Source organism: Chiloscyllium plagiosum, unplaced genomic scaffold (genome assembly GCF_037043375.1).
Source record: "Chiloscyllium plagiosum isolate Xiang-an unplaced genomic scaffold, Cpla_swu_hap1 HiC_scaffold_1, whole genome shotgun sequence".
In the NCBI taxonomy this organism is placed as follows: Eukaryota; Metazoa; Chordata; class Chondrichthyes; order Orectolobiformes; family Hemiscylliidae; genus Chiloscyllium; species Chiloscyllium plagiosum.
In genome coordinates, this window is record NW_028270139.1 from 93,037,111 (window position 1) to 93,325,468 (window position 288,358).

At 40.9% G+C, this 288,358-nt stretch overlaps 1 protein-coding gene and 1 long non-coding RNA gene across 3 annotated transcripts; one reads left to right on the plus strand and one right to left on the minus strand.

Moving 5' to 3' along the window:
* Positions 1-7,958: 7,958 nt before the first annotated feature.
* map3k1 (mitogen-activated protein kinase kinase kinase 1, E3 ubiquitin protein ligase) lies at positions 7,959-138,301 on the minus strand. Of its 2 annotated transcripts, none has more exons than XM_043689029.2 (20): positions 137,618-138,301; positions 92,182-92,332; positions 81,738-81,956; positions 79,173-79,373; positions 77,861-77,977; positions 74,383-74,531; positions 68,925-69,046; positions 64,539-64,620; positions 60,155-60,305; positions 59,550-59,840; positions 46,107-46,228; positions 37,878-37,969; positions 35,510-35,705; positions 24,601-25,936; positions 18,750-18,902; positions 15,010-15,172; positions 14,053-14,184; positions 13,563-13,705; positions 12,327-12,458; positions 7,959-11,633 (listed from the first exon to the last, which is right to left on the minus strand). In XM_043689029.2, exons 1-20 carry the CDS (start codon positions 137,938-137,940, stop codon positions 11,487-11,489), a joined length of 4,422 nt encoding a protein of 1,473 aa, XP_043544964.1. In that variant the 5' UTR covers positions 137,941-138,301; the 3' UTR covers positions 7,959-11,486. The 2 variants fall into 2 exon arrangements, with proteins under 2 accessions (XP_043544964.1, XP_087845086.1); XM_087988960.1 differs by lacking the exon at positions 137,618-138,301 and adding an exon at positions 137,071-137,301.
* Positions 134,319-147,310, plus strand: LOC122549361 (uncharacterized). Its single transcript, XR_006311507.2, has 3 exons — positions 134,319-134,784; positions 146,545-146,600; positions 147,101-147,310. It is a non-coding gene; the product is annotated as an uncharacterized LOC122549361 (long non-coding RNA).
* The last annotated feature ends 141,048 nt before the right edge of the window (positions 147,311-288,358 follow it).

Genomic DNA, 288,358 nt, shown 5'->3' on the forward strand with positions numbered 1-288,358 from the left:
ATATATTCTTTTGCCTCGTTTGTCATGCCCAGGTGCATCACCTTGTACCTATCTGAATTGAATTCCATTTGCCACCGATCAGCCCATCTATATCCTCCTTTTATCTCACATTATCCTCCTCAGTACTTCCCATACCACCAATTTTTATGTCATCTGTGAACTTACAGATCATTCATACATGCCTGTTAAGACAATGGGTAAACTCTCCTGCTTAATTTAGAACCAGCAACACAGAAAAGATTTATCCCATGCAGCAATGTGAAACATTGATAGGCCAAGAACTACTTAAAAATTAACAACTTTATTTCTTAAAGTATAACAGAGAATAATTAACTAACATCTATTTACAATTCCTTCCTCTAACTTATCTTTTACCTTCCCATCTATAATACTGGTCCAATAAAATTCCTAATTAAGATTTACAAAACAACGCTTCCCCTGCAACCGCAAGAAATGCAAAACTTGCACCCACACCTTCCCCCTTACTTCCCTCCAAGGCCCCAAGGGACACTTCCATATCCGCCACAAATTCACCTGCACCTCCACACACATCATCTATTGCATCCGCTGCACCCGATGTGGCCTCCTCTATATTGGGGAGACAGGCCGCCTACTTGCGGAACGTTTCAGAGAACACCTCTGGGACACCCGGACCAACCAACCCAACCACCCCGTGGCCCAACACTTTAACTCCCCCTCCCACTCCACCAAGGACATGCAGGTCCTTGGACTCCTCCATCGCCAGACCATGGCAACACGACGGTTGGAGGAAGAGCGCCTCATCTTCTGCCTGGGAACCCTCCAACCACAAGGGATGAACTCAGATTTCTCCAGTTTCCTCATTTCCCCTCCCCCCACCTTGTCTCAGTCAAATCCCTCGAACTCAGCACCGCCTTCCTAACCTGCAATCATCATCCTGACCTCTCCGCCCCCACCCCACTCCAGCCTATCACCCTCACCTTGACCTCCCTCCACCGATCGCATTTCTAAAGCCCCTCCCCCAAGTCCCTCCTCCCTACCTTTTATCTTAGCCTGCTGGACACACTTTCCTCATTCCTGAAGAAGGGCTTATGCCCGAAACGTCGATTCTCCTGTTCCTTGGATGTTGCCTGACTTGCTGCGCTTTTCCAGCAACAAATTTTCAGCTCGGATCTCCAGCATCTGTAGCCCTTTCTCCTTCTCTCAAAATCAGGCAACTTTCAGTTTTCACTGAATTCCTGTCTTCTTTCCCTCTTTTTGGGAGTCGGCTTCACAGGTTACTGATCAATAAAGGTAGCGTTTAAGAGAGCTATTTTTCAGGCAGACTTTTTACATGCTGGTAGCTGGGCAGTTCTCCTCCCAACTGTTCAATTTTCCCTGATCTCATACTCCCAGCATTGGATTGTGCCATGGACTTTGAAGATTACCAATATACCCAATTCAAAATTAATTGGAAATTTGGTATTTTTCAGGGTATAATTTAAACTGATTGGCCTTATTTGAATCTGTTTTGTCATTTCCAGGCAAATAGCTAATTTAGCTTTTGACCAAGTGTTACATTGTTACCTTATTGAGAACACTTGGTGCTGTCAGATAACTCTACCAGCTTTTAACTCTTAAAGGTACAGTATACCCACATCTTCATAACATACCACACACAGACGTCCAGTTCCAAAACATCTCTCAACTATTCAACTTGGATGTAATTTGCCAAATTTCCTTCGATTCCACACTCTTATCTTTAATATCAGTTTTCCACCTGTGACCATATCAAAAGCCTTGCTGAAGTCTAATTAGACTACATTGAAAGCACTGTCTTTATCTACCTGCTTAAACTTTTCAAAGATGTGATCAATTAAATCAGTCAGTTGTGACCTTCCCTTTACAACCATGCTGACTGTTCTTGATTAATCCTTGCGTCTCCAGGTGCACATTAATTCTGTCCCTCAGAATTGATTAGATTAGGTTAGATTCCCTACACTGTGGAAACAGGCCCCTTCAGCCCAACAAGTCCACACTGACCCTCCAAAGAGCAACCCACCCAGACCCATTCTCCTACATTTACCCCTGACTAATGCACATAACACTCCAGGCAATTTAGCATGGCCAATTCACCTAACCTGCACATCTTTGAACTGTGGGAGGAAACCGGAGCACTCGGAGGAAACCCACGCAGACACGGGGAGAATATGCAAACTCCACACAGACAGTTACCTGAGGCAGGAATTGAACCTCGGTCCCCTGGCGCTGTGAGGCAGCAGTGCTAACCACTGAGCCACCATGCTTGCAATAGTTTCCCCACCACTGAGGTCTGTCACTGGCCTATAGTTTGCTGGTTGATCTCTTCCAGAATATTGGGACCACATTAGCTGTCCTCTAGTCCTCAGGCACCTCTTGTGGCCAGAGAAAAATTGCACATTAATGCCATGGTCCTGCTATTTCCTCCCTTGACTCACTCAACAGCCAACGATGCACTTCACCTAGCCTTGGAGATTTATCTAATTTTATGTCTGCCAGACCACTCAGAACCTTCGCTAATTCGATTATGTCCCACCCAATCGTCTCACTAGTGAAAACTAACTCAAAGTATTCACTTCAAACCCTATTTACGTCCTCTGACTCCACACACTAATTACCACAGTGGTCCTTAATGGACCCTATGTTCTCCATAATTATCCTTTATCCTCAATGAATTTGTAAAATAACTTCGAATTTTCCTTTGTTTTACCTGTCTTCATTCTTTTATACCCCCATTGTTGATCTCCAAATTTCCTCTTGCACATTCTGTACTCCTCTAGGGCTTCTACCATTTTGAAACCCCAATATCTTCCATAAGCCTATCTCTTCCTCTTAATCTAATCCTGTAGATCCCTTGATATCCAGAGTTTGTTGCATTTGGTGGTCCCTCTCATCTTTGTTAGTACACATTGGCACAATTTCCTTCTTGAATGTGTTCTACTACTGTCACAGGTTTACATGAAAATATCTGTTCCCACTTCACGCTGGCCAAATCATACCTGATCTTATTAAATTAGCCTTCACCACCCCCTCCCAACCTTTTGAACTTTGATCTCAAGATCAATCCATGTCCTTTTCCATTACAATCTTAAATCTAACTGAGTTATGATCACTGTTTGCAAAATGCTCCCCCCACTGATAATTTTAGAAATGAACATGGGCAAATTGTTGAAGTCCAGCTGTGCCTCAAACCTGGATGGCCTTCTAGATAGAGGTGTAGAGATGTACAGCACAGAAAGAGATCCTTCTGTCTAACTCGTCCATTCTGACTAGATATCCCAAATTAATCTAGTCCCATGTGCTAGCACTTGGCCCATCTCCCTCCAAACTGCCCCTATTCATGTACCCATGCTTTCATACAGTTCATTCTATGCACACACCATACTCTGCATGAAAATGTTGCCCCTTAGGTTCCTTCTAAATCTCTCCCCTCTCAACCTAAACCTATGCCCTCTAGTTCTGGACTCCGTAAATCAAGGGAAAAGACGTGGTGTGCTAGCCCTATCCATGCCCCTCATGATTTTACAAACCTCTATAAGGTCACCCCTCAGCCTCTGACACTCCAGGGAAAATAGCCTCAGCATATTCAACCTCTCCCTATAGCTCAAGCCCTCCAACGCTGGCAACATCTTTTAAGTCTTTTCCAAACTCTTTCAAGTTTCATAACATCCTTCCGAGAGGAGGGAGACCAGAATTGCACACAATATCCAAAAAGTGGGCTGACCAATGTCCTGCAGCATGACCTCCTAACTCCTGTACTCAATACTCTGACCAATAAATGAGGAGAAAATGAGGACTGCAGATGCTAGAGATCCGAGTCAAAAAGCTGGAAAAGCACGGTCAGTCGAGCTGCATCAGAAGAGCAGGAGAGTCAATGCTTCAAGAATAAGCTCTTAATCAGGAATGGGAGGACAGGAACAGGCTGAGACGATGGCTCGAATGGGGCAGTCAGGGTTGTGGATTTTGGTAAGAGGTAGAACAGGGTAGTGCAGGGTTCCCAGGCTATGAAGTTGGAGGCTGTTTGTTGGAGATCCCCCAAGGTGATGTTGTTGTGGATGGTCTAAGAAATGGTAGTTTGGTGATGGGAGGGGAGGACGTGGTCAAGGGGGCAGTAGGAGGAGGTATCCATGAGTTGGCACCTGGCTTCAGCGATTTAGAGGTTGATGCGCCAAACTACCACTGCGCACCAACCCTCCCCAGCACCCTGTCTGCTGGTTTGATGGTGAGGTTGGGTTGGAGTGAAGGTTATGGAGAACTGTGCATTGTGACAGTGAGACATTGGACTGGGTGAGAGGGGTGGACAGGTTGAGGCAGCCAATGTCACCGTGAAGGGATTGAGGGCAGGTAACAGTCCATCACGGTGTCCAAGTGGATGGAGTATGTTGGAGGCAGGAGAAAGGGTCCTTGGAGGATGGGTGGGAGTCCTGATGGAAAAAGCAAGCACTGAGGTGGCGGAAGAAAAGTGCAATGTTGCAATGCATGTTGAATTCATTAATCCGGAAGCGAAGTGGGATGAAGGTGAGGCCTTTACTGAGGACTGATTGTTCATCCTCAGCGAGGGGGGAGGTCTGGGGGTAGGGGATGGTAAAAATACAGCAGGGCGGGGAGCTTGTGGGGCTGGAGTTGGGAGTGGGGGCAGAGACAGAGACAGTCTCTGGAGTGAGTGTGATTATGGTATTGTGGGTGATGTCACCAATGGAAGTGACGCCCACAGTGGGGGTCGGGGCAGAGGCGGTGCATTCAGTGACATCTGAAGGAGTGGAAGTGACATTCCATGTGATGTTCATGATGTCTTTGGCGATGGCTGCGTGTTAGTCAGAGAGAGTGGAAATGATGTGCTGGGTAGCGCATGCGGTGGTTTCAGCAGTGGTTGTGGAGGCGGTTGTCTTGACAGCGATCGTGGAGGCGGTATTGTCAGTGGTAGCTGTGGTCTGGCAGGGGCAGAAGTGACAGCATTGTTTGCTGTAGTGGTGGTGGCTGGAACAGCCACGTGGCTAACGGCATTCGAGCGCTAGCAGAAGCCGGGAGAAGGTTCCGAAATGATAGAGGAATCCTGGGCTTGGAGGTAAGTACATGTAAGTTTGGTGTACTTATCTTCCTTGATGTCCAAAATGCTGGAGAAAAAGCATTTGATGAGTGTATGCATCCTTCTCAGGATCAAGGATAGCAGAGGTCCTTTGCAGGTGTGGGACAGTGTGATCCTGAGCTGTGGCAGGGCTGACTGCAGGGACAGTAGGTGGCAGCGTATGGCTGTGAGCGTGAAGTGGAGGATCCAGAGGGAGAACTGTTTCTAGACACTCTGGATTTTCTGTACATAGTGGTTGTCCTGGCCAGGTCAAAATTGTAATGATCTGAATGTAGTTTGGAGTCAGTTCGATAGGCAGGTGCTGAGGAAGGAGATGTAGCTGTGGTAGCAGGTCTGCTTCAGATGTGGCTGAAGAGCTCGAGAGCAGAGGAGTCAACCTGAGATGTGCAGTGCAAGACTCACTGAGATCCTTGTAGAAGGAGGAGGAGAACTTCAAGGTGGTTATAATAAGCAATTAGGAAAAAGTGAGGACTGCAAATGCTGGAGATCAGAGTCAAACGTGGATGGAGAGTAGCATGGATCTTACATCTGCTCGAGATTGTAGGCTTACTTCCAGATTTCTTAGTTATTACATCCCTGCAGTGTAAGATTTTTACTTTGATTAATTTTTGATTCTTTTATAGTCAAAAATAAAAAACAGCGTGCAGTTTTTTGTAAGGATAATCCAAAGAGATTTTACAAATACATTAAGAGCAAGCGTGCAACTATACAGGAAGTAGGGCCCCTTAAAGATCGAAGAGGTCACCATGTGTTGAACCTCATGATATAGGGGAGATATACAATAAATATTTTGTACCAGTTTTTACTGTTCAGAAAGAAATGGAATCTAGATAATGTAGGAAAATAAATATTGATGTTTTGAAAACAGTTCACATTACAGAAGAGGAAATACTGGATGTCTTAGAAAATATAAAAGATAGATAAATCCCCAGGGCTGCATCTAGCATATCCCAGGAAGTAGAGAGAAGTTAGGGAAGAAATTGTGGGGCCCCTTGCAGAAATATTCATATCATCTATAACGACAGGCAAGGTGCTGAATGATTGAGTGCAGCCATGTGTCTTTGTTTAAAAAGGAACGTAAGAAGCAGCCTGGGAATTATAGACTTGAGAGTCTGACTTTGGTGATGAGCAAGCTGTTGGAAGCGATATTTGAAAAATAGGATTTACATGCATTTGGAGAGACAATGAGATGATTAGGGATAGTCAGCATGGTTTTGTGCATGGGAAAAGGTGTCTCAAACTTGATTAATTTTTCTTGAGAAAATAAAGGTTATTGATGAGAACAGAGTGGTAGTCTTCATTTACTTGTACTTTAGTAAAGTCTTTGACAAGGTTCCGAATAGTAGACTAATTAGTAAAGTTAGATCACAAGATTGACTTAACAGCAGTGATGGTCAAAGGTTGTTTTTCAGAATGGAGGCCTTTTACTGCAGGGATTGGTGTTGGGTCCACTTTTGTCTGTCAATTATATAAATTATTTAGATGAGAACATAGAAGGCATGGTTAGTAACTTCATGGCTGACACCAAAATTGGCGGTATAGTTGACAGCGAAGGTTATTGAAGATTACAAAGATCTTGATCAATGGCCTCCAGATTGAGTTTAATTTGGATAAATATGAGGTATTGTGTTTGGTGAAACAATGATAGGACTTATACAATTAAAATAGGGTCTTGGTAGTGTTGTTGAACAGAGACACCTAGGGGTTTAGGTTAATAATTCACATATAGACAGGATAGTTAAGGCGGCATGTAAGCATGCTTGACTTCATTGCTCAGACCTTTGAGTATAGACATCATGTTGAGGTTGTACAGGACTTTGAGGCCTCTTCTGGAATACTGTTTTCAGTTCTGGTCACCGTTTTAGGAATGATATTAAGATGGAAAGTGTTCAGAAGAGATTTACCAGGAGGTTAGAGAAGTTGAGTTATAAGCAGAGGCTGGATAGTCCAGGATTTCTTTCACTGGAGTGAATTAATTTGAGCAGTGACCTTACAGAAGTTTATAAAATCATAAGGGGTATAGATGATTGGTAGGTGTCTTTTCCCTAGGGTAGGGAATTTCAACACTAGAGGGCATTGTTTTAAAGGTGAGAGAGGAAAGATTTTTAAAAAGAAGAGGGACTTTTAAAAAAAATATATACACAGAATGGACCATGTGTGGAATAAACCTCCAGTGGAAGCGGTGGATGCAAGTACAGTTACAACATTTAAAAGACATTTGGATTAGTACATGAATAGGAAACATTTGGAGGGAGGTGGGCCAAACATGGGCAAGTGGGGCTAGTTTAGTTAGGGATGACTGTCAGTATGGACTCGTTGGTTCAAAGGGTCTGTTTTCATGATGTATGACTGAAAAACAATTATATGTACAACATTATTAATGGATGACAACCTATAGTAACATCCAAGAAAGAGAGGCATACTGTATAAAACAATAGCTAGTACAATTAGCGATATCAAGATGATTTAGGATTAGATTTATTGATGTGCTTATTTTCAGAAAAAACACTTTTTGCTCAGATTTCAACTCTGATTCACTTCAGTGTATCTGCCAAGAGTCAGTGTGATTAGTTTTTAAAGAAAAGACATTGAGCGAAGTATCACTTCTGAGAAGTAATTACCTTCATTTGATCTGTTTTAATGCATTTTTGGAACTAATACATCTTAAGAATGTCCCCATATCTTCAGTTAATGACATCAAACTTTCAAGCATCAAAACATCAAAAATCAATTTAATTTATATATCAACTATTAGGGCTAACATAACAATGTATAAGTTTCATTGTTTATGCCATTTATTCTGGATGTTAGTTTTCATATACTGAACATACTGAACATACAAGATCACTGTGTGAAAGGAAAAACGACAATCATAAATTGTTCCAAAAAACCTTTTATTTACTAGAAAGACAAAAACACCGAAATAGGTCCAAATTATCCTATAAAATGTTTCAAAATGGGGTAAAAATTTCAATAATTAAAATATTTGATATATTTAAAATTACAAAGGATACAATTAACCAATCTTTTAACCCCAGAGATTTTCTTTTTCTTAAAAAAACATTGCTTGCACAGTAAGGTGCTAATAGAAGTTAGCCCTTAAGCCCTGGAAGTTTTAGAAATTACAGTCACATAGCAAATATAGTTTCATTGTGAAAAGTGTACTTTGGTAGAAGAAAACTATAGGACACCTGAGGTAGTAGAAACTGGAATAAAACAGCAGTAGACGTTATTTACAATTTAAGAAGTACCAAATAACATAATAAGAACAGCACAAATAATTACATTACATTTTCAGTCCAGCTCTGATCCAAAGAATATTACATCACATATGCATAAAATAAAAAATTACACAAAATACATCACAATTATCAGCAAGCTGAGGGCAATGCAAACAACCCCAATTAAAATGCAACTTGATAATAAAAAGCATCAGCTTATTAAACAAGCAGATGCTGAGATCTACAAAGTAATACTGATTAGCCAAGGTTCATCAGTTTAATGCTTTTGTCAGAAAGTGAAATTTGACAAAAACATTTCCAGTATAAATGGCAAGAGTGCATCATTTAAAGCTCAAGGAAAAACACTTGTTCAAAAAAAAACTTATTGACATGAAAAGGACCACAAAATGTGATTCCACGTTGTCAATAAATTAAGGAGTCACTGCTATGAAGTACGCTACAAACATCTCTGTACATCTTTAACTCTTCAAGCAATAACAGCACCTTTTAACCAATGAGGAATGTGATACAATATTAAAACATTCTTTAAAAAAATTAACACCTAATTTGAGGGTTCACATTATAACAGTTTTCCAAAAAAACTGAACATGGGGACAGAAACCCCATTTTCATGTATATTAATTTGACATTTTAATTTACTAGACTTGCCACAGTTAGAGTGGAAATAACAAATATTAAAAACCTGTAAAGACAAGCAGATTTATTGCTGGAAGAGTTAAAATTCCCAAACTAAAATGTCTAAAAGGATGTAAGCTTTTACAGTTAACCAATTCACAAAACACAAAGTACTAAGATTTAACCAAATAAAGTCAAAGCAAATATTGTTTTCCTTCAGTATTAACAAGTATGAATCTGAAATCTAGACTTGGCATATGAATAGGTCAGTCAATTTGTCTTGTCACTTAAAAAATATATATTAGTTGGTGCAAATTTTTTTTGCTCATTTGCTTCAATCCAATGTTGTATATCACATATAGCAACATGCATGTCCTTTCAAAAAAAACTGGTCTCAACATGAAAATATTACATTCTAATACCATAAATCAGGAAGAGAGTTTAACCTAAAGTTCACATTTCAGGAATAGTCATTAAAGTAATGTCTAATTTAAACTTAAATTCCCCTCTCAATTTAAAGAGGCAGAGGTGATGTGAACACTAATAAATCTATCAGTCTTGCATGTAATTTTGAAACATGCTTGTATTTCAAGTAAATGTTTCTCAGAATATTTATTAAGTCACATCTATCCAAATTGGTGACTGTAGGTTACTGCTCAAAAAATGAAACAATGTGTTCTAGGAAATATGGTAAGTGAGTTAAACCTTTTGCTGAAGGAAAACTGCAAACGAAGCTTTGAATATAACATTTTTGCTGTTCTATTTGTTTTGTTAAAAGGTAAAGACAATAAGACTTTCTCACAAAGATTCCAGAATTTTACAGCAGCAAACAAAAGTAAAATTCAACTGAATAAAAATATTTGTGTATTAAAATTGAATAGAAGGCTTCAAAAGACAGTAGCACAAATGAAACCACAGCCGGTGCTTTCTGGCATGGTTGCTGCTCAACGTTAGTAAACCAGAACTGAGGGACAGATTTAAACAGCAGGCACTACCCTACAAGTCTTGTAACAGGCACAGTAATGGTGTCATACTGGAAATGTAAAGGTAATCTGTTCAGCATTTTAAAAGAAATAGTACATATTTCAAACTTTAAAAAAGTATTCATTAACTTTGTAACTCAGAACAACTGAATTATAGCAAAAGTTTTACAAATACATTTTGAAAATAGGTTTCGCAATTTACCCTTCCCTGAACATTAAAACAATTTAAGCCATTAAGTGGATACACAAAATTCCTTTCAATTACAATAGCTACTAAAATGACCCGTTCTTTGAAAGTGGACAAAAATACAGCAGGCATCTTTGTAGTAAGTTGTCCAATCAACTTGGATGATGTTCTAACTTCACTGTTTTCCACAGTAAAAATCTTATAATCAAGTACTTAAAGTGGACCATTGAACATGTTAAAAGAGTACAGCTTCCGCGTCATTGGTTTTCCCAGTGCAATTAGTCAAGAAAAAAAAAGTCAACTAAACCAGCACAAAAGATCAAGGAATCTTAAATGAAAATAGAGTTTCCATAACCTTTTGAGGTAATTTATAAAACAATGCTGGAAGTCAGCCTGGTCTGCAAAATTAACCATCCATGTTGGCTCAATTAATTACTGCAGCAAGTTTCTGCATTTTATGCTCACTTTTGCCCTTAAAATGAAGCTCTCTTTTGGTGCAAGGGCACTCATGGGTATCTTCATAAAGTTTTAAACCTTAGAAATATTTAATTTACTAAAAAGCTCACCTAAGTATACCAAATGTAAACTGGTTTTGTATAGTTGTTAAAAGTCATTTTCAGTGATTGAAAATCAATTTACTCAAAGATTGTGAATTTTTTTGATAAACCCATTTTCAGCTGTATTAATAAAACTCCAGAATATCACAAGGATTTTTTTTGAAATGCATTTTTTTCTGAAGAACTTGGCCCAATTGTGCTGCTTATACAAATAAACAGAGTGGAAACTTTGGAAAACTAGCGCAATTTTCACACATTTTGCCAACTGTATCCAAAGTGGAACATGAACCCCCAAAACATCTCCGTATTAAATCCAGAGAACACTTTTTCAGAATCATTTCTTAAATATGAATTATGAGAAGACGGGGGGGGGGGAGAGAGAGAGAGAATCTGGTGCTTTCAATATATCCTTACACTTTACGTTAGACTGGAACCAGTGGCAGTTTAAAAACTGCAAAAACTCAAAGGAGCCCCTCTGCCACTAGTATTTGCTGAAAAAGTGCACTGACAGAAGAACGTCCTTTCAAACTGCCCCATACCTTGTAACTGGAAGACCCAAGAGTATTTCAGGGCACTAGTGACAAATCAAGAAGGCACAACCTTTACATGCAAGAACAAGACATTTTCGTACTATTTTGCCTACATGTTGACAATCGTTTACTGAGACACAGGCTCCTTTTGGCCTTTGCTGTTTTTATTTTAAACCCTAGGCCAGTTCTCCCATTTATACGGCTCTACAGTGCACTGCATGACAACACCTGGGCATTTTCTTTGTTTCAGTAGTTTTGCCTTGCACAGCTTTTATTGTAATTGTATCCATTACCACGTTCGGAAGACTGGATGTTTCAGAAGCTCTCTTGATGGGGGTCTGTCCTGGGGCTGAAGCTCCAGGCAGCGGAGAGCCACGTCACGCAATGCAGGGGTTAAATGGTTTGGAATTGTCGGGGCACTTGTTGCACTGGCAATCTATTGAATTTTGAGGACATATACAATATTTAGAAATTGTTGCCAGTAGCATTACTCAAAATAATTTGAAATTGACGGATCGTCAGTTTCCTTAACATCTTTTGCAAATGTATTAATATTAATGTACCAAAATCAGTACTGAACTATAATTGCCAGCAAGATTTAAGAATCTTGAAAAGCATAATTCTCAATTTCAGCATTTTTTAAAGCTTGTCAACAATGTTTTACACAGTGTAAATTGTCAGAGAGAAGCACATATTGTGGGTATGTAACAACAGCTTGATGTATTAACAATTTTCATACTTAAAACATACTATTGCAACATGCGTACAGTCTCTAATGCATAAAATCTTTCATTATTTCATAAAATCCCTACAGTGCAGACAGAGGATGTTTGGCCCAACAAGTCTGCACCAACCCTTTGAAGAGCATCCCACCCTAAAGCCGTAACGCCACATTTACAATGGTTAACCCATCTAGTCATCACATCCCTGGACACTATGGGCTAATTTTGCCTGGCCAATCAACCTAACCTACACATCTTTGGACTGTGGGAGGAAACCAGAGAACATGGAACTCCACACAGTCCCCAGAAGCTGGAATCAAACCTAGGTCCCTGGTGCTGTAGGCAGCAATGATAACCACTGTACCACCATGCCAAATGCCTAGAAAACTTTCCATAAATTTACCAACCTTAAATATTAGGGCAAGATGATTAGAATGCTTCTCTGCATTCCAAGGAGGTTTGGCACAGGCCATCTCTATAATAACGCAACCAACACTCCACACATCACAGCTTCTGCCATATTGTTGGCCTCGTAGCACCTGGAAAAAAATAATTAGAATCAATGTGCAATTTGATTAGCTGTACCAGGGCGGACTTCTATAAGCATCTAAAGAAAAGGATTAGGAAAGCTGAACATGAAAAACTTTTATCACAAAGAATTCATAACACTGCATTCTTGATGAAGGAAGAATGAGTTGCTAATCTTCAACTCAAATTATATGCTTGAAACAAATTCTAATCACTTACAATGTATGGTATGGGATACTGCAGAACATGTTTACACCTGGAATTCCCATTCCAATTCAATTATTTTTGTATTTGGTGGTTTTGCAAACTATTAGAAATTATTTGCAGGCATTTTCTTTCAGAAATTACAATCTGCCCAGGGAACAAGTGGTATAAGGCAGAAGCACATTCAGGATAGATCAAGGGTGAAAAGAAAGATATATGAAATATGGAGGGTATGTCCATCTGCTAAATCAAAAACAATTTGACCTTCAAATAAAGACACATTCCACAATTTTCCAAAACTTAAAATATGCAAAGGGTCCCGCAATGTCATCTTGGAATCTGTAAAAATGGATGATTTTGGGAGAAAGCATTTACCACTTGTGCAAGAAAGGTTGCTGGATGCAAGCCTTGTGCTTTGTCCAAATCGATACAGGTTACTGTTATATTTAAACAGTTCCTGTATGCAAGGTCAAATTCTAATATCCAGTTTCGATAGATTACTAATGTGAATTAGATTAGATTAGATTACTTAGATTACTTACAGTGTGGAAACAGGCCCTTCGGCCCAACAAGTCCACACCGACCCGCCGAAGTGCAACCCATCCATACCCCTACATTTACCCCTTACCTAACACTACGGGCAATTTAGCATGGCCAATTCACCTGACCTGCACATCTTTGGACTGTGGGAGGAAACCGGAGCACCCGGAGGAAACCCACGCAGACACGGGGAGAACGTGCAAACTCCACAGACAGTCGCCTGAGGCGGGAATTGAACCTGGGTCTCTGGCGCTGTGAGGCAGCAGTGCTAACCACTGTGCCACTGTGCTGCCCTATGACTGGCGATAAACAGCAAAAAGTACTACAATGAATATAACGTACAATTAAAAGTTTACAACACGTAAACTTACTTCAGGTGCCATGAATGCAATAGTGCCCAACAGCTGCCCTTGAAATTCACCTGCCCCTGTCCCTTTAGATGCCAACCTGGCTGCAGCTCCAAAATCTGCTATTCTCAGTCGTTGTCCTGTACTGTCTATTAGCAAATTGGCACCTACAAAACCAAATACTGAAAGTTAGTATAGTAACCAGGAAAGGGAGCAAATATGTTTCCCTAGTTACAACGCCAAACATTTTCTTTGAATGCAACATACACATTCCAAACAGACCCAATTCCTTGGCAACTGCAGGGAGACATGTATTCTTAAAGTGCAAGCATATTGTTGGATATTGGTTTGTACTCTTTTAAAGGCTTCTATTTCAAAAGGTTAATAAAAAGATCATGGCCCTACTCTACTGTGACAGTACCACAAAGCATGGTTGCTCACAGCAGGACCTTCACTCAAGTCATCTATTTGTCTTTTAGCCTATTGTATTTAGCTATGTCCAAGGCATTATTACCTTTGATATCCCGGTGGATAATTTGGTTCTCATGGAGATAAGCTAGGCCACGCAGCAGCTGCTCATTGTAATTAATAATAACTTGTTCTTTGAAAGCGCCATACTTGTTCAACAAATGGGAAACAGATCCACCTAAAAATAAAATGTTACATAAGATTCTGAAACATATCTCCGTTTGTTTAATCGCAAAATTGAAGTATTACATTAAGTCTAGCTAGGTGAAAATATCCAGAAAATTCCACCAGGAGTTACAGAATTTCCTGCCGTTAAAAGACCTAGACATTCCTTCCAAGTTATATAAAAATATTTGTAACTTATTCATGAAGCATAGTAAAATAATGGACTCAAGATTATAGAAACAGAATGATGGGAGGCCATTCAGTCCACCTCTTTGAAAGTCATCCAATCAGTCCACCTCAGGGCACCTACAGTGCCCTTAGCACAATATTACATTTTCCTTTTCCGAATATTAACCTATTTTGTAAATTGAATGAGTTTCCAACAGCTTTTCAGACACTACATTCCAATCACAGAAGCTCACTACATACAAAAATTCTGCATGTCATTGTTGGTTGTTTGTCAAGTACATTACTCCAGCAGGAGTCATCAGATGAGCAACAAAATGACAACCCCAGGTCAGATTTTATTTTAAAGCCTTATGCCTTTAAACTTATTTTTGTTGCCTTTGAAAACTTAAACAGGAATCAGATAACACAGATCAACACACCATGATCCGTTTTACAATGCATTCTGGATTTATGGAACAAAAATACAAATTCAACATTACAAACAATTGCAAACAATTCAGACATAGAAAACTGGACTTTTTGCTTTGATTCTTTCCAAATGGAAGCACAATAGCAATGTTCCAAAGGTAGCAGTTAGAATCTTGCCAGCTAGGAAAATAAAACTACAGATAATATGATGACTTAAAAAAAAAAAACCGGTTGTTCTTACCCGCCATCCATTCAACAAATAGATTGTAGTTACTCTTCTCACAGGTAGCACCTAACATCCGAATTATATTTGGATGGTTAAGGCGGCTCATCATCCGGATTTCCTCGCGCAAGGTTTGTACCACTTCTTCTTGCTCAGTAGATGTGTTCCTGACGTAGGTCACCTGTTTGCAAAGTTAGAAAAATAAATTTCCAATCCTGAAGTGACAAAATTAAATTGTTTAGTCGTACATTACAACAATGACGACAACTTAAAATGCTTCAATGGCTGGCATAAAAAGCAGTATATGAATGTAAGCACACACTTGATCAACCAGACACATCTGAGTTACTGGGAGAAAGTGAGGACTGCAGATGCAGGAGATCAGAGTCGAGGGGATGTGGTGCTGTAAAAGCACAGCAGCTCAGGTAGCATCTGAGGAGCAGAAGAATTGACATTTCAGGCAAGAGCCCTTTCCTGATGAAGCAGGCTTTTGCTAGAAATGTGGATTCTCCTGCTCCTCGCATGCTGCCTGACCTGCTTTGCTCTTCTAGCACCACACTCTCAACATCTGAGTTACTGTATTGGCACCCAATGAAACAAGCAAAATCTAAAGGAAGTCTTAAAAATCTCATCAGATATTTTCTCTACATTGTATTAAGGAAGACCTATTGTGAAATGCATTCTTTATTTGGAGAGGTTGGTCGTACAACCACAATTATCAGCGCCAATGAGCACTCAACTAATAGCACTGAAGAAAGTTGCTTCAATGAATGCAATGTCAAAGAGAAACAGAGGTTTGGAGAGAAGGGAACTTAAGTGTAGATACTGAAATTCCTTCAAGAGCAAAAGGAAAAGTTTTGGCTAATGAGCAAACTGTCACTATTCACTCACAAAACCTCTACATACAGAAACCAAAAAAAAACTACACAAATTGGTGGTAGATAAAGAGTATCAAGATATTTCAGTCTGTTCAAAACAAATAAAGTCATGGTCATGTACTCATCAGAAAGATCCAGCAAAACAATTCTACATAATAGATATGAATATTGTTCCAAAAGGAATACAAGTGACATTGAGGCAATCTTCAAAATAGTAGCTTGGTAAGTCACAAGTAGAACAAACTGAATAAGAAAGCAAAATACTGGAAATGCCAAGATTAATCAAACTGTTAGAAACACTAAGCAGGTCAGGCAGCATCTAAAAAGGGATAAACAGTTAAAATATTAAGTAGATGCTCTTTGATCAGAATTGAAATAAGTTTGTGTAACACGTTTGATAGGTGTACACAGGTAGGAAACAAAGTGAAACTTTTGTGATAAAGAAAGGAAGGAGACATTAAAAAAAAAGGGACAAAAGGAACATTATTACAAGGCAAATAAAAAAATTTTGGTAGTGGGAGAACAAAGACTTCTCATGGAGCTGCAAAAAGGGAAAAGGAGAAGCATGACTAGCTGCTGCTCTCTGAACAAATGAGGACAGTGATTATGTGAAATTTCACATGCAGAAGATTTCAAAGTACCAAGGGGAATAAAAAAAAACAGATGCTGCTACTTGAGCTGGCAGCAAGCTTTCCTGAAACAACATAGGGGGCAGAGAACAGAAAATAAAATGTGGAGTAAAGTGGAAAATTAAGAAGATAGGCAACTGCACAAAGTCATGCTTGCGGACTGATTGTGGGACTGTTTTGCGGAACAATATTCTGCCTCCCCAAGTACAGATGCAAATATTGCATCATAAGTTTCATACGAATTGACAGTACAGTAAATTGTAGATTTACCTGGAAGTAACGTTTGGAGACATGGGAAAGTATGAGATTAACAGAACAGGTCTTGCAGTTTCTGCACTCTCACTGTAAGGTATCATAGGAAGACCAGAACAAGTAAGGACAGTACGGAGTACAGTATTTCCAGAACATTTCCTGAAGATGTGAGGAGTCTGGAGGGAGAGTGTGAAAGATGTGTTTGCTGGTGGCATCATGCTGGAGGTGGTGGAAATGAAGGAAGATGAAGGAAATGGAAAGCCCTGTCAAACATGGCAGAAGCAAATCCCAGATTAAATCGAAGGAGAACATTTCAGAAGCACTGGTGCAGAAGATGGCGTAGTCAGATATGACAGAAACAGAAACTGGGAATTGCAACTGCACATCAGTTAGCTGTGGGAATCTCTGATGTTATCATGGATGCTGAATGACAGCTTAGCTACAGAAATGGGAAACTACTGAGATAGAGAAGTGGAGGAGGAGAAGGGAACAGTCAGAGAGGTGGGGAAGAAATTGGAATCAGAACAACTACACTTTCTAGTGTGGGGTGAGGAGGTAGTAACAACACTTATATAGTCATCAGTGTACCAGAAACAGAACCAAGCAAAAGGACCAGAATAGGATGGGAACAAGAAAAAATGTTCTACCTATGCCACAAAAAGGCAGAAATCAACAGCAGCCCTAATGGTAGCATTGATTTGGAGAAAGTGATGGGATCAAAGAGATCCTTAGTTTGAGAACATGTTTGCAGAATCACAGAACAGTCAGAATCTCTGAATTGTTATGGTTTGGGAGGCTAATTTTCCTAACTGGATGTCTGTTTCCAAGATAATGTATTAAATGGCAAGGTTACAGTGAAAAAGCAAAAGTTTGGCAATGCTTTAACTGAACCTGCTTCCATCACATTTCCATACAGTGCAATCCATACCCTAACTACTCACTGAGAAACAAAAATGTTTTTTTTCCCCCCCACAAGTTCTCAATCAATTTGAATGGAAACAGTTTCGACTTAACTACTGACCATGATATTGAAAACGTCTATCAAATTTCAGTTCAGCCTGCCTTGAGGAAGTAGCTAGTGGATAGTGACTGATTGGACCTCTGTTCAAGGTAAAAGTAGAGGACCATCATGTTTGCCTAGTGTTGGATGGGCAAGCTGGCTATCCATATACGAAAGACAATGATTAGGGCCAGTAAATGTTTGAAAGCTGTGGACTTAGAGACTCTGAAATGCAGGCAGGAAGAGGGAAAAAAAAAGTCAATGTTGGACAAAATCAGCTTCATTAGGCTGAAATGCTAGATCTGTTAGACAAACTATGTTACTGGATCTTGAACAGGAAGCAGTAGATAGCTATTTGGATTGAGGAATTACAAGATTGGAGGTAATGAAGCAGAATCTCCGAGAGGTGTCAGCGACTTTTGGAAAGTGACAGCTTCGTGTTCACCAATGGAATAACTTGAAACTTGTTTCTAAACTCCGGAGAGGTGATGAGTGTGTTAAAAAAAAGAGCCCCGTCATATATACTTTTATTATAAAATACCATGTTTTCCTAATAACAAGTCAATGCTACAGCAAATCTATCATTTCACAAAAAGATTAGCATTAGAATATCTTGAGATATATATGGAGAATAGCAAATTGTGATTTAAGTTGATTAAATGGAAATTAAAATGCTATTAAAAATATGAAAATTACTGAAGTTCCTAACATTGCATATGGTAAGAATAAAATGTTTCATTTAAAATAGTTAAAAATTAGCTCATTTTGAAGATAGCTTAGATCTGAGTGGTGCTGGAAAAGCACAGCAGGTCAGGCAGTATCTGAGGAGCAGGAAAATCGATGTTTCAGGCAAAAGCCCTTCAGCAGTCCTGATTTAATCTCTGGTTTCCTGCATCTGCAGTCCTCACTTTTGCCGACCTCATTTTGAATATAGCTTGTTTTAAGGTAAAGTTCTCCTTCCAGAAAAATGTAGGCACAGCCAGAACATCTGGAAGTTACCTGTTTCACGGCCATTAATGTTCCTGTTCCCACATCTTGTGCCTGATAACATGAAGAAAACGCCCCAAGGCCTATTTGTTGACCTTTGAACCATTCTACACTCTCTCTGTAAGCAAGTTTTGCTTTGGTATGTCCAGGTAGAGTTTCCGGTGTCTGCAAGTGAAACCATTATAAACATATGCCACTTTAGTATATAGTTTATGCCATTTCCAAATCAAATTTTACACATTTCAGAAACTTTTGTAATGTCTACAATCATTTTGATCATCATGGAAGGAAGCATTATTCAACATTTTCCATTAGAAAATAAGTTTTGAACAATTGTTAGTCACATTTTTTATAACAGAACAATTCAATGGTAAAGTCAAGTAACATGACAGTTTAAGATTTGCCAGAAATCTACATACAGATTTAATTTATATATTTTCAATCAATTGTTCAAACATGTTGTTCGAACACATCACTGGAGCAGGTGCGACTCGAACTTGGATCTTCTGACCCAAAAGGTAACTACTACTGCACCATAGAGTCCTCCAAAAAGAGATCTATTTCACAGAGTATGCAGGTCAGATAAAAAGTATGTATAATACTACTTCTTACTACCGTAGATAAGTATTTTCAATGTTGAATATATAACACATAAGATAGAGTTTACAGTTTAGAGGCAAGTATATATTTCATTTTGTTTGCACAATTTAGCCACTGGTTTCTTTAAAAAAGGCAAGGAAGCATTAAGTTATGAAAAAGCCAGTTTTGCCTTACTACAAGAGTGATACTTTAAATGCCCAAAAGTAATAGTTCAGTTTAAATGAATAAACATACAACAAATTCAAATAATGAATCATCTTTTGCATATATTAATACACTCTTTCAGTTGTTTACATGCAAGTCTCAACATTTTCCAAACATTTGGGCTTGGGCATGATATTTCTACTCGCAGCTGGACTCTATGAGCATCAAACATGTTGCATCCAGTTTCCCACCATGAATCAAGTAGGGCTGTATTATTACCTTCATTTTTTTACTACATTCCATCTAGTTTTTCTTCAAATTATTTTGAAGAACAAAAATAAATTTCAAAAGCTTTACTGAGGCAAAATAAATATGGAGAGTGGTACATGGTTGTATGAACACAAGGAAAAAGTGCAAGTGCTCCAATACTAACCTGTAACAGATTTTACTTTGCATTCTAGAAACTTCAAAAACATTTAACTGAATGTTTTTGAAGGAGATAGAAGTATTTAGACAGATAATTATGGATCATGAGCCTACAACAGCTACTCCTGTAGCCATGAATGATGGGACTAAAGGACAGTTGGAAAACCCAAGAGGAGAAGTCATAGAGTCATAGAAATGTACAGCATGGAAACAGACCCTTCGGTCCAACCCATCCATGCCGACCAGATATCCCAACCCAATCTAGTTCCCCCTGCCAGCACCCGGCCCATATCCCTCCAAACCCTTCCTATTCATATACCCATCCAAATGCCTCTTAAATGTTGCAATTGTACCAGCCTCCACCACATCCTCTGGCAGCTCATTCCATACACGTACCACCCTCTGCGTGAAAACGTTGCCCCTTAGGTCTCTTTTATATCTTTCCCCTCTCACCCTAAACCTATGCCCTCTAGTTCTGGACTCCCCGACCCCAGGGAAAATACTTTGCCGATTTATCCTATCCATGCCCCTCATAATTTTGTAAGCCTCTATAAGGTCACCCCCTCAGCCTCCGACGCTCCAGGGAAAACAGCCCCAGCCTGTTCAGCCTCTCCCTGTAGCTCAGATCCTCCAACCCTGGCAACATCCTTGTAAATCTTTTCTGAACCCTTTCAAGTTTCACAACATCTTTCCGATAAGGAGACCAGAATTGCACACTATATTCCAACAGTGGCCTAACCAATGTCCTGTACAGCCGCAACATGACCTCCCAACTCCTGTACTCAATACTCTGACCAATAAAGGAAAGCATACCAAACGCCTTCTTCACTATCCTATCTACCTGCGACTGCACTTTCAAGGAGCTATGAACATGCACTCCAAGGTCACTTTGTTCAGCAACACTCCAAAGGACCTTACCATTAAGTGTATAAGTCATGCTAAGATTTGCTTTCCCAAAATGCAGCATCTCGCATTTATCTGAATTAAACTCCATCTGCCACTTCTTAGCCCATTGGCTCATCTGGTCAAGATCCTGTTGTAATCTGAGGTAACCCTCTTCGCTGTCCACTACACATCCAATTTTGGCGTCATCTGCAAACTTACTAACTGTGCGTCTTATGCCCGCAGCCAAATCATTTATATAAATGACAAAAAGTAGAGGACCCAGCACCGATACTTGTGGCACTCCACTGGTCACAGGCCTCCAGTCTGAAAAACAACCCTCCCACCACCACCCTCTGTCTTCTACCTTTGAGCCAGTTCTGTATCCAAATGGCTAGTTCTCCCTGTATTCCATGAGATCTAACCTTGCTAATCAGTCTCCCATGGGGAACCTTGTCGAAGTCCATATAGATCACATCTACTGCTCTGCTCTCAATCTTCTTTGTTACTTCTTCAAAACACTCAAATCAAGTTTGTGAGACATGTTGCCCACGCACAAAGCCATGTTGACTATCCCAAATCACTCCTTGCCTTTCCAGGTACATGTACATCCTGTCCCTCACGATTCCCTCCAACAACTTGCCCACTACTGAGGTCAGGCTCACTGGTCTATAGTTCCCTGGCTTGTCCTTACCACCCTTCTTAAACAGTGGCACCAAGTTTGCCAACTTCCAGTCTTCCCACACCTCACCTGTGACTATCGATGATACAAATATCTCAGCAAGAGGCCCAGCAATCACTTCTCTAGCTTCCCACGGAGTTCTCAGGTACTCCTGATCAGGTCCTGGGGATTTATCCACTTTTAACCATTTCAAGACATCCAGCACTTCCTCCTCTGTAATCTGGACAGTTTGCAAGACGTCACCATCTATTTCACTACAGTCTATATCTTCCATATCCTTTTCCACAGTAAATATTGACATGACCAGTATATGCAAAATATTCAGTTAGTATCTCCATTTACTGTGGCTCCACACAAAGGCCACCTTGCTGATCTTTGAGGGGCCCTATTCTCTCCCTACTCACCCTTTTGTCCTTAATATATTTGTAAAATCCCTTTGGATTCTCCTTAATTCTATTTGCCAAAGCTATCTCATGTCCCCGTTTTGCCCTCCTGATTTCCCTCTTAAGTATACTCCTACTTTCTTTATACTCTAAGGATTCATTCGATCTATCTGGTCTGTACCTGACATATGCTTCCTTCTTTTTTTTAACCAAACCCTCAATTTCTTTAGTCATCCAGCATTCCCTATAGTTACCAGCCTTCCCTTTCACCCTGACAGGAATATACTTTCTTTGGATTCTTGTTATCTCATTTCTGAAGGCTTCCCATTTTCCAGCCGTCCCTTTACCTGCGAACATCTGCCTCCAATCAGCTTTTGAAAGTTCTTGCCTAATAACGTCAAAATTGGCCTTTCTCCAATTTAGAACTTCAACTTTTAGATCTGGTCTATCCTTTTCCATCACTATTTTAAAACGAATAGAATTATGGTCACTGGCCCCAAAGTGCTCCCCAAGTGACACCTCAGTCACCTGCCCTCAAAACAACAAAATTGCAAGAGGAAAGGTTATTGTACGGTGGGTTTTAATAGTGGGGTGAGATTTTTCATGTCTTCTGACTGCACGTGATCTGAATTCCTTTTTTCCCTTAGTAATTGACTGGTCATGTCTGTCTAAATGCATTTTAAATATTGCTATTGTATCTGCTTCTACCCACTTCCCTGGCAATGCATTCCAAACACCAAATACCATGTGTAAAAAAACTTTCCTCCTCTCACCTTAAACCTATGCCCCCTGGTATTTGAGATTCCCACCCTGTCCTGGTCTCTCAATTTTATATACTTCTATGCTTTCAAGGAGAATAAATGCTTGGAAGAAATTAGATTTGTGCATACAATCAAAGAGTATAGCCCACTCACATCACATCTGAGTGACATGCATCGAGTGGGTGTGGAATTGGGTTAATGAGAAAAATAAACTTCACGGGTAAACCTTCGGATTTCGGATAAAGGGTTGTCTACCTGTACTAACACTGAAGGTAGTCCAGGGAAGATTCACTAGGTTGCACCTGTACTTATTGGAGCTCAGAAGAATGAGAGGTGACTTTATTGAAGCAAAATTCTTCAGGGACTTGACAGGGGAGACACAGAAAACTTGCTCTCCCTTGGAGAGTCTAGGTCCAGAGGGCATAATGTCAAGAGCAAGCTTCAGGACAGAGATAAGGAGGAATTCCTATTCTCGGAGTGAATCTGTGGAATTATTTACCACACAGGGTTGTGGAGATTGGAATAAGTATATTCAAGGCTAAGAGGCATATTCTTAATCGTTAAAGGAATCAAGCATTCTGGGGATAAAAGGCAAGAATGTGGAGTTGAGGATTATCAGACCAGCCATGATCTGATAAAATGGTGGAGCACACTGCATGGCCTACTTCTGCTCCCATGTTTTTTGGTCTAACTTTAATACAAAACAGAGTGTGCAACAGACTGATCATTTTCATTCAGTATATTCAGGAGACCTATATTTAACAATGCATTATAATCACTTGTATACTTAAATGTTTAATTTATTTTCATGAATTTCCAACTTTCCCCTTCATTCCCCAAAGGCATATAACGCTGCACCTCCTTCATCCTCATTGTCTGAGATCCAAATCCATCAAGGTGAAGCAGCTATTTACTTGTGGTTCTTTGAATCTAGTCTACTACATGCACATCTCTCCTACATTGGGAAGACTAAATACTGATTGGACAATCATTCTGTGGAACATCTCCATAATGTGTACAAGAATAATCCTAACTTTCCAGTTGCCTGCTGCATCGGGCTCGCTTGCTAACATTTCTGTCCTAGGTGTGCCGTAGTGCACTAGCAGTGCCCAGTGCAAGCTGGGGGAGCAGCATCTCATTTTCTGTTTTACAACCTTCAAGACTCAACAATGCTTTCAATAACTTCAAAGCACAAACTCGGTCTTCCACTGATGATCTGCTGAGGCTTTCCAGTGCTATTTTTATTTTGCATGCTCTTATTTACCTCGTTTGTAAAACATCATTTGTCCCTTAGCATTAACATTTTTTTAAGCATTGTGGAAGAAAACAAACAGGCCATATTCTCCAATTAGCTAAGAATAGCATCCCACTTCAGAGGAGTTTTATTTTTGCATCTCAAAATATGCAGTCTATGTGGGCTCATTGTTTAGTTTCTTTGTGGAAATTTGGCAAAATATTGATTTTTTTTCTCAAATGTTCTTTAGAATGGTATATACAGGATTATAGAAATTGTAAGTATACCACGCAAGTAAACTTAAACAAAGTTTCCAGATTTTGTGAATTAAATGTAATTTCCATCTGTTGTCATGGTGGAATTTGAACTTATCATTTCAGTACACTGCCCTGAAACTCTCGATAACTTATCACTACACCATCTCCCCTGTTGCAAGTTGCTCTTGCTGAGAGCTGACATGGACAAAATGTGCAAAATGGTCACTTTCTGTGCTGTAAGCAATAATTCTGTACAAGTAGGTTTCTCTCAAATACTCTTGGGGGTGAGGGTAGAAGCGATTTTAAAAAAGTCATGTAACTGGCCTCTCATTACATTAAAGAATAGAAACTTTCCAAACGGATTTTAACAGCATGTGCCATCCATCTTTCCACTTTGCAAAGACTGCCATGCATGAGTATACTGAAATACATGTAATTCTTCAGACAAGGATGGAAATTAGAAAGATATTTTTGAAGGAATGAAAAACACTTACATCCAACTGAATGAGAATGACATCCTCTCCATTCTGAACCTGCAGCTGAGGAATAGCAGGTAGTGCATCCTGGGATGCTGACATAGCTAAGACAACAGCTAATGCTTCCTCCTCCTCTGCTTCCATTTTCTCTTTGCACTTCTGATTCTGATTAACATCATCATTGTAGGTACAGTCAGTCTCTGTCCTCTCCGGAGAGAGCACAGCAACTTCAGATTTAAATGTAACAGTACTATCACATGTAGACATTGACGCTTCAAGCAGATCTTCTATACTAGAATTCAGTTCTGCTGAAGTATCGAGGCGACAAGTATCCTCCACAGGAGTGAATACAGTTTCATCACTTGGAATAACTGGATTGCTACAACAATGGTCACTAAGCTCAAGATCTTTTAGTTCAAGCATCATACAGCTTTTGCTCAAGTCACCTGTAAACTTTCCAATTTCATTCAGGCATGGCCGCGATGGTTTTGGTCTGTGGATCTGACTGGATGCAGGAGGCCGTGCCTGAGTGAAAACTGGAGACAGCTTTTCAGTCTCTTTACCTCCAGTGATTTCTTTAGAACAGTTGTTTTGAATCTGAAGAGAAAACTTTCGTTGTGCTTTTGGGGAAGCCATTGCAAATTTGCTAGGAACAAAACCCTGAGGTCGTAGTTTGGAACCATCATTAGCAGTTTGTCCAGCTAAAGGATTTGATGATGAGGATGGCGGCGAGGATGAAGGTGATGACAGGGAAGGCAAAAATGGGAAGGAAAGCTGGGAATGATTTAATGATGTCATTGATGAACATGAACTGACACACTGACTCAGTGGCCTGGGACGTGCTTGAATGGCTGTCTTTGGTTGTTCACAGGGTACTGCAGTCGCAAGTCTTGTGAAGGAAATATCTTGCATTGTCTCTCCCTTCTCATCTGCTCCAACACAAGATTTAGTATCATGATCAGGACTTAACGTACTTTTTCGTGCTCTTCCAGATAACTTCACAGTGTTCACTGGGGAATTGTTTTCTGTAGTATATGGTGAATTCTGCGGAGCTGAAAGCTCTATGAAATTATCATGTCTTTCACCCACAGTTTGTTCATCCTCAATCGCTGATTGAATGGCATCAAGAATGTCCATTTCCTCTGCTATAGCAATCAAACGCCGACGCATACGCATGTAATGGGTTGAGCTGGTTACACTCAGCATGTGTATAAGTTTCACAAAAACATGAGGAACTCTTGCAACCATGCGGGCAGCGCTGAGGAAGACTCTACGGGACATTTTCCCAACCATTGAATGGGAGTTGTCAATAGACTGCAGTGCAAAATTCAAAAGTGACAGTAGCTTCTTGTATCTAGAAAAAAAAACCAGAATATCATAAGAAAAAGTAGTTTTTACAATCCACATGAGAGCTAAACGTGGAGAGAAGCTTCTAAGTCATATTTTGAATATGTAATGTTCAAACTTTGAAAATGGGTAAGAAAACCTCCTCTGCATTAGAAATCGAGTGCTGTTCTAAAAACTTTCAGAGGAAAATCCACTTGGAAGGCATTTCTTTTAGGATGACAGCAGTGCAAAACCTGCGCCCACACCACTCCCCTCACCTCTGTCCAAGGTCCAAAGAGATCCGTCCACAACAGTCAGAAATTCACCTGTTCCTCTACTAATGTCATCCACGCCATCCGTTGCACTCGATGTGGCGGGTCGTTTCAGAGAACATCTCTGGGACACCCACACCCGCCAACCCCATTGCCCCATGGCTGAACACTTCAAATCCCCCTCCCACTCAGTCAAGGACATGCAGGTCCTGCGCCTCTTCCACCACCAAACCATTATCACCCGACGCCTGGAGGAGGAACACGTCATTCCACCTTGGGGCCTGCAACCACATGGGATAAATGTGGATTTCAACAGCGTCCTAATTTCCCCTCCCCCAATACTACCCCAGTCTCAAGCCTCCAATCAGCACTGCTCTTTGGACCCGTCCATCACTGCCTCCTCTGACCTATCACCTTCTCCCTCTTCATCCACCTATCACTTTCCCAGCTACCTCCCCCAACCCCGCCTCCCCCATTTATCTCTCAGCACCGACACACAAGCCTCATTCCGATGAAGGGCTTATGTCCAAAACATTGATTCACCTGCTCCTCAGATGCTGCCTGACCCGCTGTGAATTTCCAGCACTGCACACTCAACTCGGATTTCCAGCATTTGCAGTCCTCACTTTCTCCTGAGACTTCCTTAATCCTGGCACCAGGGAGACAACACAACATTCTGATTTTCTGCTGCTGGCCACAGAAATATCCGTCTGTGCCCCTGACTAGAGTCCCCTAACACAATCGATCACATGGAACCAGATGTACCCCTCATTACATGAGAGCCAGTCTTGATACTAGAAACTTGGCTGTTCATGCTACATTCCCCTAAAAGTCCATCACCTCCCACATTTAACACACCCCTTGTTTTTGTAAATTCCTCACTGCCTCTAACTGTCGCTCCAACCAATCCATTCGATCTGACAGGATTTGCAACCAACGACATTTATTGCAGATATAATCCTCAGTAACTCTTAATTTCTTCTGAAACTCCCATCTCTGACAAAAGGAGCATATCACTGTACTAAAGGCTATTTTGCTCCTTCCAATCTACAGACCCAGAAAACAGCATCATCTTATTGCTCTACAAAACACTGATCCAGGCTAATACTTATGGCTTACAGTTTTAAGTTTTAATCAAGAGGCAGATCCCAAAAAAAACCATATAATCAAGAAAGAACCCACTCTACTCACTATTGTAGATTTACAGCAAGGCTATACTTAAAACTATTCACTTCTCTGTTTCTGTGCTGTGACCTCTCCCAAACAGGTTCCTCCAAGATCAGTTGTGAATGTCGCTGTTTGTTAAGTTTCCCTAGTCACACTCCAATGTCCAGTGGTACATGATTTCAAACAGCAAAGGCAGTAACTGGGCAGATTCACTGTTGTGTCAGTTAGCAGTGTGGGTTTCTTTCTCTCTCCCTTATAGACCATGTGTTGCTGCCTTTGCCTGTCTTTCTCATTTTTATAAGTGCTGTTGTTTTGATTTTTTTCTTCAAAAGTTCCAAAACTATTCCAACAGCATATAAAACAGTAATTGCTGCTCCTGGAATTCTAGGAAATCACCTCCAATACCTAAGATACCTGAAAAAAGCAGCTATTGGGAGGAAAATAAATTCAAGTAATTTTTAATCGCACACTCCAACTCCCACTGTCCAATTTTTGGCTCTTCATTCTCAACAGATTTGCAGTTATTGGCTGGCCCAATCACTCCCTGAAGTATACTTTTTATATTCATGTCCAGGTCAAAAATCAATCCCCTGGCCCAATCTTTATTAGTCCCAGTATAGACTAAACCTTTGATCTCCATTAGAAAGGGGCAAAGACTTGAGTTCATCTACACGCAACTGATTTAGTTAACCATTGCCAGATATTGCTGGACCACATTAATTTAATAGGTTTCACTCTCCTTTGATGTCCAAGAGAATCAGGGAGAATTGAATGACTTTAGTAAACAAGACCCTGGTACCTTTTCTCGCCACTATTTCACAGCTCCTTAACACAGTGTCAGTGTGCTCTACTTTTCTTTAAGAGTTAGAAAACCTCAAATCTCTGTTCCCATGATAGGACTACCTATTCAACTACAGTATAACCTTGATTATCCGAACAACACCGATGGGGAGTATTTTGTTCAGATAATCGAATGTTCAGATAACACGGTTGACCCAAGCATCGGGACCTTCAGATCTTGTTTGGATAATCGATGTTCCGATAATTGAGGTTGTACTGTACTTTGCTCATTAATGCTGCCTCTCCCCAAATGCCATCCAAACTGTACTCCACCATTCCAGCTAGCTCAATGTCATTTAAATCTCTCCATTCACTTCCCTGTTCCCAGCTTTACTCAGCAGGTCCATCTCGTTTCATTTAAATGCACATACATAGATGCCAGAAGTGGCTGCCAGTCTTACCGAGCAATGGCTGACAGTTCCTACAGTCTATTACAGCAAACTTGAGGCCCCCATCCCTTTATCCACCACGGATCCCTACTCTTCTATCTTGCAACTGTTAGAATCCCAACAAAACAAGTGTCCATTATTAAGTGCTAATGTGGTCATAATTAAAGTAACGAATAACATTCACTAAATTTGACTGTGGTGTTAGGATATCTCCCATGCCGACCCTGAAGTACATCATCCAATGGAAATCATCTTCTATTTGCATACTAATAACACTACCTCCACTTGGCTCTGCTGCAAGACTGCTTGTTAAACACGTAGTCTTGGATGAGTCAGTTTCATCTAGTTAAACAATGGAAACACCAAAGTCACCAACCTCACACTCAGTATGCTCATGCTGTCATAGAGTCAGTGATGTACAGTATGGAAACAGACCCTTCGGTCCAACCCATCCATGCTGACCAGATATCCCAACCCAATCTAGTCCCACCTGCAGGCACTCAGCCCATATCCCTCCAAACCCTTCCTATTCATATATCCATCCAAATGCCTCTTAAATGGTGCAATTGTACCAGCCTCCACCACATCCTCTGGTAGCTCATTCCATACACGTACCACCCTCTGCGTTAAACAATTGCCCTTTAGGTCTCTTTTATATCCTTCCCCCCTCACCCTAAACCTATGCCTTCTAGTTCTGGACTCCCCAACCCCAGGGAAAATACTTTGTCTACTTATTCTATCCATGCCCCTCAATTTTGTAAACCTCCATAAGGTCACCCCTCAGCCTCTGACGCTCCAGGGAAAACAGCCCCAGGCTGTTCAGCCTCTCCCTGTAGCTCAGATCCTCCAACCCTGGCAACATCCTTGTAAATCTTTTCTGAACCCTTTCAAGTTTCACAACATCTTTCTGATAGGAAGGAGACCAGAATTGCACGCAGTATTCCAACAGTGGCTTAACCAATGTCCTGTACAGCCGCAACATGACCTCCCAACTCCTGTACTCAATACTCTGACCAATAAATGAAAGCATTCCAAACACCTTCTTCACTACCCTACCTACCTGCGACTCCACTTTCAAAGAGCTATGAACATGCACTCCACTCCCTAAGACCTTACCATTAAGTGTACAAGTCCTGCTAAGATTTGCTTTTCCAAAATGCAGCACCTCACATTTATCTGAATTAAACTCCATCTGCCACTTCTTAGCCCATTGGCTCATCTGGTCAAGATCCTGTTGTAATCTGAGGTAACCCTCTTCGCTGTCCACTACATCTACAATTTTGGTGTCATCTGCAAACTTACTAACTTTACCTCTTATGCTCGCATCCAAATCATTTATGTAAATGTCAAAAAAGTAGAGGACCCAGCACCGATCCTTGTGGCACTCTACTGGTCACAGGCCTCCAGTCTGAAAAACAACCCTCCCACCACCACCCTCTGTCTTCTACCTTTGAGCCAGTTCTGTATCCAAATGGCTAGTTCTCCCTGTATTCCATGAGATCTAACCTTGCTAATCAGTCTCCCATGGGGAACCTTGTCGAACGCCTTACTGAAGTCCATATAGATCACATCTACTGCTCTGCTCTCATCAATCTTCTTTGTTACTTCTTCAAAACACTCAATCAAGTTTGTGAGACATGATTTCCCACGCACAAAGCCATGTTGACTATCCCAAATCACTCCTTGCCTTTCCAAATACATGTACATCCTGTCCCTCAGGATTCCCTCCAACAACTTGCCCACCACCAAGGTCAGGCTCACCGGTCTATAGCTTCTTAGCTTGTCTTTACCGCCCTTCTTAAACAGTGGCGCCACGTTTGCCAATCTCCAGTCTTCCCGCACCTCACCTGTGACTATCGATGATACAAATATCTCAGCAAGAGGCCCAGCAATCACTTCTCTAGCTTCCCATAGAGTTCTCAGGTACACCCTGATCTGGTCCTGGGGACTTATCCACCTTTAACCGTGTCAAGACATCCAGCACTTCCTCCTCTGTAATCTGGACAGTTTGCAAGACGTCACCATCTATTTCACTACAGTCTATATCTTCCATATCCTTTTCCACAGTAAATATTGACATGACCAGTATATGCAAAATATTCAGTTAGTATCTCCCCAATTTACTGTGGCTCCACACAAAGGCCACCTTGCTGATCTTTGAGGGGCCCTATTCTCTCCCTACTCACCCTTTTGTCCTTAATATATTTGTAAAATCCCTTTGGATTCTCCTTAATTCTATTTGCCAAAGCTATCTCATGCCCCCATTTTGCCCTCCTGATTTCCATCTTAAATATACTCCTACTGTCTTTATATTCTTCTAAGGATTCACTCGATCTATCCTGTCTATATTTGACATATGCTTCCTTCTTTTTCTTAACCAAACCCTCAATTTCTTTAGTCATCCGGCATTCCCTTTCACCCCAACAGGAATATACTTTCTCTGGATTCTGGTTATCTCATTTCTGAAGGCTTCCCATTTTCCAGCCGTCCCTTTACCTGCGAACATCTGCCTCCAATCAGCTTTCGAAAGTTCTTGCCTAATACTGTCAAAATTGGCCTTTCTCCAATTTAGAACTTCAACTTTTAGATCTGGTCTATCCTTTTCCATCACTATTTTAAAACGAATAGAATTATGGTCACTGGCCCCAAAGTGCTCCCCCACTGACACCTGAGTCACCTGTCCTGCCTTATTTCCCAAGAGTAGGTCACATTTTGCACCTTCTCTAGTAAGTACATCCACATACTGAATCAGAAAAGTGTCCTGTACACACTTAAGAAATTCCTCTCCATCTAATCCTTTAACATTATGGCAGTCCCAGTTGATGTTTGGAAAGTTAAAATCCCCTACCATAACTACCCTATTATTCTTACTGATAGCTGAGGTCTCCTTACAAGTTTGTTTCTCAATTTCCCTCTGACTATTAGGGGGGGGTCTATAATACAATCCCAATAATGTGATCATCCCTTTCTTATTTCTCAGTTCCACCCAAATAACTTCCCTGGAGGTATTTTCGGGAATATCCTCCCTCAGCACAGCTGTAATGCCATCCCTTATCAATAATGCCACTCCCCCTCCTCTCTTGCCTCCCTTTCTATCCTTCCTGTAGCATTTGTATCCTGGAACATTAAGCTGCCAGTCCTGCCTATCCCTAAGTCATGTTTCTGTAATTGCTATGATATCCCAGTCCCATGTTCCTAACCGTGCCCTGAGTTCACCTACGTTCCCTGTTAGGCCCCTTGCATTGAAATAAATGCAGTTTAATTTATTAGTCCTACCTTGTCTCTGCCTGCCCTCAGCTGTACCACTCTCAGATTGATCTCTTTCCTCACTAATCTCCCTTGGTCCCACCCCCCCATTTTACTAGCTTAAATCCTCCCAAGCAGTTCTAGCAAATTTCCCTGCCAGTATATTAGCCCCCTTCCAATTTAGGTGCAATCCATCCTTCTTGTATAGGTCACTTCTACCCCAAAAGAGATTCCAATGATCCAAAAACGTGAATACTTCTCCCATACACCAGCTCCTCAGCCATGCATTCATCTGCTCTATCCTCCTATTCCTGCCCTCACTAGCTCGTAGCACTGGGAGTAATCCAGATATTACTACCCTTTAAATTTCTGCCTAACTCTCTGTAATCTCCCTTCAAAATCTCAATCTTTTCCCTTCCAATGTCATTGGTTCCAATATGGACAATGGCCTCCTGCTGGCCCCTCTCCCCCATGAGAATATTCTGCACCCTCTCTGAGACATCCTTGATCCTGCCACCAGGGAAACAATACACCATTCTGCTTTTTCTCTGCTGGTCACAAACGTCTGTCTGTACCTTTGACTATAGAATCCCCTAACACAATTGGATCTCTTGGAAGCCGACGTACTCTCGTTGACCCCTAATTTGGGTCAATTTCAGATGAGAGCATTCCAGTGCTCTACCTACTGCCCTCCTATATCTCAAATATAAAATCATCAAAAACACTGCTCCTGGAATCTTATCCTGCACAGATTCATTCACCAATCCTGATCCTCACTAACTTACATTGTTAACCGGGCTTGTAACTTACTAACTTACAAGCCCAGTGCACCTGTGCTTCAAATTTAAAGTTTTTATTCTGTATGTTTAAATCACTCCACACCCTCACCCATCTAGTCTTCTCTAGTACTGCTACCCAATGAAGTTTTGAGTTTCTCAGATTCTGGTTTCATGCATTTCCAACTACTCACTCCCAAATCCAACTGGCACCTACCTCAGCCCCAAACTTCAGATTTTTCTTGACATACCCATGGGGGATACGTTCCAAGACCTACCGCAAAAGCCCAAAACCGCAGATAGGTGTGAACCCATTCATTTAAAATGGGAAAGTTAGCTTCCTGGCAGTCCCCTGATTCCAGAAGGTTCACTATACAGGGGAACCTCGATTATCCGAATGTGATGGGCGAACACTATTTCGTTCGGATAATCAATTATTCGATTAATCGATTAAATGCCTTTCCTCTGGGGCTCAGAGTTTTTAAAGGTCTGCTCCCTGCTCAGGAGACTGCAGCAGCACACAGCACTCGACGCCCCACCCCACCCCCAACTTCCAAAACCTTCCTCTGCATTCCCCCAGCCCTATCCCCAAAACCTTCCTCTGCATTCCCCCAGCCCTATCCCCAAAACCTTCCTCTGCATTCCCCCAGCCCTATCCCCAAAACCTTCCTCTGCATTCCCCCAGCCCTATCCCCAAAACCTTCCTCTGCATTCCCCCAGCCCTATCCCCAAAACCTTCCTCTGCATTCCCCCAGCCCGATCCCCAAAACCTTCCTCTGCATTCCCCCAGCCCTATCCCCAAAACCTTCCTCTGCATTCCCCCAGCCCTATCCCCAAAACCTTCCTCTGCATTCCCCCAGCCCTATCCCCAAAACCTTCCTCTGCATTCCCCCAGCCCTATCCCCAAAACCTTCCTCCACACCCCCCTCCCAGCCCCACCCCCAAAATATCCTCCTGCCCCGCGACACTGCCCCCCGCAAACCCCGGCCCCACCCCCAAAACATCCCCCATCCCCATTCAGCACCGCCCCCGCCCCTCTCCAGGGCTGCCAGATTGGACACCAACAAGACTGCTGCTGCTGCCTTTGTGGGATAAGTCTCTAAATAGCACACACACACACACACACACACTTAACTACAACTTTTTGACAGGTTCCACCTCTGCTCTGTACAGGACAATGTTGGTCAGATTATCTGGGGAAGGGGGAGGGCGGGGTGTGGCTTTAGGTTACACTCCTCTGCAGAACACCAGGGAAAGTGTGGGGAGAGAGAGGACGGGAGGTCAGTCATTTGAAGACTGTGCCTGTTTAACCCCTGTAAACAAAAGACACAATCTCAGTTAGAAACACATTTTGTTTCTAATGTAATGTTTCTATCGGGACCTCGAGATCTCCTTTGGATAATCGGTATTCGGATAATTGAGGTTCCACTGTAATATGCTCAGGCCACAGTAGACCACAGGAAACTGAAACCGCCAAAAAAAGATTCTGTGGATACAGCGGTCGACCTGTCAAACTCCTAACCTCTCCTTCAACCTCACTTTTTTTCTACTATACCTCAATCACACTGGAGTAATTTTCCAAAGTAAAAGATTCCAACAAGAATCCAAGTTGTTGTACAGTGAAGTTGGATTTTTAAATAGCAGCCAGTACTCCTTACAGGAACCTCTGCAACTATTACAGTTCAAGGATCTGCCATGTTTGCATCCTTTGACCTGGATTATCCACTTTAAAGTCAAAGTTCCAGGATGTGGGCATTTCAACCACAAACATTATGCAACTTGTGGTGGCAATTTTTTTTAAAATTGCACTTACTTTTCCACGTTACACTATAGCATTTCAATGTTGCTAGGTCTAGTTAGCTTCAAATTTCTTTCAGCATGCATTTGAGAGAAAAACTTTGTTAATGCTTTGGTGCTATGCCAATTCGTCCACTTCTATGGAAACCACTTGCATTTTGTGAGAACTAATACTTTTTTTTTAAAAGCTGTATCTTTAATGGCAGCTACTGTGCATTTGAAATACTAATTTATCACATTAGAGAGTAGTTCTCAGCTGTCAAAAACTTGTTAAAAAGGACTAGATCACAGTTTCTTGCTCAAGCCCCCAATTAAATACGAAGTGTCAATACACCTAATATGACTCTTCCCTTTCAACCAAAAACTATTATTGTGGACTAATATTTGGCTCACAGGATGCCTAATGTTTTCTTACATGGTAGCTAGTTATAATTCCTCAGAATTAACAATGTTGGCAGTTACACTAAAAATTAGCAAAATTCATGTGCAACACTACTGAAAATTATCTCCCGAGGTGATGAACTCAAAACTTATACACATTTATAAAACAAACAAAATAAAAATACATTGCTTAGTTGAGTAGAATCCAGGGGCAGCTGTGGAAAACGTAAGATCCAAGACGGCAGCCAAATAGGGCTCCTGAGCCAGATCTCGTCTGCTCCATCCATTTCACTTATTTATTTTCATGATTTTTTGTTCTTCCTTCTTAATTCCCATCCTCGGGCAGTAATAGCAATGCCTGAGGTGAGAAGGCCCAGCCCGATGGTAAAGTTGGTGGAGGGGCCCGATACCAAGTGGCGGTCAGGCCTGGCTCAGAGTGGTGGCCAGCGCAGACTCATCTGTTCAGACTTCTCTGCTTAGGGGGACTACCATTTTGAACTTTATACTTTCTTATTCTTCCAATTTATCCCTAAGATTTTGTACCTAGATACCTTTTGTACCTAGGATGGTATCATAAGCAGTGACTTTGTAAACTTTTCACTGTACTTGTGAGTATGTGACAAATATTCTTCTAATTTTAAAACTTAAATATCCTAAAATTATCAAAATGATACATATATAAATGATACATTGCCTACACAACTTGGTAGCAATGAGGAGGAAATACCTTTACCTTTCTAGCACAAGTTCTGTTTGAACTGGATCCTCGCTATTAGAAACAATGTGAGGGTAGAATTCGGCTGGAAATTCCAGTAAAAGTCTATCGATGAGACACAGACGACCAAGCAAAGCCTGCCAATTAGTAGATTCTGTTGAGGTGCCCAGTATACAGCTTAAGACATAGTCAACACCTCCAACTCCAATGGATGCTGCAGGGAGGAAGAAACAAGTGTATATTTAGCATTGAATTTTATACCAAGACCTCTACAGAATATTATGCTTGCTCGATGTAGAAGTTAGGTTAAGGATATTACAAATCAGTACAATTAATAATTATGAATGGAGAAAAAAAACACCACACAGCAGCATTGACTACAATAGCATGAAAAATGTCAGTTCTCACTCACGTCTCTCCATTACATTTGCTAATTAGCAATAGTAGATAACTTGACCATCTGAACTTGATAAAAACAATGACTGCAGATGCTGGAAACCAGACTCTGAATTAGCGGTGCTGGAAAAGCACAGCAGTTCAGGCAGCATCCGAGGAGCAGTAGAATCGACGTTTCGGGCAAAAGCCCTTCATCAGGAAATGAAGGGTTTTTGCCCAAAACATCGATTTTACTGCTCCTCCGATTCTGCCTGAACTGCTGTGCTTTTCCAGTACCACTAATTCAGACCATCTGAATTTGTTCCAACATTCAAGTTCAATCATAGATGATCTATACTTCACTCCCATTGACTTGTCTTTAATCCATTTCACTTGATACTATATCTAATAATAATCTAATGATCGTAATCTCAAAACTTTCAACTGAACCCTATCATCTTCTGTGGGCAAAGAGAGCTCCAGATTTCTACTACCCATAATGCGAGTAAGTGCTCAACTTAATTCCTAAATGGTTCAACTCTAATTTTAAGATTTTGTCCCTTGCTCTAGATTTTCCATACCAGAAAACAAACCATCTAATCCTTTCAAATGCCTGAGTTTAAATACCTCAATTAAGTCAATACTCACTCACTCCAAATTAAAAACAAGGTTACTATCCTCATAACTCTTGAAGCCACGGTCTATTGCAATTAATATTTTACTTTACTCCTCCAAGGCTTATACTTTTTTTAAAAAAGCGTGGAAGCAGCCCCTTCGGCCCAACTAGTCCATACCGACCCTCCAAAGAGTAACCCACCCAGACCCATTCCCCTGACTAATGTACCTAGCTCTTTGGGTTATTTAGTATTACCAATTCACCTAGCCTTCACATCTTTGGACTGTGGGAGGAAGCCGGAGCACCCGGAGGAAACCCACGCAGACACAGGGAGAATGTGCAAACTCCACACAGACAGTCGCCTGAGGCTGGAATAAAACCAGAGTTCCTGGCACTGTGAGGCAGCAGTGCTAACCACTGAGCCATCGTGCCACCAGTATGTCAGAAGCATTACTTAGCATTCTAAAAACAAAAGCAAAATGCAATTTGCCATTTGGATTGCTTTTTTCATCTGTGCATACATGGTTTTCAAAATCGCATTTTAATACCATACTTGTTATTTGTTATTAGGAAAAAAAATCCAATTAATCTCATTGGATCCAAGTGGATGCCCGCACAGTTGCCAATCCTGAACTCCACTTGCTAGTCTTGCCGAATCATTCAACTTACGTCCTTTTATAAATTCTCAATACTGCCGACACAAATCATTATGACTCCTAACCTATCATCACTTTCAATATAAGCAGACTTCTGGTGAAAACTAATCATTACCATCATGTCAATCAGGGTACATTACCATTATTCCTCCTGTCTTCTACCTTCCAACAAATTATTAAGCCAGGACGTAACGACACATTCAAAACTACAGCCTTTTAGTTTTCATAAAAATTTCTGATGTGAATCTTGTCAGAGTGGAGGTTCATTTGGACAATATCCTAACACTTCCCTGACCACCAGGTTGGTTTAATTTTCCCAGGGTTTCACCAGATTCAGAGATGACCCTTTTCCTGACAATTCCAATGCTCATTCAGTTCCTGATGACAGTTTACCATTAGTGATCGAGAGGCTACTGGAATTGGAGGTCTGCAGTTTCCAAGCAACTCCTCTCATAACAGTGAGATTTCCACACCTAGTCTATTTGAATTACATGTGTGTTGGTTATAATTTTCTCAAATATTTTCTTATGTGGGAATGTCACTATAATAGGAGAAATGAGTTACCTGGAAAATACAGACCTCAGATGGCAGTTTTCTTTCCCAAAGGACATCAATGAATGAGATGCATCGAACAGGCAAAACAGGCAGCTTGAGAGAAATGAATTTTCTTAACAAGACGCTTACATAAAAGGTGCAGCATAAAATACACAAGTAAATATTAATACCAACTGTATCTTGCCTGATTTAAGAATTTCTCTGCTCACAGCAAGCTCTCCTGACTGGCCTTTGCACAATTCCAACAGTGTCGAAACAGAAAGTTGGCTTGTACGACTGAAAAATCAAATGCATAAAAAGGATAAATGAAGTTGTACGTATAATATTGTTTTTCCTTCTAACATTATCACATTACTATTTAATACTTGCGTAGTTTACATTAAAAGCATCTTGGAATAGTTCAGTGCTTTAGAAAACAAAAAGAAAAAAAAAAGTGAGCTCTTGCCAAGCAACGGACTGCCCCATGATGGAAAAGAGAGAGGAGAAAAAAAAACTTATTGTAGAAAGAGAAACATCCATAAGTTTAGGAAGTGCATAGATTTCTTTGGAGAGGGGAAAGAAAAGCAGGTTATTTACAGGAAAAAGGTCTGTAGGTACAGCAGTGTATTTGAGTTGTCTCCAAATTAGTCAGGGCAGATTAAAAGTCACTTTGAATGGCATAGATGAAAAAAGCTCCAAAACAAGGAGGCTTTGAAGTTGTTCGAGAGGAAGACATTCTACAAGGCTGTTTGAATGCACACATTTAAAGAATACATTTTAAAGTGACCAATCAGTTGTTAGTTTTGCACACACAGACATTAACTAAAAAGATGCAGAAGCTTGCTTGAAAGAAAGCAAGTACAACCATGCCAACCAAATAGGAACTTTAAAACAGAAGATAAGCCTTCAGAGAGGTTTGATCATCTGTAATGTTTCAGAGGGTATATAAAGGATATAAATTCAGCCCCCAAGCTGGGGTGGTGTCTCACACGCTGTGTGCTGCAGCAGTCTCCTGAACAGGGAGCAGACTTTAATAACCCTGACACCCAGAGGAAAGGCACTTAATCGATTAACCAAATGATCGATTATCCGAACGAAATAATGCACATCCATCTCGTTCGGATAATCAAGGTTCCCCTGTACTCCAACTGTGGTCTGACCAGAGCCTTATATACCCTCAGCAGTATTTCTCTGCTGTTGTATTTTAGTCCTCTTGAAATTAATGCTAACATTGCCTATGCCTTTCGAACTGCCAACTGAACTTGCATATTAACCTTAAGATAGTCCTGTACTTCAGATTTCCAAAGACCTTCCTAATTTAGAAGATAGTTTGCGCCTATATCAAAGTGCATAACCTCACTCTTTTTCACACTGCATTCCATATTCTACTTTTTGCCCACTCTCCTAGCTTGTCCCAATCCTTCTACAGTCTCCCCATTTCCGCAACACCAACTGTTCCTTTGTCCAGATTGTTAAAACGTATGTGAATAGTCGTGATCCCAACACTGACACCTGCAGAGCACCCTGAAAAACACTCCTTTATTCCCACTATCTGCCTTCTGCCAGTCAGCTAATCCTCTGAACATGCCATTTCTTTGCCCCTAACATCACAGACTCCAAACTTATTTCACAACTTGCCTATCAAAGGCTTTCTGGAAATCCAAATAGATTACTGTCCACTTGCTCCCCTTTGTCTAACTTACACCTTCCCTCCTTAAATATTTCAAACAGATTTGTCAGGCATGACCTCCCTTTCACAAAGCCATACTGACTCAGCCCTATATTACCATGCGCTTCTGAGTACTCTGCAATCTCATCCATAATAATGGACTTGAAAATCTTACCAGGGACAGAGGCCAGGATAATCGGCCTATAGTTTCCTGCATTTTTCCTCGGTCTTCTTAAACAAGGATGTTACATTAGCCATTTTCCTGTCCTTTGAGATGCACCCTTTTTCCAAAGGTTCTTGAAAAATCACTAATGCTTCTACAATCAGCTCAGTGATCTCCTTCAGAATGGGCGTGTTAGGTGCATTAGACAGGGGTAAATATAGGGAATGGGTCAGGGTGGGATACTCTATGGAGGTCAGTGTGACCTTGTTGGGCCAAAAGGCCTGTTTCCACACTGTAGGGAATCTAACCTAATCTCCACTTTGGGTGTAGTCCATTTGGTCTAGGTGATTTATCCACCTTCAGAATTTTCAGCTCCCCCAGCACCTTTTCCTTCATCATCACGGCCACTGCTGTCATCTCTGCCCCAATTCTTTTGAAGTTCCGGTATTGTGTTCATGCCTTCCACTGTGAAAACTGATGCAATGTATCTACTCAGATCCTCTTCTATTTCTTTGTTCCCCATTACTTCTTCTCCAGCCCATTTTCTAGTGCTCCAATGTCAACTCTGGCCTCTCCCTTACCTTTTAGATACTGAAAAACCTCTTGCGATCATCTTTTATATTACTTACTAGCTTACCCTCATTTCATCTTCTACCCCCTTATTGCCTTTTTAGTTAACCTCTGCAGGTTTTTAAAGATTTCCTAATCTTCACCATATTGTATGCTTTTTCTTTTGCTTTTGCTTTTATGCTGTCCCTGACATCCCTTGTTAGCCATGGTTGCCTCACCCTCAGCCTAGGAGGTTTCATCCTCCCTGCTAGACTCCCCTTCCAACCAACTTTGACCAGCTCCTCCATAAGACCATAAGACATAGGAGCGGAAGTAAGGCCATTCGGCCCATCGAGTCCACTCCTCCATTCAATCATGGCTGATGGGCATTTCAACTCCACTTACCCGCATTCTCCCCGTAGCCCTCAATTCCTTGTGACATCAAAAATTTATCAATCTCTGCCTTGAAGACATTTAGCGTCCCAGCCTCCACTGCACTCTGCGGCAATGAATTCCACAGGCCCACCACTCTCTGGCTGAAGAAATGTCTCTGCATTTCTGTTCTGAATTTACCCCCTCTAATTCTAAGGCTGTGTCCACGGGTCCTAGTCTCCTCGCCTAATGGAAACAATTTCCTAGCGTCCACCCTCTCCAAGCCATGTATTATCTTGTAAGTTTCTATTAGATCTCCCCTTAATCTTCTAAACTCCAATGAATACAATCCCAGGATCCTCAGCCGTTCCTCATATGTTAGACCTACCATTCCAGGGATCATCCGTGTGAATCTCTGCTGGACACACTCCAGTGCCATAATGTCCTTCCTGAGGTGTGGGGACCAAAACTGGACATAGTACTCCAAATGGAGCCTAACCAGAGCTTTATAAAGTCTCAGTAGCACAACGGTGTTTTTATATTCCAACCCTCTTGAGATAAATGACAACATTGCATTCGCTTTCTTAATCACGGACTCAACCTGCATGTTTACCTTTAGAGAATCCTCAACTAGCATTCCCAGATCCCTTTGTACTTTGGCTTCACGAATTTTCTCACCGTTTAGAAAGTAGTCCATGCTTGTATTCTTTTTTCCAAAGTGCAAGACCTCGCATTTGCTCACATTGAATTCCATCAGCCATTTCCTGGACCACTCTTCCAAACTGTCTAGATCCTTCTGCAGCCTCCCTACTTCCTCAGTACTACCTGCCTGTCCACCTAACTTTGTACCATCAGCAAACTTCGCTAGAATGTCCCCAGTCCCTTCATCCAGATCATTAATATATAACGTGAACAGCTGCGGCCCCAACACGGAACCCTGTGGGACACCGCTTGTCACCGGCTGCCATTCCGAAAAAGAACCTTTTATCCCGACTCTCTGCCTTCTGTTAGACAGCCAATCCTCAATCCATACCAGTAGCTCACCTCGAACACCATGGGCCCTCATCTTGCTCAGCAGCCTCCCGTGTTGCACCTTATCAAAGGCCTTTTGGAAGTCTAGGTAGACCACATCCACTGGATTTCCCTGGTCTAACCTACTTGTCACCTCTTCAAAGAATTCCAACAGGTTTGTCAGGCACGACCTCCCCTTACTAAATCCATGTTGACTTGTTCTAATCCGACCCTGCTCTTCCAAGAATTTAGAACCTCATCCTTAATGATGGATTCTAGAATTTTACTAACAACAGAGATTAGGCTAATTGGCCTATAATTTTCCATCTTTTGTCTTGATCCTTTCTTGAACAAAGGGATTACAACAGCGATCTTCCAATCATCCGGGACTTTCCCTGACTCCAGTGACGTTTGAAAGATCTCAACTAACGCCTCCGCTATTTCCTCAGCCACTTCCCTCAGAACTATAGGATGTAGCCCTTCGGGGCAGGAGATTTATCAATTTTAAGACCTTTTAGCTTTTCTAGCACTTTCTCTTTTGTAATGGCAACCATACTCAACTCAGCCCCCTGACTCCCTTTAATTGTTGGGATATTACTCATGTCTGATGCAAAGTACTTATTAAGTTCTCCTGCTATTTCCTTATCTTTTTAGTTACCTTTACTCAATTGCAATAGTTAAATCTGATTCCAGCTTCACCATAAGCTCTGTAACCGTCTGCCTCATTACACCTCACCAAATCTAGACTTTCCTATTCCTAGTGGGCTCTACCACAAGCTGCTCCAAAAAGAAAAAAGTCTTGGCATTCTACAAATTCTTGAGATCCACTACCAAATCGATTAGCAGAGTCCATATCGATTCCCCCATGATTACTGTAATAGTGCCTTGCTTACATACTTGTTTTAATCTCCTAATTAATTTTCTTCTCCACATTCTAACTACTGCTAGGAGACATGTACATACCTTCCATCAGAGTCTTTTTCTTTTGCACTTCTTCAACTCTACTCACACAGATTCTACACCTTTCAACTCTAACACTTTGTGCTACAGATTTAGTTTCATTTCTAATTAACAACCCTCTGCCCATTTGCCTGTCCTTTCAATAGAATATGCATCCTTGGATATTTCGTTCTCACACCTGATCCCCTTGCAGCGACATCTCTGTGGTACCCATATCATACCCATTATTCTGTGCTACAAGTTCATTTACCATGTTCTACATGCCATTGTTTTGATTAGCACCTCCTCCTCACCCCCCACCCCATAGTTGTCCCCTTATCTACGAGGTGCGAAGTTGGATTCATGACCCTTTCCATACTCTGTCCGATCACTTGTTCTGGAAACTTTAACTTCTGCTGAGTTCTGTTCACCACACCCCCTCCTGCATTAACTTTTTTCATAATTTTCTGTGAACTGAACCTATTTATACTATGTCATTTAAATCCCTAGCCACAACCCTAGTCATGAGATTTGCCAGCTCTCTGGTCCCAGAGTGATTCAGGTGGAACCCATCCAATTGAACAGCTCCCTCTTTCCCAGTACTAATGCCAGTGTCCCATGAATTTGAATCTTTTTCTCCCACACTGATCTTCTAGCCACGTTTACCTCTTTAATTTAGTTGACCCCATTCCTATATACTTGTGGCTCAGATAGTTATCTAAATGATTACTCACTGAAAGTCTGAAGCGGGATATAGACAGGTTGGAGTGAACAGCTGAATAGACTGGAGCTGTTTTCCCTGGAGTGTCGGAGGCTGAGGGGCGACCTTATAGAGATTTATAAGGTCATGAGGGGCATGGATAGGGTAAATAGATAAAGTATTTTCCCTGGGATGGGTGAGACCAGAACTAGAGGACTTAAGGGAATAAAATTTTAAAGGGCCCTAAAGGGCAACCTTTTCACACAGAGGGTGGTGTATGTATGGAATGAGCTTCCAGAGGACGTGGTGGAGGCTGGTACAATTACAACATCTAAAAGACATGGGTATATACCAAGAGGGCTATAGACCAAGTGTTAGCAAATGAGACTAGATTAGTCTAGAATATCTGGTCAGCATGGACGACCTGGATCAAAAGGTCTGTTTCCATGCTGTACATCTCTGACTCTAAGTGTGTGGGCATGGGTCTGGCAGATGGGAGTACAATGTTGGTAAACGCAAGATCATCCATTTTGGTAGGAATAACAGCAAAATGGATTACATAAAATGGTAAAAGTTGCAGCATTCTGCTGTGCAGAGACACCTGGGTGCCCTTGTGCATGAATCACAAAGTTGGTTTGCAGGTAATTAAGGCAGGAAATGGAATATAGTCTTTCCTTGCCAAATGGACAGAGTTTAAAAAACAGGGAGGTTAGGCTATAGCTGTATAGGGTGCTGGAGAGGCCACACCTGGTAGTACTGTGTACAGTTTTGGTCTCCTTACTTGAGAAAGGATGGACTGGCACGGAGTGGATGCAGAGTAGGTTCATTAGCTTGACTCTGGAGTTGAGATGGTTGGTTTATGAGAAGAGATTGAGTAAACTGGGATCATACTCACTGAATTTAGAAGAAAATGTGGGGATCTTACAGAAATATATAAAATTATGAAGAGAATAGATAAGAAAGAAGCAAGGGGGTCATTTCCACTTAAAGTGAAACCAGAACTAGGGGACATAGCCTCAAAATAAGGGGGAGCAGATTTAGGACTGAGTGAGCAACTTCTCCCAAAGGGTTGTCAATCTGTGCAATCCCCTGCCCAGCAAAACAAATGAAGTTATCTCACTGAATGGTTTTAAGGCAAAGATAGACTGAGCTTTGAACAGTAAAGGAATCAAGGGTTATGGTGAGCAGATGGGCAAGTGGAGCTGAGTCCATGAAAAACATTCAGCCATGATTGAATGGTGGAGCAGGCTCGAGGGGTCAGATGGCCTACTCCTGCTCCTATTTCTTAGGTTATGATGTGCTTGTTCTCCTTTTCAATTTAATCCCTAGTTACTTATATTCTGTCATCAGAACTTCTTTCCTCTTTCTACCTGTATTGTGAACCATGAAAACTGGATCTTTTCCCTGCCACTCCCAAGTTCCTCTGCAGCCAAACAGGAGATATCCTGAACCCTGACACCAGGCAGGCAATACATCCTTTGGGACTCCCGACCCTGGCCACAGAGAAAAGTGTGTTTATTGCCCTGCCTGTACTATCCCTGATTACAACTACATTTCTCCTTGAATAACTCCCTGTACCACAATACTAAGATCAGTTTGCACATTCTCCCTAAAGCTCCCACTCTCATCAACATAGGAGACAAGAATCTAAACACTATTGACAAACTCTTGGCCTGAGGCTCCTTCAGCACTACCTTCCAACCCCTTCCCTTGGTAGTCACACCCTCCTGTCCCTACCAGAGACCAAATTTTAGATAAATTAATTTAAGGGATGTAACTGTCTCCTGAAACATACCATCCTGACTACCATAGTAGACAAATTTCAAAACTAAAAATAAAGGTCTACCAATATAAGCAAAACCTGTGGATGCTAAAGATCTGAAATAAAGAGACAGGGTGTGGAGAAACTCAACAGATCTGGTTGCATCCTTGGACACGGAACCAAAAAGTTAAGATAGAGTTTGATATGACTTTGTTGGAGCATTTTGAAAAGGAATCACACCAGACTCGAAACAATAATTAGGAAAGGTACAGGTGCCTTCAACACTGTTGCACTTAAGGTAAATTTTGATTACTTAAAACACAGAACAGAATTTAGAAATAAAATCGGAGGGAAAAATTCGGAAAATTTTCATTTTAGAAAATTACCAATACTGTCTGAAAGGTTAAAGCTAAAGATAACACCTAGGAAATCAATGTTTTCCTTATGTGTTGTTACTATATATTTAAGATGATAGAATCTCCAGAGTGTAGAAACAGACCATTCAGCCCATTGAGTCCACACCAACTCTCCAAAGAGCATCTCACACAGACCCAATCCTATCCCTGTAACCCTGCATTTTCCATGGCTAATCCAACTAACTTGCACATCTTAGGACTGTGGGGGGGCACCGGAGCACCCAGAGGAAACCCAAGACAACATGGGGAAAATGTCCACACAGTTGCCAGAGGCTGGAATTGAACCTGGGTCCCTGGCGCTGAGAGGCAGCAGTGCTAACCACTGAGCCACTGTTTAATGGAGACAAAATTGAGAATGCTGAAGAATGATATTCTATTCGAGAGTTTCAACACAAATACAGATGGCATTATGTAACTACATCACCTAAAGTAATTAGATATAATGAGAAAAGGACTTGCTCAAAAATTAAAATGAGTCCTGAGAAAAATTTATTCAAATCCAATAAAACCATGCTCAATTTGCCCCCTTTAACAGGATCTCTCGTCTAGCATAAATGCAATGAACCAGTTCATTATAAATCACTCCAAAGATAATGTATTCTTATTGTCAAATGCAGCCAAATTCTCCAAACGAATGTATTTACTTCACTTGACCTTATAAGTAGCCACTAGTAATTAAAACATTGTAATCAGCTTTTAGTTCATGGGCTTCTATTAACAAGTGCAACTGCTTAATGATCTCTTATTAAGAGGATATTTAATCTGCAATTCAGAATTAAATATAAATATCAAATATTGTATTTCAAATACGTCTGAATTTTAAAACTGCCATTTTTGTTCAAAATTCAGTTACCTGTTAGCATCTGCACATTTGACCAATATAGTTTCAACTACTGGCCTGAGAAGTCGTTGAAGTCGTGACCTTTCTGCTACTGCATGACAAGGTGTGTACACCAACATGGCTCGTAAGGTTTTCTAATAAGAAATGGGAAATAAATGTATTAACATGAAAAATGTATCCAAGTATAAATAAACAGCAACAACCTGTTCAGTAGGGATATTTTTCAAAAATAGTTGGTTAAGGTTTGTTATTATGTTACTGAATAATCTTAAAGAAATATCCAAAAGAAAAGTGATAAATACTGGCCTAACTCATTTGTTTCGAAAAATATTTTACTGTTCAATTCTGTTTCCTAAAAATGCTGTATATACATTTGCAAAATGGTAAGTGAATATCTATCAATGTAAATTAAATTAAAATCTATGCTGATGCAAAAAACTGATCAATCAATTATTTTTGGCATGAGATTCATGTTTACCACATTAATATAATTTTTTAAAAATCCAAAACTACAATATTTCAAATTTATGTCACCATTACACCCTTTTTTCCCCTCAGTTTAAGACAGCTGTATTAGAAACAGACCTTTGAACATTGAAGTACTACTTTTGTCTATCAAGGAATCAGCATTGATACAATAAGCTTATCTGACAAAGATGTAAAACACGGAATAACCAGGTTTACCTATCAGCAAAACACGGCAGTTAGAACTTTAGCACTGATGCCCCAATTTCCTTGCATTTACCAACAGCAACAGATGGCACAAGTGCTTAAAATCAAATGGACAGTTATGTAGTCCAACACCAACCATATCAATTACATGCAACACACCATTTAATGAAGTAGAATGGGTAATGTTACAGTAAAGGAAATAGATATTCCATCTTCGGTTCTACGGTGATAGACCAAAAGAAGGCCAAACCATTTAAAATTGAGAATCAGAAGTCAGGCTGATGCAAAACTAAAAAACAATCATTTCAGATACATCCATTGAGTGTCTGAATTAGGCAGCGAAACTAGTATTTAGTTTCGGTATTGCTTAAATGTCTACAGAATGGAATGTAAATAGGCAAATAATTTCTCCAAATTGATTGGCACATTATCAATTGAAAAGTACTGTCACAATATTGGCACAGATTCAAATTTTAATCAGAGCTGCAAATTTTTATACAGAACTGCAAATACCCATCCTGCTTTCCTACTGTTCATTTCATGAAATAAAAGTTGTTTGCAGATTGGCTCAAATTTATAGTAATTCTGATCAGACGAGCACAAATGGTAAAACTACAGATATTATTGTAAAATTAAACCGATCTCAATGGGATGGTAATTTGGTACTACAACTAGACTCGGACTAGATTTTCATCTCAATAGACAGCATTTCTATGGTAAAAAAAAGCCATGAAGTCTGTAATCCACCAATACTAGCATTTCCTGATATATGCGTGGAAACAGGGATGTGCAAGAGTCCACACCTGTACAGTTCTCAGAAACATGTGTTTATTTAAAATGACCAGTGATCTCCCCTGAAATCAGGTTCTGGAGTCCAGAAGGAGATTAGACCAGGCAACAGCAGATCTGTTCACAGTGCACTTTTTACTGAACAGTCAGGGTACCATCTTTGAAGTGCAGAGGCAACCCTTGAGGGTTATGATTACAGGACACTTTCAAGGTTGTGTAAAAACAGGAAACGCTGGAGAAACTAAAGCAGGTCTGGCAGCAACTGTGGAGATATATATGTACCTGGAAAAGCAAGGACCCCAATACCACTTCAAACTTTTTTCCAGCCTTAAAAATACCTATTGATTCTGATTTTTATCCCTCAGCCAATTTTCTATCCAAGTTATTACTGCCCTTTTTATTCCACGACTTATAAAACTTACCTCAAATCATATTGAGCAACTTTTTGAAGTCCATGCATAACACATCAGCCTTCCCTATATCAATCCTCTTTCCTCTTCAAAAAGCAGTCTAACTTAGTGTGACGATGTTGTCACTTAAAAAAGTTATTTTGTCCTTGGTTCTTTGGTAGAGAGGTCATAATGGCAGAGGTGCTGAGGCATCTACTTTAACAATGCAAGGGATGTGGCCAGTTCTCCCAGTTCAGATTTTTTCTAGTTTGTTTCTTTTTGCAGTAGCAGTGACAAGCTTCAGTAAAGAGCTCATCTGACTTTCTTCTGAAATTTCTCTCTGGATGCTGTTCCTTCCTGTCTAAGAATCTGTGTTTCCATTTACCTTTTTGCTAAGGGTTATGTTTATGAGTTATATTGGAACAGTTAATCAGTTAAAGTTGCTTTATCAGGCTGGTTAGGTTTTCCAATAGTTCAGTTATTTTAAATTCTGATTTTGTTCGTGTTTTAACTGCAGTGTTTAAATAAATTCTGGTTTTGCTTAAAGCAGAGTGGTTTGACCAGTTGCATCATACCTGGAACACTCACTTCACATCTGCCTTTAAAATAAGATGTAAGGGTCTAGCCTACCTTCTTAAAATATTGAGGGGGGGCTCTGGCCTGGTCCATAACATTAGAGACAGTTTTTCCTTAAATTCACATCCATAATGTTAATCCATATTTTCCCATATAATTTTTAACTCCGTCTCAAATAAACATTTTCAGACGTCTGACCATTGCTGAAGTTAAATTGACCAATTGCTAGACTGAACTTTACACTCTTCCGAAAAAGAGGTCGTGATGTTTGCAATTCTCCAAGACACTGTCACCACCACCAGATGAAAAGGAAGGTTGAAAGACTATTGCCAGTGCCTCTGCAATTCCTAGTCTCATATCCTTTAATATACTTAGACACACCTAATCAGCTCAGGATACCTATTCAAAATTTAAATAGTAGCAGATTATTGACTACTTCATTCACATCAACTAAACCCGTTCCCTCCTCAGTCATCACGGCCTGGGCAACATCTGCCTCAGAAAAGAAGACAGTTGCAGACCTCAGGTCAGGTCTCTTGCAAGAGTAAATCCCCTATTTGGCTCCTAATCAGCTCTTTCTTTAAAAAAAAAACATTAGGAGGTTGTTACAGACTAAGCCAGTCACTCAAAACATTCTTAAGCAGACAGCCCAGATCATAGCTTTGCAATTTGTGTAAGTGTACAGTGAAAATTACCCAGATTAAGTTAATGAGGTTGACTACCAGGTATAAAAACCAGAAAAAAAATTATTTACAAAATTACACAATTAAGCAAGAAGAATAGAATAAAGAACCCCTACAGAACTCAGTCTATCCAAACTAGACTTAAGTATGCTGTTCCGAATATACACAACAGCCCCAATAAGCAAACCCCTTTAAAACATAGCACAAAAAAGGCTCAGATGCTTACAGGGTGAAGTTAGAAGGGTAGAAGAGAGAGAGTTTCTACACAGCTCACTGTTGAACTCTCAGTTCTGGACTGAACTAAACTGCTCAGCTTAGCTACAGAGCTAACCATTCCTCTTTCCATGTACAGGTCACCTCTAAACAATGACCACTTTTGTTTACATAGAAACAAAAAGGCTTCTTGATACCCTTTAATCTCTGTACCAAACCAGACTAATCAGAGCCCAGCCTGGTTTATTACCCCTCTGGGAAAAAAATCAAGAGCAGAGTATTCTCGAGCCAAGGAAGAGTTTTTAGGGAAAAAAGGGACTAGCTTTGTGACAAAGCCAAATCGATTCTGTCCTTTACCATGAAGCATCCTCTTTCCCCAGCACTGCAATGCCCTCCTTAACCAAAACACTTTACCGTTATATCTTTGCTATCTTTTCTCAACACTTTTTAATCAGGAGTAATCAACACCCAGATCTGTTAACCTTTAAGCCAGGGCTGTTATTGCCACAAAATAAGCTCATGAGGCAACATGTGCATTTCCCAATCTTATTCCTATATTCAGTACATTCATATACATGCAGGTTAATCTCAATTTAGACATAATTACTTTCTCCCTTTCTCTGACCCGACCTATTAACTTATTAGATATGCCAATACTTTCTGCCTCTCCCAACATTTCACAATGATAGTACTGCTTAATATTCTGTTTCCACACTCCTGCTGAATTAGTTTAAACCATCAGCACCAGCAAAAACCGTCTTCAAGGAATTCAATCCCAGTTCTGTTCCACATGCAATCTGTCTGACTTGAACTGGTACCATCTTCACCCAGGCTAATCGTGCTTACCAATCTTTCATCTAACCCCCTAAACTCTGCAGAATTGGTAATAATAATTCCAACTGTGACCCCTGGCTTTTCACCCATTTGTAAAAAGAGGCCTCAAAACTATTCTGCGACATCCCTGACCCTTGCACCAGGAAGGCAACATACCATCTTGGAGACACAACAAGAACCAAAAGAAACACTTGTCTGCTCCCCTAAAGAATTCCCTATTAGTACTGACCTTTTACTCTTCTTCCTACCCTCCTGTAATACTGTGGTGGTATTGGCTTGACTCTTGCTCTAATTCAAGGATTTATCACCTTCACAAATACCCAGAATCTCTGGGTACTCCTACACTACCTGTTTCTCTTGGGCTGCCTGGTGGTCACCCATTTGCTGTGATGTGACCACCTCTTGGACTACATCTCTGCCTCATATTCAAAAGTTTTCAGTAAAGAATTGTATAAAATATATGTGGTAAATAGTCAGAAATTTACTTAATTACATTTGGACAACAGGCCATTAAAATGGGATTTTTACAAATCTGGTTGAAGAGATGTTACAGCTAACTGCAATCCACCTCATGGCACATAGATTACAATTTGCTGAAGACATAGCTCAAATAGTGATCGATCTTTGGCCTCACATGCCATTTCCCAGGATATCACCCAAGTGTCTTCAGAACTGACCATCTTGCTAGAGAAAATATCCTCAGACCAACATGAGTAGACAATACTTGTTAAGTTGATAATGGGCAGAAATGATCAGGTATTGAAGAAAAACTAACTAGTGTTGTTGCCATTCCAAAACGAACAGGTGTGAACAGCACTCAAAGTCAAGGAAGCAAGAGGAATAACAAAGCACATTATATCCAACAAATCACATTGTTAAGGTGCAGAAGACAGTCATTTAGCCCAAGTTTTTCACCATGTGTTGTAAATTAAATATTTTAGAGAGACTCTAATAACCGTTCTTTTCTTCCAGAGGGAACGCAGGGCTACTGGAGTCAGGTGGCAGTTTCATCATGGTTCAAGAAGACACTTGTGACACGGCACAGGAATGTGATGGTCCCAAGCAGTGATCCAGAGAAGAATGCCATAAATCAACCTGTAGGAAGTACTAAAATGAAAGGAATTGCAAAAGATGAAGGGCAAAAGCAATTTGGCTCAACCAATGAAGGTCCTTGGAGCTGTGACAAAGGTTTCATCAGAAAAATGGCACAGGAGCTGAAAGACTACAGAGAAGTTAACATGTAAACACTCTGCTACAACACTCCAAGATACCCTCACATCCTATTGCAAATCTGATGAACAGATATCCCAAAAATGTTACAGAGCAATATCATTGCTGTGAAGTCGGGTCTTTAAAGAGGTAAGAAGAGTTTAACTTTTTCCATCTATTGGAGGTCATATAACTATCAACATTAGCCATAGCCCAAGGAAGAAAAGGTCTTATGCCTCACGAGCAGAAGAGCAACTGCTGAGTCAGACAATTATGCTGTCTTCTTTGTTCTGATGGCATTGGATTCTCAACTGCTGTTGGGACTGCATTTATCCACATCAGCTAGGAATACTTTTGGATTTGTGCCACATAGTGGTCGAAGGGTTTTGGATAATCAAGGGGTGAAACTGCTTACTCCATTGTATCCAATTTCAAATAAATTGAGTTTCTTAAGCAATGTCTGGGCAGAGAAACAAAATTAACATTGAATCTGATTACTTTTCTTCAAAATAGACTTAAAATTCAACCTCTGCCCTACTTTTGCAGGCATATTATCTGAAGCTGGTCCAATTATCCATCTCATGATAATAACCACCTATCATATGGAACCATAGTTAATGCCTTGGAAATCCAAACAATACTTCCACTGTTCCGACGATCTATCCTTATACCAAAAATAGGTTTGCCAGTTCTTCAGATTCTCAACACAAAAAGTTTTTATCATGTGATCCAAGTGCACCATCCTTTAAACGCAAAGAATGCTTGCCTGTTGCACATTGAACTGTGGAAACAAATGTGCCAAGCCGCTTAGGGGCAGCAAGTGAAATGAAGACTTGTTGAAATTACAAATGAACTAGTATCAACGTAAAAAGCAAACTGCTCATGTCTAATAGTAGATTCTTAAATTGAGTGTTACAACATTGTTCTGCAGTTCATGTGAAACTGCAAGTCCGGCACCAAAGAAACCTTGCACCAGACAACCGTATCAATAGTTAAAATGTTTTTTTTAAAAGTTTCCAATGTGCCAACACAGACACTGTCCACGTGAAGGTTTCTAACTTCCAAATCCACGACACAGAGGGCACTGTGACCTGCAGTGTCATATACGTTAACTAGAATAAACCACAGGTTAATTTTGTACACTGATCAAAGTATTATCAGATTTCCATTCCCCAGAATGCTCTGGAATTGAAAATCTAAATTTCCCTGAAAAATAACAATTCCACACTAACTCATTTTGAGAATCAACAAATGACAAAAACTTTTTTAAAAAATACATGACAATTGCTTTCTGGTGTCATCATCCACTGAAGGATAGCATTATAACAGCAAATACAACTGTCAAGTAGTTAATTAATAGTGGACTTTACAAAATGATGAGAGTCAGTGTCTCGTGTTCATGAATTTGCCTGTGATACATAATGACAGGCAAAATGTTCAGTAATATGAATGCAAATCCAAAAAAACACATGGACTGTTACAGCTTCTAAAGGCACATAAAAAGAAAAAAAAAATAGCTTTTGACCAAAATTAACAGGAGCTCATTACAATCAGGAGAACTTACAAATGAGGAAGAGGCAGAGAAGCCAAATGATTACTGATGAAGATACAAGAAATCACTCAGGATTAGGGGCCCAAATGACTAGGGAGAATGAGGCATTCAAGGAAGTAGTAAGGCTCATAAGAAGTTGGACTGGAGAAATTAATGGACAGAAAGTTGATAAGTTCCTTAGACTAGATATTCAACATTCCAAGAGGTCGTAGATGGCAGCAATGCAGACATGGATGCATTGGTAATGACCTTCCCAAATTCTACCAATTCTGAAATGATTCCTGCAAATTGAAGCTACAAAATGTCACCCATTAAGGGGTGAGACAGAAAAACGTGAATTATAGAACTTATAGCCTTACATCAACGTTAGGGAAAATGTTAGATTTTATGAAGGATGTGATAAATGGATATTTGAAGAATAATAATCTGATTAGACATAACCAGCGTAGATTTACAAAAGGGAAACTGTTTGACAAGCTTGTTGGAAATTGAGAGGATTCTCTGACCAAAATTGATAGTAATGGATGTTGCCACAATCCAGTGGTATTTTGAATACTTTAAGAATAAAAAGGATAAAAGATATAACAAAGTGCCACCACCCCATCACCATTGCAGTTGCCACTCTGTAGGCAACATCGCTTCGCTGCTGGGCCCACCTCATCAACACCACCACTAATGCCACGTCCCGTGCTAGACCTACATTTACACTATGGCCAGGAGTCTCCAGCTCCACTGCTGCCACCATCTGTGATGCTCACAGTCCCAGCTCTGTTCCACACTGTCACCACCTCACAAATGCCAGGGGTTCCCACTCTGGCTCTATTGTAACCAAAAGTCCCTGGCTCTGACACCAGACCAGAGTTGCCATCTTGCCAAGAGTCCTGGTGCAGCCACCCTCCTCTGAAGTGTTACCTTGACAGCACCGCTGTCTTGAAAAATCCCCACCACTGCCTCTGATCACTGAAGGAGTTTTGCTGCCGCTGCGATCCCCAAATGCCAGGAGGGAGGGTGTCCCTGTTGCCGCTGTCTTCAGTCACCACAAGGTGGTGCTGTGTTTGCTGCTGCCTCAGAGTTCCCACATGCAGCCCTAATGCTCCAGTGCCATCCTGAATCAATTTAAAGACTAGGACATCAGAAGCTTCCTGTTAAAGCTAACTTTGATCAACTTTTCAAGCAAGAAGAGTTACTAGAGTGTGACTCTTCTATAATGATCAGAAGACCATAACGTTCAGGAGCAAAATTAGGCCATTCAGACCACCGAGTCTGGTTTGACATTTGATCATGGCTGATATGTTTCTCAACCCCATTCTCTCCATAACACTTGACCCACTTACTAATAAAAAACCTCTATCTTAGATTCACTCAATGACTTGACCTCCTTCTCTGGCAATATGTTCCACAGATTTACCACCCATTGGATCAAGAAATTCCTCATCTCAGTTCTTAAGGATTATCATTTTACTCTGAGGCTTGGCCTCTAATCTTTCCTACTAGAGGAAACATCTTTTTCATGTCCACACTATCCAGGTTCCTAAGTTTCAATGCGATCCCCCTGCTCGTCCTTCTAAACTCCACTGAGCAGAAACCCAGATTCCCCAACTTTACCTCATATCAAGCCCTTTATCCCTGGAATGATCTACTAAACCTCCTCTGGGCCCCCTCAAGGCCAGCCAATCCTTAAGTATGGGGCTGAGACAGTGCACGTTGTTGATATCCTAATGATTGTTACTACAGTCAAGAGAATGTCAGTTTTGCTCACGTGGATCTATGAAGTAGGTAGATAGGGTCTGGATTTAATCTATTACAGCATCTGAAAGATAATGCTACAGCTACTAAGTTCTGTCAATGCTTCCCCTTGTCGGATGCATAAGATCCTCAGATTAAACCACTACCAGTTGTCTCTCTGTAATGACAGTGCAGACCCAAGGCAACTTTACATTTTACTCGACTGACATGAAAGAGGATCTACTGTTAGCAAAAGATTCCTTCCAGATATTATCAGAGTATACCCCTCCCACTCTGCTGAGGACATGCAGGACCTGGGCCTCTTCTGTCGCAACTCCCTTACCACCCGACTCCCCTGGCTGAAGAATGCCTCATCTTCCGCCTCAGGACCCTCCAACCCCATGGCATCAATATGGATTGCACCAGTTTCCTCATTTTCCTCCCCCCCCCCCCCCCCCCCCCCCCCCAACCTTACCCCAGTTCCAACCTTCCAGCTCAGCACCATCCTCGTGACTTGTCCCATCTGTCCATCTTACTTTCCACCTATGTGCACTACCCTTCCTTCCGACCTATCACCTTTACCCCCACCTCCGTCCACCTATTGCACTCAGCTACCTTCGCCCCCAGCCTCAAACCCCTTCCCATTTATCTCGCCACTCCTGAAGCTCCCAGTCTCATTCCTGATGTAGGGCCTTTGCCCAAAACATCAACTTTCCTGCTCCTCAGATGCTACCTGACCTGCTGTGCTTTTCCAGCAGCACACTCTCGACTCTGAAGTCCAGCATTTGCAGTACTCTCGCTCGCCTATCTTCTTGACATGGTTTGAAGGTGGATGGGGGCACTGGTCCATAATGTTATGTTATAGATTTAGATGAGGGGAATAAATGCATCACCTCAAAATTTGCAAGAGACAAAATTGGGTGGAAGAGTGAGCTGTGAGGACAATGCAGACATGTAGCGATGTGATTTAGACAGGCAGAGGGAGAGTAGGCAAATGCAAGGCAGATTTAATATAAATGTAGTGATGTGTGAGGTTATCCACTTTTTCAAAAACAGAAAGGCAGATTGTTATTTGAATGGATGTAAACTGAGGGAGAGGAATATTCAAGACATGGGTATTCTTGTTCAAAGGTTGCTGAAAGCAAATACACAGGTGCAGCAGGCAGTAAAGGCGGCAAACTATGCGTTGGTCATGTTGACAGGATTTGAGTACAGGAACAGAAATACCTTAGTGCACTTACACATGACATTTATAAGTCTATGCCTAGAATATGGTGTGCATTTTGGTCTCCATATCAAAGAAGGACGTTCTTACTAGAGAAGGAGTGCCTCCAAGGTTTACCAAATTTATTCCTGGGATGGCAGGAATGACCTATGAGGAGCAATCCAGTTGGTTAGGATTGCATTCTTAACTGGGGTTAAGAATGGGGGGAATCTGACAGAAACCTTTAAAATTCCAACAAGGCTCGACAGATTACATGCAGGATGGATATTCCTGATTCTGGCGAGTCCAGAACCAGGGGTCATAGTTCAAGGATGACGGTTACACCTTTTCGAACCTATAAGAGGAGAATGTTTTTCATCCAGTGAGTGGTGACCCTGTGGAATTCACTCCCTCAGGAAGTAGCTGACACCAAAACAGTATAGTATGTATTTTCAAGGAGGTAAATATAGCTTGAACCTAAAGGAATTAAGGGATGTGGGAGATGGCAGGATGAGGGTATGAGCTTGATGATTAGCTATGATCATTTTGAACAGGTTCCAGGAATCAAGTGGTCGACTCCTGTGGCTATCTTCCACATTCCTATGCAACAGTCCAGAGAAGGTTCACATGGTTGATATTGAGAATGGAGGGACGGTCTTACGAGGAGAGGTAGAGTAGGTTAGGCATGCATTCCTTGAAGTTTAGAAGACTAAGGGGTGATCTTAGTGAAACATCCAAGATTCTTCAGGGTCTTTGCAGTTTGAATGCAGAAAAATTGCTTCCCCTTGTTGGGCAGTCTAGGACCAGAGGACATTATTTCAGAAATAAAGGTGTCACCCATTTAAGACAGAGATAAGAAATTTCTTCTATTGGAGGAGAGTGAACTTCTAGAATTCTTTATCACAGACTGCCATCAGGGCTGAGTCATTAAGTATATTCAAGGTTGAGCTAGAGAAGTTTTTAAATCAGTAAGGGAATCGAGAGACATGGGAAAGAGACATGGGAAAAAGACAGGAAAATGGAGTTGAGGATTTCTGATCAGTCATGATAGCACAATGGCAGAGCACATTGGAAGGGTTGAATTACCTACTTGTGCTCCTGTCTTGTAGGCTTACTACATAACTAAATTTTCTCTACTTTTAGCAAATCTGAATACTTGATAAATGGAAATGCACCACAATTAAAAAAAGTGAACAATTGCGAAAGGTTAAATTCAATATAGTAAGGGCATAAGTGAAAACAAAGTAATGAAATGAACCATAAAACATAAAATTTTGATTTACACAATGGTTTTGTAACAGGAAAATAAAAATCAAATAAAGAAATGGAGCATGTTAAAAAAGACTGACAAAAGGGGAACAATCCAGAAACTAAAATACACTCTGCATTTGAAAAACGTTATTCTAAAACAGACATTAACCTAATTAACATTAAAGCAAAAATGCCTTGAGTAAACTAAGAGACTAAAAACAAATGTCACAGGAATAAGTTAAATTTCTGCCTGTTATGTTAAACAATTCTCATCATTGTTTATTTAGCAAAGCAATAGTTAAACTACAAAAAAATTAAGTTCAAAGTACCAAAAATGGGTGACATAATGCCCCCCTTCCTACCAGTCAGAAAATTAATGAAATTACAATAAGCATATAACTTCAAATTGGTCACCAAACATCAAGGGGGGAGTAATTTTAATTGCAGTACACTTCATCTGCATCCATTTAGATTTTTAAGTTAATTTGAATAATCTAGCCCAATTGAGCAAACTGTGCAGTCAAACTGCAGATTTGTTTGATTTGAAATAGGGATAACTGGGAATTACAGACCAGTCAGTCTTATGTCGTTAGTGGAGAGATTATTGGAGAGGATCCTGAAAGACTGGGTTTATGATTACTTGGAAAAACATGGCTTGATTAGAGATAGTCAGCGTGGCTTTGAGACGATCAGGTCATGCCTCAAGCTTCATTGAATTCTTTGAGATGACGACAAAGCACATTGAGGAAGGTAGAGCAATGGATATGTATATGGATTTTGGCAAGGCATTTGATAAGGCTCCCCATGATAGGCACATTCAGAAAATAAGGAGGCATGGGATACAGGGAGATTTGGCTGTCTGGATACAGAAATTGGCTGTACCATAGAAAACACAGGGTGGCAGCAAATACAGGCAGGGTGGCTCAGCAGTTAGCACTGCTGCCTCACAATGCCAGGGATCTGGGTTCGATTCCAGCCTTGGGCGACTGCCGTTGTGGAGTTTGCACATTCTCCCAGCATCCGTGTGGGTTTCCTTCAGGTGCTCTGGTTTCGTCCCACAATCCAAACATGTGCAGGTTTGGTGAATTGGCTGTGCTAAATTTCCCACATTGTTTAGGGATATGTAGGCAAGGTGCATTCATTAGGGGTAAATGTAGAATAATAGAGCAGGGAAATGGGTCTGGGTGGGTTACTCTGGAGGGTCGAGGCGGACTCGTTGGGCTAAATGACCTGTATCCAAACTATAGGGGTTCTATGAAAGTATTCAGCCTGGAGCTCAGTGACCAGTGGTGCTCCTCAGGGATCTGTTTTGGGACCCCTCTTTGTGATTTTTATAAATGACTTGGCCAAGGAAATGGAAGGGTGGGTTAGTAAGTTTGCCGATGACACAAAGATTGGAGTTATGATAGTGTAGAGGGCTATTGTTGGTTGCAATGGGACATGGACAGGATACAGAGCTGGGTTGAGAAGTGGCAAGAGGAGTTCAACTTGGAAAAAAGTGTGAAGTGATTCATTTTGGAGGGTCAAATTTGAATGCAGATTACAGGGCTAAAGGCAGGATTCTTGACAGTGTGGAGAAATAGAGGGATCTTGGGGTCCACATCCACAGATCCCTCAAAGTTGCCACCCAAGTTGAAAGGGTTGTTAAGGCTGTATATGGTGTGTTGCCTTTCATTAGTGGGGAGAATTGAGTTTCAGAGCCACAACGTTATACAGCAGATCTATAAAGCCCTGGTTAGACCATACTTGGAATACTGTGTTCAGTTCTGTTGCCTCATTAGAGGGAAGGATGTGGAAGCGTTAGAGAGAGTGTGCAGAGGAGGTTTACCAGGATGCTGCCTGGACTGGAGGGCATTTCTTATGAAGAGAGGTTGAGGGAGCCTCACTGGAGCAAAGGAGGATGAGAGGGTACTTGATAGCGATGTATAAGATAAATGAGAGGCATAGATAGAGTGGATAGCCAGAGACATGTTCGCAGGGTGGAAATGACTATCATGAGGAGGCATAACTTTAAAGGTGATTGGAGGAAGGTTTGGGGAGAAGTAAGAGGTAGGTTCTTTACGCAGAGTGGTGGGTGTGTGGTTTGCACTGCCAGCAGTTGTAGTAGAGTCAGATACATTAGCAACATTTAAGCAATTTCTGAATAGGCACTTGGGTGATAGTAAAATGAAGGGTATGTAGTTTAGTTTGATCTTACAATAGGATAAAAGGTTGGTACAACACTGAGAACTGAAGGGCCTGTACTATGCTGCTCTATGTTCCATTAAATTGTTGCCCAGGTTCAACAACTTAAAGATTAAACATTTTGTATAAACAACATTGTATTGCATTTTAGATACGAAATTATTTGTATCTTACCAAAGCAGCAACGTATACTTTGTAGACTGGATCAGCACAGACCATAGAGAGTACACTGCAACATGACTCCACCACCACGTCTCCTGGGAGATCAGTTGGAGATGATCCATTAGCTCCTGGAAGACTACTAGATCCAGTGTCACTTCCATTACTGGAGGAACTTCCAGTACGAATCTCACCATTTGCCAACAACAGGGCTCCACTAACATCATGTGAAAGTCGCCTTAATGCCATCTCTCGTACATTCCAGTTCCGAGAAAAGAGACAACTGACCAGTTCCATTCCAAATACCTAAATAAAAAAAAACAGAATTACAGCAATAGATCAAGCATGCAGTTTGAAATTGCTTCCATTTTTAAACAAGACACATTTGAATAAAGAAAATAATTCATCTGTTGAAAAGTAATGTCAACCAAAAACTGTACATGGTAAACCTATTATTGATAAACAGTTCACCACTTTGAAGAAGAATTTCAAAGATAAGGTACCAAAAGAGAAAGTTTTAAAAATTCACAGTAGCACATAAGGATTAATTTTCATTTGAGGTTCCCAACATAAGCAATAACTGCCCTTGTGCAAAACAATTAAGTTTCAAAAGCCCTTACCTGAATCCAGGGTTCTGCCAACTCTTTATAACCTTGTGGAATTTGCTGAACTCCATAATGACGCAGATTGAAGTTGCTGTCCTGCTGCCGTCTTTGTGGATCTATTTCCAGTGACTGAGTCTGATTATGCACTGAACTTTGAGATTCATGGCTTTTAAAAGGAAAACGTATAAAATGGCATTATGAAATACAATGAAGAAAGCATGGAATGAATTAAGATTTTATTAAAATCCTTAGTTGAGGAAATGGTTTCTAAGCACACAAGCTCCAATTTTGCAGTTCATGAAATCAAAGGAAATCAAATCTTCAAAAGCCCTGTTACAGTACTAACATTTAGTTAAAATCCCAAGATTGCAAAAACAATTTAATTCAAAATGTGGGAAAGCTACAGGTAAACCACTGGGAGGAAGAAATGTTTTTGTAGTGCTGTGCGTTTAATTAGTTGATTAAGAATTATGAAACTCATTTGTAATAACTGGTCATACTTGATGGATTAGTTAAACACCATGATTTCAGATTTTAGACAATTAATATGCATCTTCAAGATACCAACAGCCATGTAAAATCTCTGACAAACATAGATATATCACCTTTAGCCTTAAATAAAATAGTAAAGTGGTGACTGGCATCAAGTTAATAAGAATCCTTTTCTGTACCCTGACAAGGCTAATGTTCTAAATTTTTGGCAACAGTTGATAGATGCAGCAAATGTTTTTAGCAGTAAATATCTAGAACAGAACAGGAAGGACTTTCATGCAATGTTGTATGGGAATCTGGAGCATTCTTAGACCTCAACAATACCATGAACAGATTTTCACTGGATATAACCTATTAGAGTCATAGAGATGCACAGCATGGAAATAGACCCTCCCGGTCCAACTCATCCATGCTGACCAGATATCCCGACCCAATCTAGTCCCACGTGCCAGCACCCAGCCCATACCCCTTCCTATTCATTTACCTATCAGATGCCTTTTAAATGTTGCAACTGCACTAGCCCACACCACTTCCTCTGGCAGCTCATTCCACACATGTACCACCCTCTGCGTGAAAAAAAGTTTGCCCCTTAGGTCCCTTTTATAATCTTTCCCCTCTCACCCTAAACCTACGCCCTCTAGTTTTGGACTCCCCCCACTCCAGAGAAAAGAATGGGTCTATTTATCCTATCCATGATTTTGTAAACCTCTATTAGGTCACCCCTCAGCCTCCAACTGTTCCAGAGAAAACAGCCCCAAGCTTGTTCAGCCTCTCCCGATAGCTCAAATCCTCCAATGGCAACATCCTTGTAAATTTTTTCTGAACCCTTTCAAGTTTCACAACATCTTTCCGATAGGAAGGAGACCAGAATTGCAATATTCCAACAGTGGCCTAACCAATGTTCTGTACAGCTGCAACATGACCTCCCAACTCCAGTACTTAATATTCTGACCAATAAAGGAAAGCATACCAAATGCCTTCTGCACTATCCTATTTACCTGCAACTCCACTTTCAAGCAGCTATGAACCTGCACTCCAAGGTCTCTTTGTTCAGCAGCACTCCCTAAGACCTTACCATTAAGAGTACAAATCCCACTAAGATTTGCTTTACCAAAATGCAGCACGCTGATCTAAATTAAACTCCATCTGCCACTTCAGTCCATTGGCCCATCTGATCAAGATCCCGTTGTAATCTAAGGTAACCTTCTTTGCTGTCCACTACACCTCCAATTTTGGTGTCATCTGCAAACCTACTAACTATACCTCTTATGCTCACATCCAAATCATTTACATAAGTGACAAAAAGAAGTGGACCCAGCATCGATCCTTGTGGCACTCCATGGTCACAGGCCTCCATGCTGAAAAACAACCCTCCACCCACCACCCTTTGTCTTCTGTCTTTGAGCCAGTTCTGTACTGAAGTGGCTAGTTCTCCCTGTATTCCGTGAGATCTTGGGTGGCACGGTGGCTCAGTGGTTAGCACTGCTGCCTCACAGCACCAGGGTCCCAGCTTCAATTCCAGCCTTGGGCGACTGTGCAAACTCCACACAGACATTCTCTCTGTCTGTATGGGTTTCCTCCGGTTTCCTCCCACAGTCCAAAGATGTGCAGGTCAGGTGAATTGGCCATGCTAAATTGCCCAGTGTTAGGTGCATTAGTCAGAGGGAAATGGGTCTGGGTGGGTTACTCTTCAGAGGGTCGGTGTGGACTGGTTGGGCCTAAGGGCCTGTTTCCACACTGTAGGGAATCTAATCTAATCTTACCTTGCTAACCAGTCTCCCAAGGGGAACCTTGTCAAACGCTTTACTGAAGTCCATATAGGTCACGTCTACCACTCTGCCCTCATCAATCCTCTTTGTTATTTCTTCAAGAAACTCAATCATGATTTCCCACGCACAAAGCCAGGTTGACTAACCCTAATCAGTCCTTGCCTTTCCAAATACATGTACATCCTGTTCCTCAGGATTACCTCCAACAACTTACCCACCACCGATGTCAGGCTCACTGGTCTATAGTTCTCTGGCTTAAACAGGGGCACATTAGCCAACCTCCAATCTTCCGGCACCTCACCTCTGTCTATTGATGATACAAATATCTCAGCAAGAGGCCCAGCAATCACTTCTCACAGAGTTAGAGGGTACACCTGATCAGGTCTTGGGGATTTACCCACTTTTATGCGTTTCAAGACATCCAGCACTTCCTCCTCTGTAATATGGACATTTTTCAAGATGCCACCAACTATTTCCATACATTCTATATCTTCCATGTCCTTTTCCACAGCAAATACCGATGCAAAATACTCGTTTAGTATCTCCCCCCTTTTCTGCGGCTCCACACAAAGGCTGCCTTGCTGATCTTTGAGGGGCCCTATTCTCTCCCTATGTACCCTTTTGTCCATTAATGTATTTGTAAAAACCCTTTGGATTCTCCTTAACTCTATTTGCCAAAGCCACCTCATGTCCCCTTTTTGCCCTCCTGATTTCTCTGAAGTATACTCCTACTACCTTTGTACTCTAAGGATTCACTTGATCTATCCTATCTATACCTGACATATGCTTCATTCTTTTCTGTAGTCATCCAGCATTCCCTATACCTACCAGCCATTCTTTTCACCTTACGAGGACCATACTTCCTCTGGACTTTCATTATCTCATTTCTGAAGGCTTCCCGTTTTCCAGCCGTCCTTTACTTGCAAACATTTGCCCCCAATCAGCTTTTGAAAGTTCTTGCCTAATACCTTCAAAATCAGCCTTCCTCCAATTTAGAATTTCAACTTTTAGATCTGGTCTATCCTTTTCCATCACTATTTTAAAACTAATAGAATTATGGTCGCTGGCCCCAAAGTGCTCCCCCATGGACTCAGTCACCTGCCCTACCTTATTTCCAAAGAGAAGGTCAAGTTTTGCCCCTTCTCTGGTAGGAACATCCACATACTGAATCAGAAAATTCTCTTATATACACTTGAATTCCTCTCCATGTAAATCCTTAACACTATAGCAGCCCCAGTCTATGTTTGGAAAGTTAAAATCCCCTACCATAACCCCCTTATTATTCTTACAGATAACAGAGATCTCCTTACAAGTGTGTTTCTCAATTTCCTTCTGACTATTAGGGGTCTATAATACAATCCCAATAAGGTGATCATCCCCTTCTTTTTTCTCAGTTCCACCAAATAACCTCCCTGGATGTATTTCCAGAAATATCCTCTCTCAGCACAGCTGTAATGCTATCCCTTATCAAAAACAATCACTCCCCCTCCTTTCTTGCCTCCCTTTCTATCCTTCCTGTAGCATTTGTATTTTGGAACATTAAGCTGCCAGTCCTGTCCATCCCTGAGCCATGTTTCTGTAATTGCCATGATATCCCAATCTCACGTTCCTAACCATGTCCTGAGTTCATCTGCCTTCCTGGTTAGGTCCCTTGCATAGAAATGAATGCAGTTTAATTAATTAGTCCTACCTTGTTCTCTGTTTTGTCCCTGACTGTTTGACTTGCTTCTCTTCTCAAGTGTACTAGTCTCAGATTGATCTCTTTCCTCACCATCTACCTGGATCCCACCCCCCACTTTACTAGTTTCAATCCTCCTGAGCAGCTCCAGCAAATCTCCCTGCCAGTATATTAGCCCCCTTCCAATTTAGGTGCAATCTGTCCTTCTTGTACAGGTCACTTCTACCCCAAAAGAGATTCCAATGATCCAAAAATGTGAATCCTTCTCCCATACACCAGCTCCTCAGCCATGCGTTCATGTGTTCTATCCTCCTATTCCTACCTTCACTAGCTCGTAGCACCAGGAGTAATCCAGATATCAATTGTAAATTTACAATATCCATTCGAAGATTTAAAGTTAAAAATGCAACATCTCATAACCAGAGTAGTTTAAACCTTTATTACAAAGCAGTTTTCTTACCTGTGCAGTTCTCGGGACTTCCATTTGGCTCTACAAAGAGGACAGATCAGGGTCTCACGGTTCCTTCTACATTCTTCAGCCCCTAGAATAAAATCCAATATAACTAAATACACTGCTGAACATAAAACAAAAACAAAACTCAGAATCTGGAATTCTGAAATGAAATCGAAGTACTCTGACAGCATCTGTGGAGAAATAAAAGCTTAAAAAAGAAAAAAGTAATAAGCAGGCGAGATGACAGAAATATAAATAAAAGATGATTGCAAGAGCTATTTTAGAAAAAGCTAAGAGTGGATATTGGACTACTGGAAAATGAGGCTGAGGAAGTAATAGTGGGAACAAAAAAAAAAGCAGAGGAACTGAATGGATTATTTGCATCGGTCTTCACATTGGAAGACACGAGCAGCCTTCCAGAGCTTCAAAAATCAGGGGCAGAGGTGAGTGTAGTGGCCACAGCTAAGGAAAAGGTGCTGGGGGAGAAGTCTGAAAGTGGATAATCATCTGGTCCAGGTGGACTACAACAGTTTTGAAGGAGATAGCTAAGGAAGCTGTAGAAACATTTTGATCTTTCAGAAATTGCTGGACTTCGGGAGAGCTCCAGCTGATAAAGGGGTGTTAAATTAGCTATTCTGTTAAGAGGGGAGGAAGGTAGAAGACAGGAAACTGTACATCAATTAGCCTGACCTCAGTTGTCTTATGCCCGAAACGTCAATTCTCCTGTTCCTTGGATGCTGCCTGACCTGCTGCGCTTTTCCAGCAACACATTTTCAGCTCTGATCTCCAGCATCTGCAGTCCTCACTTTCTCCTCCGGTAAGATTTGAGAGACCATTATTAAGGATGAGATTGTGGAGTACTTTGAAGTGTATAGCAAAAAAATAGGTCTAAGTCAGCATGGCTTCGTCAAGGGGAGGTCATACTTGACAAATCTATTAGAATTGTTTGAGGAGATATCAGCAAGTTAGACAAAGGAGAGCCAGTGCACATGATCAATTTGGATTTCCAAGGGACTTTGACAAAATGTTGCAGAGGAGGCTATAGAGCCCATGGTGTTAAGGATAAGTCCGACAGAGAATTGGCTGATTGGCAGAAGGCAGCCTGTGGGTATAACAAGGTCTTTTTCAGGCCAGTAGCTGATGATAGTGGATTTTTGCAGGGGTGTAACCACAACTATTCATGTTATATATTAACAATCTGGATGCAGGAACTGAAGGCATTGTTGCTAAGTTTACAGAGGACACAAATATAGGTGCAGGGACAGGTAGTTTCGAGGAAGTGGTGCAGCTGCAGAATGACTTGGACAATGAGGAGAGAGTGAGTAAAGAAGTGACAGATGGAATACAATGTGGGAAAATGTGAGGTTCTGCATTTTGGTAGGAAGAATCGTCTACACGTTTATTTTCTAAATGGGGAAAGGTTTCAGAAATCTGAATTATGAGGAACTTGGAAGTCCTGGTTCAGCACTATGTTACAATTAACATGCAAGGTCAGTTGGCAGTTAGAAAAGCAATGTTAGCATTCATTTCAAGAGAGCTAGAATACAAGACCAGAGATGGACTGCTGAGGCTGCATAAGACTCTGGTCAGACCAGATTGGGAATACTGAGACTGTTCTGGGTCCCATACCTCAGAAGAATGAGCTGAGGGGGTCCAGAGGTGGTCTACAAGAATGATTCTAGGAACGAAGGGCTTCTAACATGGAGGAGCAGTTGAAGTCTCTGGGTCTGTACTTGATAGCATTCAGAAGGATGAGGGGTGATCTGATTGAAACTAACAGAACACAGAGGTCTGAGAAAAGAGTGGATGTGGAGATCATGTCTCCATCAGTAGGAAAAACTAGGACCCAAGGGCGCAGACTGAGGATGAAGGGATGAACCTTTACAACTGAGATGAGGAAACATTTTTTCAGCCAGAAGTAGAAGCCAAGTCAGAGCGTATGAGTGTATTTTAGACAGAATCTATGTTCTTGATTAGTAAGGGGATCAAAGGTTACGGGATGATGAGAGATTGGGCTCTAGAAACATATTAGCCTGGTGGTTCATATATAGTCCGAAATGCCAGAGGAAGTGGTAGAGGCTCGTGCAATTACAATATTTAAATGGCAGTTGGACAGATACATGGGTAGAAAGGGTTGAGTTATATAGGCCAAATGCAGTCAAATGGAACTCAGCTTGGTCGGCATGGACAAGCTGGGCTGAAGGGCCTATTTCCGTGCTGTAGGACTCTATGGTTGAATGGTGGATCAGGCTCAAATGGGATGAACACCTAATTCTGCTCTTACATCTTAGTCTTTTGACCTCTTTAGAACATTGCTGAAGATAACTGAAACATCAAGCTTTCTTTAAAAAATGTTCCAATAGGTAACAATCTCATTTTGTTGTTTTCGGATTCTGGACAACTACGTCTTTAAGTTTTAAAGACATTGTAGTCGTTGTGGGTATGTTTGCCAATTTGGGAAGTTAGTTTGCAGATGTTTTGTTCCCTTCCTAGGTGACATACTCCGTGCTGTACTGTGTTGATTGAAATGTATTTGGTCTCATTCCTGCTGCTTCCAGTTGCCAGTCCCGATTGTTCATTGCAGTAGTCGGTACCTGTGGTTGAGGTCAATGATTCTGTGCGAGTGCGCCATGCTTCTACAAATTCCCTGGCTGTCCTGCGTTTGGTTTGTCCTTTTATTGTTGCGTTGTCTCAAATTTGTGGTACTTGTCGCCTGTGTGCCTAGCTACTAGGGACAGCTGGTCGTGGCGTTTAGTGGCTAGTTGGGTGTTCATTAATGCAGATCGGTAGTTGTCTGCCTGTTTGTCCTATAGACAGTGCTTCATGTAGCCCCTACATGGAATCTTGTACACCATGTTTGGCCTGCATATGATGGGTATAAGGTATTTTGTTCTGGCAAGTTGTCAGAACTTGGCTGTCAGTTTATGTGCTGTTATGAATCAGAGTAGTCAGACAAGCCTGACACTCAGTTCAAAGGCATTTTTTTTAAATATAAAAGGTAAAGTGGTTAGTGTGTTGGATCATAGCATGTCCTCATCGCATTGTTTGTCTGCCAGGCATCTGTGGATGAAGTTATCTGTTCTTGGCAAACACTTTGTAAAGGTGTTCTTCTTCCTCACTTTGCAGATTGGGAGTGCTGCTGTGTATTGTAGCCCTTTTGAGAAGGGTCCTAATGCAACTTCTCGTGTGCTTGGGTGGCTGCTATTATAATTCAGGATCTGATCCGTGCGTAGCTTTTCTGTACTTTTGTTGTGCATTTCCCATTCTGTGTTTTTCTACAATCACATCTAGGAATGGGAGTTGGTTGTTAATTTCCTTGTCTCTTGTAGATTTGGTCCCTGTGAGCATGATGTTGATAATCTGGTCTGTGCTCTCAAGCTCTGTTCTGTTAATTACAGAAGTGTCGCCCATGTACCCGATCTAAAGTTTGGGTCGGATTTTTGGGAGGGCTGTTTGCTCTAGTCTTTGCATCACTGCTTCTTCTAGGAGTCCGGAGACGGGTGAGCCCATAGGTGTCCGATTGATTTGTTCAGATTTTTGGCTGCTGAGGGTGAAGTGTGTCATCAAGCACACATCCAGTAGTTTGAGTACACACTCAAAACCCACTTTGTTCACTAATATCCTTTAGGAAAAGGAATCTATCATCCTTACCTGATGTGGCTTAAACATACTCCAGATCCACAGTAATGCGACTGACTCAACTTCTCTCTGGCTTGCGTAGTAAGCCAACAACTCAAAGGCAATTAAGGCTGGGCAACAAATGTTGGCTTTTTCAATGACACCCATATCCCATAAAGAATGAAGAATGTCATTATGAAAACAATTCAGGCCCTTAAATCTCTGCTAGGTTTTCTTCTAGGTACATAAATTGATAAACCTGGTCTCTAGGAAGTGATCAATGCTGTTGATAAGCATAGACTCCGCACAAAATTAAATAGGCGAAGAAGATTTTTGCACCATTCTCACTTCAAATAAAATGTGCAAGGGTCTTCCAGATCAGTTCACGATGTCAGGCATGTATCAAAAGTCAAAGGGCCAAAAGATGTTGACTAAAAACAAGCAACCAAAAACAAAAGCAAATTGATTAAGGGTAATGAAAGGAAACGAAGTTTAAGTGACAATATATTAACAGAAATATTCAAATTATGGACTTTTATAAATAGAAATAATGATTGGACACAAAGGAGTGAAATAAAAAGTTTCAACTAATCCACCTGGTTTCCCAGAATAAATAGCCCCAGCTTCAAAAATAACCTGTTTATAGTAACAAGTCCATGATTTACTAGTGCAGCAAAATAGTTCAGTCATGGACAATGAGAGCCTGGAAGCTTTAATGACTAAAAAAAAAAATCAGCAGAACATAAAAAGAAGTGAAAATCCCTGAAAACTTACAGATTGACATGCAGTGGTGATGAAGTTTATTCCTACAGCCTTCTTCACACACAGTCAAGCTTTCCTCATCAAGCATATCCAGTAGACAAATAGGACACATTTGTTCTTCTTCATCTTTTAAGCTAAAAGAGCAAAACAATCTTGTGTTAAGCTTCATGTGGTTCAGAAATTTCTAAATCTTTTTCAAAGTAAGTCATTTAAGTACACAACACAATCTCAAGGAGCAGTTACAAAATCAATATTTTTATTAATATGGATAGTTCACAATCTGCAGACATTAATACATTAATGCAATAAAATTAAGAAAACCCACTTCTACATGCCCAAGTCCATAAAAACATGTAAATGAGCACAGAAAGGAGTTGGTCTTCAAACACTGCCATTTGCAGCTCATGAGTTTGAATATCCATTCATAACAACTTGGATTTGGCAGAGGCTAATAACTAGTGATCCTCCAAATACGGAGGAACGAAATTAACAAAGCTCTGGTTTACAGATTAAACAAACATCTGTTTGAAGAGAGATAGTTCATCCAAAAGTCACACTTATGATCAGATTACCTAAAATTTAGAGTTCAGAACAAGCCATGGACAGTCCAACAAGTCTCTGCCAATACTTACTTTACGAGTACACTGTCCTTCATCCTTTCTCCCTCATGTGCCTATCTGACATTTATCCTTTAAATACATCTTTGCTATTTGCTTCATTATATCATGCAGTAGCACACTCCACACTCTAACCATCAGAGTTAAAAAAAAACTTCATTATTTAATGTTTGTTTTCATCCATCTTATGGAAGGAAAAATATTTCATAAACGTAAAACAAATGCTGGATTCCTCAAGCATCTCTAATCTAAAGTGAGGAGAAAGAAATTCAAAAGGTGGCGAGGTTATAACCATCCAGGAATTATATTTCGTAAGTTAATCTTCATTGTTTCCTCCCTTATTCTGAGTTATGCCCTCTGGCTCCAAACTCTCCCACAAAGGGAAACAATATCTTCACATCTACCCTATTAAGTTCATGAAGAAACTTTCACGTTTGAATCAGATCACCTCTCATTCTTCTAAACTTAATGAGTACAGGCCCAACCTTTTCAACTTCTGCAAAAATCCCTCCATAAACAAGATCAATCTAGTGAATCTTTACATTTGTTTATCAACCTGATCAGACATGTTATGGCACACCATTGGAGCAGGGATTGTGGACCTTCTGACCCAGAGACAGAAACACTACCACTGTGCCACAAAAGCTTTTTCCTTAAATAAGGGGACCAAAAGTGATCAGAGTAAGAGACTATCAAGGGGAAAGACAACATTGGTGTAAGTAGTCCATTGGCCCCATAACAACAGTTGCTCTGGAGGATACAAGAATAAAACAAGACATAATGAAGCATGTAAAAATACAGCACATAAATCAAGGGCAATTTTAATCTTCATGTTGATTTGGAAAATCAAATTAGCAGAAGAAGCCAAAAAGAATTCAGGGCCATTTCCTAGAACAATATGTTATAGATTCAACCAGGGATCAGGTCAGTTTGAATCTGGTAGTATGTAATGAAGCTGGTTTAACAGATGGTCTTAGTAAAATTTCCCTAAGAGAACAGTGACTATAACATGGTAGAATTTAGCACTCAGTTTGACAGTAGAAAACTGGGGTCAAAACAACTCTGCTAAACTTAAATGATGGTAATTACAAAGGAATGAAGGCAAAGTTAGTAGAGCAGACTGGGAAAAGAACTTCAGTGTAAAAGATAGTTGAGGAACAATGGCAAATATTTAAGAAAATAACTGATAATTCAAGATATACATTGAGGAAGGGGAAAGCTAGGAATGAAATAAAAGAATCATTATTAACCAAGTAAGTGAAGGATTGCATCAAATTGAAAGAAAAGAAACTTAGAAAGTTTTAAAAGCCAATAAAAAAATGCTTTAATATTGTACAGTGGTCACACTATTTTGTACTGGTTTTGTAATTTTGTAAAAGACCTAAGATCTTTTTTCAATAAAAATATTTATTAAAAGCAGCCAACAAAAGATAACCATGAAATAGAGGGAGAAAATAAACTGAAAAATGTGTTGCTGGAAAAGCGCAGCAGGTCAGGCAGCATCCAAGGAGCAGGAGAATCGACGTTTCAGGCATAAGCCCTTCTTCAGGAAGAAGGGCTTATGCCCGAAACGTCGATTCTCCTGCTCCTTGGATGCTGCCTGACCTGCTGCGCTTTTCCAGCAACACGTTTTTCAGCTCTGATCTCCAGCTTCTGCAGTCCTCACTTTCTCCTAGAAGAAAATAAACTGACAGTAAACTAGCAAGCAATTTTAAAAAAAAGAGCAGGACCTTCTTAAATGTATACAAAGGAAGAGGGATGTCTAAAGGAAATTACAGTTATAAGGGAATGAGGTTGGGAAATGCTAATGAGGACCTATAAAGGGCAAAGCAGTTGAATAAATACTTTGCAATAGTCTTTACAGTCAAAGACAGTAACAGCATTCCAAAAACACTAAGTCAAGCAGCTAATGGGTCAGGCAAATAAACAGATCTAATCACTGGAGAAAGCAATGGGGTTAAAGGCTGATACATCCCCTGGATCTGTTGGGATGTAACCGACAATATGAAAGGAGGAAGCTATGGAGATACTGAACACACTGATCTTCCAAGAATTCTTAGATTATGCAAAGTCCTAGAGGATTAGAAAACTGTCAATGTAACACCCTTACCCATACTCAAAAAGGGAGGGAGTCAAATAAAAGTTAGCCAGTTGGCTTAACATTTTCTCAATGACAGATGTTAACAGGCTATTATAAGGGATGCAATAATAGAGCATTTAGAAATGCATAATAAAAAAAAGATCAAGCTGAATCAAGTCTTCATCCATAGGAAATTATGCCCGGCAAATTTATTCGAACATGCTGAGGTGCTAATAGCAGGAAACCAGTAAACAAAACATAGAACAATTTAGCACAGAACAGGCCCATCGGCCCTCGATGTTGCACCGACCTGTGAACTATTCTCAGCTCGTCCCCCTACACTATCCCATCATCATCCATGTTCTGGACCACACTGTAAAGTGTGGTCTCATTTCTTATAGCAGTGGCACTCCATTCCTTTTATCCTATCTGTTTTTAATTTAACCAATTCTCTCTTCAATATCCTACTCTCAACGCCATGGTCTCAATTCGCTTTGTGTAGTAAACGAATACTGTCTGGATATCTAAACATACTGCATTATCCAAATGCAGTATGTTTAGATATCCAGACAGTATTCGTTTACTACACAAAGCGAATTGAGACCATGGCGTTGAGAGTAGGATATTGAAGAGAGAATTGGTTAAATTAAAAACAGATAGGATAAAAGGAATGGAGTGCCACTGCTATAAGAAATGAGACCACACTTACATTATATAGTAAACAAATGGGCAAATGAATGCCCTGCTACCAGTTTTGTGGATGACAGATGGGCTGGGTGAGTCTACAGAGGGGCACTGACGTGTTAATGAGTGGGAAAAACTTGACAGATAGAATGTAATAGGGGAAAATGTGAATACATGTACTTTGGCTGGAATAGTTGAAGAACTTAACATAGTTTAAATAGAGAATGCAGAAAGCTTCAGCACAGTAGAATTTGGGAGTCCTCATGCACAAATGTTTTAAAAAACTAGCATCTAAGTTCAACAGGTACTGCAGAAGGGCCTTCATTTCAAAGGGAATGAATATCTAAATAAAGAGATTTTAGTAAAACTGTACAGTAGGTTTGATGGCAAGAAACGATCTTGGATCAAATGATGCAGAATCCTTTGGGAGGAGATAAGTAGTAAGGGTGCAATACATTGGTGGGAGTAGTCCACAGGCTCCCCTAGGCACTAGTTAGGTCACACCTAGAATACTTTGAACAGTTTTGCTCTCTGATATCAAATGGAGATATGATGGTATTGAAGACAGAGCACAGAAGGTTCACTAGCTTGTTAGCATGAGAGGTCAAGTAAGTTGGGTTTATACTCACTGGAGTGAAAAACAGGAGACATCATTGACACATACAAGATTCTTAGAGGGCTTGATAGAATATAGAATAGGTACAGAGAAGTTAATTTTCTTTGTGGTGGAGTCTAGGATCAGAAACCAGAATCTTGAGTAAGAAGTCATCCATTCAGGTCAAATGAGGAGACATTTCTTGAAGGTAGTGCATACGTGGAATTATTTTACTGCACAGAACTGTAGAGAGTGGGTTGGGAAGTATTTTTATGGCAAAGATAGATTTTTAAAATTAGGAAGGGAATCAAGATTTATGGGGAGAAAAAGTAGGAAGGTGGAGTTGGTGTTGAGGATCACATCAGACATGAGCTCATTGAAATTACATTATGTTAGCAGAGCCTATAGATTACTCCCACCAGTGTTTTGCACCCTTACTTCTTACGTCCACCCACAGGGATTTTGCTTCATTTGATACAAGATCATCTCTTGTTCTAATACTTATTTCATCTCCTACTGAAAGCAATCTCACCAATCTTTCCTTCCTACCTTGCTTTGAATTCACACAACACTAAATATTTAGTTCCAAACTTTGATCTTGTCACTGTAATGGCTGGAAGATCACACCCATTAACATCTGTTTGTGCCAATGTTGGTTTATTTTCTTCCAAATATTATGTGCATTTAAAAGCAGTTAATTTTGCCTCTTGATTTTTTTCCTCTCTCCTTGACTCTTTTTGCTGGTTATTTGTACACTTGGTCCCTGCTCTACTGAGTATTATCCAGTTAGAAAAAGCAATCCAGGCACCCATCAAAACCTACCACTATCTCAGGAAGAGATCAACAAATGCAACACCAGCACCTCCAAATCAATGTTCATTATGACTAACCGCATCCAAGAAATCGGCTAATTAACACTAGCTTTAGGTTGAAACTTTACACCCCAAAGACAACTAAAGGACTCCTTTTGCATTGGATAGGATTGTCCTTTAATTTTTGAACTTGTGTATTGGTCTAATTGACTAGTTGAAGGCTGTACAAGTGAACCACTTGCCAGTTATCAGTGGTTATCGATTGTGTGTTTGGATTTAAAAGTCACCAAAGGTGCTACCTTTGAGTTGGAACACTAAGCCGAGTATGTCTGTTCTTTAAATTCGCAAAGGATCCTTGGCAATATTTTACTTAAGAAAAGGGGGATCTCTCCTTGTGCCCTATTAAACATTTATCCCTCTATTATCGTTGTAGAACAAAGATATGATTCGGTCATTATCATAATGTACTATAATCGGGTGCAAAATGGTTGCCATATTTCCTATGCCACAAAAGCAGTTATGCATTAAAAAGTTAGTTGTTCAGTAATTAAAACAGTTTGCTATATCCTGAAATTCTCAAAGCAGCTTTAGATACAAATTCTCTCTTTCCAAATTGCTCCTAGCTCACTGGATCTGTTTGCCATTTTGCCAATTCAGAAGTTTAATCATCCTGAAAACATACCTATGTTCTGCACTGGATGTAGAAGTACTGGATGAAGCAGAAGTGTGAGAGTTAGACATACGAGAAACAAATTTTTGGATGGTGTTGCGTGAAGGAGCTTTGATACGTGAACTGCGTCTGCTGTGGTATTTCTGAAAAAGGCTCTCCACCTTTTGAAAAAAAAATAATACGTTAATTCCTAAATTCAAAATTTTATACAAAAATCTATCACTGTTGTATTTTTAAAAAGTATTTTTCATGGGATGTTTAGCATTGTTGGCTAGGCCAGCACTGATAAATATCTAAACTGCCATAGAGGTGGTGGCAAGCTGCCTTAGATAGATAGAATCCCTAGAGTGTGGAAACAGGCCATTCGACCCAACAGGTCCACACCGACTGTCCAAAGACCATCCACCCATGCAGGCACAGTGATAATGTGCAAACTCCACATAGATTGTCACCTGAAGCTGGAATTGAACCTGGGCCCTGGTTTGTGAGGCAGCAGTGCTGACCACTGAGCCACTGTGCCTTATTGAACTGCAGCAGTCCGTGGGGAGGAAGTTCAGTCACTGCTGTTAGGAAGGGAATTCCAGGAATTTGACCCAACTGTGAAGGGTAGTAATATAGTTCAGAGCCAGGCAAGTTTCAAGGGGAACTTGCAGATAGTGCTATTCCCCATGTCTGCTGCTCTTGTTCTTCTAGGCAATAGAGGTCATAGGCTTGGAAGGTGTTGTCAAAGGAGCCTTAGTGAATCATTGCACTGCATTTTGTAGATGATATACGCTGCTGCCACTGAGTGTCAATGACAAAAGGAGTGAATATTGAAGGTGACAGATGGGGTGCCAATCTCAAGCTGGTTGCCTTGTCCTTAATGTCCAGCTTTGACTATTGTTGGAGCTGGACTCATACAGGCAAATGGTGAATTTTCCATCAGACTCCTGACTTGTGCCTTGTAGATGGTGGACACACTTAGGGAGACAAGTGGCGAGTTACTTAACACAACTTGCAAGCATTTGACATCCTTACTCTGATAATTCGGTTTTATAAATACAAAGCTTCTGAAAAAGCGACCACTGTCATGAGCAAAGGCTGTTAATCAAAAATGACCCTCAAATCTATTTCTCAATGCTCACTCCTCCTCCATGTACAGATTCTGTTACCATCTTCCATCATAGAAGCCTCTATTCAAATTGCACATCCAACATATATATCTTTTGATGGTAGATTCATGATGTATTTGTCTAAGACTCATACAGCATACCTATCTCACACACAACTCAAATCCATTTTTCTTCAAGTCCAAAACTGTACAATTTAAATTACTTAATTGCTGTCTGTGGTGCAACTATCTCTTAGCAGGCACCAGCTTAGTGGACAGTAGCATTTGAGCTGCAGAGTTTCAGACCATTACAAACACTGGCAACACCCAATAATATGGAAAATTGTTGAGGTATATCCTACAAGGGAAAAAAGATTACCAAAGTACCGATAAGAGTCGTCGTCCAGGATTTTGACCCAGCGGTGAAGGAACCGTGATGTATTACAAGTCAGGATGGCCTATGTAGGTTATGGCTTATCTGTGGAGGTGCTGCCTTCACTTTCTAGTTTATGGAAGTGGAGAATTTGGAAGTTACTGCTGATGAAGCCTTAGAGTTAATGCAGTGCTCATCTTGTAAATGGTATGCAGGGTATACCATTGTGTGAATGGTGGAAGAGGTCAATGCTGAAGATGGTGTTTGGGATGCTAATCAAGCAGGCTTTGCCCTGAGTGGTATCAGGCTTGAGTGTTGCTGGAGCTGCACCCTTTCAAGCAAGTGAGAAGTATTTCACCACACTTCTGACTTGTGCACTTTAGGTGGTGGATGGGAACTGGGAAGACAGGAAGGGGGCACCAGAATTCCTCGCTTCCAGCATCTGCAGTTTTTTTTTGTCTTTAATCTGCTGTTGTCGCCACAACGTGTGTGTGACTGGTCCAGTTCAGCTTTTGACCAACGATAACTCCCCAGGATGCTGATAGTGGGTGAATTCAGTGACAGTTATGCCAATATCGTCAAGGGGTGATAGTTGGACTAACTAATTGGCAATGATAACTTAAATGACATGAATGTTACTTGCCACTTGCTAGCCCAAAGCCCAAATGTCTCTGGGCCTCTGTTTATAGACACAAACTGCTTCAGTATCTGAGGAATCACAAATGGCGCTGAACATTATGCAGTAATCTGCAAACGTCCCCACGTGACCGTATGATTAGGTGTGTGGGGTATAGGAGGAAGAGAACGAGAGCAAGAGAATTGAATTTTGCAAAATCTAGGTCACTTCGCCCCTACTCTTCTCATCACTAATCTCCCTTAGCATTCTAGAATATAAAGTATCAGTATCTGGAAAGTAATTTAGTTCAATTCTCATCAATACCGAATAATTTACTTTTATTAATAGTTATCAATATTCTGTTGTTCCACATTTTTCTCTGGTATTTATTTAGCATTTCACATTGTGGGCGGCACGGTGGCACAGTGGTTAGCACTGCTGCCTCACAGCGCCTGAGACCCGGGTTCAATTCCCGCCTCGGGCGACTGACTGTGTGGAGTTTGCACGTTCTCCCCGTGTCTGCGTGGGTTTCCTCCGGATGCTCCGGTTTCCTCCCACAGTCCAAAAAGATGTGCAGGGTCAGGTGAATTGGCCATGCTAAATTGCCCCTAGTGTTAGGTAAGGGGTAAATGTAGGGGTATGGGTGGGTTTCGCTTCGGCGGGTCGGTGTGGACTTGTTGGGCCGAAGGGCCTGTTTCTACACTGTAATCTAATCTAATCTAATCTAATTCCTTTCAGAAGCAAAAACAAAACTCAAACATTTTGACATTTTCTCACTTCCTTCCACGTCTTCACACTAAACAAACTAGGTTGGAGATGCTTAACTCTTTGGAAATAATATTTTCTTAAATATATCAGATACTTCTACTTTTCTCCTGACTCTTTGGAATTCTCTGCACCAGAGAGTTTTTAGTGCTTCACAATTAAGCGTATTTAAAGCCAGGATGGACAGAGCTGAGGCAGAAAATTAGTCACAATCATACTGAACAGCAGAGCAGGCAGAAGAGGCTGAAAAGATTATTCCCATTTCTATATCTTGTCATCTTTGTGAATAGCAAATACATAGCCATCTGTCAGTTGATATGTTTAACCAAAGCCTCATCTATCAGGGGAATGTAAATAATCCCAGGGAACTACTTACTTTCTTGCACCATAACATTTATTCAACTGTCATTACCAAATTAAAAACAAATTATCCAATCATTTATTGTTATTTAAGCACCTTGTGAAGTTAGCAAATGTGTTTTTTACATTTCAAGTCCTTGCAAAGTACTTTGCTGAATGAAGTGCTTTGGAAGGTGCTATATAATTGCATTTTCCTTTGCCGCTCCCCCCCCTTTAAGCACATCAAGATTTCAAATTCACAAATCCTCAAAAAAGGTGAGGAATAAGTTTTTTTTGTTCTGCTCACCTCAAAGTTTTTTAATGTCTTTCGCCACAGCAATGAATCAGAAGGCTCTAATTGGAAGACTCGCAGCATAACAAACAGAACATGAATGCAGAATGTTCCGCGCCCACAACTGCAGGTCTATAAAAGATACAATCATAATCTTAATAGACAGTAGACCAAAGACACCTACGAGTAAAACACATTTTACTCAGTAAACATAATTTCAATGTGTTTGAAAGTAGTGGAATCCACCACAGATGTCAATCACAACTTATTCAAATTGACAACAACCTTGGTAACTGTGTGAATTTTCAGAGCATCTCTTCAATTTAGCTAAAATGGACAAGGGAACCTGATTTGAAAAGCAAATTTCAGTAGCTTGGTTGTTAGAAGATAAGGTGGCAGGTGCCAGGGAAAGATTCACACCAGTAAATGGCCACCAGGAAAGCTGTGACAGTAGGTAGACCATTGGTTCTCAAATCATAGAGAGGTGCCAGGAACTTGCATTCACACCTTATGTAACTCCTTCCCTTCCCACCACGTAACGTTAGTTCCTTTCATCCCCCAAATGTTTACCAATGCAAAAAGCAGGAAGATGACAACATCCATGAATACAAAATGACAAATTGACTGTTACTGATGCCAAGTCAATTTTGAGTATACAGGGAACAACATCCTTCCTATGGACTAGTACCTGATATGTACCTGTACACCAAAGTACACTGCAAGTGTTACATTATCTACTTAATGAACGACTAAGATTGCCACAACTTAAAAGGAGCCAAACTTGATGGCTAAACAAACTTGGCTCGAGTACAAGTGCTCCTATTCAACCAACCTCAAACAGGAGACTACATTTTGCTGAAAGTAGTTGAAAACTGTCAAAGGGAAAGAAGTGAGGAAAAGAAAATGCTATTTATTCCATAACCTATTCTCTTAAAACTTTAAGTGGTATACAAAACAAATTATGTAACTACTATAAAATGATTCAAGGAGTTGCCCAAATTATGGGCACAAAAATAGAAAGAAATGTCAAACTCAGAATCCTTGCAACATTTTTCCCTTTGATTAACAGATTATGAATGGTAATTGACTAGAAAATGTATTGCATTTCCGAACAAGTTTATATATTCTTAATGTCATCATTGTAGCTTGATTATTATCCATTCATTTGTCAGAGTCTTATTAGAAAACATCTTTGTCAAGGCTTCTAAACTACAATATGTATTTATTATAGAAGCTAAGAGAGAATCCAGTATATTGCCTTGCAGATTTCTTTCTTCAAAGAAAAATGGTTTTAACACAGAACATGACACATAGCTATCTAACTGACCTGAGGGCCAATGAACACTCTGTACTTGTTATCAGGAACATCTCCCCCAATGAGGAAGGAGTTTGGACCTATTTGCTGCAGCAAGTACAGTCGTGCTCGCATTACTTTGTTGACTCTTCGGTTAGTTTCCTCAGGACTGTAAGGAGAGAACCCATCTGGTGAGGGAGCTCTCCTTGGAGGAGTCACACGTCCACTCTGAAACTACAAAGTTAGGGTATTTCATCAATCATCTTAAACAAATAAATCAACCTAGCTACATTATTTATGATATTAGAAAGCAAGGAGAAATGCAAACTCTTCACTATTTATAAACCCAGATAGCAATTACTTGCAACCTAAACACATGTGACAAATTAGTTATACACGAAGCAGGGTTTAGCAATCAAACAGAATAAGGCTTGCGTCACATTTAACAAATGAATTTAAGATATACAAGAGCTCCTTGACTGTTCCAAAATCAGATGACCTCCAATTCTTACTACTCCAATTCTATCTTTTTTCATGTGCTGCTCTGAGAATGTGAAATACATTTTAAGTGCGTGTGGTAACTAATTAACAATATGAAACCTACTCAAATTTAGTTCAAAACGAAGGTTCAAATCCAACCCTCCCTTGAGCTGGTGTGAAAAACAACAGCAGTAAGGTTGAAGTTTATACAACTGGTGGAAATGATTCTAAGCACATCGCTTTTCAATAAAATAAATTCACTTATTTAAATAGCACTTCTAGATCCTACAGACACTTCAAAGTACTTCATATCCAATTAATTGCTTCTGAAGGGAAATTATTAAAATTGGCAAATTTGCTGCCAATTTGTAAAGAGCAAGATTCAAAAGATATTTAAGAAAGTGACTACTTTTTTCTTTTTAAGAAGTGGTGCTGGATGATGGTTAAATGTTGGTCAGAATGCCAGACCTTGCCTGAGTCCTCAAATTTTGTCCATGGACTAGGTGTTAAAAACAAAAAAGTTTCATACTTGATAGAACAGTTTAAATTTAAATTTCCCACCCTCACTCTAATTATAATTACACCGAGGTGGAGTGTGGTTCTCAGACTATTCAGGACTGAAATTCTAGCTGAAATCAATAGCTTTACAAGAAAATGAGAAATCATCGAAAGAGAAACAGAACAACACATTTAGGCTGAAACTTTGTACATGTAAAGGACAAACAAACTTAAAACACTGGATTTACCAGAATCATATCAGTACTTTGTTAGTGTTAAATTGAGGGCTACTTAGATAAACATACCACATAATTGCATACTGTATCAGATCTAAAAGGTTACAATAACCAGAAAAGATTGTTAAGACACAATTACAACTTGTTCAAAGAGAAAGGTGAGGGCGAATGAAGAGGAGCCCAAAACCTCAGGGTCATAAATACAAGATAGTTGTGGATAAAATACAATTCAAAAGAAAATTATTGGATGGAATTTGCTGCTTCCTCAAATGATTTCACATGAAAGCAACTAGTCCTTCTTAAATGCACAAAGCTAACAGGTACAATGCAGAAAGGAACAGAAGTATACATTAGTGAGCTTTGCGAAGATTTGTAGCTCAGGTTGAGGTTCTGGATATGGGTTTGCTTGCTGAGCTGGACGGTTCTTTTCATTTCAGCTCAGCGAGCAAACCTACATCCAGAAGTATCGATAAGAATTAAATGAATTAGGACAGAAGACTTTTGTACAGCCTAAATACCAGTGAACCAGTAGGACTGAATGGTCTGTTTCAACACTACATATGCTATATACTGCCTTTGGAGCTGCAATTTCAGTTTCAAAAGGTGTTAAATGTTGGTACTACAATTACATCATTATATGCATTGAACAGTTTTGAAAATTTCCATTAATATGGTAGGGCTGCTATTTTCCAACATGGCTGATTAATTGAAAGATGGAATCCTGTTAGTTTCAATTAAGTTTAATTTCTATAGATTTGTTCTTCATTTCATTGACCTGGATTTGTTCTTCATTTCATTGATGCAAGAACACAGTAGGTTATGGACCAATTTCAAGCAAGTGAGATTAGTGTAGTCTGGTGTCTGTTGGTCAGTACAGACATGGTGGGCTAAGGGACAGTTTCTATGCTGTATGACTACCACTCTCTATGACACATCTTTCCTGGAACATGGCATGCTAACATATTTATACCAAGTTAAAAATCACACAACACCAGGTTATAGTCCAACAGGTTTAATTGGAAGCACACTGCCTTTCGGAGCGACGCTTCTTCATCAGGTGATAGAGAAGGTGAAGGAGCATCGCTCCGAAAGCTAGTGTGCTTCCAATTAAACCAGTTGGACTATAACCTGGTGTTGTGTGATTTTTAACTTTGTACTCCCCAGTCCAAGACCGGCATCTCCAAATCATATTTATACCAAACATGCTAACTAATATTAAACGTTCTTGGGTTAACTTCAAAATATATTGATATATGATTAATTAATTGACCAACATTTAAAAGTTCAGCTCATTGCAATGTTAGACCCTGTACACTTAATTTATGAACTCAGATTTTTCCCACAGTAATTGGAGAAGATAGAAAATCTTACTTCTTGCACTTACAGGTACTGGTGATGTCCTTTTCCTTCTTACACCAGGTGATTCAGACTTTGCAGTTGTTTTTGAGGAAGATGACGATGACGTGGCAGAAGACGAACTACCAGGGGAAGGACTGCGCCTTCCTCGCTGTATTTGTGATGAGACTATCACATCTGCCTGACAATCAGATGCTTGAGTGCCTAACTCAGGTCCATCTGCTTTCACTGGAATTGGTTTCACAATCTACAAAGTAGATAGAAAAGGATCATCATTAATGCATTTCAAATTTACTGCAATCAAGAGGTCTTTAAAAATTAAACCTTTCAAATACTAGTTGAAACTTCTGCCAGTTTGGAGTAGGCAAACTCATGAGCTTTTGTTGAAAAATTCTTTCATGGGAAGTGGGTGCCACTGGCTGGTCAGCATTTTATTGCATGTCCCTCGTTGCCCTTGAGAAGGTATTGGTGAGCCACTGCACGCCACGTGCAGTAGGTAGCCCCCAGTGTTACGAGGGAGGGAATTCCAGGATTTTGAGACAACAATAATGATGGGACTGCATCATGTCACAATAGTGTGTAGACTGGAAGGGACTTTACTTCGGCCCTCCAAGTTTGTGCTGATCCAGATCCTCTATCTAAACCTGTCATCTATCTTCTAAGGATCTGTATCCCTCTGCTCTCTGCCCATTCATATATCTGTCTGGATACATCTTAAATGTGCCCATCTCTACCATCTCTGCTGGCACGCATTCCAGGCACCCACCACCCTCTGCATAAAGAATGTTCCACGTATATCTCCCTTAAACTTGTAGCCCCTAGTAATGGAGTCCCCCACTCTGGGGAAAAAGCTTCTCGTTATCCACCCTATCTATACCTCTCATGATTCTGTAGGCCTCAAATCAGGTCACCCCCAAAGTCCATCTCTCTAATGAAAACAATCCTAATCTACTCAACTTCTCTTCATAGCTAGCACCTTCCATACCAGACACTATTCTGGTGACCCACCTCTGCACCCTTTCCAAAGTATCCACATCCTTTTGTTCATGTGGTGACCAGAACTGTACACAGTATTCATAGAACATAGAAGAATACAGCGCAGTACAGGCCCTTTGGCCCTCGATGTTGCGCCGATCCAAGCCCACCTGACCTATACTAACCCACTATCCTCCATATACCTATTCAATGCCCGCTTAAATGCCCATAAAGAGGGAGAGTCCACCACTGCTGCTGGCAGGGCATTCCATGAACTTACGACTCGCTGAGTGAAGAACCTACCCCTAGCTTCAGTCCTATATCTACCCCCCCTTAATTTAAAGCTATGCCCCCTTGTAATACCCGACTCCATACGCGGGAAAAGGTTCACACTGTCAACCCTATCTAAACCCCTAATCATCTTGTACACCTCAATCAAGTCACCCCCTAAACCTTCTTTTCTCTAATGAAAACAGCCCCAAGTGTCTCAGTCTTTCCTCATACGATCTTCCTTCCATACCAGGCAACATCCTGGTAAACCTCCTCTGCACCCGTTCCAGTGCCTCCACATCCTTCCTATAGTATGGCGACCAAAACTGCACACAATATTCCAGATGCGGCCGCACCAGAGTTTTATACAACTGCATCATGACCTCAGGACTCCGGAACTCAATTCCTGTACCAATAAAAGCCAGTACGCCATATGCCTTCCTCACCGCACTATTTACCTGGGTGGCAACTTTCAGAGATCTGTGTACATGGACACCAAGATCCCTCTGCTCATCCACACTACCAAGTATCCGACCATTAGCCCAGTACCCCATCTTTTTGTTATTCTTCCCAAAGTGAATCACCTCACATTTAGCTACATTGAATTCCATTTGCCACCTTTCTGCCCAGCTCTGCAGCTTCTCTATATCCTGCTGTAACCTGCCACATCATTCCTCACTGTCAACAACTCCTCCGACTTTCGTATCATCCGCAAACTTGCTCACCCAACCTTCTAACCCCTCTTCCAGGTCATTTATAAAAATGACAAACAGCAATGGTCCCAAAACAGATCCTTGCAGAACACCGCTAGTGACGGCACTCCATGAAGAAACTTTGCCATCAACTACTACCCTCTGTCTTCTTCCATCCAGCCAATTCCTAATCCAAACCTCCAACTCACCCTCAATGCCATATCTCCGTATTTTCTGCAGTAGCCTACCATGGGGAACCTTATCAAACGCCTTACTAAAATCCATATATACCACATCTACCGCTTTCCCCTCATCAACCTCCTTCGTCACCTTTTCAAAGAATTCAATAAGGTTTGTGAGGCACGACCTGCCCTTCACAAAACCATGCTGACTATCCTTGATCACATTATTCCTATCCAGATGTGCATAAATCCTATCCCTTACAATTCTCTCTAAGACTTTGCCCACAACAGAAGTGAGACTCACTGGCCTATAGTTACTAGGGTTATCCCTACTCCCCTTTTTGAACAAGGGAACCACATTTGCTATCCTCCAGTCTTCTGGCACTACTCCTGTAGACAAAGAGGACATAAAAATCAAGGCCAATGGCTCTGCAATCTCCTCCCTTGCTTCCCAGAGAATCCTAGGATAAATGCCATCAGGCCCAGGGGACTTATCTATTTTCACCTTTTCCAGGATTTCCAACACCTCTTCTCTACATACCTCAAAGCCATCCATTCTACTTATTTGTGACTCAGTATTCACATCGACGACAATACCCTGTTCCTGAGTAAATACTGAAGAAAAGTATTCATTCAGTGTCTCCCCAATCTCTTCTGCCTCCACACGCAACTTCCCACTACTATCCTTGACTGGACCTATTCCTACCCTAGTCATTCTTTTATTCCTAACATACCTATAGAAAGCCTTAGGGTTTTCCCTAATCCTACCGACTAAGGACCTTTCATGTCCCCTCCTTGCTGCTTTTAGCTCTCTCTTCAGGTCCTTCCTGGCTACCCTATAACTCTCAATCGCCCCAATTGAACCTTCACGTCTCATCTTGAGATAGGCCGCCCTCTTCCATTTAACAAGGGATTCCAATTCCTTATTAAACCACGGCTCCCTCGCACGACCCTTTCCTCCCTGCCTGACAGGTACATAATTATCAAGGACACTCAATAGTTGCTCCTTGAACAAGCTCCACATATCATTTACACTCTTGCCTTGGAGTCTACTTTTCCAAGCCACACATCCTAAGTCATGCCTCACCGCATCATAATTTCCCTGACCCCAGCTATAACTCTTGCCCTGTAGTACACACTTATCCCTCTCCATCACGAGAGTAAAAATCACCGAATTATGGTCACTATCCCCAAAGTGCTCACCTACCTCTAATTCTAACACCTGGCCTGGTTCGTTACCCAGAACCAAATCCAGTATGACCTCACCTCTTGTTGGCCTGTCTACATATTGTGTCAGGAAACTCTCCTGCACACATTGAACAAACACTGACCCATCTAACGAACTTGAGCTATAGCTTTCCCAATCAATATCAGGAAAGTTAAAGTCCCCCATAACCACCACCCTATTACTGTCACTCATCTCCTGAATCACCTTCCCTATCCTTTCTTCTACGTTTCTAGGACTAATGGGAGGCCTGTAAAAGACTCCTAACAGGGTGACCTCACCTTTCCTATTCCGAACCTCAGCCCAAACTACCTCAGATGGCAAGTCCTCATCCATCGTCCTTTCCACCACTGTAATACTATCTTTGACAAGCAATGCCACACCTCCCCCTCTTTTACCCCCACCTCTGACCCTACTAAAACATTTAAATCCTGGAACCTGCAACAGCCAATCCTGTCCCTGTTCTAGCCATGTCTCCGTAATAGCCACAACATCGAAGTCCCAGGTACCAACCCACGCTGCAAGTTCACCTACCTTATTTCGTATACTTCTTGCATTGAAGTATACACACTTCAAGCCACTTTCCTGTTTACAGACACCCTCCTTGGAAATTGATGCCATGTTCCTAACCTCCCTCCACTCCAGGCCCTGCACCCTGAAGCTACAATCTGGGTTCCCGTGCCCCTGCAGAGTTAGTTTAAACCCCCCCCAAGAGCACTAGCAAACCTCCCCCCAAGGATACTGGTGCCCCTCAGGTTCAGGTGTAGACCATCCTGTTTATAGAGGTCCCATCGTCCCCAGAAAGAACCCCAGTTATCCAAAAACCGGAATCCCTCCCTCCTGCACCATCCCTGTAGCCACGCATTTAAGTGTTCTCTTTCCCTATTCCTCGAATCTCTATCACGTGGCACGGGTAACAAACCAGAGACAACAACTCTGTTCGTTCGAACTCTGAGCTTCCAACCTAGCTCCCTGTTTGGCCACATTCAGAATGTGGCCAAACCAAAAGTCTGATACAACTGTAACATGACCTGCCAACTCTTGTACTCAATACCTCTTCTCCTGAAGGAAAATATGTCATATGCCTTCTTGACCACTCTATTGACCTGCATTGCCACCTTCAGGGTACAATGGACCTGAACACCCACATCTCTCCTCCCACAGTCCAAAAATGTGCAATCTAGGTGAATTGGCCACACTAAATTGCCCATAGTGTTAGGTGAAGGGGTAAATGTAGGGGAATGGGTCTGGGTGGATTGCGCTTCGGCGGGTGGGTGTGGACTTGTTGGGCCAAAGGGCCTGTTTCCACACTAAGTAATCTAATCTAATCTAGATCAATTTTCCCCAGCACTTTTCCATTTAGCATATAGTTTGCTCTTGAAATGGATCTTTCAAAATACATCACCTCCCATTTGCCCTGATTGAATTCCATCTGCTATTTCTCTGCCTAACTTTCCAAACTATCTATATCTGCTGCATCCGCTAACAGTCCCCTTCACTATCTGCTACTCCACCAATCTTAGTGTCATCTGCAAACTTGCTAATCAGACCCACCTAGATCTTCCTCCAGATCATTTACGTATGTAAATCATTTATGTAGACAGGCCAACAAGAGGTGAGGCCATACTGGATTTGGTTCTGGGTAACTAACCAGGCCAGGTGTTAGAATTGGAGGTAGGTGAGCACTTTGGGGACAGTGACCACAATTCGGTGACTTTTACTCTAGTGATGGAGAGGGATAAGTGTGCACTGCAGGGCAAGAGTTATAGCTGGGGGCAGGGAAATTATGATGCGGTGAGGCATGACTAAGGATGCGTGGCTTGGAAAAGTAGGCTTCAAGGCATGGGCACAATTGATATGTGGAGCTTGTTAAAGGAGCCAACTATTGAGTGTCCTTGATAAGTATGTACCTGTCAGGCAGGGAGGAAAGGGTTGTGTGAGGAGCCGTGGTTTAATAAGGAATTGGAATCCCTTGTTAAATGGAAGAGGGCGGCCTATGTAAAGATGAGGCGTGAAGGTTCAATTGGGGCGATTGAGAGTTATAAGGTAGCCAGGAAGGATCTGAAGAGAGAACTAAGAGCAACAAGGAGGGGACATGAAATTCCTTAGTTGGTAGGATTAAAGAAAACCCTAAGGCTTTCTATAGGTATGTCAGGAATAAAAGAATGACTAGGGTAGGAATAGGTCCAGTCAAGGATAGTAGTGGGAAGTTGCGTGTGGAGGCTGAAGAGATTGGGGAGACATTGAATGAATACTTTTCGTCAGTATTCACTGAGGAACAGGACATTGTGAATATTGAGTCACAATTAATTAGAATGGATGGCTTTGAGGTATGTAGGAAAGAGGTGTTGGAAACTCTGGAAAGGGTGAAAATAGATAAGTCTCCTGGGCCTGATGGCATTTATCCTAGGATTCTCTGGGAAGCAAGGGAGGAGATTGCAGAGCCGTTGGCCTTGATTTTTATGTCCTCGTTGTCTACAGGAATAGTGCCAGAAGACTGGAGGATAGCAAATGTGGTTCCCTTGTTCAAGAAGGGGAGTAGGGATAACCCTAGTAACTATAGGCCGGTGAGTCTCACTTCTGTTGTGGGCAAAGTCTTAGAGAGAATTGTAAGGGATAGGATTTATGAACATCTGGATAGGAATAATGTGATCAAGGATAGTCAGCATGGTTTTGTGAAGGGCAGGTCGTGCCTCACAAACCTTATTGAATTCTTTGAGAAGGTGACTAAGGAGGTAGACGAGGGTAAGCGGTAGATGTGGTGTATATGGATTTTAGTAAGGCGTTTGATAAGGTTCCCCATGGTAGGCTACTGCAAAAAATACGGAGGTATGGCATTGAGGGCGAGTTGGAGGTTTGGATTAGGAATTGGCTGGCTGGAAGAAGACAGAGGGTAGTAGTTGATGGTAAAGGTTCATCTTGGAGTGCAGTTACTAGTGGTGTTCCACAAGGATCTGTTTAGGGACCATTGCTGTTTGTCATTTTTATAAATGACCTGGAGGAGGGGCTAGAAGGTTGGGTGAGCAAGTTGGCGGATGATACGAAAGTCGGTGTTGACAGTGAGGAAGGATGTGTCAGATTACAGCGGGATATAGATAAGTTGCAGAACTGGGCAGAAAGGTGGCAAATGGAGTTCAATGTAGGTAAGTATGAGGTGATTCACTTTGGTAAGAGTAATAAAAAGATGGGGTACTGGGCTAATGGTCGGATACTTGGTAGTGTGGATGAGCAGAGGGATCTTGGTGTCCATGTACATAGATCTCTGAAAGTTGCCACCCAGGCAAATAGTGCGGTGAAGAAGGCATATGGCGTACTGGCTTTTATTGGTAGAGGAATTGAGTTCCGGAGTCCTGAGGTCATGTTGCAGTTGTATAAGACTCTGGTACGGCCACATCTGGAGTATTGTGTGCAGTTTTGGTCGCCATACTATAGGAAGGATGTGGAGGCACTGGAATGGGTGCAGAGGAGGTTTACCAGGATGTTGCCTGGTATGGTAGGAAGATCATGTGAGGAAAGGCTGAGGCACTTGGGGCTGTTTTCATTGGAGAAAAGAAGGTTTAGGGGTGACTTGATAGAGGTGTACAAGATGATTAGGGGTTTAGATAGGGTCGACCGCGAGAACCTTTTTCCACGTATGGAGTCAGCTATTACGAGGGGGCATAGCTTTAAATTAAGGGGTGGTAGGTATAGGACAGATGTTAGGGGTAGATTCTTTACTCAGCGAGTCGTGAGTTCATGGAATGCCCTGCCAGTAGCAGTGGTGGACTCTCCCTCTTTATGGGCATTTAAACGGGCATTGGATAGGCATATGGAGGATAGTGGGCTAGTGTAGGTTAGGTGGGCTTGGATCGGCGCAACACCGAGGTCCAAAGGGCCTGTACTGCGCTGTATTTTTCTATGTTCTATGTATATCACAAACGGTGGTCCCACCACGGATCCCTGAAGAATAGCACTAGTCACGGTTCTCCATTTTGAGAAATCCTTTCCACTACTAGTGTCACCTGCTGCCCAGCCAGTTCTCTATCCATATAGCTCGTACACCTTGGACCCCATGCGACTTCAAGTTCTCCATCAGCCTACCACGGGGAACTTTATCAAGTGATGGTGTTCCTATCGTCTGCTGACCTTGTCCTTCAAGATGGAAATAGTGTGGGTTTGGAAGGTGTTGTCTAATGATCTTTGAATTGCTGCAGTGCATCTTGTTAGTACAGAACAGCGGCCGTGGAAGGAGAGAATGGGGTGCCAATCAAGTGGACTCTTCGTCTTGGATGGTGTCAAGCTTCTTCAGTATTGTCGAAGCTACAGTCAGAGGCAAGTGGGGAGTATTATCACAGTAATCCTAGCCTCTGACCTGCTCTCGTAGCCACTGCATTTATGTGGTGAGTGCAATTGAAATTCTGGTCATTGGTAACCCCCAGGATGTTGATAGTGGGTGATTCAGTGATGGCAACGCATTGAATGTCAAGGGCCAGTGGTTAAATAGTCTCTTATTGGAAATGGTCATTGTCTAGCAATTGTGTACTGTGAATGTTACTTTACACTTCTCAGCCCAACTCTGGATACTGTCCATTTAAACATGTACTGCTTCAGTATCTGAGCAGACGCAAATGGTGATCATTGGTGAACATCTCCACATCTGATCTTATGATGAAGGGAAGATCATTGATGAAGTAGGTGAAGACATCTACAAAAAAACAAAATGTTAGTAGTCACATGGCATGCACCATTCACCTACGTGCCTCCTAACTCCTTGTTTAAATTATTCTCTGCTTCCTATATATTCAAGGGTCTTGTCTGGTTTCAGTTTCCTAAACCTTACATATGCTTCCTTTCCCTTTTTGAAAAATCTTTCAGCAATCGGTCACCATCCAAGGTTTCTGAATCCCTATCTTTCATCCTCACAGGAACATGCGGTTTGTGACCTTTGATCAACTGGCCTTTAAAAGATTCCCACATGTTGATTTACCATCAAATAGCTGTCCCCAATCTATTTTCTCCAGTTCCTGCCTAATTCGGTTATAATTAGACTTTCCCCAATTTCATACTTTCACACAACAACCATCTTATCCTTACCCATAACTATCTTAAAACTAAAGGAACTAAGATCACTCTTCCCAAAATGCACCCTCACTGAAACCTCAATCACTCGGCCAGGCTCATTCCTGATATGGCCCCTTCTCTAATCAGACTAACTGCAAACTATTTTTAATAAAGTCCTGAATGCACCTAACAAATTCTGTCCCATCTAAGCCCCTAGAACTAAGGGGCCCCAGCTACACTACAACAACCCTATTGTTTTTACATCATGAACTACTTCGATATTTGTTTCTCTATTTGCCATTGGTTACTGGGACATGAGATACTGAAAACCTCAAGTAGCTTGTGGTAATTTACACAGAGAGGTCTAAAGTACAACCTCATCATAGCGACTATACCTTTCCTATTCCCAAGTTCTACCCATATGGCCTTGCTGGATGAGCCCTCCAAGATATGCGCTTAGTGCAGTTGTGGCATGCTCCTTCATCAGTAAAACAATTCCCACACCAGGAGGCCTGATTCACGGCCCATCTGCTCCAGGTGGTGTGTAATAACATTTCTGAAGAAGTTGATTAGAACAAAAAGAGGCAAAAAAACCAACTCCCTTATTTTTTATACATTAAACATTTATACCCTGGGACATTGAGCTGCCAGTCCTGCCCTTCTCTCAATCATAGGACATAGAAAAGTACAGCACAGTACAAGCCCCCCCCTATTAAAATGCAAATCAATACCTTTGAATCGTTAAAGACTTTGTTCCTGTTAAAATAAAACAAGTATTCACTAGACACTAACTTTCATCATTGAGCATACCTGCTAATCCAGGCCCTAAAGTATTTACATACACAAGGGGCATTAGATAATCAATATCTTCTGTATCTTAAATTCAGTGTCCCTACTTCAATGAAACTCAGAACTTGTTATGTCTGTAGATGGCACTGTGATTATGATTTTTCAAGTGGAGTATCACAGCAATGCAGTAAGTTGTTATAGAAGCATAGTGACTGATAACTTTCCATAATTTGGAGGTCCAGTGTTGGACTGGGATGTACAAAGTTAAAAATCACAACACTAGGTTATAGTCCAACAGGTTTATTTGGAAGTACTAGCTTTCGGAGCAATTCTCCTTCAACCACCTGATGAAGCAGCACACTCTGAAAGCTAGTGCTTCCAAATAACCTGTTGGACTATAACCTGGTATTGCGTGATTTTTAACTTTGACCATTTTCCACAATTCGCTCAACATTTTCTGAAAACATTGTTCCCTATTACTTTAGCTTTCATTAAATGAAATTTATGTCCAAAATAAAGGTTTAAACAATGTGAAATCAAAACAAGTAATGATACAAATAATGCATGAGCTAATTTCGCCTTTCCCCAAATCCAAGCTTTATTTTGATTATTTTGACTAGAATGGTCAGATTTAAATTTAGACTGTGCGATCTAAGTATGTGCAAGTACTAACTTCCTCAGGATGCACTAATACTATTAAGTTAGCCTTCCCATAGTTGGCTGCTCGTGGTTTGAAAAAAACTTATGAACTGCACCTGAAGTATAAATCTCAATTTTTGTGTGACAGAAAGAGCAAAAGAAAAATGACATAGTTATGCATTCAAGAACCACTCAGAAAACACTACTTTTAATGTTTGCAATTCTTCTAAAATCTCAAACCAGTGCTGCTAGACACAGGGTTTTCTCCTAAATAACATGAGCCAGACTTCATTCTTGACCCGGAGTTCTGCCAAATTCCAGTTGCCGCCTCCTGCTATCCCAGATCAAAAGGCATTTAATATCTCTACTGTAACACTGGCAAACTTCAGCATCTTCAACTATTTCTGCTGAATAAGTCTATCCCTCAGAAGTAAATACCAGACACTCCCACATTACAGTTGAGTGTAAGCAAGTCTGTCAGAATTAATTCTCGCCTCAAGCCAAGTCTCAAGGTACTCTCAGCTTTATCACTTGCACTTTTGCACTTATAAGTATGCAAAAACTTTTATAAAAGTGGACATGCATTTATATACGTCATAAGCTCAAGGTACAGACTTCAGCCCAGAACATATTTTTAAGAGGATTCCTAGTTGTACTTACTACAGGTCCTCGCCTGTTCCTTCTTTCTAGCCATTCATGTTTCCAAGCTGGCATGCACGTCACCTTCAGCTTTTCCCTGATCATACGCTCCTCTGGACGGTCATCCATTTTTGGTAAGCCCCTGAGTGTCTCCTTATTTTCAAGGTCACGACTGGAAAAAAGATATGAAAAGGAAATATCAAACAAAGATTATTCACGGTTTTTAAAAATAATACTACTATCATGGCATATGTGTTAGTTCATTTTCTTCACCTAGACATGGTTTATCTCCCATCCCATGAGCCAACTTTCACAGTTTCAATAAGCAGCAAATCCAAAAGGTGCGGTGGGTTTATAAAAGTATCACACATGCTTCTATGACATTAATGCATTTCAAATGAATGGTTCTGGAGTCTCAAATTGCCATAAGACAGGATTATCAGAATGTCTGAAAAAACAAATGTCTGAAAGCAATGCTTCAGCTGCAATCAAAGTCAGTCAATAACTTTTAAATTCAAAATAAACCAGTTAAATACAAATTTGAAGAGGTAACATGAAAGCAACTGATACATAAATAATAAAAAGGATTTGATCAAACTCTTCGCAGTACTACTGTAAAATTATAAATGCCTACATGGGCTCTTTGTCCTGTTACGGATGGGGGGATGCAAGATTAATACCTAACTGAATGAGTGCACTGACCAAAAAGATCAGTTATTGAAAGTTCAGTTATTTTACAATCCAAGAGCATCATGCAAGGGCAAATATAGGATAACCAAAACTGGGGACAGAAGCTGTTCTTTATTCAGAATGAACACAATTGCTTCGGTGGAACATTATGCTTTCAGTAGACCAGAAGTACACTTTATTATCCAATTACATAGCCTCAATTTCTTTTTACCTTATGCTAAGAGGCACAAAAAGTTTTTTTTAGTAGTTTTTTTTTAGATTAGATTAGATTAGATTACAGTGTGGAAACAGGCCCTTCGGCCCAACAAGTCCACACCGACCCGCCGAAGCGAAACCCACCCATACCCCTACATTTACCCCTTACCTAACACTACGGGCAATTTAGTATGGCCAATTCACCTAACCTGCACATCTTTGGACTGTGGGAGGAAACCGGAGCACCCGGAGGAAACCCACGCAGACACGGGGAGAACGTGCAAACTCCACACAGTCAGTCGCCTGAGTCGGGAATTGAACCCGGGTCTCTGGCGCTGCGAGGCAGCAGTGCTAACCACTGTGCCACCGTGCCGCCCACAAAGTTCAACATTGCTATAATGAAAAAGGTTAGCTGTTAACTTTTAACCAAATATTTACAAAATGCATCAATAACAAGATTTTCCCACCTTTGTTTCTTGCCAAACAATGAAATTCTAGAGTGCTATTTCATAAATCCTTAACTGGATCAAGTATATTACTATGTATTAATAATATAAGCACAGACTCCTTGCCACGTCAATAATAAATCATTTGCACTTTGGTAATTATTCACCAAGCTGTAACAATGATATGCCTACAAACAGAGAAGGTGAGAAGAATAATCTTGTATATGGAATATATTTCCTATTCTGGGTGGACTATTATGGTATTTCATTATTCGCTTCTGTTGCCAAAATTGATAGATGTGCCTGTTTAAAGATTAACAAGAGTGGAGTTCAATGGCAACAGATGCATTCTTAGGATGGGTGTTGCACTGTTACTCCCACAGAATATCAGTAAGGCAGGAGAAATGCAACAGTACAGAATGCTTCAAAAGAATTGCTGAGTTCTGATGAGTGCACAATTATGGCTCAATTGGCTAACAGCTGAAGTACAGTGTAGACTAATTTCAATAGCATAGGTTCCATATCTAAATCTCCCAAGGAGTTCTTGGGCTCAATCTCCACCTTGTGTTACAGTAACAAAGATTCTGCATGAAGAGCATGAAACATTATTGGCCTCAGCCAGGACAAGAGTTAAATTACTTCAATTGGCTAGTGTTCCAGGCTCAATAGGGGAAAAGACACTTCGGCTCTTGCTCACTATGCAGTGAATCACAAAGGACAGATTAAAGCTTACAGATAGCAGTAAGTGCTGGGCTGGATTTCCATGGAACCATACCTGGACAGTGTTCCCCCATTCAGAAGGAAAGTGACATAAGGATGTTTAAACATGAACATTTGAACTGCACATAAATCACATAAACAAGGAAAATCTCTGGATACCATGTCCATATTGATTACATATTATTGATAGTGATACTCTGACTATACTATACAAAAGTGAATACTGGACCATATAAAAATGCTATTACCTTTACAGCAAATTCAGGTGACTTAAATCGTTCAAAGATACCTTTTAATCTGTTTTATGTAGGGCAAGAACAACAGAATTTGTATAGTAAATCATTAGTTATTTTGGCACACATTGTTAGCCACAACCTCTGAAGCATTATGCAAATCCAATCTCAATTCTCAATCTTTCATCCCTCTACCAGCATCACCACTAACTTCACGATCTATAACCATGTGCCTTATTCCAATACTTATTAGCATTCAACAATTAGTAATCTTCTACCATTTTGCATCAAAAAAGGAGAAGTGGTACAATTAAGATTTTATAGTGTCAGGTGTATTCCAATACATGGATACAGAAGTACAGTGAAAAGCATACAATGTCACCATAATGAAGCAACAGGTCTATCTGGAAGCAGTAGCTTTCAGAGCACTGCCCCTTCATCAGGTGATTGTGGAGTTTAAGATCCTAAGACAATTTATAAACAAACGTTTTAGTGTGAAGCAACATTATATGTTGAAATAAACCTGGATTGTATGTTAAGTCTCTCACCTTTTAGAATGAGAATGTTGGTTTCAGTTCTTTCATATATAAAATCGCAAAACTTTTTTTAAAGTTACATTCTCAAGTGAGCTTTAACAATTGGTGTTGCACTGAATGCACTGAAGGTGAGAGGTGCCCTGTGTGAGAACGTTCAGACTGATTCTAATTTTAAAAAATGGATTTACAGAATCTTACATGGATTCGTGCAGTTTTTGAGCAAAGTAAAATGTAATTCTGCAAGTACAAATTGACCCCACAAACCTGTGTGCGTGCATGCACATGCGCACGCATGCATGTGGTGGAGGGGTATGAGTGTCTGCAAGTTTTCATCTGCGTAAAGCACAGTGGGGTCACCTGTAGGCACTCACTCATACGGTCACACACACACACTTCACAGACACTCATAACCACACCCCCTCCCCCACACACATTTGTGGGGTGAATTTGTACTTGCAGAATTACATTTTACTTTGCTCAAAAAGTGCATGAATCCAAGAAAGATTCTGTAAATCTTTTTTAGATTAGAATCAGTCCGAACATCGTGGCACAGACAGTCTCACACAGGACACCTCACACCTTCAATGCATTATCCGGGCTGATATGACACCAATTGTTAAAGTTAGCTTGAGAATGTAACTTTTAAAAAAGTTCTGTGATTTATATATGAAAGAACTAAAACCAACAGGTTCATTCTAAAAAGGTCTTTTTCAATATATAATTTCAGTTACATCACACTTTAAATTTTTACAATAAATTCTGTGTCCACATCTTATACTCCACAACCACCTGAAGGAGCAGCGCTCTGAAAGCTAGGGCTTCCAAATAAACCTACCGGACAATAATCTGGTGTTGTGAGATTTTTAACTTTAACAGTCCAACACCGGCATCTCCAAATCATGACTGCCATTATGAGCACCATCTTAGCTACAAGGTAGAAAAATAAAAAATAAAAATGTTCAACATTACACTCCTTAAGAACTTAGCCATCCTGGGCTTGCACTCCCCAGAAGGGTCTGATTTACTCCAAACTGAGCTTGCTGCCACCACAGATGCTGGGAGACCTTGGGCTGCCTGCTCTCGCCATCACCATAAAAGCTGGGGGGCCTCTATCAATGCCACGTTGGGCTCATTCTCCCCCATATTAGGCTCGTTGCCTCCATGCACTCACCGTCACCCCAGACTGACCAGTCTCCTCTGCGCTGGGCTTGCTCTCTCACTTTTTCCTCCATGCTGCATCAGTCATCTCCCTGCATTGCCACCGCCAGGAAGAAACCTTACCTCAGACACCCTGAAGTTGATCACCTCACAAAAGTGAAGTGAGAAAAGTCAATTAAAAATGTAATTTTACTCACCTCTAACAGTTCCTCTGGCAGATTGTTCTATATATGCACCACCCTCAATCTCTACTAATCGAGAGCCTATTTGTCCAAAATACACTCAATGACTTGGCTTCCATAGCCCACGGCAGCAAATAAGTTCCACAGAATAAGGACCCTCTGGCTGAAGAAATTCCACATCTCAACAGTTGTCTAAACAATTGTCCCTTCACTCTAAGACGGTGTCTTCAGATTCTAGTCGTTCCTACTAGTTGAAAGATTTTCTCCACATCCACTCTATCCAGACCTTTCTATATTTGTCAAAATCAATCAATCAATCAATCAATCAGATATCCTCTTATCCTTCTAAGCCATACCTAGTATAGACCCACAATCCTGAACCACTCCTTATACAAGCTCTTCATCCCCAGGATCATTGTTGTAAACCTCCCCAGACCCTCTCCAACACCAACATGTATACATCCTTAGATACAGGGCTCAAACTGACCACCATATTCCAAATGCAATCTGACCACAGCCTCAGCAGTACACTGCTCTCATAGCATTAATTTCAAGAGGGCTAAAGTTAACATTGCATTTGCCTTCTTAAATGCCAATTTAACTTGCATTTTAACCTTTAGAGAATCTTAAACTCGTACTTCCAAACCCCTTTGAGCTTCAGGTTTCTGAAGCCCCTTACCATTTAGGAAGAATAGAGACACAGTATTTTCTACCAAAGTGCATAAACTCAGACTTGCCCAGTGTATTCATCTGCCACTTCTTTTCCCAATCTCATAGCCTGTCCCAAGTCCTTCTGCAACCTCCCCATTTTTCCATACTGTCCCTCCACCTATCTTTGTGTCTTCTGCAAACACAGTGACAATTCCCTCAGTTCCTCATCCAGATCATTAAATGAATAATACTCTCAAAACGGAGTGTGGCGGAACTCCAGAAGTCACCATGTGCCTTTCTGAGTAAGGCCCCTTTATTTCCACGTTCTGCCTTCTGCCAGTCAGCCAATCCTCTATCCATGCCATTATCTTGCCCATAAACAACATGGGCTCTTAAGAGCCTCCTGTATCCCTGTACTTGTGTATACTTGACAATGAAATCTAATTCTAATTTTCTCAGTTTTGGTAACCTACATATCAGTTTTGTCAAAATTGTAGAAGATTTCATTGATATTCTTAACATAACTAGTCATCTTCATTTAACTGGAGCATTGCACTTCACATGAATACGCAAGGAATGGAGGGATTTGGACCAAAGGCACATCATGGACTGAAGGGCCCATTCTTGTGCTGTGCTAAGTTCTAAAGGTCTCTAACGTCACTGGAACAAACTTACCTATTAATTCTGAATTTTAAAATTAGCTTCCAAAACAATGACAAAGTTCTCTCAGCAGTATGCCAATATCTCAAGAATGAGGATTGGTTTATAAATCTATTAAATAGTCACACTGTTGTTTGATATTTGATAGATTGATATCTTTCACTATACTCTTAGAAGTATCTTCTATAACGATTTCTAAAAAAAACCGGGTGTGTATTCCTTAGAAATTTGCAGATGCTATATGGATTTATGACAATCTGTCCTTGACAAAGCTAAAAGACTGAACAGTTTGCAATATACACCTACAAATACCAATATCAACTGGTTGCAGAATTCCTCAAATATGTGACACGCTCTCTACAGCTCCCTACCTAATTCGTCTAAAATTATAGGGAGCACGCATTTGACTTCCAAAATTGCATTTCTTGTATAGGATACTACCTACTTCGCATGATTCCACACCACTATTTTCTAAAAAGTATTTGGTCACAGGATGGTTTTGATAAGACAGACATTTCTTTTCCATCCCCAATTACCAGCGAAGGTAGCAGTGAACTTGCCTTTTGTTGGAGATTCTAGGATTTTAACCCAGTGACAATGAATAAAAGTAAATACAGTTAAATTAAGAAACTTAAGAGGGTTGATTAATCTGAACACTTCTTGTAAATGCAAATGCAAATGCATCGGAATGTTCTTAGTAAAAGTGACATAAGCTCCATTTATCATAACAGTTGCAGCACTGAAAAAGGTAAACAAATGTACTGATGCCATCTTCAGAACAAAGGTATTTAAGAAAGCATTTCTAAGACAACAGCCAAGTTTTACTGCCACGGGAAATTTCTGCTAGGTGCAATTAGCCCGATTCTTCCCCTCAAGTGCAAACCTTTTTGCATTACAATTTGCTGGAAGTGCATGCATGCTGATAACAGCACCTCGGAGATGGAAAAGAAGGAGTTGGAGCCAATTCAATTAGGGAAAATATTGAGAAATCTGAAGATTCATTGAGCCAATAATTATCAACTCAAGAGGTTGAACTGCAATGCTCGAACACATTTTCAGAATGATGTAAGCCAAATTCCAACCCTAACTTTATTTGGAAGCAATCATACACTTTTGACACAAATGAAATGAGTGCAAACTGGTGAGAAGTTGCAAATTATATATGAACAACTGCTTCTAACCAAAGCAAAAGGTTATAAAATATAATGGTATTTACACAAAAAAATTAGAGAATTGGACATTAGTTAAGTTAGATGGCTTCATACAAAAAGACCATTCAGGGTATCAACTGAAATCATTTTGGGTAGCAATATTCCAAGGAGCTTTGAAAGCCAGATTTTAAAATAAATCATGCAACCTGGTAAGCCAACTAGCTCGGTCTGATCTTTTAGAAGAATTTTCTTGTGGGACGTGGAGGTCACTGGTTGACCAGCATTTTTATTGCCAGACCCTTGTTGCTCTCAAGAAAGTGGTGGTGAGCTGCCTTCTTGAACCAATGTGCTGCAATATCATTAGGGAGAACATTCCAGAGGATTTGTATCCAGTGACAGCAAAAGAATGGCAATATATTCCCAAGTCAGGATAGTGAGAGTGACTTGGAGGGAAACTTGCAGGTGGTGGTGTTCACATGCATCTGCTGCCCTCATCCTTCTAGATGGGCCATGACTTTGGAAGATGCAAACAACCTTTGACAAATTTCTGCAGTCCGTCTTGTAGATAGTAGACACTGCTACTGAGCTTGGGTGGTGGAAAGAGTTGATACAGTGTCAGATTCAATCAAGTGGGCTTTGCCCTAGTTAGTGCCAAGCTTCTGAGTAGCGTTGGAGCTGCTCTCATGCAGGCTGGTGCTCAAACTACATAACGAGTACAGATTGGCCTGTGATATATTTGCCTAAAGAGAGGCATGGTGACCAGAAAAATCTTTAAACCTGAAAATTACATGCAGGTTGATTATTTTTTAAAAATCATAGTTGGGACAGGTTTCAGTCACAAGTAATAATATCTAGAACACTTACATTTTTGCTTAGAACTGTCGGACACACCTATTTTTATAATATGGGTACAGGTTCAGCTTTTTTTCCCCCCTGTATACTAGCAAACTCCTACTTTCAACTCCACAGTCCTATTTCTTAAAACAAAATTACACAAAGACAAATTGTCAAAAGATTATATGCACCAAGTTCAACAAAACATTGCGAAACATGTTGTCATTTGCTCCACTTAAAAATATTTTAACTATATTTTTGTGGTGCAAGGGTTAGCATAGAAAGTTTGAACAAATTCAAGAAAAAAAAACTTTGAATTACCCGTCAGGAACAATTTGTATGAAGAAAACAAAGTTGCAATCTAGTTTCACAAAATTATGTATTAATAAATCAACCACAGTATTGACCTAGTAGGGAATTTAAACATTTCTATCCCGGATTCTTTTACTTAGAAAAGATGAAACCAATTAAAACAATAAAAAGTTTCATTCACAGATGAAAGTCTTTGACTCAGATTTCTTTCATTCTTTTAGGTCAAGACAGACTAGAAATGTTTGCCATTTTTACAATTTTCTAGGATCTCCAGCCCCATTACTCTAATGATTACGTTTCTTTTGAAGATAAAATCAATTCATTTTGTTACTGTAATGCAACAAATGTTCACCGAATTCAAAGTGTTATGTTTAATATAAAAATGTCTAATTCAATTATCAGAGTTTAAGCACTTCTCTGTCTCCTGACCCCGCTGTCACCAGAAAAGCATTTTTGATCCAACAGATGTATTAGCTCAAAGTCTTAACTGGCTTCTTGATAAACAGGAAGTGTCTTGGGCTGATGCAAGAGATTAATTTGGTGTACTGATACTGCAAGTTACTTTTGACTTATTTTGAAAATTTTCTGCAATTTTCACATGTTCCACTTTTATTAATGATTTCCTAAAGTCTACAAAGTAGTGGTTCCAATAGCTTTGCAACTAAACGTGTTAATGTGCTTCCCACATGAGGCGGGTCAGGATTGGAGTAAGAACATTTATTGATTTGTAATTTAGCTGGCAAAGACTGCTGGTGCTTACAACCAGAAAGCACCAATTAAACTAGCAACCTTCAAAAGAAATCTGAAATGTTTTTTCAGATTTCCAGTTGATCTTCGCTGACAAAGTAACCAAATGCAGAAATAGGGGTGATTTTGGGGTAGGATGTGGGGGTTGGTAGGATTGGTGTTAAAAGAGAGAGAAAATGAAAATTAACATTTAAAATGACTAAGGCACAGGGACATGTTGCACCGAGAGCCCCCAGACTTTCTCTCCAAGCGGAATTAAAATCAAAAGGCAACCATGTGACAACCATTAAGTAGCCCTAGACACATTGGGGGCATTTAAACAATCCTTGGATAAACAGATGGATGATGATGAGATAGTGTAGGGGGGCGGGCTTAGATTAGTTCACAGTCGGCGCAACATCGAGCACCAAAGGGCCTGTTCTGCACTGTACTGTTCTATGGTCTATATTAAAATGACACTGCAGTCAGTAAGACAGCACCAACCCTACAACTGTTGAAATATTAACAGTTTAATAAATGAGGCTTGTCAATGTAAGTCACGTCACATGAACTTTCCAAATGCCCCACACTAATCATAGCCATATCAGTCTACAGATCACACTGCAAAATTGAAAAGGTATTAATCACTGCTTTCTGAAATGCAGCAACCTAAGTTCCTCATGGAGGTGGAATCAAACTTCAGAAATAGGCTCAACCTACATTAGTAAACTCCTATTCCATCTTTTAAGAAATCCAATGGGCTTCTTTTAAGTGCATTCACTAATACACAAGCAAAGTCAGCCAAATGCTTTCAATAAATGTCGATTCAGACATGGTGCCACTTCCAAGAAGACATTTGCTCCATTTCAGCACAAACAAGACATTACATAAGTTAATGCGAGGTCCTACTTGGCCGTAGAATATAATGAATACTCAAGCTAATAATCCAGTGTTTTCATCCTTTTTTTAAAGGAAGGGAAAGTGATAACCCAGGCAGTACCAATGTAGTAATTTGTGCTGTATGGCCAAGGAATATTGCATAGAAGAAATTAAGTTTATGCTGTTAGGCTGGCATTGGCCTGGACAAAACTGTTGCTACTACATTGCACTTCTAGTTCATATGAAAGGAGGTTCAAAAGCAATGTTCGATAAAACTAGTGACAGCTGATTCAGTCACAACACAACTCGACAAAGTAGTCGAAACTGTTGAATCTTTGACACTTCAACACCACTGTTGGGAAAACTATTGAAGGGAGATCTAAATTGTGTACTTCGCGGAAACAAAATGCATATTGTCGGTCTGTTTGCAAAGAATATCTAGACTCGGGGGGGGGGGGGGGGGGGGGGGAGGGGGAGACAAACTTAACTACTACAATTACAAACATTTGTTCAATCTAACCTATTAAACAAAAGAAAAAGAACTTTTATCTGTGGACGAGTAGCAAAGGTCCACAGACTTTGTGGTAACACAGGCGATATCACAGACAGGTTAATCTGAACCCAGCAAACTAGCTACACATATCATGTGCTAGATGCAGAACAGAGAAAATACTTTCTTTTACAAGTTATCAGTTTACTTCATGCATCATCTTTGGCAGTTGAACAATTAAATAGTATCCTAATATAGCATATTTACTCAGCTAAGTGAAAAACAAGAAGTATGAGAAATACAACCAATGAACTACATTGATTGTCGATCGCAATATCAGAATTTGCACCGTAGAAAAGCCAAAGTAATCTTAAAGCCTTCAGCACAAGAATTTTCTTTCATCCTGGTCACTTCCTGCAAGTCTGTAAAGCTGTGCAACTGTGGGTGCGGTATACTATACTATAAATTGCCCAAATATGGATCACAACTTTAAATGCTCAATTTGTTTTCCTTTTGGGAGAGGATGGTGAAAGGAAATAGGCAGGAGCTCAGTCTCAAAGTTTGTACGGCTTTGTCATTTTCAACTAATAGTTGTTCCCTAAGCCTAATTTTATAGTAATATGCAATTTTTAAAAGTGTAAAATTAATGATAAAAGAAACCCATGAAGAATATTCTTAAATCATCAAGGCATAGTTTTAAATAAAAGAAAAGATTTTTCTCATGCCCTTGCAAGTTTACAGGTAATTTTCATGAACATGGTCTAATCTGTGTCCTGATCAGGGAAGTCCTGATCTAGTCTCTAAAGCTTGTTGCACATAATCAGAACGCAATTCCTTACTTACAAAGAAATGGACAGCACACTAACAGCAACTAGGCTCCTGTAAAACATCAGCAAGTAGCTACCAGAGCTGTTTGCCAATATCGTTGGCACAAGAACTAAATCAAGAGGTACTTTGTAAGAGCCATTATCCAGCTAGAAAGCCACTGGGTGACCCAGCATTACCCCATTGCCCTATTTGCACTAACTGAAGATCCTGCTAAAATGGCCACATCCCAAAAGTTTTTGCAAAGGCTACAACTACTCCAAGCAGGTCCTACCTGTGATCTCAAATATTGAGGCCAATTTCCAGAAAGACCATTTGAAGGCTTATCCCGCACCTACAACTGAGTGTAGCATGCTGCTGAAAGACTAAGACACTTCAATGTTCCACCTGAAACAACTTGCTGACCAGGCAGATAAGTTCGGACCCCAACCCTGACAAAAATATATTAGAACCAATCGTTCTTAATCTAACATTGACTTACCAGGAAAACCTCTAGAAAAATAAAACCAAAAAGACAAGAGGAGTGTGTATCTCATACAAGAACTAGCAGGCAAGGTAAAGTTGCAATAGTCTTACCAGATCATAGGGCTGCTCTCTTTAGAAACACAACTAACCGGTGGTAGTTTAATGACAAGGTCACGATGCCTCAGGCAACGGGCTAAGTTGAGAAGGAGAATCCTTCATGTTTGCCTCAGCCAGCATGGGAATTGAACCCAGACCCATTACTCTGTATCACAAACCAGCAATCCAGTTAACTGACCTAACCATATGTTGGGGCAACAGAGCCAACAGATGCAACACACATGCTATTTTATCCTAAAAATGGACAAGTATTGGAAAATAATGATTATCTTTTGATCAAGTCTGAAGTAAAAATAAAAAAAGTTTACAATGGAGAAATTTGACACTTCAACAAAATTAGCTTTACAGTGCCAGAGTGTGCTTAGCAGTAATTAAATTAGTATAGCAATAAAAAATTCAACCATTGAATAATTTGACAAGTTTTTTAATAGTGAAATTAATTGTTGTTATTCTTATCATTTCAAAGATTTTCTGTTTAAAGCAGTCTGGAAAATCTAAATAATACATCCTGTGAAAAGTTTAAGGTCACTAGCAACTAGTGGATTTCCACATACAAACTTTCAGAAAACTATAAACAGTTTTAAAAACCCAGCAAACTCAAGCATCCAGCTATTCTATATTGATTGATTTGAGTGAAACTTTTGTCCTTATTAACAAACAATTCACTGCAAACCACCTCCTCTAAGCTAGTGGGCACCAGTGAATTGTTGATTTAAATTCACACTTTGGCAAGATGCCAAGAAGCCAATTTTATGATATTCAAATGGAGGTTTGCACTTGGAGATATGATTTGCAGAAAGTCAGCTAGAATGGAAGAAAATAATCTAACTTTTGATACGTTACTTGCAATCCCTGGTCACCAATAATCAATGGACAGGATTGCAGAACTGAAATTTCAACTTGCAAAAGAACCAGCAAAAAAAAATCTGCAAACACAATCTGAAGAAAAACATTGTAGTTTACATAGACAAGCATGTTGGAACAGTGCAGTTAAGAGAATTCATGCTGGAATGCATTCACACATCTGAAAGTGGTTTACACTCCCATCACTGATTGGTTACTGCAAGTGGTCCTGCTTTATAAACTATCCCAATAGCAAGAAGAGACCTCATTATCATATGTGGATTGAATGATTGCATAACTTTATATTAAAACAACATTCATGAAATGTTCAGAAATTGAAGACTTAAGTTACAACTCCAATAAAATGTTAAGGACCTGGATCAAAAGAGGAGAGATGCATATTTCCTCAAAGGAATGCTGTAAGAATAGTCAAGAATCAATTCATCTCTATACTTAATCCTTTTTTAACAAGTTTCACAAGTCAATCACGTTACTTGATCAGTTCAACCAAGATCTCAGTTCTCAAACAGCATTTAAATCCTTGATATCGTTTCAAAAGGTCACCTAACTTCTTTTAATGCAAACACTTTTGCCAATTTTATGTTCATTCCCATTTGCCTCCTTTGAAACATTTAAAATTCCTAGAATTAGACTCAAATGCAATTTTTGGCATATAGTCTTTAAAATACAGTTAGAATTTAGGAGTGGAGACATAACTATGAGCCATCACAGCATATCATGAGTTTGAATTGTCAAATTAGGAGGTAACTAATATTTAGTATTTATTTGAAAATAAGGGGAGGATAGCAAAACTCCTCCCTTCAGTAATACAGCATGCAAGTGAAATTTAAAATTTCAAAATTGTTGTTCCTCCATGACAAACTTGGAGGATAATAGTCAATTTTACGATTAATGAATTAAAATGTCTTAGCCGAGGAGCCATTACAAAGCCTTGATAGTAAACAGCATACTGATTAAATGATTAAAATGCCCAAAACTAAAAACACTCCAAGGTGGTACCACTGTCCAATGGAATATTTATTTTACTTCAAAAGTTATACAGGAAAAAAATTACACTAAGCAATGTTATATCTTTAAAAAGTTGTCAGTTTGATTTACAGAATTCAGCTCAAGCCAAACACAAGAGGTGTCAAACTGACAATAAAAAGGAATCAAATACCAGTGAAGCATTTTTAATAGCAAAATCCAAATTTCGTCAAGAGATTAGCTGATCAAACAGCCTATTTTGGACTTTTTGGGGATCTTGCTCATAAGAGATTTATTCGTTATAAAGTTCACTCATTACCTCCCTTAAAAGTAGTAAGCGAGCAAATTGTGGAGCTGTTGACAAATTTTCCAGGCCCCTCTGAATACAGGGTTAGACCTGGAGGATTGTAAATGTGACAGTTTAAGAATAGGACAAAAGGATAACCAAGCAAGCTACAGATCTGTCAACTTCATGGCAACAGTGGGAAAACTGATGGAGGCCATCATACAGGATAAGATAACTAAATAGTCAATGTAGCTTTATCAAGGGCAGATCACGTCTGACAAATTTGATTGAGCTCTTTGACAAGGTGACACAAGCATTGGATGAGGGAATGCGGTGGGTGTTGTATATTTGGACTTTCAGAAAAAATTCAATAGAGTGACACATGGCAAGTTGGTTAGCAAATTAGGAATGGATAGATGCTTGGCAGCATGGATCGGAGGTTGGCTAAAAAAGATTAGAAATAGAGGATGTGCAGAAAGTGGCACTCGGCAGTGGAATCCTGCTTTTTCTGATTCATAAATGGGTATTGAGAACAATATCTCAACTTGGTAAGGAGAAAAGTGAATTGTGAGAATGGCGCTAAATGACTTCAGGGGACATTGACAAGTTGGCTAAATTGGCAGACAGTGCAAATGAATTTCAACGCAGAGAAACATGAGAAAATTAGTTTTGGCAGCAGAAACAACACCATATAGGGTCAATGGTACAACTTTGGGATGAGTCCAGGAGCAGACAGTCCTCTGGACTCATGTGCATAATTTTCTGAAGGTGGCCAGGCAAGTTGAAACAGTTAAAAAGGTGACTTATAGGAACTTTGGTTTATAAATATAGACCTACAGTATATAAAAAAAAGAGGTGATGTGGCACCTCTAAATATAGAGGTGCAGACCAAATTCAGAGTACTGTGTTCAGTTCTGGGCACCTTATTTAAAGATGGATGTTAAAGACCTGGACAGAGTGCAATGGAGATTTACTAGAATGATACCAGGGCAAAGGGAATTTAAATAAAGGAATGTTTAGAGAAATTGGGGCTATTTTCTTTGGAACAGAAGATTAAGACGAGAGCTTACTGAAGCGTTCAAAATTATGAACAATTTATAGGGTCAAGAAGAATATCCTGTTTCTACTAGTTGGTATGTCCTAACTAGGGGGTCACAATTTCAATACCGGCAGCAAAAGAGCCAGGAGAGAGAGAGGAGGAGAAACTTCTTTACTGAGTTGACAGGATTTGGAATGCGCCACCTGGGAAAGTGGCAGAGGCTGATTTCATACAAGGTTCCAGAAGAGAGCAGGATATATATTGAAAGTGATGAATTAGAGGGCTACAGAGTTGGAGCTGGAGATCGGGGCTAAATGGGTAGCTCTTTCAGGAGCTGGTACTGACACATAGGGTCAAATGGCCTCCTTGTGTACTGTAAAATTCAATGATTTTATGATAGAGATTTGTCAGTACCATTCACACCAACTTTGTTACAACTGTTTGGGCTTTCCCCATTATATAAAAAAAAGGCCAGAAAAGATATAAAAAAGACATAAGGCTGTGCAACAAGTTTAAAACAGTAAACACACAAGAAATAAACTAGTTGTTTCAATTGAAATTGTCTAGTCAGTAGCCTGCTCTCGGTAGAAATATTTTAACTTGCAGCTAATGTATATAAAATACTAGCAAACGGCTCTTTAGCAACCAGACTTAGCTGTTTTATCAATTAACTTGATGATCCCCACGACAGCATATACCTTGATATGGGTTACAGGCAAAAAATCTAAAGCACACAAAACATTGTAGAAATGTTCCTTTGCCTGAATACACGAAAATTCCAGTTGTGAATACAGAATACTAGAACATAAAAGAAGATTTCAGGAGTTGTTAACTTGATATGCATCTGGTCCAAAAGTAAACTCATGTCAAATTTTGTCACTTTTTAAATTGCTTCTTCACCCTAATTCCAAAATTGTTTAAGGTCAACCAATCATAAATACACAGCTTGTACATTTTTGTTGCAAATGAGGGCAAGTACAAAAGAAATCCTGAAAAGGTGTACTCAGTTGCACTAAACTGATTATTTGACCTCTTCAGGTTATTGTTCTGAAAGTATACTTTCTGCTCTTTAAAGTCGCTGAAATCTCATATCAGCATACTACAGAACTCAAATAAGATCGTTAATTCTTTGTCCACAGCTTGCCCAAAAGACCTTCAACTAAATATATTGGGCACTGAAACAGTGTTAAATAAAGTAAATTAAGCCAATCAGCAGTTGCACAGAATTTAGAAAAACTGAACTGAAACAGTTCCTGGCAAGTGAGAGCTTCACCATTGCAGAGTACATTCTCTAACAATTATGTTTTAGGCATTTTAGTATAGGAAATTAAATCTCCTCTTTACAATTGGTACCAATAGTACCAGGTGCAAACTCAAAGTCTACTTGACTAGCCTATTCATGTGCAGTTTTGTATGTGGTTTCACATTTGGTTGAAAGTATCCAAATTTAGTTTATTTGGCTTAAAATGTATTTAGTTAAATATCCACATTTCTCCCAACTATTTTATGCTTGATTCAGAACCAGCCAGAGATGAACGTAGTACTCTATTGCATCAGTTTTTGTTAGACTGAAACACCATATATTTTAAAAAGATGAATCAAAACTTGCAAGAAAATTCTAAACGTTTAATTTACTGTTTCCTTTCTTACCCTAAACTTACTTTTAAACTTGTCGTCTCGGTAGATTAATCTGTTAAAGGTTAAACGATGCTTGTGTGCACAAGCTGTGAAATGCTAACTACACAAGGGTTTGGATTTATTACCTTCCCTCGAATCCGACTTTTTATATCATCAACAAGTAGTGCTCAAAAAATCAATTAATCTGCAAATTAGTCAAATTGCCATATTCAGTTCAAAAACTAGAGTACTTGCATGCTAAAGCATTTTCATAGAGACCATTCAAAAACAAATATTAGATAATGGTTAGAACAGAAAATCTGATGCTTTTATTCTACAAGTGGCTCTATTTCCTATTTAACCATTGAAGTATTCTGTAGCTTTGTATTTCCTTTAGTCTTTTGTGGGTTATGGTAATCACTGGTAAGGCAAATATTTGTTATCCACCCCCAGCTACCTTTGAATTAAGCGGCTTGCAAAGCCATTTCAGAGCAGGTAAGAGTCAACCACAAAGTTTTGCATCTCAAGTCACATACGCAGACCAGGTGACAGGACAATACAATACAAGAACAGACCCTTCAGCCCACCAAGCCTGCATCAATTCTGATTCCTCATTTAGACCTGCCACTTATTGCCCATGCGTGTCTTCTGCCCCTCTGTTTGCCTCCCATTCGTGTGCAAATACAACTTAAAATGTTGCTGAGATGCCTCCTTCCACCATCTGCGCTGGCAGGATGATCCAGGCAACTACCATCCTGTGAAAGGTTTTCCCTGCACTTCTTCCCGAAATTTTTCCCCTCTTACTTTGAACTTGTGACTCCTGTAGTTGACCGTGCCACCCTAGAAAACAGCCTCTGACTATCCACCCTATCTATGCCTCAATTTTGTAGACCTTTATCAGATTACCCCTCAGCCTCCGTCTTTCCAGTGAAAACAATCCAGGTTTATCCAACTTTTCATAACGGACACCCTTCAGGCCAAGCAACACCCTGGTAAACCTTTTCTCCACCCTCTCCGAAGTATCCACATCCTTCTGGTAGTATTGCAAACAGAACCACATGAAATATTCCAAATGTGGCCTGAAGTTTTATACTGGAACAGTAACATAACTTGCCAACTTTTGTATTCGATGGCACACTTTTCATATCTAAAGAGCCACTGATGGGTTTTAAAACAATTGATGATAGTTGCCATAGTCACCAGATGTATGGATTACAAATATGATACAAACACCAGCTCCTTGGCGAAGAAAGTCCAGTAGCATCTCTACTTTCTGTGGAAACGGAGGAAAGCCCCACCTTCCATCCCCCATCCTCACCACATTCTACAGGGGGTTCATTGAGGGTATCCTGAGCTGTTACTTCGCTGCTTGGGGTTTTTCTCCTCTCCATTACACATATTTACACCACACACTGCATCAGAAAGGCCGAGGGTATTGAGGAAGACCCCAGACACCCCTCACTCAAACTCTTCCCCCTCCTGCCATCTGACAGAAGATGCCTGAGCATTCGGTCTCTGGCGAGTTTTGAGAAGATTTGTAGCTCAGGTTGAGGTTCTGGATATAGGTTTGTTCAGCCTGTGCAGCAGTTTTCACCCCCAAGCCATCAGGTTCCTTAACATTATGATCAGATTCTTTCCCATCTGAAATTCTTTGCACGACTTCGAATTGCTGCTAGAACAAATGTCTATTAAAAGACACGTTCTTTAATTACACTAATTTGAGTGTTTTGCACTTCTATGCACTTTCTGCTGCCCTTTGTATGATCGTGTAGCTTGTGCTATACATGTCGCACCTTGGTCCTGGAAGAACACAGTCTCTTTTTTACTGTAATCAGTTGGATATGGTAGAAGTGACAAATAAAAGCTACTCTATGAATGAAGTGCAGAAGCTGGGAACTTGGCATGTTAAGCCTGCTCCATCATACAATAAGGTCATGGCAGATCAGTTTGCTCCATGTTCCTGTCTACCCCAATTATCTTTTACTCCCTTATCATAAATCTATTTCTGCCTTAAAAACAAAGACCCTCTTCCACAGCTTGAGGGAAAAGGCTCCAAAGACTCATGACCCTCAAAGATTTTAATCTCTTAAACAGGCACATCCTTGGTTTTAAACAGTCACTAGTTCGAGATTCTCCAAAAGTAAAAAAGTCTTTCCACATTCACACTATAGAGATCCTTCAAGATCTTATATAGTTCAAACAACTACAAATTCCAACAACTGTTCTAGGTTTGAACCCATGTTCAAGTATTAGTATGGCTTTTTGTTAATTGTTCTGTGGAAATCACAATCTCTCCTTATTATAGGGGCACCAAAAACAAAGAGGGCGACCACTGCATCTATGGAGTCAGTTTCTGCACTTTCAGCTACCCGCAGTTTACCGCAGCCTGAACACATTACAGGCAACATTCCAGAACCAGGAACTAGGGAGCTGCCGGGGAGGTAAATTTAAATGGATGGGTTCATTACTATCCACTGTTTCAGGCTTCTGCGGCAGGTACATGGGAACTACTGTATAAAATAAGATACCTCTACTCCAAGCTAGAAAATGTAACAGAAATTTTAAACATGATATTTTATAGAGTATATTTCAAGAGAAAGTTTTGAAAATTATGTAGCCATAATTTTCATAATTTTTTTCCAACAACTGAACCACTTAGATCTAAGCAAATATTTGTTCAATTAGTTAAAGACAGTAAAATGTTATAGTTATTGGGGGAAGGAATAAAATAAGTAAACTTAATGTTTGTGAAGTTGCAGGTAGAAAAATAACTGCGATCTGAGCTTCCATAATGGAACAATCCATGACTTCGGACTCTCAAGTTAAGTGGAAGCACCAAAGCAAAATTGTACTGCAGCTACCAAAGAACCATACCAAACCTACAAGAAAACTAAATTGGAGTTCAGGGTTTTCCAAATTTGTTCCCATGCTTCATGCAATGCATTAGTAGGTCTAATTTGAACAGAAATGTCCTGCAAACCGTTCAGATAAATAGTACATAACTAATGAGCTTGCAGCTCTCCACTCCATTACCTAAACAAACAGAAAAGTACTTCAAGGGTAGCCTTTTAGCAGACAATAACTTTCATTCTTACAGACTACTGGATCCATAATTTCATCTCAAACATTGCAATGTGATCAATCTTAAGTATAGTATTCAAAGTTCACAAGCCTATGCATTACCAATCCTTATTTAGGTGTAAAGTAGTTTTTGTTATTCAGTAGGACTGAAAGGAACAAATGGCCTTTCTTTAAATAAAAACATGCAGTTCAAAGGCAGAAAATCTTGGAACAAACATTACGGGATACTACCAATACAAGGCAAAAAAGGTGTGCCAAGTTAATTTCTAGAAGAACACAAAATACTAATGAAATCATATTGTACCATTGGTTAGATCAGATGAGTATGATATGCAATTCTCACCTCCACATTTTAAAAGAGGGCATTGAAGCACTGAAAAAAAAAAACCATGCAAAATCCTACCAAATATTAGCAGAAATAAAAGGATATGACTATCACAAAAAAGGCAGTGTTACCTTCTTCAGAAGAATGCATGATGATTTAAAAGCAATCTTTAAAATTATACAAGGGGGTCGATAGCTTTTCTACGTCAACTCTGCTTCCAAGCAAGTCAAGATTGTTACCAACAGATCAAACCAAGTAAAGAAGAAGAAATTCTTTTATACAGACAGGTAAGACTCCAGGTTAGGTTGTCCTGATCTGTGCACATCAGGACACATGTGGGCAATTTTCTGCATTGTCAGACTAGGAGTGCATCAGATTTTGGACCACAAGTTTTCAGTATTATTGACAGAATGACATCAGGCCCTATAGCCATTGCAGTATTCAGTGCCTCCAACTGTTTGTTGATATCACATGAAGTAAATCAAATTGGCAGAATGCCCACCATCTGTTATGCTGGGGAGCTTGAAATGGATCATTCACTCAGCACTTCTGGATGAAGATTATTGCAAATGCTTCAGCCTTATCTTTTGCACTAATGCGCTGGGTTCTCCCAATATGGAGGATGGGATATTTGTGGACCCGCCTCCGGCAGCAAGTTGTTTGATTGCCCCCCATTCATGAACGGACGAGGCAGGACTGCAAAACTTTGATCTGATCTGTTGGCTGTGGAATCGCTTAACTCTATCATTTACTGTTTATGTTTTTTGATATAGTAGTCCTGTTTTGTAGTTTTACTAGTTGACATCTTATTTTTAGGTATGCTAGGTGCTGCTCCTGGCATACCCACCTATATTCTCCATTGAGCGAAGATTAATCCCCTGGCTTGATGTTAATGGCAGAGTGGAGAGTATGCCACGAGATTGTATATTGTGAAAGAATAAGAGTCTGCTGCTTTTCAAACTCAACTGATGAATTTCAAGAAGAAAACTGACCACACTTGTGGAACTTCAGCATGCAGATTACAACATCACCGCTACTCTCTCAACAGAATCTTCAAGCCTTGCTTAAAGGAGTTTGCAGTAGTTACCAAATTCCCTGATCAAGCTCCAGTCCATCCCTCCATTAAAGAGCAAAATCCGCCCAACCATGGAACATGCCCTTTATCTAGGAAGCTACCTCTCATTTAAAGGCTGACATTGGATGAGATGTTGAATCGCTGCATCAATATATAAGCACTTTTAGATACCTAGGGATGAGAGCCTTTGACAACCATGATTGTGTTGAAAGCTATGGCAGTCATTCTTTCAAATACTTGGACTATTTACACACACAGACATAGACACATCTCAAGACCGTTAAATACCATAAACCCTGTTTAAGATTGTCCTTCTAGCAGAGAATCAGTCATAACAACAGATTCCTTGAAGCAGCTAACAGCAACAGCATTGAGACCATGATCTCGGAAACCAACTCCTTTGGCTGATCACATGCTCAGGGTGACAGTTCTGACGACCAAAACAAATCTTCGACACCCAGCTCAAGGAAGGCATTCAAATGAGAGAAGAACAAACGATGCATATCAAAAACTTCCTGGAAACTTCCCTCAAGAAATGCAACGTAAATATCAACACATTGGAAATCATCAGAAGATTCCAACTTTGGAGGAAACTCCTGCATGAAGGGACCCCAATTCTTCGAGAATGCCTTTTCTTTACTTGCTGTTGCAACAGGTATGGAGAAGAAATGACAACAAATCTCAAAACCAAGGGCACCAAGAAACACTAGTCAAATTACCAATGTAAAAATGAAACTTTGTCTCCACAAGGACAGTGTGGTAGCCATTCTTACTGATACAGTAATGGACAGATGCATCTGTGGCAGGCAAATTGGTAAGGATGAGGCGAATTATGTTTTTCCTCTTTTTGGTTCCTTCACCACCTGTTGCAGACAGTTTAGCAGCAATGTCCTTTAGGACCTGACCAACCTAATCTGTAGTGCTGCTGCTAAGCCACTCTTTCTGGTCGACATTAAAATTCACCCACCCAGAGTACATTCTGCACCCTTACTGCCCTCGGTGCTTCCTAAGTGTAGTTCAACATGGAGGAGCACAGTCATCAGCTGAAGGAGGACAGTGGTAATCAGATTTCCTTGTCCAATGTTTAACCCAATGTCATGAGACTTCATGGGGTCTGGATTCAATATTGAGGACTCCCAGGGCAACTCCTCCTGACTGTGTACCATTGTACCGCCACCCTCTTGGTGGGACAGAACACATCCAGGAATAGTGGTGATGCTCTCTGCGAAATTGTTTGAGAGGTATGAAATCAAACTCTCCGATTATGTCAGGTGAATTCAGACTAGCAGAGCAAAGATTGCCCTCTCAAATTTTGGCACTAGCCTCCAAGATATTCTAAAGGAGGATTCTTCAGGGTCAGAGTTGATTTTGCTGTTGTCGATTCTAGTGCCCAAGTCTGGTCTGGTTTCATTTCTTTTCGGAGGCTTGTAATGATTGATACAAGAGTGGCCTTCAGAGGCAACTACATTGCTGAGGGTCCAGATTCACACTTTAGGCAAGGCAGGTAAGCAGATTTCCTTCCCTGAAGGACATTAATGATTTGGATAGGTTTTTCCTGACAACTGACATGGTTTCCATTCATCCCTTAATTACAGATATTTACTGAATTTAAATGCCACCATTTGTTGTGGTGGATTTGAACTGGGTCTCTAGAACATTACCCAAGTTTACTGATAAATACTTTAGTACTAGGCTAATGCCAAAATTTCAGCTCGCAACCCCAACTGGATGGCAACCACCATTTTGCAAAGCCCCGACTTCGATATTGACAAGAGATTAAATTCTTTATGATCAGCAAATGCCAGTTTTTCATTCCCATTTAAATATAAAATAAGCATTACACTAGTTATCACCTTGAGCTTTGATGACCTGACTTTCACGGTTAATTTAGGCCAACAGTAAAGTCAATGTTAACAAATAACAAAATTGTTGATGTTACTTTTAAATAATTCACAATAACCTAAATATCTCATGTCCCAAGCTGTTGGATGCACAAAAGTTAGCATTGGTCCTTGGGAGTGCTAGTCCGATTAGCTCAAATGTGGCAACGCTGGCGAACTAATTAAGTTCTGTTTGGTGAGATAGATGTTTAGAGAGAGAACAAAAAAAATCAGACTTTGATTGGAGTTGAATCTTCTCTCGCCCACACCCCATTCTCCACAAATTTGACAGAAACTAAAAGCCCGAGACGCGAAAACCACGGAACTGATTATTTCTTCATACTACAATCACTGAAATCGAGATCCGAATCATCTGCGCATGCCTGATTTAACGCGTCTGTGCGTTTGTTGGCAGAAATAGCAAAAGAGCGAAGCCCGAATGATCGTTTTTCGTGCTTTACAGCCTAAATAACTCCTGATCGGTGCTCTAAAATATTTTAGATCACAAGAGGAACCAGCTAATCTCTCCGGGAGGGGGCAGCCAACATCGTGATCAGATCAGCGCGACTAATCGAAAAAACGACTTCAGTACATGATCAACCAATAAACCAGCTGCTTGAACAGGGAAAGTCCTGATGGAATGTAATGTAGCATTCGAGCAGGTCTTCGCTTGTGCAATTCAACATTCGCAATCATTCGAAGGAAATTTAGATTAGCCAGAATTTCAGACACGACAGAGTTCGAAACATTGAACTCAGTTTTCCGGTCTGTCCCTTCTATCAATCATAATCCACCACAGTTGAATAATGAGTACTTTTAACCATGGATAGCAAGCGATTTCTGTAGGACAATGCTCTCTAGTTCCAGTAACCCGGGAAGGGAGAAAATAGTAATGCAAGTTGTTCAGAATCGTACGCCTTTTATGCTTGCCGACGTCAGATATTATTGGCAATTTGTTTGATACATGATTTGGAGTTAGTCAGGCTATAAAAAAAAACAAAAGAAGAATAGGTGGAAAGACAGGCTGCTGGAGAGATAAAGTTCATAGAGATATTAGGTTGGGGAAAATGGGCAAAAATGTGGCAAACGGTATATATAACATTGAAAACGTGATGCTGTTATTTTGAAAGGCAGAACCAAAGATCAGAATAATATTTAAATGGAATAAAATTGCAGAAAGCTACAACTTGTACACGAAACACAAAGCTATCAAACTGGTGCAGCATTCCTGTTGAAGGGCTTTTGCCCGAAACGTCGATTTTACTGCTCCTCGGATGCTGCCTGAACTGCTGTGTTTTTCCAGCACCTCTAATCCAGCAGCAAGCAATCAGGAAGGCCAATGGAATGCTGGCCCTTATTGAGGGGGTTGAAGTAGAAGAGTAGGGAAATCTTACTTCAATTTACAAGGTGCTGGTGAGACCACACCAGGAACACATCAGGGAATTTCCTGATGAAGTGCTGTTGCCAGAACGTCGATGGTCTTGCTTCTTGGATGCTGTCTGACCAGCTATGCTTCTCCAGCACCACTTTCTCAACTCTGATCTCCAGTATGTGCAGTCCTCACTTTCTCCTATTTTGATTGGAGGCAATTCAGAGAAGGTTCACTAGAATGATGCCCGATATGGAGGGGCTGTCTTATGAGCAACGGTTAAACATGTTGGGACTCTATTCATTAAATGTTTCAAAGAATTACAGGTGGTGATTTCATGGAAACATGAGATTTTTAAAGGGGCTTGACAGGGTAAATGCTAAGAGGATATTTCCCCTCATGGATGAGTCTTAGAATAAAAGGGTGCCGATATAAGACCAAGATGAGGAGGAATTTCCTCTGAGGCTTGAATATCTCAAACTCAGTTTGCGTCTATTTAAGGCTAAAATAGATGATCCCTACTTATCAAGAATCCAAGTGTTGTGTGGAAAATGTAGGTGTGAAGAATGTCAAATTAGGTGTAATTCTGTAGAATAGTAGAGAAGGCTTGCAGGGCCTAATGACCTGCTCCTGTTATCTCTTAGAATGGGAATTGCTTATTTTTCAAAATAAACTTCCATGTTTTCGCAGAATCAGAATTGGTATGGCACAGTAGGTGGTCATTTGCCTCATTGTGGTTGTACTGACCTTTCAAGCGAGCAAATATCTAGTGCCCATCTCCTCTCCTCCATACCTAAATAATCATAGTGCCCTGTTGGTACATAAATGTGAAATCAAATCTGTTTCATGTTTTAGTAATTTATCAAAATCATGAAAACGGAAAATGTGTTGCTGGAAAAGTGCAGGTCAGGCAGCATCCAAGGAGCAGGAGAATCGGCGTTTCGGGCATGAGCCCTTCTTCAGGAAGGGCTCATGTCCGAAACGTCGCTTCTCCTGCTCCTTGGATGCTGCCTGACCTGCTGCACTTTTCCAGCAACACATTTTCAGCTCTGAAAATTTCCAGTATCTGCAGTCCTCACTTTCTCCAAAATCAGGAAAGACAAGATATTTCACAATAAAAAAAGTGTGCTTCTCACTCTCAAAATCATCCTAACACAAAACTTTAAAAAAATGTAGTTAAATAGCAATCACCCAATGAAGCAGTACACCTGGTATTTGCTGAATTGTAATGTTTCATTAAGTTCTATAAAACAATTCTTTAAAAGTCAATGAATTCTGTAATGCTTCAGAAGCGTTAGTCAGTGAGCAGTGGCTCAGTTGTAAAAAAATAAGCTACTGTATTTTTAAAAAGAACAAGTCTATCCATTTGTGCTTCCTCTACAGCTGTGGGGCAAAGAAACGCATCAATTCAACTAGATATGCAATGTGCTTGTGTGTTTCAAAAAAAAAATCCTACAATAATGCTACATGGACTGTTTCCTATCAAACACATTCATTTACAGTTCAACTCTTATACCCAGACAGAACTACCTGAAATCTAAGGTTTAACCAAATACCACACAGGAAATTAATAATAAAGAGAGCACTGAACTTTTTTTTCCCCCAATTTTAGAGGTACTGTCTTGGCTTTAAAAGGACTAAAATGTATTCTGAGCAAAGAACATGGTCACTAATTTGATATTTTAGGATAAAAATGTTGCTTGGTCACCTGTTTAAACTAAGATATCAAGTTCAAAACATGCAAGGAATTCTTTAACAATCACAATTGCAGAGCAACTGATTATAATAATGATGGAACCTTAGTTTGGCTACATTGCCACAATCAATGATCAATTTAACTAGGAAACATAAGCTGTGTTTAAAATGGATACACTTAATCCATCATATGGGCACACACCACTACAGTCAAAAATAAATATTATGACAACTACCCAGTGCAGTTACAGTGTATGTGGAGTTTAAAAGTATGAAAGCAACAAGATTTCTTAATTTTATTTCTAGCCAAACTACAAACTAAAAGGTAATAAGACAGAAGTCCAACTTGGCAAGTGCAATAATATTGTATTTTGTAAAGTACAATGTTATTCTGTTAATATATGTAATCATGTAACATGTGACCAAAAAAACCCTGCATTTAGAACATAGAACAATACAGCACAGAACAGGCCCTTCGGCCCACAGTAAAGGAACTTAAGCTTTAAACCTTTCTTCTTTTGACTTAAAGTCTAGAAAGAGAGAGAGAGAGAGATGACCAAAATATTGGTTAAAGAGGTGGTTTTTAAGAGACTTAAACATTTTAAAATGTTATACTTTTTTTAAACAAAGGAGAGAGAGGGAGTAAGATCACAGATGAAGTTCCAAAGGGCATACACAGCTGCTGGAATTAGGCTGTGAAGTAGAGGGTATAGTCAGAAGACTATTTATCTGTGGCTAAAGTTCACTAGGTGATAAAGGCATGCTTAGGGCAAAGGTGACCATTGATATGCAGAAATCTGGAGGGTAGTGCCATAGGATATGAAGCAAGAGAAATATAGATGCAAAGTGAAATTGTCCAATATAAGTTGCAAAAGATATGGGGAGACACTTCAACAAATAACAGTTTTGTGTATTCCTGGATTATTGTGGGTTATGAGAAGAGGAGATAATAACAACAAAAGGTTTTTTGACAATGGTAGTTGTTTAATAAAGGATTTCAAAGGAATAAAGGCAAACACAATTTGGGTATGAACTCAAGGAAAGATTAATCTAAATCATGTAGCTTTTCTAAAAAAAGAAAGGCAAATTACTGGTCTTAGCTCTGGTTTTGATTAATTCTGAAGGCAAAGGTTATTGATCCTTGATGGGGGATAGGAAAGAGTCTAAATCCTGCATTTTCAAAGTGAGGAGGAGCTTGTTGGCTCTCTAGCAAATCCTAATGCTTACTAGGTCACACTTTGCTGAATTTCCGTGCATGACAACTGAAGTGAGAGTGTAACGTACCAAGAACGCAAGATGCAGTAGCTAGATTTTTAGAAGTAACAGTAGTATGCATGCACTAATTACAAAATTTATAGACAAGAATATTTACACATTCCCAGAAATTAATAGTTGGATTTCAATTACAGTGCTATGTTGACACATACTGTACATAGAGTTTCCTAGATAAGCGACAATTACACGATACAAAAAAGAGTTAACAGGAGTCATTGTTCAAATTTGGAAAATGAACGAAAGCCAACTTGTGCATAGCAAGATTTGACAAACAGCAATTAAATGCTCACACAAATCTACCGTATGAATTAATGGATGAACTCCAGACTTACCACCAAACCAAGGCAGCAAACAGAAACAAGACTAAACATTTCACTTAAGCAACAGCAACATTTCCAAAGTAACACATTATGGCTTAAACATCTCTTATTAAAATTAGAAGTGGCTGTTTATAGCATCATATACAGTAATTTTGTATGATCTGCATTAAATCAAAACTAACATCTCAAACAAACAGAATGCCACGCATCTATTCTAAAAGAAAGCAAAACACTTAAAATAGACTTTTCTAAAAATGATAAATTTGAGGATTAAAACATTTGCCATCACAGCATTTGCCGAAACACAATTTGGACCACAGCACTGTCAACTTGGAAAAAATAAATAAATAATAATAATAAAAAATCAAAATAGAAATTACAAAACGCTACAAAAATTGCAAGCACTTTATAAGAGTAGACTCAAAAAATCATATACACTTTGCTCACATTTCAGAATACCATCTTATCAGCATTCAAAAGTGACCCACACCCTACCCCACTAATTTTCCACAAGAATTCCTGGATTCAAAAGTTATAATTTATAGTATAATTGTAACAAAAGAAGGATTATGAAAAATGTGTGGGATACGAATCTGCACCGATGCAGTTTTTATGCCTGCATACCACTCCCATTCCCTATGCAGTTTTAAGTTAAACAGGTTACTATTACTGAAAGATAAGCCCAGCTTTGTGATAATTAGAGATACATCACTTCTGGAGCACACTGACTAATGCAAGATGACCCACAGAGAGATCTGGTCTGATCAGGCTTGGTAAATTCACAGGATTGGGTTTATGCTATACACATGTTCATACACAATCGCTTTGCAGCAACACAACAGTATAATTTTTAAAAATGTCACAAGCCATGTTACTCATTTGTTTGATACCAGAATAACAATTTACGGGTAGCACGGTGGTGGTTAGCACTGCTGCCTCACAGCGCCAGAGACCTGGGTTCAATTCCCATCTCAGCGAATGATTGTGCAAACTTCACACATTCTCCCAGTGTCTGCGTGGGTTTCCTCAAGGTGCTCCGGTTTCCTCCCACAGTCCAAAAATGTGCAGGTTAGGTGAAATGGCCATGCTAAATTGCCCATGGTGTTAGCTAAAGGGGTTAATGTAGGGGAATGGGTCTGGGTGGGTTGCGCTTCGGCAGGTCGGTGCAGACTTGTTGGGCTGAAGGGCCTGTTTCCACACTAAGTAATCTAATCTAATTCTTTCAGATTCAGGAGATGCTCTGTATAAGCAAGGGTTACATAGTAGCAGCTCAAAAGTTTTTACGTAAACAAACACATTTCAATTAATTCAAAAATCTCAAATACATTTTAATTCTTTATTCAACACAGTTCAAAAAATTACTTTCATCTAATGAATAAGATGCACACAGAAACTTAGTTTTGGTGTGGTTTGGTTTCAGTTTCCCCAGTGTTGGGGACAAGTTAGGAGTGAAAAGTCCATTCCAATTCCAAAGCAAAGCAAAGCAAAATCCATTCTGTTTAGGGAGACAACCATCTCAGAAAAAAAAAGTGTTTGTATTTAGAAGTTTGTTGCAATTACACAGCACAGTATCAGGAAGAGACTCAAATTTCCTTGGGGGCGGAGGGTAAACTGACCCATATACCTTTTTATCCTGCTGTATCACCCTAACTCCACCCAGGATTCACGTCACAGGCAAATAACGTCTGCAATTATAGTGCAGACAACAAGACATTGTTCCACCGACTGAAACCATCTGTGAAATTGCAGACAGTTTCTATTGGCTGAATTTAAATAGTGAAACAGCATTCTTTGTTTTGTTAAAAATGTTAAATTTGACCTTTTCATAGAAGACCAAGAATGACACCATTGTGCAGGATTTAAGGAAACAGCCGAGCACACTTCAGAATGGCAAACCACGTCAAACATTTGTATCAGCCTAATCAGATGGTCAGATAATAGTTGCATCTTCTTTGTGTAAACAAAATGATTAATGTTTAATGTTTAGATATACTAATTGCAGCTCAAATAATCACAAATCAATTTCAAATCAAATTACTGAAATAATTCTGAGGTAGCCCATTTGGCCCATCTTAACTAATTTATCTAGAATGAGCCTAGAGCTCTCACATGTATATAATCCAGTCCACAGAGATCATTCCTTACATTATGCTCCCAGAATCAATTAAATTCATTTTAAATAATTTGAACTTCCAGAATATTACTACAATAATTTGGCTCCCTAAACATATCATTACCCCAAACCCTATCTCCTCATCATAACTATTTTCAATTCTCCCATCTAGGTACTTTGCCACTTTGAATTCCATAATTACTAAATCTTCCTCATAGCAATCTCAGGCTTGAAGTCCTTAAAGCAGTAGAAGTCCACTTGGTCCTCTAAATCTGCTCTGCTTTTCAGTAAGATCATTGCTGATCTGGTTCTGATCAATTCCACTTTTCAGTCTGATCCCATAATCCTCGACTCCCTTAAAAATCTAACTCTACCTTAAATAAATTCAAGACCCAGCTTCTCCACTGTTTACTGACGAACAAAGTTCCACATACAAATTTCCCTTTCAAAACATTTTTTCCTCAGTCTTAAAAAAGAGACCACATTCTTAAACTGTGTCTCCTCATTCTACTCTCCATCATACAAGTAACACCCCCCATAGCACCCATCCTCTTCAGTCCCCTCAGGATCTTGTACGTTTCAAGAAGTTTACCTACATTCTTCTAAACTAACAGATACGAAGATTAGACTTTTCAAATCTTCACAAGATATGCCTCACCCTAGGAGGAAAGTCAAAATCAACCTTCCTATAGCTTCTAGTGCAGTTATTTCTTTCAATTAAGGAGATGTAAACTCCGCTCAGTGCTCTAGATATGGTCTTAACAAGCCCCTGTACCACTGAAAAAAAAAGTTTCCTACTTTACATTCCGTTTCCCATTCAAAACAAAACCCAGTCTATTCAAGGGTGGCACAGTAGCTCAGTGGTTAGCACTGCAGCATCAATGTCAGGGACCTGGGTTCAATTTCACCTGGAGTCTACTTTGCAAACTCCAGACATTCTCCCAGTGTCTGCACAGGTTTCCTCCAGGTATTGCAGTTTCCTCTCAGTTTTTATTTTGTATGAAAGTCTTTGATTTGGCATCTTATCAAATGCCTTTGAAAATTCAAGTACATCACATCAGATTCTTTTTTGTCCAACTTGGGTGCTTAAGATTGGCCAGGTTTTAGTTTTAATAGTTTTCCTAGCAATTTTGTCAGTGATGACAACTGTTTTGGGTTCCTCTCTCCCATTCACCCCTTGAATTTTCCACAAAATCCCTACACAGTGTGGAAACAGACCATTTGGCCCAATGAGTCCACATCCACCCTCCGAACAGCCTTCTACCCATTACTATAACCTTGCATTTCCCATGGCTAACATACCTAACCTGCTCATGCCTGAACACTGAGTAATTTAGCATGACCAATCCACCTAACTTGGACATCTTTGGGAAGTTTTCTCTAGTGAAGCCAGACAGAGTAACTACTCAACACCTTATTTTCCATTATCAATTTCCAGTGTTAGGACCCTCATGGATTCTTCATTATTCTTTTATTAATTTTGGTTTGGAGCTGTGAACTGGGAATTGTGAACTGAAGATGGACTTGTGGACTTTGATCGATGTTTCCAGAAGAGCAAGCACTGCTCTCCGAAAGCCAGTGCTTCCAAATAAACTTGTTGGACTTTAACCTGGTGTTGTGTGATTTTTAACTTTGTACACCCCAGTCCAACACTGGCATCTCCAAATCCAGAAAAGCAAGAAAGGAGTCCATATCTATGCCAGTGAAACAAGGATGTTAAAACAATTTAAGCAATTTGGCTATTTATCCCTTAACTGAGTTTGTCTGTATATCTTTTGTGTGAACATATCAGGTTTAAAGCATAGAAATTAGAATTACCTAATTTCATACAGTCAAAGATATACAGCAAGGAACAGATGCTTCATCCATGCTGACCAGATATCCTACATAAATTTAGTCCGATTTGCCAGCATTTGGCCCATATCCCTCGATTCCCTTCCTATTCATACACCTATCCAGGTGCCTTTAAATGTTGTAATTGTGCCATCCTCCATCACTTTCCATACACGCAACACCCTCTGCATGGAAAAAGTTGCCTTTTAAGTCCCTTTTATATCTCTTTCTTCTCATGTTAAACTCATGCCCTCCATTTTTGGACTCCCCCACCCCGAGGAAAAATTCTGCCTATTTACCCTATCCATGCCCCTCATGATTTTATAAGCCTCTATAAAGTCACCCCTCAGCCTCTGACACTCAAGGGAAAATAGCCCCAACCTAGTCATCTTCTCCCTATAGCTTAAACCCTCAAATTCTGGCAACATCCTTGTAAATGTTTTCGGAACCCTTTCAAATTTCACAACATCCTTCCAAAACGGAGACCAGAATTGCATGTAATACTCCAAAAGTGGCCAAACTAATGTCCTGTACAGCTGCAACATCACCTCTTAACTCCTATGCTCGAAGCACTGACCAATAAAGGCAAGCATACCAAATGCCTTCTTCACTATCCTATCTATCTGCAACTCCACTTTCAAGGAACTATGAACCTGCACTCCAAGGTCTCTTTGTTCAAAAGCACTCCCCAGAACCTTACTTTTAAGTCCTGCTCTGATTTGCCTTTCTAAACTGCAACACCTCACATTTATCTAAATTTAACTATCTGCCACTCCTTGATTTATTGACTCATCTGATCAGGATCCCATTATATTTCTTTTTCTGCTAATGTTTTGTAAAGATTTTGAATAAGATATAAAATTACTAGTGTTTGGAATTGCTTATTCAAAGTTTGGTTAGGAACTATTGAAGCAATTGTTTTGGGGGGGGGGGGGGGGAAGCTTTAAAAAGGGTGTAGATCTTACTGTGTTATGAATACAGAAGTTGAAAGGCTGATTTGGTTAGGCTGCCTGGCTCCTGAATGTAACACTAGACTTACTCATTCACTCTCTCCAGAAGATAGACACAGACTTTAATTACTTTCTTCGAGTGTCCAGATGGATAAATTCTTGTTAAGGTATCTGGGCCAAAGGCAGGTATATGGAATTAGACTACAGATAAGCCATGATCTTGAATGGTGAAGTATGCAAGGGGCTGAAAGGCCTACTCCTGTTCCTATGCTCCTCAACATCTGTTACTGTGAATCTATTATAAAAAAGGACATAACAGCAAAGCATTTAGAAATACATAAGATAATCAAGCAGAGTCAGCATTGCTTCATGAAGACAAAATCATATTGACAAATTTAGTTTGCATTCTGAGGAGGTAACAAGCAGCATAAATAAAGGGGAAGCAGTGGATTGTAATATATTTGGATTTTAAAGAAGATGCCACACATTAGACAACTTAAGATAAGAGCCCATGGCTTTGGAGGTAGTGTATTAGCATGGATTGAGGATTGGCCAACAAATAAAGACAGAATTGGGATGTGGGGGCATTTCAGGATGGCAACCTGAAACTAATGGTGTGCCAGGAATCAGTGCTGGGCCCACAACTATTGACAATACATATTAGCAGCCTGGATGAGGAAAACAAAAATAAATTGAAAGGCAAATGGAGAGTATGATAATGTCTGCAGAACGATACAGATAGGTTAAATGAGTGGGGAAAACTTGGCACACAGAATATTATGTAAAATGCAAAGTTACATGCTATAGTAGGAAGAATAGAGGAGCTGAATTTTATTTAAATGGAAAGATATTACAAAAAACTTTGGGAGAGACTTGGGAGCTCTCATCCAAACTCAGTGGGTATTTGAGCAAACAACTGGAATGGCAGTCTTCATTTCAAAAGGGAATAGGGGTTTTGCTGAAACAAGACAAGGCATTAGTCAGACCACAGCTGAAATATGGGTGGACAGTTTTGGAATCCTTATCGAAGGAAAGTCATCGGTATAGAACATTACAGCGGAGTACATGGCCTTTGGCCCTTGATGTTACGCTGACCTGTGAAACTAATTTGAAGCCTCTCTAATGAAAACACAGTCTCAAGTACCTCAGCTTTTCCTCCATACCAGGCAGCATCCTGGTAAATCTCCTCTGTACCCTTTCCAATGCTTTCACATCCTTATAACGCGGTGACCAGAATTAGAGTGTTGCGTACAAGTGCAGCTACACCAGAGTTTTGTACAGCTACAACATGACCTCCATGGCTCTGAAACTCAATCCTCCACCGATAAAAGTTAACACACCATACACCTTCTTGACAATCCTACCAACTTGGGTGTCAACTTTCAGGGATCTACGCACATGGACACCAGAATTTCTCTGCTCATCCACACTACCACATATTTTAACATTAGCCTAGTACTCTGTATTCCTGTTACTCCTACCAAAGTGAATCACCTCACACTTTTCCACATTAAACTCCATTTGCCATCTCTCAGCTTATCTATGTCCCTCTAAACTGCAACATCCTTGCACACTATCCACAACTCCACCAACCTTAGGTGTCATCCGCAAATTTACTAACCCATCCTTCTACACCCCCATCCAAGTCATCTATAAATGTGAAATGGCCCTAAAACAGATCCCTGTGGTACACCACTAGTAACTGAACTCCAGGATAAACATTTCCCATCGACCATCACCTTTTTCTTAGTTAGCCAATTTCTGATCCAAACCACTAAATCTCCCTCAATCCCATGCCTTTGTATTTTCTGCAATAGGCGAAAGTGAGGACTGCAAATTCTGGAGATCAGAGTTTAGATTAGAGTGGTGCTAGATATGCGCAGGTCAGGTAGCATCCGAGGAGGAAAATAGACATTTTCCACAATAGCCTACCATGGGTAACCTAAATCAAGCAATGGCGCATTGCAACAGTTTAAAGGTTCACTGGGTTGATACCTGGTGTGGACAGACATTTTTTAAAAAAATATTCAGAAGTGCCCCTACACAACATTTTTTTTCCTCATCACTAAACCACCCGTGGTTTTGTTTCCCATCCATTAACCATCAGTAAATCACCCATGATTCCAATTATGTGCAAAGCTCATTAATACAAACCATCAAAAAAGATGAGGGAGAGGCGAGCAGGGGCTAAATGGAGAGACTCATGAGAGATTGAGTGAATTGGGGCTGTACTTATTGGAATGGAGAAGAATGAGATGCAACCTTACTGAAACCCATACAAAGATTCTTAGGAGACTTGACAGGGTAATACAGAAAAGGTCGTTTCCCTCATGAGTGCATTTCAGAGCAGAGAGTACACAATCTCACAATAAAAAGGAGTCTCACATTTAAGACTGAAACGTGGAGGAAATTCCGAGGCCATTAAGTATATTCAAGGCTACGAATAGACAGATTTTTAAATCAGTCTGGGTATCAAAACCTATGGGGACAGGGCAGGAAAGCAAACTTGAGGGTTATCAGATTGCCCATGATCTCTGTATGGCACAGCAGACTAGACCGGCTGAATAATCTACATTTGCTCAAAAGTTTGTGAGAAGATTTGTAGCTCGGGTGCTCGTTGCTGTGGTTCTGTTCGCCGAGCTGGAAGTTTTTGTCTAGGTGACATCCTCAGTGCTTGGGAGCCTCCTGTGAAGCGCTTCTGTGGTGTTTCCTCCGGCATTTATAGTGGCCTGTCCCTGCCGCTTCCGGTTGTCAGTTTCAGCTGTCCGCTGTAGTGGCCGGTATATTGGGTCCAGGTCTATGTGTTTGTTGATGGAGTTTGTGGATGAGTGCCAAGCTTCTAGGAATTCCCTGGCTGTTCTTTGTTTTGCTTGCCCTATAATGGTAGTGTTGTCCCAGTCAAATTCATGTTGCTTGTCGTCTGCGTGTGTGGCTACTAGGGATAGCTGGTTGTGTCGTTTCGTATATTCTTAGGAAATGCCGGAGGAAACACCACAGAAGCGCTTCACAGGAGGCTCCCAAGCCCTAAGGATGTCACCTAGACAGGGGACGAAACGTTTGCAACAAAAACTTCCAGCTCGGCGAACAGAACCACAGCAATCTACATTTTAATGGTCTTGCAGTTTTCCAGTTCACAAGCTTTTCAGGCTCTCTTTTCAGTCTTAGAATTCCTCTTTAGTTTGAAGTGAATCTATCATGTTATGGTCAGTCATCCAGAGACTTCTTTACCACAAGGTTGATGATTAATCCTGTCTCATTGCTCATTTACCAGTTCTAGACTTGCCTGCTCCCTGGATGACTCTACAACATAGCCCAACAAAGTATCAGAATACCTTGTAACCAGTCTCTTGTTTCATTAGAACAGTACAGGCCCTTCAGTCCTTGATGGAATGGCCAGCAAAAGAGACATAAGTATTAGAATAACCCATTACTGAAATTCTGGTGCAGGATTTGGAGCAACAGTTCTTTTTCTTTATATAAAAGAATCCCTACAGTGTGGAAACAGGCCCTTTGGCCCAACGCGTCCACACTGACCCTCCGAAGAATATCCCTCCCAAACTTATTTCCCTACCCTATTCTCTACATTTACCCCTGATTAATGCACCTGACTTACACACCTCTGAACACTAAGGGCAATTTGGCATGGCCAATTCACCTAACCTGCACATCTTTGGATTGTGGGAGGAAACCATAGCACCTGGGGGGAAACCCCTACAGACACACCAGAGGCTGGAATCGAACCCATTTTTATTTTAGTTTCATTTTTATTCTGGATAGGCATGGACTTATTGCTCATCTGTAATTGCCCAGAGGATGGTTAAGCCAACCACTCTGCTATGGGGTCATGCAAGGATGGCAGATTTCCTTCTCTAAAAAGGATGTTAGTGAACCAGATGAAAATCTATTGAATTGCTTCAAGTACTTTTGAGGTGAGCTTCAGTATTACGAGGTTCTGTCAACACTTACATTTTGTACATCATTCAGACATCAAAATTAGAAAATGTTTTCTGTCGAAACTCTAATTTTCTGACAGACTTGGTTTTAAAATAAGGGCTAGCTAAACTGCACCACAAGCCAGATGCAAGGCAGAAAACAGAACTGGAGACATATCTAGAAGTATGAGTGTCATTCTCAAGAGTAGTTATCATTTACCAGAGATGGCTCAAGAGCAATCCAATGTAGCTATCCCCAGATCAATTCTTGAAATGTACAAGATCCTTTGAAGGCTAGTTACAGCTGGAATATTTGACTGTTTATAGCTTTTTAGTACAGATGATAGATGTGTATGTAGGTGTTGAAGTTTTCATTGCTACTGCATTGTTGAAAACTTTGATCATGATTGCTTGCTTTGCTTAAGCATCATGCTTAGAGTATATTAGAAATGTGCGGCAAAAATCAAACCAGGTTGCTCAGTCTAATAAATCTTTTTTTTCAGACAGGGCCAAAGGACAACAGACTACAGAAGCATCTAAATGATAATCCTACAGTTAAAACAGACATTCAAATCTCTTTGTGGTGCCACTGGGTCTGATTCTCCCATTCCTTTGGGGCCTTGAGTTTCCAGAAGCAAGGTCTGGTTGCCTGTATTTACTGGGATGCTATTTAGAATAGCAGCAATCACAGTTAATTTCCTAGCAAAGATCAGGCTACTTTTTACAAATAACGGCACATACGGTTGAATGCCAGCATGGCATAACATGCAAGATGCCCTTTTCATTAAAGGGGAAAAAAAAGTCACCAGTTTGAAACACGGCATTTCTATTATTGTCGCTACTTATACAGACAGAGAGACAGACAGAGAGACAGACAGAGAGACAGACAGACAGAGAGACAGACAGAGAGACAGACAGAGAGACAGACAGAGAGACAGACAGAGAGACAGACAGAGAGACAGACAGACAGACAGACAGACAGACAGACAGACAGACAGACAGACAGACAGACAGACAGACAGACAGAGAGACAGACAGAGAGACAGACAGAGAGAGTCAGAGCAAAAGGGGCAGCTAAACTACATGAAACAAATCTTGTGGTCTGACTAGAGCTAGGAACACTTAGCAAAATGCACGCATGCTGTTAATTTTTTTTAAAAAAAAGGATTTAAGTCAAAAGGTAGGATCAGTTAAGAGCATGCACTCATTTGTCTAGGCTTATAATCAATGTTAGGTCACTTTGTACTAACCTGAAACAAGCCAAAATTTGTTATTTATATTGCTAAATCCAATGCAATTTCATAAATACAAATGTATATTTGCAGACCCAGAAGAAAAAAAGCATCCCCTCTACTCAAATTTGGAAAACAAAAGAAAGGCAATATAAAAATCCAATTCCAGCCAATGAAAAAGATCACTTATGTACTATTTTGATTGAGTCCAAATCAAAAACTCACGGCACAACCAAGAATAGAGCACTTTTATTTGTCACGTCCCTAATTTGCACTTTATACTTATGACTATTAGCAGAAGGCATTGTCCAGATCTTTTATATCTTGGAGTGGAGTTAACAGAAATATGGTCTCATTGGAGGAGAAGCCCAGAAGTGATCCTAAGAAAAACTAGGAAATCTAACTGCCTGTGTCGGAGAATTATGTTCAGTAGTAGATTGATGAAACCATACATGGTGTTTACTACGTAACAGGATTTTTTTCATTGGGTGAAGGTCTTCGTGATGAAACCGTTTTCACTTTTTAGAACAATTTGTTTTTTGTCCAGTTCAAAATATTGAAAGTACTGGAGATGTATCACTGATGTAACCACAAAACGTAAAGACTGATTACCAAATACAATTGATACATTAAAAGTAGCATATAGTTTTACTATTTATTCTTCCAACTTCTTATCTCAAGGTCTCTTGAACCAGTGATATAAATGTATCCCACAATATTTAGTACTGGTTTTCGTGCAGAGTAGAATATTGGAGCATGCCAAAAAGACGTTCTCTTCACTTAATTATATTGTCAGTTTTTAATTCTGTTATACTTAACTGACCAAAGCATTTGAAATGATATCTGCTTCACTGGTCCAAATTGGATTTCATATTGCCCTTCTTTCAAGTTGACTTCAGGAGCCTAACTTTGATTCTGGGTCTGTAGTGGAGTCATCCATATTTTAAGTAAAACCTGAACACTCTTACTGGCACTATATTTACACACTTTTATATTAGCCACTCCAGAGCTGAAGTGTTAAGGCTCTAGAAATTCAAGACTTTAATATCTTATACAGTTGGAAATATACTGTCAATTTCCCCTAAATGAAAACAAAAATTACATTTGACCCTAAATATTACACTAAGTCTCAGTTAATGAGTACTCTTTTACACTTTAAGACATTGAGATTAGCGGTTTAAAAACAACTTTAGAATTGACTGTACTGCCAGTGTGTTAAAACAACCAATTAATGTCTTAAAACAAGGAGTGCGGATGCTGGAAACCAGAAACAAAAAAAAAACCTGCTGTAGATAAAGAAAAGTCAGCAGGTCTGGCAGCATCTGTGGAGAGAAAGTAGAGGTAACGTTATGGGTCTGGTGTCATTGGATCTGAAGCGTTACTTTTGCTTTCTCTCCATGGATGCAGCTACACTGGAGTTTTTCCAGCAATTCTTTTTAAACCTATTGATGTTACTGATTTGTCCCTTTTTGCAAAATACTATGGATGACTGCAGCCACAAGGAATCCCAACCCTGAACTCGCCATTACAACAAGAAAAGGCTGTGAGAGAAGACAAAATATTACAAAACTAAATTGGTCCATTGAAAACCAATTGTTCAGTATTTCTTTCAACGAAGAAAATCATGTTTTATTTATCCTGCAATCGTTCAATAGCAGCACTCCTGTCAAAATGCTCAGATTGTTCTAATAGTATGAAAAACTGATTTAATTTTTGTAATATGCTGGACTAGGTGGCAAAAAAAAAAAATCAGATTTATCTCGTGTTTTACTCCACTATTAAAATACATAAAAGTGTCCCTCTTCTGCCAACACACTCACCCTTCTACTCCTAGATTCAATACAGAATTTCACCTATGTGCAGCTTGATCATACTACAAAGAGTGGCATGTAATCTTCTCAACTGAACTATATTGTGTGTGTGCTCTGTGCATGAAAATGATGGCTTGACAACTAGTGGTAGGAGTGTCCAGAGCAGAACTAGGCTACATCAAGTGAGAACGAGAATAAGATGATACAGCAATAGAGACAAATAAAGTAAACAAGGGAAGCAAGAAAGGGGTAGCTATAAAATGCAATTGTATTTAGGAAAAAGCTATTACCATTTCAGAAATTATGATAAGGTTATGGTTTAAGAAATAATTTCCAAAAAGAAATGAATAAGAAACTTGGGAATCCTGTACATAAAAATAATTACAGCAGAGGGGATACCCCAGGAAAAAAAAAGGTCTGACTAGATGACGAGAAAAGCAACTGGACAAAAACTTCCAAACATTAGGAATGTTCTCTCCCCCAAAATCATGTAGCCAACAAGTTAAAATAGAACTACACGCAAATTTCAACAAGACACAAATGTCTTGTTTCCCACTGGATTTCTCTTGCTAAATTATTGAAATCCACCTCATTCCTTGACTGCATAGGACATGAAACACAAAATGATTGTCAAATTGACCATGGATTACATCTTTCAATATTCAATACACAAGAGGTAAAACAGATCCTATAAACATTAACATTCAATAAATCCTGAGAACAGAAATAATATTTTAGATCTCATTTATGAATCAAGTGTAAAACACAGTTGTGTTCCCTATCCTAATTTTCATGAAAAAGAAAACTTAATACTATTTTGTTTAAAGTTTCTCGAATAAGTCCTGGTTTTCCTCCAGAACTAAATACCATAATAAAAGCTATGTGCTTGAATTCCTATATTAGCTTTGGGAAAAGAAGGTTTTGTAAATTATTTTCCATTTACCTCAGTTAGAAGACAATAAATCTAGAAGCTCTAATCTTGCACTGAGTATGAAGGTAAAGTTTATCTCAAGGTTACTGCTGAATCATTTCCTCCAGCAACTCTGACTTTTAAAAAAAAAAGAACAATGTATTTCATGCCACAGAAATTACACAGTAAATGTGGAGGTTTGTGGTAAATCATAGCCAAACCCACCATAGTTTGTAATTAGTCTCTTGTAGAGAGAATAGACCAACACAGTTCAAAAACAAATCTCCATCGATGTTGTACACATCCTTTCCCAGCCTCATTGATACTAAACACCATTACATAGTTCCTATTTTTACACTTACTTACATTGAAGTTAATCAATTGAGCAGGTTGCCACAAAAATGGCATATGAAAGACTGGCACAACAATGCCAATCTTTCACCACAACCAGGAACAATAAATAAGTATATTAAAATTGCACCATATTTAGTATGAGCTCTATATACTATGTGTTGAGTGAGGTGGTTACAAATACCAATTAAATTAGTTTGCAATTACAAATAAAATCAAAATCTTGGCCAGTTCAACTGACACAATAAAACCCTGAACCAGAGTACAGTACTAACTATAGGTTATACTTGACTAAATCAAATTGTCAAATCAAATTGTGGGCGGCACGGTGGCACAGTGGTTAGCACTGCTGCCTCGCAGCGCCAGAGACCCGGGTTCAATTCCCGCCTCAGGCGACTGACTGTGTGGAGTTTGCACGTTCTCCCAGTGTCTGCGTGGGCTTCCTCCGGGAGCTCCGGTTTCCTCCCACAGTCACAAAGATGTGCAGGTTAGGTGAATTGGCCATGTTAAATTGTCCGTAATGTTAGGTAAGGGGTAAATGTAGGGGTATGGGTGGTTTGCGCTTCGGCGGGTCGGTGTGGACTTGTTGGGCCGAAGGGCCTGTTTCCACACTGTAAAGTAATCTAAAAAAAAACCTATCTGAACATTTACTGTAGATCTAGTTGTAATACAGATAATGCCCCTGCAAACTCTGTTCCACAAATTTGAATGCTTTAAAAACCTTGCCCAAATCAATTTATTTTCTATTGTTTTTCATGGTATAATCAGCAAGGCTAGTATCTGCAACCATCCTAAATGCCTCAAGAACATGGTGGTGAGCTGCCTACTTGAACCACTGAAGCAGAGTCAGATGTACAGCATGGAAACAGACCCTTCAGTCCAACCCGTCCATACCGACCAGATATCCCAACCCAATCTAGTCCCACCTGCCAGCACCCAGCCCATATTATATATCTACAGAGCAGACAGGAAACGTTCCAGAATTTTGATCCAATGGCAGTGAAGGAACAGTGATAAGTGCAAGTCAGGATTATGGAGATCTTGGATAGCAACTCCTTTTTGCAGTGGTCCCATGTTAGTGTAGCCCAAGGTATTTGGGGGTGCAGGTTTGGATGATGCTATTGAGGGTACATTAAAATGAATTTCTACAATGCATTTTGTATATAATATTATATTACTGCAACTGTGCAGTGGTAGAAGTAGTATCAAACTGACATTTTTGTCCTTAAGGGTTGCTACAAGTAGCGACATCCAAGTAAAAAAAGATTACTCCATCACCCTTCTGACTTGCACGTCATGTGAATTGTTTTAGACAAGTTACTCACTTCAAAGTTTCTAGCCTCTGACCTGCTCTTGTAAACATATGGGTAATCTACTTCAGTTCTTTTGCTCAATTGTAACCCCAAAATATCAATGATAGCAGAAAATATAACTGGCAGTGGGCTGGCAAACTGCACAAATCTTCACATCTCAGTGCTGCTTTAGTTGCATATGGCCTTAACTTTGATTTCATGGTCATGAATACTCAATGTTCTGGTTTGGAGGCTAAAACATTACTTTGGGAGGGTACAGCACAGAATCCACAAGAATAAAACAGCACTTAACCAGTTGAGGACAGATTCCACTGACATGTCTTGTATACCCTTAAGTATGAACATTTTCAAAAATTTTTTTTTTTTAAATCAACAGTGGCAGAGGATCTATCCTTTTTACCTTTTCCCTCATTGAACCATCAATTCACCTGGAACTTTTTTAAAAAAATGTTGAACCAGTGAACAGATTGTCAACTGCAGAATGGGTTCAATCTCATTAACCACCTGCTTCGGGGATTCTCAATCAGCATATAAAAACTTGTATGTCAGTCAATTTGCCTGCAGTTCCCATTAGTAGATTAACATCAGTATTTTGATCAACGGTGACGTGGAAGGTATTGGTGCCAGTTTAAGCAAGATGGTGGTGGTGTAGCTTGTGGGTTCTTTCAGCCCAGAAGCCTGGAGCTAATCTACTCACTCCGTTTTTTTTAAACCCTTTTATAACTTCCTCGGCGGAAGGAGTCTTTCCCCGGCCTGGTCCTAGCGAACTTACGGCTTCCAGTCTGGTGTGGCGGTTTAGGCCTAGCACGGCGTTCTTCTGTTGTGCTGGCCTCATCCCGCAGTGACGGTCTCAGCTGGAGGTGAGTCTACAGGTTCGGCGCTTTTATCCCGGCGTGAAAGTCTTCCAAGATTCCAGCGGCCAAACGGGATGATCTCGTCCAGTCCCAGCGTGGAGATCTTGCATTCCAGCCTGGAAGAGTAGTCTCTTGGTGTACCGACCTTGCGCCAGAGGGGCAGTCTTGGCAGCCTGCAGGTGTGAAGGTCTTTTTAGCGGCAGCTTCCAGCATTTTTGCTTTAGAAAAAAAATCGACATTCTCCGAACTGAAATTGATTTGAGGTGAACTCTTAATTTTTACTTTTTCTTATTGGCACTGTGGTAATGGCGACCTATAGAACTTTTCACTTTTTGTAAAAATGTGACAAATTGCTATTGTCAGTTCAGAGTAGACACTATTTGCCTTACAGGTCAAATACCGACTGCTGCCGTCCGATCATAACTAGGAACCATGTGCTTCAATCTGTGGCATAGCAATGTAAAAACGAAGCTTTAATATGCTGCAAGTTATGCACCGTACTAATCATTGGCGTCATTGAGGATCAAATATAATGTAAGCACCATAAATGGCAGCAACATTGTATTAAAAAAAGATGAGCAGCTCAGCAGAATTGAAATTATTTCTGACTTGTAGACAAACAGCTGACAGAACATCAATGTTTTGGGTCAGTTAATTCATCCCAAATTTGGTAGCTTAAGTACAGCTCGGTCTCAAGAGCAAAACACAAGTTAATTAAACTTTTCGACTGGAGCCTGTCATTTAATGTTCTCTGTAGGGGTTACGCGAATGTACAGTGCCCCAGTGGCTGGTAATCATGACACCAGACATTAGTCCAAAAAAAAAGTAACAAAACAAACTTATTTTCAGTGTCTAGTAATGGGAAAAAAGCTTGGAAACTCGTTTTGTAAGGGAACCACTATTCTCAGGGAAACAAAAGCAACTGAAATCAGATTAGTATTTGTTAAACATGCTATAGAACAATAGTCCCAAATTCATGGAGCCAGTGAAGGCCTCGCTATAGGGAGATGCTACAAAAGTTACTAAAATGCCATTTCCTTATATACAAGTCATCTAACAAAGAACATTGTTTTTTGAAAACAAAGTTCGTTTACATTCCTGCAAGAGCTTAAAGACTTCGAAAGATCAAATAAGGTTAATTTTTATACTCGTCACCTCAGAATCCAGTTCTCTCTCTCTCTCACCGTACAGCGAAGACAACATTGGGAGCGGAAAAAAAATCCCCAAAAAAGTAGAAAACTTTCAAAACATACTATGGAATGATAAAAGCCAATAACAAGCAAAGTTTAATGACACCAACACTGACAAAAAAAAGTCAAAGCAAATTCTATTCAAATTTACCGCTCCATGTACAGTACATGCAAGGGCCATTACGTGTTTAAATACTGTATTCTTGCATCATTAAAAGTTTTTTTTAATCTATCAAGTGACAGCGACTGCTTCACTGCTAGACGACTCAGTAAATTACTCAACTGTGGCTATTAGAAATAAAATGGCACTTCACCTCTACAAATTCACGTTAACCTCAAAAGACTAATGTTTACGTTTTCTCGCCATGAATTTTCCCGGAAACTGGCGACATTATAAAAACAATTTCGAAGTGTTGCGACTGTTAATGTAAAAAGGTAAAGTCGCCAAAGTCCCAAGGGGCAATAAGATTGTTCTCAAAGAGAGATGTCTGGTGATGGTTTAACCCGAGGGTCACTACGACTCAGGCAAAGGGGCGAGGTCGAGAAGGAAGGTACTTAATAGTAACTGAGCCTGTGCGGTTAGCGTAACTCTGCATTGCAAATGAGCCATCCAGCCAATTGAGCTAACCGATCTCAACTAATGTAGCCCACGTATAGGAACAGTTTATATTTCAATTCCCTCTACAACCTTCTCTTTAGGACCCTCCTTAAAACCACTGCTGGTAAAATATTGCATAACCCCCCCAAACCGCCCATTTTTTTTCAGGCAGTCATGCTTCACAAACAGCTAGAGCCGTTTTCTTTCCAGTTCAGACGCCACACAAAGTGAAAGTCGTTCGAATTTGCTGGTTTAAAAAGTTATAACACTGATCTAATAACACTTCAGAAAATTAATATCCCCACAAAATGCTGATTTAACATTCCCACCTTCTCAGCGTAGGTTAATTACAACATACAAACTTAATACATAAATACAACATTACTCCACTCGTACATAAAACTTTCCCCTAAAAATAAAGTATCTTATTTCAAATGCACAAGACGCTAGAGGAATCTGTCATATAATCTGCACTCCCGTGTTTGGAGCTGGCAAATTCACGCCTAGTGCGTGAAACCCGAAAATACCAGGAAAGACTAGACGCGTGTCTTCGTTCACGTGCTATGAACAGTCTATTACTTTGCTTAAATTCACAGGCGAAAAATCAAACTTGCAACCTGAATGCCAAGTGCGGACAAGTTTCGTTGAACGGGGAAAAACAACTGTTGTCCCATTATCAAAATTTACGAAACACACCATACTGCAACTTAAAATTATCCACTTGCCCCTTAAAACATTCACAATGGCGTAAAATAAAATACCATGAATATGCTACAAAATCCTAGACCACATATACCACGATAAGTCTACTTCAGGTATACCACTGTCGTCAGCTTTCAAAACAAATATTATTCAACGGGACGGACATACACGTCCAATGAAGATAAATAAGAAAGGTTGGTCCTTCCAAGACCAAACAGGATCATATGATCCTGTGCAACAACCGACAACACATTCAAAATCTGTCCAGGAAATTAGGCTTGTAGAGGAAGGCAGTCTTGTGCAGATGGATCTCCAGCAAAACACCAAAACCTTTATTGTAACGGGGAAATCACGTGCACCTACGGTTGCATGTATCTACAGGACACTGGTTATTTACACTCAGCCTCAATATCTGTCTGCCAGCAGCGGGAATAGTGGCACCAAGCCCAGCCACTAACCCCTCACTTACCTCTCCTTTCCTGCCCAGATCCCCCCCCCCCAAAACAAAACCTTCTAACACTCCTTTCCCCTTGTGTTCCTGTTCTACACATTACAGTTAAACTATTACAAACAAAGAGTAAAGTTGTCTGGCGGCGCCTTCCTTACCTGAGCGGAGGGCCTATATCCACAAGAATGGCCCCGGCCGAGCCCCCATAACCATATCCTCCTGCCCCGGCAGTTCCGCTGGATTGCGCGGGCTGCTCCGCTCCGGCCTGGGGCACACACGGCTCCGGACTCGGCTCCTTCTCCACCGAGGCGTCGAAGTCGACACTCTTGACTTTACGGAGGTGCTTCCTGTACAAGGCGAGCTGCTTCTGGGCCGAGGCGGGCTCTTCACTCGGCTCCGAGCTCTTGCTACTGCTGCTGCGGCCCCCGGTCCCGGTGTCCCCGGTGAACACCGCCCGGCTCCCGGTGCCCGCCGTCGCCATTTTGTCCTGTCTCAGTTCATGGGCCTCCCGTCCCTGTCCTTCCCTCTCTGCCCCAGGGGGAATAGGGGTGGGGGGGGGGGAGAGAGAGATGATCGGCGGCCTCCTTTCTCCCTCCCTCCAGGAGTCACAACCGGGCGGAGCTCAAGCTCCCTCCACACCGATCACACACACGGAGAGTCAGTCAGGAGCCGCCCCGGGTCCGCACTCACATCCTCCTCACCGCCGCCGCCGCCGTTAAAGCGGATTACAGCCAGCTCAGCTCAGCGTGGTGAATAACATCTCTCCCCGGCTGTAGGGAGGGAGGCAGTATTGCCGGCTGCCACACACTATTGACACCACACTTGGCCGTTTCTTTTTCTCACTCAAATGTGCAATAGCAGCAGCGCGAGGAGGAGCGCGCGAGCCGCTGCTCCCCGTGGGTCCGGCCCCATTCCTTATATGGACAAACTTCCCTCGCGATTGCCCCAGCTCCTCTCCTCATGCACAAGTTGGCCGGACACTGGAATCGACCGTAGAAAGTCTGCTGCAGTGTCGCTCAATCATTTCATTCATTCCTGGGGCGGGGGGAAACAACTGGTCTTACCCGCTGAGCAGAAATCTCCAACACAGAACCTATCATGTCCCAAACGCTGTCGATGACCCAGTTAATAAAGCTGTTTTCTGTGTGTAAATTTAAAATGTCATAATAATGAAATGTCATAACTTTTAATATGCAGAATGTCTTTAGGATGTGTTACACCCCAACAGAAACAATGGTGGAAGCACAATCTTTATTGACTTTTCAAAAGATTTCCGCTCTTTGTTCTTTCTTCCTCCCTTTCCCTATTTCGAACATGATTAAAACCTGGTGTATATGTAACTTTTCAGTTCTGATGAAAGTTACCAACCTGAAAAGTTAAGACCTCTCTCTGTGGACCAATATTTCCAGAATATTCTATTTACATTACAGCGTGTTGCTTGAAATATAATGCAAGTTTTCTGTTTTCCATTTATTAAATTTAAATTTAGATTGTGTGGTTATGATTTGCAGGCATCCAAGCTGAAATGCGATATGAAATAATTAAAAATAAATCATATTGTAAAACCGCCGAGATATGGAAGTAAATGGATAACTCCATATGTACTTTGTGTCTGTTTGTATAATGCTCGGTTTGTTTTGTCTTCACTCGCACGCTGTTTCCGCCTTTGCTTGCCCCAGTGGGGAAGTATCGGAAGGATTAAGAGACAACTGAACATCCTCCCATGGCGATTCTCTACAGTGTGGAAACAGGCCCTTCGGGGCCAGTAACCCATCCAGACCCATTTCCCTCTGACTAATGCATCTAGCATTATGGTGCACTATGGACAATTTAGCATGGCCAATTCACCTGGCCTGCACATCCTTGGACTGTGTGAGAGCACCTAGAGGAAACCCATGCAAAGTCCACCCAGACAGTCGCCTGAGGCTGGAATTGAACCTGGAACATTGGTGATGTGAGACAGCAGTGCTAACTACTGAGCCACATGCCACCCTAGAATGGGACAGACAGCCAGAGCTTCTCCTTTAGAAGCAGGACACTTCATCGAGCCGCCAAGGCCTCCAGGCGAATTGAAGTAAAACTCTTGAAAAGATTGGATTTAATGTTCACCTTCTGGTTGGCTAGATTACCTGCTGGTTGTGAAGGCTCATTCTATCTGACACATTGCCACACAAGCAGCGAAAGTGAAAATTCCTCTAGGATTAACTCCCCTAAGAGTAAAGGGCAGAGTCATTGGAAGTAGTTATTGGAAAAGATATTTGTGAAGTAATTTTTGTTCTGAAGTAAATGAATGAATATATACCCAGAAGGATTCATTTTAAAGTTTGTTGACAATACTAAAATAAGACCAAAAGGAGCTGTAATTGATGAGGATGGACTAGAAATGTTACAGATAGAATTTAATATCAGTTAAATGTGTGGTGATAAATTTGGCTTAAGAAACAATGGTAATTATTATCTGACAGGAATCAGGCTTGTCTGAGAGACAAGCAAAGGATTTGGGACAAAGGTACTAGACAATAAAGGCAGCACCTTGTGTTGAAAAATTTACAAAATAAGTACTTGGAATTTTAGATATTGAATCAGAAAAGATATAGAATATAAAAGCTCAAGGCAATCCTGATCTAATTTATAACATTGCAATCCCATTTAGTACATTTGGTGTACTACTAAGTTTCACAAAATAGAACTGTCAGAACCTTCAATGAAGATACAAGGCATAATACCAGATGTTACAGAGCATGAGGAAATACAAAAATAAAGGAAGACTGCATGAATTGAATAATTTTTCAATAAAATTATGCAGATTACAAAGCAATGTAATAGAAGTTTACTAAAGTATGAAATGGTTGAATAGGGTATAGGAAAGTACACTTTCCAATTGTTGAGAAGTTTAGAATGGGATAAGTATAAAGGATTTAACAGAGAATAAAATAAATTTCTTTAAGTTGTATATGGGCCTGAAAGGGTTAAAATGATTAAGCGTCATTAGCACCACCCACTGTAATGATATCATGAGGCCTGGAAGAGAGTCAATAAGGAAGTTGAATGAGTCCTCCTATCCTTTTAACATGTTAATAATAATTACATCTTGATTACTACAAGATACTCTTCTAGTTAGACCAAAAGGTGGCTATCATATCCACATTTGACCAAGCAGGCCCCTGAGAAACCTATAATTAGAAAGTATTGATAGCACATAGAACATGTTATACAGAGAGAAATCACCTACAGGGTTAGTGAGCAAGGGAGAAACAATGTCAACTTTTAAGATTATGTTGGATAGATATAGGAAAAGGAATATGGGAACAGGTATGTAAGATAGCTAGGCGCAGGTGGGAACTGCAGAGGCTGGAGATTAGAGTCAAGATTAGAGTGGTGCTGGAAAAGCACAGCGGGTCAGGCAGCATCCGAGGAGCAGAAAAATCCACGTTTCAGGCAAAAGCCCTTCAACAGAGTCATAAAGATGTACAGCATGGAAACAGACCCTTCGGTCCAACCCGTCCATGCCGATCAGATATCCCAACCCAATCTAGACCCACCTGCCAGCACCCGGCCCATATCCCTCCAAACCCTCCCTATTCATATACCCATCCAAATGCCTCTTAAATGTTGCAAATGTACCAGCCTCCACCACATCCTCTGGCAGCTCATTCCATACACGTACCACCCTCTGTGTGAAAAAGTTGCCCCTTAGGTCTCTTTTATATCTTTCCCCTCTCACCCTAAAACTATGCCCTCTAGTCCTGGACTCCCTGACCCCAGGGAAAAAACTTTGCTTATTTACCCTATCCATGCCCCTCATAATTTTGTAAACCTCTATAAGGTCACTCCTCAGCCTCCGACACTCCAGGGAAAACAGCCCCAGCCTGTTCAGCCTCTCCCTATAGTTCAAATTCTCCAACCCTGGCAACATCCTTGTAAATCTTTTCTGAACCCTTTCAAGTTTCACAACATCTTTCTGATAGGAAGGAGACCAGAATTGCAAGCAATATTCCAACAGTGGCCTAACCAATGTCCTGTCCAGGTGCAACATGACCTCCCAACTCCTGTACTCAATACTCTGACCAATAAAGGAGAGCATACTAAACGCCTTCTTCACTATCTTATCTACCTGCACAAACAGGAATCTACGTTCTGGGCAAAACCCCTTCATCAGGAATCTTGATGAAGGGCTTTTGCCCAAAACGTTGACTTCCCTGCTCCTCGGATGCTGCCTGACCTGCTGTGCTTTTCCAACACCACTCTAATCTTGAAAAAATACCTTCACCCACCACATTTGCAAAATGCAATCCCTTGCTCAACTTTACTTTCCTGGTTCTTGAATGTGTTCCCACCTCCAAATCCATCCCCATCTTTGCCAAAACTCCATGTTTAAATTCCTCCAATCATGTTTTCACCTCTACCAGAATACAAAATAGTTGCAATGACTTTCTAACTATTTGTGAAATAAGATCTTTCTTGGTCTTTTCTGCAAGCTTTGACGCAAATTATCGTATTATCCTCCTCCAATGCCTCTCCACTCTGTGTGGGACTATAGTTACCTTGTTTCAGTCCTAACTATTCACTTCTCTTTCTGCCACTTTAGTATTCACCTGGGTGTTCTCCAAGGATCCACCATTGGCTACCTCTTGATTCTCAACTACATGTTGTCCCTCTGTCCCCATCTAAAGACACAGTGTTAGTTTTCACGCAAACACTAAAGACAGCCAGTTCTATTTCACACTTCCTCTTAACTCCTCCACTGTTGATAAATTATCAGATGGCTTGTCTCACATCTGGATAAGGCTATACTTCCACACGGTACTGGATAAGGAGATATTACCTCTAATTAAATAATTAAGACTGAATCTGTTATTTGCAGTCCTTGCTTCCATACAATGCTCCCTACAACAGTCTGAGATGAAAATAATCTATTCATAACCTTAGTTCATTGTTTGATCCTTAGATGAACTTCTGACCTCATATTCATGCCATCACTGGACTGCCCATTTCTACTTCAGGAACATCGCCCAACTCTGCCCCTGCTTCAGCACATCTGAATCATGTCTACATAATTTCTGGACTTGACTATTTCAGCATACTCCTAATGGCCTCCCACATTTCACCCTCCCTCAATTTGAGGCCATCCAAATCTCTGTTGCTTGTGTCTTAACTTGCAGCAAGTCTATCACTGTGCTTGGCAACATGCACTAGCTCCTGCTTAAGAAACAACAAGTTTACAGTAAAATAACACAAAGAATTGCAATTGCTATAAATCTGAAACAAACAATAAGCTGGAGAAAAGCTGGAGAAACTCAGCAGACCTGGCAGCATTTTTGAGAGAAAGCAATTACCGCTTTGAATCCAGTCTTCTTCAATTTCTAGTTCATTAAATGTTGTATAAATGAAAATCATTTTTGTTGATGTAGTAGCTAATCCAAGGAATTGTGCCTAAAGTTCCCTCCTGATGAAGGTAATTCTGATGCTTCATTATCTCACCTTCAGCACTAAGCCTACAGATCAGAAAATAATCTGAGAGTAACACCCACTGATGGATTGGAAATATTTCATGTTTTTGTTTAGGTGAGTTGAAATCTCCATTTAGTGATACTATTCAAAACATCTTGAGTATAAGGAAGACATTAAGTTGAATTTTGTGACAATCTACTTAAGGGAAACTCTTGAAAGGTACCAGCCTATTCATTGCCATATGCACCTTTCTGTCTGTATATTTCATGTTTCTTTTAAAATAGTTCAGCTATAACATTCACAATGCTGAAATGCCTGTTGTGAAAGAGCACTTATATTAGTTTCTGCTTTCGCTATCATGGAAGTGAAGCTCAATGCAACTATATCAATCTGTGTGGATCAATGCACTGAAAAGGACAGAAAATATTGTGTTGTCTGAGGCATGCATTTCTGCAACTTCCTGTTGTAGCACAAGAGCTTTCATTTGGTTCCTCACTAACTCAGCAGCTGATTTGTAATTGACTTCATCTAATTCAGCAGAGCATAGTTTATATGAGAGTACTGTGTCTCTCAAGATATGTACTTATTGAAATGTGATGGTAAATGGATAACAGTTAGCTAGTGTACAAAGTTAAAAATCACACAACACCAGGTTATAGTCCAATAGATTTACAGCAATTGGAAGCACTAGCTTTTGGAGCGCTGCTCCTTCATCAAGTGTATACCCCAGACCACCACCGGCATCTCCATATCATAGCTAACATACAGTAAGTTAGGTATGAAGAAGGCTCCTCCCTGGAACATCGATTTTCCTGCTCCTCAGATGCTGCCTGACCTGCTATGCTTTTCCAGCACCTCTCTAATCTTGTCTCAGTATTAAGTATGTTGAAAGATATGGGTTAACCTTCAATCCAGTCTAAATTATGTGAATGACTGCTGGATTGAAGGTTAACCCATATCTTTCAACATAGTCTAGGGGGTGATGGTGGTCGTGTAATGTACTGGGCTAATAACCCAGAATCATGTTATAGAGACATGAGTTTGAAGCCCACCATAGCAGATGGTGAAACTTAAATTCAATAAAATCTGGAATTCAAAGATAGTCGAATAGTGACTGTGAAAACGTTGTCAATTGTCATAACAACCCATCTGGTTCACTAATGTCCTTTAAGGAAGGAAATCTGTCACCATTGTCAGGTGACTCCACACCCACTGTCAACTGTCTTCTGAAATGGCCCAGCAAAGTCACTCAGTTGCAGAGCAATTAGGGGTGGGCAATGGGAACTAACTAACGATGCCTGCATGCCATGAATGAATTTTTAAAAAAATTGTACCAGTTACATCATATCTGTGTTACTTCTGAAACCACATTTACTTAATTGTGTTTATATATATGCTGGAGTTCCAGCCTCTTTCCTTCCAAGATTAGCACAACTTTGATTTGTGCACACACCTTAAATTCATTAGGGAGAAGCACTAAATACACCCTAGGTTGTTTCCAGATGGGAGGAGGTAATAGTTAAAGGATGAGTCACTCCAGACTGCTTTCACAAATAACATATGTATCTAACTCAAGAAGATCATTAATAAAGGCCAAAGTTTGTTTACTACCTTGTCTAACCAGTGTCATAGAGTCATGGAGATGTACAGCACGGAAACAGACCCTTCAGTTCAAATCATCCATGCGGACAAGATATCCCAACCCAAACTAGTCCCACCTGCCAGCACCCGGCCCATATCCCTCCAAACCCTTCCTATTCATATACCCATCCAGTTGCTTTTTACACATTTCAATTGTACTAGCCTCCACCATTTCCTCTGGCAGCTCATTCCTTACACGCACTACCCTATGTGTGAAAAAGTTTCCCCTTAGGTCCCTTTTGTATTCTTTCCCTTCTCACCTTAAATCCATGCCCTCTAGTTCTGGACTCCCCCACTCCAGGGAAGAGACTTTGTCCATTTATCCTATCCATGCCCCTCATGATTTTATAAACCTTTATAAGGTCACCCCTCAGCCTCCGATGCTCAAGGGAAAACAGCCCCAGCCTATCCAACCTCTTTTTATAGCTCAAATCCTCCAACCCTGGCAACATCCTTGTAAATCTTTTCTGAACCCTTTCAAGTTTCACATCATCCTTCCAATAAGAAGGAGACCAGAATTACACGCAATATTCCAACAGTGGCCTAACCAACATCCTGTACAGCCGCAACATGACCTCCCAACTCCTGTACTCTGACCAATAAAGGAAAGCATACCAAATGCTTCTTCACTATCCTATCTACCTATGACTCTACTTTCAAAGAGCGATGAACCTGTACTCCAAGGTTTTTTGTTCAGCAACACTCCCTAGGACCTTACCATTAAGTGTATAAGTCCTGCTAAGATTTGCTTTCCCAAAATGCAGCACTTCACGGTTATCTAAATTAAACTCCATCTGCCTCTTCTCAGCCCATTGGCCCATTTGATCAAGATCCCATTGTAATCTGAGGTAACCATCTTCGCTGTCCACGACAATTTTGGTGTCATCTGCAAACTTACTAACTATATCTCTTATGCTCAATCCAAATCATTTATATAAATGACAAAAAGTAGAGGACCCAGCACCGATCCTTGTGGCACTCTACCAGTCACAGGCCTCCAGTCTGAAAAACAACCCTCCACTACCATCCTCTGAGCCAGTTCTGTATCCAAATGGCTTGTTCTCCCTGTATTCCATGAGATCTGACTTTGCTAACCAGTCTCCCATGAGAAACCTTTTCAAATGCCTTACTAAGTCTGTATAGATCACGTCCACTGCTCTGCCCTCATCAATCCTCTTTGTTACTTCTTCAAAAAACTCAGTCAAGTTTGTGAGACATGATTTCCCATGTACAAAGCCATGTTGACTATTCCTAATCAGTCCTTGCCTTTCCAAATACATGTACATCCTGTCCCTCTGGATTCCCTCCAACAACCTGACCACCACCGACATCAGGCTCACTGGTCTATAACTCCCTGTCTTGTCCTTACCACCTTTGTTAAATAGTGGCACCACGTTAGCCAACGTCTATCGATGATACAAATATCTCAGCAAGGGGCCCAGCAATCACTTCCCTAGCTTCCCTAGCTTGCTGCTGGGTGGCACGGTGACTCAGTGGTTAGCACTGTTGCCTCACAGCACCAGGGTCCCAGGTTTGATTTTACCTCGGGTGACTGTCTGTGTGGAGTTTGCATATTCTCCCCGTGTCTGCGTGGGGGTGCTCTGGTTTCCTCCCACAGTCCAAGGATGTGCAAGTTAGGTGAATTGGTCATGCTTAAATTGTCAATTAGGTGCATTAGTCAGAGGGTAAAGGGGTTTGGGTGGGTTACTCTTCGGAGGATCAGTCTGGACCTGTTGGGCCGAAGGGCTTGTTTCCACACTGTAGGGAATCTAATCTAATCTAGGTCCTGGGGATGTATCCACTTTTATGATGTTTCAAGACATCCAACACTTCCTCCTCTGTAATATGGTCATTTTTCAAGATGTCACCATCTAGTTCCCTGTGACAAGATGGAGAAAAAAAATGGGAAAATCAAGCTTGGATATAATTTTCTGAACAAACAAAAACAATGAAAGAATGGCTTGTATTGATCTAGAATTTTTCATGTCCTTAGGTCATCCAAAATGTTTACAGCCAATGGAGTACTGTTAAAAAGCATGGTTGCCAAGAGTAAGTACAGAAAATAATCACACATGTAACAATATGACACTTACCAGATAATCTGCTTTTCAGTCATGTTGATTAAGGAATAAATATTGGCCAAATAACTAGCTTGAATCTTCTAGGAGAAAGTGAGGACTGCAGATGCTGGAGATCAGAGCTGAAAATGTGTTGCTGGAAAAGGGCTCATGCCCGAAACGTCGATTCTCCTGCTCCTTGGATGCTGCCTGACCTGCTGCGCTTTTCCAGCAACACATTTTCAGCAAATAACTAGCTCCCCTACTCTTGTTCAAATTGTGGTATGACTTTAATCCTTTACCACCTGGAACCCTTAGTTAACATTTTGTCCACAAGACAGTACTTCAGAACATGCATCACTCCCCTCCATCAGTACTCCATTCAATTATCATCTTAGATTTTTGACAATGTCTTTAGAGTGAATTTTGAAAATGCAAGCTTCTGATTACCTCAGGCCACTAATTCTGTAAATATTTTGTTCAAAAATGCAGATATTTGGAATGAAGGATGGATTCAAGAACTGCATTGATAATTTGCAAGTGTTACTCCACTGCAAAAAAAAACAGGAAGGAATGTGAAATCAAGAATTACAGAACTATTACATTCCAGTAACTCCTTTAAAATTCCTGTTTACCTATCACCAAAAACAGATTGACTATGTATTTGGACAAGTATCAGTTGATTAAAGGAAATAGCATGGGTTATTTTGAATCAAGTCTGGTTCATTTTGTTGATTTTTTTGAGGTATTTTAAGAAAGAACAAAGAACAATACAGCACAGGCATAGGCCCTTTGGCCCTCCAAGCTTGTGCCAACACATTTTTGTTCTTCCATACTAAAACTGTCTTCATTTACAGGAGCCGTATCCCTAGATTCCCTTCCTATTCATGTGTCTATCTAGGTGCTTCTTTAATGCTGCTATTGGGTCTGATTCCACTACCTCCTCTGGCAGTGTGTTCCAGGCACTCACCACCCTTTGTGTGAAAAACATGCCTTGCACATCTCTTTTAAACATCCCACCCCACCCCCACACCTTGAACCTGTATCCCCGAGTAATTGACCCCTCCATCCTGAGTAAAAGCCTCATACTTTCTACTTTATCCATGCCGTTGACAATCTTATAAATTTTTATCAGGTCACCCATCAATATCCTGTGTTCCAGTGAAAACAAGCCCAGTCTATCCAACCTTTTTAGATTAGATTAGATTACTTACAGTGTGGAAACAGGCCCCTCGGCCCAACAAGTCCACACCGACCCACCGAAGCGCAACCCACCCATACCCCTACATGTGCCCCTTTTTACCTAACACTATGGACAATTTAGCATGGCCAATTCACCTGACCTGCACATCTTTGGACTGTGAAAGGAAACCGGAGCACCCGGAGGAAACCCACGCAGACACGGGGAGAATGTCCAAACTCCACACAGTCAGTCGCCTGAGTCGGGAATTGAACCCGGGTCTCTGGCGCTGTGAGGCAGTAGTGCTTTCTTCATAGCTTTCTTCATAGCTAAAATTCCCCATACCAGGCAACATCCTGGCAAGTCTTTTCTGCACCCTCTCCAAAGCATCCACATTGTTCTGGTAGTGTGATGACCATAACTGTACACAATATTCCAAGTGTGGCCTAACTATAAAGCTGCAGCATAACCTGCATATCCTTATACTCCATGCCTCTTCCAATGAAGGCAAGCATTCCATAGGCCTTTTTAACTATCTTATCTACCAGTGCTGCCATCTTCAGTGATCTGTGGACCTGCATCCCTCTGCGTATCAATACTTCTAAAGGTTCGGCCATTCAATGTATAATTTCCACCTACACTTGACCTTCCAGAATGCACCACCTCACATTTGTCCAGATTAAACTCCATCTATCATTTTTCTGCCCATGTCTCCAACTGATCTATATCCTGTTGTATCTTCTGACAATCCTCACGATCTGCAACTCCACCAATCTTTGTATCATCGCAAACTTACTAATTAGACTAGCCACGTTTTCCTTCAAATCATTTATGTAGATCATGAACAGCAGAGGCCCCAGTCCTGATCCCTTTGGAACACCACTAGCCACAATCATCCATTCCGAAAAGCTTCTGTCCACCACTACCCTCTGTCTCCTATGACTAAGCTAGTTCTGTATCCATCTCACCAGCTCACCCTGATACCATGTGACTTCACCTTTTGTACCAGTTTGCCATGAGGGATGTTGTCAAAGGCTTTACTGAAGTCCACGTGGAAACATCAACTGCTTTTCCCTCATCAATCATCTTCGTCACCTCCTCAAAAATAAACTTGATCAAGTTAGTGAGGCACAACCTCCGTTGCACAAATTATGCTGTCTATTGTTAATAAATCCATTTGCTGCTACATGTGTGTAGATCTTGTCCCTGAGAATCTTTTCCAATAATTTCCCTACCACCCACGTGAGGCTCACAGGTCTGTAATTTCCTGGATTATCCCTACTATCCTTCTTAAACATTGGGAACACATTGGCTGTTCTCTAATCCTCTGGGACTTCACCTATGGCCAAATATGTCTATCAACACTACAGCAATTTATTCTCTTGCCTTCATCAATATTCTGGGATCGATCCCATCAGGACCTGGTGACTTATCTACCTTAATACCTTTTAAGATGCACAACATCACTTCAATTTTAATAATAACTTTGCTTAGAAATGCACAACTCCCTTCCCTGAGACTATCATTCACCAATTTGTTCTTTTGGTGAATACTGACACAAAGTATTTGTTCATGACCTCATCTACCTCTTCTGGCTCCATTCATAGATTCCCTGTTTTGGTTTTGAGTGGACCAACCCTTTCCCTGGCTACCCTCTTGCTTTTTATATATGTATAAAAACACTTGTGATTCTCCTTAGTCCTGTTTGCTAATGACTTTTCATAACCCCTTTTAGCCCTTCTAATTCCTTGTTTAAGTTCTTTCCTACTTTCCTTATTTACTTCAAGGGCTTTGTCAGTTTCCATCCTCCTAGACCTTCTAGCAAGTATAATATTCTTGGTCTCATATGGCTAAAGAATAGTTACTGACTATGCTGAAGTAAGAAAAACGTTAAGTCTGTTTTCAGAAACATCTGACTATGGCTTCATCTTGTCAACAGACTTCAGGAGAAAACAAAATCATGTGACATTGCTTCATTTCCCATAATGATGCAGGCTATCTTATTAGCATCTCAGTCAAACCTAACCCTTTATACAACACCCCTTCCCACTTTGCCTATGCACAAGTCCCTGATTCAGAATCAGACACAAGATTTTGTAATATTTCTCTCTTTATGTTTATGAGTTACATTCAGTTATCCTATGACCTTGAGTTTTATAGCTTTCAATCTGTTTAATTTTTTTTGCATTACGGCTGAAGAGAATTTTGTTCCAATCAAAACTCAGAATCGGAAAGAACTGAAACTGCTACTCCACATCATTAATATCTTTTGTTTCATGAATCTTACATCTTTTGACAGGTTTTTTAAATTCTACACTAACAATTTGTTGTGACACACAGTTTGGAAAAATAACATTCTTTTTACAAAAGTGGTATTTGGCAGGTCATTTCCTGCCTTTTTTTCTCACCTCATGGTTAACAGTTAACTGGGGCAGTTGGTGGATGTTAATTAACCTTTTTTAAGAAACATCTTATTTTAGCTACATCTTGCCAGAAGGCTGCAAGAAAGAGCAAGATCATGTGACATTGCATCACAGCATATCAAACAGTCAGACTTAACCCCTTATACTACTGAATGGAATAGTTTTAAGGTGTTACCATTGTTGCAATGGGAAGCAGTCACTTTATACACAGGAAAACTCCCAGAAGCAACAGTGTAACACTGACCAGATAATCTACTTTTTAGTTAGGTTGGTTGAGAAGTAAATAATGGATAGGCCACTGAGGAGAACTCCCCTAATCTTTTTCTAACTATGTTGTGATATCTTTTACCACCTGATAGCCTTGGTTTAATATCAGATAGGAGAGTGATTATCAGTATTGTTTACACAAAATTCCAGAAGGCATATGATTTGTGTTAATCTAATGGGTTGAACATTTGTTAAGAGGTAAGAGAAAGACAGTAGGGATAAAAGCAATACAGTCTGATCAGTAAGTTTTGACAAGCTACATTCTCCAAGGATTGATAATGGGGTTTTAGACTTTCACCATGTGCATTACTGACAGATGAAGCAATAGAGATTCTGCCTTTCAATATGATCATTGCTGAACTTTGACTTAAACTCATTTTGCCACCCGCGCCTAAAATCCCTTGATTCTGCAAGAGACCAAAAGTCTGTTTGTCTTAAGCCTTTTCAAAGATGGAGCATCCACAGCTGTCTGGAATGGCAGCATTTCTCTTTGTCTTGGTCCTAAATGCTCGGTCATTTTTCCTGAAACTTTGCCTTTTTGTAGATTCACAGCCGGAAGAAACTTCTATCAAACCCCTGCATAACCTTGAAAATTTAAACATGAATACCTGGCATCTTCTTAACTCTAGAAAATAAACACCAAGTTTGCTGAAAAAAAAGCTCAGACTCTCATCATAAGACAAACCTTTCATCCTGCGGACCAATCTAGTGAACCTTCACTGTGCTGCTTCCAGTACAAATAAAACCTTTATTTAATATGGAGAACAATTTTCACACAGAATTCTACATGTGGTTTCACCAGAGACCCACATAATTGCGACAAGATGTCTTTCCTCGTGTACACTCCCCTTGCAACTAAAGCCAATATGCTATTTTCTTTCTTAATTGCTTGTTTTACTTGTGCTCTTTGAACAAGTACAATTACAAATAGGTTCCGTTCTTAAATTCATTTGCAAGTTGATTTGTATGCAAGTCAGAACACAATGCAAGACAATATAAAGTAGCTGTTCATAAGTACAGGAGATGTTCATCTGTCAGATTGCACACCCTGTATGGGATTATGTTCATAAGTACAAGCATTTGTAAGTTGTTTATACATCGGGGATTCACATACACTCAAGTTTCTCTGGTCATCAACACTTGCATGCTCCATATCTTTCTGTTTTCTTTTCTTATGAAAATGTACTTGACCTCACATTTCCACTCATTAAATCTGTTGTTTTGTTGTTCACTCATTTAACTTATCTAAGTCTCTTAGTAGCTTCTAATTTTCTTCCTCAGAGTTTGCATTTCCCTCTGTCTTCGTATCATCAGTCAAGACGGATACATCGGAGCTAAGAGTTCTAGCTTTTCCTTATTAAAAAAACTTAAATAATTTCCTGTTTACGTTTAAGATGGGGAGTATTTTAACTAAAGGCATGGCAGAGGTGCTCAATCCCTTGTGTTGCACAACCTGCAGTGGTGGAAAATCGTAGGTATCCCTGGCTGTCAGGATGGCCACATATGTAGGAAATGCCACTAACTTGACTAATTTCAGCACTGAGTTTTAGCATTTGAGTGTTTTCTGAATGTACAGCAGTGCATCCATGAAGATGAGGGGCATGTGGATAGTTTTTAGATGTAAGGAGAAAGTGGGGACTCCAGATGCTGGAGATGAGAGTCGAAAAGTGTGGTGCTGGAAAAGCACAATAGGTCAGGCAGCATCCGAGGAGCAGGAGAGTCAATGTTTCAGCTTTTTAGATGTGGTCACTCACAGCTTAAGGACATTCAGTCAGAGAAGAAATGGGTAACAGTCAGAGAAATGGAGGTAGGTAGTCAGGAAAGCTCCAGAGTTCAACTCATCAAGAGAAGATTTTTTTATTGGAAAACAATGCAAGTGACAGTTCTTCTGGGAAATGAACCCTGAGCCCAGGTGGGCAAGGTGGGAAGAGAAAGAGAGGAAATGCAATAGTGGTAGGAGATTCAATAGTGAGAGGTATAGATAGGTGTTTCTGCAGCTGCAGATATAACTCCATGATGCTGTCCTATCTCTCTGCGGCTAGGATCAAATACATCACAGCATGGCAGCACACTGAAGGGGGATGAGAATCTATCAGAGGTTGTGGTTTCCATGTTACCAACAACATAAGTAAAAAGGTTGTGCATCAAGAATTAAAAAGAGGGACCTCAAAGGTCATACTCTCTGAATTATTCCCAGTGGCATGTGTGATTGAGTATAGGAGTAGGTTGTGACTAGATGAATGCGTCGCTGTAGAGTTGATGCAGGAAGAAGAGCTTTAAATTTTGGATATTGGGTCTCTTTGTGGGGAAGGTGGAAACTGGAGACATTCAGTGGGTTGCACCTGGACCAACATCCTTGTAGGTTTGGAGGTGATTTGCAAGAGTTCTTGGCGGGAGTTTAAACTAATTTGACAGGAGAATGGGGTACAGAGTGGAGAAACAGTAGAGGGGATGCACAGGTGAGTATAGGGGAAAAACGAAGTCAGTCTGGAAGGCAGAAGGTATTTGGTTAAGTTTCATGGAGATATGAATGAGGGAGGGACAAGAATGGCAACTCAATATTCTGGAGTACAGAATCTTTCGGCAAGATGGTAGGTAAGAAGGTGTAAAAGAGTTGATATTGTAATATTGATCAAGGAGTCAATTACTGCAGTATGGAGGGATACTACTTTAGAAAGTTCCGCAGAGAAGGGCACATAAGATCATAATATATATGAACAGGAGTAGGCCACTTGACCCCTCAATCCTGCTCTACCATTCAATAGGGTCATGGCTGATCGAACACTAATCGTATCCACTTTCCTGCCCTTTCCCTATAACCCTTCACTCCCCTACTGATCAGGAATCTATCTATCTTAGCCTTAGATATACACAAGAAACTATGGAAAAAATTCTGAAGGATAGAATTAATCTTCACTTGTGGAGGCAAGGATTAATCAATAATAGTCATCATGATTTTGTAATGATTTGGAGGTACCAGTGTTGGACTGGGGTGTATAAAGTTAAAAATCACAGAACATCAGGCTATAGACCAACGGGTTTATTTGGGAGCAGCACTCCGAAAGCTAGTGCTTCCAAATAAACCTATTGGTTTATACACTGGTGTTCTGTGATTTTTAAGTGTGAGTTTTTAAGAGGGAGACTACGCCTAACAAATTTGATCAAATTGTTTGAGGAGGTTACTAGATGTTTAGATGTGAGTGATCCAGTTAATGTATTCTACATGGAGATTAATAACATTTTGACAAGGCCTTGCATGTTAGATTGGTTAAGAAGCTAAGAGCCATAGGACCCAAGGCGATTTCGCAAATTGGATCCAAAATTGGCATCATGGCAGAAAGCAAAGTGCCTGCTCAAAAGGATGTTTTTGTGACTGGAAGCCTGTGTTGAGTGGTGTAGTGCAGAGTTCAATGCTGGTTCCCTGCTGTTTGCAGTGTACATTAATGAGCTCGACATGAATGTAGGAGGTATGATCAGTAAGTTTACAGATGACACAATAATTGTTGGTGTGGTAAATGGTGATGGTAAGCCTTAAATTTCAGAAGTTAAGAATAGAAGAACCAACAACTGAAGTAGGCAGTTCAACTCCACAAACTATGGTCATGGCTGATCTCATCTCAGTGTCAACTTCTCAAATGATGATCTCGACGGGCTGGTCAGCTGGGCCAAAAGTGGTTAAAAAAAATTAATCCTGGAAAGTGTGATGCATTTTGGAAGGACTAACAAGAATAGGGCATTCCCATTGAAAGGTAGTACATTAGGAATTAGAGAGGATCAGAGGAAAATTGGTGCACATCCCATAGTTCCTTGAAGGAAGCAAGACAGATAATGTCATTAAGAAGGCATATGGGATACTTACCTTTATTAGTCAAGGCATCGAATGCAAGACCAAGAAGATTTGGTAATTCTGTGTATAAAATTAGTCAAGTCACAACTGGAGAACTGTGTGCAGTTATAATCATTATACTTTAGGAAGGATATGGTTGCATTAGACAAAGTGCAGAATTGATTCACCAATATGTTGCCTAGGCTAGAGCAATCCAGCTGTAAGGAAAGACTGGATAGGCTTGGTTGTTTTCCTTCGAACAAAGATGTACAAAGTTCTGAGCAACACGGAGGGTTCAATAGAGGGTGCATAGTTTGAAGATAAGGAACAGGAGCCCAGAGGGGATTTGAGGAAACATTTTTTCATTTGGAATGTTGGGTATCTTAAACACACTTCCTGAAAGGCAGGAGAGACTGGAACTCACAATATTTTTAAGAATGATTCAGATGAGCATTTGAAATACAACAGCATACAAGTCTGTGGGCCAAGTGCTGGAAAATGGGATTAGAATAAATGGATGTTTGATGACTGGCATGGAGCCAATGGGCTGAAGGGCCTCTTTCTATGCTATAAAAACTCTCCAAATTTATGACAACTCACTTCAATAAAATTCAATCATTTTACCAAGCATGTTGATCAAAGTTGATGTCAAGAAATCTCAAAGTGGGAGTCAGAGCAGGTACCTGGTGACTTCAGCTCAGTGCTGGCTGTGAAAAGCCTCCATATTGTTTACCATCAAACATCATGTCAGCACATGGTCCATGGGCACCAGTTGCATTTACAAACATTGGTATCCACATTACCACAATGACACCTCTCAGATCCACTTACAGGATAATTAGAGAGAACAGATCTGTATTACAGGGAAACAAGGAACTATCATTGAAACAAACACAGAAAATTAAGAAGAGTCATCTTGGACTCACAGTGCTAACTCTGCTTTTCCATCTAAAGATGTTGACAGTTGTGGTGAGTTTCTTTAGCATTTTCATTATTTGTTCCAGATAAATACTGAACTGATTACTGTTGGGGAATGTCCAGCAATGTTTATGATCATATATGTGCAGTGGGTGATCACTACCAAAAGGCTTGGGGAGACAGGATTGGGGGGGGTGGGACAGCAGAGGCATGTGTAGAGGTGGGGACAAGAATGGTGTTGAAGGGAAGATTAAAACTCTCTATGGATAGGTTTGTAGAATAACATGGTAAATTAAGGAAGGGTGGATAATTGGTAGTGACCACCAGCATGGCTTCCACAGAGTCAACATAGAGAAGAATGATGGGCATCATGAAGGTATTGGAAGGTTCAGATGAACAGGAGGACAGCTGGAGGTGAAGTTTGAGGTGGTGTTTCTCCTCAAGGAGAATGGCTGGAGATGGGCTGTTAGAATATGGCATGGTAAAAGGAGACATGGGTGCTCTGGGGAGTCGGGAATGGGTAACTGAAGACCAGGTGGAGTCTGGTGCTGATGGTTTCCACCCTGAGCTGTGTTCCCTGCCATCACTTGCAGTTCTGTAAGTGCGAAGTGCAACTGTAAAACAGCTGGGATTATGTCCGTGCCAGTTTGATGGGTGAAAGCACAAGTTCCATGTGTGCTGGACACTCAGATATTGAAGTCACAAATACATGAATCATGGGTTTATAAACTCCAGCTATATTTTATTTACAATAATTTCTACACCCATTTGCAACAAATGCAGCATGAATGAGCTTAGTCTTTAAATGCTGGTCAAAAGTGAATTGCACCATGCTATTGGTGCTTATAACTTTAGCATTGTTATCTCACTGATGTAGAAGTTGGTGACAATGAATAAAATGAAGTTATTGCTGGCAAAAGCATTCCATCACTTGTTAAACTTCCAAAGGTGCCCAAAGATGAGCAAAGATCATTGCATCATATGTCATTGTAAGTATGAAGGTGGATTCACTGAATGCAATGAAAAATGATGATTGATGTGGGTCTAGAATGGGAAGAGGTTGGAAAGCAGCAGGCACTTCCTTAATACGGTAATGTGTCAGTCTCTCAGCCAGTGCAGCATCTGCACCAAATTGTGCCCATGCTGTGTGAGCAAGTCCTTGGCGGACCAGGTAGAAGAGCTTTTCAAAGGTGATTCCACTGCTTGGACCAGTCTGGGGAGTCCTCCAGTATAGTCTGGACAAAGTGCAATACATTAACCTCTCATGGTGTCATCTGTACACCTGGAACAGGTGATGAGTGGATGTGATAGATACTGAAGAACTGGGAGAACAGGACCAGTCTTCTGAGGAGCAGGAAGCTGTTTTTGTACATGACAGAGCTTAGCTGTATTGTGTATGACAAACCTGATAGGGCCTGATTGACACCCAGTTCCAGTAGATGAGAACTGGGTGCACCAGACCATCATGGTCAATGACAAGGTGCTGGTAAACAGTGAGCATTGGGGTCAGAGTGGTAATGGCTTAGAGAGGGTGTTGAAATTGAATACAGCAACGGACAGGTAAACTGCCTGGTACAGTGGTTAAACAATGACTAACGTGAGAGAATGGATTTGCATGTGCTGTATGCAGCGTGACTTTGTGACTACTATACTATTGTGTTCCTAATAAGGAGTAGTGTCTGACTGCCAATGCTTGTTGGGGTCCGCAGTTACATTTTAAAGATGGTGTGGGCAAAGGGATGCTAGCTTCTTGATGGACATCTGATGAGTGTTGAGTTGTTCCAGGAATGACATATGGTAAGATGGGAAACCGTAGAGGTAGGGTAGGCGATTAGTGAAGTGAGTTTGGGTAATGTACAATGATCAATCTCGCTAGGTCACTTGTCTAAAACCCTCCAAATATCTCAATGCAACTGATATTTTAACCAGACAAACATTAAGAACCAACCCTCTGAATCTATGGTTTGAATCTTACAGTTTTTTTGGTTAAATGTGAGTTGTGTTGAGTTTAGTAGAGTGATTCTTGCTGCAAGGCCATGAGATTTCTTAGTGTTCATTGCAATAAATGGTTTCTTCAGCCCTTGTAGCAACTATCATATCTGAATTCTGGCCCATCTTGCACATGCTATTCCCAGACAACTCGCTACTCACCTGGGATGTTTGGTACTGGTGCTGTATTTAAAGATCATTGTGCACAGGGACAAGCACAGTCAGTCTGGAGGTGCCCTGCATGACTCCTGACATTTGCCTCAGACATAGGAAACTGTTTTGCAGCCAAAGACTTGGAGGACATGCTTGTCAGGCGGTGTAAACAATGGGTCTTCATCTTCCTCCAGGACCAGCAGTGGATACCAAGACATCAGGCTATGTCAGCCTGGTCCAAGGTTGCAATTCCAGTTGGAGCAGTTTTAGTCATCTGAAGGAATGCCTAATACTTTAGGAAGAACTTGCTCCACTCTACCAGCATAAAAGCCACCATCCTGACTCCAATACCTCACACTCACTCTATCTCTGCTAGTGCACCCAACTGCCACCAAGACTCATGCACTACCAGTCTCATAATCCGTGCGACAACTCACTGTTGATGCTACTAACCCCTGTACTGCCTACTCATTTCCTCAGGGTACTTTCCAACCTCCACCAAAAGTAAATGGGATGCCACCTAGTTCCATTTTCTGTTATTCCTGTATCTCTTTCATTCCATGAGTAAGAGACAAGATGGCTCGTGCACCACCCTTCATTCAGCTTCTCATTCATTATCAGGAGAGGATTCTGACCTTGACCACTCCAAGCAACTGGACTAGTACCAGAAGCTGCTCTTGATTTAAGCAAAGGCTATCCTCTTTGACTGCACTGAACCTAGCCAACAACTGTGGCAAGCTTCCTGCTTTGTCTATGCTCTAAATGGCATAGCAAGATGGTAGTCATATGAGTCTGGTATCTCTGGTTGAGGGGGCAATGTCCAAAAAGGAAATTCAAGCCTCCCCCAGAGGCACTCAGAGTGAGTAAGGACCATGACCACAAACAAAGCACCTGGAGATATAGTCTGAACCATGAGCTTGGTTTGTGTCCTGAACACTCAGTGCTCCTATTGTAGCATTACAATGATAGTTGCTGGTGCAGTCTGAGATGCACCATGAAGTATAGAAGCATGTGTAAGTGGATTGGAGATATGCCATGAGTGTTTACAAAGTTTGGCACATGTTCTTTGCCAGTGCCCATGGATCTGAGATGTTGGTGCCCCATGTCAACAGTGGAAGTCCTTCGGAGCAAGGAGTTGTTAAACCCACCAACAAACCATTCTGGTTCCATGTTGAGTTTTCCTGACAGCTAGTTTGTGTGATAAGTTTGATAAGATTACAACCTCTGGTGGGCTGAGCTATTAACAAGGCATTTAACAAGTGATAATAAGCATCAATTAGGAACTTGCCACTGCCTAACAAGAATGTCACCATGCCATTTGAGAAAAGGATATAAGGTGCAGGACACCTTTTTCAACATTTAAAAAGTCTTTGGATGAGCTTTTGAAGAGTCATAACATTCAAGGCTATGGGCCTAATGCAGGAAAGTGGGACTCGTGTTGGTAGCATATTTTTGCCAATAGAGGCTCGATTGGCCAAAGGGCCTTTTCAGTACTTTATGATTCCATGATGTTGAGATAAGCATTGGCAAACGTCTTGCCGAACTCTGCTACTCATCTCACCATAGCCCACGTTGCTCAGACTGTGATGATATTCCATTCCATGACTATGGCTATGACTATGACATCAGTCTCTGCTCTTTGTCTAAGTTATTCATAGAGCTGAGGACACAGCGATGTTCCTTGAGGTGCTCCACTAATCACGGCTTACCAACTTGAAAATGCTCAAGTAATGCTGGCTGTTTGCTTCCTGTTCTCTATCCATGCCAATATGACTTCACTTCCACCCTCAAACTCCATGCGTTTTAACATTTCGTAGCACTACTAAAGTTCCTTTTGGAAACTCAAGTATACAACATCTAATGGTTCATCTTTTCCTACGCTACTCTGGGGGTTGGCTTACATAAACCTTTGAAAGTGGCAAGACAAATTAATAAGGCTGTTTATGAGAAAAAAGAGATCCTTAACTTCAGAAATAGAAACACAGGCCTAATGTTCAGTTTGGCTTTTATTGTACAATTTGTCCAAAATTCGCCAAAGCAATTCAAAGTTTTGTGGAATCTTAACTGCAAGTAGAGTTTCTGTGACCTTTTTCTTCAGTTTAATAACGTTGTACTGGAGGCTAGTTCTGTCCACAAAGCTTCCCTTGCCTCTAGATTCATCACCATTGCAAGTTTCTGATATCTAGTTTTACATCCATGTTACCATTTTGCATTTATCATCATGGGCTTTGGTTTTGCTAACAGCCAATCTTCTGGTCTTTCTTTGTATTTGCACTCTAATATACAGCATCCTACTGAATTCTTTCTTAGAATCAATATCTTTCAAGTGTGGAAGCCATTATTAAAACAGTGGTGTAACTAATTAGAAATGTATTAATGCTCAACATTATTTCCAATCTTTATATAAATATTTTCATCATGATCAGCAGGGAATTTCAGATAAAATTCTAAAGAGTAGAGCCAAAACTAAATATACATAGTGATACTGTACCATTTCTAATTGTTCTGAAATATTTTTGAAGTGGTTATTGGAGCATTGATCCCCCACATCTGCCTCCATACCAGTGAAAATTGGGGGAGAAGGAGACTGAGAGATAAACGGAAATAAAGAGGAGAAAAGGATGCAGGGCATATAGAATGGGAGCAATTTAGAAAGAGATGTTTGACCGCATGTAGAGAAAATGATGGACATAATGAAGAGGGAGGAGGCACTAAGAAAAAGACACATTAGAAGACAAAAAGAGAAAAATGCTTGTTTTATTAATGCCAGCCTGTCAAGAAATTGAGTGCCTGAGTAGTTGAAGTAGTAATGCAGTAGTAAGGCTGATGACTATTCTAACAGTATTGATTTTGGTCTGTGGTAAGGCATCCACTACAGGCTACAGGAGCAATAATGCTTCTCCCAGCCCCAGAACGGAACATTAAGCTTTTACTGTCCAGGACTCTCAAGACAGCAAGTTAAAATCATGGACCAACCCTTTTAAATTCCAGTTCACCTGTCATAGAATAATTAGGCACCAGACTCATTATTAAAATAGTCAACATGCTCAACTTGCATTCTAAATGTTTAAATTATTTAGGAAGAATGCTACAATATATTCTCCAGTAAATCTATCAGTTCTTAGTGTGCCTCATAATCTAATTATTCGCCAAGGATGTCTGGTTGATCTCTCTGAGGAGACACTGGATGCTTATTAGACAGACCTAACCCTGGAACTTTGTGTCCCTTCTCCAACAAGAGCTAAATGTGAGAACTGATAATACAAATGAGAAGCACATTCAACAGTTTCTACAATAGGCTCTTGTCTCTGCCTTGCCAAAGCACAGGTGCAGAGGATACTGATCCTTGTCCTTCACATAATTTAATACTGACTGTTTTCAATGTTTCCTCTTGTTGTCTGGTAAGTAATATAAAATATATATAGAAAAAAATTGGTGACATTGAAACTGAACTTCCAATTAAGTATTAAGATTTAATTTTTAAGTATGGCAATACATGCAAAACAATAATCAGGGAATATGAATCCTCACATAGTTTTGTAAAGAAAATGAATTGTTCACTTTCTGAGGTCTGTGCTATTACTTTCAGAAAATACTTTTGTAGGTTACTTGGAGAGAACATGAGTTGGTCTGAATAGGAGCAATTTGTCTGTCTCTACACTTATAAGTTGAAGTTCTGAGAGAGTCTAGTATAACATTTTTAAAGAAAATTTATACTTGAGATTATAAATTTGTTGGACAAGCTTGATGATAGTAGAGTGGCTCAGACAGTATTTATTATTTTCCCACCCAACATGATTCACGATCTTTATTAAAAGACCAGAAGACAAGTTTTGATTTTTGTTCAATTGTCTCACTGACTGATCTGCTGAAACCAATCACTGACCAGCAAAGAACTGTTCAATGGTATTATGAAAGTCTCAATAATATGAAAGCCTAAATAGCGAGCCACATGAATGCTTTGGACTGGCGAATAACCTGTATATTGATATATGTTGCCCAAATGATCAGTGAAACTGTTCCATATACTCTGCAAAAGACATGGAGTTATAATTCTGGCACAGGATAGAAGTAAAGACTTTAGCAAGGCTGCAGAAAAAGATTGCCAGAATGCTTTGATGGATGACTTCTATAAGTGCATACGTTGGAGAAGCTGAGGCTCTTTTGAGAAGGAAAAGGTTAAGAGGAGATTTGATAGGGGTGTTTGAAGTCATAAAGGTAAGCACAGATAGAGGGAGATAAACTCTACTGAACCTGACCCAGGTCATCAAAGAGGCAAAGCGTGCACACACATAGGAAATACACAGCCACCTTCAGGACAGCGACGATACGAGAAGCATGTGGAAGGGCATCCAGGTCATCACCAACCACAGAACAGCATTGCCTGCCTGTGCTGGTGATGCATCCTCCCAAATGAGCTGAACAAATTTTATGTATGATTTCAGGCACAAAATGATGTAGCAGCAAAAGTCCACACCCCCCTCCCAATGACTAAATGTTGTGTCTTATCATGGCCGACATGAGGAAAACCCTATGCAAAGTCAACCCATGGAAGGCTGCTGGACCAGGTAACATCCCTGGCAGAGTGCTCAGAGGTTGCTCTGATGTACTGGCAGATGTTCTCACAGACTTCTTCAACATCTCCCTGAGCTGCGCCATAGTTCCAATGCACTTCAAGGCCACTCCATTCTCAACGACTACCGCCCCATTGTGTTAACACTCGTCAGCATGAAGTGTTTCGAGAAGCTCATGATGAGGCATATTAAGACCATGCTGCCCCCCTCATTGGACACCCTGCAGTTCATGTGTTGTCCAAACCACTCAACTAATGATTCCATTTCCATCATCCTCTATCTGGCCCTCACCCACTTGGAGAAGAAGGACACCTATGTAAGACTACTGTTCACAGATTTCAGTTCTGCATTTAACTCTATCATTCCTCAGCTCCTGGTTGGAAAGCTGAGTCTGCTGAGCCTAAATACCCCACTTTGTAACTGGATCTTGGACCTCCTGACTGGGAGACCTCAATCCATCCAGATTGGGAATAGCATCTCCAACACCATCAAACTGAGTACGGGGGGCCCCCAGGGCTGTGTGCTCAGTCCACTGCTGTTCACCCTGCGACACATGACTGGGCAGCGATGCACAGGTCAAATCACATCATCAATTTCGCTGATGATATGATTGTAGTGGGACTCATCAGCACGAATGATGAGTCATCATGTAGAGAGGAGGTGCATTGGCCAACGGACTGGTGCAGAGCCAAAAAACCTGTCTTTGAACGGGGACAAGACAAAAGAAATGATTGTTGACGTCAGGAGAGCATGGAGTGACCACTCTTCGCTGGACATTGATGGCTTCCCAGTGGAGATCATGAAGAGCGCCAAATTTCTGGTGTACACCTGTTGGAGAATCTCACCTGGTTCCTCAACACCAGTTCCATAACAAAGAAAGCCCTGCAGTGTCTCTACTTTCTGTGCACGCTGAGGAAAGTGAAAAATGTATTTAGTATGCTTTTCTTTATTGGTCAGAGTATTGGTCAGAGTATTGAGTACAGGAGTTGGGAGGTCACGTTGGGGTTGTACAGGGTATTGGTTAGAGTCAACGAGGTAAAAACAATGACTGCAGATGCTGGAAACCAGATTCTGGATTAGTGGTGTTGGAAGAGCACAGCAGTTCAGGCAGCATCCGAGGAGCTTCGAAATCGACGTTTTGGGCAAAAGCCCTTCATCAGGAATAAAGGCCATTGGTATTGGTTAGGGTATTGGTTAGGCCACTGTTGGAATATTGCATGCAATTCTGTTCTCCTTCCTATTGGAAAGATGTTGTGAAACTTGAAAGGGTTCAGAAATGATTTACAAGGATGTTGCTAGGATTGGAGGATAGGGAGAGGTTGAATAGGCTAGGGCTATTTTCCCTGGAGCGTTGAAAGCTGAGGGGTGACCTTATAGAAGTCTATAAAGTCATGAGGGGCTTTAGGGTGAGAGGGAAAAGATATAAAAGGGACCTAAGAGGCAACGTTTTCACTCAGAGGGTGGTACGCGTATGGAATGAGCTGCCAGAGGAAGTGGTGGAGCCTAGTACAATTGCAACATTTAAAAGGCATCTGGATAGGTATATGGATAGGAAGGGTTTAGAGGCATATGGACCAGCTGCTGGCAGATGGTACTAGATTGGGTTGGGATATTTGGTTGGCATGGACAGGTTGCACAGAAGGGTCTGTTTCCATACTGCACATCTCTAAGACTCTATGACTCTGTTACACTATAACTTGCGTGTTTATGCTGCGTATGATTGTATAGTTTGCGCTGTCCATGTAGCACCCGCGGTCCTGGAGGAATGCTGTCTCGTTTTTACTGTATCTGTTGTATATGGTAGAAATGACAAATAAAAAGCTACTCTACTCTTCTCATTGGCAGAAGGATCAAAAACCATAGGATGCCATTCTAAGATAAATGAAAAAGAACCAAAAATGACATGAAGAGTTAAATATTCATCAAGTGAGTTGGCAGGATCTCAAATGCATTGCTTTCGAGTGTAATGGAAGAAAATTCAAATGTGGCTTTCAAAAGAGAATTAGACATTTACCTCAAGAGAAAACATATTGCAGCGCTGCAGGGAACAAACAGTGGATTAAGACCAGCTGAGTTGTTCTTGCATGCAGCTGGCATGAACGTGACAGCCTGAATGGTCACCTTCTGTGCTGTAACTATTCTATAATTTCATAATGCTATGTTATTTCTCCAAACGAACTGAGTGCCAGTAATACCATAATGTATTAACTAATATTACCTTATATTATTTAATAATAATATTGTAATAGATATGCAAGAATAAAACATGTTATTGAATTATGTATCTGGACAGCCTAACGTTTTAAATTTTCTTCTTCAGCAATCTTCTTTTAAAAGTGAACATTTTCTTTTAATTTGATCATTGACCTCAAACATCACAATTGACTTTTTATTTTCAGAATTTATTAAATTGAGATTGAGCTAAGATAATTAAAAGCAAATCAGAATAATGTCTTCATAAAGAATGTAATAAGAATGCAGAATGTACTTTCCTGTAAGATTACATGCAGAATAATTTGAACAGGTAGGTTCACCATAGTTTTCCCTTGATTTCTAGTTCTCACTTGGGAAGGAGAGAAAGATTATTTAAGCCATCATTTATAATTTATTTTAGAATTTCCACACACAAATTGGAAGATTTCTTTGACAATTCTGCATTGATGCACTATGACTAGATAAATACTTAATTGATACTAAATGTTTGGAGAACAGAGGAACTGGAAATAAAATGACTGTAGAGCCACCATGCCTAACAATGGTGGAGTGTACTCCAGAATGCTGTCTAGTATAGTGACAGCTCTTCAAAGTTGAACCATTTTGCAAGATGTATAAAATTTTCTTTATTTCCTTTTGATTTGCATTTAAACAAATCACTTTCAAAACAGTTACCCAATATGTAGTAGATTTTATTCAAAGTTTTAGTCACATTTGAACAATTTTCATTGTTAGATTGTAAGTTGAGCCCAAAGAAGATTAAACATCTGTAACACTTTAAAAGCATAATTATCCTATACTTTAATCCTTGTCTTTTAAATCTATTTTATATTTGACTTTTAGCTTTAAACAGTAGATGCTTATAGCTAATTGACGGAATTATCTGGGTGGAGTTTTTGAATCTGACTATGAAATGGGTGAATTACATCAGTAGACATAGTCATTAACTGAGGATGCTTCACTGAACTTAACATTTAAACTGTATGTTAATAGAGCTTCCTCACATTGTTGGATACAGAGAGCAACTCTACCAAACTGGGCCAACACCTTAAGAATTCATGGTTTAAAAAAAAATTCAGAAATTCAAAAATAAATAGATATAAAACGCTCATACAAAGAAAGGTAATAATTTTAGTATTAAAGAGATATAATATATTTAAATCAACATACTTCACTTTTATTGAATAAACTTAAAAGATTAATTATTTTAGTAATGTAGTTTTGCCTCAGTGAATAAGGGATTTATATTGTTTGAAGACTCAGTACAAATATTCATGCAGGAATTTGGATACGCAGTTTATGCTACTGTAATGAAAATGTTGTTATTAACTGGCAATGTTATAGGGAATTATAAAAGTTTGATCATACATAAACTGAATGCTCAGCTGTTTCATTGAGTTCTGTACATTTCATAAGACTAAAATGTTTGCAGAATAATATGGAAAATGTTTTAGGTGGTTCATCTTCTTTGAAATAATGAAAAGCCCATTTCTAAACAGAATATTAGTCAGTATTTTCAACACAAATGCAATTAGCAAAATATTTATTTATCAATGATAGTCATGTTCATTTATATTCAAAAAGCTGCTTAAGTGTTCATTTAAGCTTACTTCTTAAATATAATATAATTTTTTTTCCATACGTATGTATGTTTTATATTTCCAAATGGTGAATATACTTAAAAGTGGAATAAAATACATATCTAAATTCCAGAACTCAGAACATGCACCAAGTGCTGCAGGGTGAGTCATTTTGCCTAAATAGGGTAATACAGGCGTATTTGCTGAACAGGCTGCAAAGAGACTCCTTTAAATTTGTTCTTTAGTCTAATTTTAGCCTCTTGCAAGGGTATGACCTGTGTTATAGTTACAGCAAAAATAGCATCCCAGACTAACCTGGTTTTAACAACTAGGAGGGAGGAGGGTATAGGATGTTTGCTACCGCTTATGTGAGGTCATGTAAAGGCCACATAGCTGAAGAATACACATTTCTTTAAGATATTGAATGATAAGACTTTCAATATGCTTACACTTCAACAAAATCAGCAACATAATAAAAAACACATGACTAATTTGTGTAACGAGTGCAAAGTTGGTACAAACAATAGAAAGTTAAAATGTAAATATGGTGTGCTTCTTAATCCATTTAACATTTTATCCACTTTCTTAGTTAGGTTATAAAAGCACCCACAGTTTTATGCACATTTTAGTGCAAATATGAACCTCAATGATGCCAGTTAGAATTGTATTATGGAATTTCATTGTTCTTTCATATATTCACTCATATAAAGTGGTTATCAAGGCTACTAGGGTGAGTAGCCATTGTTTACCAAAGTCAGGCTATGTTAAAAGCATATCATCTTGATTTCATCATTTGAAATCAGCTTCAAGGAAAATTCATTTTTGCCCATTTTCCTAGATATAATCAATACATCAATGAAGAATAACTTATTACAAAGTTTAAAAATATATGCAGATATCGGGTATCTGTGAAAACATTATGAAAATCATTGCTGTATTATTTTTGTTATCAATATTTCTTTTCACGTATGAGATGAGGGCATGGCTAACTTGAGAAGGTGATAGTGAGCTGCTGTGTTGAACCGCTGCAGTCCAGGTGCTGCAGGTACATCCATAATGCCATTAAGGGGGATTATGAGGAAAATGCAGGAGATGACATTGGATAATACAAACGGTGCAAGTATAATGGGCCGAATGGCCTCTTTGTGCACTATAAACTGTAATAATTCCGCGAATGAAAATGGGGCTAGCGGGGATATTATGAGTGCTGTCTTGGTCATTAAAACACAGCACCAAGTAAGTCTAAAGATGCTTCACCATTTACCATTATCATGATCGAGAGCTCAAAAAGAAGGTGCTGTCCTGAATGATGCCAGCACAGCCACAGATTGGAAGGCTGGAATAAAGGGGATACCCAAAAGACCAGAGTTGGGGTTATAACACTAGAGGCAGTCACAGCTGTTCCATTATAGTACTTAGTCAAAATTTAAGACTCACCTTAAGCAGTCAATTTGAAACTGTATATTGATGGTCAAGTCTATGTTAATGTTCGGCTTTATTGCTGTGCTGAAATAGTGACATTTAGGATTGCCCTGGAATAATGAATTGAACTGATGGGATGGCCTTCTTCAGCCATAATTACTTTGTAAGCTTATTTATGTAGTACTCAGTGTAATTTGCTTATTTCTGAATGCCTCAAATTTTTGCAAAGTTAAAAATCACACAACAGGTTATGGTCCAACAGGTTTAATTGGAAGCACTAGCTTTCAGAGCGCTGCTCCTTCATCATGTGGTTGTGGAGTATAAGATTGTAAGACGTGTCTTACAATCTTATACTCCACAACCACCTGATGAAGGAGCAGCGCTCTGAAAGCTAGTGCTTCCAATTAAACCTGTTGGACCATAACCTGTTGTTGTGTGATTTTTAACTTTGTACACCCCAGTCCAACACCGGCATCTCGATATCAAACTTTTACAGAAGCCACATGGTCAGAGAAGTAAACTGTATTTTACCTACAGCAATAAACATATACAAGTATTTAAAGTGCCTCTCTACTACTGGGGTCAATCTTGACCAGTTTCAACTGCTGTTGCTCAGACAATAGAAGCCTTAATACCCTACCAACACTGCCATTACACTTGTCTCCATTTCAAAGGTTAACTATTACTGATGCTTTAAACACTTGCTTGTTTCACATGTTGGGTCTTTCTTGAAAAAGAAGTCAGTTGCTATGACACACTCAGAACCAGATTGCTAAGGTAGATGGAACTGAAGAAATTTGCTGTTTTTTAAAAACTTTCATTCAAAGGATGCAGTCATGGATGGCTAGGATAGCATTTATTGGCTCAACCTAATTTCGCTAGAGGAGGTGGTGGTGAGCTGTCTTCTTGAACTGCTGCACTCCATTTGGTGTAGTTAGATCCAGGGAGGGTGTTTCAGGATTTTGACCCAGCAACAGTGAAGGACCGTATTATTATTTCCAAATCAGGATGGTGAGTGGCTTGGGAGGGTGACTTTCAGGTGGTGATGTTCCTGTATTTCTGCTACACTTGTCCTTCCAGATGGTAGTGGTCATGGATTTGGAAGGACCCTTGGTGAATTTCTGCAGTGCATCTTGTAGTGCTACTAAGTGTCAGGGTTGAAGAGAATGAATGTTTAAAGATGTGTCATGGTTCCATCATTATTCTGCTTTTTGCCTCCTAGAAGGTGGACAGGCTTTGGAAGTCAGATGAGTTACTTACTGCAACATTCCTGGTCTCTGATTTCCTCCTGTATTAATTGACCAGTTTATTGTCAATGGTAAACCCCAAGGTTTTATGGCTGTAAGAATGTAGTCAGGGCCCATAGACTTTGCATTAACCACTGCCTCCAACCATTTCTTGATTTAATGTGACGTGATTTGGTTTGGTTGAAGACTTGACATTTGTGATGCACCTATATGAAGAAATTTGTTCATCCAGGAAGTGGTGAGCCAATGGAAATCTCTGACACAGAAAGCAATTGAAGCTAAAACATCCAATATTTCAGAAAGAGTTAGATATGGTTCTTTCAGCCAAAGTGATCAAATGGTATAGGGAAAAAACAGGGTACTGACTTGGATGATCAACCATGATCATGTTGATTGGTGGAACAGGATTGAAGGGCTGAATGGCCTACTCCTGCTCCTATTTTCATTCATTCTAAGTTGTAGACAACTGGAGGAAGCCAAAAGGGATTATCCATTACATAGAGATGTACAGTATGGAAACAGACCCTTTGGTCCAACTTGTCCTTGCCAATCAGATATCCTAACCTAATCTAGTCCCACCTGCCAGCACTTGGCCCATATCCGTCCAAACCCTACCTATTCATCAAACCATCCAGATGCCTTTTAAATGCTGTATTTGTGCTAGCCTCCACCACTTCCTCTGGCAGCTCATTCCATACACGCACCACCCTCTGAAAAGATTGCCCCTTAGGTCCTTTTTATATTTTTTTCCTTTCACGCTAAACCTCTGCCCTCTAGTATTGGACTCTCTCACCCCAGGGAAAAGACCTTGTCTATTTATCCTATCCATGCCCTTCTTGATTTTACAAACATCTTCAAGGTCATCCCTCAGCCTCCGATGCTCCTGGGAAAACAGCCCCAACATATTCAGCCTCTCCCTGTAGCTCATATCGTCCAATCCTGCCAAATCCTTGTAAATCCTTTCTGAACCCTTTCAGGTTTCACAACATCCTTCTAATAGGAAGGAGACCAGAATTGCACACAATATTCCAAAAGTGGCTGAACCAATGTACTGTCCAGGTGCAACACAACCTCTCAAGTCCTTTGCTCAATACCCTGACTAATAAAGGAAAGTATACCAAACACCTTCTTCACTATCCTATCTATCTGCGACTCTACTTTCAAGGAGCAATGAACCTGCACTCCAAAATCCAATAGACATTAGGTGTATAAGTCCTGTTAAGATTTGCTTTTCCAAAATTCAGCACCTTGCATTTATCTAAATTAAACTCCATCTGCCACTTCACAGCCCATTGGCCCATTGTACTCTGAGGTAACCTTCTTCGTTATCCACTACACCTCCAATTTTGGTGTCAGCTGAAAACTTACTAACTATACATCCTATGTTCACATCCAAATCATTTATGTAACTGACAAAAAGTAGTGGACCCAGCACCTGTCCTTGTGGCACACCACTGGTCACAGGCCTCCAGTCTGAAAAGTAACCCTCCGCCACCACTGTCTGTCTTCTATCTTCGAGCCAGTTCTATATTCAAATGACATCTGGGGTTGAAGATTTGACTGTTTAATTGTCCATCACTATTCATGACTATATGTGGCAGGATGCAGAGTGTATATTTGATCCGTTGGTTATGGGATCACTTATCTCTATCTATCAATTGCTGTTTATGCTGTCTGGCATGCAAGTAGTTCTGTTTTACAGCTTCACAGGCTGACACTTCAATTTTAGATATGCCTAGTGCAGCTCCTGTTATGTCCTTCTGCACTGTCCATTGAACCCAGGGTTGATCCCCTGACTTGATGGTATTGGTTGCATGGGGGATATGCCAGCCAAGAGGTTGCAGATTATATTAGAGTACAATTGTTTTGTTGCTGATGGCCCACAATGTCTCATGGACAGGCTCAGTTTTGAGTTGCTCGGTCTATTTGAAGTTTGTCCCGTTCAGCACAGTGAGAGTGCCATTCAACATAACGGAGGTTATGTGAAGGTGAGGTTCTGTTTCTACAAGGACTTTGTGGTACTTCCTCCCACTGATTCTGTCATAGACAGGTTCATCTATGACAGGTATGTTGATGTGAATAAGGCGAAATAATGTTTTTCCTCACTACAGCTGCAGTCATAGAGTCATAGAGATGTACTGCACGGAAACAGACCCTTCAGTCCAACTCGTCCATGCTAACCAGATATCCCAACCCAATCTAGTCCCAACTGCCAACACCCAGTCCATATCCCTCCAAACCCTTCCTATTCATATTCCCATCCAGATGCCTTTTAAATGTTGCAATCATACCAGCCTCCACCACTTCCTCTGGCAGCTCATTCGATACCCTTTGTCGAGCAATTAAGTCCTACAGGACTTGACCAGCTCAGTGAGTAATGATGTGGTTAAACCAGTGTTGATTGAGTACTCTGAGGCTGCTCTTGGATTAGAGTGGTGCTGGAAAAGCACAGCAGTTCAGGCAGCATCCGAAGAGCAGGAAAATTGATGTTTCGGGCAAAGGCCCTTCATCAGGAATAGAGGCAGAGTGCCTGAAGGGTGGAGAGATAAATGAGAGGAGGGTGGGGGTGGGGAGGCTGTTCTGTCAATTTTGGCACTAGTCTGCACATGTCTGTAAGGAGGACTTTGCAGGGTCGACAGGTCAAGTTTGTCATTGTCATTTCTAGTGCCTTAATCCATGCCAGATTGTTCACTTGGTATCTTTCCTTTTTTGAGACTTTGTTGTAGAGGGCAGTTAAGAGCTTTCTGTGTGTCTGGAGTCACATGTAGATCAGAGCAGGCCAGGATGATTGACATAATTCTCTAAAGGACAATAGTGACCCAGATGGGTTTGTGCAACAATCATAAATGGTCATCATTCTAGATTCTTAAAAGTCAAATTCTATTACCTGCTATCATGAGATTCAAACAAAACCAGCAATAAAACTGATATGCCATCATTGCAAGTGATTAAACTTTAAATATTACTTTGATGGAGGAAGAGCATATGTGGTTTTGGTTCTCAGAATTAATCTGCACTGTTGCTGCTTTTGTGTGGTCTTCCATAACAATTGTGACAATGCCCTCAGCCCACAATTGACCTTGGTCCTGGCTGCCCTTGGCAATCTGGAGAGCTGCACCAGGCCTGAGATACTGCCAGGGTGTGCAGAATTTGAAATGGATTGAAGTAATCCCTTAAACATTGTTGTAGAAATACATATCAAGACAACACCAGATTGAAGAGTTCAAGCATGAATGCAGTTTAACTGATTTGAATGATCTGAATCCAAAGATGTGTGTCTTTCGGAAATACTTTCTCATGCACATTGTAATAATAAAAACAAAAGTCTATGCCTTAGTGGTGCATTTAGTAAATATTCAAACAGTCTCTGGTTTTTGAGGAGCCAGCTGATTTCAACTGGGGTTGCACTGGTTGATCTACAATTGCCTTAAGCAGTTTTGAGCTTTAGTGAGCAGAGGAAAAAGTCATACCAGACCAACTTTATTGTTATCCAGTAACACTTCTGGAAAATGTGTGCGCATTCACATCAAACAAGTGAGGGCAGGATGAAGTCTATAGCCCCTTCCCCTAAATCAAATAGTAACTTATGGGCATTCACTGTTCAACCTCACATATCAAGAATAATTACTTAGAACATCTTGTGTAACACAGCTGGTGCTCATAAAGAGTTGCCCCAATCAGAGTCTGTGTCTTCAGGAGAGGAATGGGAAATTAGCTCTAAGAATCCTTAGTAGAACTGAGGTACTGAGTTCAAATAACTGGAAATCAAATTAAAGTGATAACTTCAATTTCGTTGACTTATACAGTACAATCGCGGACAAGCATTTATTTACTAAATAGAACAAAGAAATAATAGTCTGCAGTATCAAAAAAAATCAACAGGCAATGGAGGACAAGTGTTTGGAGTTCTCTTTTAACTTGAAATAAATAGGGATTGTGCAGTAACAACATTTAGATTCATAGCTGGAGGACTGTAGTGAAGGCAAATCTTAGATGGAGACACTCAAATAAAAGCAAACAACTGCAGACACTGAAAATGTGAAACAAACATGAAGAACATTGGAGAAACACAGGGGGTCTGCAGCATCTGTGGAGAGAAAAACAGAGAGTTAACATTTCAAGTCTAGTATGACTCTTCTTCAGAACTGAACAAGGCATATTAGATTCTAGACATTAACACTGTATTTCCCACCATAGATGCCACCAGACTTACTGAATTTCTCTAGTATTCTCTGTGTTTGTTTCAGGTGGAGACAATTTGATTTCATGTGAAGAGAAACAGCTGAGGATTAGTGATTGAAACTGATTGACCAACCATCTTCATATGAAATTGCAAACGTGTAACATTTTTGTTTAGTTATGGAAATTTTTTTTACGTTGTGTCAAAATAAAAGAATGGACATGATAGCTTTATTTTATAACCAACGATACTTTGCTGAAATTTATAATTCAGAGGTTCTTATTCCCCGGTGAAGTTTCTTTAACCTCTGAAATGTAAGGAACATGGTGAAATTGCATTTTGGCCACAGATAAAAGATTTTGTAGGAAGAACTTGAGGGAGTTCTGATTTTATACTAATAGTCTGAGCATTTTACTAGATTTCCTTAAAGGCAACCTTCATTCCCTGCATTTTCAGTTGGCGAGAGATTTCTCACGGTGCAAAGTCAAAAATTTTGCATGTTAGTTGACGAGAAGATTGACAAATATTTTAATGTTTCTGAAATCAAAGAAGGTTGATAAGATCCTAAAAATATTGCACATCATAAATTGCAGCAGTCAGTGTCGTTCAGTTGATGCAAGAAGGCCATCTGTTAGCTTTGACAGTTGTGTTTTTCACTGCCTTGTACAGAGCTTGGCAGAACAACTTTTAGTACTGGAACTGATTAGAGCTCAGTTGAGTAAAGCAAAGTTTGAATTGTAGTACAAAAAAGAGATTTATTTAAAACCAAATGAAGTTATGATCATAATTTGGAAAACCTGAGAACTGAATATTACCTTGCTAAAGATCTATTAGTCTTTTAAGTATACAGTGGAAATACCTATAAATATTTGTTTGAGACATATATAGACAGTAAATCGATCTGATGCCTTGTTGATAGCATGGGTTGGGGGAGGGAGTGTCTGTTATAGATATTGAAAGCCAGCAAAGCAAGTTGAAATTCATAAATGTATTATCACTGTCAGCTTCATTTGTATCAGTTGAGATATTCCCTGAGTATTAAGTGTACCTCATCTACAAACTGTCAGCAGCACAGCAAAATCTGAAAACAACATAAAATAGTATTCTGACACAATAGCAAGTCCATTCAGAGATTTTAAAGCAGTTCTTTGTTTTATTTATTTTCATACACATGATCACAATTTCTTACTGTCCATTTTATAAGAATTGTTCACACTTCTGCAAAAGTTAATATGCACATGAATTTCTATAAACAGTGACATTAAATTTATACTGACAGGCAAGCACATGTGCTTTCCAGTCTGGCTGACAGCAGGTTTAGGGTTTAGGCTTTCAGGAGGTCATATGCTATAACTGTAAGACTGATGACTGTCACCTCGACTCCACACTAAATCTGTTTCTGGGAAAAATAATATTTAAGCAATAGCTTTTTCTCTTTAATATTTCACTGCAAGACTCCTAATGCAAGTGCACTGTTCAGTACATTATTAAGGCACAGAGACCATTGAGGTCTAAGGTTTGATTTGTTGGACGTACAGGGACATCTGATATCAGTCAGAGTGGTGGTAGTTGTGTTACAATTAACCTCTGTTCACCTGTGCTGGGGAAACTGAACCATGACACTCGATGACCGTGACTCCTGCAGAACATGGCTTGGATGGATATTAGTTGAAAACTGGATCAGTTAATGTGAAATGCTTTCCCCTTTCCTCAAACAGATTTGGGACACATATTACCTGGGCAGAAAATAAGAGAGAGAACGCAGAGAATTTCTTGAAAGGGTTAGAAGAAGGGAAATGCAAATGGAAGGGGAAGGGTAGAATGAATTAAGTGAGCTAGAGGGGAGGTGGAAGCTGGGAAAGATAGCGTATGAGGATATGTAATCTTTTGTTTAAACGAGTATTGGAGGACAATGACATCTGAGGGTGACAAAGGTAACACCCACTCACATTGAAGACAAAATTGGAACTTTGTATTGATCTGCAAGACCAACCGTGGAAGGAGTTACAGATTATTTGGGGTTGTAAAATTTGTTGAAAGCTGCCAAATCTCTGCATGGAATTTTCCACCGCTTTGAGTGGCATGGACAATGGTAAGAAAATAAGGAAAATACTGTGAAAGTGAAAACATCTGATACCTAATCTTGAGAGAAATGCTTTCAATTTTCCCTTTATTGTTTAAATGGCAAATTTTAAATCTCACTAATGAACAGTGACCATATTATTTTCATGCATTTTGATCACATTGTTAGTTCCTCTCACCTAATTTCTATGCAGATCTGTCCTTCTTTCCCCAAGAAACAAGATGGCAGCAATTCCCAACATAAAAATCAGAGTGGTTACATGGTACCATAGATTGCTGCTTGCTTCTCTGGGCCTTCATCCACCTCCAAGAATACCATCCTCTTCCATCCTTTGTCCTTGCAGGTGGACATGACCAGTCTATTAGTCTTACCATATCATCATAGCTGCTTTGGTTACAACTTACAAACTATTTCTGCTCCTCAGACTTTGTTTTGAAGCTCAGGGATAATTATCCTTTGCACACTTCTGCAAGGTTACTCTGGCCACAGGGGACACAGATGTATCTCATGCATCTCCACATCTTGCTTGTGATGACCAAAATTCCCAGTAAGCTGTGCGACTGTGCATATATGCTCACAGCTGATCTGAAGGTGCGTGCATGGCGATTGATGTGCCAATGCCATTCACGGCATTGAATTCCAGTTCCAGAACTTTCTCGTGAACTTGGACCTTTGGCCACAGTCACCTGGTCAGAGCATAGAGGTCTGTGTCCTTGCAGTCTGACAACTGGGACACGGTCAGTCTTTCAGGTGATGTACAACCAATCTTGGGATCAGCTATACCAGTCGGGGTGCTGTGGAGATATCCATACAGGGGCTGGGCTATTAACAGTTGTCGCTGTTCAAGTCATTTGGGCTATTTGTCATGGGAGCTTGAGTATTAAATGTCAGAGTACTTCTCAGAGCAGTCCATGATGTCTTGGAGAAAACAGGAAGCTCAAGTTTGGGAATGGGCTTCATTGGACTGGGTGCCAAGAGAATGATGATGATGAAAAGGGACAATTTTGGATAAAAGAGTGGGATCCCATGGTACATAATAGAGAACAGAAAGCTGGAGGATGGGAGTTTTCACAAATTGCAATCACTCTAACCTCAACATGAAGCGAGTTTATGGCCTCGAGGGAAAAGGGGGAGCTTTAGCTCTAATAGAAAATGGCTCAATGGAAAAGGAGTGGGAAGGCTGAAAGGTCAATAGACATGCAGGGACAGTAACACAGAAAGGAACATGAAGGATGGAGAGATCATTGTTCATCTCATTGGAACCTGCAACTTACTCATGAAGCCACCAAGTTGAAAACTTGCTGTCTTTGATCCAAAGTCATTGGTCCTGATTTCATTACAGCCTTGGTTCAAACATGAACAAATGAGCTGAATTTCAGAGTTGAGGTGCGAGTGACAGCCCTTGACATCAAGGCCGCATTTGACTGAGTATGGCATCAAGGAGCCTTGGCAAAACTGTAATCAATGGTTATCAGGGGGCAAACACCATCCAGGATGAAGCGACCCGCTTGATTGGCACCACATCTACAAACTTTCAATCCCTCCACCACTGGCACTCAGTAGCAGCAGTGTGTGCTATCTACAAGATGCACTGCAGAAATTCACCAAAGATCCTTAGGCAGCACCTTCCAAACCCACAAAATTTCGACCTAGAAGGACAAGGGCAGCAGGTACTTGGGAACACTACCACCTGCAAGTTCCCCTCCAAACCACTCACCACCCTGACTTGGAAATATACTGCCTTCACAGTTGTTGGGTCAAAATCCTGGAATTCCCTCCCTACCAGCATTGTGGGTCAACCTGCAGAAAAAGGACTGCACTGATTCATGAAGGCAGCTCACCGCCACCTTCTCATGGGCAAATAGAGATGGGCTATCAATGCTGGCTAGCCAGCAATGCCCAAGTCCCACAAATGAATAAAAATTAGTGTAATAATAGAACTAAATGCTCACACTGCATGCAAAGTGGGTGGAAACAGTTGCAGTTTTTCTCTTTGGGGCAAAGCAAGGGAATAAGTTGCCTTTCTCTGCCAAATCCTTTTTGATGACATTGTGAAGACCAGCTTCAGATCTGCAGCAACTGAAATGCTAAGAGCCAGGGTTGAAATGTGGCACCAGCGATGTTAACATTGCAAAGTCCCAGCAGCGGTGTGCACTCTCTGCCAGTCCTGGCACAAAATCCTATGAGCTGTGTTCTGGAGAGGCAGTTGTATAAATGAGTTAAAGGGCAGACGATTAGGAGAGAAAAGTTAACACGGGCCATGGCAGACCAGTCACACTGAATCTCACTGAAAATGACACTTTGCTAAAGAGTGAGAACATTCAGCCCTTCACGTTAAAAGAGTGTAAAAAAAGTCCTCTCGCGGAAATTTCTGAAATGCTTTCTTAGTTGCAAAGATGACAAAATATTTATTTTTTGAATTGGTTCAGTCAATGCCAACATTTTACACAAAGTTTGCGGGAATTTAAGGACTGTAAACTCAACAATTTGCTGCTTTCATAAATATGAAATAACGAGCCAGATAAAATTCTGGAGTAAATAATATAATACTCATTGATCTTATTGTCCTTTGATTTGCATAAATGTGACATGGTTCAAGGCATATATTCTGTCAGCAGGCAAATGTGGAAATTAACATGGACTTTGGAATAAATGTTATTTTGGTAAACACCAAACTTTAGCTCCCAGTATCAGAACTACACCACATGTGCAAAAAATCAGATTTTGACTGAAAATCTTTAATCTAATGCTATTATCTAAAAGATAATTTGAAATGGTTTGACTTATACTGTTTAGAAGCACAAGTCTGATCTTATTTTTCATGCACTGTTTCACAATAGATTGAGCCATTGTGTACTTACTATGTTAAGTCAGCTTCCTGACTCTGTGTGCACACATCAACAGGCACTTTGCTGCCTGAAGCTAGTCAGGATCAGTTACTAAAACATGAAGCAGAACTCTGTCTGCAAAAATGTAGGCCATCTAAACACAGGACTTTTCAAGAAGAATAAATGAGCCATTATTTATAAAGCCATTTTGTATATGAAGAGTATCTGGAAGATCTTTCTTTCTAAAACTGGGATGGAAAACAGACAGAAAATGCACATGGTATGTGCACATGACATTGTAATGAACTTCACAATGCCAGGTTTTAATATGCTTTATGTTATTGCTTTGACTACATTAAATTAATTATTGTCTTCTTTATGAATTTTTTTTATGAATTGGCAAATTTTAATGATGTAAATTGTATTCCTGCAAGTGGATTTTTCATAACATGGAGAAAAGGATGAAGACGAACATGAAATTCACAACTAATCTTGGAGGAACTGTTGGGCGAAGTTCACAGCACAGAATCAGATAAGTTAATTGTTGTTTTAAGTCTGTCCAAGAGAAAGGCTGCAGTAGTGGGTATAGTGGATTCTTTCTTGATTATATGTTTTTGGAGATAAGTCTCTTGATTAAACTTAAAATATAAGCCATAGCTATTAATTTAACCTGGGGCAGTGCTTGTAGAGGAATAAGACGGTGTTATTTTCTGGGTCTGCAGATTGTGAAGGAGCAAAAATGGCCTTGACAGTGATATATACTTCTTGTCAGATGTGGGAGTTTAAAGAGAGTTTAAGGGTTACTGTGGATTATATCTGCCATAAATGCTGTTGGTTGCAAATCTTATCAGATATAGTGGATTGGTTGGAGAGACAAATAGAAACGATGAGGAATTTGCAACAGCAACAAAATGTGATGGATGGCAATTATAGGAAGGGGGGAAAGTCTCAGATACAGTCACATAGATGGGTTAACTCCAGGAAGGGTAAGAGAGGTAGGCAACTAGAGCAGGAGTCTTTTGTGGATATACCCATTTCAAACAGGTATGCTGTTTTGGAAAATGTAGGGGGTGATGGATTCTCAGGGGAATGCAGCACAAACAGCCAAGTTTCTGGTATTGAGACTGGATCTAATGCAACGAGGGGTACGTCGGCTTCCAAGAGATCAATTGTGTTAGGGGAATCTGTAGTCAGAGGTACAGACAGATGTTTCTGTGGCCAGCTGAGAAAAAGCACAATGGTGTGTTGTTTCCCTGGTGCCAGGATCAAGGATGTCTCAGAGAGGGTGCAGAATGTTCTCACGGGAGAGAGGGGCCAGTAGGAGGTCATTGTCCACATTGGAACCAACGACATTGGAAGGGAAAATGTTGAGACTCTGAAGGGAGATTACAGAGAGTTAGGCAGAAATTTAAAAAGGAGGTTCTCAGGGGTAGTAATATCTGGATTACTCCCAGTGCTATGAGCTAGTGAGGGCAGGAATAGGAGGATAGAGCAGATGAATGCATGGCTGAGGAGCTTGTGTATGGAAGAAGGATTCACGTTTTTGGATCATTGGAATCTCTTTTGGGGTAGAAGTGACCTGTATAAGAAGGACAGATTGGACTTAAATTGGAAGGGGACTAATATACTGGCAGGGAAATTTGCTAGAACTGCTTGGGAGGATTTAAACTAGTAAAGTGGGGGAGTGGGGACCTAGGGAGATAGTGAGGAAAGAGATCGATCTGAGACGGGTACAGCTGAGAACAGAAGTGAGTCAAACAGTCAGGGCAGGCAGGGACAAGGTAGGACTAATAAATTAAACTGCATTTATTTCAATGCAAGGGGCCTAACAGAAGGCAGATGAACTCAGGGCATGGTAAGCAACATGGGACTGGGATATCATAGCAATTACAGAAACATGGCTCAAGGATGGGCAGGACTGGCAGCTGAATGTTCCAGGATACAAATGCTACAGGAATGATAGAAAGGGAGGCAAGAGAGGAGGGGGAGTGGCATTTTTGATAAGGGATCGCATTACAGCTGTGCTAAGGGAGGATATTCCTGGAAATACATATAGGGAAGTTATTTGGGTGGAACTGAGAAATAAGTAAGGGAAGGTCACCTTATTGGAATTGTTTTATAGACCCCCCAATAGTCAGAGGAAATTGAGAAACAAACTTGTAAGGAGATCTCAGCTATCTGTAAGAATAATAGGGTGGTTATGGTAGGCGATTTTAACTTTCCAAACATCGACTGGGACTGTCATAGTGTTAAAGGTTTAGATGAAGAGGAATTTCTTAAGTGTGTACAAGACAATTTTCTGATGTGGATGTACCTACCAGAGAAGGTGCAAAACATGACCTATTCTTGGGAAATAAGGCAGGACAGGTGACTGAGGTGTCAGTGGAGCACTTTGGGGCCAGCGACCATAATTCTATTCGTTTTAAAATCGTGATGGAAAAGGAGAGACCAGATCTAACAATTGAAGTTCTAAATCAGAGAAAGGCCAATTTTGATGGTATTAGGCAAGAACTTTCAAAAGTTGATTGGAGGCAGATGTTCGCAGGTAAAGGGATGGCTGGAAAATGGGAAGACTTCAGAAATGAGATAACCAGAATCCAGAGAAAGTATATTCCTGTCAGGGTGAAAGTGAAAGCTGGTAGGTATAGGGAATGCTGGATGACTAAAGAAATTGAGGGTTTGCTTAAGAAAAAGAAGGAAGCATATGTCAGGTACAGACAGGATAGATTGAGTGAACACTTAAAAGAGTATAAAGAAAGTAGGAATTTATTTAAGAGGGAAATCAGGAGGGCAAAACGGAGACATGAGATAGCTTTGGCAAATAGAATTAAGGAGAATCCAAAGGGTTTTTACAAATATATTAAGGACAAAAGGGTGAGTAGGGAGAGAATAGGGCCCCTCAAAGATCAGCAAGGCGGTCTTTGTGTGGAGCCACAGAAAATGGGAGAGATACTAAATGAATATTTTGCATCAGTATTTATTGTGGAAAAGGATATGGAAGATACAGACTGTAGTGAAATAGATGGTGACATCCTGCAAAATGTCCAGATTACAGAGGAGGAAGTGCTGGATGTCTTGAAACGGTTAAAGGTGGATAAATCCCCAGGACCTGATCAGGTGTACCCGAGAACTCTGTGGGAAGCTAGAGAAGTGATTGCTGGGCCTCTTGCTGAGATATTTGGATCATCGATAGTCACAGGTGAAGTGCCGGAAGACTGGAGGTTGGCAAACATGATGCCACTGTTTAAGAAGGGTGGTAAGGACAAGCCAAGGAACTATAGACCAGTGAGTGTGACCTCGGTGGTGGGCAAGTTGTTGGAGGGAATCCTGAGGGACAGGATGTACATGTATTTGGAAAGGCAATGACTGATTCGGGATAGTCAACATGGCTTTATATGTCTCACAAACTTGATTGAGTTTTTTGATGAAGTAACAAAAAAGATTGATGAGGGCAGAGCAGTAGATGTGATCTATATGGACTTCAGTAAGGCGTTCAACAAGGTTCCCCATGGGAGACTGGTGAGCAAGGTTAGATCTCAAGGAATACAGGGAGAACTAGCCAATTGGATACAGAACTGGTTCAAAGGTAGAAGACAGAGGGTGGTGGTGGAGGGTTGTTTTTCAGACTGGAAGCCTGTGACCAGTGGAGTGCCACAAGGATCGGTGCTGGGTCCTCTACTTTTTGACATTTACATAAACGATTTGGATGCGAGCATAAGAGGTACAGTTAGTAAGTTTGCAGATGACACCAAAATTGGAGGCGTAGTGGACAGTGAAGAGGGTTACCTCAGATTACAACAGGATCTGGACCAGATGGGCCAATGGGCTGCGAAGAGGCAGATGGAGTTTAATTCAGATAAATGCGAGGTGCTGCATTTTGGGAAAGCAAATCTTAGCATGACTTATACACTTAATGGTAAGGTCCTAGGGAGTGTTGCTGAACAAAGAGACTTTGGATTGCAGGTTCATAGCTCCTTAAAAGTGGAGTCGCAGATAGATAGGGTAGTGAAGAAGGCATTTGGTATACTTTCCTTTATTGGTCAGAGTATTGAGTACAGGAGTTGGGAGGTCATGTTGTGGCTGTATAGGACATTGATCAGGCCACTGTTGGAATATTGTGTGCAATTCTGGTCTCCTTCCTATTGGAAAGATGTTGTGAAACTTGAAAGGGTTCAGAAAAGATTTACAAGGATGTTGCCAGAGCTGGAGGATCTGAGCTACAGGGAGAGGCTGAACAGGCTGGGGCTGTTTTCCCTGGAGCGTCGGAGGCTGAGGGGTGACCTTATAGAGGTTTACAAAATTATGAGGGGCATGGATAGGATAAATAGGCAAAGTCTTTTCCCTGGGGTCAGGGAGTCCAGAACTAGAGAGCATAGGCTTAGGGTGAGAGGGGAAAGATATAAAAGAGACCTAAGGGGCAACTTTTTCACGCAGAGGGTGGTACGTGTATGGAATGAGCTGTCAGTGGATGTGGTGGAGGCTGGTACAATTGCAACATTTAAGAGGCATTTGGATGGGTATATGCATAGGAAGGGTTTGGAGGGATATGGGCCGGGTGCTGGCAGGTGGGACTAGATTGGGTTGGGATATCTGGTCGGCATGGACGGGTTGGACTGAAGGGTCTGTTTCCATGCTGTACATCTTTATGACTCTATGACTCTATGTTATCAAAAGGCAGTGCCTAGTAAGGGTTTGTGGGTTTGAAGGTCAGTGATGAGAGTGCATGTTCATTTGAAATTTGATGTTTGTCATAAAGTCATAGAGTCATATGGTTGTACAGAAACAGACCCTTTGGACCCACTTATCCATGCCAACTAGATATCCAAAATTAATCTAGTCCCATTTGTCAGCAATTGGCCCACATCACTCTAAACTCTTCCTATTCACGTATATATCGAGATGCATTTAAATGTTGTAATTGTACCCGCCTCCACCAATTTCTCTGGCAGCTCATTTCATACATGCATCACCCTGTGTGTAAAAAGGTTGCCCGTTAGGTCTCTTGTAAATCTTTCCCCTCTCAGCTTAAACTTATGACCTCTAAGTTTGGACTCCCCCACGATGGGGAAAAGACCTTGACTATTCACCCTTTCAAGTTTGGCCTATCGAGTCCACACTGATCCTCCAAAGTGCCAGAACCAACCCCATCTCTGCTACGCTGCCTTTCCCATGGTTAACCCACATGGCCAATCTACCCAACTGTGGGAGGAAGCTGGAGTACCAGGAGGAAAGTCACGAAGACATGGAGAGAATGTGCAAACTTCATACAGACAGTTGCCTCAAGGGTGGAATTGAACCTGTGCTTCTGGCTCTATGAGGCAGCAGTGCGAACTACTAAGCCACAGTGCCATCCCAACATTTTTCCAAAAGCAGGGAGACCAGAATCGAATAAATTGTTTCAAAAATGGCCTAACTGATGTCCTGTACAATTGCAACATGACATTACAACAACTATGCTCAATGCATTGATCAATAAAGGTAAGTATATAAAGGCTTCTTCACTACCCTGTCTACCTGTGACTCCATCTTCAAGAAACTATAAACCTGCATCCATGTCTCTTTGTTTGCCAACTCTCCCCAAGACCCTATCATTAAGTGTATAAGTCCTGCCCTGATTTGCCTTATCTAAAATACAACACATCACATTTATCTAAATTAAACTCCATCTGCCACTCATGACGTTAATTTGTAAAATTATATTTTTTAAATAAAAGGTTATCCTAATATAGAGCACATTTGGATCTGAGACTTGTATACAGTGAGAAGCCAGAATTAATATAAATTGTAAAATGGGTTTCTTAGATCATGCCTAAGAATTGTAAAAGTCCAGTATAGAAAATGGAGTTACCGGTTATGTCTCCAATAATAGGTTTACCTAGGATTGCTGATAGAACATTCAGGTTCAGATTTTTTATTCCCAAGTCAGTTGTGCAGAGTCAGGAGAATTCCCAGCTCTGTGAACCCAACTCTGGCTGCCCAGACATTGCATTTCCAGTCTAAAGGCTGAATTACATTAGAATTCAGGTTAAGTAAATATGGAATGACAGCAGAGGATGCCACAAGCTGGGTACAAAGTGTGTCTCCGGGAAAGTTTAACAATAAAGAATAAAACCTGAAACACCACTCGCGTTCTCAACCATCCATACATTCCCCATGCCCCCGCTATACCAACCCATGCCATTTTATGATGCATGTCAAACAATGTCCCTCCGCCCATTCGCCATGGCCCCTCAAATTTTCTATGCTAAACTCCATACAGGCTCCATACCAATATAGCGCCAAACCATTACCTCACCCACCACATTTTAACATTATATCAACACTGCCAACTAACCCCAGTATCTACTATCAGCAGACCTCAGGACTGATGAAGAAATCAGATTTGTAGACTTAACTGCATTGAAAAAAGATCATAAATATTAATTTATTACAGTTACTTTCTGCCAGCTATAGCAACAAGTATTTCATGCAAAGTGTAAAATCCCTTATAATAGCAAACAATGGAATTCATAGTCCCACATCAAGCACTCACAGCTGTTAATCAAGCTTTGTAATGGCAGTTACCCTATTGTGATAATAAATGATTCGGAGATACCGGTGTTGGACTGGGGTGGACAAAGTTAAAAATCACACAACACCAGGTTATAGTCCAACAGGTTTAATTAGAAGCACCAGCTTTCAGAGTGCTGCTCCTTCATTGAAAAATATTTTTCAATGTATAATTTCAGTTACATCACAATGTAAACTTTTGCTATAACTTCTGTATCTTACAATTGTGTACTCCACAACCACCTGATGAAGGAGCGTCGCTCCGAAAGCTAGTGTTTCCAATTAAACCTGTTGGACTATAACCTGGTGTTGTGTGATTTTTTAACATGATAATAAATGATTGTGAAACTAGTCTTGCAGCAATAATTCAGTAAAGGAAACCCTCTGGCTTATGTCAACAGCCAGAATAAAATAGCAAACTTCTTATCAACTTCTGTGTTTTTTTTCAAGAATTTAAAGGGGAAAGGTCCTTATAGGCTCCATTTTAGAGGTCCTCTTAAATAATCTGCCAGGACCTCTCAACAGATCACTTCGACATGTACTTCTGACAATTTTGATGGTTGATTTTGTCAGTTCTGTTCACAATTCAAATGAACTTTAAATATGAGGTTGTGCACATTTATGTAGAAAGTGAGGTCTGCAGATGCTGGAGATCAGAGCTGAAAAATGTGTTGCAGGAAAAGCGCAGCAGGTCAGACAGCATCCAAGGAACAGGAGAATCAACGTTTCGGGCATAAGCCCTTCTTCAGGAGAAGGGCTTATGCCTGAAATGTCGATTCTCCTGCTCCTTGGATGCTGCCTGACCTACTGCGCTTTTCCTGCAACACATTTTTCAGCTATGCACATTTATGCCCAAATTCATCAGGGCATCTGACCTCCATCAAAGGCACTTTAACTCCTGAAAGGTGTCTTGGAACCAGATATAAACACAAAACCTACTTCTCCATAGAATACCCTGTTTTTACAAAGAAATGTTCAAAGTTCAGATCTGTTTTAACCACATTTAATCTCCATGTTCTAACCCTACCAAAATCCTTTTTCAGCTGAGGCATCTAATGATTTCAGTGGGTAGCTGCCTTTAAGAACTGTGCATGCATGTGCAAATTTCCTCTGCTGCAGAAAAGGAAAGTGCCTTGCTGAGGGGTGGTACTTTCCATTTCCAGGCTTGTCCATCACTTTCAATATGACTGAGAGCCTTGTTACTGGGGCAAAAATTTAGGCCTCAATTTAGAATAAATTCTGATTCAAAATCTTCCCAGTGTCAATTCATCACTATGGAAGTGGGCTGGGACCCCTGAGATTTTAGTACTTCCTCTCAAAAATAGTAGGATCGGCAAATTTAAATACATTGATACATTCTTACTTTCGAAAACCAACTTGCAGCACCTCATGTAATGCTGCAGATAGAAATTTTTATGGAAAATCACTGAAGAGTTAGGAACTGGTCCCCAGACAATTCTTGAATGTTTGGTTGGGGAATTTGTCAAACAAGAATAGTTTTGGAGTTTGATATCTCAGTCCTTTGAATACCAGAGTATATTGGAGAGGTGCCATGATGGTCATGAGGAGTTGGCACAGGTTGGATGCCAAAATCTGTGGATGAGGTGTACATACAGCTGGTGTCTGGAGGTTTGCGCCTGAGCTGCACTTTGGCTCGAGACCATTCAGAGTTTGGTAAAATAGAAAGCTGAATACTGAGATGAGTTGGATCATCATAGAGTCATGGAGGTGTACAACATAAAAACAGACCCTTCAATCCAACTCATCCATGCTGACCAGATATCCCAATCTAATCTAGTCTCATTTGCCAGCACGTAGCCCATATCCCACCAAACCCTTCCTATTCATATATACATCCAGATGTCTTTTAAATGCTGTAATTGTACCATCCTCCACCCCTTCCTCTGGCAGCTCATTCCATACACAGACCACCTCAGCCTGAAAACGTTGTCCCTTAGGTCCCTTTTATATCTTTTCCTTATCAGCATAAACCTATACCATCTTATTCTAAACTCCCCTACCCCAGGGAAAATACCGTACCTATTTACTTTATCCATGCCCCTCATGATGTTAATGAGGGTCACCTCTCAGCCTCCGACACTCCAGGGAATACAGTCCCAGCTGTTTTCAGACAATGCATTTAACAAGCTACAACCCTCCTTAATTGACAACGCATCACTGCCTTATGAGAAACTTTTCATGCCACTTGCAAAAAGCATAAAAGATGGAACAATATGCTCCTGATGTCAAGATAGGCCTCACTAGACTTACCATCTGTTTCTGCCATGAATCTTGCCATAGGCGACATTGGTCAGACCCCTATAATATTCTGTCCAATGTTTCCGCATGTAAGAGACTGCAGATTACTTAAACTATGAAATAGTTGAAGAAGAGGCCATTCCATATTGAAAAAGAGTTTAGGCAGAAAGAATTACAAGACATTGGGCTTTGGATTTATATTTAGAATATCCAGGCAGTGAAACATAATGGGCTGAATAACCTCTTACCTTCTCATCATCAACAATAACAAAAACAGAAGTTGCTGGAAAAGCTCAGCATGTCTGGCAGCATCTGGGAAGAAAAATCAGAGTTAACATTTCGGGGCCAGTGACCCTGAGGAAGGATCACCAGACCCGAAACGTTAACTCTGATTTTTCTTCCCAGATGCTGCCAGGTGTGCTGAGCTTTTCCAGTAACTTGTGTTCTTGTTCTTGATTTAAACCATCTGCAGTTCTTTGCATTTTTGTTTTGTCTTACCTTCTCATCTTTGTTCTACAAAAGGTATGCCATTCATAACAAACAGAAACATTCAGGACCTATGTTGGTTGGTAGTTGGAAATGTTGTATTAGTAAGTATCTTAACTTTGGAAAATGTTCTGATAAAAGTCTTCATGATAAACTGTTTTATTATGTAAAAGCTTGTGAGATGGAAAAATCATTTTATTTTATATCATGATTTCATTAAATAACAGGATAAGAACTAATTATCCTTGGAGTCAGTTTTAGAATTAGTAAATTAGACTATAAGTTGATTCTATGGCCTGCTCTGTGTGCCATTTATTAGAGAACTTCTAAGGATAGTGTACGTAACTGCCAACTGGCATGGAAAACAGGATATACAGAAAAATAATCCAATTCCATTTTTCTACAGAAATGTCATGCTATGTGTGAGAGACCTACGTTGTTAGTTTTAAGAATTATACCCTTTGCTTTTAAATAGAAAATAATTAAATGCAATAACTTCATGCTCCCCTTGGGACAAGGCTTACATACAAATAGGTATAAAATCAGGTGGGATGTCAGAGGGTGTCATACCCATTGTGTGTCTGTCTGTACTGGTAATTTAGCAGTAACAGGATAGCTGACAGGAAATTCACTTATCTGTGGACCAGAGAGCTTGGTCTTTTAGGCCAGCAGCCTACCTGTAGGCCTGGAGTGAGGGCTGCCCCCACTTGATCTTCCATTGGCCTCCTGCTTGCTATCGCAAACTTATGCCCTTCCCATGGCGAGGGGCTCTCTGACTGGCCCTGACAAATTCACCCCACTTACATTCCAAGATGACCTCCTCCTTTGCTCCTTATTAAGGACTGATAGTGATGCCATCAATGGTGAACTTTCTCAATGGCACTTCAATAACTAGAGAATTTCAGGTCATTTGAAGGGCTGGCAGTTGCATTTCTAGGCTGTACAATAAAGACAAAGAAGCTATAATGTCAGGCAATTAATCAGAGGTTCTTATCATTTAATAGAGACTAGCAGAGATACCTGAAAGCAAGTGAAACTAAGGAACAGGAGCTTTGATAATTAGGGGATAATTGGGTGAAAACATGACTGTTTGTGTGTATGTGTGTGAATGAAGAATAATAATCAAATGGTTGGTGTGTTGTAATAGGTAATTTGGAGTAAAAGTCCAATCAGAAAAGCATATGCCTGGCTCTATTGAAACAACCTTTAACTTTTGGTTTTTGACACTGGTAGCATATAAAAGTTAGCTGTTTGTAATTCCAAGCATTATTCTAACCAAGAGTAAACAGAGAAAAACTCAGAGAGATAGCTGAATAACAATCTAAAATAATGGGGCATGATTACCCCACCTCTGTTTGCTGAATGTGAACGCTTTGACCTGTGAGAGAATGAAGCAACTATGGGGATCCATGGTGTTATTTTACTGAAGAAGAAACAAGGTGTGGCCTTGGCTGTTTTGTTACTATTCAAAAGCAGGAAAAGAAACACATTCTTTTCAGAATTCAAGACTGATGATTTAGTCATGGATGAAGATTTAATCAAATTATTAACTTCCATTGTTAAGTATATCAAAAAGAGTATTTATTAACTACTTATGAGATATTGTCAGATTGAGATAAATTCAGAAAGATTGAAGATAGTTCCTTAGAAAAATAAATTATGGGATTCAGTAAATTGTATGCAAGACTGCAGAAATTCTGTTTGGAAATTCACTGATGTGTGCTGGTATTTAAGTTAAAACAAAGAACTGCAGATGCTAGAAATCTGAAACAAAAATAGAAATTGCTGGAGAAACTCAGTACTGGCAGCATCTCTGGAGTGAAAACTGAGTCAATATTTTGAGTCCAGTGACCCTGCCTCTGACTTTGCCAAAGTGTTGGGTTCATACAAACTTCTAGTTTTAATGGGAGTCAAATTTGCAAATACACACCATTGGAACAGCGTTTGGAAGCATTAAAAACTATTCCTTAGATAGCTTTTTTTTAGTTGTATTTATGGTGCAAGTGGGCAACTGGTCAAATGACAGAAAATGGAGATGCAATTTAATGTGCTGGCAAGACAGGGTCTAAATGTGTGACACAGACAAAAGTATGAAAGTAGAATTTTAACTAAGGGAAATGAAGACAGAAATGCTTCTGACAATTTTGAGAAACAAAGAGGATAAAATATGAAGATCCGAAATGCCTAAGGTGGAGTCAATCATTGTTTCAGGTATGATTCAAAGTATTATTATGACATGAACTATCCTAAACATTAAACTAGATTATTCAAAATTAAACATCAAACAGAAAATTCAGAAGAAGAAAGTGAAGATATGGATGAAAGAGAGAGGATTGTAATTGTCATAACATGTTTCAGCCCAATGATGACTGTGTTGTTGGTAGAATCTTTTAAATGTTCATATTGTACAGCAGTTGCATGTCAACAGTGTATGGAACAGACCAGCTTAAATACTACCTAGACTCTGTGAGTAATAAAGCTCAGCACAAAATGAAGGAATTTTTGAGTTCCATTAGTTGCAATTTGGAGATGATAAGATAATAACATTTTTAAAAAGGATAGTATTTTCTTTAAAATAACCCATACAATTATTTTTGTTCTTATGGCTATAGTAATCAATGAAATGCCATTTTCATTAAGTAGGCTATAGGTGAAAAATATGGATTTGGAAAATTATGATGATTTTTCAAAAATCTGTGAATTTGCAATTTACAAATTCAAGAAAACAATCATATTCTTTTAATGGATCATAACCTCTTCACTAAATAAATTAAAGAAGTATTATATACATTGAGGTGAGAAATTTAGAAGAGAAAAAGTTGATCATGTTAAGACGACATAGTTAATTTGCCCATTCATCCACCAAAATGGCAAGCATTTTCATAAAGAATGCAGGAATAAGGGATGAGGAATAAATAATCTGATTGAAGACACATGTAATAGATAACTATCTCTGTAGCTATTTCCTCTAGATACAACCCTCCTGCAAACCCTCAGGACGAGGGGATTTAATTGCCTTTTTGTCTCAGACACATACACACACACACATACACACTTGCATTTAGTATTCTTCGAATGCTATTAATGTTTTCTACTGTGAAGACTAATGCAAAGTACTTCTCAAATTCTCTGACATTTCCTGATAATTGAAGTTTTAATGGAAAATATATTTCCTAATTATAGTTAAATAACCTTACTCACCCGACAGATTAATTCTGTATTTGTGAAATGATAGATGTTCCACATTATTAGTTTGTAATTATTTTTTATTTTAACTTTACACCAATTAAATCATTAATTTTGTTGTCTGAAACTGTAAATCCAAAGTAAATGGATTCAATACCTTTGAATTTCTGTTTTGCTGACTGTGAGAATACCTCATTCTGATTGGCAGTTTTGAATTGCTGCACAAGAGAGACTCCCCTGACCTGGCATCAGGCAAATGCCTTAAGGTCCTTTGAGGAAGTTAGTTCCATGGAGATCACAACACTTTTATAGGCATCTTTTTTTGACATCCTTGGAGAATCGCATTTTTACATTGTTGCTCATAAAATCTCAGACTTGCCTATCTCACAGTGAGTTCCATGAGCAATAACCATTCCTTTGATTTTACAGTTAAATATATACTATTCACATAGAGTAAAAGGGATATGCAGCACAGAAACTGACCCTTCAATCTAACCTGTCCATGCCTACTAGATATCCTAAATAAATCTAGTCCCACTTGCCACCACTTGGCTCATATCCCTCTGAACCCTTCCTATTCATATACGCATCTGCCTTTTAAATGTTGTAATTGTACCAGCCTCCACCACTTCACTCCATACATGCACCACCCTTTGCATGAAAAAGATGCCTCTTACGTCCCTTTCAAATATTTTCCCCCTCACCCTAAATCTATGCCCACTAGTTCTGGACTCCTCTAACCCAGGGAAAACACCTTGTCTATTTACCCTATCATGAGGATATTTGTGAAAGAAACTAGAATGAGGAGACTCTATTTAAAAATAAGATGTCTTTCAATTAGCATAGACATAAGAAGGGGTTTTGGAACTCTTCCCTTAGAGCTGTAGAAGCAGAGTCCTTTAAAGCTGAGGTAGGTAAATGCTTGATTAACAAGGAAGTCAGAGGTTATTGGGGAATACAGGAATGTGGAATTTTGACCACAATCAGACTAGACTAAGATAAAAGGTAGGGAGGAGGGACTTGGGGGAGGAGCGTTGGAAATGCGATAGGTGGAAGAAGGTTAAGGTGAGGGTGATAGGCTGGAGTGGGGGTGGGGGTGGACAGGTCAGGAAGAAGATTGCAGGTTAGGAAGGTGGTGCTGAGTTGGAGGGTTGGGACTGAGACAAGGTGGGGGGAGGGGAAATGAGGAAACTGGAGAAATCTGAGTTCATCCCTTGTAGTTGGAGGGTTCCCAGGCAGAAGATGAGGCGCTCTTCCTCCAACCGTCGTGTTGCTATGGTCTGGACCCCACCACCAGGGATATATTTCCCCCCCCCTCCCCTATCAGCGTTCCGAAAAGACCACTCCCTCCGTGACTCCCTCGTCAGGTCCACACCCCCCACCAACCCAACCTCCACTCCAGGCACCTTCCCCTGCAACCGCAAGAAATGCAAAACTTGTGCCCACACCTCCCCCCTTCCCTCCAAGGCCCCAAGGTATCCTTCCATATCTGCCATAAATTTACCTGCACCTCCACACACATCATTTACTGCATCCGCTGCACCCGATGTGGCCTCCTCTATATTGGAGAGGCAGGCCGCCTACTTGCTGAACATTTTAGAGAACACCTCTGGGACCCCCGGACCAACTAACCCAACCACACCGTGGCTCAACACTTCAACTCCCCCTCCCACTCCACCAAGGACATGCAGGTCCTTGGACTCTTCCATCGCCAGACCATAGCAACACGACGGCTGGAGGAAGAGCGCTTCATCTTCTGCCTAGGAACCCTCCAACCACAAGGGATGAACTCAGATTTCTCCAGTTTCCTCATTTCCCCTCCTCCCACCTTGTCTCAGTCCCAACCCCCGAACTCAGCACCACCTTACTAACCTGCAATCTTCTTCCTGACCTCTCCGTCCCCACCCCCACTCCAGCCTATCACCCTCACCTTATCACCCTCACCTTAACCTCCTTCCACCTATCGCATTTCCAACGCCCCTCCCCCAAGTCCCTCCTCCCTACATTTTATCTTAGCCTGCTTGGCACACTTTCCTCATTCCTGAAGAAGGGCTCATGCCCAAAACGTCGATTCTCCTGCTCCTTGGATGCTGCCTGACCTGCTGCGCTTTTCCAGCAACACATTTTCAGCTCTGATCTCCAGCATCTGCAGTCCTCACTTTCTACCACAATCAGACTAACCATGATCTAACATGACTAACAATGTCAAAATAGGAGAAAGTGAGAAAATGGAGATCAGGATCGAGAGTGTGGTGCCGGAAAAGCACAGCAGGTCAGGTAGCATCCGAGGAGTAGGAGAATCGATGTTTCGGGCACGCGACGTTTGTTGGTCGAGTGTAGGTTCCACCTCAGTACTTTTCATCTAGCAATGAGCAAATCCATGTCAGGTTCAATTCATACTTCTTGATCAGTGATCAATGCCAGCTCACACGTCAATTTTCAGCAAGGACAAGATTGTTAAAAGTTAATCTCTTGTGCCTTATACAAAACAGTATTTCAGCTCACTACGAACTGAAACATGACCTTATGTATAAAGTATTCTGGGACAGCAGACCACAGGGTGCACAATGAATTCTTTTCATTATTAAGCATGTACTGGATACAATACAGAATCACACTGTACTCTGTGAGCTCTCCAATTTACGACACAAAGTGCAGTAACAGTCCATGATGCTTTTGCGAAATAACTACAAATCAAGTTTATGAAGACAATTACAAGATTTCAAGATAATTATGGATGAGTGAAACCATTCAGATTCTTTAAATACATTCATTAAAATCAATCGGAGCATCACTCCATGAGAACATCATAATTTTCACTATGATTATTTTATCTAAAACTTTGTTCCTCATGTTTATCAGCTTTTGTGCAAAATATACCTGATCTTGGTGCTAGAAATACTCTTCTCTTAATCTGCTTTCCAATTTCTACTTCTGTAAGTTAATGCAAAGTAATATTTTGGGCTTTTAAAAAATTTTTCTTAAAAATCTTGCATAATTCTATAACATTTCTCTCTCCCAAACTGAAAAACATTTCTCCAGTCTTTAGATCATGAAACATAGAAGTAGCAGCCATGTCAGATAGCTTGGTGAAAGTCCCAAAGAAATTAACAGAGTATCAGGAACAGATTCTAAAAACCATTAGCTTAAGTAAATCATCAATAATAGGGAAATTAATGAACCTGAAGAATTAAAAATCCCCAGGACCTGATGATTTCCATTCACAGGTATTAAAGGAGGCAGGAGAGCACATATCCAATATCCTAACCATCATTTTTCAAAGTTCCTCGATTCAGCAGTCGTACCTCTGGATTGGCAATTTGCCCATGTCACTCTGTTCTTTAAAAAGGGTGGCAGAGGGAAATCAGAGAAATACCGACCATTAGCCTAACATCTGTGGTAGATAAATTGTTGGAGTTTATTATCGAGGATAGGGCAACTGATCATCCCTAAAAAAATTCAACTAATCAAGGAAAGTAAGTGTAGATTCATGCAGGATAGGTCATGTTTGATAGACTTCATAGAGATTTTGAAGAAGTCACAAAGGTGGTGGACATAGGTTAGTCAAAGGATGTTGTTTATCTGGACTTCCAGAAGGTTTTTGGTAAAGTCCCACACACAAGACTGTTAGCTAAGGTAAAATTACATGGATTTGAGGACAAATTACTGACATGGATAGGAAATTGATTGGGTGGCAGGAAACAGAGAGTTGGAATAATGGGAAAAGGCTCAAATTGGGAGGAAGTGATGGGTAACACATCAGGATCAGTGTTGGGATCTAAGTTATTCATAGTACTCATTAATGACTTCGATAATGACATAAAATGTCAAATACCTAAATTTGCGAATGACATAAATTTGGGTAGCATTGTAGATGCAGTGATTTTAATGAGGTCATCCAGCTGGACCTCACAGAATATGAGTGCCCCGATTGGAAATGTCAGTCCAATTATGGAGCCCTGGCTGACAGATATAAGCAAGAGTGTCAGAGATTCTGTTCACTCTGAGAGTCGGCTCTGAGGGAGCTGGATTAGTGTCAAGGACTCTCCACATGTAAATAAAGGGTAACTTGGTGATGGTATACCACTCTCTGTGAGGTTATTGCAATAGTGGATGACAGCATAAAATTACAACAGGATATTGATAGATTAGATGTATGGGCAAAGCTGTGGCGAATGGATTCTAACATAAGCAATCCATTTTTGATTGAAAAAAATTAGGTTTTTTTCAAAAGACACAAAATTAAGTACAGCAGAAGACTAATAAGATCGGGGGTTCTGGTGTGTCGCTCTTTAAAATGCCACAAACAGGTCAAAACATAATCTAGAAGGTTAATGGAATGTTGACCTTCATATCTAAAGGGCTGGAATATGCAGACATTATGTTGCAGTTATACAAAACCTGAGTTAGACCCCACTTTGAGTACTGTTAGCAGATCTGGATACCACACTTCGAAAGGATGTTTTGGCCCTGGAGGGAGTTCAGTGCAGGTTTACAGAGATGATACCTGCACTTCAGGGATTAGGAAGTGCAATTAGACAAATTAAGCCTTTATTCTCGAGAATTTAAAAGTTTAATTAAATTAAATTAAATTAAATTAATGAATTACAAGTTAAATTAAAAGAATTAGTTTGACCATTGTGGCACAGACAGTCTCACACAGGGCAGTCACACCTTCAATGCATTATCTGGGCTGACATGACACCAATTGTGAAAGTTCACATGAGAATGTAACTTTTAAAAAAGTTTTGTTATTTACATATGAAAGAACTGAAACCAACATGGTCATTCTAAAAGATGACAGATGTAACAAACAATCCAGGTCTTTTTCAATATATAATTTCAGTTACACTACACTGTATATTGTTGCTATAAATTCTGTGTCTTACAATCTTATTCTCCACAACCACCTGATGAAGGAGCAGCTCTCTGAAAGCTAGTGCTTCCAAATGAACCTGTTGGACTATAACCTGGCATTGTGTGATTTTTAACTTAAAAGGTTAAGGGGTGATCCCTAATCAAGCTCTTCAGGATAGTAACAGGGAAGGACAGGGTAGATAAATTATTTCCACTGGTTAAAGATTCTAGAACTAGGGGCATAGTCTAAGAATTAAGGCCAGTCCATCCAGGAGAGGTGTTAGAAAGTATGGTAGGTTTGGAAAACCTTTCCTTAAATAGCCGTACATATTAATTCAATTGTTAACTTTAAATCTGAGATGGACCTTTTCTTTATTAAACGAGGTATCAAGTGATATGGGCCCAAGGCAGGCATATTAAATTAGGCCACGGATCAGCTATGATCTTAGATTCATAGAGAATCATAGAGTGTTATAGTACAGAGACAGGCCCTTTGGCCCAAACTGGTCCATGCCGACCAAAATGTCCATCAGTGCTAACACCATTTCCCTGTACTTGCCCCATATCCTTCTAAACCTTTCCTATCCATGTATTTGGCCAAATGACTTTTAAATGTTGTTAATTTATCCGGCTCAACCCTTCCGCTCATTGCATATGCATACCACCCTCTGCGTAAAAAAGTTGCCCCTCAGATTCCCTTTTATTCTTTTCCCTCTAACCTTAAACTGATGCCCTCTAGTCCTTGATTCCCCAACCTTGGGAAAAAGACCGAGTCCATTCACCTTATCCATGCCTCTCATGATCTTTATACACTTCTAAGATTCCCCCTCATTCTTTTACGTTATAAAGAAAAAAACTCCTAGCTTGTCCAACCTCTCCCTCTAACTCAGACCATTGAGTCCTGGCAACATCCTTGTAAATTTCTTCTGCACTCTTTCCAGTTTAGTGACATCCTTCCTATAGCAAGGTGACCAAAACTGAACACAATACGCCAAGTGCAGCCTCACCAACATCCTGTACAACTGCAACATAACTTCCTAACTTCTATACTCAAGGCCCTGAATATTATTGAATGGCAGTCCAGGCTCAAGAGGCTGAATGGCTTACACCTGTTACTATATTCCTATAAATTGGCAATTTGGCTCATCAAATCTGCCCTACCATTCAATTAGATCATGGCTAATCTGATAATCCATATCTCAACTTCTTGCCTTTTCCTCATAAACCTTGATTCTTTTAATAGTTAAAAACCTGTCTATCTTAGCTTTGAAAACAGTAATCGATTCAGCCTTGACAGCCCTCTGTAGTAAAGATTTCCACCAATTCATAGCCCTCTGAGAGAAGAAATTATTTTTCTTGCCTTCTTGTCCTGGACTCTCCAATAAAAGGAAACAATCGCTCCACATCTCTCCTTGTTACAACAGTTCCCTACAATTGGGGATCTTTTTGATTCTTCTCTGTACTGAATATAATGCAACACTTGAAATTGACTGTTGTTTCATGGTAACCATAAAGAAATGCATTATTCAATGTTCATTATGACCAGGGAGCACAATAAAAGTTGATTATTCTTTTCTCTGGCATTTTCTGTTGTTTTGGCTCTGTAATCAGGGCTAAATGAATCAAAGGGTATGAGGGGAAAGCCATCACAGAGTACTAAGTTGGATGATCAGACAAGATCATAATGAATGATTGAACCCTAACCATAATCCTAACCCTAATCCTAACGCTAACGCTAACCCTAACCCTGACCAACAAGAGGGATGAACCTGCTTGACCTCATTAATTTAATCGTTACAGCTGTGTGTGTCCATGATAGGAATGGTAGGAATTCTTATCCAAATATTGAGGAAACCTTGCACTGTGGTGAGAGGCACTATTACCGTGTTAAATGGGAATGACTTCAAACAGTTCTAACAACTCAGGACTGGGATTGCATGAGTCACTGTGGGGCATCGGAAGCAACAGAACACAATGCAATCTGTAAACCTAATGGCCTGGCATATTGCCCCACTTTATCATTAAGATCCAGCCAAAAGATCAACTGGGGTTCAATGGAGAGTAGAGGTCAGCATGCCAGTAACAGCACCAGGCATATTTAAAAATGAAGTGTCAAACTGGTGAAGCTACACCACAGGGTTACTTGTGTGACAAACAGCATTTAGAACAATACAGCACAGAACAGGCCCTTCGGCCCACAATGTTGTGCCAAACATTTGTCCTAGCTTAAGCACCCATCCATGTACCTATCCAATTGCCGCTTAAAGGTCACCAAAGATTCTGATTCTACCACTCCCACAGGCAGCGCATTCCATGCCCCCACCACTCTCTGGGTAAAGAACCCACCCCTGACATCTCCCCTATACCTTCCACCCTTCACCTTAAATTTATGTCCCCTTGTAACACTCTGTTGTACCCGGGGAAAAAGTTTCTGACTGTCGACTCTATCTATTCCTCTGATCATCTTATAAACCTCTATCAAGTCATCCCTCCTCCTTCGCCGTTCCAGTGAGAAAAGGCCTAGCACTCTCAACCTATCCTCGTACGACCTATTCTCCATTCCAGGCAACATCCTGGTAAATCTTCTCTGCACCCTCTCCAAAGCTTCCACATCTTTCCTAAAGTGAGGCGACCAGAACTGCAAACAGTACTTCAAATGTGGCCTATCCAAAGTCCTGTACAGCTGCAACATCACCTCACGACTCTTGAATTCAATCCCTCTGCTAATGAACGCTAATACACCATAGGCCTTCTTACAAGCTCTATCCACCTGAGTGGCAACTTTCAAAGACCTATGAACATAGACCCCAAGATCCCTCTGTTCCTCCACCTCACTAAGAACCCTACCGTTAACCCTGTATTCCGCATTCTTATTTGTCTTTCCAAAATGGACAACCTCACACTTGGCAGGGTTGAACTCCATCTGCCACTCCTCAGCCCAGCTCTGCATCATATCCAAGTCCCTTTGCAGCCGACAAGAGCCCTCCTCACTATCCACAACTCCACCAATCTTCGTATCATCTGCAAATTTACTGACCCACCCTTCGACTCCCTCATCCAAGTCATTAATAAAAATTACGAACAGCAGAGGACCCAGAACTGATCCCTGCGAAACTCCACTTGTAACTGGGCTCCAGGCTGAATATTTACCATCTACCACCACTCTCTGACTTTGACCGGTTAGCCAGTTTTCTATCCAATTGGCCAAATTTCCATCTATCCCATGCCTCCTGACTTTCCGCATAAGCCTACAATGGGAAACCTTATCAAATGCCTTACTAAAATCCATGTATACTACATCCACTGCTCTACCCTCATCCACATGCTTGGTCACCTCCTCAAAGAATTCAATCAGACTTGTAAGGCAAGACCTACCCTTCACAAATCCGTGCTGGCTGCCCCTAATCAAGCAGTGCCTTTCCAGATACTCATAAATCCTATCCCTCAGTACCCTTTCCATTACTTTACCTACCACCGAAGTAAGACTAACTGGCCTGTAATTCCCGGGGTTATCCCTATTCCCTTTTTTGAACAGGGGCACAACATTCACCACTCTCCAGTCCCCTGGTACCACCCCCGTTAACAGTGAAGATGAAAAGATCATTGCCAACGGTACTGCAATTTCCTCTCTTGCTTCCCACATAATCCTAGGATATATCCCATCAGGCCCGGGGGACTTGTCTATCCTCAAGTTGTTCAAAATGTCCAACACATCTTCCTTCCTAACATGTATCTCCTCTAGCTTACCGGTCCGTTTCACACTCTCCTCTTCAACAATACGGTTCCTCTCATTTGTAAATACTGAAGAAAAGTACTCATTCAAGACCTCTCCTATCTCTTCCGACTCAATACACAGTCTCCCACTACTGTCCTTGATTGGACCTACCCTCGTTCTCGTCATTCTCATGTTTCTCACATACGCATAAAATGCCTTTGGGTTATCCTTGATCCTATCCGCCAGAGATTTTTCATGCCCACTCTTGGCTCTCCTAATCCCTTTCTTCAGGTCCCTTCTGGCTATCCTGTATCCCTCCACTGCTCTGTCTGAACCCTGTTTCCTCAACCTTATGTAAGCCTCCTTCTTCCTCTTTACAAGACATTCAACTTCCCTCGTAAACCAAGGTTCCCTCACACGACCATTTCTTTCCTGCCTGACCGGTACATACATATCAAGGATACGTCGTATCTGTTCCTTGAAAAAGTTCCACATTTCCACGACATCCTTCCCCGACAGCCTATGCTCCCAACTTATGCTCCTCAGATCCTGTCTTACAGCATCGTAATTACCCTTCCCCAATTGTAAAACCTACCCTGTTGCATGCACCTATCTCTCTCCATAACCAAGGTGAAAGTCACAGAATTGTGGTCACCATCACCAAAATGTTCACCCACTAACAAGCCCATCACTTGTCCCGGTTCATTACCGAGTACCAAATCCAAAATGGCCTCCCCTCTGGTCGGACAATCTACATACTGTGTTAGAAAAGCTTCCTGGACACACTGCACAAACACCGCCCCATCCAATCTACTTGATCTAAAGAGCTTCCAATCAATATTTGGGAAGTTGAAATCACCCATGACTACTACCCTGTGGCTTCTGCACCTTTCCAAAATCTGTTTCCCAATCTGTTTCTCCACATCTCTGCTGCTATTGGGGGGCCTATAGTAAACACCCAACAAGGTGACTGCACCTTTCCTATTTCTGACTTCAGCCCATACTACCTCTAAAGGCAGATCCCCCTCGAACTGCCTTTCTGCAGCTGTTATACCATTTGTAGCATCAAATTGAGAACTTGCTGTTCAGATCTGAGCCCTGCAGTCATGTCAGATCAAGTCATGCATAGTGGTGGACAATTAAGCAATCAACTGGAGGAGCTCCACAAATACCCTCACCTCCATTGATAGGGAGCATAACAAATAAGGCAAAGCTGAAGCATTTACATCCATCTTCATCCAGAGGTGCTGAGTGGAAGATTCTCAGCAGGTTCCCAACATTACAGATACCAGGCAATTTGATTCATTCTATGTCATTATCAAGAAATAGCTGAAGTAACTTGATAGAGTATGGGCCCGAGAAACAAACTAACAATAGTGCTGAAGACATGTTCTCCAAATCCAACGATACCCTTAGCTCAGCTATTTCAGTACCAATTGTACACTAGCATCTAACCAAAATTGTAGAAAATTGCTTGGGTGTCCTGTAGACACAAAGCAAGACAATCCAATAGAGTTCTGTCAACAACCTCTCAATCATTATCAAAGTATTTGCTCAGGATAAACCTGCTCACTGAACCCCAGTTTGGGCTCCATTAGGACCAATCAGCTCCTGCATTCATTACGGCCTTGATCTAAACATGGTCAAAAGATGATATGAGAGTGAGTACCCTTGACAACAAGGCAGTAGTTGATTAAGGAGCCACAACTAAACTGGAATCAATGAGAATCAGAAAAAAAATTGGCTGCTTTTTGAAGTTTTTCCTGGCACTAAAGAAGATGGTTGTAATTGTTGAAGGTCAATCATGTCAGCTTCAGGACAGCACTGCTGAAATTCCTGAGGGCAGTGTCCTAGGCCTAATCATTTTCAGTTGCTTCATTAATGATCTTCCCTCTATCATAAAGTCAGAAGGGCAGATAAATACTGATAATTGCACACTTTTCAACATGATTTGTGACTCCTCAGAGACTGAACCTTAATAATGAGGGCAGAGCGGATGGCAAAAATTAATAGAAATGTAAGTAATTCCTGCATTCCTGAGCCTATGAGCTTCTGGGACATCTTTCACCATGTGCTCAAAGGTCTATTAGTGGCAAATTGGCCTATTCTATTACTTGATAACCCATGGCAGAATCTTAAAGCACTGAGTTACATCTCAGATTGAGGGACCATCAGCTAGCTTGTATGGGAATATTTGCATATAGTCATAGAATCATACAGCATGGAAACAGACCTTTCAGTCCAAGCAGTCCATACTAATCATAGTCTCAATCTAAACTAGCGCTGAAAATGTGTTGCTGGAAAAGCGCAGCAGGTCAGGCAGCATCCAGGGAACAGGAGAATCGACGTTTTGGGCATAAGCCCTTCTTCAGGAATGAGGAATGAAGAAGAGCTTATGCCCGAAACGTCGATTCTCCTGTTCCTTGGATGCTGCCTGACCTGCTGCGCTTTTCCAGCAACACATTTTCAGCTCTGATCTCCAGCATCTGCAGCCCTCACTTTCTCCTCAATTTAAACTAGCCCTACCTGCCTACACTTGACCCATAACCTGCCAAACACTTCTTGTTCATGTACTAATCCAAATGTCTTTTAAATGTTATAACTGAATCTGCATCCACCACTTCTTCTGAAAGCTCATTCCACATACTGTATAAAAAGTTGCCTCTCATCTCCTTTTTAAATCTTTCTCTTCTCACCTTAAAAAGATGCCCCCTAGTCTTGTCATTCCCCTACTCTAGGGAAAAGACATTCACCTTATCCATGCCCCTCACTATTTTATAAACCTCTATAAGGTCACTCTCAACTTCCTACATCCAGTGAAAAAGTCCCAACCTATCCAGCCTTTCCTTATAACTCAAACTCTTCATTCCCAGCAATATCCTAGTAAATCTCTGCTGAACCCTCTCCAGCTTAATATCTTTCCTCCGACAGGGAGACCAGAACTGGACACAATACCTCAGATCAATATCCTTTACATCCTCAACACAACGTCCCAACTCCTATATTTAAAGGGCTGAGCACTGAAGGCAAGCATGCTAAATGCCTTCTTACCCACTTATCTATACGTGAGGCAAAGGAACTGCAGATGCTGGAATCCAGAGTCGACAAGCAGGTGGCTGGATGAACACAGCAAGCAATGCAGCATCAGGAAATGGAGAAGTCAATGTTTTGGATATAACATTGGAGGTAAGGGTAGGGGGAGTTGCAAATAAAGGTGAGGGGGAGGGTTTTGAGTTGGGAAGAGAGGTGGAATGGTGAGGTAGTGATAGATGAACACAGTTGGTGGATCGATGGGAGGAATGAATCTAACTGGTAGCTGGAATGAGGGGTCAGTCAGTGCAATGGAAGGGAGGAGGTGGAGCTGGGAAGGGAGTCAGGGGATGGGAGGAAGGTTATTTGAAATTTAAGATCGCAATGTTGAGTCCTTCGGGCTGTAGACTAGCCAGGCGGAAGAAGTCTTGTTCCTTCAATTTGCTGTCTGATTCACTGTGGCAATGGAGGAGGCTGAGGATGGACATGTCAGAGAGGGAATGGGAAGGGGAATTGAAATGGGTGGTGACTGGGAGATCATGCTGTCCCTTGTGGGCTCAGCTGAGATGCTCAGTGAAACATGCCCTTAGTTTACATTTGGTCTGACTGATATAAAGAAGAGAACTTTGGGAGCACCAGATGCAGTAAACTAGGTTGGAGGAGAGGCAGGTGAACCTCTGTCTCACCCGGAAGGACTGGATGGAGATGAGGGGGTTGGTGTGCCGACAGATTTTGCTTGTTATATGGTTGCAGGGGAAGGTATCAAGGGGATTCGTGGAGAGAGTGGCACAAACCAAGGAGTGATGAAAGAAATAGTCCTTGCGGAAGGCAGAGAGGGATGGAGAGGAGAAGATGTTCTTGGTGGTGGCGTCCAGTTGAGGTTGGCGGAGGTGTTTGAGGATGATAGGTTGAATGGGGAGACTAGTGGAGTGGAAGGTGAGGGCAAGGGGAACCCTGTCGTTATTATATTTGGAGGGGGGGCGGGATTAGAGCAATGGCTCAGGGAATAGAAGAGGCACAGTGGAGGGCTGTCTGGATGACAGAGGGGGAAAAATAATGTTATTTGAAATAGGACAATGTTTGGGAGTGGGATGCTTGGGAGTGGAACATCTCATTGTCAGAGCAGATGTGACAGCGATAGAGGAAGTGGGAAAATGGGATATAGTTTTTGCAGAATGCATGGTGGGAGGAGATGTAGTCCAGGTAGTTATGGGACTCTGTGAGTTAAAATAAATGTCAGTCCTGAGACTGTTGCTGGAGATAGAAGTGGAGAGGTCAAGTAAGGAGAGGGAGGTGTCTGAGATAGACCACGTGAATTTGACGGTGGGGTGGATGTTGTGGGTGACGTTGATGAACTGCTCCATTCAGCCTGGGTACTGGATGCTGCACCGATGCAGTCATCGATGTAACAGTGGAAGAGTTGGAGCATAGTGCCTGTGTATGTACTGCAGACAGACTGTTCGACATAGCCAACAAAGAGGCAGGCATAGCTAAGGCCAATGCGAGTGCCCATAGCCACCCCCTGGATTTGGAGGATATAGGAGAAGTTATTGAGGGGGAGGACTATTTCAATGAGGCGGAGGAGGACTGGATGACTCTGTTCGAGAGGAAGAAGCTGAGGGCCTGCAGGCTGTCATTGTGGGGAATGGATGTGTTTAAGGACTGCACTTCCAATGTGAAGATAAAGTGCTGGGGGCCAGGGAACTGGAAGTTTTCAAAGACGTGGATGATGTCATTTGTAACCTGGATGTCAGGGGGAACTGCGTGGACCAAGAGGGAGAGAATAGTGTCGAGGTAGGAAGAAATGGTAGGGCAGGAGCAGGCAATGGGTCAACTGAGGCAGTTGGGCTTGTGGATCTAGGGAAACAGGTAGAACTGAGCCATTTTAATTCCCCTTCCCATTCCGTCTCTGACATGTCCATTCTTGGCCTCTTCCATTGACAGAATGAATCAGACAGCAAATTGGAGGAACAACACATTATCTTCCACTTGGGCAGCCTACAGCCTGGAGGACTCAACATTGAGTTCTCCAATTACAAATAACCTTCCCACACATCCCCCGACTCCCTTTCCAGCTCCTCCCCTTATCTTCCATTCCACCGACTGACCCTTCCTTCTAGCTACCAATCAGATTAATTCCTCCAATTGACCAACCAAGTCGTACCCACTACCTGTGTTCACCTATCACTACCTCACCATTCTGTCCCTCTCCTCACCCAAAACCCATCCCCTCCCTTTATCTGCAGTTGCCCCCCCACTCGTATCTCCATTCCTGAAGAAGGGTTATATCTGAAACATTGACTTCTCTTCCCGATGCTGTCTGGCTTGCTGTGTTCCTCCAGCCACCTGCTTCTTTACCTTATCTATATGTGACGCAAACTTCAAAGAATTATGTACCTGAACCCCTATCTCTCTCTGTTCTACAACACTGCCGAAGGCCCTATTTTAATCGTATAAGTTGTATAAGTCTTGTCTTTTTTTGTTTTACCAAAATGTAAAACCTCGCATTTATCCAAATTAATCTCTATTTGCCATTCTTCAGTCCGTTGACCCAATTGATCAAGATCTCTTTGTCATCTTAGATAACCTTCTTTATGTCCTCCATACCACTAATTTGCAGTATCATTCACAATTTTGACCATTTTCCATCTGAGCTTCTAAATCTGTGTTTCCATGTATTAACTAATGCATTAAATTAGAATACTTCCTCCAGAAATGTTTGGAATCCAAACATAAATTAGTGTAAGTTGTATAATGCATTAGACAAAATTGTAGTACATTAGCTCTCACTTAGCATGTGTGATAGCCCTAACACAGACAAATATTATTGCTGAGGCTTACACATGTGTGAGAAATCGAGTTAGGTAAGAAATCAAGAGCACAAGCAATAATTCTGTACCATAATTCAGCATAAACCAGGCTTTCAAGGTAATAGAAGAGAAGATTGATGGGAGTAAAAGAAAAAAGTCACTTCTGTAACGTACCTCACATTGGAATGAAAGTTGCTTACATTTTGAAAACTAACCATATGTCTTCCATAAAGTTAAGTTTGACACACAGTCATTGAGAAAAATATCTAACTATTACAGAAAATCTATTTTAGATAAATGAGCTATAAATAATTTGAAACAATTTCCAGGCCAAAAAATAATCAAATGATTAAAATATTTGTTCGTTTGTATTCAATCTATTATACTGTCAGCAACAATCGAAAAAGGACGACCAAACAAAAAGCAAAACTTTTACCGCTGAGCGTAGTTTCCTGCCAATGTGGTTCCAATGCTCTATTACCCATCATTATTAACTTTCCAAAGCTTCAAAGGTTTCCTTTTCTTCCTGTGCTTTTGCATGTAGATAGTAAAAGCTTCATGAATTTTAAATTTTAAAAAACTCAGGCTGCTTTGAGACAAATAAATACTTTGTTTGGTATGGAGGTGCGATCTCTTAGGTTTCTTCATACACAGAAGTAGCCTAAAATTAATTACAAAAGCAGTTCATTACAAAATATCTGCAATCTATGTGTAAGATTCATTATAAAGCTCAGTGAAAAGTTTTAGAAATGTACCGTACAACTATTGTTTAGATGGAGCATTCTCAAACATTTGGTTTGAAAGTTGTGCAAATAAAGATTTGTTTTCTAAAACCAATGAAAATGTGGCATTGTAACACACATCAATTTGTAAGAATTATGTTGTAATTTTTTTTAACACTTAAATAATCAACATCAAAATAGTTGCTTCAAATCCCTCCTCATGTAAAAATGGAAAATCCTTGTGATGACAAGGGGTTAAAAGAACTTTGCTTCCTTAAGAGAAGCTGTAAGACTTAGTTGAATGAGGTGTGCAAGGCAGGTGCTGGAGTTTCTATTAATGGCTGGTGTCTAAACAGAGGGCACAACTGTGAAAACACAGCGGCCAGGAATGCTGACATTCCAGTGCTGGATGGTTCACGTCCCATCAAATGGTCCTAGCATGAAATTATTGATGGCTACTGTTCTGAAAATCTGCCAGTTGGCGAGGGATATGACTATATTAATCCCCAAGCCTTTTGGTGCATTCACTGAATATCAACAATGTGTCAAAACAGTCTTCAAAGAAAAGAATCCTGTGACTCTGCTGTGTTGACTCTTAAAAGTGTTAATTTCCTCTGAAGTGAATTGCATGGAAAAGTGGAAGCCAGGCTGCAGCTCTTCAGTTTTTGCACTGAAAATAAGCATCACTTTTGTAAGTTCCTTTTTGAAAGAATGTCATTGTTTACAATACTAGAAAAGTACAGCTAATCCAAATGTGACCGGACTCTCTGCCTAATAATATAGCTGTGTGTATTGTATTACTTGATTGAATGTCAATTCATGGTTTATTATGTAACTTTCTAGCTTCCATTGTTATGGTGTTATGGTTATGGGGTGAGGTGGGGGGGGTTAATATTCTGACCATTATGTAAGTTTCATGAACATTTGGAAACTTTAATGTATTTCCCATAAGCTTTTGAATGAAGAAAAACTAAGTAAGGGGAATTCTTGAACGCAATATGAGGGACATAACTATGGAAAATTCTCATAGTAGGTATACCAAATAGTGTGTGTCAACATTGCATTGTTTTAGCATATAAATACCCTTATAGAACATAGAAGAATACAGCGCAGTACAGGCCCTTGGGCCCTCGATGTTGCGCCGATCCAAGCCCACCTAAACTACACTAACCCACTATCCTCCATATACCTATCCAATGCCCTCTTACATGCCCATAAAGAGGGAGAGTCCACCACTGTTACTGGCAGGGCATTCCATGAACTAACGACTCGCTGAGTGAAGAACCTACCCCTAACATCAGTCCTATATCTACCCCCCCTTAATTTAAAGCTATGCCCCCTTGTAATACCCGACTCAATACGCGGGAAAAGGTTCATACTGTCGACCCTATCTAACCCCCTAATCATCTTGTACACCTCAATCAAGTCACCCCTAAACCTTCTTTTCTCTAGTGAAAACAGCCCCAAGTGCCTCAGTCTTTCCTCATACGATTTTCCTTCCATACCAGGCAACATCCTGGTAAACCTCCTCTGCACCCGTTCCAATGCCTCCACATCCTTCCTATAGTATGGCGACCAAAACTGCACACAATATTCCAGATGCGGCCGTACCAGAGTCTTATACAACTGCATCATGACCTCAGGACTCCGGAACTCAATTCCTCTACCAATAAAAGCCAGTACGCCATATGCCTTCCTCACCGCACTATTTACCTGGGTGGCAACTTTCAGAGATCTGTGTACATGGACACCAAGATCCCTCTGCTCATCCACACTACAAATGTTATACTTACCAATGTTCTCTCTCCCTCTCTTACAAGCAATGACATAGGCTGAGTGGTTCATCTAATTGACTATTCTGTATGAGAGAGCTTGGATGTTGATTGTTGCCAAACTGTTCGATGATGGAGTTCAAGTAAGCCTGGTCCTATCATATCCTTACTTAGCATCCACTTTCCAGCAGGGATTAGAAACATAGGAAATAGAAGCAGGAGCAGGTAAATTTGTATAACTCTTTGTGGTTATAATACTATCACTAATTTCCTTTGGTAGCCATGGTTGGGCCACCTTTCTTATTTCATTTTTGTGTTAGACAGGAATGAACAATTGTTGCAGTTCCTCCATGCACTCTTTAAATGTTTGCCAATGGCTATCCACCATTATACTTCAAGTAATGTTGCCAACAGTCCCTGCTCGTGCCTCACACCATTGCATTTCCTTTGTCTAGATTCAAGTCCCTAGTCTCAGAACTAACTACGTCACTCTCCATCTTAATAGAGAATGCTTGCATTTTATGGTCACTATTCCTCAAGGGACATTGCAGAGCTAGATTACTAATTATTCCTTTCTCACTATACAATATTTAGTCTAGGATGGCCTGTTCTCAAGTTTATTTCTCAACATATTGTACACACAGCAAAAATTCTTCCTCCATGTCATTGTTACTCATTTGATTTGCCTGATTTGTATACAGATCAAAGTTCTCCATAATTACAGCTATACCTTTATTGCTTGTGCCTCTAATTTTCTGCTTAATGCCTTCCCTAACATTACCACTACAGTTTAGGGACCTATATATAACCCCCTAGTTAGTGTTTATAAGCTCTATCCATACAGATTCCACTTCACTGGAGTTAATATCCTTCCTCACAACTGTGCTAATCTCTTATTTAACTAGCAATGCTATCCCATCTCCTTTTCATTTTGTCTGTCTTTCCTAAAACCTGAATATGCCTTGGCCACTCTGCAGTCCGGTCTCCATAATATCAACTATATCATATCCATTTATATCTATTTGTGTGATTTAGAAATCCACTTTATTGCGAATGCTCCATGTATTAGAACACAAGGCTGGTCTTTTAAGGTTTGTCTTCTTAAGATCCTTGGTCCTGTTCACATTACTGTGGCCCTGTTTGATTCATACCCTTGAATTCTCTGTTTATCATTTTTCTTATTTTCCATACTTTATTTTGTTATTTTCCCTTGTTTCCCTTTTCCTGTTTCCCACCCCCTGCCATTTTAGTTTAAGCCCTACCCAACTGCACGACCAAATTCTCCCCCTAGGACATCAGTTCTGGTCCTGCCAGGGGTTTAATCCTGCCCACCTTGTATTGCAACTCCCCAGAACAAGTCCCAGTGTTCCAGGATTCTGAAATCCTTTCTCTCACACTATCACTCCAGCCACATATCATCTGATATATCCTTCTAGTACCAGTCACTGTTCATAATCCCGAGATCACTACTTTTGAGGTATGACTTCTTAATTTACTTCCTTGCCCCATGTATTCTACTTTTAGGACCCTTACTTTACCTATGTTGTTGCTACCGACATGTACCACAACCAACGTCCCACTTCAGAATGTCCTGTAGCCTCTTCAAGACATTTCTAGACCCAAGCACATGGGAGGCAATGTACCATCCTGGAGGTTTGACTGCAGCCACAGAAAAGTATCTATCTATTCCCCTTAGGATTGAATTTCTTATAGAATCCCAGCATCCCTACAGTTGGAAGCAGGCCATTCAGCTCAATGTGTCCACACTGACCCTCCAAAGGTCATCCCAACCATATGCACCCTCCCTACCCTATTCCTGTAACCCTGCATTTCCCATGGTTAATCCACCTAATGTACACATATCTGGACACTATTGGCAATTTTGCATGGGCCAATCCACCTAACCTGTGTATCTTTGGACTGTGGGAGGATACCAGAGCAGCTGGCAGAAACCCACGCAGATGTGGGGAGAATTTGCAAACTCCACACAAACAGTTGCCTGAGTCTGGAAGTGAACCTGTGTCCCTGGTACTGTGAGGCATCAGTGTTAACACTGATTCACTGTGCCGCCCCATTACTATAGCTTTCTCACACTTGTACATCCTTTTCCATGCAGCAGAGCAAATTGTTATACAATGAAATTGGCTGACGCTACTTTCCTCTGAGAGACCATTTCCCCCAAATGCATCCAGCTGTATCCAAAGGTCTATTTTGCAGTGAATGGCCACAGGAATTCCTGCACTACCTGCCTAGCCCTCTTCTCCTGTTCCTCTGTTTGTTGGTCATCTCTGTGGTGTCTTAGCATTCAGCATTATCACCTCAACTAATGTACTATCCACTCTAATATCAGCCTCATGAATGTTACACAGTGTCACCAACCACTGCCCCAACTCTAATACCTGGACTTCCAGGAGATACAGCTGGAGACACTTCCTTCACACATGCTGGTCCTGGAATTGTGCCCAACTTCCCACGTGGAGCAGGAGGAGCACACCACAGCCTTGAGCTCTCCTTCCATGACTTATCCATTTAAATTAAACCCTTAGGATGCCCTTAAAATCAAATAATATTAATTAATGTAGTGTTCTTCTTTTCTGAGCCTCTGCATTATTATCCATACAAACTATAAACCCAAAAATAAAAACCTTAATAACCACAAGCAATAAAAATGGTATAAATACTCACATGACCTTACTTACCCAGTCAGCTGCTTTCTCTTGTTCCACGTCACTTTTTTACAGTCTTCCCTGACTGCTTCACTGCGATGCTGCTGCAGGACACTCTTTCCAGAATTATTGGACATTAATCAAGAATGGAAAACAGGGCCGCTTTGTCTCCCTTAAGTCAATGATATTGAGGACCATATCCCTGACAGAAATTTCTTGCAACTGCAACTGGACCTGAGACTTTCCTTATTGGTGCAAAGCTACAAAGAAATATTACACCTATACAACAGTTATCACAGCCAATTGCACGTATTTGAAGTATTTTATTTTGTAAATGTTCATATGATACTTAGATTGCCATTTTTTTTTTCTACGGAGTTCTAATTTAAATACTGAGTCAACATTTAGTGTAGATATAGAATATCTGTAATTGAAATGCTTGTAATTATAAGACACAAAATTTTATTTAAAAAATATAGGATTGCAAAATCATGGACATCTGTAAATTGACTTATTCTTAGTTCTAAAGGAAAGACAGCTAATTGTTTTAACATGGTCGGATCAGAGATGTACTCATTCAGAGAAATTAAGCAGAAGTGGTTTGCTACCAAATTGGAAGCCAGGAAATGCATCATTAACCACAGGAAAGAGTCCAGCACCACAGGTGGAGCGGAAACAAAATTGCTCACAGCAAGTGCAAAGAAAGCAGTGAAGGATAAGTATGTGAATCTGAATTCAAAGCAGCAAAAATATCTTCTTGTTTTCTTGTGTGCAAGAATGCAGGGCATCGATTCTAACTGACAGTTGATGCACAGAACCCTTAAAATTCGTAATTGTGGACAGAAATGCAGAAATTTTTTGGTGCCACGATATGCTAACAGATACTTCCATCATGTAATGATGTAAGCTACTTGGCAAGCATAGCTTAGTATCAACTTTGGGTCAATGATAACATGCTCCTGCCTTTGAGCCAACGATGATATGCTCACAGTTACACTGCAGAGACTTGAATCCAAGATATTATCCGATGACATGTCATCCTATCAGATATTGTTAAGAATTCCATGGCATTTTATGTAGAAGAAGAGAGCTTTTATAGTGTCTTGACCATCATATATTCCTCATGAAATACCTAAAATAGTTAATCAGGCATTTTATTCAATTTTTGTTGAGAGAATTTTTGTGGGCGGCACGGTGGCACAGTGGTTAGCACTGCTGCCTCACAGCGCCAGAGACCCGGGTTCAATTCCCGACTCAGGCGACTGACTGTGTGGAGTTTGCACATTCTCCCCGTGTCTGCGTGGGTTTCCTCCGGGTGCTCCGGTTTCCTCCCACAGTCCAAAGATGTGCGGGTCAGGTGAATTGGCCATGCTAAATTGCCCGTAGTGTTAGGTTAAAGGGGTAAATGTAGGGGTAGGGGTATGGGTGGGTTACGCTTCGGCGGGTCGGTGTGGACTTGTTGGGCCGAAGGGCCTGTTTCCACACTGTAAGTAATCTAATCTAATCTAACTTTGCAAACAAAAAGGCAATCACTTGTCCTACATTATTACAGTAATAACATTTCAAGTGTACTTCATGGACTTTAAAGCTGTCTGAATTGTTCACTGATGATGAAGGTACTATAAAGTATAAGTTCTTTTTGTCTCTTCTTTAATCCATCTTGGTACCGCTGGTCCCATAGGTATAAAGTATTGTCTGCCATAGTACATCTTCACAATTCATTAATATTCCTGCTTCATGTTCATTTCACAGCCAGTATTCAGTAAAGGTTAAGCTGGCTTTCTGAACAATGCCAACAAGCATTACCATCGGAAAGTTAAAAAAAATTAACATTTTCAGATATTTAATCAGAGTATACAACATGCTGATTTGAGTGTGGTGTTTGGCCATTATATATTTCATAAATTTATTATCTTATTCCAGCTTGGTGCTTTTCACTCCTATAATTTTCAAAATGAATCTGAACATTTTTAGCAATACTTAGAACTGGTGTGGAAAACTGGTATCTTTAAAATAACAAAATTAACCAGATATTTCATAGTTCCTTCAAGATGAATGCTTTTGGAAGCTTAGTTGATCCATACAGTTAGATTAGATTCAGTACAGTGTGGAAACAGGCCCTTCAGCCCAATAAGTCCACACCAACCCTCCGAAGAGTAACCCACCCAGACCCATTTCCCTCTGACTAAAGCACCTATCACTATGGGTAATTTAGCATGGCCAATTCACCTAAACCTGCACATCTTTGGACTGTGGGAGGAAACCAGAGCACCCGAAGGAAACCCATGCAGAGAATGTGCAAACTCCACACAGACAGTCACCCAAGGCCGGAATCAAACCTGGAACCCTGGTGCTGTGAGGCAGCAGTGCTAACCACTGTGCCACGCCTTTTGTTTTTTTCTTTAAAAAAATACAATGGCATAACAACATTTGGGAAGCATTAGATAATGCATTGGCAGCTTCAAAATGAATGAAAAATAGTAAAGTCAAAGTAGCTGGATACACATTTTTGCAAACAGGATCACATTCAGATTTCATTTTTCCATGTTAGCAAAATAAATTATGAATGGCACATTATTGTGTTTTTTCAGAAGGCACGATGGCACAGTGGTTAGCATTGCTGCCTCACAGCGCCAGAGTACCAGGTTCAATTGCCGCCTCAGGCAACTGACTGTGTGGAGTTTGCATATTCTCCCTGTGTCTGCGTGGGTTTCCTCCCACAGTCCAAAAATGTGCAGGTTAGGTGAATTGGCCATGCTAAATTGCCTGTAGTGTTAGGCGAAGGGGTAAATATAGGGGAATGGGTCTGGGTGGGTTGTTCTTCGGAGGGTCGGTGTGGACTTGTTGGGCCGAAGGGCCTGTTTCCACACTGTAAGTAATCTAATCTAAATAGTCTGACATGAGGACAAACACATTGAGTTGCTCTATTGGTTTATACAATATGATGTGATGTTGTATTATACAATTTTGCATTTTAGTGAAAAGTAATCCACTGCTCCTAAAGAAGACTGATTCAGCCTGTGTAGTATTTAAAATGTTAATTATGTTTTATTTAAGAACATCTTATGCAAATTAAAAACATTCTGGATTTAATTTGTTCTGAAACTGAATCACACCTAACACCTTTATGTCTACAGACAAACATTGTCAAGAGTGGGTATTCCCTTGAGCTTAGTTGGGTGGGTGAGTAGCAGGGTTAGTAGGGTTCATAGGGTCATAGAGTCATAGAGATGTAAAGCATGGAAACAGACCCTTCGGTCCAACCCATCCATGCCGACCAGATATCCCAATCCAATCTAGTCCCACCTGCCAGCACCCGGCCCATATCCCTCCAAACCCTTCCTATTCATATACCCATCCAAATGCCTCTTAAATGTTGCAATTGTACCAGCCTCCACCACATCCTCTGGCAGCTCATTCCATACACGTACTACCCTCTGTGTGAAAAAGTTGCACCTTAGGGCTCTTTTATATCTTTCCCCTCTCACCCTAAACCTATGCCCTCTAGTTCTGGACTCCCTGACCCCAGGGAAAAGACTTTGTCTATTTATCCTATCCATGTCCCTCATAATTTTGTAAACCTTTATAAGGTCACCCCTCAGCCTTCGACGGTCCAGGGAAAATGACCCCAGCCTGTTCAGCCTTTCCCTGTAGCTCAGATCCTCCAACCCTGACAATATCCTTGTAAATCTTTTCTGAACCCTTTCAGGTTTCACAACACCTTTCCGATAGGAAGGAGACCAGAATTGCACGCAATATTCCAACAGTGGCCTAACCAATGTCCTGTACAGCTGCAACATGACCTCCCAACTCCTGTACTCAATACTCTGACCAATAAAGGAAAGCATACCAAACGGCTTCTTCACTATCCTATCTACCTGCGACTCCACTTTCAAGTAGCTATGAACCTGCACTCTAAGGTCTCTTTGTTCAGCAACACTCCCTAGGACGTTACCATTATGTGTTAAGTCCTGCTAAGATTTGCTTTCCCAAAATGCAGCACCTCACATTTATCTGAATTAAACTCCATCTGCTACTTCCCAGCCCAATGCTGGTCTTTGTTGGCATTCTCTTGTTATTGTACTAGTAGGATGCATTTGAATTTGCAGTGATAATTATAAGCTGTGATGCTTTTCCTCCTCGAATAGTGAACTGACACAAGTTAATAATAACTGCAAGGATCCATTGTTGTGTGAACCAATGTCTTGAATTTTTTTGTCTAGTTGTGGAGTCTCTGCAAAAACTTCCAAAATGGTGGGTTGGAGCTGGGTATGGAAGTCTTCGAATATAATCAACTTTTGCTGGGTGGGAAAGGTTGGGTAGGTGAAGGAAAACTGACAGGACCATTTTATCAGAGTTCAAATTTCAAATAGACCTAGTTTGGCTGCTGCAAGGGATTTAGAGCCATAGAGTTACACAGCACAGATTAACCCATTGGTTCAATTCATCTGCACTGACCAGACATCCCAATCTGACCTAGTCCCATTTGCCAGCACTTGGCCCATATCCCTCCAAACCCTTCCTATTCATATTCTCATCCAGATGCCTTTTAAATGTTGTAATTGCACCTGCCTTCACCATTTCTTGTGGCTCGTTCCATGCACGCATCACCCTCTGCGTTAAATGTTACTCCTCAGATCCTTTTTATATCTTTCCTCACTCAGCTTAAACCTATGTCCTTTTGGACTCTCCCACCTTGGGGAAAAGACATTGGCTATACACCCTATCCATATGCTCATGGTTTTATAAGGTCACACCAAGACTTACCCCACAGTGTGGGGAGGTACAGATTTATGGAGTAGATGGGAAAGCTCTTGAAGTGTGATGTGAAGTTACTTAAATTACAGCCCTTTAAAAATGACAAGAAAACAGACTTCAGGTGTCAGTGTTAAAATTAATTTGTTCTAGTGATTTTGATAGTTCATTATTCACTCAGGGTTCTTCATGAATGCCAATCCTAGGTGCTGAGTTCACAGTTTGATTGACAGTATATGGTGGCTGTTAAAAGATTAGTTCTCCTTGATGTATGAATAGAAGTTTGACTATATTAGAGATTAAACATTTGAGATTTTAAAAATTGGTTTGAATGGGCTAATATGACGTGATATTTGTTTATTCTCTTGTCTGGAAAATGAAATCCTCTTTAGAGTTGTAGAATGTTATTTAATTTCACCTTCACATAGCCCTTGAGCTCTGTCCAGAGTGGTTAGTAGGTAAGTTGGCATGGGTGTATGACGGGTCAAAAGGAATAGGTGAAAGGCTGTGACAGGTAAGTGCTAGAGATCCTAAAATCTTAAAACATAACTGGCCTTCTAAACAGCCCTCCTCAGCACTTGGTCCACTTCATCTGTGGCTGCCTATGCTCTGCATTCTATAAAACTGGAAGATTTAAGAAGAATTAGGCTATTTGGACCATCTTCTCCCCCATTCGATCATGGCTGATATGTTTCTTACCTCATTTTCCTGCTTTCTCCCCATAACTCCTGATCCCCTTACTAATCACAAACCTATCTGTCTCTGTCTTCTCTCAGTTCTAAAGGGTTGTCCCTTCACTCTTAGGCTGTGTTCACGGTCCTAGTCTCTCCTACTAGTGGCAACGTCTTCTGCACATCCACTTTATTCAGGCCTCTCAGTATTCTGTAAATTTCAATCAGATTCTCCCTCATCCTTCTAAACTCTATTGAGTACAGATCCTGAGTTCTCAACTGCCTGTCATACGAAAAGCCCTTCATCCTGGGATCATTCTTGTAAACCTCCTCTCTTATGCCAGTATACCCTTCCTTAGATATAGGGCCCAGAACTGTTCACAATATTCCAAATATGATCTGACCAGAGCCTTATACAGCCTCAGCAGTACATTCCTGCTCTTCTATTTTAGACCTCTTGAAATGAATGCTAACATTTGCCTTCCTAACTGCCAACTGAACCTGCATGTTAACCTGAAGAGAATCCTATACTACTTTCCCATTTAAAAAGTAGTTTATGCCTCTATTCTTCCTAATAAAGTACATAACCTCACCTTTCAGTGGTTCAGGGCTCAGGTCCATCTTGCACCTGGAATGAGGATTGCTATATTTAAGGGCCTATGGTGAGCTGGGAAATATCCTAATTCGCATTATCCACCTTGCAAGCAAATTCTGAGTGAGCAGGTTCAGGAAATGAAGAGAGTAAATTGGAAAATGATAGGTGGAAACAAATAAGCTTTCAAAGGCACACTATATATGATGAAATACTTTATGTATAGAAATATTTTCTATTTGTTTTCCTAGTACATACACAGTAACTATTAGTGTTTATTGCAATTGTTTACTCAGATAATGTGAAGCACTGATCTCATTACATTTTATACTTATTTTTCCATATTTTGCAGTAATGGTGTTTGCAGACCAAATATTTGGTAAGACCTTGACATAGGGATGAATTCTTTTGATATTTCAAATTCTTTCAGTTGTGTGGAATTTAGGCCCAGCTACCAGCAGTATATTATTAAGAATGTTATTTTATCTCTGGGTTCACATATCCTATGATATTCACCCCTCTGTTATTTTCCTTTCCCAGGCTCAAATCTTAAGCCACTGAACTAAATTTTATTCACTGGGTCTGTCATGAGGTAACATAGTGGGCCTGAATTCATAGGCCTGCTGCTGTTTGTTTCAAGCAGTTATTTGTTTTTTATTCCATTGCCATTTATAATTTTGGTCTCTGCACAAAGTTTTGATGTGATTGTCTAGTAAGTTCCAGGTAGGCATGGGCCTACATTACCTAGAAAATAATGTAATATTTGGTTGTCCCAGTGATTTGCCAGGATACACATATAAGGATCATGATTCCATTGCATTTTGGTAGAAAGTGGAAAGTATAAATATTAGACCATAAGACCATAAGAAATATCAATAGGAATAGACCATTCAGCCCTAAAAATCTGCTTCACCATTTAATAGGATCATGGCTGTTCTGACATTCGTCAGCTCCACTTTCCTGCCTTTTCCTCATAATTCTTGATTCGGAAATCTATCTATGTCAGCCTTAAATATATACAAAGACTCCATCTACATAGCTCTCTGTGGCAAGGATTTCCAAAGATTCACAACCAACTGAGAGAAGAAATTCTGCATCATCTCAGATTTAAATTGGTGCCCTCAGGATCGAAGGTAGAAGACAGAGGGTGGTGGTGGAGGGTTGCTTTTCAGACTGAGGGTCTGTGACTAGTGATGTGCCACAAGGATCGCTGCTCGGTCCACTGCTTTTCATCATTTATATAAATGATTTAGATGTGAGCACAGAAGGTATAGTTAGTAAGTTTGCAGATGACACCAAAACTGGAGGTGTAGTGGACAGCGAAGAATGTTACCATTGCATACAACAGGATCTTGATCAGATGGGACAATGGCCCAAGGAGTGGCAGATGGAGGTTAATTTAGATAAGTGTGAGGTGTTGCATTTTGGAAAGGTAAATCAGAGTAGGACTTATAAACTTAATGGTAAGGTCCTGGGGAATGTTGCTGAATAAAGAGATTTTGAAGTGCAGATTCATAGTTCCTTGAAAGTGGAGTCACAGGCAGATAGGATAGTGAAGGCAGCGTTTGATATGCTTTCCCTTATTGGTCAGTGTATTGAGTACAGGAGTTAGGAGGTCATTTTGCGGCTGTACAGGACATTAGTTAGGTCACTTTTGGAATATCGTATTGCAATTCTGGTCTTCTTCCTATCGGAAGGATATTGTGAAACCTGAAAGGGTTCAGAAAAGATTTACAAGGATATTGCCAGGGTTGGAGGGTTTGAGCTACAGGGAGAGGCTGGGACTATTTTCCTTGGAGTGTCGAAGGCTTAGGGGTAATCTTATACAGGTTTATAAAATCATGAAGGGAAAGGATAGAGTAAATAGACAAAGTCTTTTCCCTGGGGTGGGGGAGTCCAGAACTAGAAGGCATAGGTTTAGGGTGAGAAGGGAAAGATATAGAGAGACCTAAGGGGCAACTTTTTCACGCAGAGGATGGTACATGTATGGAATGAGCTGCCAGGGAAAGTAGTGGAGGCATGTCCAGTTGCAACATTTAAGAGGCATCTGGATGGGTATATGAATAGGGAGGGTTTGGAGAGATTTGGGCCGGCTTCCACTTCTCAGCCCATTGGCCCATCTGGTCCAGATCCTGTTGTAGAACATAGAACATAGACATAGAACATAGAAGAATACAGCGCAGTACAGGCCTTTTGGCCCTCGATGTTACGCCGATCCAAGCCCACCTAACCTATACTAACCCACTATCCTCCATATACCTATCCAATGCCCGCTTAAATGCCCATAAAGAGGGAGAGTCCACCACTGCTACTGGCAGGGCATTCCATGAACTTACGACTCGCTGAGTGAAGAACCTACCCCTAACTTCAGTCCTATATCTACCCCCCCTTAATTTAAAGCTATGCCCTCTTGTAATACCCGACTCCATACGCGGGCAAAGGTTCACACTGTCAACCCTATCTAACCCCCTAATCATCTTGTACACCTCAATCAAGTCACCCCTAAACCTTCTTTTCTCTAATGAAAACAGCCCCAAGTGTCTCAGTCTTTCCTCATACGATCTTCCTTCCATACCAGGCAACATCCTGGTAAACCTGCTCTGCACCCGTTCCAGTGCCTCAACATCCTTCCTATAGTATGGCGACCAAAACTGCACACAATATTCCAGATGCGGCCGCACCAGTGTCTTATACAACTGCATCATGACCTCAGGACTCCGGAACTCAATTCCTCTACCAATAAAAGCCAGTACGCCATATGCCTTCCTCACCGCACTATTTACCTGGGTGGCAACTTTCAGAGATCTGTGTACATGGACACCAAGATCCCTCTGCTCATCCACACTACCAAGTATCCGACCATTAGCCCAGTACCCCATCTTTTTGTTATTCTTCCCAAAGTGAATCACCTCACACTTAGCTACATTGAATTCCATTTGCCACCTTTCTGCCCAGCTCTGCAGCTTCTCTATATCCTGCTGTAACCTGCCACATCCTTCCTCACTGTCAACAACTCCTCCGACTTTCGTATCATCCGCAAACTTGCTCACCCAACCTTCTAACCCCTCTTCCAGGTCATTTATAAAAATGACAAACAGCAATGGTCCCAAAACAGATCCTTGCGGAACACCGCTAGTGACGGCACTCACTAGAAGAAACTTTGCCATCAACTACTACCCTCTGTCTTCTTCCATCCAGCCAATTCCTAATCCAAACCTCCAACTCACCCTCAATGCCATATCTCCGTATTTTCTGCAGTAGCCTACCATGGGGATCCTTATCAAACGCCTTACTAAAATCCATATATACCACATCTACCGCTTTCCCCTCATCAACCTCCTTCGTCACCTTTTCAAAGAATTCAATAAGGTTTGTGAGGCACGACCTGCCCTTCACAAAACCATGCTGACTATCCTTGATCACATTATTCCTATCCAGATGTGCATAAATCCTATCCCTTACAATTCTCTCTAAGACTTTGCCCACAACAGAAGTGAGACTCACCGGCCTATAGTTACTAGGGTTATCCCTATTCCCCTTTTTGAACAAGGGAACCACATTTGCTATCCTCCAGTCTTCTGGCACTACTCCTGTAGACAAAGAGGACATAAAAATCAAGGCCAATGGCTCTGCAATCTCCTCCCTTGCTTCCCAGAGAATCCTAGGATAAATGCCATCAGGCCCAGGGGACTTATCTATTTTCACCTTTTCCAGGATTTCCAATACCTCTTCTCTACATACCTCAAAGCCATCCATTCTACTTATTTGTGACTCAGTATTCACATCGACGACAATGCCCTGTTCCTGAGTAAATACTGAAGAAAAGTATTCATTCAGTGTCTCCCCAATCTCTTCCGCCTCCACACGCAACTTCCCACTACTATCCTTGACTGGACCTATTCCTACCCTAGTCATTCTTTTATTCCTAACATACCTATAGAAAGCCTTAGGGTTTTCCCTAATCCTACCGACTAAGGACCTTTCATGTCCCCTCCTTGCTGCTCTTAGCTCTCTCTTCAGGTCCTTCCTGGCTACCCTATAACTCTCAATCGTCCCAATTGAACCTTCACGTCTCATCTTGAGATAGGCCGCCCTCTTCCATTTAACAAGGGATTCCAATTCCTTATTAAACCACGGCTCCCTCGCAGGACCCTTTCCTCCCTGCCTGACAGGTACATAATTATCAAGGACACTCAATAGTTGCTCCTTGAACAATCTCCACATTCATTTACACTCTTGCCTTGGAGTCTACTTTTCCAAGCCACACATCCTAAGTCATGCCTCACCGCATCATAATTTCCCTGACCCCAGCTATAACTCTTGCCCTGTAGTACACACTTATCCCTCTCCATCACGAGAGTAAAAATCACCGAATTATGGTCACTATCCCCAAAGTGCTCACCTACCTCTAATTCTAACACCTGGCCTGGTTCGTTACCCAGAACCAAATCCAGTATGGCCTCACCTCTTGTTGGCCTGTCTACATATTGTGTCAGGAAACTCTCCTGCACACATTGAACAAACACTGACCCATCTAACGAACTTGAGCTATAGCTTTCCCAATCAATATCAGGAAAGTTAAAGTCCCCCATAACAACCACCCTATTACTGTCACTCATCTCCTGAATCACCTTCCCTATCCTTTCTTCAATGATTCTAGGACTATTAGGAGGCCTGTAAAAGACTCCTAACAGGGTGACCTCACCTTTCCTATTCCTAACCTCAGCCCAAACTACCTCAGATGGCAAGTCCTCATCCATCGTCCTTTCCACCACTGTAATACTATGTTTGACAAGCAATGCCACACCTCCCCCTCTTTTACCCCCACCTCTGACCCTACTAAAACATTTAAATCCAGGAACCTGCAACAGCCAATCCTGTCCCTGTTCTAGCCATGTCTCTGTAATAGCCACAACATCGAAGTCCCAGGTACCAACCCACGCTGCAAGTTCACCTACCTTATTTCGTATACTTCTTGCATTGAAGTATACACACTTCAAGCCACTTTCCTGTTTACAGACACCCTCCTTGGAAATTGATGCCATGTTCCTAACCTCCCTACACTCCAGGCCCTGCACCCTGAAGCTACAATCTGGGTTCCCATGCCCCTGCCGAGTTAGTTTAAACCCCCCCCAAGAGCACTAGCAAACCTCCCCCCAAGGATACTGGTGCCCCTCAGGTTCAGGTGTAGACCATCCTGTTTATAGAGGTCCCACCGTCCCCAGAAAGAACCCCAGTTATCCAAAAACCGGAATCCCTCCCTCCTGTACCATCCCTGTAGCCACGCATTTAAGTGTTCTCTTTCCCTATTCCTCGAATCTCTATCACGTGGCATGGGTAACAAACCAGAGACAACAACTCTGTTCGTTCTAACTATGAGTTTCCAACCTAGCTCCCTGAAAGCCTGTCTAACATCCTCGGCACTCCTCCTACCTATGTCGTTGGTGCCAATATGGACCACGACTTCGGGCTGCTCCCCCTCCCCCTCCAGGACCCGGAAAACACGATCAGAGACATCACGTACCCTTGCACCTGGGAGGCAACATACCAAACGTGAGTCTCTCTCGTTCCCACAAAACCGCCTATCTGTGCCCCGAACTATCGAGTCCCCAATTACTACTGCTCTGCTCTTCTTCACCCTTCTCTTCTGAGTAACGGGGACAGGCTCCGTGCCAGAGACCTGAGCCCCGTTACTTACCCCTGGTAAGTCATCCCCCCCACAAGTATCCAAAACGGTATACTTGTTCTTGAGGGGAACGGCCGCAGGGGGTCCCTGCACTGGCTGCTTCCTCCCAGTCCCCCTCACTGTCACCCATCTATCTGCCATCTTTGGAGTTACTACTTCCCTATAACTCTGATCTATGAACCCTCTGCCTCCCGAATGATCCGAAGTTCATCCAACTCTAGCTCCAGTTCCCTAACACGGTCTTGGAGGAGCTGGAGATGGGTGCACTTCCTGCAAGTGTAATCGGCAGGGACGTCGATGGCATCCCTCACCTCATACATGTTGCAGGAGGAACATTGCACTGCCTTCACTGCCATCCCTCTAAAGCTAACTTTTATTTAAAAAAAAACTGGGTCTAAAGAATACAACAAGCAAAATTCAGCACTTACCTACTTACCACAACAGGTGTTATTATTAGGTTAGAGGAGGAGGGCGGGTGGGAGGCACTACCCGTGTAGTGCCTCGGGTTCCTCTCCTTCGTGCTTTTAAAGGGGGAAAAAACCTACCCAGGTAAGCTTACACTAACTGCTTCCGGGTCTCGGCTGCCCCTCTGGTCGTCGTCACTTCCCCCTGGTGCTCCCGCTCTTTCTGTGAAGAGAGAGTGAAAGAGAAAAAAAAAACACCGCTGCCCGCTACCGGTAAGCACTTTTAAAACCAAACGGTCTTACCTTCGCTGCTGCTCGCACTGGAAATGACCGACGGCTTCGAAGGGTGAGTATAAATACTCACCGCTTTCCTTCCCGGCTGCCCCTCTGGTCGTCGTCACTTCCCCCTGGTGCTCCCACTCTTTCTGTGAAGAGAGAGTGAAAGAGAAAAAAAAACACCGCTGCCTGCTACCGGTAAGCACTTTTAAAACCAAACGGTCTTACCTTCGCTGCTGCTCGCACTGGAAATGACCGACGGCTTCGAAGGGTGAGTATAAATACTCACCGCTTTCCTTCCCGGCTGCCCCTCTGGTCGTCGTCACTTCCCCCTGGTGCTCCCGCTCTTTCTGTGAAGAGAGAGTGAAAGAGAAAAGAAAACACTGCTGCCCGCTACCGGTAAGCACTTTTAAAACCAAACGGTCTTACCTTCGCTGCTGCTCGCACTGGAAAAATGCGAGGTAACCTTCTTCGCTGTCCACCACACCGCCAATTTTGGTGTCATCTGCAAACCTACTAACTATACCTCTTATGATCACATCCAAATCATTTATATAAATGACAAAAAGTACTGGACCCAGCACCGATCCTTGTGGCACTCCACTGGTCACAGGCCTCCAGTCTGAAAATAACCCTCCACCACCACCCTCTGTCTTCCATCTTTGAGCCAGTCCTGTATCCACATGGCTTGTTCTCCCTGTATTCGATGAGATCTAACCTTTCTAACCTTGTCAAACGCCTTACTGAAGTCCATATAGATTATTCTACCACTCTGCCCTCATCAATCCTCTTTGTTAAAGGAAAATGTCATCCTTACCTGGTCTGGCCTACATGTGACTCCAGACTCATAGCAATGTGATTGACTCTGGGCAATTAGGGAACGGGCAATAAGTGCTGGCCAGCCAGCAACATCCACGTCCCACAGATCAATTTTAAAAAAAACTAACCTTGTAGTCCTGCCATTTCTAATCATATGTGGTAGTGGACAATAAAATAACTAGCAGTAGGAGGAGATTCCACAAATATACTTATCCTCAACACTGGGCAAGGCCAGAACATCAGTGTAAGAAGATAAGTTGGAAGCATTTGCATCCATCTTCAGTGGAAGTGTTGAGTGGATCGTTCATTTCAGCTTCTTCCTGAGCTGTCCATTATGTCAGATGCCAGTCTTCAGACAATTTGATTCACTCCATGTGATATTATAAAATCACTGGATACAGCAAAGACTGTGGACTCTGACAATATTCTGACAATCATCTTAAAGACTTTCCTAGCCATGCCAGTTCAACATTGACACATACCTGAATCTAGAGGAAACCAGGTTAGAAGCTAATAATGGTTGAGCAATATCCATTTGGTATTTTAGACAGAGAAGAGCATGGGTGTTTAATAATGTCTAATGTTGTACAAGATTCCAAGGTAATGGTCTGGACACAGAGTTAATAAAATGGGAAATGATTATACATGTCAGATATGTCCTGTCCACAAAAAAGCAGGATAAATTCAACTTGGTCAATTTCTGCTCTATCAGTCTACTCTCAATCACCAGATCAGTGATTGAATAGGTATTCAACAGTGATACTAAGTGGCACTTGCAAAGGAATAACCTGCTTACTGACACTCAGCTTGGATTCCATCAAGTCCATTCAGGTCCTGCTGTCATGATAGCTTTGGTCCAAACATGAACAAAAGAGCTGAACTTTGGAGGTGAAATGAGAGTGACAGTCTGTGTATCAAGAGAGCAATTGACTCAGAATGGCCTCAAGGAGCCCCATGTAAGGATTTCTTTTTCCATCCCTGCCTTACAACAGATCTTGGATGTTCAGGATTTAGTTGAACAAAATGGACAAAATGAACAGTTGGGTTCAACTCCAGATTCATTCCTTTATTAAACTCACAAGATTCCCTCCCGAGTAACAAAGCCTTCTGTGACTTGTCTAGATTGTAACACAGAACCTGCAACAGAAGTTTTACTGAAACTTAACAAATTACCATAGTTCAAACCTTTCAATTATTGGACTGCAATTTAAAACTCTCTGCACACAAACTGCCCCACAAATGTCTTTGAAAGTTACAGTCATCTACATACCTGATTTTTACCAGTGTTGGTTGCAAGATGAGCAGTATCTGTCCTTCTTCCAGCTGCAGTAACCACACTCAGGCTATGTCCTTCTTTATGATCATTCACATCACAAACATTATAATGCCATCATCCTTCTTAAATATACAGTGTTTTATTCTTTTTTTACCATGCCTTGAACAAGGCAGGACTGATTGGATCTAATGTTGTTTCCATAAAAGAAAACAATACAAATGTGAACCATGCCTGCATCGAGGAACAGATATCATTTATGTCTGTTCCAATCTTTTAAATGCTTTTGGCAATGGAAGTATCTTGCACCATTGTTTGTGATTATGTTACTTCTAGTTTTCCAATATGCTTGACTTCTGCAAGGTAACAATCAATTACTTTGTCCCTGAATATTTCACTTTTGTATCTTGTGTTTCAGTTTAGCTACTCATACTTTACAGTTTGAAATGATATTCATTGCTTTGAGGTTTTTACAATCTTTGCTTTTACATTTTTAGGAGAGGTCACGTCCTTCATTGAGCAAATCTGCAGCTTGGATTCAGAAGAATACCTTCCATTTGTTGAAGTCATACTTAGCACAGAAGAGGATGATTGTAGCTGTTTGAGGACAATTCTTTCAGCTCCAGGGCATTCCCTACAGGCCTTCCTCAGGGTAGGTCAACCATCTTCAGCTACTTCATCAATGATATTCTTTTATTGTAAGATTAGATGTGGGGATGTTCGCTGATGATTGCACAATGTTCACCACCATTCACAATGCCTTAGATACTAAAGCAGTCCATGTTTAAATGCAGCAAGACTTGGACACTATCCAGGCTTGAGCTGTTAGTTGGCAAATAACATTCACCTACCGCAAGTGCCAGATAATAGTAATCTCCAACAGAAGAGAATCTAACCATCACCCATTGATGTTCAATTTCTTTGTCATCACTAGATACACTATTAGCAACCTCCTAGGGAATTGCTGACTTCCAATTAACTCCATGAGACAGCACTTCCTCCTGGGGATGAATGGAATACCACCTCATATTAATTAACACAGGGCAAACCAGTGAATTAGAGGAAAGCCTAACCCTGAGGTTTGCTGAAGTTTGACCAGCTCTCTCAGTGTACAATTCTGTTCCATGTTATTAGTTTTGTGTTCAGACCATTACCTTGGAATCTTGTACAGCATCACACATCATTAAATTTCCACACTCTTTCCTATCTCTTAAACAGATAAAAGATATTGCTCATCCATTATTAGCTTCTAACCTTCTTTCTTCTAGATTCACCATGGTACTGGAAGGTACAGGAGAATGATGATAATATTGGAAAATCAATGTCTAAGGGCAGAAGGACAACATGTCCTCAGCATTATTTCCTGATAATACCATATTAGTGGGAGGGAAGGTCAAGTATTCCAGGAGCAGGATGACTTGAGATGAGGGTCTCATCTGCCATAAGTGCCTTCAATGCATGAGGAGACATCTTTCCCTTTTGACCTTGGTGGCTGAGACCCTGTTGAGACCTGAGGAAGGACTGTAGGGATGGCCTGGAACTGAAAGAATTGTCAGTAATCAGACATTGTCTTCCTAACCCCCTGACCCATCCAACCTCTGTCCAGCCTTCACTGCCCATTGATGCCTCTAATAATCCATTGATTCAAATGTTTTTTGGCCTCCAATTCCACCCCAAGCCCCCCACCCCCCAGCTCTCTGATCTTGTTCCTTAGCCTGAGACTTACAATTTTCCAGAACCCCACCTGGCAACTCCTTCATTCAAGCCTCTGACTTTTACACTTTCAGGTTGCCAATCTCCCTCTTAAATTTTGTATTTCCCCACCAGGCTTCTAATCTCTGAATCCTCACTGTAAACAGGGATATGTGACTCCCATCCAATCTGTGTAGTCCTGTGGAATACTCCAGCTGTCCTGCCTTGTGGCTGGAGAATTTGTTAATGGCAGCATATATACAATGGGTCATTAAAACTCAAGGGAACCCACGTTTCCAGGGTTTTTAATGTCTCACCAAGACCACTGCCAGAGAACCAAGAAAAATAAAATTCACCCCAAAATGTAAGAAAATGTTTTGGTAACATTACAAAATATTGCATGGAAACAGACTGCCTGTTGCCAAGGTGATTTGTGACTCATAAAGGCTACAGTCACACATTTTTGTGCTGACTAATTTACTCAAGAGAAGATTGCTGGTAAGGTCACATCAATGAAAACAGGACTAAGGTCTTGTAACGCATTCAATCGAATAGTGGATCTGATGGGATGGAATTAGTTGGCATTGTTGAATGGGTGTTCTGTGGTACCCTCGTTATGCGAATGACATTGCTTGTACCCTGGATGCTGGAGAAACAACCAATGATGCAGTCTAGCTGTGATGAGATAGCATGGTATCCTCTAAAGAGTAATAGGAAATTGTCAATATATTGCCTATATTATACAGTTCTTCATGTTTTATAGATCCTCTCCCTCTCTCTTTTAATGATCCTGGGCCATAAAATTTGCATATTTTGGTCACTTTCATAATACTCCAAGATCACTGTGGGTAATTGAAAATGGTAGCACGTCTTCTGTCTATTGCCCCATTGCTAAGGAGCACCTTTTTTACTCCTTTCCCCCCACAAGTACTAATTAGACATTTGCTGTTTTCATATTTGAATGAAGGTTAATTGATAACTGGCAAAGTGTATCCTCATTAAATGATGCCTGCCTCTTTATTTCCATCCTCTGCTGCACCATGATAATAGCACACACAAATGTACATCAAACCAGGCCATCACATCTGTCCCTCAGAGATTTACATTGCTGGTGGAGTTGTGTGGACAGGGCATAATCTGAAATAACCATCCTAACAAAAAGAAATGCAAGTGCTTATAGTCAGAAATCCAGGGACATGAACAGTACTGAACACAGTTCCCTGCTGCAAAATCAGTGTTTACACTTTTGACGTTTTCAAAACCTCTCAACTTGAATTGCAAGAGAGCAATAATCTGCAGGCTCAGGAACTTTGCAGTTCCTTTGCTCTCTGTCCTCTTCCAACATATACAAATAAGACCAGTGGACAAAGTTAAAAATCACACAACACCAGGTTATAGTCCAACAGGTTTAATTGGACGCACACTAGCTTTCGGAGTGCCGCTCCTTCATCAGGTGACTGTGAAAGTTGAAGAAGTGCAATGAAATCTGTTAATGGACTGTGTCATTTATATACTGGGAGTGTGCTGAAAGTGACGAGGAATTCCCTCCCCACCCACTGACTGGACTCAGAACAGCCCAATGTAAGAGTGGGAATATGTGTACAAGCTTTGGCAATTTCTTGATGAATGTGCATCTCGAGTGAGTCATAGTGTTTTTTTTGTGAGTTAGTCGTTCTATTTATACTTTGTTGTTTGCAAAGGAGGCATTAGTTCAGGTTACAATGACCTGTGCTAAACCATGCAATCCAATAGCAAATGTAGTAAGGATTTGAATATATCTTGTAACTGGCATTCATATGTTGGAGAATTTACCTTTTTCCTATTTAAAATTGTATTTTAAAATTGTACCCCGGACTGTATATTTAAAAAGAGCCACACATTTAGTTCCATTCCGAAAACAATAAGCTGCAGTGAAATAAAATGTTGGAACAAGTTGAAAGTTGATCTGGCTTTCAGCAGCACTCAGGAATGCTATATACACATCAAAGCACTAGTAAGATGAATTACTTGAAGTGCACAGTCAACTTTGTACTAATATTCACGTAAACTGAACAATAAATGAAGATAATATGCTTCCATAAACTGGATATGATGCTTACATCTTTCAGACAGGCTGTGCCAGGGAAGAAGTTTAATAAGAATTTACAAGGAATGGTTTGCTTGTGATAGTTATGGAGAATGTTTGTTTTAATTTTATCCTTAGTGCAATCACAGAATAATAATATTCAAAACACGATATTAAAGTTTTTGTTAGAAATTTAATGTCTGCATTTGTTATTTAACTGTAATCTGTAATTTTTTCTGACATGAATTTGGGTTGTTCTTACTTTTGAAACAGTGAGAAGACGTTTATCAATTCATAAGCATCAAAAAGTGTTTATAAAATAGGCAAGATTTTCAAAACCATTTAAAAGATTCCTTACTCTTCTGCTGTTCCAGTCTTTATTGCCACACTGTCTCACATAACATGATTAGGAATATCCCTGGTTTCTGATCTAGCATTATCAGAGTCCTATGTTGGAACTGAAAGAGCAGGTTTGTGTGATATCATCCCTCCTTACTGCAGTAACTGACTGCTTAATTAATTGTGTGATACCACATCCTAGTTTATACCTTCTCCTGTCTTGCCTAAAGATCCTACACCAGAGTGTCTTGAGTTGTCAGTTTCTGTGATGGCAACAATATCACAATTCCACATTCCAATCCAAACCCTTAACTCATTTGTCTTACTGCATACTGCAAATGTATGACAATGCTGACACTCCAAAATATCACTGAGGACACGTAGTCAGAACTAGCTGCAGCTCTAGCTAAGCTGTTCCAGTACAGCTACAACACATCTACCTAACATTGTGGAAAAACAGCCAGGAATGTCTTGTTCACAAAAAGCAGAAGAAATCCAACCAGGGCAGTTAACACCCTATTGATCGACTCTCAATCATCATTAAAGTGATGGAAGACGTTATCGACAGTGCTAAAAAACAGTACTTGCTTAACTGTTCAGTGTTGCTTAGTTTGGCTTCCACCATGGTCACAAAATTAAAAATCACACAACACCAGGTTATAGTCCAACAGGTTTAATTGGAAGCACGCTAGCTTTCGGAGCGTCGCTCCTTCATCAGGTGGTGAGCGGCGTTCCAAAAGCTAGTGCGCTTCCAATTAAACCTGTTGGAATATAACCTGGTGTTGAGTGATTTCTAACTTTGTACACCCCAGTCCAACATCGGCATCACCAAATCATGGTTACATGACTCCTGACCTCATTGAAGAGCTGAACTCAAGTGGTAGTGTGAGTGTGACTGTTCTTTGCATCAGGAGTGCCAAGCAAAACTTAAGTCACTTTCATCGAGTCATAGAGATGTACAGCATGGAAACAGACCCTTCGGGCCAACTCATCCATGCCAACCAGATATCCCAACCCAATCTAGTCCTACCTGCCAGCACCCGGCCCATATCCCTCCAAACCCTTCGAATTCATATACCCAGCTAAATGCCTTTTAAATATTGCAATTGTACCAGCCTCCACCACATCCTCTGGCAGCTCATTCCATACACGTACCACCCCCTGCATGAAAACGTTGCACCTTAGGGCTCGTTTATATCTTTCTCCTCTTACCCTAAACCTATGCCCTCTAGTTCTGGACTCCCCGACCCCAGGGAAAAGACTTTGCCTATCGACCCTATCGTCGAAAAAGTCTTTGTCTATTTATCTTACCCATGTCCCTCATAATTTTGTAAACCTCTATAAGGTCACTCCTCAGCCTCCGACACTCCAGGGAAAACAGCCTCAGCCTGTTCAACCTCGCCCCATAGCTCAAATCCTCCAACCCTGGCAACATCCTTGTAAATCTTTTCTGAATCCTTTCAAGTTTCACAACATCTTTCCGATAGGAAGGAGACCAGAATTGCACACAATATTCCAACAGTGGCCGAACCAATGTCCTGTACAGCCGCAACATGACCTCCCAACTCCTGTACTCAATACTCTGACCAATAAAAGAAAGCATACCAAACGCCTTCTTCCCTATCCTATCTACCTGCGACTCCACTTTTAAGGAGCTATGAACATGCATTCCAAGGTCTCTTTGTTCAGCAACACTGTCTAGGACCTTATCATTAAGTGTATAAGTCCTGCTGAGATTTGCTTTCCCAAAATGCAGCACCTCGCATTTATCTGAATTAAACTCCATCTGCAACTTCTCGGCCCATTGGCCCATCTGATCAAGGTCCTGTTGTAATCTGAGGTAAGCTTCATTGCTGTCCACTACACCTCCAATTTTGGTGTCATCTGCAAACTTATTAACTATACCTCTTATGCTCGCATCCAAATCATTTATGTAAATGACAAAAAGTAGAGGACCCAGCACCAATCCTTGTGGCACTCCACTGGTCTCAGGCCTCCAGTTTGAAAAACAACCCTCCACCACCACCCTCTGTCTTCTACCTTTTAGCCAGTTCTGTATCCAAATAGTTAGTTCTCCCTGAATTCCGTGAGATCTAACCTTGCTAATCAGTCTCCCATGGGGAACCTTGTCGAACACCTTACTGAAGTCCATATAGATCACATCTACTGCTCTGCCCTCATCAATCCTCTTTGTTACTTCTTCAAAAAACTCAATCAAGTTTGTGAGACATGATTTCCCATGCACAAAGCCATGTTGACGATCCCTAATCAGTCGTTGCCTTTCCAAATACACGTACATCCTGTCCCTCAGGATTCCCTCCAACAACTTGCCCACCACTAACGTCAGGCTCACCGGTCTATAGTTCCCTGGCTTGTCCTTACTACCCTCTTAAAAAGTGGCACCACGTTAGCCAACCTCCAGTCTTCCGGCACCTCACCTGTGACTATCGATGATACAAGTATCTCAGCAAGAGGCCCAGCAATGACTTCTCCAGCTTTCCACAGAGTTCTAGGGTACACCTGATCAGGTCCTGGGGATTTATTCACCTTTACCCGTTTCAAGACATCCAGCACATCCTCCTCTGTAATATGGACATTTTGCATGGTGTCACCATCTATTTCACTACTTTCTATATCTTCCATATCCTTTTCCACAGTAAATACTGATGCAAAATACTCGTTTAGTGTCTCCCCTATTTTCTGTGGCTCCACACAAAGGCCGCCTTGCTGATCTTTGAGGGGCTCTATTCTCTCCCAGTTACCCTTTTGTCCTTTATGTATTTGTAAAAACTCTTTGGATTCTCCTTAATTCGATTTGCCAAAGCTATCTCATGTCCCCTTTTTGCCCTCCTGATTTCCCTCTTAAGTATACTCCTACTTCCTTTATACTCTTCTCAGGGTTCACTCAATCTATCCTGTCTATACCTGACATATGCTTCCTTCTTTTTCTTAAGCAAACCCTCAATTTCTTTAGTCATCCAGCATTCCCTATACCTACCAGCCTTCCCTTTCACCCTAACAGGAATACACTTTCTTTGGATTCTTGTTATCTCATTTCTGAAGGCTTCCCATTTTCCAGCCGTCCCTTTACCTGCGAACATCTGCCTCCAATCAGCTTTTGAAAGTTCTTGTCTAATACCATCAAAATTGGCCTTTCTCCAATTTAGAACCTCAACTTTTAGATCAGGTCTATCCTTTTACCATCACTACTTTAAATCTAATAGAATTATGGTCACTGGCCCCAAAGTGCTCCCCCACTGACACCTCAGTCACCTGCACTGTCTTATTTCCCAAGAGTATGTCACGTTTTGCACCTTCTGTAGTAGGTTCATCCACATACTGAATCAGAAAATTGTCTTGTACACACTTAACAAATTCCTCTCCATCTAAACCCCTAACACTATTGCAGTCCCAGTCTACGTCTGGAAAGTTAAAATTCCCTACCATAACAACCCTATTATTCTTACTGATAGCTGAGATCTCCTTACAAGTTTGTTTCTCAATTTCCCTCTGACTACTGGGGGGTCTATAATACAATCCCAATAAGGTGATCATCCCTTTCTTATTTCTCAGTTCCATCCAAATAACGTCCGGGATGTACTTCCCGGAATATCCTCCCTCAGCATAGCTGTAATGCTATCCCTTATCAAAAATGCCCCTTTCCCTCCTCTCTTGCCTCCCTTTCTATCCTCCCTGTAGCATTTGTATCCTAGAACATTAAGCTGACAGTCCTGCCCACCCCTGAGTCATGTTTCTTTAATTGCTATGATATCCCAGTCCCATGTTCCTAACCATGCCCTGAGTTCATCTGCCTTCCCTGTTAGGCCCCTTGCATCGAAATAAATGCAGTTTAATTTATTAGTCCTACCTTGTCCCTGCCTGCCCTGACTGTTTGACTCGCTTCTGTTCTCAACTGTACCAGTCTCAGATTGATCTCTTTCCTCACTATCTCCCTGGGTCCCCCCCCCCCCCCCACCACCTTACTAGTTTAAATCCTCCCGAGCAGCTCTAGCAAATGTCCCTGCCAGTATATTAGAGTTAGGCAGGAATTTAAATAGGAGGTCTTTGAGAGTAGCAATATCTGGATTACTCCCAGTGCTACAAGCTAGTGAGGGCAGGAATAGGAGGATAGAGTAGATGAATGCATGGCTGAGGAGCTGGTGTATGGGAGAAGGATTCACATTTTTGGACCTTTGGAATCTCTTTTGGGGTAGAAGTGACCTGTACAAGAAGGACAGATTGCACCTAAATTGGAAGGGGACTGTGAGTCAGATGAAAACTGATTGGAGTTATACCTAGCACAAAGAAGATGGTTGTGGTTGTTGAAGATAATCACCTCAGCCCTAGGTCATCATTGCAGAAGTTCAATGTTCGGCAATATTTGTGACTCCTGTCATATTAAAACAGGCTGTCACCATCTGCAGCAAGACCTGGACAATAACCAGACATGGCCAATCAATGGCAAGTAACACGTGTGCCCAAAAGTATTGAGTAATGGCAATTTAACCATTGTTCTTTGACTTTCAATGGTATATCTTTGCTGAATCTCCCATAATTAAAATTCTGCATGTTACCATTGAACATGCATAATGGCAACAAGGTGCAAAATCTACAAAATGCATTAGACTAGCTCATCAGGGCTCCTTCAGCAGCACCTTCTAAACCTGTGACTTCCATCACCTAATAGGACAAAGGCTGCAGATGCAGGAAACACTTCCCTAGTTGATTTTGAATTGACTGGCTTGCTGGGCCATTTCAGTGGGCTACTAAACATGTATTGCTGTTGGTCTGGAGTCACATATAGTCCAACTAGGTAAAGATGGCAGATTTCCTACCTTAAAGGAAAGTAATGAAACAGATGTGATTTTCTGAAAATTGACAATGGTTACTTGGTCACATTTAACTGAGGTTTAATTTCAGATTTTTGAATTCAAATTATATTATTTGCTGTAGTGGAATTCAAACCTCTATCTTCAGAACCTTAGCTTGGAGTTCTGATTATTCGTTGATTACTGTTGATCTTGTCAATTTGAAAATGCCCAAAGTTGAAAAGTACAGTGCCCTTGCAATCTGCTAAACATTTGCAGAATAGATGAGACAACAGCTGCAAATAAGGAAATGTGTTTATTCAAATGGAGTTTAAATTTCCATTTGGATGGTACTCGTCTCTACGTTATTGGTCGGTTTCCCATAATTTCAACACCATCATTCAAAACAAACTCATCTCTAAACTATGAGAACTAGGTCTCAGCTCCCCCTTTCTGCAACTGGATCCTTGACTTCCTGAGCCATAGACTGTAATCAGTAGAGACTAAGCGACAACTCCTCCTCCACCATAATCCCCAACACCAGTGACCTACAAGCCATGTACTCAGCCCACTACGGTACTCCTTATACACTCATGGCTGTGGCCAAATTCCACCCCACCTTCATATATAAGTTTGCTGATGACTCCACTGTTGTAGGTCAGATCTCAAACAACGATCAGACAGAGGACAGGAAAGAGATTGAGTGCTTAGCAGCATGGTGTAAAGACAACAATGTTTCCACCAAAGTCAGCAAAACAAAGGAACTGACTTCAGGAAGCAGAACGTAGGGCACATCCCTGTCTGCATCAATGATGTTGTGGTGGAGATAGTCGAGACAGTCAAGTTCCTGGGAGTGATGATCACCAATAATCTGTCCTGGTCCACCTACATCGTCATGACAAGTAAACAAAAAAATACTTCTACTTCCTTAGGAGGCTAAGGAAATTCAGCAGGTCCATAAAGACTCTTACCAATTTTTATAGATGCACCTTAGAAAGCATCTATCTGGATGCATCACAGCATGGTATGGTGACTGCTCTTCTCAAGACTGCAAGAAATTAAAAAGATTTGTGAACACAACCCAGACTATCACACAAACTAGCCTTCCATCTATTGATTCCATCTATACGTCCTGCTGTCTTGGAAATCAGCCAACATTGTCAGAGACCCTTCCCACCCCAGTTTCCACACTCTTCCATTGGCTAGAAGACACAAATATTTGAATGCAGCTTCAAAAGATTCAAAAGCAGCTTCTTACCCGCTGTTATCAGAGTTTTTAACAGACCTCTCAAATGTTAATTGTGATCTCTGTCTCTGTCTCTCTCTCTCTCTCTGCACCTTCTCTGTGGCTGTAACACCATATTTTGCACTCTGTTCTACTACCCTGATGCACTTTGTATGGTATGATCTGCCTGTACAGCACACAAAACAACACTTTTTATGGTATCTCAGTATGTGACAACAATAAATCCAACTCAAACTCCAGCCCCAGGAAATCTGTGATTTACAAGTTTATCTTGGATCAAATTAAAAACATTTGATAAGTGTCCCTTAACATCTCTTAGGGATGTTAATGTACCCATGAGTAAGTTCCTGACTTTAGAATGCATGTTTCTCACCTTTATCCAAAAGTATCTTTGTTAAACCTTAAAAAAAAGTTGTATTAGAGTAGGATTGTGCTTCTGCCTTAATAATCACAAATAATTACATCCACTCTATCTGTTTGGGGGGTTCTGAATCTCTCATTAAAGCTTACCAAGAGTTGGAGCAATGGGATCATATAGAAAATTTGTTGTAGTGATCAGAAAACAGTACCAATCTGTTGAGTAGCATTGAGAAAACTCCAATTGGCATTCTTCAGCACAAGGTATTAAGATTATGCCAGAACATTAAAACTGATACATTATTTTTCATGAAACAGAAAACTTAGAATGGCATGGAAATGGTAAGTTTAGGAGTGAGTACTTGTTATGCCTCTTTTTAACAGCAACTTCAGTAGATGTAAGCCAGGACTTCAGGTAAAGGCTTGTAATTTTTGTCATTCAAGAAAATTACAATTGATCACATTGTAATTGATACAAACTCTTAACAGATTTCAGATTCCCTAGACACTTTAAAGAAATTGCGAGTTTTGTCATTTGTACTGCTTCTGGGTCAAGCACCATTTCAAACCCACATTAAAAACACATTCACTGAGCATTTGGACTTCTTTCTGAACATTTCCTTGTTCAGTTCATATTTCTTCCTAGCATTTCCATGAGACAGCTCAGGTTATTTTTTATGTGAAAGGGATTATATAAAGCATGCTGTTGTTGCTCATGATGCAATACATATAGGCATATACAGTTGGAAAATAAACTGCAGATTATTGCAACTGACTCAGTTTATGAGCTCAATCTCCAGAAGAAATTATGTCCATTATTATATTAACACCATGGAGATCACAATGATTCCAAATACAGCCAATGTATGTCTAATTTACTCAAGTCCCTTCATATTTCAATCATTTTAAGAGGTATTGGGCAGATCAATCTTTCTGCTTACTATAATTGAAGAAACAGTTTTTTTTATTGCACTGAGCTTTTGTCCAGTTTACCTGGTCATGTGTGGGAAAATGAAGACTGATTATATCCTTGTCATCAGTGGGATAAGTTTCAGTCATGCTTGTGGTAGACTGAGAAACAAATTTAAACTAAGAACAGCCAGATGCCTGAAGAAAGTTGAAGAAAAACTGATGCAGGCGAAATACTTCTTTAATGACCGGACCACCCACAAGAGTATGCTAGTGGCAGCTGGCAACGTGCCATTTCATTATGTAGTTTACCATTATGGATATTTACATATCTTTAAAGTTCCTTATTGCCTTCAGAAATTTAACTGATGACATGATGAGTGGATTTTCCACTAGTACTAAAAGGAAAATCAGCCACGTAAACTCTGCTTGGAGCTGTAAATGAGAATCAAATCAGTGGAAAAAGTAGAGAAGTTATGATGTATGGAATTGGTCAATCAGGATCCTCATCTGTTCTAGATGCAAAGTTTGCAACAGAATGGACACCCTGCTGCAAGTTACTATCCTGTTGTTGGCTTTTGCCAGCGTTTTCAATTGTATTCAACTGTGCCATGATTCTTGGCACGGTAGGACATGACTCAAATGATTTTAAAACTCAAACAATGGGTTTTTTCTGCCATAGCATTGCTCTGCATAAGGCATTCAATCTTTTGATAGCCAGAATAAACTAAATCCTATTCCTCTGTGATGGTATTAAAACTTCTTGCAAAAGCAATTATTTTCAGATGGACCTCATTCACTTTGCAGTATTGTAGATATAATTACTGTCAGGAGTTATGCTGTGCAATGAGATTAGATGTAAACAATGTGATATTGCAAACAGTTAAAAATCACACAACATCAGGTTATAGTCCAACAGGTTTATTTGGAAGTACTAGTTTTTGGAGCACTGTTCCTTCTTCGGGTGATTGAGGAGTAAAAGATCATAAGACACAGAATTTATGGCAAAAGTTTACAGTGTGGTGTAACTGAAATTATCTTTTGAAAAAGACCTGAATTGGTTGTTAAGTCTCCCATCTTTTAGAATGACCATGTTGGTTTCAGTTCTTTCAAAAGTAAATCGCAGAACTTTGTTAAAATTACATTCTCAAGTGAATTTTAACAATTGGTGTCACTTCGGCCCAGATAATGCATTGAAGGTGTGAGGTGCCCTGTGTGAGACTGTCTGTTCAGATTGATTCTAACCTAAAAAACTGATTTACAGAATCTTACATGGATTCATACAGTTTTTGAGCAAAATAAAATGTAATTCTGCAAGTACAAATTCACCCCACAAACTTATATATGTGTGTATAAGCATGTGGGTGTGTGTGGGGTAGTGGAGTTATGAGTGTCTGTGAGATAGTGTGTGTATGTGTGTGAGTGTGAGTGTAAAGGGGTATAGGTCTGTGAGAAGGTGCGTGTGTGTGTGAGTATGGGATTTTATGTGTGAGCGCATGAGAAAGAGCTTGTGTATGAGCGAGGGTCTGCGTGAGTGTATGGGTCTGTAAGAGTGTGTGTGTCTGTGTAGGAGTGTGTGTGTGTATATAGGTGTGTCAGTGTGTGTGTGACTGTGTGTGTGTGTGTGTCTATGTGTGTGTGTCTGTGAGTTTGCGTCTGTTTGCGTCTGTGCATGTGTAGTGCAGTGGGGTCACCTGTAGTGTGGAATGAACCCAAGGTCCCGGTTAAAGCCATCTCCATAGGTACCGAACTTGGCTATCAGCCTCTGCTCGGCTACTTTGTGTTGTTGCCCGTCCCGAAATCCACCTTGGAGGACGGTCACCTGAAGATCCAAGGTTGAATATCCTGTATCGTTGAAGTGTTCTCTGACTGGGAAGGAACACTCCTATTTGTTGATTGTTGTGCAGTGTTGATTCATCTATTGCCATAGCCTCTGCTCAGTGTCGCTAATGTATATGCCTCAGGGCATTCTTGCCTGTAGCGTATAAGATAGACAATGTTGGCCAAGACACATGAGTACCTGCCACGTACATGGTGGGTAGTGTCCCCACGCGTTATGGTGGTACACCTTCCACCATGTACATGGCAGGTACTCATGTGATTCGGCCAACGTTGTCTTTCTTATATGCTGCAGGCAAGGATGCCCTGAGGCATAGTACATTAGCGACACCGAGCAGAGGCTATGGCAATGGATGAATCAACACTGCACAACAATCAACAGACACGAGTGTTCCCTCCCAGTCAGAGAACACTTCAACAGTCCAGGACATTCGACCTCGGACCTTCGGGTGACCGTCCTCTAAGGTGGGCTTTGGGACAGGCTGCAAAGTGGCCGAGCAGAGGCTGATAGCCAAGTTCGGTTCCCATGGGGATGGCCTCAACCGGGACCTTGGGTTCATGTCACACTACAGGTGACCCCCACTGCACTACACATACACAGACAGACACAGACAGACAGACAGACAGACATTCCTACACACACACTCCTATAGATACGCACACACTCTTACAGACCCATACACTCATGCAGACCCTCTCTCAAACACAAGCTTTCTCTCATACTCTCACACTTACACTCCCACGCACACACGTACCCTATCACAGACACCTTTACGCTCGCACTCACACACATGCAGACACTCATAACCACCCGCCCCACACACACACACACACACACATATATATATATATAAAAGTTTGTGGGGTGAATTTGTATTTGCAGAATTACATTTCAAAAACTGCATGAATCCATGTAAGATTCCGTAAATCCATTTTTTAGATTAGAATCAGTCTGACCATTGTGGCACTGACAATCTCACACAGGGCACCTCGCACTTTAATGTATTATCTAGGCCGACATGACACCAATTGTTAAAGTTCACTTGAGAATGTAACTTTTAAAAATGTTTTGTGCTTTACATATGAAAGAACTAAAACCAACATAGTCATTTTAAAAGATGAGAAACTTAACAAACAATCCTTGTCTTTTTCAATATATAATTTCAGTTACATCACACTGTAAACTTTTGCCATAAATTCAGTGTCTTATGATCGTATACTCCTCTTATGAGGGAGCAGCGCTCCAAAAGCTAGTGCTTCCAATTAAACCTGTTGGACTATAATCTGGTGTTGTGTGATTTTTAACTTTATACACCCCAGTCCAACACCAGTATCTCCAAATCATATTGCAAACAGTCACTAATGTCTCTGAATGCCAAAAGTATATTTCAGTTGTATGTCTAAGCATCAAAGTACTAGGTTCTGAGGATCAATATAGAGCTTTACCCTTTCTCAATGGCTGAACAAAGCATCAGTGCTAAATAAAAGCTGCAACAGCTGGAAGATCACAAATTTGTGTAACCCCCATGACAAGAGACCAACAATTCTGTCTGACTATCATAGAATTAATTCACACCTTATGACATCAGAATCCTGCCTGCTCAACAGGAGATCTGAAAAATAATTCGCAAGCTGACAATTTGGATTTTATAAACAGCTGTTGGAAATCAAGGATAACAGGAATTTGTCTCTTCAGCACTTGCCCCCTTTATAATGCAGAATTTTTTCCAGTTGAAGCAGTAGTGAAACTCTGCTGCTTGCATTCTCTACAACCGTATTTTCTGCATCCAAGAGTCTTAGAACATAGAACAATACAGCGCAGAACAGGCCCCTTGGCCCTCGATGTTGCGCCGACCTGTGAACTATTCTCAGCTCGTCTCCCTACACTACCCCAAAATCATCCATGTGCCTATCGAAGGATTGTTTAAATCTCCTTAATGTGGCTGAGTTGACTACATTAGCAGGTAGGGCATTCCACGCCCTTACCACTCTCTGCGTAAAGAACTTGCCTCTGACATCTGTCTTAAATCTATCACCCCACAATTTGTAGTTATGCCCAATCATACACAATGACATCATCATCCTTAGAAAAAGACTTTCACTGTCTACTCTATCTAATCCTCTGATCATTTGTATGTCTCTATCAAATCCCCTCTTAGCCTTCTTCTTGCCAATGAGAACAGGTTCAAGTCTCTCAGCCTTTCCTCATGAGACCTTCCCTCCAGACCAGGCAAGGTCCTGGTAAATCTCCTCCACACCTTTTCCAATGCTTCCACATCCTTTCCGAAATATGGGGACAAGAATTGTATAATAGTTGCAGCATGATATTGCGGTTCCGGAACCCAATCCCTCTACAAATGAAACCTAACACACCGTATGTCTTCTTAACAGCACTATCAACCTGGGTAACAACTTTCAGGGATGTATGTACATGGACTCCAAGATCCCTCTGCACATCCACACTACCAAGAATCTTTCCATTGACCCAGTACTCTGCCTTCCTCTTATTCTTCCCAAAGTGCATCACCTCACATTTAGCTGCATTGAACTCCATTTGCCATCTATCAGCCCAGTTCTGCAGTTTATCCAAGTCCCCCTGCAACCTGTAACATTCTTCCACACTGTCCACTACTCCACCAACTTTAGTGTCATCTGCAAATTTCCTAATCCATTCACCTATGCCTGCATCTAAGTCATTTATAAAAATGACAAACAGCAGTGGTCCCAAAACAGATCCTTGTGACACACCACTAGTAACCGGACTCCAGGCTGAATACTTTCCAGCAACCACCACTCGCTGCCTTCTTTCAGAAAGCCAGTTTCTAAATCACCCTCAATCCATGACTCTGCATTTTCTCCAATAGCCTACCATGTGGAACCTTATCAAAGGCTTTACTGAAGTCCATGTATACCACGCCAACTGCCCTACCCTCATCTACACGCTTGGTCACCTTCTCAAAAAACTCAATGAGGTTTGGGAGACACGACTGCCTTTGATGAAACCATGTTGACCATCTGAAATTAAATTGTTGCTTGCTCGTTGATTATAAATCTTATCTCTTATAATCCTTTCCAAAACCTTTCCTACAACAGAAGTAAGGCTCACTGGTCTATAATTGCCTGGGTCACTTCTACTGCCCTTCTTGAACAAGGGCACAACATTTGCAATCCTCCAGTCCTCTGGTATCAAACCTGTAGACAATGACAACTCAAATATCAAACCAAAGGCTCTGCTATCTCTTCCCTAGCTTCCCAGAGAATTCTCGGATAAATCCCATCCAGCCCAGGGGACTTGTCTACTTTCACTCCTTCTAGAATTGATAACACTTGTTTGTAACTAACCTCGATCCTTTCTAGTCTAATATCTCATACATTCAACTTCCCACTTCTGTCTTTGATTGGCCCTATTCCTACCCTAATGATCCTTTTATTCCTCACATACCCATAGAAAGCTTGAGGGTTCTCCTTTATTCTATTTGCTAAAGACTGCTCGTGTCCTCTCTTTGCTCTTCTTAACTCTCTCTTTAAATCCTTCTTAACTGAGCTGTAACTCTCCATCGCCTCATCTGAACCATCTTGTCTCATCGACACATAAGCCTCCTTCTTCTTCGTAACAAGAGATGCAATGTCTGTAGTAAACCATGGTTCCCTTACCTTATCACTTCCTCCCTGCCTGACAGGGACATACCTGTCAAGGACACGCAATATCTGTTCCTTAAACCAGCACCACATTTCCATTGTCTGCATCCTCTGCATTTTGCAAGTGGCTTAACAGAAGTGGCTGCACAGTGGTTGTAATCTCACAAAATTTTGTAGGCTCTGGAGATGTCTCAGCGAATTGGAAAGTCACAAAGGTAGTACCTCTACTCAAGAATCGAGGGAGATAGAAATGAAGAACTGATAGGTTAGTTATCCGAACATCTCTCAAGGATAAATGCTGAAATGCAGTATTCTGAAAATAGTAGCAGGATATTTGTAAATTCATAATACAATCAAGTAGAGTCAGCGTGGTTATGTTAAAGAAAAATTGACTGGAAAAGAACACATGTTTTTGGAGATAACAAACTGAACTGGAAGCTGGGTGGCACGGTGGCTCAGTGATTAGCACTGCTGCCTCACAGTGCCAGGGACGCGGGTTCAATTCTTGCCTCAGGCAACGGTCTGTGTGGAGTTTGCACTTTCTCCCCGTGTCTGCGTGGGTTTCCTCCGGGTGCTCCGGTTTCCTCCCACAGTCCAAAAATGCACAGGTCAGGTGAATTGGCCATACTAAATTGTCCATACTGTTTGGTGCATTAGTCAGAGGGAAATGGGTCTGGTTGGATTGCTCTTCGGAGGGTTGGTGTGGACTTGATGGGCCGAAGGGCCTGTTTCCACACTGTAGGGAATCTAATCTAATAAAAAAAATGAAATACCAGGAGAAATTTGCAACTTGAAAATTTTTGAGCTGTACAATACAAATGGTGAAGATGTAGGATTCAAGACTGAGTAGAAGCGAATGGCTTTTGAATTAAAGGAATTTTGCCCAATGACAGCACACTGACTGGTTGAACTGCAGAGTGTTCGAATTAGAATTAGATTTTATTGACAAGTGCTCAAGTACAGAAGTACATGAGCACTGTGAAAAGTGTACAATGTCACCATTCTCGACACCATCTTAAGTACAAAATCCTAGGTACAAAGTAGAAAAATAAAGAAACAAGGTCAAATGTTAGACATTACAGCCGTTCATAGTAAGTAGAAAAATAAAGAAATAAAGTTCAACATGCAAACTGAAAGCATTCATTTCAGTCTATCTGTCTTTATGTGTTGGGTATGTGAGAAAAGAATAGAAAACTAAGAAAGTTTTAAAGAAAGGATTCTACAAGAAAAAACCTAGGTCCCCCTGATCAGCTGTTAATTATGAATGCATAGGTGTGTGTGTGTCTGCGTGCGTGTGCATGTGTCTGCGTGTGTGTGTGTGCGTATGTGTATCTACACGTGTGTGTGAGTCAGCGTGTGCGTATGTGGCTGCGTGTGTCTGCGTATGTGTGTGTGTGTGTGTGTGTGTATTTGGCGTTATTTTGAAGGAGTACAGTTTAAACTTCAAAGCAGCAGATTAGAAATCCTTTCTCTTCTCTGTCTTTTGTTAAAGTTGTGCGATGCCAAAAATTGCTACTTTTCTGTTATTGATAAAGTCTGGTGTGTTTGGCCTCAATAGTAGTCAGGGGCAAAGTGATGGCCTAGTGGTATTACCACTGGACTATTACTCTGAGATGCAAGTAATGTTCTGGGACCCAAGCCCCTTGAATCCCATTATTGTAGAGGGATGGAGTATGAAAGTAGCAAAATTTGCAAAATATAGCAACTATACAGAGCATTAGAGAGATCACACATAGAAAATTGCTTACAGTTTTGGACCTGGATGTTTTTTCAGAGACATGGAGACTTCACAGATCATGAAAAATGGTTGGTGGGACCTGGATATGGAAATCCTGTCCCCATATCTATCAGATCCCTTTTTTTTTCTGATAGGGGAAAGTAATGGATCATGATTCACAAATGAGGAAAATGCCTAATTTGGGTAGTGCTTGAGTTCAAATAGATACAAGTTTTGCTTTAGCAAGGGCAAAAAATATCTGTGGCATCATGTGAAGTTATGAAGTTATTTAAAACCCTAGCACTTTGAATTTAAACGTAACAAGGTTTCTGTGTCAGTGAGAATTATTTGTAGATATTTCAGTATTGGGCTTTCTAAGTTCAAAAGTTTGATTGATGGCTCAAAGGTAGATCAGTTGTCTTTGATATGAAGTTACAAATAGAACCTATGAGTTTTTAAATTTTGAATAGATTTTAATGGATAGCAGTGGTCATTTAATATAGTTACGAATATCATAGACAAATCCCCAACCATTATTTTGTTTCTTCTTAATATAGTTCTGAGGGCTATACTTGCTGGACATTGTGTGAATAAATATGGACAGTGTAAAAGTTAAGGGAGGTGGATGGTTGGCATTATACTGTGGAGGTGGAATGGGGTGTGGGTGACAATGGTGATGAGATGTGCAGAGTGGGGACTCAAGGAGCTAATACATAATAAATAACTAGAACAAAGTGTCAAGGAACTGAAATGGGGATTTACTCAGCCCACCTTAGCATATAGCTGCTCTAGTCGCTGCCTCCAGTATACTCAGTTACACCTCCACCCTCCTCCCCCCGCCCTACTCTTTCCACCAACTGAGACAAATTTGGGTTTCGTGGGACACTTCCTGTCAAGCTGGTTGGGGAATTTCCTAGTTCTAGTGAAAATCTGTCCCTCCAGCTACTTATTTAAGGAGTGATACACTTACATTGGAGGTAGTTCAGAGAAGGTTCACTTGTTCAACCCGGGAATGAAGGGATTGTCTTATGAGGTTGAGCAATTTGGGTTTCGATCCTTTGGAGTTTAGAAGAATCAGAGGTAATTTTAGATTTTGAGAGGGCTTGACAGGAGAAACACTGAGAGGAAAGTTTGCCTCATGAAGCAATCTATAATGAGGAGTACAGTCAAATGAATGTGTCTTCATGGGACTGAGGTGCAGAGGAATTTCTTCTGTGAAGTGTTTGTTAATCTTTGGGATTCACATCCCCAGAGAGCAGTCTGGTTAATTGAACATACTTAAGGCTGAGTTAGACAGATTTTTGATCCCTGGTGAAAAGTCTAAAGTTATGTCAGCTGGGCAGGGAAATGGAATTAAAGCCTCAATCCGATCAGCCAGGATCCTTTTGAATGAGTTAAAATGGGCTATTCTTACAGCAATTTCTTATATTTTTATATGTTGTGCTGTGAAACTAGCACTGTAGAGGCGATTGATAATCTAATAGCAAGATTTGGGAAGGAAAAGCTGCTTGAAAGTTACACCTTTATTTCTTCTTTGTTTACTAAGGTGCAGGCTGGTAGTGGCAATGATATGAAAGCCGCATTTTATACTTAGATAGTAAGTTTAAATTTGACTCTTATGAAGAACAGCAATGTAATCTCCAAAGGTAATGCTTACAAATGACTGTACACTGTACAGCTTCCAGTTGAGAAATAGGTTTTGGTGAACTTCAATTAAAATTTGCCTCACTTATTTCATGTAGAGTCAAATTTCATTTTATAGTATTTATCATATAGTTACAATATAACAATATACCTATATCATTATAATACAGTATTTTACTATAATCAATGTTTGCTATAACAGAAATGAGTAATAATGTTTAGACTACTTTAGCATGATGAGAACCTATTATATACTTTATTACTGAAGTGGATCCTTAGCTGCACTGACAAAACATAAACTAATGACTGTGATTTGCCCTGTAACGAAGGGTTAACAGTTTTGAATTAGCTGCACTGAACCAGTAAGGGTGCATTGTTGCTGTCCTTGCTAATTGTAGCAAAAGAATATAAATGGAGGTCTGAATAAAAGTTATTTTTTACTTACTAAGATCTGCAGTAAGTAGCAACTTTGATGCTGCAGTGTATAAGACAGGATCTAGTCTAGTTCTTGTAATCAATCTACAAAGTTATCATACAACAGTAAGAAAGAACAATATAATCGGGATTTCTCTCTTCAACCTCCAGGGCCATCATTAACCAGTGACCTTTTCACCCAACTTCCTCTGCTGCGTTTTCAATCTGAGGCCCATTCCCCCACCTTCCTGGACAAGAGAGCCATAAAAGAACAGAAGGAACATTCCAGAAATGCCATTATCGACAGGCATCTTTTCTGTTAGCCTACAGTTGCAGAGGCCTCAGATCTAAATAGTTATAAATCATACCTACACAACCTACATACCTACACCGTGGGCGGCACGGTGGTACAGTGGTTAGCACTACTGCCTCACAGCGTCAGAGACCCGGGTTCAATTCCCGCCTCAGGCGACTGACTGTGTGGAGTTTGCACATTCTCCCCGTGTCTGCGTGGGTTTCCTCCGGGTGCTCTGGTTTCCTCCCACAATCCAAAAGATGTGCAGGTCAGGTGAATTGGCCATGCTAAATTGCCCATAGTGTTAGGTAAGGGGTAAATGTAGGGGTAGGGGTATGGGTGGGTTGCGCTTCGGCGGAGCGGTGTGGACTTGTTGGGCCGAAAGGCCTGTTTCCACACCGTAAGTAATCTAATCTAAAAACCCTCTTTGACATATGTTCATTTGGTGAAATGGCTGTTTTCATTTTTTGTTTGAAGTCTTGAAAGACTCTTTGTGATATTACAACATAATAGTGAATACATGTTTGGTAAAGTCAGATGATGTTGCACGAATTTGTTGTGCAGCGTGATTACAAGTGTCTGAAGACAACAAAAACATCTAAGGAGGTTGTATCACTGTTACTGCTTCCACCTGTAGGAAGCTGAACTTCCAGAGGGCTCATACAAGTGAATGGCAGTCTGAGCAAAGTAGCATGGGCTGTCTAACCCTCAGGGAATGGAAATCTTGCCCTGGAGAGCTGCATGCCAACCAGGTAGTTCCATCACCAACAGTGCCAGACCTTAGTGGCCATCACGAGCAGACCTGAAAAGGAAGGGAACATGTATACCAGGTGATGCCCTAAACATTGTGGGAATTAACCTGAGAAGTTTTACCTTCCAACAGGTAATTCCATGCTCTGTCGGACTCTGCACAAAAGTCACTGCATGAGCAGGAGTCATCAGGCAGTTCTGACTTACTTAGCTGGAATGTTACCGAGAAAATTGGCCAGAAAAGCTTAGAAAACAGAGGAACTGATTGCCTTGCATCACACACTGGCTCGTTCCGACTAGTGACATTGAAAGGGGATGTCTGTCGCTCCCCCCAGGCTGCTGCTCTTTGACAGAGTTCTTCAAGGGATGCTGCACTCTGCATTTCTGATAACGATGAGATTGTAAGATCCAGAAAGAAAATATGGAGCAGTGTTGTCAAGGAAGCATTCGAGTTGAATGGTAATCCAACAACAATTGCTGCTCCTTGGAAGACCCAGGTCAATGTTTCATCTCATACATTTTTCATTAGAACTGAAATAGAACAACCAGTTCATTTGCCTTCTATTTGTTGTTGCAGATTTTCTTTAACTCATTGTACAATGAGGGGGTGCAATCTAATATTGAGAATAAAGAAAATAATTTGCAGATGCATGTAACTGCTACAAAGGTCCAAAGGGGATAAAATAATTGACTTTCTCAATGACTCAGTTAAAAATACACAGCACATTGTGAAAATGAATTGCATACAGTACAGGTTTGATTCCAGGACAGTTCTGAGGTGACTGATTGATGCTGAAGCAGTGGTAACTAAATTGATCTCATCACTCCCTGTACTGAGACAATTCCACTGGAACTTGGACCTAGCAATCTTTCTGATGGGATTCAGCAGTCATTAGGGTGTGTGCAACAATGGAAATTTGGAGTGGCCTTACCTATACTGGGTGGTCACCATGTTGGATTTAGCATTTGATTATATGGGAAGTGGGCATAATTATTGATAAGTTAAGATAATATAACGTAATTATTGCATTTGCCCTCAGGCAGTCTGATATTAGGAGTTGAAATGCAATGGTTTAAATGACAAAGTATTCACTTGTCCCAACAAATGCAGATATGTGTTGTTGCTGTGGCTGCTTTTTCATTCCCTGTCAGCAGTGTTTGAAGGCAATGAGGCATTGTTCAGTCTAATGGGTGGCCTCTCTACCATCCAGCCAACTGCCCACTGCGCCAGTCCAACTATATCAGTGGTGGTGGTAGCATCTGATGGTGAGTCTGTCAATGGGCCAATTGAGGCCTTTAATTGGCCAGCATGGTAGGTTTGTGTGGGCTGATGATAGGAGATGAGGGGCTCATTCCTTTATTGTGCATCAGGGCTCAGTGGAAGATAACTGACTGCCACCAATCCCGCCATGCAACTGGGTTATAGTGTGCTCCCCCAATCAGGTTATTCTCTCTCCAATGAACTCTCAAATCCTCATCCCAACTTTTAATGCCAAAGCTTGCTGAGGCAGATCTTCATGATTGCGATTTACAGAAGCCCCACCTCCAGCCTATTAACATTCATTGGCTGCTTTAAGGCTGCGTGGTGGCCAGGGTTTTCCAGCTGGGTGACAGGGGGAATCTAGTTCCTCATATCATTCAGTCCTGTACCTCGTCAGTGCGAGTGAGGGTCTCAAATGTGTTTCTATGTAGTGTCATGGAGTGGAGCCATGTCCTGATATGGGACCTGCTCCAGAAGAGGAAGTGAAGAACCGGCAACTGCAAAATTAAAGCTTTTCTGGAAATTTTGTGTATACCAGATACTTTTTTTGACAGTTTCTGTTCAACAGAAGTGCTTGTTGTGCAGAACGATTTTAGTAAAGTCTGTCATAAATATAGTTTACTTTGAGTATTGCAAATCAAAGCATTTGGATTAAATTTAGCATTGGAAGACTACATTTTCTACATCTTAATTCTAAGATTCTTACCTCAGTACTTACCCTTCACCATCACCTTAGTTTCTCTATATTCTGTCAGGCGTGACTCCAGGATGGTAATTTGCTGCCCTAGAGCTGGGGCCAAAGACAGTACTGAGCGGTTGCAGAATGCTCAGAATGGAGCAGGGTGAGTAGTCAGAGTTTACATCCATATCAGTGCCAATAATATGGGTAGGTAGGAGGATGAGACCCTGCGGGTATATTTTAAAGAGCTTGGAATGGGACTAGCAAACAGGATCTGAAAGGTAGTAATCTGTGAATTACTCCTAGCACTATGTGTTTGTGAGCATAGAAATAAGAGGTTGTATGAATCGAGTAAAGCTGCATCATAGTAACACTCTCATCGGGTCACCTGAATGCTAACTCCAATGGCATCCTCTTGCCCAACCCTACCTCTTATCATGTATTCACTATCCCTTCTGAGCTTCCACTCTCTGATGCTGAACATTCTGTACTCAGTGAAGGTCTAGTTTTATCCTTCTGCATCCCCAAATTAATGAATTTCAGGCATGACATGACATTGAACTCTTCTTCAGTCGCCTTCACCTCATTTCTTTGGACAATTGTCCTCTTTCTGTCCCACAGACACCTTCGCCCAACTCGAATACTTTCTCTGTCTACACCAGGCCCCCTCCTTCTTGCCTTTTACCTGCACTTGACCAGTTCATTGTGAACTCTCAATTTGACATTGGTCACCTCATTCTCTGTCCCCCTCTTACCCATTCCAACCTATCTCTCCATGAACTGACTGAACTCTGGGCTCTCAGATCCAATCTTGACTTTGTAATTAATCCTGCTGATAAGGGTGGTGCTGTTATTGTCTGGTGTACTGATGTCTACAATGCAGAGGCAAAGCACCAGCTCTCAGGTACCTTCTCCTATCTCCCCCCGACCATGACCGCACCATGGAAAATCAGGCTATCACATCCGCAATAGTCACTAATCTCATTTTATCTAGTGATCTCCTCTCACTACTGCCTCCAAGCTCATAGTCTCCCAACCCCTTACAGCTCGCTTCTACCTCCTTCCCAAAATCCACAATCAGGACTCCCTGGGCAGACCCATTATTTCTGACCGCTCCTGCCCCTTCTCATCCTATCTTGACTCAGTTTTTCTCTGCTTGTCCAATCCCTTCCCAGCCTACATCTGTGATTCCTCTGACACTTTACGCCAGTTTCAGAATTTCCAGTTTGAGGACTCCAGCAGCTTCCTCTTTACCATGGACGTGCAATCTCTTTACACATCCACCTCCCATTAGGATGGTCTCAGGACTCTCCACTTCTTCCTGGTATAGATGCCTGAACCTTTATCATCAACCACCACCCTGCCCTGCATGGCTGAGCTCATCCTCACCCTGAACAACTTCTCTTTTAACTCCTCTCATTGCCTTCTGGTCAAAGGGGTGGCCATGGATACGTGGATGGGCTCCAGTTATACCTGTATTTTTTGGGGTACATGCATCATTCCTTGTTCCAGTCCTACTCCAGCCCACACCCACTACTCTTTCTTTGGTATATCGATGATATCATTGGTGTGGCTTCCCTCTCTCATCTGGAATTGGAAAAGTTTATCAATTTCACTTCCAATTTCCAGCCCACTCTCATCTTCAGCTGGTCCATCTCTGACTCCTCCTTTCCCCTCCTTGACATCTCTGTTTCCATCTCTGGAGACAGCCTGGCCAGCAGTATCGACTATAAACCCACTGACTCCCACAGTTACCCTGACTACACATCCTCACACCCTATTTGCCACAATGACTCTATTGTATTCACCCAGTTCCTCTGTCTCTGTCACATCTGTTCTGATGAGGCCAATTGCAACAAACAGGCCTCCAAAATGTCCACCTTTTTCCTCAACCAAGGATGCCCCAGCACGGTGGTTGACAGGGCCCTCAGCTGGACTCGACACATGTCCCATACTTCGGCTCTTACCCCCTCTCTTACTTCCTAAACAATGATAGGGATCTCTTGACCTTACCGACCATCCCACCAGCATCCACATCTAGAGGACCATTAGCCGCCATTTCTGCCACTTCCAGCAGGATACCATCACCAGTCACATTTTCCCCTCCTATTCCTTGTCAGCCATCCACAGAGACCGGTCCCTGTGGGACACCCTGCTCTACTCCTTCACTCCCCACATCCCTACAGCCCCACAACACCTCTTGCTGTAACCGCAGAAGGAGTAACACCTGTTCATTTATATCTTTTCTCTTCACTATCCAAGAATCATAACTTCCAGGTGAAACAGTGCTTTACCTGCACTTCACTCAATCTAGTCCACTGTACTCCTGCTCACAATGTGATCTCCCTCTACAGTGGGGAAAAGAAGCATAGACAGTTGACTGCTTTGCAGAATACCTATGTTCTGTCTGCAAAAACGACCCTGACTTTCCAGTTGCCTGCCACTTTCCTGAGCCAACATCTCTGTCTTGGGCTCACTGCAGTGCTCCAGCGAAGCTCAGTGCAAGCTGGAAAATCATCAGCTTGTTTTCTACTTAGGAAAGTGGAGCTTTCTGGACTAAATATCGAATTCAACAATTTTAATGTCTGAGGCCATGTCCTTATCCCAACCTCCACACATCAGGCCTTGTCATTACGTGGGCTGCTGCCACACAAGGCATATTATCAGCTACTAATGGCCCTCATTAGCAGCTATTCATTCTCCCACAGTGACTTTTAACTACTCCTCTGTCTGTCTATCTGTGTTTCTCTCTCTCTGGACTCCATCTCCACCTGAATTAACTCTGATTTCTCTCTATAGATGCTGCCAAACCTACTGAGATTTTCCAGCAATTTCTGTTTTTGTTTCTTATTTCTAACATTCAGATTTCTTTCAGTTTTTAATATAAAGAAGTAATTATTTATCCATCCAAGTTTATCCAATGCATGTATGACATTGACATCTACCGGAGAATGATATTCATGAATGTTACATACTATTTTTCATTTCGTACATGGGCTTTGGACTTCTGGAGGCTATTCTGGATTGTTTCATCATTGGAGCTATTAGACATAACAAGGAACACTGAAATTGCGAATGAACAGCCAAACTTTGGAGAAAAAGTAACTGATGATGCAACCGGGGATGATTGGGATAAGTGTGTTTACCTGAGGCTGGATTGGTGGTGCTGGAAGAGCACAGCAGTTCAGGCAGCATCCAAGGAGCTTCGAAATCAACGTTTCGGGCAAAAGCCCTTCATCAGGAAGGGCATTTGCCCGAAACGTCGATTTCGAAGCTCCATGGATGCTGCCTGAACTGCTGTGCTCTTCCAGCACCACTAATCCAGAATCTGGTTTCCAGCATCTGCAGTCATTGTTTTTACCATGTTTACCTGAGGAACAGCTACAGTGAGGTCCTCAGCCTGTGATCGTTTTCATGGTCACAACTATCTTCCTTTATATCAGGTTGAACTTAAGTCACTTAAGTGTTTACTGTTGACCAAGACTGTGACAGGATTTTGAAAATGTGTTGCTGGAAAAGCGCAGCAGGTCAGGCAGCATCCACGGAACAGGAGAATCGACGTTTCGGGCATAAGCCCTTCTTCAGGAAAGTATGATTTCCTGAAGAAGGGCTTATGCCCGAAACGTCGATTCTCCTGTTCCCTGGATGCTGCCTGACCTGCTGCGCTTTTCCAGCAACACATTTTCAGCTCTGATCTCCAGCATCTGCAGTCCTCACTTTCTCCTCTGTGACAGGATTTTGCCAGGACTCTGGTGCCATTATTTGATTGAATAGTGCCTTACGTTGAGAACAAAAATTCTCATCCTGTCCTCTGGATTCATCCCCTGCATTTACCTTCTGTATCAAGGTTGTAATGACAACTAGGCAAGAGGTTCCAGCAAACCTGAAATAGCAGCAATGTACAGGTTATTGATAATAGTTATGGCTTCATGGTACAATCAATGCCTCTTGCCATCACCGGGTTAATGAAGTGTTAACTTATCCATTTCTTATCTAGATATGAAACACCCCAGATGCTTTTACACATTGTTGTTTCTATGCCAATGTCTGTGGCAGTCATAAAATCGAATTTAGGAAGTAGGAAATTGACAACTTCAAAATCAATGCAGATGCTATTAGACATGATTTTAATACACATTACTGTTAAAACAAGAATGTTAAAAAATATCCCCAATGTCGTTTATGCATTGTGCAATCAAGCTAATGGTTCTATAAATGATGTGTATTGAGTTTGAAGCATCAATATTAGTTGTGATTTTTGTTTGTAAATATCAAATTAATATCAAATATTATTATGATATTTACATTAAAATCTACTAATATTTTTATGTGAACAACTAATGAAGTTTCCAGTTATTCTCCATTTTACTCTTTGAAGATACAATTCAATTTATATACAAGTTCTGTATTTTTTACCATTGAAATATTTGAAGTTGCAGTCTGAAGTTGAAACCCAACACAAATAATCAAATTCAGTCCAAGATCCCAATTTACTTTGAACTTAATAATGCCAGGTATTCATTCCACCTATATGCATGCTTGGATCTAAAGATATTTGAGTTTATGCTAATTTAGTGGATATAATGGAACCTTACTAAGCTTATCCTTCCACTTTTGATATCAGACATTTAAGCTGACTGAAGCCCATGCCTGTGCATTCCACTGGTATAATTGTGAGTGACCAAATCACATAGTAGGACTTTATGCATTTTCAATAATACAAAATTAGGGGTCAAATGAAAGCAGTGCATTGAGACATTGGTAAAGTCAAACTGTTCAGGGTATGTTACAAAGTGAAGACTCATAATAGTGTTCTTGTAATTTTTCATTCTTGTGACATATGAATATATTGTATAACATTTTTAAATGTTTGTTCCAACATATGATCTGCTAATAAAGCCTGTAAAAAAAACCATCAGACTGTTCTGAATTTGTATTTCTAATAATAGTTATTAAACGTAATGGAGGAAATGTAGCAAAAATTTCTGTTTGTGATTTTCTTTCAAAAATTATTTGGCTCTCAAATTTGAGGAGACCCCGTAACAGTTGATCTGCTGCAGCTCTTTAGGGTATGTAATGATGAAAGCACTTAACAGAGTAGGAAGCATTTGAAATGCAAAAAGTACTTTTAAATGCAATTCTCAGCAAGCAGATTGTTGGAGCAATTTTTCTTCTGCAACTTGAGTTTTTTTTCTTCTGTAATTTATCTTAAATTTTCAGCCTGCCTTCACTGCATGTAGCAGTGGGCATTCAGTACCGCACCCAATTGATAGTGTTTCACATGTGAATCTTGTTTCTCCTCAGCTGGAGGGAATATTTCTTTTTAAATATTAAATTCATTATGTTGTTACCCATAGTGCACAAAGGAAGTTTTATCTTACAATGATCACATACACTTACTTTCCTGAATGGCAGTTGTTAGTTATGAAGCCAACATGTGCATTTCAGCTTTACCTGCTATAAGGGAACTGATTCCTTGTCTTCAATTGGGATACTGGAGGATCTTTCTCTCCTGATTTAAAACAGCACAATGTAGACCAGTCCATAAAAGGGACACCACCTATTCTTTATGTTATTAAAAAATGGATATTATGCTGACAGTAACATGCATTACTGCCTTTAAGGTATCTTTATAGAAGATCAATATTTCACAAGCAACTTGAGTACAAGTGTGTTATTAAGACAACTAACCTGCTACAGCAGCTTGGTAACAGATAAGAACACCTGGAAACAACAGTTAAACACCAGACTGATAATATTCAAATAGGCATTTTGTCAGAATCTGCCTGTCACAGGTTGATCTTTAAGCATCAGTAACAGTACACCATATGAAGTTACCTATTTTGTTACATGTCAAGGTTAGAGAGGTTCTGGAAAAGCACAGCAGGTCAGACAGCATCCGAGGAACAGGAAAATAGACTTTTCAAGCAGGCGCCCTTCATCAGGAATCTGATGAATTCTTGCCTTACTTGGTACAATATTAATGTCATGTTATGAAGCCTTAAATCATATTGTTGTCTGTCTTAATATTTTGAAACATAAATAGAATCATGGTCAGAGAGATGTACAGCATAGAAACAGACTCTTCGGTCCAACTCGTGCATGTTGACTAAGTATCCTAACCTAATCTAATCCCATTTTCCAGCACTTGGTCAATATCCCTCTAAGCCCGTCCTACTCATCCAGATGCCTTTTAAATGTTGTAATTGTACCAGCCTCCACAACTTGCTTTGGCAAATCATTCCATACAGGCACCACCCTCTGCATGAAAATGTTGTCCCTTACATCCTTTTAAATTTTAATTTCTTGCCCTAAACCCATGCCCTCTAGTTCTGGACACCCCAACCCGGGTTAATTCTTTGTCTATTTATCCTATTCATGCTCCTCATGATTTTATAAATCTCTACAAGGTCATCCTCTCTCCGATGCTCCAGGGAAAACAGCCCCAGTCTATTCAGTCTCTCCCTATAGCTCAAATCCTCCAACCCTTGTAAATCTTTTCTGAATCCTTTCAAGTTTCGCAGCATCCGTACAATAGGAGGGAGACCAGTATAACAGAATAATACATTAAAGGAAAGATAGTTTATTTGGTCATTATTTCAATGCTCTTTGCTGTTTTATTGTTGTCTCCTAATTAGCTAGTGTTTCCCTATTCAATTACAGCAGTGATCACATTTCTGTAAAACACTACAATATGCCCCATTCTTCAACCAAGTAAGTGCTACATAAAACTGTAGAAAAAGGTCTAGGCCATTCTGCCCCTCAAGCCTGTTCCAGCATTTTATGAAATCATGGCTGATCAGCGGCCTAACTCTATATGCCTGCCTTTGGCCGAAGTCCCTTCATACCTTAGTTTATTTTTGTTAAGCAACCTCAATGAACCAATGATGAGGCATCGATTTACTGTTGTGGAAGACAGTTCCAAAGCTCTACCACCCTTTGTGCTTGAAAGTGCTTCCGAACATCATTCCTGACCGGTCTGGCCCTAACATTTAGACTATGCCTGAGATCTCGAATCACCCACCAGTAGAAATAGTTTATCTCCATCTACCCCATCTTTTCCGGTTAATATATTGAAGACTCGATATGACCATCCATTAACCTTCTAAGTACTAAATTAGAAGGATAAAGAAAACAAATGTAATTTATATAATCTCTCCTGATGTCCTTCTATAATTCTTGTCAACCGATGCGTTGCTCCCTCGAAGGCCAATAGGTCCTTCCTTAGGTAAAAAGTGAGAGTGCTAAGAAAGGAAGCTAAGAGACATAAGCTGCATCCTATGCAGATGAATGTGATGTCCCTGATGATGTCCCTGTTGGCAAAGTGATTTAACAGAATTGTTTAAATCATAGATGTCCCTGAACTCGAAAGTAAAGCATTGGGGTATTGTCTAAGTTGGTCTGAAAGCAAGCATGATAATATAGTGGATTCCTCATGCCAACTTGTGTGGGTGAAGACTCGAGCAGAATTGTGGTCATGAGTATGCAGGGACATCATAGAGACATAGAGTCATAGAGATGTACACCATGGAACTAGACCCTTCGATCCAACCCATCCATGCTGACCAGATAGCCCAACCCAATCTAGTCCCACCTGCCAGCACCTGGCCCATATCGCTCCATACCCTTCCTATTTATATACTCATACAAATGCCTCTTAAGTATTGCAATTTTACCAGCCTCCACCACTTCTTCTGGCAGCTCATTCCATACACGTACCACCCTCTGCATAAAAGAGTTGCCCCTTAGGTCCCTTTTATATCTTTCCCCTCTCACCCTAAACCTATGCCCTCTAGTTCTGGACCACCCCCCCCAACCCGGGAAAAGACTTTGTCTATTTATCCTATCCATGTCCCTCATAATTTTGTAAACCTCTATAAGATCACCTCTCAGCCTCTGCACTCCAGGGAAAACAGCCCCAGCCTATTCAGCCTCGCCCCATAGCTCAAATCCTCCAACCCTGGCAACATCCTTGTAAACCTTTTCTGAGCCCTTCCAAGTTTCACAACATCTTTCCGATAGGAAGGAGACCAGAATTGCACACAATATTCCAACAGTGGCCTAACCAATGTCCTGTACAGCCGCAACATGACCTCCCAACTCCTGTACTCAATACTCTCACCAATAAAGGAAAGCATACCAAACACCTTCTTCACGATCATATCTACCTGCGACTCCACTTTCAAAGAGCTATGATCCTGCATTCCAAGGTCTCTTTGTTCAGCAACACTTCCTAGGACCTTACCATTAAGTGTATAAGTCCTGCTAAGATTTGCTTTCCCAAAATGCAGCACCTCGCATTTATCTGAATTAAACTCCATCTGCCACATCTCGGCCCATTGGTCCATTTGATCAAGATCCTGTTGTAATCTGAGGTAACCTTCTTTGCTGTCCACTACACATCCAATTTTGGTGTCATCTGCAAACTTACTAACTGTACCGCTTATGCTCGCATCCAAATCATTTATGCAAATGACAAAAAGTAGAGGACCCAGCACCAATCCTTGTGGCACTCCACTGGTCACAGGCCTCCAGTCTGATAAACAACCCTCCACCACCACCCTCTGTCTTCCACCTTTCAGCCAGTTCTGTATCCAAATGGTTAGTTCTCCCTGAATTCCGTGAGATCTAACCTTGCTAACCAGTCTCCCATGGGGAACCTTATCAAACGCCGTAGTGAAATCCCTATAGATCACATCTACCACTCTGCCCTCATCAATTCTCTTTGTTACTTCTTCAAAAATCTCAATCAAGTTTGTGAGACATGATTTCCCATGCACAAAGCCATGTTGACTATCCCTAATCAGTCCCTGCCTTTCCAAATACATGTACATCCTGTCCCGCAGGATTCCCTCCCACAACTTGCCCACCACTGATGTCAGGACAACTGGTCTATAGTTCCCTGGCTTGTCCTTACCACCCTTCTTAAACAGTGGTACCACATTAGCCAACCTCCAGTCTTCCGGCACCTTACCTGTGACTATCGATGATACAAATATCTTAGCAAGAGGCCCAACAATCACCTCTCTAGCTTCCCACAGAGGTCTATGGTACACCTGATCAGGCCCTGGGGATTTATCCACCTTTATGTGTTTCAAGACATCCAACACTTTCTCCTCTGTAATATGGATATTTTGCAAGGTGTCACCATCTATTTTGCTACTTTCTATATCTTCCATATCCTTTTCCACAATAAATACTGATGCAAAATACTCGTTTAGTATCTCCCCCATTTTGTGCGGCTCCATACAAAGGCCGCCTTGCTGATCTTTGAGGGGCTCTTTTCTCTCCCTAGTTACCCTTTTGTCCTTAATGTATTTGTAAAAACTCTTTGGATTCTCCTTAATTCTATTTGCCAAAGCTCTTTCATGTCCCCGTTTTGCCCTCCTGATTTCCCTCTTAAGAATACTCCTACTGCCTTTACACTCTTCTAAGGATTCACTCGATCTATTCTGTCCATACCTTACATATGCTTCCTTCTTTTTCTTAACCAAACCCTCAATTTCTTTAGTCATCCAGCATTCCCTAAACCTTACCAGCCTTTCCTTTCACCCTGACATGAATATACTTTCTCTGGATTCTCATTATCTCATTTCTGAAGGCTTCCCATTTTCCAGCTGTCCCTTTACCTGTGAACATTTGCCCCCAATTATCTTTTGAAAGTTGTTGCCAATACCATCAAAATTGGCCTTTCTCCAATTTAGAATGTCAACTTTTAGATCTGGTCTATTCTTTTGCATCACTATTTTAAATCTAATGGAATTAAGGTCGCTGGCCCCAAAGTGCTCCCCCACTGACACCTCAGTCACCTTCACTGCCTTATTTCCGAAGAGTAGGTCACGTTTTGCACCTTCTCTAGTAGGTACATCCACATACTGAATCAGAAAATTGTCTTGTACACACTTGTAACAAATTCCTCTCCATCTAAACCCCTAACACTATGGCAGTCCCAGTCTATGTTCGGAAAGTTAAAAGCCCCTACCATAACTACCCTATTATTCTTACAAATAGCTGAGATCTCCTTACAAGTTTGTTTCTCAATTTCCCTCTGACTATTGGGGGGTCTATAATACAATCCCAGTAAGGTGATCATCCCCTTCTTATTTCTCAGTTCCACCCAAATAACGTCCCTGGATGTATTTCCGGGAATATCCTCCCTCAGCATAGCTGTAATGCTAACCCTTATCAAAAATGCCACTCCCCCTCCTCTCTTGCCTCCCTTTCTATCCTGCCTACAGCATTTGTATCCTGGAATATTAAGCTGACAGTCCTGCCCATCCCTCAGTCATGTTTCTGCTATTGCTATGATATCCCAGTCCCATTTTCCTAACCATGCCCTGAGTTCATCTGCCTTCCCTGTTAGGCCCCTTGCATTGAAATAAATGCAGTTTACTTTATTAGTCCTACCTTGTCCCTGCCTGCCTGACTGTTTGACTCGCTTCTGTTCTCAAATGTACCAGTCTCAGATCGATCTCTTTCCTCACTATCTCCCTGGGTCCCACACACACCATCCCCCCCACAAACGTATTATTTTAAATCCTCCCAAGCAGTTCTAGCAAATTTCCCTGCCAGTATATTAGCCCCCTTCCAATTTGGGTGCAATCCGTCCTTCTTGTACAGGTCACTTCTACCCCAAAAGAGATTCCAATGACCCAAAAATGTGAATCCTTCCCCCATACACCAGCTCCTCAGCTATGCATTCATCTGCTCTATCCTCCTATTCCTGCCCTCACTAGCTCGTAGCACCGGGAGTAATCCAGATATTACTACTCTCGAGGACGTCCTTTTTAAATTCCTGCCTAACCCTTTATAATCTCCTTTCAGTTTCTTTATCTTTTCCCTTCCTATGTTGTTGGTCCCAATGTGGACAATGACCTCCTGCTGGCCCCTCCTCCTTTGAGAACATTCTGCACCCTCTCTGAGACATCCTTTATCCTCGCACCAGGAAAACAACACACCATTCTGCTTTTTCTCTGCTGGCCACACAAACGTCTGTCTGTACCTCGGACTGGAGAGTCCCCTAACACAATTGATCTCTTGGAACCCAATGTACCCCTCATTGCATTAGAGCCAGTCTTAATACCAGATACTTGGCTGTTCATGCTACGTTTCCCTGAGAATCCATCACTCCCTACATATTCTAAAACAGCATATTTGTTTGAAATGAGTATAGTCACAGAAGGCTCCTGAACTAGCTGCCTACCTCTCTTACCTATCCTGGAGTTAACCCATCTATGTGACTGTATCTGAGACTTCCCCCCTTCCAATAACTGCCATCCATCACATACTGTTGCTGTTACAAGGTTCTCATTGCATCCAACTGTCTCTCCAATCGATCCATTCGATCTGATAAGATTCGCAACCAACAGCATTTATTGCAGATATAATCTGCAGTAGCCCTTAAACTCTCTTTAAACTCCCACATCTGACAAGAAGCACATATCACTCTACGAAAGGCCATTTTTGCTCCTTCACAATCTACAGACCCAGAAAATAACACTGTCTTACTCTCCAAAACACTGCCCCAGGTTAAATGAATAGTTAAGGCTTATATTTTAAGTTTAATCAAGAGACACATCTCAAAAAACATATAATCAAGAAAGAACCTATTCTACTCACTACTGCAGTCTTTCTGCAGGTCCCACTTAAAAACAATACACTTATTTGTTTCTGTGCTGTGAACTTCGCCCAAACAGTTCCTCCAAGATCAGTTGTGAATTTCACTGTTTGTTAATTTTCCCAGACGCACTCCGATGACCAGCGATACATGAATTCAAACAGCAAAGGCAGTAACTGTGCAGGTTCACTGCTGTGTCAGTTTCTTTCTCTCTCTCTCTCTCTCTCTCTCTCTCCTGCACTGACCTCACCATGTGCTTTCTTTGTCTGTTCTTCTCCCTTTTAAAACTGCTGTTGTTTTGACCTTTTTTTCCCAAAGTTCCAAAACAATGCAACAGCATATAAAACAGTCATTGCTGCTCCTGGAATTCGAGGATATCACCTTCAACACCCAAAATACCTCAGTAAAGGAGCAGCTGTTACAGCCAGAAATTTTTCCCATCCTCCATCTTGGATACCCAGAATCCTTATTCTGAAGAAGTTGCAAGATGGACAGCACAAGCATTCAGTGAGCTGCAGGGCAGCAATCTGCTCTGATCTACATGTCAGAAATTTGCACGGCCTAGTTCCTGATGAAGGGCTTTTCCCCGAAACATCAATTCTCCTGCTCCTCAGATGCTGCCTGATCTGCTGTGCTTTTCCAGCACCACACTCTCGATATAGATAAGTTGAGCTTTTAATGAGATGGAAATAAAATAGTTGCTGCTCAATAATAGATTCCGAAGTCACTATTTAAAACTTGAAAGGAAAATCAAAACAATTTTCTTGTTGTTGAAAATCAGACTTTTTCATTTTCACCATATTTTCCCACCCAAATAAGGAGGGGGAAATTTCACCCCTTGTGCTGGCTTAATAGTGATTATTAGCTGTTGTGATAAAATGCTGACAAAATTAAAAAGAAATTCAATTTGAATCAGCATCCAATTTTAAATATATGGATTTAGGTTCTCCTATCCTTTTAAATGACTCTCTCTTTATAGGTTCATCAATCCCTTCATAACTTCATCAATCCCATACTGATAGAATGGGGAAGAAATCTCCTTTATAATTTATCAATGCCATTGAGAAACCACCTGGTAGTAGATATCAGAGAGTGACTGATGGTGAAATATTCACAATTGTTCCTCCATGCCTCTGGGCACAACCTGACAACTCCTTGCTTGCACCTTCCACTGATAGCACAAGAATTTGCTGTCTAGGGCATTGCAAGTAGGAGTCTCCAGCTTCCTGTTACATGGAATGTCAAATGAGATCACTGAAGGACACTAGTATCAACACTGTGCCTCTTGTTAATCAGCAATTACGAAAAGTGAACAGTGGAATGCAGCAATCCAGCTACTGAACTCAGCAATATTATTTTGCTGAGAGTTCACTTGTTTCTAGAAATACTAGAGATACACACAGTTTGTATACATTTTTGATGCACTATGCTGAAATAATTGACGTAAAATGCTTTAGTGGAATTCCAGCATATTGTCTACGTGGTGCATATCATAGAAGTCAGTGTTCACAAAGAATGATTGTTCAAATTGTGGAATCAGCTTGCTAAGAGAATAGCTAATTAAACTAGGAATTTCTTGTTGGTATCATATTGTGTTTTAGAAATTTTCAAAAACAAATTGTTTTTAGCAATCAGAAAAATACAGCGTTCATTGAGTCTGATAGCAAAGGTTTAAAGGTCTTAGTTTTCCCACCAAAAGTATTTGATTTAAACTGCAGTGTGGGTGGGTGTGTGGAAAAGGTCATAACCTCCTTTATTTTTACAACTACTGCCATGATTTCATAGTACTGGCAGCAGACAAACTGGGAATGATAGTTCAAACTTTACTGCTTTGAAAATATCCTAGAATGCTTTTTTTTTAATAAAACATAGAAAGCATTTTTAAATTTTAATAAGAAACTAGAGTACTAAGCCTCCACAATTCTTTCTAGCATTACCACAATTACTTTAACTCTCTAAGACTCTAATTGTTTTTTACCATACCAACCTACTAATCTCTTTTGCTGTTTACCAATGCAATAGTAGTTATAAAAGACCATGACCTAAACTTCTTTTTGAAGTTAGGATCATTAATCGTTTAAGTGAAATACAACAACTCACTAGAATTAGGGACACTCACTTTACAATACAGAAACATTTATTGGAGCTTTTGCAGAGGGCAGCTATTAAATTGCAACCTTTGTTGGTCGAACATCCCTTTTTAGGAAAAGTCAAATTACAATCATTTGTGCTGTATGCTTTCTAGAAATTGGAGGTTGACTGCCCAAATTGGCTTTACACAGGATCAATGACAGAGAGAGAGAAATCTTTTAACCAGTTAGTCAGTGTCTGAGCTCAAAGTCACATTATTATAATAACAATCTACTCCTTTCGTGAATAACAACTTTGAGCTTACATGAGACAAATGAAACAGTAATTGAACTGCTTGAGCTGTTATTATCTGCAGATGGAATGTTGCTTTGAATAATATGGGAAAAATAATTTACATGGAAATACAGTTAATTATGTAGAGTTTGGCAAAGCTACAATCAGCATTCCCAGTGGATTTTGAAAAGTTGTTAGGAATACAAGAATACAAGTAGCAATTGTTAATCATCAGTTTATTGCAGATCCTGAATGTAAAAATAAATTGAGTATATATTTTCTTCATAAGAATTTCTTTGTTAACTATATAATTGGTATGTTGCATTTGCATGTGGATATATGTTATGTACAATACTTTTGTTGCATGCAATATGTAGAGTTGCTTACAGTGTTTTCTGCCACTGAGTTGATGGGTGGGAAGGGTGGGGAAACAGGATTACCTGGACTAATGCCTCCAAAGCTGTATCAGAGAAGGGGGTTCACCACTTGGACCTCTTCAAGACATTATCCAAATGGTTTTCTGATGTGATCTTTAGCTAGAATGCATTTTCCCTTTAAACAATGCTACCTGCCTTTAAGTGGGCTCAGGGATACTGGTTTCTGGACAAACCATCAAGCACTCAGCTGACAAACAGCACAGATAGTCTGGCTGTTCTGTAGAATCCTTATTACAAGGTCCCAAGACCAAATTCCTGAGGCTTCTGCCTGCTGTGTGATTAAATTGCTCTGTTCAGAGGTTCTCAGAGCAGCTGCACAGATGGGACTGTCTCCTGCTCCGGTATTTCTTGGCACAGTGGAATGCTACCGCACAATGGCCCAATGTGGTGAAATTCTCAGAGTCTTTAAAAGGTGCAGCTAGTTATCACTACCAACTCTCAAAGCCAATGCTATTCTCTGAATAGATATTTGAATGATGCCTAAACCACATCGCCCATGAAAGTTCACATATGCCTTTGTACAGACAACCAGGTACTGGTGCCGATGTAAAATTCTTGCTTTTCCAATCTGTCTGTGACACACCTGCACTGACAACTCTATGGGCTCAATATTAGCTTCTGGGCATGAGCTTGACTGGAATTTGAGGAGCTAACTGCTCTGAAAATAAGCAGTAGCTGAGGTTTGACAGGTGACATTGTGCTTTCCTTAGAAAATTGTACATACTGTCTAACTGACATGCAAATTAGATGTCAGACCGTCTGCATTATGTTATAATACAGCAAAGTCACATATGTTCTGTGATAGTGATGGCAGATCATGTGGACTGTATTCCTAGCAGGTTCTGTCATGTTTTCTAATTAGGTGAACACAGTGGGAAAACAAGATGCACTTTCCGGGATATAAACCCAGTTCCAGAATCAGAATATAGTTGTGCTCAGGGAAAACCTGATGAAAATGTATCTTCTTCTGTCTCCCTAATTCTGGGGCCCAGATCTGTGGGCGTTGACAATCTCTCTGGTATCTTATCAAAACGCATGGCATTAATGACTTTGTCAACTGGTTTGGCTGTAAGGAGGCATCACAAGCATGACTGATCCTGTATAAACCAACATCTGCAGGCAGGCACTTCCTAGAAGTCATGTGATAGCAGTTTGGAGTAGGAACTTTCTTCTGTTCAATCTAATATTGATACAATCCATTATAGAAACCATATTAACATTCCAGGTGAAACTAACTCAGGCCAAGTGTTGAACGTCATGACTCAGTGGGACATACAGCAAGGTACATTTGCCAATTGATTAAAGAGAACTCCAACATTATTTCCATATCAATATTGCTTTGTTCGGAGGTATGCTGCAATTGATCACAACTTACTAATGAGGGGTAGGGGAAGGAGTAGTCAAGATCCTATTTCTGGTTGCTGTTCAATGACACTATTGGATTAAGGGACATGGGGTGAGGACAGAAATGGACAGAGTTGTGATTTCCTCTCCATGATTACAACTGACAGTCACAGCTGATGTTTCCTCTAATTTTTGTTTATAAGTGTGCAGATGGTTTATTGAAGTACATGCCCTCTTCAAATGGCTGTGCCCATGCGAGAACTTCAAGGTACTGACTTGTGTATAGCATATAAGGGATCTTCTGGGTTGTTTTGCAGCCTCCATGACTCTTTTTGAAGAAACAGTGTAAAATTCAACATGATGTCCATCCCTATTTGTTTAGCTCCTTTGCTTGCAAGGCATTTGTACTGTTATTGTTTTGCCTTGCTGACTCGTACAGCATATGGCCCTCAGTTTCCGCAAGACTTCTACTCAGGTGTTAAGTCAGATGGGTGTTCAGAGGAAGGCTTGTGGAAAATAGATTTGGAGTTAGATTCTTTAAATACTAGTCCAAGTTTGTTTAGGGCATAATCTCTCTCTATGCTAAACACGGCCTCTAATACAGAAGTGGCATAGCCTGGAGAGTTTTCTTTGTCTTAGCCTGGGATCTATTACATTGCTAGTTTACCTGGTGAGGCCTGGACATCTAAGGGAGCCAATGTGCCACTATATAAAAGATGCAGTTCTCTACACAGATAAATTGAGGCATTACACTTTTTACTTTAAGACATAGCAGTCTGGTTATTTATAGTCCACACAATTGACCTTCCATCTATCAGTTCTCATCTCATGCAATTAGTGTCTTCAATGCCTTTCTCCCACATGCATTTACCTAGCCTCCCCTCAAATGCATCTCTGCTGCTTGCCTCAAATACTCTTTGTGTAGTTCATTCTACATCTTTATATCCCTCTTCAGTAAAGGCTTTCTTCTGATTTTACTATTAGGTTTTTCATGACTATCACATATTGATGTCCAAGTAAATCCATCTATTCAATCTGCCTGTCTCTGGCAAGAGTATGAAATATGATTATCCCTTAATGCAGAGCAAATTGTGAATTATTGTAAATATCTCCAGGCCAGCCTGGGTAGAACATAATTCATCACCACAATCATCATTGCAGCCATTAGCAATGCTGCCCTTGCCCTGCTTTGTAAGGGATCTAATCTAATCCCTGCCAACCCTATCCAACACTCCTTACTGTGGTCTGCCAACCTGTCCCAGCAGGATCTTCGTCCTGAGTTTGGGGCATTCATGGTTTCTTTCCCCCCCACAACCGCACAACACTCACAATTGCCTTCAGTAATGGTGTGGTGTCCAGCTGCTCTGTGAGGTCAAATATTCTGGAGCGGCACAGTGGCTCAGTGGTTAGCACTGCTGCCTCACAGCATCAGGGTCCCAGGTTCGATTCCAACCTCAGGCGACTATCTGTGTGGAGTTTGCACATTCTCCCTGTGTCTGCGAGGGTTTCCTCCAGGTGCTCTGGTTTCCACCCACAGTCCAAAGGTGTGTAGGTCAGGTGAATTGGCCATGCTAAATTGCCCATAGTGTTAGGCGCATTTGTCAGAGGAAAATGGGTCTGGGTGGGTTACTCTTCGGATGGTCAGTGTGGACTGGTTGGGCCAAAGAGCTTGTTTCCACACTGTAAGGAATCTAATCTAATCCTTGTCGAACTGGATGGAAGTCCCACCTCATGTTATTCTGTGATACAATGCAGCTCAATGTACTCTTACAGCACTAAAAGTGGTTCTTTGGTTTATTGTTTATATGGCAGCTTTTGAAAGAGCCATCCAAGTCGCAATTTCCTTTCTTTATCCTTAGTCCCTTCACGCAATCATGGATCATAACCCCAGGCAACCTGAGAATAGTTTAAATAACAAAATGTGTTTCTTAATAAAAGAATAATACAGTCAAAATGACTGTGGATGTAAATTCAGTTGGTGACTGGATTGGAAGCTTCTGGTATCAAAGAAGATTCAAAGGGAGAAAATAAACTACAAGCTGAACTGTGCCACCTTGAGTTTCTTAGGTGGTGAACATAATGACAAAAAAGGGCAGCTGTCTGGGCAAGAGACTTTTTTTATTTTCTACTTTCAAAAATATGCAGGGGCAGAGTTAAAAGTAAACTCCATCCCTGATCTGTTTGTGTTAGAGGCCGGACATCTGTGTGGGCATCTGATGTTTGTGTGGACTAATGTGCTGTGAAGGTTACAACTTCAAGAACAGAACTAAACACTCCTGCAATGCAGGTAATGAAAGGGAAAAACACTTTCTCGCTCTGAGTGCTGGAAGCCAATCAAAATGAAACAGGTAAACAGAAAGTCTTTCTCACTCTTGGTGCTGCTGTTGAAATGAGCCAGGACAAAGGAATTTTAATAAACCTGTAAAATCAACAATCTCAAAATTAACTGTTCAGCGACCAACATCAATGCTACTTGTACATCCAGAACAATGACTTCAATGTTCCACTATTTACTTTTCATGCATGATGCAGAGACTGACCTACATATTTTTTGAACTATTAACATTTTTCTTATTCTTAATCTATGTTTATATCTGATATATTTCTTCACATTTAGTAACAAATAAACTCAAAATTTCATGATTCAAGAAAACTTGGTTAAATTGGCTCCTTTTAAACACATATTCAATTGGTCTGAGAGAAAGGCACCCACAAGGGATGGGATTCTTTCTAAATTAGCCTTGTTACAACTAACTGAAGGGATAGGGTGAATAAAGGAGAGCCCATTGAACCCTCCAGACTCATGAGCTTAATAGTTTGGGATACCAAACTATAATGAATTGGAAAAAACTTACTCTTTAACTGTTGCACCTGCAAAGCTCCATCCTTTAAGTGTGTATCTAATACCCTTTTGAAAGTTATTGCTGAATTTCCTTTCACCACTCTTTTTTGACTATGCATTCCAGAACAAAGAATTTTGCTCTGTAAACTTTCTCCTCTAGGTCTGTTGCTAATTATCTGATTGTTTACTGTTTATTGATCCATTCATCAATGGAAAAAAAATTTGCTTGATTAAAATCGCTCATAATTTTGAACACCATGTCCCAGAAGTCCCTTGGTCTGGGTATAATTCCAGTAAATCTCTTTAGCACCTTTTCCAAGGCCTTGTGATCCTTCCTGATCCTACAGTGCGATTCCCAGAATTTTACATTATGCACCAACTGAGCTATAATCAGTGATTTATAAATATTTATCAGAACAATCTTGATCTTGCAGTACATGCCCTATTTATAAAGCTTTTTTAAAAATCTAGTAGTCTCGTCATTTTTACAGGTATTCATTTCACATTCAGTTGACATTGTAAAAGCAAATCAGTCCTCTTGGTGTTTTAATGGTATTTAGCAAAACTAACAATAGGAGTTTCTGTTTCATCATTACTCTATAAAGACAGCTTCAGTGAGACTGGTACAGTTCAAAGATCAATATTTTGTATCTTTGCAATAATTGCATAAAAATGGCCTGTATGACAGAAACATATTTAATAACCATAGAGTCATAGAGACATACAGCATGGAACTTGGTCCAACGAGTCCATGTCGATCATAATTCCAAATTAAAGTAGTCCTACCTGCCTGCGCTTGACCCATATCCCTCCAACCTTTCTTATTCATGTGCATATCCAAATGTCTTTTAAATGTTGTAATTGTATCTGCATTCATTAGTTTCTCTGGAAGTTCATTCCACACATGAACCACTCTCTGTGTAAAAAAAGTTGCCCCCATCTCCTTTTTAAATCTTTCTCCTCTCACCTTAAAATTATGCCCCCCAGTATTCAAGTCCCCCACCATAGGGAAAAGACACTCTCTATTCACGTTATCTATACCATTCATGATTTTATAAACCTCTATAACATCACCCCTCAAATGCCAATGCTGCAGTGAAACAAGTCCCAGCCTATCCAGCCTCTCCTTATAACCCAAACCTTCCATTCCTGGCAACATCCTGGTAAATCTTTTATGAACCCTCTCCAGCTTGATAATATCCTTCCTGTAGCAGGGGGACTAAAACTGGACACAGTGCTCCAGAAGAGACCTTATCAATGTCCTGTACAACCTCAACATGTTGTCCCAACTCCTTTACTCAAAGATCTAAGCAATGAAGGAAAGTGTGCTAAACACCTTCTTCACCACCTTGTCTATGTGTGATGCAAAATTCAAAGAATTATGTACCTGAACCTCTAGGTTTCTTTGTTCTACAACACTGCTTAAGGCCTTATTTTTAATTATATAAGTCCTGCCCTTGTTTGTTTGACCAAGATACAATACCTCACATTTATCCAAATTAAATTCCACTTACTACTCCTCAGTCCATTGACCCAATTGATCAAGATCTCTTTGTAATATTAGATAACCTTCTTCACTGCCCACTATACAAACAATTTTGGTTTCATCTGCAAACTTACTAAGCATGCCTCCTATATTCTTATCTAAGTCATTTATATAAATGACAAACAAAAGTGGACCCAGCACCAATCCCTGTGGAATACTATGGCAACAGAACTCCAGTCCAAAAGACAACCCTCCAACAACACTCTCTGTCTGTTGCCAATAACTCACTTTTGTATCTAATTGGCAAAATCATTCTGAATCCCATGTGATCTAACTTTAATAATTGGCCTACCATGTAAAACATTGTCAAAGGCTTTACTAATGTCAATGTAACAACATCTACTGCCCTGCCCTCACCAATCTTTTAGGTTACTTCCTCAAAAAACTCAACAACGTTTATGAGATATGGTTTCACTTGCACGAGACCATGCTAACTATTCCTAATCAATCCTTGACTCTCCAAATGCATATAAATCCTATCTTTTGGATTCACCTCCAACAACTTACTCACTACCGAAGTCAGGTTCTCAGATCTATAGTTCCCAGGCTTCTCCTTATGTTCCTTCTTAAACGAAGGCACAACATTAGGCACAAAATTCTTGATGTCACAAGGAATTAAGGGCTACGGGGAGAATGCGGGTAAGTGGAGTTGAAATGCCCCTCATTCCTGAAGAAGGGCTTATGCCCAAAACGTTGATTCTCCTGTTCCCTGGATGCTGCCTGACCTGCTGCGCTTTTCCAGCAACACATTTTCAGCTCTGATCTCCAGCATCTGCAGACCTCACTTTCTCCTTGAAATGCCCATCAGCCATGATTGAATGGCGGAGTGGACTCGATGGGCCGAATGGCCTTACTTCCGCTCCTATGTCTTATGGTCTTATGGTCTTATTAGCCACTCTCCAGTCATATGGCACTGCACCCATAGTTATAGATGATATAAATATTTCTGAAAGGGGCCTCACAATTTCCTCTCTAACTTCCCACAATGCCTTGGGATACACTAGATCAGATCCTAGAGATTTATCCACCTTTATATTTTCTAAGACATCCAGCACATCCTTTCCTGTAATGTAAACTGTTTTCATAACATCAACATTTATTTCCCTGTGATCTCTAGCCTCCATTTCTTTCTCTGCAATAAAAACTAATGTGAAATATTCATTTAATATCTCTCGCATCTTATGATCAACACAAAGAAAACCATTTTGATCTTTAAGGGTTTTACTCTCTCTCTCTAGTTGCTCTACTACTTTTAATGTACTTGTAGATTCTTTTTGGATTATTGATAACCTTACTTGGCAAAGCTATCTCATATCCTCTTTTTGCCTTCCTGATTTCCATTTTAAGAATGTCCCTGCACCTTTTTATACTGTTCAAGAGATTCATTTGAACCCAGTTGTCTATATCTAATATATGATTATTTTTTTATTCTTGACCAGAATCTCAATATCTGTATTCATCCATTGTTCCCTAATTCTACCACCCTTACCTTTCACTCCAACAGGAAAATAATGGCTCTGAATTCTCATTATCATACTTTTGAAAGCCTCCCACTTGTCTGACGTCCTTTTACCTGTGAACAGTGTACTCCAATCAAAACCAGCAAGACAAAATAGCTATTCTAAAAGGAATACATTTTTGATTGCTGGTGAACAACATTCATGAGAAAGAATTACCTTTGCTTACTAATGAGACATACAATTGTACAAATCTATTGCAATTCAGTCATGAAACAAAAAAAAACTGAATCTCTGGACTTCTGTTTTCTCTGACAAAACAAGTTTGATAACAATGTTCGCACAGTCAAATATAATTCTGATTATAACTATATGGTAGAAAAATAACATAAATTGATACGTATTCATGAAGACTCAGGAGCAAGTGTTTGCTTCAAATATTTTTTTTATTGCATTTAGGAATAGCCAACTTGTGGGCAGTGCTTATAAAGTTGTTGGTTGAGTTATCCTTAACTGAGGTGGTTGGAAAGCTATCTATGAATGAGGAAAGATTAATGAAATGAACTGTGCTCATTTTTTTTCTACTTCAGTGCAGCTTTTAATGCAGCTTCATCAGTAAAAGGTCACTGCATAATTGCTTTCTGAATATGGCTTTGTTTAGACTCATGACTTAACAATGTATCCCTGGGAGACTTTATGTCTGGGTCCTCTCAGTACTTTTACTAGTACATCCATGTGAAATGATTAAAGTTAACAGTCCCAGTACTTTAAGAAAAAGAAGCTTGAAACGCTGCAGAAATTCAGTGTATCTTGAATATTGTTATATCTGACGTGAAGACTTTCAGCAGGCCTAGGAAGTGAAATGAATAAGTATTTGAGTTCTTCCTCAGATCTGCATTAGTACTAAATGTCTTTAAATTCTAATATTAAAATGCATGGAAACAATTCCATTTCCTTTAAAAAAAAACAAGGTGTTATTTCATAAGAACAACAGGCACATAGGTTTATAAAAAATCAACTTACAGAAAAAACACAAAAATGTTCAGTTATGGCAAACAACCCTTCCTGTAAAATTGAAGGTAACCTCATTGACCTCCTATTTGAACTCCTAGATAACTAATGAGTTTTTAGGACATGTGGTAGATTTAGCAGCCAGCACATCTGCCTAGTGAGAAATAGAGTCTAGCCCTCCATGTTTTATTTATAATATTTAAATGAAACATCTAAACGCTTTCAGTGCTCACTCTGGGTTGACTGGATCTATCTACAGGATCATAATTAGGTGAACTTTCTGTTTAATACCACGGTCTTTTCTGTGCCTGAGAAATAATACAAACATAGTGTTTCAAAACTAAAGCTATCTTAAACACATCTTACAGGATTCTAGCCTTGTTACCCTGGGGCTTGGATTTGATAGCTTTAGGTAATGGGTGTGAAACAGACAATGCATTTGAAAGGATGATTATGAATTTATTCATGGATCTGACTGGAATAAACCTGCTGATCTGCAGCACTGATCAAAACTGACACCAGTCCAGACCCTTCAAGTTTCAGCTGGCTTGTAATTAAGTCCAGGAAGAGGGACCTGGTAGTACTGATATGAAAGTACAAAGAGCATTTCTGATTCTTCTGGCTCGAAGTAAAGTAAAGTAATGCCATAATTGTTAGGCTACTGCAGAGCAAGTGCAGAGAAAGAAAATTCAGATGTTACAAATGACCAACTCACCTCAACTAACTTACTGTATATGCGCACAGAACACTTATTTCCAAACTGAAATGAAGACTAAGCTCATTTCAGGTGAATTGAAAAAATATATACATATATTCATAGGATGCAGGCTATTGCCTATCTCCAATTACTAGAGGGTAGTTAAGAGTCAGCCACACTGCTGTGGGTCTGGAGTCACATGTAGGCTAGATCAGGTAAGGATGGACGTTTCCTTCTCTAAAAGGTGTTAGCGAATTAGATATGTTTTTCAACAATTGATAATAGTTTTATGATCACCATTAGTCTCTTAATTCCAGTTTTTTTTACTGAATCCAAACTCGCCCATCTGCCATGATAAGCCTCAAGCCCAGGGCCCCAGAATATTAGTTGGATCTCTGGATTAATAGTCTAATGACGGTACAAAGCTTTCAGAAAGGAGGGTGAAAACTAGGCCTGCTGAATTTCTGCAGCGTTTCAAGCTTCTTTTTCTTAAAGTACTGGGACTGTTAACTTTAATCATTTCACATGGATGTACCAGTAAAAGAAGCTACTGGTGGAATTTTGACAGAAAGTATGTGTTGGGTAATCTATTTAAGTAACTAATAAAGAACAAAGAAAATTACAGCACAGGAACAAGCCCTTCGACCCTCCAAACCTGCGCCGATCTAGATCCTCTATCTAAACCTGTCACCTATTTTCTAAAGATCTGTATCCCTCTGCTCCCTGCCTATTCACGTATCTGTCTGGATACATCTTAAATGATGCTATCGTTCTCGCCTCTACTATCTCCACTGGCAACGCGTTCCAGGCCCCCCACCACCCTCTGTGAAAAGAACTTTCTACGCATATCTCTCTTAAACTTTTCCCCTCTCACTTTGAACTTGTGACCCTTAGTAATTGAGTCCCCCACTCTGGGAAAACGCTTCTTGCTCTCTACCCTGTCTATATCTCTCATGATTTTGTAGAGCTCAATCAGGTTCCCCTCAACCTCAGTCTTTCTAATGAAAATAATCCTAATCTATTCAACCTCTCTTCATACCTAACACCCTCCATACCAGGCAACATCCTGATGAACCTCCTCTGCATCCTCTCCAAAGCATCCACATCTTTTGCAGTATTCCAAATGCAGCCGAATCAAAGTCCAATACAACTGTAGCATGAACTGCCAACTCTTGTACTCTACCCCATCCAATGAAGGAAAGCTTGCCGCATGCCTTCTTACCACTTTACTGACCTGCGTTGCCACCTTCAGGGAACAATGGACCTGAACATCCAGATCTCTCTGTAAGTCAATTTCCCCAGGACTTTTCCATTTTCTGTATAGTTTGCTCTTGCATTGGATCTTCCAAAATGCATCATCTCGCATTTGCCCAGATTGAACTCCATCTGCCATTTCTCTGCCTATCTCTCCAATCTATCTATATTCTGCTGCTAAGATTCGTAACTAGGTAATCTGTACCTAAAGTGGTACTGTGTGTGGCGACATTGTACACTTTTCACTGAACTCCTGTACTTTGTACTTGAATGCAGATGACAATAAAATGTAATGCTAATTATCTATGCAAATGAGATGTTTTGTGAGTTTCTTGGTGAAGCACGTGGCTGGCGGGTCCTTCTGGGTTCAAAGGCATCAGATTTAAAAGCCAACTGGACACCACTTCAGACACTACAAGCCAGGACCTTCCCCTCAGAAAATGCCATCATGGGCTCCTTGCATCACAGGACCTGGCCTGCAGTCATTGGCTGGGGTCGCAAAAAGACAAAAAATCTTCTTGAAGAGGCCCTGACATTCACACCCGTCCAGCCTGGGAACAGACAGCAAGGCAGGCCAGTATTGTTGGACCCAAAAAAGAAGTGGCAGAAAAGCATCAATGATGACCTACATTTTGCAAGGGTAAGTGGTACCATCTCTTGCTATCTCGCACTCACAGAGCCATTACCCAGACTGACTCTGCCACTGCAAACATATCCTACAAAGCCTCATAACCCACTGGCCTCAGCATCATGCGCATGATATCCAGTCAAGAGCACACACCCACCACATCCTCTCACACACCTAACCTGTGCTGCCCACTGAGTTCCTGACTCACTCCGTGGGGACGACTGACCATCCCTCTTGGCTTTGCATCATCACAAACCACTGCTGCACCTACACCCTATATTTTTTCCCTATTCTTCACTTTCCCTATTATGTTGTGATCTCTGTGCCCCTTCTCCATTTCAGTTCCTTTACTGTAACAATAAATGTGCCTGCTTCACCTTCAGAGTCCATCTCTGTCAAGGTTCCAACATCCTTGATTGATCTGTATCCTTCCCATTATGGGACTGGAGTGACTATGACTTGCCTTAACACACCCTTACTTTGAGACCACAAAGGCCCATGTGATAAACTACCAGTTCCCATGTAACTACAGAAGCATAGAAACTAAGAGAAAGCGTAGGCTATTTGGCCCTTTGAGCCTGCTCCATCACTAAATATGATCATCACTGATCCCTACCTCAACACTATGTTCCCACATTCTTTCTATAGCCCTTAAATATCTAAAATTTATGTATCTGAATATATTCAGTGACCTGGTCTCTTTTGCCATCTGTGGTAGAAAATTCCTTAGGATGACCACTCTCACAGTAAAGATATGTTTCCTCATCTCAGTCTCAAATGGTTTACTCAGTATCCTGAGACTGTAACCCTTGATTTTATACTCCTCAATTGTCTGTCTAGCCCTGTATGATGGACTAGACCAGACCACTCAAAACATTTTTAAGCAGGCAGCCCAGCCCGTAACTTTGTAATTTGTTTCAGTAAGTGTACAGTGAATATTACCCGGAGTAAGTTAGCTAGGTTGACTACCAGGTCTTAAAACAGACAAAAATTTATTCACAAAATTACGGAAGGAAACACAAAGAACAGAATATAGAATACCCACAGAACTCAGTCTATCCAAACTAGATTGAGTTACACTGTTCTGAAAATACATAACTGTCCCAATCAAGAAACTTCTTAAACATAGAGTGAAATTGAAACAAAGGCTTACAGGTCAAAGTTAAAAGGGCAGAAGGAAAGAGAGTTCAGCAGCCTGTTTCATACACAGCCCCTGCTGCAACTGACTCAAACAAGACTTCAGCTTTTAGGACTGACCACTCCCCTTTTATCATACAGGTCACTTCTAAAACATAAAAGCTTTGGCCTAAAGTCTCATCCGTTTACATAAAAACAAAAAGGCCTCTCAGTAAACACTTTCATCTCTGTACCAAACCAGTCACTTTGGAGCCTGCCCTGGACTATTTTACGACTCCTCTAAAAACACCAGGATGGCATTATCCTTGAGAAAAGGAATAGCTTTTAGAGAAAAAGGACCGGCTTTGTGACACCTGTTCAAAATTTACATGAGCCCCACTCCTTCTCCTAGGTTCAAGTAAATAGATGCCCAGTCAAATAAATCTCTCCTCATATGACAGTCCTGCCATCCCCGGTATCAGCCTCGTGAACCTTTGTTGCACTCCCTCTATGGCAAGTATATCCTCTCTTAGGTAAGGAGACCAAAACAGCATGCAATGGTCCAGGTGTGGTCTCACCAAAGCCCTGTATAACTGCAGTAAGACATCCTCACTTTTGAACTCAAATCCTCTTGCAATGAAGGCCAACTTACATTTGTAAGCTGCACTTCCTTGTTTACTCTCATTGGACTGGTTTATAAGGCACCCAAATGTCTTTGTACACTATATATTTAAATCATACTCTTCCCTTCTGTTTTTCACACTGAAGCCACATTTAACCACATTTTATTGCATCTACCATGTGTTTGCTCACTCACTCAACTAAGCCATCTTGCATTTTCCTTGTAACTCACAATCCCACCAAGATTTGTAGCGTCAGCAAACTTCCCTTAAGCAGTTTATTTGACACCCCCCAGTGACTACCTGCCATGTGCAAGAAGAACCATTTATTCCCACTTGCTGTGTACAGCCTGTCAACCAAGCCTGAATCCCACCTCCGATTTTCCTGTGTCACTGTGAGCTTCCCTCTGTGACCAAATATAATGAGGCCAGTCCCCAGGTTGAGCTGGCTGGAGCCTCGAATGACCTCTGATTGATCCACAACCTGATCATCTGTAGAACATCTCCTGGACTGACTTGGCAGGTGAGCTGCAGCTGACCTCTGCCCATTCCAACCTGATTTTACAAGTAGCTGACTTAGAATGCCTGGACTGTAGTTACTTGACTGCCAAGACTGAAAGCAGCACAATCACCAGATTGAAACAGGTCAGTTCCCTGGACGTACACTGGACCCATCTCCTGATTAACTGTGGTTAACCCCCTCACTCTAGTTGAAAAAGGATTCAACCATGGGCTGACAGTTGTTGTGCCCCATGACTAGAATCCACCTTTACTCCATTAAACACTTGCCATTGTCTTCAAACACATATGGTGAATTTGCCACGTAAGCTGTTAGTTCATGCAGGACCTCAGATACTGAGGCAACCGCATGCTGTACCATGACATATCCCCCATCTTCCCAACTGTCACACGTAAGCCTGACTCTTTACGATTCCCACGAGCTACCTACGATAATCTCTGTGCAAATGTCCACACTCTCAACCAGAGACTGCTTCCTGAAGCCGCCAGGAAAGGTTCTGCCTGTGGAGTGCAGATGGAAATGCATGTAAGTCAGCACTTAATAATGCAAACTTTGATCTTGCTATCTAAGGAAAGAGGAGTTAACTGTCATAACTTAAATCAACACCAAGAGTTGGTTTTTGCACACTTGGCTGATCAAGACATCTCCATTACTCTTGCCTCCTCCAGAAGGAGAAAATCACAGCCTATGTATCTGTGAGTTCTTTCTGTGGCTCAGTAACTGCTTACTCTCAGGTCCGAATATTTCCAGGCTGCTGGGTCAGCAGATTGCAACATCTGCAACTTTTATAGCAGTTTCTAATTTCTCCTGTGGAAGTGAAAATGCTGTTAACTATACATTTAAATAATAAGCAGTTGGATGGAGTACAGTTAGATCAGAAAATTGCTGACCAAGTTTACAATAATGTGCAGTCAATTATCATTAAGATGAAAACGACATTTTAAGGCATTGAGGTGATCCAACTACTGAGATGAACTAAGATGATCTTTGTGTGGCAGTACATCAAAACTATAAGTATTCCATCATCCAAAATATTTTCAAAGTTCTGCAAGCTAAGGCACCAATGGGAAATGAAAGACCATTGCTGCGTCTCATTCGCATCAGTAATAATTAAAAGTAAATTTGGTACTTTCCTTGTTTTACCCCAAAAGTGCATTATAGTGCTGCAGCATCGTTGAAAGTACCATTGCATCTCAGCTATATTAAACTGTGCATATCGGGTTACATAATTTTCTTGTGAAGTGTGATAGTAATTATTTGAAATGCATTGATGTAACATGTATTTATTAAATGGACACGATCAAAACATATGTTTAAATCATTACCTCCTGCCATATTTCATAGTGCAAGATATAGCCAAGGATATAGTATTTGGTTGAGAACAGCCATGCCTCTAGATCTTAAGGTTATGAGTTTAAGCCCCAGTCCAGGGAGGAAAATTTTAATTCAGGTAGTGTTATATCATACTACTATGATTTCCCAGGGACAAGGAGCACCATCAGAGATCTGGGTGACCTGTTCATCCTTCATCAATGAGGACATTTCATTCACTTCAGTTGTAACCTTTGGGATCTTGCTGTGCTTTGTTGCTTACTCTAATTTTTCTTACTTGGCATTGGTGACTCAGTGGTTAGCACTGCTGCCTCACAGCACCAGGGTCCCAAGTTCGATTCCAGCCTTGGGTGACTGCCTTGTGGAGTTTGCACATTCTCCCAGTGTCCACGTGGGTTTCCTCCAAGTGCTCTGGTTTCCTCCCCATGTCCAAAGATGTGCAGGTAAGGTGAATTGGCCATGCTAAATTGCCCATAGTGTTAGGTGCATTAGTCAGAGGGGAATGGGTCTGGGTGGGTTACTCTTCGGAGGGTCGGTGTGGACTTGTTGGGCTGAAGGGCCTGTTTCCATACTGTAGGGAATCTAATCTACTTTGCAATATGCTGTAAGAACATAACGAGGTGGTATATAAATGTAAATGTTTTTATTATCTGTGAGAAGTGTTAAGTGGGCCATTATTAGCATGGTGATACGGTACTAGCATTTACACAGTTGTATTATGAGTATTTGTAAACATATACTAGAAGTTTCCAAAGACTTTATTGAAAATGGTGCCCCTTTAAATACTCAACAGTCATTTATTTATTGACAGAGGTTTGCGTGCAGTGAGTAAAATCTGTAACATAAGCAAAAACACGTGATGAGGAAGAAATTTTGTGAAGAACTTGTACATTTTTTAAACTTAATTGTGCAATAAAACAAGCATGTACTGAAAACTTGTTTGTCACTCCCTGGAAAAGATGTGGAAACTGTTGGGACCTGAACATTTACCACGATTATAGTAAAAACTTTGTGATGTTTCTAATAATTTCAATCTTTGACTGGATAGCCTCAGGCTAATGCAATATTATAAATTCTGTTCACACACTAACGTACAAATAGTAGTTACAATAAAAAGAATATATATTGCTGACTGTGAAGTAGAAACAACTCATCATCATCACTCCTCATTTTTATTCTTGCCATTGTCTCCACTTGTTGCTGTAGATATTCATTCAATGTTCCCTGGCTCCCCTAGAGCAATAGTCAGGCGCCTCTGGATTACAAATAAAGTGACCACTGCACAACTGTCAACCTCTTGCCCAGATCAGGAGGTCAGCCATTGTCAGTTAGGTGGCTGATCCTACAAGCAGTCAGGTATCCATGTTCTTGCAGTCCTCAGATAGGGTACGGTCAGTACTGCAGGTCAGGCTAGCAGTCCAACATCCAATCTGGATGGTGGGCCATAACCAGTTGGGATGGGACTCTCCTGCCAAGTCAGTCCTGGAGATTTAGGGTTGAAAGTGCGATGCTGAAAAAGCACAGCCAGTCAGGCAGCATCCAAGGAGCAGGAGAATCGACATTTCGAGCATAAGCTCTTCATCAGGAAGGAGGCTTGTGGGCCAAGGGGGCTGCGAGATAAATGGGATGGGTGGGGTGGGGCTGGGGGAAAGGTAGCTGAGAATACGATAGGTAGATGAAGGTGGGGGTGAAGGTGATAGATCAGAGAGGAGAGTGGAGCGGATAGGTGAGAAGGAAGATGGACAGGAAGGACAGGTTAAGAGGCCGTTGCTGAGTTGGAAGGTTGGATCTAGGAATAAGGTGGGGGGAGTGAACTGAAGAAACTAGTGAAATCCACATTGATCCCGTGTGGTTGGAGGGTCCCAAGGCGAAAGATAAGGCTTTCTTGCTCCAGGCATTGGGTGGTTAGGGTTTGGCGACAGAGGAGGCCCAGGACCTGCATGTCCTTGGGGGAGATGGAGGAGGAGTTAAAGTGTTCAGCCATGGGATGATGGGATTTTTTCGTGCGTGTGTCCTGGAGCTGTTCTTTGAAGCATTCCGCAACGTTCCTACTTGCGGAATGCTTGAAGGAAGCCTGGAGGAAGAACGCCTCATTTTCCGCCTTGGGGCCCTCTGACCACCTGGGATCAATGTGGACTTCACCAGTTCACTCATATCCCCTCCCCCCATCTTATCCCAGATGCAACCTTCCATCTCTGCACCACCACCTTGACCTGTCCTACCTGTTCATCTTCCTTCCCACCTATCCACGCCACCCTCCTCTCTGACTTATCACCTTCACCCCCCCACCTTCATCAACCTATAACATTCTCAGCTATCTTCCCAGCCCCACCCCCCTTCCCATTTATCTCGCAGCCCCCTTGGCCCACAAGCCTCATTCCTGATGAAGAGCTTATGCTCGAAATGTCGATTCCCCTGTTCCTTGGATGCTGCCTGACTGGCTGTGTTTTTCCAGCACCACACACCCAACTCTGATCTCCAGCATCTGCAGTCTTCACTTTCTCCCAATCCTGGAGATTTAGCCAGGAATGGTCAGGGAGGTTGTTAAGGAGTGATCTACTCATGTCTGGGGATGGGTTTCATTGTATTTGGTCAGTGAAGGAATGGTGACACTAATAGAGGCCAATTGCAGATAGTAAGGTGATATTTCATAGTTAATGGGAGGGTGCTAGTAGCCCTCAATGCCCGCGATTACTCTGGCCTCTACATGGGGAGGGTGGTACAGCCAACAAAGGTATGGAATTTCCAAAGACATGGGCTCTGGGGGTAAAGTAGGTGCATTAATAATAATATAAAAGGCTTAACTAAAATGGGGTGAGGCTGACATGTCATCAGAGCCACAGGGACAGTGATACAAAAACATAACATGAAGAATGGGAGCAATTGTTGTGATACAGGCAGAACCTACAGATTGCTCACCCAAACAAGTTGGAACCTTGTTATATCTTATCTGTATATCTAAGATAAAAGAGCAGGAGTAACTCATCAACTCCATCAAGTCTCTCTGTCAATCGATGAGATCATGGGTGATCTGATAATCCTTAACTCCATTTTCTTGCCGTTATCCCATAACCTTTGATTCCCTTCATTCCTGCCAAAAAACTACCATGAAGGTCTCTCCAACCCCAAAGAAAAGGCTCCCTTTCTGATCTCAGCCAAGGTCCTTGCACAATTACATATCAGTATAAGAATCTGGAAACTGATACATTGTTGCCTGGAACTTGCTACAAAATGTGGCTGACAAATCTAGATCCCTCATGGCCGGAAGCCAGGGAAATTATAATGGGGAACAAGGAAGTGGCAGAAAAATTGGTCACATAGTTTGGTTTTGTCTTCCCAAAAAAAAGGATATCTTCGGGATTCCAAGTTGTAGTGAATGGTTAGAATTGAAGGAAATCAGTACTAGTAATAAAATGGTGCTGGGGAAATTAGTGGGTTAAAGACAATCACCAAGGCCCTGATAATTTAGATTGGATTACTCACAGCGTGGAAACAGGCCCTTCGGCCCAACAAGTCCACACCGAAGTGCAACCCACCCCAGACCCATTCTCCTACATTTATCCCTTCACCTAACACTACGGGTATTTAGCATGGCCAATTCACCTAACCTGCATATTTGTGGACTGTGGGAGGAAACCGGAGCACCCGGAGGAAACCCACACAGACACAGGGAGAATGTACAAACTCCACACAGTCAGTCGCCTGAGGCGGGAACTGAACCCAGGTCTCTGGCGCTGTGAGGCAGCAGTGCTAACCACTGTGCCACCCACAAATTTACATTGCAGGCTATGAAAGTAAGTGGCCTGGAAATATTGGATGCATTGATGGTCATTTTCCAAAGTCCTGTAGACTCTGGAGCAGTCCCTACAGATTGGAAGGTTGCAAATATAATGCAAACATTTCAAAAAAGGAAGAAAATTAAGAACACAGAACTATCAACTGTATAGCTTAACAACAGTCATGGAGTAAATGCAAAACTCTATTAAAAAAGACATTATACGGGAGCATTTGGAAAGCATTAATTGGATTAAACAAAGCCATCGTGAGTTTATGAAGGCAAATTATGCATCACAAATTTACTGGAGCTTTTTAAGGATATGAGTAGCAGTATAGATACGGGCAGAAAAGTGGATGCAGTGTACTTGGATTTTCAGAAGGTTTTTGATAAAGTTCCTCATAAGAGATTAGTAGTAAAAATTAAAGCAGATGGGATAGGGCATAATATATTGACAGGGTTCAAGACCTGGTTGGCAGACAGGAGATGGAGAACAAGAATATAGGGTTTTTTTTTCTGAGTGTCAGGCAGTGATTACTGGGGTGCTGCAAGTGCTCAAGCTCAATTATTCATGATGTATATAAATGACTCAGATGAGGGAACCAAATGGAACATTTCCATGTTTGCTGACAACAGCAAAACTGGGTGGGATTGTGCATTGTCGGGAGGATGCAAGAAGGCTTCAAGGTGTGAAAACAGATGACAGATCCAGCACATTTTGGCTAAATGTGAAACTATACACTTTAGTCTGAGAAACAGAGTGGAAGAGCATTATTTAGTTGGTGATATATTGCGAAGTATGAACGTACAAAGAGATCTGGGTGACCTTGCACACCAGTTAAAGAAAATGGACAGGAAGGTGCACCAAACAATTTGGAAGGTAAATGGTACATAGGCCTTCATTTCAAGAGGATTTAAGATCAGAACTGGCTATGTCTCACTGCACTTGTAACGGGCCTTGATGAGACCAACCTGGAGTATTGCATGCAGTTTTGATCTCCCCACCTAAGAAAGGATATATTTACCATAGAGCGAATTCAGTGGATGTTCGATAGGCTGATACCAGGGATAGCAATGCTACTATATGTTGAGATATTTGTGTGATTGAGCATGTTTTCACTAGAGTTTAAAATGATTGATAAGAAGGGCTCTGATTGATATGCATAAAATTCGAACAGGGCTGAACAGATGAGATGAAAGAGGATGTTTTCCATGGTTGGGGACTCTGGCACCAGGGAACACAATCTCAGTTTGTGGTATATGTGGAACATTCCTTGTGCCAGTACTGCTCAAGCCCCCACCCTCTTATAGATTGATGATGTCTTTGACACTGCTTCTTGCTGTCAGTCAAAATTGAAAACATAATCAGCTTTGTTTCTAATTTCCATTCACATTTGCTTCATCCATCTCTGACTCTTCTGTTCCCTTTCTTGACTTCACAGAGTCCATTTCTGAAGATAGGTTATCCCCCAAAGTCCATTACAAAGCCACAGACTCCCACCATTGTCCTGACTACGTCCTGACCTCCTAACACCCTGCTTCCTCAAGGATTACTTTCTATCTTCCTAGCTTCTCCATTGCCATCATATCTGTTTCAATGATGTCACCTTCCAAAATGCCTCTTTTTACCTCAAACTCTTGTCTGTTTGCGTCATGTATGTGTTCCTTCTTGCTCCTTCTCTGAGCCGATCAAAGTGATTTTTCAAATATTTTCCAATACCTTTCAGTTCTGTAGAAGAGTTCTACTGAACTTGAAATGTTAACTCTGCTTCTCTCTCCACAGATGCTGCCAGATCTACAGAGATTCTCCAGCATTCTGTGTATTTGACATTGCCTCAGAATGCAGGGTAGACCATTTAGAACTGAGACGAGGATGTACTTCTTCACTCAAATGTTCACATTGAATTGTCTACCACAGAAGGCTATAAAAGGCAAGCCATAAAATATAGGTAAAAACAATTACTACAGATGCTGGAAACCAGATTCTGGATTAGTGGTGCTGGAAAAGCACAGCAGTTTAGGCAGCATCCGAGGAGCAGTAAAATCAATGTTTCGGGCAAAAGCCCTTCATCAGGAATAGAGGCAGAGTGCCTTAAGGGTGGAGAGATAAATGAGAGGAGGGTGGGGGTGGGGAGAAAGTAGCATAGAGTACAATAGGTGAGTGGGGGAGGGGATGAAGGTGATAGGTCAAGGAGGAGGGTGGAGTGGATAGGTGGAAAAGAAGATAGACAGATAGGACAAGTCATGGGGACAGTGCTGAGCTGGAAGTTTGGAACTGGGGTGAGGTGGGGGAAGGGGAAATGAGGAAACTGTTGAAGTCCACATTGATGCCCTGAGGTTGAAGTGTTCCGAGGTGGAAGATGAGGCGTCTGGTGGTGAGGGAGCGGCGGTGAAGGAGGCCCAGGATCTCCATGTCCTCGGCAGAGTGGGAGGGGGAGTTGAAATGTTGGGCCGCAGGGCGGTGTGGTTGATTGGTGTGGGTGTCCCAGAGATGTTCCCTAAAGCGCTCTGCTAGGAGGTATCCAGTCTCCCCAATGTAGAGGAGACTGCGTCGGGAGCAATGGATACAAAAAATGGTATTAGTGGATGTGCAGGTGAAACTTTGATGGATATGGAAGGCTCCTTTAGGGACTTGGATGGAGGTGCGGGAGGAGGTGTGGGCACAGGTTTTACAATTCCTGCGGTGGCAGAGGAAGGTGCCAGGATGGGAGGGTGGGTTGTTGGGGGTGCGTGGACCTGACCAGGTGGCCACGGCAGGAACGGACTTTGCAGAAGGCGGAAAGGTGTGTGGAGTGAAATATATCCTGATGGTGGGGTCTGTTTGGAGGTGGCGGAAATGTCGGCGGAAATGCGAAGGTTGGTAGGGTGGAAGGTGAGCACCAGGGGCGTTCTGTCCTTGTTACGGTTGGAGGGGTGTGGTCTGAGAGCGGAGGTGCGGGATGTGGACGAGATGCGTTGGAGGGCATCTTTAACCACGTGGGAAGGGAAATTGCGGTCTCTAAAGAAGGAGGCCATCTGGTGTGTTCTGAGGTGGAACTGGTCCTCCTGGGAGCAGATACGGCGGAGTCGGAGGAATTGGAAATACGGGATGTCATTTTTGCAGGAGGTAGGGTGGGAAGAGGTGTAATCCAGGTAGCTCTGGGAGTCGGTGGGTTTGTAAAAAGTGCCGGTATCAAGTCTGGCGCACTGACCTCTACACCGCTGAAGCCAGACCCCAACTCGAGGACACCTCTTCCTACCGCCCCCTCGACCATGAGCCCACCCCCCATCACCAAACCATCATCTCCCAGACCATACAGAACCTCATCACCTCAGGAGATCTCCCACCCACAGCTTCCAACGTCATAGTCCAGGAACCCCGCACTACCCGGTTCTACCTCCTTCCCAAGATCCACAAGCCTGACCACCCTGGCCGACCCATTGTCTCAGCATGCTCCTGCCCCACTGAACTCATTTCTACCTACCTCAACACTGTCCTATCCCTCCTAGTCCAGGAACTCCCCACATACGTTCGAGACACCACCCACGCCCTCCACCTCCTCCAAGACTTCTGTTTACCCGGCCCCCAATGCCTCATCTTCACCATGGATATCCAATCCCTCTACACCTCCATCCGCCATGACCAGGGCCTCCAAGCCCTCCGTTTCTTCCTCTCCCGACGTCCCCAACAGTACCCTTCCACCAACACTCTCATTCGTTTGGCCGAACTGGTCCTCACCCTTAACAATTTCTCCTTTGAATCCTCCCATTTCCTCCAGACAAAACAGGTAGCCATAGGCACCCACATGGGCCACAGGTATGCCTGTCTCTTTGTTGGCTATGTAGAACAGTCCATCTTCTGTAAATACACCGGCACCAGTCCCCACCTCTTCCTCCACTACATTGATGACTGCATTGGCGCCACCTCGTGCTCCCGCGAGGAGGTTGAGCAATTCATCAACTTCACCAACATGTTCCACCCTGACCTTAAATTTACCTGGACCATCTCTGACACCTCCCTCCCCTTCCTGGACCTCTCCATCTCCATTAATGACGACCGACTTGGCACCGACGTTTTTTACAAACCCACGCCCACAGCTACCTGGATTACACCTCTTCCCACCCTACCTCCTGCAAAAATGCCATCCCGTATTCCCAATTCCTCCGCCTCCGCCGTATCTGCTCCCAGGAGGACCAGTTCCACCACAAAACATACCAGATGGCCTCCTTCTTTAGAGACCGCAATTTCCCTTCCCACGTGGTTGAAGACGACTTCCAACGCATCTCGTCCACATCCCAACCTCCGCCCTCAGACCCAACCCCTCCAATAATCATAACAAGGACAGAACGCCCCTGGTGCTCACCTTCCACCCTACCAACCTTCACATAAACCAAATCATTCGTCGACACTTCTGCCATCTCCAAACGGACCTCACCACCTGGGATATATTTCCCTCCCCACCCTTTTCTGCCTTCGCAAAGACCGTTCCCTCCGTGACTACCAGGTCAGGTCCATGCCCCCCTACAACTCACCCTCCCGTCCTGGCACCTTCCCCTGCCACTGCAAGAATTGTAAAACCTGCGCCCACACCTCCTCCATCACCTCCATCCAAGGCCCTAAAGGAGCCTTCCACATCCAAAGTTTTACCTGCACATCCACCAATATCATTTATTGTATCCGTTGCTCCCGATGCGGTCTCCTCTACATTGGGAGACTGGATGCCTCCTCGCAGGGTGCTTTAGGGAACATCTCTGGGACACCTGCACCAATCAACCACACTGCCTTGTGGCCCAACATTTCAACTTCCCCTTCCACTCTGCTGAGGATATGCACGTCCTGGGCCTCCTTCACCGCCGCTCCCTCACCACCCGTCGCCTGGACAAAGAACGCCTCATCTTCCGCCTCGTAACACTTCATCCCCAGGGCATCAATGTGGTCTTCAACAGTTTCCTCATATCCCCTTCCCCCCCCTCACTCCAGTTCCAAACTTCCAGCTCAGCACTGTCCCCATGACTTGTCCTACCTGCCTATCTTCTTTTCCACCTATCCACTCCACCCTCCTCCCTGACCTATCACCTTCATCCCCTCCCCCACTCACCTATTGTACTCTATGCTACTTTCTCCCCACCCTCCTCTCATTTATCTCTCCACCCTTCAGGCACTCTGCCTCTATTCCTGATGAAGGGCTTTTGCCCAAAACGTCGATTTTACTGCTCCTCGGATGCTGCCTGAACACTCTTGACTCTAATCTCCAGCATCTGCAGTCCTCACTTTCGCCTTAGGATAAATGCTGGCCCTGTTAGTGTGAAATAGCAAAGATAAGGTGGTGGCACTTACCCATGGAGAAGGCAGAAGCTCATTGACCTTCTTGAAGCAGTGCTGGGTGGCTTCTTCTCATGGAGCACTGCACTAAGTCAGCACTATAACATCTGTCCAGGGTGACTTTATCTGGTGGTTATTTGGCAGTCAATGGAAAAGTGGACTGACCTCCTCTCCACCAACCATCTGTCAGCCCATCCACATCTCCCTCTTGGATATAGACAGCAAGCTTTATTTTCTCCTGGAACATTGCCTCAATAACTAGAGTTGAAAACTCCAGTGTGAGAGATATTTTCTGGATTGCAGCGTCTGAACTGCTGTGCAGCTGGGCGTTAAGTATGGTACCAGAGGCATGGAAATTGGAAGGCCCTGTCAAAAGTGAGCACTTTCTTCCCCGTTGGTATGAGATTCACTGAGAAATAGCTCAGTCGCAAAATTAAAGAGGACTGTCCACTAATCTTCCTGACATCATCACATTAAGTGGTGCTTATGGCACTCAAATGGTATTAACCCTGTAAATGTCTTCTCGACCCATCTACAATACCTCCCTCAAGCTTTCTTCCCATGAGATAATTGCTACACCTTGTTTATATAATTACATTTACTACAACTCATATCTATCCAACTGTTTAACTTTACAAATCCAGATGATCTGGATGAATCATTATTCTCCCCAAACACGTTCTTTTTGGACTTGGAAGAATGGTAGCTTCTTGGGAAAAAGGTAGCTAATTTTAAACTGTCTTCCTGACATTCTGTGATCTCTCTTTCTTCTAAATTGGGACACCCTTAGTTTCTTAGTATTTCTTACACACAGGATAATGCCACTGCTAGAGCAGGCAATTTTTCTGAATCAGCGGATATCATTGAACCTTTTTTGATGGTGTTTTCCAAGGAGTTACATGCACCACCTCTTCAATCTTTGTCGGTGGATGTTTGTTACTAGTCTGCTTGTAGATCTGTACTGACGTCGGTAGAACTATTACTTAAATTTGTTGATTAGTTTGACTTTTGGCCTTAATCACAGTGAGACCTTTGAAAGTAGGAGTTGGTACATTATGTTGGTGAGGCATCTTCTGGTGGACTGTATTCAGTTCTAGTCTCCCTATTATAGGAAGGACATTAATGAGCTGGAGAGGGTTCAGAGAGATTTGCCAGGATGTTGCCAGGATTGGAGAGTTTGAGAGACGCTAGGTAGACTGAGACTTCTTTCACTGGAGTGTAGGAGATTGAGAGGTGACCTTACAGAGTCTTATAAAATCATGAGGGGTATAGCTAAGGTGAATAGCAGGTATCATTTTCCTAAGGTGGGATATTTCGAGACTAGGCGCTATATTTTTAAGGTGAGAGGAGAAAGATTTTAAAAGACATGAGGGGCAATTCTTTTCTACAAAGAGTGCTTCCTGTGGGGAATGAACTTTCAGAGGTGTAGTGGATGTGGATACGTTTACAACATTTAAAAGTCATTTAGATAACTACATAAATAAGAAATGCTTGGAGGGATATGATCCACACGCAAGCAGGTGGGATAGTTTAGTTTGGAATTATGGTTTGCATGGACAAGTTGGACCAAAGGGTCTGTTTAATTTTATGACTCTATAATTGGTTCACTTCCTCAAGTCTATTAATTGAAAGTGCATCTTGACTTATTTGATATTTTTAAACCTTTTTGATTAGATTAGATTCGATTCCCTACAGTGTGGAAACAGGCCCTTCGACCCAACTAGTCCATACCGACCCTCCGAAGAGTAACCTACGCAGACCCATTCCCCTCTGACGAATGCACCTAATGCTATGGGCAGTTTAGCATGGCCAATTCACCTGACTTGCATGTCTTTGGACTATGGGAGGAAACCAGAGCACAGGAGGAAACCCACGCAGACACGGGGAGAATGTGCAAACTCTACACAGATAGTCACCCGAGGCTGGAATTGAACCTGGGACCCTGGTGCTGTGAGGCAGCAGTGGTAACCACTGAGCCACCATGCACATGATTCTCTGTCGTCCTCTAAAACAATCCACTGTATATTCCATGACCAACAGTTCTTTGACTTGTCAAATTAAACTCAAATCAATACATGTATCTCCACTCAAGTATGAGAATACTTGATGGTGAAGTATGTATGTTTTCTACTATTTGGTTTCCCCTCAATTGAGAATTGTTTGTAGCACACATTTAACAAGAAATGCAATGCTCTCCAGATCACATATTTCTGTTCCTGCTGGCTGACAGTGGCATTTTCCTCAATGAAGACCCACTATCTGATAATATTGTGACAATTGCTTTGGTGTCTAACCTTAAAATCATGAAATGCTCATTTACGTAAATATCAATTTGTCATGATGCTTGTCTGGGCCACTGATTTCCCTTAAAAAAGGAAATAAAATTGCAATTGGCTTCTGCTGGAGCTTGTTCTACCACATTTATTTCTTTACATGGGTAAATCTTGGATCTTTTTATATTCAATGGCTGTGTTCTGCTTTGGTGTATTTTCTAAAATTGTTTTACAATAAAACCATTGGTTTTCTTAACTGAACACTGTACTTGTGTGGTCTCTTTGCTCAACAACATTGACAAGACTTTTAGGGTCTCGTGTCTGTCCTACATGCTATATTGGCTTATTGTGTGTGTCTTTTGTGATTCTGTATCTTAAGAATTGGATTCTGATGGCCTGTTCCATGTGTGTTTCTTTTTTTCTTATGACTGATTTGTGTTGCTTCCAAACCATTGCTCCATTTAATATCTCAGTAGCTTTCTCTAGAATCAGTCCTTTTTGAATTACAATAAACCTGACAGTCATCAGTCTTGTCTTCAATTTGGGCTC

Excerpts from the sequence above, each read along its gene's own strand:
- map3k1 (XM_043689029.2), bottom strand. The coding sequence starts at position 137,940 with ATGGCGACGGCGGGCACCGGGAGCCGGGCGGTGTTCACCGGGGACACC. Across the intron at positions 46,229-59,549 it reads AAGTATACGTTGCTGCTTTG|AAAACCTTACGAGCCATGTT; the intron begins GTAAGATACAAA and ends ATTTCTTATTAG. Across the intron at positions 35,706-37,877 it reads CAGAGAAATTCTTAAATCAG|CATCCATTGGAGTTGGAGGT; the intron begins GCAAGATACAGT and ends TCCTCCCTGCAG.